Source organism: Trichosurus vulpecula, chromosome 4 (genome assembly GCF_011100635.1).
Source record: "Trichosurus vulpecula isolate mTriVul1 chromosome 4, mTriVul1.pri, whole genome shotgun sequence".
NCBI classification, from domain to species: Eukaryota; Metazoa; Chordata; class Mammalia; order Diprotodontia; family Phalangeridae; genus Trichosurus; species Trichosurus vulpecula.
In genome coordinates this window covers 15,935,919-16,224,276 of record NC_050576.1, presented here as the reverse complement: position 1 = coordinate 16,224,276, position 288,358 = coordinate 15,935,919, and the positions used below count along the sequence as shown (strand labels likewise).

Sequence of the window (288,358 nt, the reverse complement as noted above, 5' to 3'; positions counted from 1 at the left end):
TTCAACATTCACTTCTATAAGATTTTGAGTATAATCCATCTCTTTTGGTCTTCAGATGAGAAAATGGAAGCCCAGAGAGGTTAATGTACTTGACCAATGTTACACAGGTATCAAGTGGCAGAGATGAGACTGGAACCCAGATCTTCTTTTTTTTTTTTTTTTTTTTAGTTGGTTTTTTTTTTTTTTAATTTCTTTTTTTTTTTTTTCCTTTATTTATTTTTAGTTTACCACACACGGTTCTACATAGTTTTGAGTTCCAGTTTTTCTCCCCTCCCTCCCCCCTCCCTCCCCAAGACGGCATGAAGTCTCATATAACTGTCATGTATAACTTCGCATTGAATTAATTTATGCTCTATTCAAGTCGTGGAGAAGAATTTTGACCAATGGAATGAATCATAAGAAAGAAGAAACAGAACCAAAAAAAAAAAACAACAAAAAAAAAAAACCCAAAACCAAAAATAAAAGAGAAGCAGAAAAGGCGAGCATGTAGTGTGCCTCAGTCTGTATTCAAACTTCGCAGTTCTTTCTCTGAATGAAGATAGCATTCTCCATCGTGAGTCCCCTGGATTTGTCCTTGCCCCTTTAGGTTGCTGAGAGAAGCGCAGTATGTCAGGGTTGGTCCTCACGGAATCCACATATCTGTGGCTGTGCACAACGTTCTCAACCCAGATCTTCTTATGCCAAAATCAGCACTCTTCCCAGGACGCTGTGTTGTCTCCATGGTTTCATTGGTCAGTTTTAAAATGACTTCACATCATGGATCACTAAAGGTCAGAGGGAACTTGGAGATGACAGGATTATAGGACTTAGAGTTAGTCAATAACCATTTATTAAGGCATTGTGCCAAGTTCTGGGGTTACAAAGAAAATCAAAAGGTAGTGCCTGCTTTCAAGTCTAATAGGAGAAACAACACACCAAGGACTCTATACAAACAGCGGACAGGATAAAGTGAAAATCATCTCAAAGCGAAGTCACTAGTGTTAAAAGGAATGGGGAAAGGCTTCCTGTCAAAGGTGGGAGTTGAGGGCAGCCATAAGGGAGCTAACCAACCATGAGAAGAAGCATGTTACAGTGGAGAGCAGGAAGGATCTGGATTCAAGAAGACTTCATTTCTAATCCTGCCCCAAATACTTGCTGGCTGTGTTATCCTGGGAAACGCTAACTTTCACCTGTCTGAGCCTCAGTTTCCTCACCTGTAAAGAGGGAATTGGAGAAGGAAATGGTGAACTCTTCAGCTTCTTTACCAAGAAAACCCCAAACGGGGTCACGAAGAGTCGGACACGACTGAAAAACAATTGAATAACAAAAGAAGGATGATAAATAATAGCACAGATGGGGTGGTTGGGAGGATCAAATTAGCTAATGTGTATCAGGTGTTCTGCAAACCCTGAAGCTCTAGGTTGAGTTCTACTGTATAACCCGTCCCCCACACTTGACATGTAGGTAGGTCAGCTTTGCAAACTCCACTGAATCTTCAGCCCAGATGCACTGACCTCAGGAAATCCCAAAGAGACCCGTTCCCAAGTCCCACTGAGGTCAGCTGGTTGTACCTGTGAGTACAGCCTGATACTCTGGCCTTGAGTTTTAACCTAAACCTTGAACTTCCTTGTTTTGGTGAGTTTTAGTCAAGCCCTAATCTTTCTTAATTGTAAAGTGGGGTGGGGGAAGACTTATGGCTGAATAGTTTCAAAGGATCTTATTCAGAAAACATCGGGAGCTACCTTTTTGCTGTCTCTCTCTGCCCCCATTGGCAATTCGAGAGTGACACAAGTCAGATATACTCCAGATGTCCCCTGCAGCAAGCGTTTCTGCCATCACTAAATCTGCATTTCCAGAGCACTGATGTCTACTGTGGCAAACTGTCTCCTCTTCGATCCTTCTCTGGGACTCTCTGGGGATACTACCCATACCCAGATATTTTTGAGACAGTAGCAGCAGAGGTAAAGAGCCAGCAAAGAAAAACTGCCATTGTTAGAGGGCTTTCAAGTTTGCAAAATGCTTCACTTAGTTTTGAATCATAGGTTAAAGCTAGACAATGCTTCCAAGGTCACAGCCAATAAGTAGAATTCGAACCCAGGTCCTTTGACTCTCAAACCAGAACAATTTTCATTATACCATGTGATCCCTCATTTAAGCCTCCCAACAACCCTAATAAAATGTAATAATCCCCATTTCACAAGTGGGAAATTTGAGGCTTAGAGGGGTTACCCAGAGTCATAGAGTTGATAAGTAATAAAGGTAGGATTTGAACCAAGGTCTTCTTTGCTCCAAGCTCAGTGCCCTGCCCATTATGTGATGCTATCTCTCTACTAAGAAAATATGAAGTAACCAGGGCTGTAAAGGGCAGAGGTACCCAGAAGCACTGCACATCAGAGTGTGGCATTGCAAACCTGGGGCTTCCGTCAAACCTTAATTCACTTACTAGCTATATGACCATAAGCAATCCGCTTAACTTCAGTGTGGAGCTGAAAGGGACCTCAGAAGCCAACTCATTCAAACCTCCATTTTGCAGATGTGGAAACTGAGGTGCAGGCTTCCCTGGCTTCATTCAAATTCCAGCTAAAAACCCACCTTCTATAAGCCTATTCCCATCTTCCTTCATGGTAGAACCTTCCCTCTGTGATTGTCTCCAGTTTATTCTATACAAAGTTTGTTTATATGCATGTAGTTGTTTTCCTAGTTAAATTATGAGCTTCTGTTGTTCAGTTGTGTCCAACTCTCTGTGACCCCATTTGGGCTTTTCTTGACAGAGATATTAGAGTGGTCTGCCATTTCCTTCTTTGGCTCATTTTACAAATGAGGAAACTGAGACAAACAGAATGAAGTGACTTGCCCAGGGTCATCCCACTAGTAAGTGTCTGAGGCAAATTTGAACTCAGGAAGATGAGTCTTCCTGACTCCAGGCTCAACACTTTAGGCAGTATAGCACCCCATCGCTGTCCAGAATCCAGGTCACCAGACTTCTAACCTAGAATTACTATCCCTACCCTGCCTTGCCTCCCACCAGAGACTAGGTTGTATAATCTGCTTTGTGCTGCCTGGTTTTGCTGCCCCTTAGTCTCTTTTGTAGTCTTTCTCTCTCGTTCTCCTTCCCATGTGCACGATTTCATGCCTTCTTATGTTTCACCTTGCACTGGGAAATGTGTTGCTTCCAAGGTCTTGCAAATTCAATTCGGTTCAATAAACAGGACTCTTCTGCTTCTAGCAGACCTAAATTTGTAGAGAGATTTCCCTCACCCAGGAATTCTCTGCATAAATAAATTACAAGCTTGAGGGGAGGAATGAAATCCCTACTATGTGCAAAGCATGGCACACGCTGAGAGTATTAAATCATGTTTGTTAGTAATATCCATGTTTCAAACCATCACATAGTCTGAACCCCTAAAAAAGTTGGAGAATAATATTGTATGTTTCCCTAGTGCTTTTTGAAAAGACATTTCTATGTATTATTTCATTGTAGAATCACAGAACCACAAAAAAGTCAGAACTGGGAGGAACCAAAGAAACATAGAATGTTGGAACTCATAGAAATCTCAGAACAGAGAGCTAGAGCTGGAAGGAACTTTTGACTATCCAGAGTTATAATAATGGACATGGAATGCTTGGGTGATGGTGGGGGAATGGGAGAGAGAGCTTAGAACATAGACCCTTAGAACTGAAGGGGCCCTTAGTACTTCAATTGTTTGAGCTGGCAGGGAATTTAGAGTTCATCCAATCTAACCCTCAGGTTTTACGGAAGAGAAAACAGATTTAACATCTCACTGTCTCTCCAAATACTGAGTGATTATACTCAGTTCTGTAGCTAAAGAAAACTGAGGCCCCCAAAAGTACCAAGGAGTTCTCCAAAGTCTCAAAGTAGATGAAGGAACCAGAACCTGAATGTCCATCATCTCTGTTCCTCATTCCACTCAACTAGCCTGAAATAAAAAAAAAATCCTTTGCAATCAGAGCTTGACCATAGGAAACCCTTCCAAAAGTTGGTTTTTCACTGTTTGCCTGCAGACCACACACAGTTCTCCTTAGACAAAATGGCTAATGAATAGGAATGTGTCCTTTGAAATAAGAGGGACTGGCTATTTATTGGAATACAAAGAAACCCCATTTCTAAGAGGTTCCCAAATGGATTATTTCTTGCTGATATCTTAAATTTCCAGAGTCCACAAAGTAAAAGGAAATGACATACATTTTCAATGTAGAAATACAGGTACATGAAAGCCAGGCTGATCAATGAGATGATACATGTATTCACTTTGTTAGAGTATGAGGAATATTTTCAGTGGAAATAAAAGAAATAAAAATTTTGTGGCCTCAGCACAAGATAATCCTGAGTTACAATGGATTTATTAATAACAAATTATTATCAATAAATGCACTGTGTTTTCAATATTTTGTTTTCACATTTAAATATTACATTTGATTCTGAATTCTGAAGACAGACCAGCAGCTCATTAAATCCTAAGCAGCATATGTAAATCCTAACATGCCCATAATCAGTATAAGCAGGTGGGCATTACAAAAGTAACAGCAATTAACTTTTTTTTAGCATCATAAACTTTCTTCACATTGAAATAAATACTGTTAAAATAGAGTGTATTTATATAAAATATTTACTGGGGATACAATTTCTTACCTACCCCAATTGTACCGTGATATAGTTATGATTGATGTTACATTTTTGCAAGGAAATGGCTATGATTAAGATGTAATTTAATTTCACTTAATAACAGTCCCATAGCAGCTCCAGTCCAGATATTTCCCACTTTCCAGTATACAGCCCATGTTTGCTGAACAAACACTCCCCTTCCTGGGTACGTATTTCGGCAATGAGAATTTTCATATTTAGGAAGACTCGTGAGTGCCGTGACTGTTCCAGCTTTAATTCTCAATTTTAATGTTTCATTAACACAGCTTTTGCTGTGAATAGATCATGAATTGTCAACCAAACAAATGTTTAATAAAGCAATAACCTGTTGAAGGAATAAATTAGCTGTACAGGCAGGTTATGCTTTTAGAATATCTTCCCACCAAAAAAGGTTTGTAGCCACTCTGCTCAGTGATCAGTCTTATATTGCAGTGTGACTCATAAGACTTGCTGCACTGAATAAAAATTTAAGCAATTAATGATCTTATTTCTTGGGAAGAACTGCTGGCTATCGTATATTAACATGGATCTCGCTCAATTAAAATTATTCACAGTCAGCAAAAACAATTTCTGCACTGTAATGAAATGATGAAATAATTATATGCAAGGGAGGACTTGTGATCTTTTTAATTATTCTATTCTTCATTTTTAAAAGGGCTATTTGAAAACGCACTCTTATAATTGATTGCTATAAATCAGTCAAAAGCATCCTAAGGATCATAAATATTCTAACTTTTAAAAGACAAAGAAATGCTAAATATTCAATGGAATCCTTCAATATTCAGAAAATTTAATCTAGGGGGAAAGGATGGACTGCTCTTTGGAAAATAAAAAAGTAAATTTGTTGTCCTGTGAAAAATGAAATATCTTGAATGTCAGTAACAGAAATGAAATTAACAAGAGATCTTTTTATTGTTTTTTAAGGTCATTAGGCTGTGAATTCTATAATTATGGAAATTGTCAGTCCAGTTCTGTAGAGTGTTTGCTCCCATCCATAAGGTACTGGAATGTTCAATCAGTCTCTCTCTCGTGGGAAAGTTAGGTCATAACTGTAAGTGTACCAGCAAAATTGAATTAAGCAAAGAGATTTCATTAGTATTTATAGCCAGAAGGCATCTGTAAAAGTACAGGGCAAAGAAGTTATGTGGAAGTCAAAGGAGGGAAAAAAATGGGTTTCTAGTGACAAAGGCGACTCTGAAAGAGATATAAGTGTGTAATGAATAAGCGCTATTGAGCGAGCCTGCAAGGAGGGAGTCGCAAAGATGTCAAATATTGATTTTCTTGTGTATGCCTTTGGACTACATATGTAATTGTTTGGATTTGCTGTCTTCATGGTACAACAATATTTGTTGTTGAAGGTTAAAAAGCATGGTGTGAAATAAACCCTAAAAAAAGTCGGAAACATGCTGGAGAATGGTAATAATATTTCACCCAGCATCTCATTAAGGGTTTGGGGTATTTTCTCACAAAGGAATATTTTAACCAAGAAAAACATAATGTCCATATCCATTTTTAATAGAACGGCAAGTCCATATTGGTGCTTAACTACGTTATTGAACGATATTTGATTCATTGATTGCCAGCATCACTTCAGATTAAACTAATTCCCCAACTACAACTTGAATGCACAGATATTCTTAAGGGGCACCTGCACAGTGGAAAAACAGACACAGCTTATTTTTATTTTATCTTAGGTCTTTGCTGTGATTTTAATTAATCCAATTAAAGTTCAAGTGATTATAGAAATCGACAGAGCCATGTCTTAAAAAAAAATCCTATGCCTTTTTATGCTGTCACTAATTTTATTTCATCTGCACAGGGGAAAACGTTTTGAAATATCTCTGGTTTAGATTACATATAAACATATGTATTATGATAACAGGTCATAATTGAAGAAAGCAAATTATTGATAGTGTTCATAAGGTTACCAGGTAAGTAAAATGAATTTTCAAGGGTTTCTGGAGGTTTCACCCCCCTTGTAACTTCACAAGTCTTAATTAGGATTGTTAATTATCATAATAATCTTTCTGTTTTGATCAGCAAAATGGCCAGTTTATTTTTTATTATCTTTTATTATTAACCCCACCCTTGACCTTGGCATTCCTGTTTTTTTTTTAAAAGAAGCAAAACAAAGTCAAAAAACAAAGAGAAGAAGACACTGCGAACAGCTCCACTGGGAATTTCTGGTAGCCTGAAACCTCAAACTAAAAAAGAAAAAACAAGAAAACGTAAGGCAGGCAAAAACCTGGCTGTTCCCAGGCACCAGAAGGACTCCAGAGGCTAGGTTCAACACTACAAGAGAGCTTGTTGTCCTTGTCCAGGCATTGTTCACTCGGAAACCAAAATGGAAAACTCTAAGCCAGGGCAGCTGCCAAGATAGGGCCAACCTCAGAAGCACCTGGACGATTCTAGGCTGTTGGTTTGCTCATTTGTCGTCCGTGTTGTTGCTCGGTGACCATTTGATGGTTTGTGTGCAGCTTCTGCAGTTGAACTAAAAACATTTAAGCTGTAACGAAAACAGAAGGACTGGACCACACAGGGGCCTGGTCCGATGCAGGATGCTCTGTTTTCCAAGTATTTTCCTGGCAGGTGGGACCAGGAGATGCTGCAACATGAGCATCGGTCCCCAGTGTGAATACTTGTCAGGAATGACATACAGCACAGTTGTGCGTTCCTATTTTCCTATTCGGGCGGCTTGCAGGGTATCTGTTAATAAAATAAATTGCGTTTCCTAAAGAGCTATTAGCACACAGCCCTTTGGCTTCATGAACAGCCTCCTCCCATATGTTGTCCCCCTCTCTTTTTCTCTCGCCCCTCCCTTCACTAGGCACTTGACAATTCCTCTGCTCCTAGGGGAGCCTGCTGCCACACCCCCTCCCCACGCCTGTCTGGCCATTAAAAGGAAAACCAATTGCTGTTTGTTTGTCCTAACTCTGAAACGCTTTTCTAAACCCCAAAGGTTAGAAGCTGGTTTAGCCCCAGCCCCTCTGACTTTAGAAAGCTTTGCTACTGAGCTGAAACCAGCATGATAATGCCACCCATCCTGGCAGAACCCCAGAGTCCCAGCCTGTTAATTTCACTCTGGGTCCTGGTGCAGAAAAAGAGGTTAGAAGTTTGGGGAAGCCCTACAACCAGACCACAGTGCTCCCTAAGCAAGTATTAAGGGAGGACTGTGATTGGTCATGTGCGTACCCCCAAATCAAGGGTTTCATTAATCAAGCTATATTGAGATAAACCTGTCAGTGGACAGAGGAGACCAGAAATCACATGGTCAGTGGAAAGTTCTGACAGATTGTTAAATAGAAACCCTTTTAAAATGGAATTTAATTTACTGTGATATTATAGATATTTATGCATCAATAGGCAAGTGCAGATTGAGTTCAGGGGTCAGCTCTGGTATTGGAAAAATAAAAGCATGGGCTGAAACAAAAGGTGGCAGTTACCTTTGTCTGAAATTAGGGTTCATTAGACTAAAGAGGACGTCTCTGATGGATCGGTTACTGGGAGATGAAGCTGCTGGCTAGGAGGGGGATGTGATGTGGGAGGACAGGACTGGCCAATCAAGATTATGTCAGCTTCATTAAAGACTTGTCTACAAACTTCAAAAAGAAAGAAATATATATTTACTTATGTATAAATACATACATGTGTCTATATATATGTGGGTGTTTATGTATGTGTATATATCTGCGTATGCCTTTTCCCCCAGAGATTCAATACATTCTATCACTCCCCTCTTTAGGTGTCTCTCTCTTTTCTTTCGTTCTCTTCTTCCTTCTTTTTTAAAAATTTTCTCCCAGTTGCTTCTTTTTTTCTTTCCCTTCCTGCTTCTGGCTCATTTCCTTCCCCACCCCACCCTCATCCCATACCAGCCAGTAAAAGGCAAGTGCTACTGGCAGCCCTAACCACTCCCTCTCCCCTCAAAAGGTTTTTAAGGCCCCCCCCAGGAGAGTTCCTAGCAGAGACCCCAATAAAATGACAAAAGAACCTTCTCATGGACAATGCTGTCCAGAAAAAATGTTTTGGGGAGTTCCTATGCTTTTAATATAGCCACAACTGGTTTGGGCAAATGAATAGAATTATCATCTAAGTCCCTGTTGGACTGATGCCTGGGGGCTGTCCTTCCTTATAATCAAACGGGTTTTGTCCTGGGTCTATTGCTGCCTGGTACTAGAACATGGCTCTAGTACAACCCAGGCCCTGAAATTTTTCCTGATATTCCCAGCAGTCAGTGTGCTCCCTCCCCAAACTACTTCAGAAGCATTCGTACCTCTATGTGTAGTGGATGTCCTCCTCATTACTTTCAAGTAGCTTGCAATCTAAAGATTATTTTTTGATTCATTCTCTTTGTATCCTCCAGTCCCTAGCACAGGGGGTGCTGTACCTGTACCTAACACATTGTAGGTACTTAATAAATGATTGTTGATCTGCTGATATGACTGCAGACAAGAATTATTGTACATTTTTAAAACATTCCACACCCAGAAGGATTATGTTTTACAGTTCAAAGTTATTTATTGTGTTCCCTTGATTCATGTTTTTGGCCACTCTGCACTTCCCCAAATGTTCCTGTTTTGCTTTGCTTTGGGTCGGGTTTTTTATGGTCCTATGAGTTTCTTTTTCTTTCTTCTTTCTCCTCATCTAGTAGGAAAGAACAAGGAAAGCTTTAAAAGAGTATGAAAAATGGCTCCATCGATAATGGTCATTTTCTAGAAAACATAAAACATTTGCCATCTGTAAGTGGCTTTATAGAGGAGTCAGTCACCCAAGCAACTGGAGGGGCTGGCCAAGGGTCAAAGAGCATTGGCTAAGTCAAGGAGAGATGGTATGAAATACTGGCACCCCAGCCCCCACATATCTGTTAAGCAGCCCAGACTGACCAAAAAGTTAGTCAACAACTATTAACACATCGTGCAGGCCAGGTAGTGTGCTAAGCACTGGGGATACCAAAACAAGCAAAAACAAGACCCTGCTCTCAAGGAGCTCCCAGCTAATGGAAGAGGCAATATGCAAACACTTATGTTCAAATAAGATATAGACAAGATAAATTGGCGATAATATTATAGGGAAAACACTGGGATAGTGGCAGAGGTGGAGTAGAACATTGGGAAAGGCACTTTGCAGAATGTGAGATTTGAGCAGAATTTTGCAGCAAGCCAGGGATAACAAGAGACTGAGGTGGGAAGGGAAAGAATCCCAGGCATAGGGAACAGACACCACAAAGGCAGAATCAGAAGATGAAGTGTCATGTGTGAGAAATAGCAAGTAGATCAGGGTAACTAGAAAGTACAGCGTGAGGTAAATAAAGTGTAAGAATGTGTATAACCTATGTCAAATTGCTTGCCCTCCCATGGCTGGGGGGGGGGCAGGAAAGGTAAGAGGAGGGAGGAGAGAACTTGGAATTCAGAATCAGAAAAAATGTAAAAATTGTTTTTACATTGGGAACAAATATTAAATAAGGTAAAGTGTAAGAAGACTCGAAATGTAGGAAGGAGCTAGGTTGTGAAGGGTTTTAAAAGCCAAAGTGAAGACTTTACCTTTGAGCATAAAGATAATAAGGATCCATTGCATTCATGACAATGATCCAAAGGGTTAATACTAAAAATTCTCTGATGGTGCCTTAAGCGGTAAATAATTGCCCAAATACATCACGCATATATTTTTCCTTTGTGACGACAGGCTTTTGTGCGCTTGAAGCTTCATAGGTTTTTTTCTATAGTGATTCAAAACCATCATGATCAAGAAGACAATGATTTAGTGTTCATGACCTGATTACATCAAACTAGGGCAACATCTGACTAGGCACAACATGTTCTTGTCATTTCTCAACCTGTCATCAAATTGTTTCCAAACTGCCACAATGGTTGACATTGGAGCACAAACCAATTCCCAGTAATCAGATACATACACATACCTTTGTTTGCATTCTGTACACCGCACCAGAGTAGCTCCCTCATTCCCCTCAATTACCCTGCAATCATATTCTATCAGCTGTTTAATCATGTGATCGAGATGTTATGAATGTTTGTTTTCTTACCGCATGAGTGTCAGGGTCTTTGAAAACCATGATCACTGGGCATGTACATCTTCGCCCATCTTGAAGCCATAACAGATTATCACAAAAGCTCTGCAGAAACAAACCTTATATTGCCTCTCATTGCAGCATCAAGACTGGTTTTTTTTTGCTGTAAATATCATCCACTAAAGTTATTATTCTTTGATCTAATGGACTTTTAGATTGACTGTTTGGCAACACTGATCAGTTACAGTATCTCAGATACTATTGTGCTATAAGAAATGATGAGCAGGACAGTTTCAGAAAAAACCTGCAAAGACTTATATGAACTGATGCAAAGTGAAATGAGCAGAACCAGGAAAATATTGTACACAGTAACAACAATATTGTATGATGATCAACTGTGAATGATTTGGCTATTCTCAAATACAACAATCCAAAACAACTCTGAAGGATTTATGATGAAAAATGCTCTCTACTTCCAGAGGAAAAACCTGATGGGGGTTTGAATGCAGATTGAAGCAAACTATTCTTCACTTTATTTTTTTGTGTTTTTTTTTCTTTTGGCCTATGTCTTCTTTTGCAATATGACTAATATGGAAATATGTTTTGCATGATAGCACATGTATAACCTATATCAAATGCTTACCATCTCAGGAACAGGAAGGGATAGGAGGGAGAGAATTTGGAACTCAAAATCTTAAATGAATGTTAAAAATTGTTTTTACATGTTGTAATACTAATTTAGGTGGGACTTTTTGCTGTTGACCTTTGATGATTCTGGCCTTTGTTTGAATGCGGCAGATAAAGTGGGATGTTTTAGTATTTCTCAGCACTGAGGCAATTGGGAGCCATTGATTTGTATCTAATGTGATATTGGGGGTGAGGATATATGATAGCAAAGGTTAGCATTCTCACTCAGAGCTCTGAGCCACAGCAGGAGTGGTGTGCAACTCTGGGCCAGCCATTCTAATGAACTCCCTGGCTGTACACCCAGATGTTGATAACTACAAATTGTATTTGGTCTGTAATTCAGGATGCTGGCTTTTTCCCCCTGAACTAGGTGGATGCTATTTGTATGCTGGATTAAAGTAAGATTGTTAACCCCTTGATGTTGCTTTCCTTAAGTAAAGCAGATCAAAAGGACCTGTGTTGGCAGTTTTCTGGGTGCTGGTTGTTGGTGGATCTTACACCCCCACAGAAGCTGCTAGCTGGATTGTTGATACACATGTACTTGGAGAAAAATAAAATATTACTTTAAAAAAGGTGTCTCTGAGATTGTGGCAAGTGTGCAAGTGGTAGAAAAGAAGAATGTCATACCTAAAGAAAATCTTTACTTACAAAGGTTAATTTATATGTACACATTGTTAAAAAAAAAAAAGAACAAAACATATGCAACTGTATTTTTAGTACATTTATCATTTAATACAATGCTTGTCATTAGCCAGTAGAAAAGCGAACATTTACAGGCATCTAGGTGGCATAGAAGATAGAGTATGGACCCTGGAGTCAGGAGGACCTGAGTTCAAATCCAGCCTCAGAAACTTGATACTTACTAGCTGTGTGACCCTAGGCAAGTCACTTAACCCTGATTCTCCTACAAAAAAAGAAAGACACTGAACACAGTTACAGAAATATTATAATAACAATGATTGACTGTAAAAACAAGAACAAAAAACTTCAGTACAGTGATCCAAGACAATTCCAAAGGACCCATGATGAAAAATGCTACCCAGAGCCAGAAGTGATGGTCTCTGAGTGCAGTCTGAAGCGTACTTTTTTCATTTTTCTTGCATTTTTAATTTATTTGTTTTAAACATGGCTAATATGGAAATACATTTCGCATGACTTCACACATATAAGTGATGTCATATTACTTTACTTCTCAGTGGATGGGGGAGGGGCTGAAGGGAGAGGAGAGAATTTGGAACTCGACTTTTTTAAATGAAGGTTAAAAACAAATAGTTTTTAAAAATAAAAAAGTCAACATTTTCCAAAGTAGCTAGCTATTGATTCTTGTCAATTGGTCTAGTGGCTAAAAATTTGAAAAATGAATTTCTATCTCTCAGTGTGAAACCTTGTAAAAATCTCCTAAGATTTTCCACCGCATATTTGTGTGAGCATTTTTACTCTGTTCTTATTTTAAATCGTAATTCAGAAATACACTCAATGCAGAATCAGATTTAAGACATCTTTGTTTTATGTTGAGTCAGATATGCAAAATCTTGTTCAGATACAAAAAAATCCAACATCAAAGCTTACATATGATTATGTTGCATTAAATGTCTTCCAAGTTGTAATTTATTTCATTAAAAATGTTTTTATGTTCTACAAAATTTATAAAAATAAAGAAATTTTATATGAAGCCTTGTACATAATAGGAAGCATATGAAGTTTTGCTGTATCACTTCTTTTAATTCTTACAAAATGCCCCACGTGATATATTAGTAATTATTTTGTATCTAGAGTTTTTATATTACAGCTTAAATGAAGCTTTATGTTTTAGGATTGTAATTATGTAATACAAATTTTAATTTGGCATTTTGGGGGGCAAAATTGTTATTGTATTATTATAAGCACTGAATGAATATACCTAAAAAAATCTTATGAGGAATATTTTATATTTTACATTACCCTGACAGATCACAATCATCTTGTCTTTGTTGAAAGAGGTTCACGGAACAAAAAACACTGGCAAGTACTGGAGTAGGAGATAACATGGCAGATTTGCAAAGAGACCACTAACTCAGTCTCTACTCCTGGGCGAGTCCCTCAGCCTTTCTAGGTTTTGTCAAGTCAAGTCAAGAAGCATTTATTAAGCACCTACCGCATGCCAGGCAATGTGCTAAATTGTAGAGATACAAAGAAGGGAAAAAAATAATCCCTGTTCTAAAAGAGATCCCAGTGTAATGGGAGAAAAAGATGTAAACAAGTACAAACAAGGTATAAACAGGAAAAATTGGAAACAGCATGAGAGGGAAAATATTAAGGGTGATTAGGAAAGGCTTCCTATCTAAGGTGAGATTCTATCTGGGACTTGAAGAAAGTCAAGAAAGCTGAGGAAGCCAGGAAGCAAGGATGGGGAGGAGAAAATTCCAAGGCTGGGCACAGCCAATTTGCAAAGTTATAATAATGTCATGGTTCAAGGAACAAGAAGACGGCCAGTGTCAATGGATCACAGAATACGTGGAAAAGACTGGAAAGGGGGCCCAGTCATAAAGGGCTTCGAATGCCAGAGAATTTTACATTTCTGGAGGCAACGGGGAGCCTCTGGTGTATCTTGAGTAAGGCAGCAATATGGTCAGACCAGTTTTAGAAAGATCACTTTGGTAGCTGAGTGGAGAGAGGCTTGAGGCAGGGAGGTCAACCAGCAGGCTATTTCAGCAGTCCAGAAGTGAGATGATAAGGACTTGCATCATGTAGTAGCAGTGTCCAAAGAGAGAAGGTGATATACACAAGAGATGTTGTGAAGGAAGAATTGACAGGACTTGGCAACAAGGGGATAGAATGAGAGAGAGTCAGGAGTTGAAGATGGTGCATAGGTTGTAAGCCAAGGTGACTCAAAGGATGGAAATACTCTTGACAGCAACAAAAAAAAATTAGGAAGAAAAGGGGCTTGGGGGTGGGGAAAGCAAAGTTAACAAGTTCAGTCTGGGAAATTTTGGGTCAGTTCAAGCTGTCCAAAAGGCAGTTGGAAATTCAAGGTTGCGGGTCAGGAGAGAGGTTAGGGCAGGATACATGGACCTGAGAATCATTTACAAAGAGATGACAATTGAATCCATGGAAGCTAATGAGATCCCCCAAGCAATACAGTATAATAGGAGAAGAAAAGAGGGCCCAGGGTGATTTGAGGCAAATAGAAGAAGATCCATCAAGAGAGACTGAGGTTTTGAGCATCTTATCTGAAAAATAGGAAAAATAAAAATAACGTAAGGGAAAACAACATCAAAAGACTTTAGAACTCTAATCTATGCAATATCCAACAGACATTTAAGAGGACTAATGATGAAGCATGCCTTCCCCCTCTTGACAAGGAGGTGGTAGACTGCAGGTGCAAAATGAGGCATATGTTGTCAGGCATGGCCACCATGTTCATTCGCTTTGCTCAATTGTATTTATTACAAGACAGAGTTCTATTGGGGGGAGAGGGAGTTTATTGAAAAGTATCAGCAATGAAAAGAGCTTCAGTAAAACATTTTTAAAATGGAAAATATATATATAGGAATGATATCTAACCTTATAGATCATACAATTTTAGAACCAGGAGGCATTTTGTAGATGAACTAGTTCAACTTCCTTCATTTGTCTAAAGAAGAACCTGAGACTCAGAGAAGTGACTGGACTAACCCAAAGTCCCACAGACATGAACTTGAAGCTAGGTATCAGTTCCCAATCCAACACACTTTCTACCACGCTGCAGGTAATTTCTAGGGGCTATCACACTATGGAATATGGCATAAATGATCCTTCTATGGCATTCAAACATCATATAACTGATTCACAGATGCCTTGAAAGATGTGTGGGCATCCCACCAATGAAAATCTCAGCCCCTCCTGTTTGTGCCCATGTCTTTCCATAGAAGACCCACCAATTGCGCTTACCGGAGGCCTCCTTCTGGTTCTTTTAATGTGTCAGGAATGATACCAACGTGACAACATCTGTTTTCTTTCATTCTCATTGTACAACTGGCCCACCTTCTTCTCTAGTCATACACTTCCTTGAGATACACAACACAACTCATCGATATCAAATGTAGGCCCTCAAAATTCATTGGCTATGATCTAACTCCTCAGTTGCATTATTCACAGAAACCAAGATTAGCTTCAAGCATAACTGCACCTTTGGGATTGGTTAGTGTTATTCTGGACTAAGTCTTTATTTGCATTTTAAGGGACTGTTTCAATCAGAAATGTAAATAGAAGGGAAGTCTATGTCAATGCCTAGTTCCCAGGGTGGAAATCTTAGAAACCCCAAGTATTGATAGTGTAGAAGGCATAAATCAGTGTGGGACAGCATCTCAGACTGGGACAGGATAGGCCCTGGGGCTCTGAGATACCTAATACAATCTGAAGGCAACAGAGAGGACCCTGCAGATCCACCATTCTTCTCCTCAAAGATCCCATCAGGCCTAACTAACTCTAGGAGGAGACGATCAGCACAAAAAACCAGGTAACCCCGAGTTAGACTTACCCAAAAGTGCAGCAAGGGGCAGAGATTGGCCCTGGCAAAAAGCATCAGCTCAGGAGTTAAGGCTGGAGAGAGAAGAGAGAAAAGAAAGAAGCATTTATTTAGCAGTACTGTGATAAGTGTTTCGCAAATATGCTGTCATCTGATGGGCAAATCAAAGAAAATGCTGACCATCATCAAAAGTTTTTGCAAAGCTAGAGACCCTAAAAAGGGTGGAAATCACTCCATAACTGCAAGAAGAGATTTGAAGGGGGAAAACCAGATTTTACACAAAGGCCACATGAATACCTAGAAGAAATTAAGAGAACAAATGAAATAAAAGCTTGGGAGGAAAGAAATAGGAAAAGTGGTAGCTCAGAAGAGAAAGTGGAAAACGCTACTCAAGTAACAGACTCCACGAAAACTAGAACAGACCAAAAAGAAATCAAGGAATCCACGAGACTGAAAAAAAATGAGAATAAAATCAAAAGACCAGGGAAAGAAGCAAGCTATCTGATATCTTAACCCTAATGACTGTCCTAGAAAATGGGACAAGGAATGTAGGAATCATGGGATTTTCTGAAAACTATGATTGAAAAAAGACTGGATACTATATGTCAATAAATACTTTCTGCCTTCTGGAGCCACATAGAATAAATCTGGTCACTGTTGTCCCTTACAGTTCTCCAAATGAGACTATATTGTTCTGCCTGATTTTTCTTTTATCACAGCTTGTGATTCCCAATTCCTTCAATTTAGCCTCCCCTTAAAGGATTTTAGATTCTGTCATGATTCCACTTACTCCTTAGTTTTTGAATGTTTCTTCTAAAATGTGAGACTCAGTACTGAACATAAAATTTCAGGTGGGGTCAAACCAGTCCAGATTAATGAAAACTGTCCAGCTCTATTAAAACCAGAGGACAAAGTAAAGGTAGAAAAAATCCATTGATAACTTCCTTAAAAGAACTACAAAAGAAAAAGACTCAAACATGTCATAGACAAAATCCAGAGCATTCATGTCAAAGGGAAAATACTATAAGCATCCAGAAAGAAGCTGGTCAAGCACCAAGGAATTATAGTCTGAATTACATAAAACCTGGAAGCTTCTACTAAAATCAAGGGGAGATCTCAAAATACCATATTCCAAAAACTAAAATATGTAGGCTAACAAGCAAGGATAACTTGTCCAGCAAAGTTGAAGATCTTCTAAAAGAGAAATAAATGATCCTTCAGTGGAATAGAAGACTTCCAAGCATTTCTAATGGTAAAACCAGAGCTGAGTTGGAACTTTGAAATTCGAACACAAGAGATCAGAGAAAGCTAGAAAGGTAAATTTATTTGAACAATTAGAAGGAGCTACATCATGATGTAGTGCTAACATTCTAATAAGGTGAGAAGAAACAAGTGTCCTTTCAGAGCCTAAATGTTCTCAAAGGGCATTAAGGAAGTTAAATAAGAAAAACAGAGGTAAGGTAGTAATAGTGAAAAAAGAACCATTATAATACACACAGAAGAGAAGAGAACACAGACAATACAGAAATTTGGAAAGTAATTTGTAGAATTTATTATATACATTTTTTAAAAAATGCAAGCAGTATGAAGTTTATTTGAGATTCCTAATTTCATCTTTTTGTGTTCTGGTGTGTGTATGGAAATGTGCTTTTTTGTTTAAATTCAGAGTAAGAAAATATTTAAAGAAAACCAAGAAAGAAATATGAGAATAAAATCAGAAGACTGGGAAAAAAGCAAGTTATCTGATATCTTAACCCTACTGACTGTCCCCCTTGTCCATAGTTCCTATAGATGCAATACTATGGGCTTGGATGGAATCACAATATTTTCTCCCAAAACAATTCTTACCAATATCTTAGTCTGTTGTATAGGGAGAGACATTCTAATCTTCATTTTGAAGTCTTTGCCAGCCTGGTTCCGATCTATCTGTCCAAGATGACTTCCTGTTACTCCCCTTTATGCTCCCTATTTTTCAGTCAAATTATTTCCTGCTACTGGATCTTTGCACAGGCTGAGCCCCATGTCTGGAATGTTCTTCCCACTTCCAACTCTTGGAATTCCAACCTCCATTGAAGCCTGAGTTCTCCTACAGGACACCTTTTTAAATTCTCCCTTATTGTTAACACCTGTGAGTAATCTGAGCTGCCTGAATATTGACCAGCTGCTCTTCCCCTCCCTGGTCCTCCCCTGTCCTCTTCTCTCCCCTTACCTGAGGTTGTTCTGCCCAGGAGGGTAAATTTTGATGGCCAAAAGCTAACTAGTTATCTTGGGGTTTACTGGCTAGACCAAGTTTAAACTCAATTCACTCTGGACCCCTGAGGGTCTTCTCCCAGTTTGATTTTTTTTTTTAATTAAAGGGGCCATCCCTTGATTCACTTTTTAAAGAGGCCTATTCACTGAATGGGTGTTGCCTTACTCAAAATGAGAACCTGGAAAGACCTTAGTTTAAAAGGGCCAGGGCCTCTTAATGCATCCTGGGCCATCTCCAGTGGTCTTGATGAGTATCTGGTCACTGGAGCCAGATGGCTCTGGAGGAGAAAGTGAAGCTGATGACTTTGTACAGACCTCCCTCACTCAAATCAAAGTTAACTGCAAGTCTTGTCAGCATCTCCCTCAGGTCATGGTACTCTTCAAGAAGGAAGGACAAACCACACAACAATTGTTAACAAATCCTGTCCGTCTCCACCACCTCAGAATTGCTTTGCATACTTTCCACCTTTATTTGTCAGCACACTCACTTCCCCTAGTATCATGTAAGCTCCTAGAGGGAATGGACTGCTTCATTCTTGTCTTTTGCAGCCCAGCACAGGGTCAGGTCCATAGGAAAGGCTTAATTATCAAATTGCTGAAGTGAGTTGAAGGGCACATCTCAGGCTTGATTATAAATGACACGACACTTGATGTCATCCCAGCATCCCCTAAATGGATCTCCCCTAACTACCTTTGTCCAACCTAATAATAAAGTACCCTCCCACAGTTTACTCTCAGGGTGCTTTGCCTTGCCCACTCATCTTTCCCCACCTCTTCTCACATATACTCTGTTTTTAATATTTTTCAACATTTTTCAACTTTTCAACATTTAACAATATAGCATTTTGGCTACAGGGAAAAGGGGAGAGAAGGAGAGAAATCACGGAAGAATAGCAACAATGACACCTACCATTTATATAGTGCTTTGAGGTTTGCAAAGAGCTTTACATACATCGCCTCATTTGGTCCTCACAATAACTATGGAAGGTAGTGCTATTATCATCCCCATTTTGCAAATAAGGAAACTGAGGCTGTGGAGATGAAATGACTTGTCCGGGGTCACACAGTTGCCCTGTAAATGAAGGTCTTCCTGAAGTCAAGTTCAGCATTGGGTACCAGGAAGATGGATTCCAATCCTGCCTCTAATACTTCCTGGTCCTGAAGACTTGGCCAATTCACCTAACCTCTCAGAGTCTCAGTCAGCTCCCCACTGCAATACGGTACTATGGAAAGATGACTAAATCTAGAATTAGAGGGGCTGGCTTTGAATCCCTGCTCTGGGGCTTACTGCCTAAATAACCACCTTCTCTAAGCCTTATCTACTACAAGATGAAGGGATCTCCCAGGTTCTTTGTGCCCTAAAGCTATAACCTAATGATCTATTAAGTCATAAAGATCTTGCAATTCACACTGGGGGCGAGAGTTCCAGGATCTGGGAGTTTCCCATTTGGACAAAATCAGAACGTCTTTACTGTATGCAGTGTATGAAGCGAGAGAGTGTAAGACTTTTTTCCTAAAGAACATGTTGTTTGAGAATGTTTTTGAGACTTAAGAACTCTGATCAATGCAAGGACCAACCACCACGGCAGAGGACTGAGGATGAAGCCTGCTACTTACATCCTGCTAAGAGGGAACAGACTCAGGGTACAGAAGGAAATACAATCAGGGAATTTGTTCTGGCTAACTATACACATTTGTTATAAGTTTTGTATTTCATTTTTCTTTTTCAGTGAGGGGAAGGGAAGTAGGAAAGAGAGAAAAATAGATTTTTGTTTGTCAAAAAAATTACTTTATTTTTTTAAAAAAGAAAATGTTCTTTGACCTTTCATAGAAATATAAACATTCAGGCAATATGGATTTTTTGTTCTTTTGAAACTGGTGGGCGATAAAACCAACTTAAAGGCAAATTTGGATACCTAATTATGTATCCATGTAAAGGGCGAATATTAAAATTTTAATTAAATTTTTAAAATAATGCTTTGTAGGCACAAAGAGAGAGATACCTTTGCCCAAAGATTCATTCTGGACAGGGTCTCTCAGAGTAATGAAAAGTTATGCTTTCCCATAGCAGCCCAGGTGACGATACTCCCACCAGCTGCCACCCATCTTTTCTCAGAGGCAGCTGGAGGCATTGTAGATGGAGTGAGTGTTGAGCTTGCTGTCAGGAAGACCTGAGTTCAAATCTAGCCTCAGACATTTACTAGCTGTGTGACCCTGGACAAGTCACTTAATGTCTGTTTGCCTCAGTTTTCTTAACTATAAAATGGGAAATAGAATTGTATGCACCTTCCAGGTTGTTGTGAGGATCGAATGAGATAATATTTGTAAAAAGAAAACTTAAAAAACAACTCAGCATAGTGCCTGGCACTATATAAATATTTGTTTCTTCATCAGAAGATACACAAATATATCCAAAATAGGCCAAAAATGTCCAGTGTACCTGAATTTCCATGAGAAAAAAATCAGATGCAGGAGAGTGTAATTCTACTGGGCCAAGGCCAGCTTTAAGAGAACAGGGACAATACTTGCCCTCTCTGACTCACAAAGTTCTTGTGAAAAACGGAGGCAAGAGGATGCAGTTCATGGGGAATACTGCAACTGAAATCAGGAAGATTTTTCAGAAGGTGGGGATGGGAACCTCTTCAATTATCCCTTGACCACTCAGAGAGATTCAAAGGAAAATTGGGAAGTGAAGGACAGAAATCGAAACTAAGAAAGAATAGAGAATAGTGAAAAAAATGAGTAAAAAAATGGAAATAGCAACAAAAAGTTGACAAAAGCTGGGGTCTTTATCTGTTCTCACACCACCCCCTAAGCCAGCCAGCTCAAAGTCACTGATCAAAAAGAAGCCTGAGGGAGGGAGTCTGGCCTGGGCAGCTTCAACACATCCCCCGCCATGGGAAAAACAACTCAGTCTCCTGCTGATGGGTCATTCATGTCAACTTTATGAATGGTGATGGGCAGATCTTAACCAGCTTTTCTTCATCTCTCTTTTGCATTTCTAAGTTGTTTCAGTTAAACATCTGGTTTGTTTTCAATTTTATATTCATTTGTTTTTTAAAACAAACCCCCAAAAGTGAAGTTAGAAGAATCAGTAAAACAATAAACACATTGATTGTAATGATGTAAATGAAAAGAATAAAAAAAAACCCCTGAACTTTTCATAATTATAATGACCTATCCTAATCCCAAAGGAGAAATGAGAAAATATAGCTCCTTTGGATTCAGTGAATCCTGGGAAGACTTGTATGAACTGATGCAAAGTGAAGCAAGCAGAACCAAGAGACCAATGTATACTATAATAACAACCCTGTAAAAACAAACTTTGAGGTACTTAAGGACTCTGATTAATGCAACGACCAACCATGATTTCAGAGGGCTGATGACGAAGCATTCCACCTATCTCCTGAGAAAGTGGTGGAGTCAGGATGCAGCGTGAGATGAAGACAACAGTGACCATGACACCAACCAACTACTCCCACTGCTAACAATGATAACTCATATTTATCTAGTGTTTAAGGTTTTCAGAGTGCTTTACAAATATTATCTGATTCGATCCTCAGAACAACCTCAGTGGGGAGGTACTATTATTATCTGCCATATTTTTTTGGACAGAACCAATGTGGGAACTTGTTTTATTTGATTATGTATATTTGTTTTTCTTTTTATTTTGTTTTTTTTAATAGGGATGGAGCATGGGAGAGAAAAATCAATTTTTGTTGATTGAAAACACAAAATTTAATAAAAGTTAAAATTTAAAAAAGAAAAAGAGCCCTCCCTTTCTTCTTTGCAGCAATAAGGAACTGTGGGTATGGAACATACATGGTATGGTAAAACTCATGGTTCATTTTACTGAACTTCTTTTTCCTTATTCTTTCTTATTCTTAGTTATGGGGGATGGCTCTCTGGATAGAGGAGGGTTATATATGGAAGTGAAGGTGATATAAAAGCAAAAGGTATAAAGAAGAAAATTTAAGAAAGTATTGATTAAGAATTAGGCATGTTCAAAATAAATATGGATTTAGAGAGCTCTAAAATAAAAAGAATTTTTCTAATTAGCCACATAAATCCCCTACCTCCATACAAAATACTTACTCAATCTTGATCAATCAACAAGCATTTAATTTGTTTGTTAAGCTCTTAGTATGTGCCAAGTGCTGTACTAAATACTGAAGATATAAACAAAAGTACCCAGGTGGGAAACCTGCAGCCTCAAGGCCACATGTGGCCTTCTAGGTCCTTGGGAGCAGCCTTTTGACTGAGTCCAAGTTTTACAGAACAAATTCCTTTTATTAAAGGAATTTGTTCTGTGAAGTTTGGATTTGGTTAAAGGGCTGCACTTGAGGACCTACAGGTTCCCCACTCCTGGAACAGTTCCTCACCTCAAGGAGATTACATTCTAACAAGGGACAATATGTATCTTTAAACAAGTCCATATGAGATGCATACCTTAGAATAGATGCGTACCTAGCCCCACATCTCCAGCTTAAAATGTTACTAGCATCTTAGAATTCTGTCTCATTTATCCATTCAGCAAACATTTACTGAGAGTCTACTATGTGCAAGGCAGCACCAGAGAGTTACAAGGAAGAATAAGATACCTTCCCTCAAGGAGCTTGTGTTCCAACAGAAGAGCTAAAGCATACATCATGGCCCAGTCTAGTGCAAGGCAGAAGGGCCAATGAAATACAGTAAAAATGGGTGCAATGTGCAGTGAGATAGGAGAACAGTTGATTTCATCTCTCTGAAGGCTTCGTGAAAGGGTTAACATTTGACCAAGGCCTTGAAGGATGGATAGAAATTGGTCAAAGAGCTGGGAAGAGTTTGGGCATGCATTTTTGCCAGAGAAAATATCCTAAGCAAAGGGATGAAGGTGGGCAGATGATATGCATTCTAAGAATAGTAAGTCATCCATATTGACAGGAGATAGAGTGGGAAAGAAATGGCAGCAGTCATTTTTTTTATTCTTTTAAGAAAATCCTTTGCCCACCATTTTGGATGTCTTACTTTGTAATATTGGACAAGACAATACTTTGTAATATTGACAAGATTTCTCTGGGTCTCAGCTTTCTCATCTGTCCAAAAAGAGGAAGGTTCGCCTCAGTGGCCCTAGAGTCCTTTCCAGTGTTAGATCTAGGATCCAATTCTTCAAAATGGAAGGAGGAGAGGGAGCATTGGACTATGAATCTGTGAGGTCCCTGCCCACTCTCAATCCTATGTGCCCGTAAATATAGGAGTCTGATCCTTTGGAGGAGTGAATTGTTTGCTTGAAGAGTTTGTTCCTTTAGTTAACTCCTGACATGAGATCAAATCGTATTACAGTTTGAAATCTCAACCCATTCCCCAGCCACAGAGTATTTTAGGACTTGGAATAAAGCACACACTCACACATCTGTCCCTTTAGGACCGTTTAGACTGCCACTGTAATTGTTCAGTGACCGCAGTTGTCGCAACTTTGACACAAGAATGACCACAGCTCTAGGTCAGGTTTCACCCAGAAATGAAGACACATTAAGGAAAAAGAAGAATACGTGGGCACACACACACACACACACACACACACACACACACCCAAACGTGGGCACATACACACACACACACACACACCCATACGTGGGCACATACACACACACACACACACACACACACACACACACACACACACACCCCAGGGAAGAGATAGAAAAAATAGCATCTAGCTCAGCATCACATAAGCTTTCCAATGAAAGCCACCCTCTAATGCTCATTATCACCATCATCATCACCATTTCTCACCTTGGTGAACATGAAAAATCATTCCATTTCAGCATTCAAATAATAAAAAGCTTTTAGAAATTAATTATATTATTTTAAATGGGCAAGAATCAAATCAAACAGCCAGTTACTAATGAGCTCAATGGAATGTTTATCAAAGGTTATACTTTACTATAAATAAATACTTTAGAAATGAAAGACTGGGAGATGAGAAACAAAATTTAATTACATCAATTCAAGATGATCTATTCTCATATTAGCTTCAACGTTGGTTGTGGGCTGGTAAATTCTATAAACACATCCATAAAATTAGCTGCCATTGTAGAAAACCAAGTCAAGGTGTAGCCACTAAATGGATGAAGCCATTTGAAGAGATACTGTCAAGGCAAGACAAGGTAATGAGAGCACCATGCTCTCTCACAGAAGCAGCATTCATCTGAAAGGAAGAAGATCTGCCACAGAATCCAGATCATAGCATTTCAGAGTAGGAAAGGAAGTCAATGGCCATCTAGTACAACCTAGGCCTAAACAAGAATTCCCTTCATGACGTACTGACAAGTGGTCATCCAGCTGCTGCTTGAAGACCTCCAATGACAGGAAACTCACTACCTCCTAAGAGAGCCATTCCACTTTGGGGCAGCTCTAAGTGTTAGAGTTTGGTCCCCAAATCTTCTTCTCTGCCATTTCTAAATGTTGCTGCTGCTGCTTTCACATGGGGCCAAGCAGAATAAGTCCAAGCTCTCTTCCAAAGCCAACCAATACTTGAAGACCACTCTCACATTTCCTCTAAAATGCCTCTCCTATAAGTTGAACATTCCCAATTCCTTAAGCTGACTCCCATATGGTGTGAACCTCATATATCCATAGGATCCTTGTATAGCCCTTCACCACCCTGGTCACCCTTCTCTGGACACTCTCAAGTTTAGTATTGCCTTTCCTAAAATGTGGCATGAAGAATTGAACCCAATACTCCAGCTGTGACTAGATAAGACAGAATATGTTGGGACTACTATAGCCATACTCTTGGATGTTTACCCCTCTCTTAATGCAGCCTAAGATCACATTTGCTTTCTTAGCTATGAGAATCTTACTATTAACTTATACTGAATGTGTGGTCCACTAAAACCCCAAGATCTTTTTCGGAGAAATTGATATTTAGCCATGTCTCTCCTATCTTATATTTGAAGAGCTGATTTTAAACCCAACTGTAAATTTTTTCTATTAAATTTCATCTCATTTGATTCTAATCAGTGCTCTAGCCTGTCAATATCTTTTTTAATCTTATCTCTATCATCCAATTTATTGGCTATCCCTCCCTGTTTTGTATCTTTTATGCATATCAACTAACTCGAGTGGTTTCTTCTAAGAATAATGTTAAAAGCCCCTACTTTAGACAAGACAATTTATAATTAATGTTCTAAATAGTCAAAACAGTATATTAAAGCCCCAGAATAAGATGAAATGCAGCATATATAAGATGTCATAGGCATTTATCAAAGGCTTCATGGCTAGGTTCTTCTGTGAAAGTAGGAAGTACCCCTATCATGTAATATGCTTAAAATTTTAACAGGCTTACTGGAATTGAAACATCCATGTGGGTTTTGTCCCCTTCAGGGCCTGTGTCACATTCTTTTAGTTATCCCAGGTTGTGAAAATTCTTCATCCTCTCAGGGTGGATTTTTGAGAATGGCCAAAAAAAAGGAAACAATTCTGATGGATAAGATGATTGCTCACCTTCAGTGAGGTTTTGTTGTCGTAACATAAGGTCAATTTTCATAATGGTGCCATATACAGCTGAGAAGTATAAAATTTCCTTTCTATTCCCTTTCAGTAAATGCCAGATAGCCATCATCTCAACATTTTCTAAAGTTCTATCATGTTGTTAATGTCTTTCTTGTCTGGTCTTTATTAGATTTACCCTGGTCTGAAAGGGGGGTCTCTCTCACTCTCTCTCGGTGATAGGAAGAGAAAATAGATTTCTGGTCATTTAAAAAAGAGAAGGGTTTCACACATGAAATCTGCATGCATTTTCAGATGAGGTCACAATCTTTTTGTTTTACTGAACTGTTTTACTTTGTTAGAAGAGATTTCTCATGGAGTGATGGTAATATGCAAACGATTGTAATGAAAATAATGAAACACATTAATAAAACTTTTTCAAAAAGCAAAAAAAAATTTAAAAAGTTCTAAAGCTAGCCTAGGGAAATGCTGGACTGTATGATCCCTAATTTCTTTTCTGGTACCAATATGCTGTGATTCTGTAGCTAGAGTTCCCAGAAGTTACATCTGAATGCTCAGAGTTTTTGTTTTAATCAAGATTCTGTAATTTAAGTTTCAGGAGGCATTTTTTTCTTTTGCTGGCACATTGACAATGCTTTTGTTTTGTGTTTAGCCGAAATCTTCATTTTCACTAACGCCATAACCCTGATTGAAGATCTGGAGTGTGGAATGGACCACACCGAGACAAACAAGCTCGTTTTCACTAATGACTCAAGCAGGATTTCTTTCTCATCAACTGGACAGAAATGTCACACACTTGACTGGGGCTACCCTCTAAGAACCAAAGACATAAGTTCAGAGAACCAGGCCTGGTCAAATAGGGGCCTTTAAAAAAATACAGATGCCATAGGAAGGCATATCTAATCCTAGCATGTGAATGCTGGGCACATGGCAGAAACTTGATAAGTTCTTGGTGAGTGATTGAGCAAATGAATGAATGAATGAGTGAATGAATGAATGAATGAATGAAGAGCAGGATCTCAGCCTTGGAAAGTACCTCAAAGTCCAAATAGTCTAACTGCTACCTGAATAAGAATCCCCTCTCCAACATACCTGGCAACCACTCTTTCCTTGACACCCTCTACTGATACAGTCCATGCCACTTTAGGGTATTATGGACTTTAGCTCTAACGTTAAGTGGTCAAGTGGTGCAGCAGGTTGAACCCTGGGCCTGAAGTTATGAAGATCTGGATTCAAATCCAGCCTCAGACATTCCTTAGACAAGCCACTTAACTGTTGTCTGCCTCAGTTTCTCTAGCTGTAAAATTGTGATAATAATAACACCTAACTCCCAAGTTAGGTATTATTAGGTACTATGAGGATAAAATGAGGTAATATTTCTAAAGTGTCTTAAACCTAAAAGAGCAATTAAATATTAGCTCTTAGTATTAGGAAGAAAAAAAGAATTTTTAAAAATTTGTTAAATACTAAACATGTGCTAAGCACTAGGGATAAAAACAGAAAAAGAGCTAGTCCCTGCCCATCTTCATCATGATCATCATGTCTGGCATTCATGTTGACTCATTGGATCTCACAGAATTCACATGCAAAATGGCGGGCATACATCAAAGAAAGTTGAGTTGGGGGGCAAATAGAAAGTAATTATAAGGAGATAGACAGACAGAAAGATAGATAGTCACATACATACAGACAGACTGATTCTCCCTTGAGTGTGCTTAGAGATATCTTGACACCCCTATAATTCAGGCTGCTTTATTTCTTGTCTATGGATTCATGAATGATCCATTATTTCATCAGAATAAGGGATTCCAGGAGTGAGAACTCCTTCCAGCAGTGCAGCCCTTTTGATCACAACCATCTTAAGACTAAGCAGATAAATCCTAGAGAGTTATCCCAAGGTACATAAAGGTCAAGTGACTTGTACAGAGTAATGCCATGGATAAGCATCAGAAGGTGAAGGTGGACAGTGGTGTTCCTGGCTCAAAGGCCTGCAGTCTATCATCGATAGTGGGGCTTCTTGACCTAGGCACCATGAATTTGTGGTGCTTTTTTTAAACATCTGACTCATTGTATTTCAATTTAATTGGTCTCTTTGGTCATCCTATATATTTGATTAACAATATGCTTCTGAAACAGGGTGCCAAGGATTCACCAGACTGCCAAAGGGATCTATGACCCCCCAAAAAGTTGAAGAACCCTCAGGAAGGCCTTGTTCCCGTTGCACAGTTGCTATTCACCCTTGTCTATCCCATTGCCGTTGTCTCCTTCCTTCAATCATCCCTTACCCTGCTCTTCCTAATATACAGTGCTGACCATGACAGAATTCCTGGACTTAAAAATCTACTAGGGTTCATGCTGCTTGATAAATAAAGAGCAGGAACCTGACCCTGGCATTCGATGTTCTCCATACTCTAATTCTACCCAGCCTTTCCAGTCTTATCTCCCATTTCTTCCACTTTCACACTACAATGCAGTCAAGCTCAAACCCCCATGGTCCTTTCCACCAAGCATGTCCTTTCTCTGCCTTTACCGAGGAGTGCAGGAGCCAGTTTGAGAGATAATTATTAAATTTTCAGTATGAGCGTTTACACCTCAGAAATCAGCAACGCTACAAAATCAGGACTAGATTTATTGTTTTGTTATTTGTCAAGATTCTAGAAAGTGATGGACAAGATGTTAATAATGAGGGTTAAACTGAACAGTGCATCCTGTGTACATTTTTTCCAAAAAATGTTAAACATTTATTGGTTGTTAAACATTTATCGCCACACTTCTGCCTCTACCTGTCAAAATTCTATCCATTATCTCAGACTCAGCCTGGATACTACATCCTTGAAGCCTTCTTTGTTCTCCCTGAGGTGAAAGGGATCTCTCCCTTCTCTGAGTTCCCATGGCACTTTGGTTTCACTTTTCTCAAAACTCCTATGGTACTAGAGACATTTTATTCTCTGTGTTTATAGAATCACAGGCTTTAGAAGAAGATAGGAAGATAAAGGTAATCTATTGTAATCCTATATTTTATTTTTATTTTTCAGAAAACTAGAACCCAGAGTGACTGAAGAGACTTTCATACACACACACACACACACACACACACACACACACACACATACTAAATAAGCAGCAACATGGGTTCAAAAGCTAGGATCTCTCCAAATCCAGTATGATTTTGACTATATCTCCCTTCATTATTTTTTACCATGTCTTACCTTCTCTGATTGTTTTGTAATAATATTTAAATGTCTTCACCAATAAAAGGAGGAAAAAGATTGATAGACATGCTTAAAGCACACGATTAATTGGTCAAAAACACAGAGAAATATTTTGGAACATTTTACTGAGCAAAAATCAAGGCTGAAAAGAGGTATGCACCATTAGATTTTTCAAATGTAACCCCAAACAGCCCATCAGATACCTAAGAACCAGGAATGGAATCAAAAAGCCTTTCATGGGTGAGATCCATATGATCTCAGCCAACACAATGTCATCAAAGAAACATTGAACAGATGGCTAAATTGTACAGATTTGCTTGTGGAAATAGCACTTTGTGTTAGCAATTCAGGACCAAGTTATTGCCACTAGGAGTCGTCACTTCATGATTGATGTGGATTAAGGACAAAAATTGCGCAACATATCAATTCAGGGTATAAAAATTTTACACCTAGGAAAACACAACCTGATGGCTTCTACTATAGATCAGAGGATTGCTACTTTTAATAACAAAAATCTCCATACTACAAATAAGACCTCCAAATATCCCCAAGAGCTCAATCAACAAACTATTGGAATTAGAGCATTATTATTGTGGCCCATAATGTCCAGTGTCAAAAATTGAATAGAGGTTAAGAAGGGTGAGGAAACAGACCAAGCTATTGGAACGGGGAACATAACAGATCTTAGGTGACTTTGGAGAATCAGTTTTTGTTGAGTGATAAATATGGAAGCCACATTGGAGAGTTTTTAGAGGCACTAAGTGTAGATGGTTTTTTCAAGAAGCTTGACTGAGAAATGAAAGAGAAATATAGGATGATAGTTTGCAGGAATGGTGGAATCTAAGAAATATTTTTAGGGATGGAAGAGACTTGAGAATGTTTATAGGCAGCAAAGAAGGAGTGAGTAGATATGAAGAAATTGAAGAACAGAAGAGAGGAGAGAGGCCACCTTGATCTGAACTGCAGAGTCTCATTCATATAGACATGTGTATGTGATATGTGAATATGTCACATATAGACGTATGTGTATGTGATATGTGAATACGAGGACAGGGGGAGCTAGTTGGTACAGTAGTGGATAGATCACCAGCCCTAGAGTCAGGAGGACTTGAGTTCAAATCATACCCCAGATACTTACAAGCTATGTGACCCTGGGCAAGTCACTTAACCCCAATTGCCAAAAAAAAAATGAAGACAGAGAGTGCTTTACAGTTTACAAAGTCCTTTGAAATAGACTATCTCATCTGGTCCTCATAATAACCCTTTGAAGTTATCAGGATAGGTGCTATTATACCATTTTACATGTAAGTAAACTGAGGCAGAGTGATTAAGTGACTAGGCTAAATGAGTGTCATACAATAAGTGGTACAGGTAGGATTCTGAATGATCTTATAGTCCAGTACTCTTCCTTGTCATCTGCCACAATGCCTTACCTATAACAAGTGAATCACCAGATCAGATACTTTCTCAATTGGGCAGCACCTTCATGGCCACTTTTCCAGCCCCGCCTGACTGAAGATCCCTCCAATCATACAACTAACAAGTAGTCATTCAGCCTCTGCTTAAAGACCACTGAGAGGCAGCCCACTGGCACTGTTGGAAAGACCTTGCTATTAGAAGTTTGTCCTCAAAGCTCTAATATTGCTCTTTACCACTTCCTCTCAGTACTCAAGGGTCTACCCACTGCAGGTCAAACAGAAGAAAGCAAATCCATCCTTCAGGGAACTCTTCAAATACTTCAATTAAGGCAGCTTTCATGTCCTCTCTTCTCTAGATTAAATACAAATGTTTTATAAACATTACTGCTGCTCAATAAACCAGTAATGGGAGTATTCTGACTCTGCTCCTTATTTTTTGTGAAACTTGGGGCTAGTCGCTTTTCCCCTCTGTACCTCTATTTCATAGAATCATAGACTCAGAGCTAGGAGGGCCTTTAAATCCACTTTATAGATGAGGGAACTGAGACTGAGAGAGCTTAAAGTGATAGAAGTGGTAGTAGTAGTAGTAGTAGTAGTGGTAGTGGTGGTGGTGGTGGTGGTGGTGGTGATGGTGCTGGTGGTGCTGGTGCTGGTGCTGGTGGTGGTGATGGTGATGGTGGTGGGGGTGAGGGTGATGGTGGTGGTGGTGGGGGTAGTGATGGTGCTGGTGGTGGTGATGGTGATGGTGGTGGGGGTGGGGGTGATGGTGGTGGTGGGGGGGTAGTGATGGTGCTGGTGGTGGGGGTAGTGATGGTGGTGGGGGTGGGGGTGATGGTGGTGGTGGTGGTGATGGTGGTGGTGGTAGTGGTAGTGGTAGCAATAGCTATCATTTGTATAGTACCTACAATGGACCAGGCACTGTGCTAAGCACTTTACAATCATTATCTATTATCCTCTTTGAAAAAATACTGGGAGAGTGAGTGGAAGACAAAAACATGCCACATCCTTAATGACATAGAAATTTATCAAACATGCTGTACTTTTTATTGCCTCACTTTGAATTACTTTGTATTTTTTACAAACATATGTGTTTACACATATATGCATATATATGTATATCCCTTTATGGTTTGCAGAGTACTTTACTTAAATTATCATTTGGTCCTCATAACAACCTTGAGAGGCAGGCGCTATTATTAATCTTATTTTACAGTTAAGGCAACTGAGGCAAACAGAGGTTAAATGATTTCCCTAGAGTGACATAGCCAATGTCCACCATGTTGTTATTGTTGTTCAGACATTTTTCAGTTGGGTCCAACTCTTCCTGACCCCATTTGGGGTTTTCTTGGCAGAGATACTGCAGTAGTTTGCCATTTCCTTCTCCAGCTCATTTGACAGATGAGGAAACTGAGGCAATCAGGGTGAAGTGACTTGCTCAAGGTCACACAGCTAGTAAGTATTTGAAGCCAGATTTGAACTCAGGCAGATGAGTCTTCCCAGGTTCAGACCCAGTGCTCTGTTCACTGTACCACCTAACTATCCAAAGTAGGAAATAAAATCAGGTCTTTATGTCTCCAACTCCAGGGATCTAACCACTGCACCACCAAGCTACTTCTTTTCATACCAACATATTTGTGTACTTGTTTTTTCTCTATTAGAATCTCCAGTAAGGTCTTTGAAGGTATGGACTATTCTTTCTTTCTTTATTTTTTCTTTCTTTCCTTCTTTCTTCCTTCCTTCCTTCCTTCCTTTCTTTCTTTCTTTCTTTCTTTCTTTCTTTCTTTCTTTCTTTCTTTCTTTCTTTCTTTCTTTGTCTTTGTATTTCCAGTGCCTCACACATAGTAGGGACTTTTAAAATAGCTAGCCTTTACACATTGATTTAAGATTTACGAGGTGCTTTACAAACACGAACTCATTTTGACTGATTGACAGAATGTAAACTCCTTGATTGCAGGTATTGTTTCATTTTTGTCTGTGTATTCCCAGTGCCTGGCACATAGTAGGGGTTTAAAGAATGTTGGTTAGATCTATTCAAAGCTACTGCATAGCATTCTGAAGGAATCTCTCCAGACTGTTGTTTACTTGCGTTACAATATTTAAAAGAGAATATTCTCTTGGCTTGTAAAGCCTTACAAGTCAGACAATAGCTGTGTTTGGGTCTCTGGACTTTGCCAGTTTATAGGGGCCAGTGGGTTTGCCTTTACGATTCACATAAGGCCCATTGTTAATAGAGCTAAACTATGCTCCCTCTCAACCTCCAGCAGGGTGTTCTGTACATTTAATAAATGTTTGTTGAACTGCATTGATGATTTCAAAAAAAGGAAGGGTTTTTGATCACCATTAGAGGAAGGAAGAAACATTGTGAGTGAGTGGGCTTCTCTGGGTCTTCCAGGTTTTTTTCTTTGGGAGAATGAACACTAATTTGGAAGAATCCTTTTTGTAATCTCTCTATTAACAGTCAATGCCATGTTCATAAATAGAGCCCTGTGTTTCATAGGCTGTCCCAGCACAGCAACAGGCTCTGTTCCCAGGCTGAATTCCTAACTTTAAATGACTGTAATCGCCAGTTGGTGGGCTTCAAGTTTCTACACCCTCCAGGTTGGTCAAGTCCACGCTGTAAATCACAGCTAGCCAGGAGAGTGTCTCACCAGCTGGAGCAGGGGAGGAAGCATGGAAAGAATACTTTCAGATATGAAAGTAGTTTTTCTAAGGAAGATAAATTCACAAGCAAACATGCAGTGGATCCTCTGAATGTTATTTACTTACATGACTTTAAAAACAATTAAGACATTTGGAGCAAACATTAAACCACAGATAAATGTGGATTCTCACCCACACCATCTATCATCCAAAGCTTTTTATTCCCCCATCTTCCACCCAGGAAGATGAATGTTTCAGACCTACGGTGACATATTTCCTTTCTGTCCGGTTCCTTAGAACGCATTTCAACGTGCTTATTGAAATTTCCCGTGGTGCAGTATTTTAGCAAGATTCCCCAAATAGATTTCACTTTCAAGTTGTAAATACTGCAGCGAAGGGGTGGCTGCGGATTTTTTTCTTCCTGGGCAAATGCTTCTCCAAGCCAGAAGTCACCTATATAAACATTTCCCATCTGGATGTAAACAAGATTAGCAAGAGAATAGAGGCAGGGTTGTAGTTTTCCCCAAGTAATTAAAACATTAAGAACTGAATATGCAAAAAAGGAAGGGGGCCCCCCAGGTGCTGGCGCTCCTTGGGGGAGGGGGGGGTTCTGCATGCATATGCCACTACCTGCTAAGAACCCATTGTCATCTTTAAGACCCTCATGTGCAAAGATTGCCAAGTTCCTAACAAAAGAAAAGTAGAGTTTATCAGCAGGAATAAAGAGTCTGTGAATCCGAGAATCTCAGAGAGAGGAAGGGACCTTAGCAGTCTTCTCCGCCAACCTTCCGCCCAATGCAAGTAACTATTCATTCTACAGGTCACACCCCACCCCCACTAAAGAGCATCATCTATATTCAACGACCCACAAATCAGAATGAAATCAAGACTGTCCCCTAAAATCATCTAAGCCCCCAATAAAGGCAAAATCTCATGGGGAAAATGTCTTGGGAGAGGATATATGAAATTCAATGAGTATTTCTTAAATACCTACTATGTACCAGACTGTATGTGCGTTCTGGGGATAAAAAGAAAAAAAATCCCTCGCCCTCTGGGTGCTTACATACTACTGTAGGAAAACACCAAGTACAAAGAAAAGTCAATTACAGTCTCTTGTTGCAGACTTAATGGGGGGGGGGGGGGAGAAGTGTCGAGCATTAATTACTCTTCATCTAGTCCCGTCTAGACTTTTAGTGATGGCCAGATGAGTTTGAGAAGTAAGGATCAGGCATCTGACAACATAGGTAATTTAATGGGGTGAGGAAAGCATGTATTAAGCACGTAATATATGCTAGATGTCAGGAATCCAATGACAAAAATGAAACTTTTTTAATCCAATGACAAAAATCCCTTCCCTCAAGGAGCATATATTCTACTATGGGGGAAACTGCATACTCAGATAAGTCCATACAAAATATATACATAGGAAATGCAAAGTAATGGGGGGGGGGGGTAATTAACAAAGGGGGAACCAGGATTTCAAACTTATTTAAATAAACATTGAGGATTTCATGATTCTTTTCTTAGTGAAAATAAAAATTACTTAAAATTGATTTTTTTAAAAGTTCCATCTGATGTAACTGAGGAAAAAAAATAAAATATTATGCATAAAAATGTTGCATCTGAGCTCACCAGAGAGTTGGTAATCTTACAATACACTCTACTTTGGATTGCTCTTCATCTGTGCTAGGGGATCTGGGTGATCTGGCCCAATTGGTTTAATGTTCAGCATTTGAACATTTCCACATTCAGATCAATTCCTTGCCCTATTTATTCTGTTGAAGGCACTATCGTGACACATACAAATATTGTAATGCAGACAATTTTAAATGGGAGTGCTCATCATTGTGTGGGGAAGGGATCATGCTAAAAAATTTAGTTACAGTCATGCACAGTAGGAAGATTTTCTAAATGAAAAGAGACAAGTTTGAAAAGAATTCACGAGTTTAGTCCACACATGGACAAACAGCCTACAAAATTTTATTCTGAAAAACAAACAAAGCCTACTTTACATTCCAAGAGAACAAGAGAGCATACAAAGGGGAGAATTCCTCAACTTTTGCACTGCTAAAATTTTTTAAAAGGCCAAAACATTAGAAGAGAAAATGAAGCAATATCCAGGAGCCATAAGTTTCAACCCCACCCAATTTCTGTAACAATCTTTCAAGAAATACTAGAAAAAAGGAAATGGGAAGGAAAGGACCACAAAAGGGAGTAGAAATACATTTTAAGGACAATTAAGGAACCTGAAGAAGTTAAGTGAAAATCCATCTATTTTATTAAATCAGGCATTAGAATCATAGGTTCATAGCTTTAGGGCTGAAAGGAACCTCAATCCAAGCCCTTCTTTTAACAGATATGGAAATTGAAGCCCAGAAAGGTGATGATGACTTGTACAACATTACGCAATTAGTTGTGTAAGTCAAGATTCAAACCCAGGTCCATTGACTGCAAATCCAGCTGTCTTTCCAAGAATGCTATTCTGCCTGGGGTATGGGAAAGCAAAAAATAACAACAAAAACAGAGACATTTCCATAGTATTTTATCATTTATATGGTGAGTTAGTGCACATTATATAATCTGATCCCAGATCAACCTTACACCCAAGGATGTGCTGGTGAATGTTTAACAATCAGGTCTCTGAAGGGGTAAGTGACACACTTTAAGTTTAATCAACACTATTATTTTCTGCATCACTTTCTCAGGTCTGAGCAATCAACAAAATAGTAAATCAATCCCTGTTTTCCAAGGTGTAATTGTTCTTACTGAAAACTGAATGATAGGTTCTCATTGAAAAGTTAATATTGATTTCTTGCTAGTGTGGGTGGGCTCCAGCCCACTCCTGGTAAATGGCCACAACCACAAATAGCATTTTCTGTTATAGGGATAAGGACCAGATCTGTAATTTTATTGTCATAGAGATACTTAATGAGGAAGTTCTCTCTACCAATGAAGGTTGGCACCTTGTCTCCAAGATACAGTCCTGGAAAATGACCTAGGTCAGTTTTCCCAATTTTCTCATTTTTAAATCATTGAAAGATTAAATGACTGACCCATAGACATACAGTCTGGATTAGGGGCAGGACCCAAGCCTTCTTGACTACAGAGGCAGCTTTCAGTTAAAACCACGACAGAAGGAAAAATGCATAAAAATTAACAAGAGAAAATTTTAAGAATTCACTGAAAAGAAAAATTGGGACACTAATTCATTGTTGGTGGACTTGTGAACTGATGCAACCATTTTGGAGAGCAATCTGGAATTATGACCAAAGAGTTATAAAACTGCCTATCCCCTTTGACCCAGAAATACCAATACTAGATCTATTTCTAAAAATGATTAGGGGGAAAGAAAAAGAACCTCTATGTTCTAAAATGTTTATAGCAACTCTCTTTGTGATGGCAAAGAACTGGAAATTTCAGGGATGCCACCAATTGAGGAATGGCTGAACAAGTAGTGATATATGATTGTGATATAATACTATTGTGTTATAAGAAAAAATGAGCTTGATGATCTTAGAAAAGCAAGGAAAGACTTGCATGAAATAATGAAAAGTGAAATGAGCAGAACCAAGAGAATAATGACAGTATTGTTTGAAAAATGACTTTGAGCAAATAAGACATTTTGACTATTATAAATACCCAAATTAACTATAAAGGACATATGAAGAAAGACACTACATCTAGAGAAAGAACTGATAAATAAAAGTGTATAGAGAATAGTTTTACATATATGCACATACACACACACATACACACACACACACACACACACACACACACACACACACATACCTGGTGGCCATCTCTAGGACCTGCAGGAGAGGGAAGACAGAAAAACAAGGGGAAAAAAATAAATTTTCATGATAACTTTGTTGTATATTTAAAAGGAATAGCAAGTTGTACATAATAGATTTGCAGTTTCATGTGCAATCATCTTTTTTATTAGACTGTTATGAAAATGCTTGTTTTATTCCATAAATTAAAAATAAATTTTTTTTTTAAAAAAAGAATTCACCGTTCGTGTAATTAACCGCTTTGTTTCCTGTGGTATGCACTCTTGTGGCAGTATACCAAAGTTTACAATTAAAGAAACATAGGGAGAGATCTCTAATCAAACCTAGTCAAGCACCATGTTTCAAGTCTCAGAATCTTCCAAGGTGGAAGGCTCTGGGTGAAGAAAATCACTCAGTCCTGGGAAGGAGAATAGGGGCTTTTGATTTGAACAGGAAAGGGTATCTTCTCATGGTTGTGATCAAAGCATTCAGAAGGCATTACAGGCATACTCAGCATTATGGGCTACAGGATTTCTTCTCTGCATCTACCTCTTCTTTAATTTCTTCAAGCTTTTTGGCCAAGTTTCGAATTTATATCTCTGAGCAAGATATAGCAAAAAGAAAGCTAGATTTGGAGTTAGAGAACTTTATTGTTCAATTGCAACCTTCGATGCTTACTACTTGTGTGACCCTGGGGAAGCCTTGATTGATCTGGGCCTCAGTTTCCACACCTGTAAAATTGGGGAGGGGAGGGGTTGTACTAGATGACCTCTGAGGTCTCTCCCAGTTCTGAACTTATGATCAGGTTCAATCAGATAGGTATTAACAGGAAAAAATGTTATATGATCTATCAGAAATTCTTTGGGGTATTAGAAAGCCCAGGCTTCAGATCTTCCAGGACCAGAAGTTCTGGAGTCAAGGCCTGACATCATTTATTCAGTCTGTGACCTTAGAAGAGACTCGGAGCCCAAGATCCTCTCCTCAGTGAAATAAAACTCCTGAACTCTCTTCCTGCACAGGTGAGCTGTGAGGACCCAAAAAGATGATTTAGACAAAACCTTTGGTAACCATGAGGACTTAGTTCATTTGTTAAGAAATTATAAAAGCATGCAGGAGAAGTTGGGTTCAAATTCTGTCTCTGTTGCTTACGATTTATGTGACTTTGTCCTGGCTTTGTGAACCTTCCAACAAAGCTGGAGGGCAACACAAACAATTATGACGTTTGGCCATCGGCCAGTTAGGTGACGCAATGCGCATTGTCAGGAGGAGGGGGAAAGGATAAGAACTTATTAGCTGTGTGGCCTTGAACCAGTCACTTAACCTTTGTTTGCTTCAGTTTCTCCATCTGTAAACGGGGATGATAATAATAGCACCTACCTCACAGGGCTGTCGAGAGGATTGAACGAGATAATATCTGGAAAGTGTTTTGCGAACCTTCAATAGCTATGTAAATGCTGCCTTACTCAGTATTTTAAAGACCTGAAGAAAAAAGTGCTACATAACATAAGAAGAGAGAAATGCTCCTTACCAAGGACAATCGGAAAAAGTTTGGGGGAATTTCCCCATAACCTCATCAGACTGTGGACAAGCTTGTAGTGAATTTGAAGGACTTTGGGTCATTGGATGAAAGGCAGAAAATGTCACACAAGAGACATTTTAGGATGGGCTGAGAAAATCAAGTGATTCTTTTTGTGACATTTAAAACAGCAAATCATTTTGTTACGGAGTCAGTCAAGCAATGGCCAAAACCATTGGGATGGGACTTCAGAGAGGGAGTCCTCTCTTTACTTCCTAACCCCATCCCATCCCCATTCCTCGTTGCCCAGATGATGATGTTGTGAACTTGAAATGGTCAGATTTAGAGTTCCCATTCACATCAATAGCAGGGTCCCCAGGTGTCATCTATATCAGGAGCTGAGACACACAGAGGACAAACTAGGCAATCTGAGGAAAGGGAGTTTTGAGGAGTGTGATTCTCAAGAAAGAAAGAAGCATCGGCTATAGATTCTAACAACAAAAACAAAAACAAACAAACAAAATTGACTCTCAGAGCCCAGCAGAGAAATATACCTAATGGGAACTTCTTTTAGGACTCAGTGAAGGGGGAGGAGGGGGAAAGAATTCTGATAACCAGGAGTTATGAGCTTCCATTTGCCATAAGTGTTCTCTCCAAATGTACTTCATGACCTTTGTGCTTTAAATCTGAACTTATTCTTGTGTATGCAAAGGGAATGTACACCCCCAGTTTGAGGAGCCTGCTTTTGGAATTACTTTGGAATTACTATTCTTGTTATTCCTTCTCAATAAATACCTTTTCTAAAAACAGACGAACTCCGACTGTCAGTTGCAAATGGGAATTACACCAATAGGGGCTTGTGAACAATAATGGTAGCCCAGCATCCTGGGGTTACCCACAGAATCCTGAGGAGGAAGCTGCTGCTTTCCGGGGACCCAGTCTGCAGGGCCAGTGAGGATTGCAGACTAATCCAGCCACTCAGAGTTACTTAAAATGCTGAGATTTGTTAACCACATTTTTGGGATCCAAACCACAAAGATGAGCGTAGTTTAAAGAACTGACTCCAAAACGTGTGCTACATTTGAGCCAGATATCTATCCATCCGGCATCCATCTGAGATTCTATGATGCTAGGAAGAGAGGAAACAATCTCATTATACCAGTGAAAAGCATAACACCATCTCCAACTTGGACTAAAAATTCTCCATTCCCTCAGCGTAAGTAGTCAGATAGAAGAGACACTTGTAACCACATCTTGGGGCATCAGAGATTGAGGACTACAAGGGCCTTTAGAGGATGTCTGGTCTAACCCCCTAATTTTACAGAGAAGGGAAGTTAGGCCTGGGTCTAACCTTCCCAAGGTCACACAAGGAGTATATGTCAGAGGTGGGATTTGAACCCAGGTCCTCTGAATTCTGAGCCTGCATTATCTCCACTGAATCATAGTGTCTCCCCAAACTGGGGGCCTTTCCATTGCTCCCCTATGAACAGATCAGTTGCCTACAGGCAAACTGCCTGGCAGACTAGTTGTACTCCCATTCTGTAATGACTATGATTCTATGACTAGATCATGCATTCAGGTCTATAATTATCACTGCCAGCCCCTCACTGGTCACTTAAGAAAGTCTGATTGGCTTCAACTGAGCATGTTCAATGTGTTGAAATCACTGCTGGATTTGGAGTATGCTCAGGCAAGCAAAAAGGCTGCTGAATGTCATGGAAGTCAAACATAATAATAGCCTTTGGGCTTGTTCCGCGCTCAACAAATAAACATCATCTAGGAAGTCTCAGTGAAAGACCCTGAGATGGAAGAGATAGAAAGCAGACTTTGGGGGAGGGGGAGTCATCCTTCCCTTGTTGTATATTGTCTGTGGGACCAAGTCACTTTAACTCCAGCTCTTAGGTCTTATGTGTGACTTTAGGCAAGTAATTTCCTCTCTCTGGGCCTTAGTTTCCTCATCTGTAAAATGGAGTTGGACTAGATGGTCTCTGAGACCCTTCCTGTTCTAGAATGATAATCAATCCCATGATCATTTACGTCAAGCACCTATGGACGATGTTTATATGAAATCGTCACAGTCCAAGGACACGAACTTCCTTTCCATTAACAATAGGGAAAGGTAAGAGAGCAAGCGCTGATTAAGCACCTAACTGCATACTAGACACTGTGCTAAGCACTTTATAAATATTAACTCATCTGATCCTCACAACAGCCCTGAGAGGTAGGTGCCATTATTATATCTGTTTTACAGATGACAAAACTGAGGCAGAAAGAAGCCAAGTGACTTTTCCAGCTTAGTTAATGTCTGGGGCCATATTTGAACTCAGTTCTTCCCAATTCCAGACTCAGCACTCTATCCGATGTGCCACCAGAGAACCCAATTAACAATATATAACTTTTTTCAGAGACTATCTCAGAATCTCAGAATTCCGAGAGTTGGAAGGCACCCCAAGGTCTACCTAGTCCAACCCACGTCCATAAGGAATTCCCACTAGAATCCACCTTCCCGCCAAGTGGTCACCCACCTTTTGCCGCCTTTTGGAGCCGCTCACGGCACCTTTGGACAATGATCATTACTAGGACACTTTTCCTGACATCCAGCCTAAACTGGCTTCTCAGTGGCTTCCATCACTGTGTCTGTCTCTGCCCTCTGGGGCCAAGCACAATGAAGCTAATCTCTCTCCTACATGACAGTCCTTAGGACACTTGAAGACAACTATCACTGAGCTTGTGGGGGAGGGGTGACTTGGGGTACTTGCTGGGTAGTACCTGTAATGTCAAAATAAAAGTCATCAATAAAAATTCTCAAAAAACCAAAATATCCATTTAGTATTTAAAAGATGTATTTTATAACTTAATGCTTCCTACCAAAGACAGCAGGATTCTTACCAACATGCAACAAATCAGTGATCGACAGCTGGGTTGAGGTTTACCTGAGAGGGTTAGAGCTGCTAACGGACACATCATCTGTGGTGCCTGACTCCTAACAGCATTTTCCAAGGGACAGGAAGCAAGGCAACTACAATTTCTCATCCTGTCTCTTACCTAGAATTCTGACTACACTGGAGCTCAATTCTAGTGAAAGCTCTGCTTTTAATGGGCTGTGTAACCTTGGGCAAATCACTTCCCCCCTATGTGCCTCAGTTTCTCACTCTAAAAAAATGAGGAAGTTGGATTCAGTCATCTCTAAGGTCCCTTCCAGCCTTCAATATTCTACACAGGATCTCATCAGATGTGAACATTCCCTCCCTCCAGTGGCAAAGTTCATTTGCTTCCTGACCTGAGCTACTCTTCTCCAGGTACTCAGAAGGCTAGATAGAAGCAATATCCTAACGCCCTCCCCCATGCAGACCAGGTGAAATTTTCCTTAAAATGTAAAGGAATAGTCTTCACAATTTAATTAGCTCAGGGCCTAAGCCTTAGGGAGTTGACATTGCTTCCTGATGGCTTGGGTACATACCTCAGGTGTACACACACACACACACACACACATACACACACACACACACACATTTGTATATATGTGTATGTATATCTATCTATATACATATGTATCTGTAGGTCTATCTACAGATAGATATAGAGATAGATGTGGATATAGATGTAACAGAAGGAGTCAGGAGCTCTTTCCCAGGCTTCTGATTGACAAGCCATCATGGGCAATACAGAGGCATGGAAGCCTAACATTTAACAAAAAGAAGTGGCCTTATCAATAGCACGGAATTGATATTCAGCAAGGTAAAATAATGAACATTGCTTCAAGTGAAGCCCCCTCCTCTTGTCTCCATAGGGAGCAGAGCTCTGGTAGAGGACTCCCATGTCAGCAGGCAGTAGGGGAACATCCAACTGAAGGAGCATCCAACTCCTTTGTGCTGTGGTAGAAATATCTATGTCCTGTAAGCTAAGCTAGTTTTTCCCTAAAGGGTAATCAAACCATCCTTGAGATTTAGTTGGTCCAGGGAACTTAGGCTCAAACTCGTAACCCATCTTTCTGGTCTCCTAAATATAAAAGTTCAGCCAAAAAGACCTGGGTGCTCCCCTAGGTTTGAATTCTCTACTTCCTCCTGCATGGGTCTTCTTACCAGGGCACTTCTTCCTGTGGAGACAAAGGGAGATGGGCCCACAATATACAATGCTTTGTCCTTCCTGGATATTCTTTTGATATTGATAAGTACATGTCTCTTTATTAAAGTTAGCCTTCAGTGCCTCTATGTTGCCCAAGCTGGCTTGCTGGTCAGAAGCCTGAGAAAGGAGAGCCTGACTCCTTGGGCCCTAAGTTTTTTTTTTTAACTTGGGCCACCAGAAAGCAATGCCAGCTACCTGAGCCTTAGTCACCTCAGCCAATTAAATAGGACAACACTGTAAGAGCAGCAGCAGATCTGATTGGAAAGCTAGATTGGGCCACCATCCCTCTGGTCTCTTTCTTCAGATAGTTTTCTGATGCCAGTATTATCTTCAAACATTCCATAGGAACAAAGAGGTCATCATGACTTTGAGACTGAATTAAGGCAAAATTTTTAATGTAATCAGTTTGCATTTATTTGCTTCCTGATTCTCTTTCTATACTCCTTTCCTATCTCTTAGTGTCCCCTCCCCCAAGTATCCCGAATATTTATGATGCACCTTAGATGCCCAAAGTCTTTCACTTTAAGTATCTCAGTAATCCCAGCCCTTCCTCTAAGAACCCCTCCCCCACCCCAAAAATTACCTTTCTGTTCCAGTCCTCCCAATTTCCCAGTCCCCAGTCCAAACCCCTAGGTGTCCAGCTAGGTAGAACACCAAATTCTTTATCTCTGTTCATGGGGTTGGGGTGGATCATCTTTTCCACTTGGGCATGTTCTGTTAGACTGATGGTGTTTGCCTCCTTACAATGGGAAGAGGGAGATAGGCCTAGAGGGAGTTCTAGATGATAACAGACAATGGGAAGAAGACAGAACTTAACTGGGTTCTTATTTTCTCTGACAAGGAGCGGGAGCTTAGGCCTGGAAGGATAAGAACAAACAATGGATAATATGAAGTTGAAATCCAAGATAAAGAAAGAAATAGCAAGAAGACACATGGCAGCCCTTGCCAGGTTCAAGTTTTTAGGTCTCATGAACTACATCCCGGGATCAGGAAAGACCTGGGAGATGTGGTTGCTGAGACACTATGAGGGAGGTTTGAAAGTGATCACTTCCAACTCAGAGGGACTTTGATTGCAAGCAGGTGTTCAGGAGAAAGTGATGGGCTTAATCTTCTTCACACTTTGGTGTAAAATACTGATTGCTTGGAAGGAGGAAGGAGCCCTCCCAAAATATTTACATTTTAAAAGAGGAGGTTGTTCAGTCCCCTCCAACTCTTCATGACTCCATTTGGGTTTTGTTTTTTTTTTTTTTGCAAAGGTATTGGAAAGATTTGCCATTTCCTTCTCAAGATCATTTTACAGATGAGGAAACAGAGGCAGGCAGAGTTATGTGACTTGCCCAGGGTCACATAGCCAGCATGTGTTGGAAGCTAGATTTAAACTCAGGAAGATGGGTCTTCCTGACTCCAGGCCCAGTGCTCTCTCCACTGCAGTGCCACCTAGCTGCCCCTAAAAGAGGAGGTAGACTTATTCAAATCAATTTCTCTTAGTGGAATTTAAGTTTAGGAGAAATATATGAGGGCAAGGACGCTTTCTTGGCCCCCTTCATCTTTACCAGTCTTGACCTACCTATGAAAGAAGCTCTAGGACTTGGGAAAGGGAAGGAGACAGTACATACACATGGCATCATGTGTGTCTTATGTCAAGTTTGGAATGCTGAAGCTCCTCACCTTGGAAATTTGGGCTTCCTGTGTTATTGCAACCTGCATCCTGAGGATCTAGACTTACTGGAAAATGAATACTGAAATGCCAAGGAAAATGCCATTTGGCGGCATATATATTTATTAAAATCACCATTACCTTGGGGCATAGTGGGTATAGAGTTGACCCTGAAGTTGGGAAGACCTGGTTTCAAGTTTTGTCTCTGACACTTGTCCAGCTATATCAAGTCACTGACCTCAGTGCCCCCATGCAACTAAGACAGTACTTATGGAGCCAGTCTTCATTGGTGGAAGCAATGTCAACAGTGACCTTTTGGCTCCTCCTCACACCTGACACTCCTGCAGCTCTCTGCCTTTTCACTTGTGTACCCATGCCTGGCATGCTCTCCCTCCTCTCCTCTGCCTCTTAGCTTCCCGGACTTTCTTCTAGACTGTGCTCAAATCTCACCTTCTACTGAAGGTCTTTCCTGCCACCCTGTCCCACCCTTCCCACCTCCTTAATAATAGCTAGCATTAAACAGCCTTTTAAGTTTGGCAGATTTTGAATTCAGGTTTTCCTGACTCCAGGCCCAGTACTACCTACTTGTTTGCTTATGGCGTTCCTGATTAAACTGTTAGCCCCTTGAGGGTTGGTACCATGTTTTTCTTTTCTTTTCTTTACATCCCCACATTTAGTACAGTGCCTGGCCTGTAGTAAGCATTCATTGGAGAGAGTGCTGGGCCTGGAGTCAGGAAGACATGAGTTCAAATCTGATACTTAGGAGCTTTGGGATTCTGAGCAGGTCATTTATCCTCTTCTGTAAAGTGGGAGGGGAAGGGGTAATAATAACATCTATCTTGCGTGGTTTTTGGGAGGATAAAGTGAGATAGCAATGTGCCTAGCACATACTAGGCACCATACAAATATTAGCTATTATTATCATCTCTGAGGTACTTCACAACTCTGACATTCTGTGATTCAATGAATGTTAAAGTGGAATATCTGGGAATACAGAAAAGCTGCGAGTTAAAAGGGGAGAGGGTCAGAAAATTTGGAACAAGGCAGAAGAAATTAAGCCTGTCTTCATTAACAAGAAAGTGCTATCCTTAGCAAGTATTTCGATCCATGCATAATTGCACATTTTATTTTATTGAGACAATATGGTTGACATAGACATTTTCTCCTGGACAGTTGGTTCCTATGCTGGGGAACCCAATCAGAGAAATGCTCCTTTATGATGTCCCTGCTTGTGCTGTAGATCTTTACACTTAGAGGCGAATTTTTAAAGAGCCCAGGTGTATGTGGAGTTGTGACTCAGAGTAAGGATGTCTCTTCCTGTGCTACTTTTGGACAGTGTCTTTGAATCATAAAATGTTAAAGGCAAATGGAATCTTAAACATCATCTAATTCAACTGCCTTGATTTTCTGGTTGATAAGTATAACTGACATTCATATGGACCTTCCAAGTGTGTAGAATGTCTTATGTGCATTGTCTGGTTTAAGGCTTGTGACCACTTTGTGAGGTTGGTAGCACAGTTGTTATATCCCCATGTTACAGAGGAGGAAACAAGTTCAGGGAGGTTAAGGGACTTTTCATGTGATGGCATAACTAGTAAGAGTCAGAGGCAGGATTTGAACAGGATCCTCCAGACTCTAGGGCAGGCGCTCAATCCACTAGGCCACCTTCAACTCTCTTCTATGCGTTAGCTTCTTCCATTAGAATGTAAGCTCCTCGAGGGCCAGGGCTGTTTCACTATTGTCTTTGTCTCACCAGAGTTCACCTGTGTCGGAACAAGACATGGTTAATAAGTCCTTGTGTATTGATTGATCGATATAGCTCACAGTTACTCCGAGGTAAGCCAGGGCCTTGGTTGCTGTTTGTCTTTGAGACAAGGACTTCAAGGGCCCAGACAACAGAACCCAAAGAGAATTGAACTCCGGGACACGCACTAGCAGGACAGAACAGCCAGGGAGTTGTGGAGGCTTGAATCTGGGTGGAGTCAGCTGACCTGGCTTTGTTTAAACTCTGGTCAATCCTAATCTATGGGGCATCAGTTTCCTCCTCTGCAAAACGGTGGTGATGCTTTTTTGTGGTAAACAAAGCACTTTGAGATCCTTAAAGAACTTTAGGAAATGGTTGTTCTTATTCCCCTTCCCAGTTCAAATTCAGTCTCTCTCCAACCACCTAGTCTCCTGCACCCATCCGGATGCCACCTGTCTGCACGATCAAAGGTCAGTGCTGAGGGTCCTGGGAACAGTAGGAGGACTCTTTCCTTAGCTTTATTCCTCTCTGAAGAGGTCAAAGATTGCGAGGAGGGGATTTTCCAAACTGGCCGGGGAGGGGGTGGGTCTGGAGAGAAGGCCACTCAAAACTGGGATGTGCGGAATTCGGGTCGGATCGGACTCGTCGGAAGAGTGAATCGAGTTAAATATAACCCTCGGAATGGAATGATGCTAAAAATAAGTCAACAGCTGCCTAGTCCACAGCCCTCCGCCTGACAGGATTTAAAAAAAAAAAAGCCCAAGGCTAGGGATAGGGTAGGGTAGGGAGAATGAAGGGTGGGGAGCAAAGAGGCTAGGAAAGGATTCCGCCATCTCCTAGGCTAGGATAAATGGGTCCTAGCTCTTCCAGGGCGGCTGAGCTATTCAACAGAGGGGTGAGCTGTGGTGGTGGCGCAAGCCGCTTCCACCCGGGCCTCAGGCTGGTTAGGGCCTTAGACTGCCCAGCCTAAAGAATCAGTCCTTCAGGTCAAGGAACCTGGGACTAAGCTGGAGTAGAAGGAGGCTCCCTGACACGCCCTTGTCCCCCCTCCGGGAATCACTTTGCTGGCTTTGGAGATGGAAAGATGAAAAGACAGATGGAGATTGTACCAGAATGACAGCTTCCAGACCTGGAAAGGGCTTCAGAGGTCACCTCCTCCAGTTCTCGAGCCTCACCTGAGCCCAAGTTCCGTTCACCCCCTCCCCACCTCTCCCTCCGCGGGAGTAGTGGACAAGTTGCGGTTTCCGTTTCAGAGGGGAAGGAACTCTCCCGGAAAGGGATTAGTGGGAAGTAAAGTCAACAAGCATTAAGCCCCTATTACGTACGAAGCACCCTGTTAGGGGCTGGGCAAAGACAGGCAAAAACAGTCCCTGCCCTCAAGGAGCTCACAAGCAAAGTTTGTCGGTGAGGCTCCATCCCTACCATCGTCATCCTCAGTCACACTAATACATGTATGTACGTGTAGGGTTCTTCTTTCTTTCTTTATTTGTCTCCTCCTCTTTTCTTCTTCTTCCTTCTTTTCTCCCTCCTCTCTCTGTCTCTCTGTCTCTCTCTCACGCGCACACACACGCACACACACACACACACAGAGAGAGAGAGAGAGAGAGAGAGAGAGAGAGAGAGAGAGAGAGAGAGAGAGAGAGAGAGAGAGCATGACTCCCCGTGGGAGAGTTAGGGCTCTGGCCTTTCTGTTCACCACCTGCAAACTAACCCATTTCGTTGTAAATGCCACGGGCAATTCCCCATTCCCTTCTCCACCCCCACCCCCGCCCCCATCAAAGCAGACGTGCGCTTTCCAGCTGACCACCTTCCACGCACACATACACGCACGCACGAGCTTGCTGTTCCATCCCCAGTGCTGGGGTTGTGTTTGTGCTGTTTTCTTGGTGGGTGTAGGATCCGCTCGCGCAGACTGCAGGACACCTATTACAAACCGCAAGACATCGAGTAAATAACTGAAAGGTTTCCAAAGCGGGCCCTTTATTTACTATCAATAAATTGATGACCTCTGATCTAGAAATAGTGGCGGTGGAAGGTGGGCTTGTCCGCCTTCGCCAGGGGCCCTGCTCCAGATGTTGCTGCTGAGGAGGCAGAAGGACTAGGTCAGGCGGATGGGGGTGGGGCGGGGTGGGGGAACTGCACCCAGTCTCCCAGGCTGAAGCTTCTCCGCCCTCCGGAGCTCTCGGGTACCCCCAAGAGCTAGACACCTGAACAGCTGCTGCTCGGACCCCGGCACAACTGAGACAGCTGTGGCTCTTGCCCTCGAAGCTGCCACGCCTGAAAGGACTTGGGGAGACAATCTCTGCGAAGCAGGGGGATAGGAATGCTTGTAGAAGAAACCCAAGCACTCTTTAAGGTTGAGTGTTAGCAAGGCACACGCAACTCCTCGGGCACCCTATCCTGCCATCGAAAATTCCCATTTTTAACAGCGATTCTTTGCTCCCCCCCAACCCCCCTGCATTGCCCTCCTTTCTTCCTTCCCTCCTTCTCCTTGGACCTACTTCCCTTATCTCTCCGCCTTAGGAGGCCTGGGGAGGCCGGCCGCGTGCAGCCTGCATCCAGCCCAGCCCTCTGAACGTCTTGTCTGTTCATTCTTTTGTTGCTGAGCCGACCGGCTCTGCCTACCCCGGGTGAATGGGGGTTTTGTAAAATGGGACAGATAAAAATGAGCAACATCATATTGTTTGACAGAATGATCCAAGATGATAAAGTGGCGGCTCCGGAGGGGGGTGAAGATGGTGAATTCCTAAAAAACAAGCCCTCTGCTCCCGTCTCTAGCCTGGAGGTATGCTGTGAAAGCCCGTTCGATGCAAGACCGGGTCCAAAACACCGGGGCTTTCAATGAGAAGTCATTTCTGAGCCCCGATCCAGCTCGGGACCTTTCTCCTCGAGGATGAAAAGAACAATTTTCTAGAGAAAGCCTCGTTTTGATTAAATCTGACATGCTGCTGATAACTCCATGCTAATGTGAAATAATTAACATAATAGCCATAATTAAAAGCACGCTAACAATGCCATAAATTTATCACACAATTTTACTAGCTTTCTGCCCCTAACTGCTCTCTCATCGTTAATTAAACGTGTTGCCTTTTACAGAATGGATGTTTATACATTTCCAATATAAATAAATCCGAAACTGTTTCCTCTCTTTCCTTCTCTTTCCTTCTCTTTCCTTCTCTCTCTCTCTCTCTCTCTCTCTCTCTCTCTCTCTCTCTCTCTCTCTCTCTCTCTTTCTTCTTCTTCGTCTTCCTCTTCTTCTTCTTCTTCTTTTCTCTTCTCTTTTCTTCCCCCTCCTCTTCATCCTTTGGTGGTCTCCCGGTTTTATAGGCGGTGAATTGCAGGGGGGTGGGGAAAGATTTAGAAAATAAATGAAGTTTTTTAGATGCAGATCCACAAACAAGAACATAAAACCGGCTTTTTTCCTATGAGGTGAGGGGGAAGCACGGAGAGAGGGAGGAGGGAAGGAGAAACTGGGAGGGAGGGGGCCCTTAAGGTCCCACCCACTGTGTGTGGGGAGGGGGGAAATGAGGTGGGTGGATTTGGGGATCTCCTAGCATCCAGTCCTTTCCGCTCTTGTCGGCTGTAGCAAATCTCCAGAAAGTAGTAGGAAAAAAGGTGTGTGTGTATATATATATATATATACATACACACACACGCACACACACACATACATTTAAGATTAGAAGAGAAGGAGGAATAGCCCAAGGATTTTTCAAAGGCATTTTGGTTAATATATGTATGTGTATATGAGTATATATGTATATATACACTCATACATATGCATTTATATTAATATTTCTGGGAGATAATTGGAGATGGTGGTAGGGAAAGGAAAACATCCAGACTTGCCTGTCATTTTTCCAGATCTTGATCTGATTTCCCCCTTTCATAAGAAATTTACACGCACATGTTCATAAAAAAGGATTCTATTCCAGGCCAGGGCCACAAATTTTCTAAGTCTTTGCAAAGGCACCAGCTTACAGGAGAGGAAAAGAAAACTCCTTCGTTCCCCACTATGCTCCCTTCTTTCCCCAGCCTTTCATCCTGAGGGAAGCCCGCCTGCGGATGCACCTCTACTCTCCACCAGAACTTATGTTTGCCGGTTTAGAACTAAATTGAGCTGTAATTAATTTCTCCTTTTTCATCATAAGTTGTTCCATCTACTTCTCACACACACACACACACACACACACACACACACACACACACACACACCACCCTCCCCTCCCTAGAAGACATCTCAATTCCCTTCCTATCGATCTTTGCTACAGTTTACTTTCTCGTCCGGATGCTTAAATCTCTGCACTTGAGACTCCCCGCTCTCCTTAACTACCCCCTTTCCTTTCTTCCTCTGTAGCCCAGGTGGGTTCCACTGGCTCCCATTTCAATGGATTCTATGACTGCACGGGGGCAAGGGAAGAGGAAGATTCTTAAATTCATTCTTTTTTTTAGTCCATCTTTCCCACTTTCCACCCCTCCCATAACGCCACCCCTCACTTAGGAGAGAAATGCTTAAAAAAACACACACACCTTCAGCAGATAGGTGGCTGGATGGCACCTCTTTCTATCCAATCCATCCTGTGAAGTTTGTTTATTAGGAAAAAAATCTCTCTCTCTCTCTCTCTCTCTCTCTCTCTCTCTCTCTCTCTCTCTCTCTCTCTCCCTCCCTCCTTCCCTCCTCCCTCCTCCTCCTCTTTCTTTACTTTCTCTTCTTTCTCATTTCTTCACTCTCCTCTCTCCTCTCCTTTTCTTCTCTTCCATTCTTTTCTCTTCTTTCTTCCCCCTTTCTCTTCTCTCCTTTTCCCTTCTTCTTTCCTCATCTCACCTCTCCTCTCCTCTTCCCTTCTCTTCTTTTTTCCCTGTCTCTCCTTTCTTCTTCTTCTTCTTCTTCTTCTTCTTCTTCTTCTTCTTCTTCTTCTTCTTCTTCTTCTTCTTCTTCTTCTTCTTCTTCTTCTCTTCCTCCTCCTCCCCCTCCTCATCCTCCTCCTCCTCTTCCTCTTCCTCCACCTTTTCTCTCTCACATCACATAATGATGATGATGATGATAATAATAATAAATCGAATGTTGTGTATATTGAAGGCGTGCGGGGTTAAAAACATTCTAGTTAACACTCAAATACTGTCTGAAAGCTAAAAGCGCCCAAATACTGCTTTTATATCCAAGTTTCCTCCTTCCCTTGGCTTAGTTGCTGCACTTTTCTAAAACAGTGCCCACCTCTTACATAGGGAAACCTAAGGAGAAGGAAGTATTCCTGTGCCAAACTTCCAAGCGCCCCCCACCAAAAAAAAAAAATCCTCGAGAGAGAGAACGCTGATTTCTACCCCTCTGTGCAGGTGAAGCCAGTCCCCGGAGCAGAGATCCGAGGAAAGTGAGGACTCTGGCAGGCTGCAGCCGAAGCTGGGTCCGCGGAGCAGAGCGTGTCGGATTGGAAACCACCTCCCTTTGATCTAAATCGATTTTAAACAGCCGGGCAGGCACAGGAGCCGGGCGTCAGGGCTGCGGCGCAGTGGGTCCGGCACGTCTAATAATTTAGCTAATCGAGTCGAAAAGTTTCTGTAAGGGGCTGGTCCGTGCATCAGATGGTAACACTGATTGAACAAGAGATTAGCACAATAGATCTCTAATCGAGGGGAAGCGTTGCTTTTCACGCTAAGGACCGTAATTAATGGTATGAATCAATTAATTTGACTTTTATTGTGTCGAAGAAAAAAGCGCAACAAATGAAAACCCCAGCTAGGAGTTGATCATTCTCTCTCCCCCTCCGCCCCCCCTTTCCCCGGGAGATTTCAGAGAGACACTGGAGAAGAGAACGGAATCATCTCTCCCCAGTGGAAACGAGAGCGAGAGAGCGAGGAGATGATGGAGGTGGAAAAGAAGCAGGGAGGGAGTCCTCCCGGGGACCGGGCTCTGTCCTCTCCGGGCCCCCCAAATCCACCGCCCTGCTGGCAGTCCAGAAAGCCAAATAGAAATTAGAATCGTTTGGAAGGGACTTTGGGAAGACACGAGACAGCGATCGATCGATAAAGCGCGCGCACCCACGCGCCCCGCACCTGCACGTACCGCCCTGGTGGTGGCCTGGACCCAGGGCTGGAGGGCCAGGCAGCTAGGAGCCGGGGTGGGGCTCGGTTCGCATCGCGCCCTGTTTGGCGCTTTGCAAATGTCTTGAAGATTTGTTTGTTGGGTCCGGGGTGGGGCGGTTATTGGGGAAAGTGAGGAGAGACAGATTCTTGAATAGCTCCCCAGGCTACCGCCCCGCAATTTTCCTCGGTGCTGGTGCGGGTCAGGGTACGCCCTAGAAGCTCTTCTCCCCTCCAAACTGGACATTCTCTGATTACTGAAGGGTTGTTTTGTTCCCTCCACCCAACCCCCTCGCCCCGTGCTTACATACTCCACACCTTACAAATAGCGTTTTTAAACGGTTTGGAGCAGGGAGAGTTCAGCGTTGCAGCTGCGAAAATCCAGCCCCTGGCGCATTTCCTTGGCTCAGCTGCCCCCCGGAGCTTGACTTGGGACAGAGATAAATCCTGGAAATGAGTGGCAGCCTCAGAGAGCAGACCGCTGGCCTCCTCCACCCCATCTCAGCCACCCCACCCCTCCCTGATCCCCGCTCCCAGCTCCTGGCCAAGGAAACCCCGCGAGTCCCGGCTGGAATCAGCTGCTCTGGTTCCAATGCTCCCTTTAAGGGCAATTACTGAAAATGCATAAGTGTATAGACAGCCCATATTGAACCAAGTTTGAATAGACTTCCTTTGCGCAGTTTATAGGCTAAAAAGCAGAAAGAGACGGAAGCCTGGACATGGGGGGAAGGGAAAGAATGGGGGGATGGAGGGGGAGGTAAGGCGAGCAGCCCAGTACCCGACCCTAAAATCAATCAATCCTTTTGCTGAGCTTCTTCACTCCCAGATTCCTCCCAGTTTCTCATCAATTCTTGCCCCTTGGCATTCATTGTACTTCTCTTGCCCAAGCCCAGCTCTTCCAGGGAGGGCGGCAGCGGGAGCCCCACTGGTGTCTCCTCTTCAAGCGCCAACCTGCAGAGATGGGGTTCAAGCGGAGGCAGCAGGCTCAGGGCTTGTAGCGGGTTATTGACAGCAGTCCGCGTGCTCACCCTAAATGTTCGGAGATAAGGGGCAAGAAAGGTGTTATTGGTTCCCACAGGCAATCGTTGAGATCTATTTTCCTTTGCGGCACAAAGTAAAAAACCCTACCAACGGAAACGCTGCCGAAGTGGCCCTGGAGTAGTCCAAGTCCTTTTTCAATACCTATATTCAGCCCATGCGGATAGTATGTATTTTATATACGCCTTTCATTCCAAAGGAAATGTCATTTGCATTTACGACCAGCATCTGCGGGCTGGAAACCGACATCCTCCTTCTGTCGATCGTTTCTATTTATAGCTTTGATTTTGCAGCTCCCCCCACCCCCTTTGAAAAGCCCAGAATACACACCTCAACGCATGCAGGTAAGAATCCACATAGATCAGACCCCCTACCAAAACCCAGAGAGGAAAACAACGGAACGAACCCGCTTCCGACCTTGCCTTCCCAGCTGGGTTATTCTTAGTTTGAACAAGGCCCTTGGCTCCAGGAGAACAGAATTAGTCGACAAGTTGAAGCATCCTTTCCTGGGACCAGTCTTACCTTGGGCCGACTGAATAGAGTCTTCACATTCACACTCCCTCATTTCCTACTTTTTCGTATGCTAACTCTTGCAATGATTAAGTCGTTAACACCTCTTAGGAGCCGGTTAAGGCTTCCTTATTTACAATTCCTCTTTGTTATTTTACGTCTTTTTATTTCTCTGTGCAACTAATCTAATAGGTTAATCAATAGTCATTTTCTGATCTTCCGTAACCCAGCTGATGCTACCGTCAGGGGGGAAAAGTATATATGTATATGTATGTATGTATGTATTATATACATATATATTTACACAGACACACACACACAGAGACAGAAATGCTTGCAGAGCCAAAGTTGCTTTTTTTGGTTGTCTCTCCCCGAACCCCACCCCCGCATTCACTGTCACCCCCAAGCCCAACTAGGCTGGGCTGCTGCATCCGCTTAATGTGCATTAAGGTCAGGAGGGATGGATTCTTACTGCGAGCGCCCTGGCAATACTACCAGAGTTGGGAACGTCTGCCTTACTCAGTCTTTATTGCATTTTGAAAACGCAGAGCGATTAACTTTTCTTGTGCGGGGAAAAAAACCTGAAGGGGGAAAAACTAGGATCAAGGTCTCGTTGTTAACTGCTCAGCGACTCCCAGCTATATAACTGTTGGGAACGAGAAAATGGGGGGGAGGAGGGGGGAGAGGGAGAAAGAGGAAGGGAAGGGGGAAGAGAGAAGAGGGGAAAACACGCGCGCGCGCACACCCACACCCCTTTTGCTTCCAATGTAATGAAATGAACTGCCTGTAATGTGTAATCTTTAGGTAAAGACAGACTAATGGGCTTTCCATTGATATAGTCCCCAGCTAGCGTGAAGGAAGGCTGTGGGCTGAAATGATGCTTGCATGTGATGATAAGTTGTGCTACTGTTGTCTCTTTGTTGACAATTCCATGAAACAACTTGAGTTTTGCATGGCTTAGCAGTGGGGCCCCTGACGTCACGGGCAGTCACGTGGCCCCGCCTCCTGCTATATCTTTAAGTGGAAAGTAATCTATCAGCCCAGTCTTTAAAACAGGACTTTCAACTAAGGGGGCTTTTGAGTCCCTGTGACACCCCCCCTCCCCTTTTGGGTTACCCCCCTTCTCTCTCCTGCAGCCACTTGGAGATAACCATCCCACAGCCCACCGCCGCCAGCCAGCACCTCTCCTCCTCCTCCTCCTCCTCCTCCCCCCACCCCACATTCAGGGGGAGAGAGGGAGAGAGAGAAGGAGAGGAAGACAGGAAGAGAGAGAAGTAAAGGGGCAAAATCTGGAAGCCACTGAAAGCCGAGTGAAAGCAAGGGAGCCCCTTCAAAAAAAGAGAGAAGAGCTGAGAAGGAGACAGGGAAGCAGACGGAATCACCTGCAGCTGTTCAGATGAGAAGCACCCAGAGCCGTAGAGTTTGAGCCGAAAGGCAGCCGGGGAGCCACCTGCAACCCCCTCCTCCCTTCTTCCCCTTTCCCCTCTTTCCCCACCCCCAGCCCTCACTTCTCCCCCTCCCCCTCCCCCAATTTCCCCATCTTTTGGGACGGAGAGGACACCCCCCCCCTTTCCTCTCCTCTGCCCAGCTCAGCCCAGCCAGCCTCCTAACTTACCCCACGCTCACACCTCCTCCCTCCCCTCCTTTCCTCCCCACTGCCACCACTCCCCACCACCGCCGCGGCCGCCGCCGCCGCCACTAAACTCCGAGAAGGTATGACCCTCTCCGGCGGTGGCAGCGCCAGCGACATGTCCGGCCAGACGGTGCTGACGGCCGAGGATGTGGATATCGATGTGGTGGGCGAAGGAGACGAAGGGCTGGAGGAGAAAGACAGCGACGGCTGCGGCTGCGAGAGCCCGGCGGGGCCCCCCGAACTGCGCCTGGACGAGGCGGACGAGCAGCCGCCCCTGGCGCAGCAGCCCCAGCAGCCCCAGCAGCAGCAGCCCCTGTGCCTCCCCAAGGAGGCGGCCCCGGCGGCGGGGGGGGACCCCAGCGGCGGCAGTCCGGCCGAGGCGGACGGCAAAGGCGGAGGGGGAGGAGGCGGAGGCGGCGGCGGGGAGGAGAGCGCCGGCGGGGGCGGCTGCAGCAGCGGCGGCGGCGGCGGAGGCGGCGGGGCGGCCGCGGGCCTGGCCCCCAGCAAGCCCAAGAACAGCCTGGTGAAACCTCCCTACTCGTACATCGCGCTCATCACCATGGCCATCCTGCAAAGCCCACAGAAGAAACTGACCCTGAGCGGCATCTGCGAGTTCATCAGCAACCGCTTCCCCTACTACCGGGAGAAGTTCCCCGCGTGGCAGAACAGCATCCGCCACAATCTCTCGCTCAACGACTGCTTCGTCAAGATCCCCCGGGAGCCCGGCAACCCCGGCAAGGGCAACTACTGGACGCTGGACCCGCAGTCCGAGGACATGTTCGACAACGGCAGCTTCCTGCGGCGGAGGAAGCGCTTCAAGCGGCACCAGCAGGAGCACCTGCGCGAGCAGACGGCGCTCATGATGCAGAGCTTCGGTGCCTACAGCCTGGCCGCGGCCGCCGGCCCCTACGGCCGCCCCTACGGGCTGCCCCCGGCCAGCGCCTACCCGCACCCGGCGGCCGCGGCAGCGGCGGCCGCGGCGGCGGCGCTGCAGTACCCCTATATCCCGCCCGTGGGGCCCATGCTGCCGCCCGCCGTGCCGCTGCTGCCCTCGGGGGAGCTGGGCCGCAAGACGGCCGCCTTCGGCAGCTCGCCGCTCAGCCCTGGCCTGCAGCTGCAGCTCAACAGCCTGGGCGCCGCGGCCGCCGCCGCCGCAGCCACCTCGTCTCTCATCAAGGCCGAGCCCAGCAGCCGGCCCTCCTTCAGCATCGAGAACATCATCGGCGTGTCCGCCGCGGCCGGGGGCTCGGCCGGGGGCGGCAGCCCGGGCGGGGGCGGCCCTGGCGGGGGCGCGGGCACCGGGGCGGGCGGAGGCGGCCCAGGCGGCCCGGGCGCCGGGGCGGGCGGAGGCGTAGCGGCGGCGGCGGCTCAGACTTTCCTGCGGCCGCCGGTGTCGGTGCAGTCGGCGGCTCTCATGGCCACGCACCAGCCGCTCTCCCTGAGCCGGACCACGGCAGCCATCGCGCCCATCCTGAGCGTGCCTCTCTCCGGACAGTTCCTGCAGCCCGCAGCCTCGGCGGCGGCCGCGGGACAGGCCAAGTGGCCGGCTCAATAGTAGTCTCCGCCACCCCCGCCCCTGACCCTCCCTCGGCCGGCCGCGGCAGGCCCTAGGGGCCCGAGAACTTGAGCTCCGGCTCGGGCTTCCCCCCTGCCCCGCCCCGCCACCCCCCTCCCCTGAGCTCCTCGACCCCACTCACTTGCCCAGCGGTCCCCCCACCCCGAGCAGAGCAGCCTTCCCCAAGGCCCTTTCTCCGGACCAGCGCACCCCGAGGCCCCCACCCCCACCCCGAGCAGCGCACCCCTATTAGAGTGACAGCCAAGGGAGCCTGACCTCGCTCCCCCCTCACTCCTGGCACCCACAAACACACTTGGTCTGAGCAAATATGAAGCTGGCAGGAGTGCTTTCTGTACAGGTAAAAACAAACTCAGAATAACCAAAAGTCCCGAAGGCGACAGCACCCAGTACCGCGGGGAGGAATCATTTGTACATATTTGTATAAAAATTATTGACTTTCCTTTTGGGGTTTTTATTTTTTTAAGAAAAACAAATCCGGTAGATTTAGAGCTCTGAACTTTCATTTTTTGGAAGGTTCACTCTCCGCAGTTTTATCTGAGAAAAAAAAAAGTGTATAAAATCGTTGGGAAATTTTAAATATAAAAAAAAATTTTCAAAAAGGCGAAAAAAGTGTCATTCTATTATAGAAGTCTGTTTATATATGAATGAATATATGTTATTCTAAATGTTATTCCATCGTGTCGTACACAACTTTGTAAATAAATTTTTAAAATGCTGACCCCAGTGTTTTATTTAGTTGCCTGACCTACATGACAGGGATTTTAAAATAGCATTTATATTTTGGCTTTCTCATAAATTCAGGTTGTTTCAAGTAACAACCTTTTCAAACTTTGTTATTTATAATTTGCTTTGCAAGAGAAATTTAAATCTGGGGAAGTATAAATAGAGACATCGAAATTTTTTTTTGTCCCGGTTTTGACATAAAGTCAGGCTAGATGCCTAGATTGTTCATTTCGGCCCGTAAAGTCTAAATGGCTAAGGGTTCGGTAGATTAATTCAGTTGTATTTTTAAAACCCACCTTAATTCAAAACAATAGCTCATTCTTTTTTTTTTAAATCAGCTTTGTCTTTCCAAATGAGAACTTTAGAGAGTTTTTAATCATCCCCAATTACTCTTTCAAGTGAATGTAAATTTCTCCGTTTTTTAGAATCTGATATTTTTAAAAATTATTTTGAATACCTTATCTTGTCCCATCTGTGTTGGAGTGACAAGTATAGCTGGTAAATAAATTACTCTCAGATTACCTTACTGCATTTAAAAAGAGTTGTAATTAATTTTGCAGTGGAACTAAAATGATTCTCCAGCTTATCAAATTTACTATCAAATCTAAATAAGGTCATCTAGGAATCCACAAAATGACCGGATTTCTGAAGGCTTCTTATGATCGCCTCCTCCCCCTCACCCTACTTTAAGGTTGTTAAAAGCATGGCTCATTACAGAGCTCCAATAACCTTTTAAAGACAGGTTCAATAAGACCTTTTTTTTTTTTAATCTTTTGTTCTTTGTACGTTGGGTGACGGCAGAGGGTAAAGGGTTGTACGCCAGGGCTGGGGAGTGTTGTCAAAAATCAGCTTGAGATTTTCCAAAAATGTGCTTTTCATTGCTTTTGACCTTAAAAAAAAAATTGCCCAAAGGGTGAACGTGGAATGAATAAGCCAAGTGCTACTCGGGCCATATGCCTTTTCTCCGAGCTTTCCACACAGCTACGAAAGGTAGCGTTTTCTTATCCCAATTATTTTGTAATTAGCTGTAGTTGTTGATAGAATGGATGGGGAAGCTCGGGAAGAGAGGGGTGGGGATTCCTTTGAAAACAGTGAAGTTCTAAAAGCAACATAAGAGATGCCCCTATCCAGGGTCTTGTCCTGTTTGCAAAAGGCAGTAAATTCTTCGTGTTAAGGCCACCGCAGACACTCTCGTAATATTCCAGCTTTCCTGAGTTACTTCTACTCTATCGCCTCCGACGCTCATTTCTGGGCTGTCAGAAGAGTCTATAGCTTTCGGCTGCTTTAAAAGAAACGTCTTTGCATACACACAGCATTTGCTTTCCTGGGAAACAGTAAATATTGTTGAGTCCTAAGTAAACATTTAGACCTCGGGATCTAGCTATACGAGAATAAAACAAGCTGCCAGGCCGAGAGAGTTTGACCTTGATAAATAAGGACCAGATAATCATCAGACAAGAAAAGGGACAACAGTCACCTTAAGCAAGATGAGATTATGTCTCCTAAGGTCTCCAGGCGGGTCGCTAAATGGAGACCCTTCTAATCTCCTTTTACAAGGAAAACTAAACGGATCTAAATTTTGTTTGTGTGTTGCAGCTATAAAAGTAACAAGTTGTTTCACAGTTGTGTCTAGCTAATCGGTTTTTACACAACAGCAAATGGCACATGATTTGTGCAAACACACAGAGGTTATTTCTATATTTAGCTGATACCCCTGGGAAAAGGGAAAGGAAGACCTTCTTGGATTCACTTTTAGGCTCAAGAAGCTGCTGATCCAAGGCTTCTAAATGACATTGGATAACAGGGGCCTCATTCCACCCCTGATCCTTTGTTACTTATAAAATTACTCACTCATATTTCCGTACATAGCAGCCATACCTTACAGCCCTGCCGCCGCCGCCGCCGCCGCTACTGCTGCTGGGGCCGCTGCTGGCGTGGTTCAGAGCCCGCCGCCCGCTACCAGCGGCTCGGACTCGCCCGGCCTTTCGTCGTGCTATTTATTAGACAGCCGGGAGAGGAGGCGGCGAGATCCACTCGCAACTTTCTTTCCAACTATCTCTCGCCCTAAAAATCGAGGCCTCCAACCTGGGGTTGCCTTCCTTTCGCCGGGGGTCGGGGTCCCCCGAAAACAGCCCATCGCTCCACCACGGGTGTTTCAAGTTTTGGGGGGTTGTATTAGGGAAAGTGTCGTGCTTGGAGCCCCGATGGAGAGCTCTCCTTTGGGGTTACGCATCTTTGTATTGGGGAGCTGTGAGGGATGTGGAGAGTAACTATAATAATAAGTGTGAACACAAATCTGATTCTCCTGAAGGCGGGCACAAACAAGCAGAGGCATTGAAACCAACTGGTGAAACGAGCTTTTTAATGCAACGAGATCAGTTTTTGCTTTTAATAAGAGGAGAAAGTGGATAAGGTCTTAAGGGAAGGACTTTAGTTTTCTCCCACCCATACTCTTAGAATTCAGACTTTTTTTTTAAACACTTTCTCTTTTTTGTTTTTATTAAAAAAGAAAAGTCATTCCCTATTCCCGGACCTGCTGCCGCTGCTGTACTGAATCAGGAGAGAGACCCAGATCGGTGGTTCTTCTCCATTTAATTAGAATAGACGGAGATGGAGGCTGGTAGGGGCCATTAAGTGAGATAAGAACGAATTGGGAGGTAAAGCAAACGGAGGAGCAGATTGGGTCCCACTTGGGGGCTCAGAGGAGGCTGTAATCGTAATGGCTGATAAGGACCTGCAGGGGGCGATACGTATATAGTTCTTTACCCGGTTTGTCATTGGGATATCCAGGTTTAGACCCTTAGCCTCCTCTCCTTCCCTGGTCTGCTTTCCTCCGGGCGGGGCTGGGGCGGGGGTGGGGGTGCGCTCCCTACTCCCTCACCGTCTCCACCTGAGCCCACCAAGGAGCAGACTCTATGAGTGAGTGTCCTTTTTCCAGGCCTCTCCCTTGGGAGGGAGCAGGGCTCCCAAGAGAGTAGTGTCTAGAGATTGGGAGGCCATAAAGTTGAGTGATGAGAAAACATTGACTCTGAGGCAATTAGTGGTTATATTTGAGGTCATTTATTTTACATAGTTTAGAGAAAGCTTTCGTGTAATTGGGGAAAACACGAAAAGCCTGCTATGCATTTTTCTACTAGGTCTGCCTTTGGGAACTGTAAGGCAACTGTATTATCTCTGCAGTCTGTACAGTATGCATAAGCTTGTCGATACAAATATGCACTGTGATATATGCAGTATGGATCTAAATATACACGGATAAATGGTACAAATAATTTACTCTGTATGCATAAAAGGGAATGAAATCATTCCTCTGATCCACAACCCTATGGTGCTTGGTGGACATTCTTGAACTCATGGGCATACCGTACTCTACTGGGAAGACCTGTCCAGACAGTTCAGAAAATCCAGGCTGAAGAGCAGTTCAGAACAAAGCAAATTCACTTGTTAAAAATCAACTTAATTAAAAGAGAAAGATCTGTTTTTAGAGTAACAGCCAGTACCTACCTAAAGCGACCCTAATCCACATTACCCTCAAATATTGAGCAAAATTCAGGGATTCCGTGTGAGAAGGGGTATCCGAAATATGAAGAAATTCTACCCCCTCTCTCTTACTCCATCCCCCCAGCTCAGAGAGTGTCAGGAGAAGATTCTCTCCCACCTGCTTCTCTGCACCCTACACAGCCATTCCAAGAGATCTGAACAGATTTCTTCTGAGGGTGGCTTAACCAAGCTAGAAAAGAGTGATTTGCTGTTTTTTTTCCTTTGCTTCTACGCAGTATCCAACGCATGTGGGAGAACCTGACACCCTTGTTGACAGATGCCTATTAGTGTAAGACATTGCATGCTGGCCTCTGGGGTGTATTAAAGGTAACCAGATCTGCAACATTGGTAAAATGACCATATCTCAACTGCTCCTCAAACAGTTGGCACATTTATATTGGAGTCAACTTTCCTTCCTCCCTCCTCCCTCATTTGGTGTTCCTCTGCTTTGGATGTCTGGTGATCTTACTCAAGGATTCTTCATTCCTTTCTGCTAAAATGCGGATATGGGGGGGGGGGGGAATGAAAGAATTACAAATACAACTTGGATATCTTTTTTAATACCCCAAGTTGTTTGTCAGTAAGAAAAATCATCTTTTGTTTCTTTTTCTTTGCTTGCCTGGTAGATTTGCCTTTAATAAACATTTTTGCAAAACAAAAAGAAAGAAAGAAAGAAAAATGAGTGTGGAAGCCCCTCGCATGTTAATGTAAAGTAAATGCTAAAACAAACCTTCTTTTCCACAAGTCATTGTTCACCCAAGCCTAGTTCTTTTTAATTCAGTGAGGAAATCTGACATTGTCCCTGCTCTCTACACAACTCATCAAATAAATGTAAAAACTAACTTATGACGTCCTCAACAGCCGGAGGAACAACTAAAGTCAAAGTATTGTAAAGATCTTTAAGGTGCAAAGGGGGATTTTACATACACACCCCTCTGGTTTTACTAGGGGAAAAAAAGCATGCTTTGGATAGAATAAGGATGAGGAAGGGAAGAAAGGGAAAGGAGAGAGGACAGACAAATAGGGAGGAAAAACAAAGAATCCCCGACCAAGGCCCCAGGTGTAGGATAATCTTTGAACAGATTGCCTGGGCTTGGGTAAGGAGATGGTGTAGGAAGAAAGTTGTTTGTTTGTTTATATTCCCTTCTGTCCCTCCGGCGCTCAGACTTTTATATTTTCATTCCCAATAAAAGTAGCACCCTCCTTCTTACTCCAGACGGAGGGATTGGGCTGATCATCATTGAATTGTTACATAGGGAGTCCTTTGGAGAAAAGGGAGGAAGGGTAAAAGTTCTAGTTGCTGGCTCTCCAATTTCACTATACACACCGAATTTGTGTATAACGGTAACAAATGTCGGGGGCGGGGGGAGTCTCCTAATGAGATTACTTCTCCCTCCCCTCTTCTCTCTCAACTTTTTAGTTTTGAGAAGTCTGCCTCAGATGAGACCCTTTCCCAAACAAGACCTCCCTGGCTCCGTCACCATCTTTAGCCTTAAGTGAAAGAGCGTTCTGAAGGTCAGATAGAGGAAGATCGAATTGGAATGGGAAATGTTAATGATCGGGGATAAGAAGTTGAACCTAGCTGCCAGGAGACAAGAAGCAGCTGGAGAGTGATATGAGCTAAGCGGACCCCAAGTACAGGTTACTACCAACAGCGAACACACCCACCCTCTAATTCTTCTCTTTTTCTGTGTCTCAAGAAAAAAGATCAAGCCCGGGAATAATTCGCTTGCGAATAAAATATAGGCTGCCTAAACGCATTTATCTTTTTAACTGCAAGCAAACAATTAGTAAGTTTGTTACGCTCATTAGAGTTAGACAACAGCAGAGAAAGTGTTGCACTCAAGAGAGCTCCCTTCCTCCCTTCATACAGACTTTTCTGGATTTCCATCCCCAACTTAGACCCTGGGCCCAGGCTGCTTGGAGGAAAGGTCGGCGAGTGTCTGACGCGGAGAAGAATTCACCCCTGCTATTCATTCCCGGACACGGCCGCTCCCATTTTAATAAGGTCATGTATTTTTTATCAGCTTTTTCCTGTGACTACTGGCAATGGGAACCGCATTGCCCATTAGACTTAAGAACAGGATCCACCACCTCTCCCAGCCCCCCCCCCCCCCCCCCCGCCAACGTTTTCTTCAAAAGATAAATGGAAATGAGGTACGGTTTTGTCCATAAGATAAATTGAAATTTCACATGGAGTCCCCTCCCTCAGCACAAATTTGTTGCAGATGTTTTCTTAAAACGAGTTTTTGGCTTCTAGAACTGGAGCCCGGGTCATCCAGAAATCCCTAGTTCTTGACCTTTATTCTGCCCCCTCTCTCTTCCTTAAGTCCTGGAGGAAAGGGGCATCACAGTAATTGAAGTGGGAGTAGGATGGCTTTACCCACGAAGTCCATAACTACAGTACCTTCCTTCCTTCCTTCCTTCCTCTCTTTTCCTTTCCTTCCTTCCTTCTCTTTCTCTCATTTCCTGTCTTTTCTTCCCTTTCTCTTCCTTTTTCTCTTTCTCTTGCTTCCTTCCTTGACTTTTCTTTCTTTTCCTTCTTTCTTTTAAGTCCTTCCTTCTCTTATTTTCTCTCTTTCTCTTTCACTTTTTTCTATTCTTTTCTCTCTTCTTACCTTCTTTCTCTTCCTCTCTTGCTTTCTTTCACCTTCCCTCTCTTTTTGATCCTTTCCTTCCTTTTCCTTACTTTGTTTTATCTCCTCTTTCTTTCCTCTTTTTGTCTTCTTCCTTCCTTTGTTCCTCCTCCTCCCTCCCTCTCTGTCTCTCTCTCTGTCTCTGTTTCTCTCTCTGTCTCTGTCTCTCTCCCCCCTCCCTTCTTTCCTGGGGTTCCTGACTTCTAGAGATTCACAATGTAGTTGCTAGTTCTAGGGTCACCCTGAAGTAGTTCGTTCATCCTAATTCACCCTGAAGTCTTTTGATCTGAATCACAGGACATCCAAATAAAATCCTCTCCTGGAGTCTTGAGAAAGTGTTCTCATTTTAAGGTTCCTTTGTGCAAATTTGAGCTTTAAAGAAGATCAGAAGCTATTTTTGGTTTTCTACATATCATAAAAACAATTTCACCTTGTGTTGACTAAGTAAACTCTAATCCTTTAGAAAAATGTGTGCTATATTTGAATCATACAATTTTAGAATCTCAAAAGATCTTAAGGGTCACCTAGTTTAATATCATATATTTTCTCTAGGACCCACCCCCACCTCCGCGCGCGCGCGCGCACACACACACACACACACACACACACACACACTCACTCACTCACTCACACACTCAGACCTAGTCTACAATTAGGGATTCATTTGCAGCTTCTCTTTTAAAATGCAAATGCCTCCTTTTGCTGTGGGTTAACCCTCACAACTTCAGGGTGAATTACTTTAGCCAGATTATCAGATTGCTTTGTGCCTCACACCTAGTTGAGCGAGCTCACTGAGGGAATGGGAAATTGGATTGGAGAGAGCAGACAACTTTTAAAGAAGCCACGATCCATTTTGCCAGAAGTTAAGAGGAGACTTCAGGTCATCCCAGCCCGTCAAAATTCTTCTTTTCCTTCAATGCTTGACTCAGGTGTCTCCTCCTTCATGATTTCTTATGGATATCACCCCTCCCCCTCCCCATAGGTACTGTCTTCTTCAGATTTTCCTAGAGCTTTATATCTGGATCTCTCTTTTACCCTGATCCCACTCCTCCTTCTATTAACACGGAGTGAACACGGAGTGCCCCCTAATAGGCTATAAATTTCTCAAAGGAAAGGACAGTGTCATTTTAAAAATTTTATATTCCCAGCACCTTGCACGATGCTTTGCACCACTTATTGAAGTGGATTGGTTTATCATCTGGACTGTGTGACTTTAGACAAGCCACTCAAGTTCTCTTATCTCCATCCAAAAATACAGGTCACACTTTCCTGGAAAGGAATGTGTCCTGACAGGAAATAGTTCTGCCAGGAGTACCCAAATCTCAACTTTCCCCCACCCCTACTCTTTTTCCTTGAGTTTTCTTTTTGTATTCAGAAAAACGGGATTGCCATTTTATGGAGTCTAATAGATCAGCTGATCTCTCTCAGCACTTTGCCTAGTGTTCTAGCATGGAAAAACATCGCCCAGCCTTCCCAGAGGCAGTGGCTTTATCAGCAACAGAATGTAATGAGTGAGTGCTTGGAGGTCTTCAGTGGAAGGTGCTGTCCAAAAGGTGCTTAAGGAGACTCCACTGGTATTACATATAAAAAGGAAAAAATCCAGACCCTTGCATTATTATACTCAGTTGTAAAGGCAAGATAATGCTCTTTTATGGTATATATTTAAATGTATGTTTTTGTGACCTAGTCTCAGGCAATTAGAGCCAGAGCTGGTACTAACAGTATAGGTAAGGCAGGCAGGCTTCTTGAGGGCCACAAACAAGGTGGTAAATGAAGGAACATGTAAAACAAATAAATGACTATTTTTTAAAATGCAATTCTCAAAGTTAATAGCATAGCTATGACTGACTTCTTTCCAGGATGAGTTGGACTAAGATAAAATTGCATAATTTAAGCATTTCTATAAAGAGATTCAGAACCCCTGTGGTGGTTCTTTAACCCAAGTAAAATCCTCTTTTAAAATTGTTTTACACTTGATGCTGAGGAAGCCTGAAGCAGACAGATGCTTTGTTCTGGCTCTGGTTAAAATACTGGTGCAAATGAATACTAGCAAAGAAGTCCAATTCCCACATCCTAAATTTTTTGGTCCCCTCTTTCTATAATCAGAGATTGTACCTTCAAGCCCTCTCTTCAATTGTATCATAACACTGTTGTTCATGAGGGAAGAAGGCTAAAAGATGGAGAATGGATCAGTAAAAATATCACAAGTAATGTAAAAGCAAGAGATGGTCCCTCTGCCTTTGCACAAAAAATCAAAAACTGTAAACTTTGGAGAAATATGAGAAGATTGATACAAAGCAATGCAGAGCAGGAAGCTGATCCAGGACACCACATACAACCAAAATGATGGAAATGAAAACAGAACAACAAAAAAACAACCAAGGCTCAGATTAAAGTAGTGATAAATGGTAATACTCATCATTTTGGCAATTTTTTACCCCTGGTGAATAAAGACCACTTCTGAGAAATTAATAAAGTATTCAATCTCTCGTGGTTTAAAGGGGAAAAATGAAGAAGAACAGGAATAGCTAAAACATTCCTCCATGTTTTAAGATATTTGATACTTTTGAATAACCCATTAAAATCGTTTGACTTTTTTTTTTTTACTTCTTGCTCTACTTTGCTTTGCAAATTTTATCCAAGCAATCTGTTACTCAAAGCTCATCTTTCCCAGGCAGCTTTCCTGGACTTTAAGATGTGCACTGGATTCAATTAAATTAGCCATTATGCTCTTATGTAATGGTTCTTATACTGCTATGCTTGTATATGTTTTTACTCTACAGCTACACCATGTGCCCTTCAAAGAGCAGGAATGTCGTCTGATCGATTCTGTACACTCCCCACAGAAAGAACCCTGCGTTTGGCACCAGTGGATGTCAAGTTCAAATCCCAGTTTGGTTAATTACTATCATTAGACCTGGGCAAGGTCCTTCATCTCTTAGGTCTCAGTGTCCCCATCTCTAAAATGAGACAATGAAGTAGACATCCTATATGATCTTTTCTAGCTCTAATACTCAATGTTACTATGACTTGCACAAGTCACTATTCAGTTGGTCATTCCAAAAAGTTGGTTGGGAGTAATTAGATTATCATGAAATTTCTGATGCAGTAAGAGTTGGCCAAGTCTATGTGAAAGCTAAAAATTATTACACTAAAGTTCAAACTCCTTAGCTTGATATTCAAGGCCCTCTAGACTACTTACCTACATTACCTATATTTGCAGCCTTTTCTCCCTCTGTTCTCCTACACAACCTGAATAAACTATGTTTCATTTAAAATTTTTTAAAAAAATGTTTCATTAATTTTAATTAATGTTTTATTATTATTTTGGTTTTAGATCACATTCATTCATTCCCCTCTCTTTTTGTCTCTTTTTTGTTTCCCTCCTCCCCTCCCTCTCCCAGTGAGTTTTCCCTTATAAAAAAAGGGGGGAGGACAGAATTCAATAGATAACATGCACTGAATCTGACAGCATATACAACATTCTACAACCATAATCTTCCACCTCTCCCACAAAATAAGGTAGATGCACTTCCTCATTTCTTCTCCAGGGACCAAGACTGGTTATTAAACTACACAGCATTCAGCTTCTATTGGGTTTTTTTTGTTTCCAAACATCATTTCTGAAATAAACTGTGTACATTCCCACCTTCAGACCTTTGTCTCTCTCGTGCCTTTCTGTAGTGCTATCATTCTTCAACTCCTAGTTTAAATACCACCTCACCCCTGAAGACTTCTCTGATTATTCCAAGTTGATACTCCATCCCCAGAATTCCAGGAATACCACTTACGCAGCCCCTTCAGCATTTAGCGTGCCACCATGTTACACATATGTTCTATGTCTCTAACTTGTTTGTAAGCCTTCTTGAAGACAAGACCCTTCTCTTGGTATTCCCAGTGCCTAGAATAGTATCTGCATAGAGCAACGACTCCATAACTGTTGATTAAGATGCTTAAGTCACTGGGGACAAATTATAATGTGGTTTCTCTCATTTTTAACTCTTTTCACATATGCGTAGTTTGCACATTTCAGATTAGGAAAGAAGTTTCTAAAACTACTGTCCTTCTTGCTTGAGTTTTCTCTGTTCTTGTAACTTAAATGTGAAACAATTTACTCCTCGTTGACACCTGGTAAATCAATTTTTAGCTTATAGTGAATTTTTCAGTCCTGTGATGAAAGACCCTGACAATCATCGTTAAGAATGTGCTAGAGCTTTTATGGGAATAGGAATGCTAATCTCAGTATCTCTTTGTGAGGTTCTATTCCTAATGAGCTTATCATTATACATACATACATAATATACATGTATCTATAATATACACCCGCACAGACACACACACACATTCATATATATATATATATATATATATATATATATATATATAATATTCTATAATTTCACTTGGAGAAGCACTTGACAATTAACCAATCAATCAATAATTAAGTGCCCATTATCTGCCAGGCACTGGAGACATAAGGAGGTTACACTTACTTGAGGGAGACGGCATGCATGTAATATGGGTGTACATAACAGAGACACAAGGTTTTTGTTGGGCAGGGCAAAGTAAAAGGTATCTAAATTCAACCAACACTTAAGTCGTGAATTCCCTAAGTGATCTGTTCAATTCTGTCGTCCAGTCATCTCAGGAGAATGCTTGAGGATCAGGGAGTTTGGCCCTGTGGCAAAACAGAAAGTCCACTCGACGTGGAAGATGTGGAAGAAAGGAGACAAGCATTTATTAAGCACTTAACTGCATACCAGGCACTGTACTAGGCACTTTACACCTATGATCTCATTTGGTCCTCACAACAGTCCTGGGAAGTAGGTGCTATCATTATCTCCATTTTACAGTTCAGGAAACTGAGGCAGACAGGATTCTAGACCAGGCTTTTCAATGCTAAAATAGCTGGATAACGTTGAGCAAGTCGCCTCATTTATTTGAGCTTCCATTTCCTCATTTGTAAAATAATAGTGCGGTGATATCTGCCCTATCTAGCCCGCAGGATTGGTATCCTGGCTAAATAAAATTTAAAATGATTGGTAAAGTGCTAGACAACTGTGAGCTAATATTCTGTTTAAAGGACATAGGAAGAGTAGAACTTTTCTTTGTTTTTGACTTTGGCTGAGATGTCTTCCCGTATCGCTGTGCTAAGACCGACCTCTTGCTCCTCCCACCTGGAAGGAAACAGAATGTTTTCTGGGTAACCTTCAGGTTGCTATAGATTTGGGGGGGGGGTTCTTTTTATCAATGTTTTATTTTTGCTCTGGCAGCTTTGTTATACAGATATTTTTCAGTGGTGTCCAACTCTCCATGACCCCATTTGGAGTTTTCTTGGCAAAGATACTGGAGTGGTCTGCCATTTCCTTCTCCAGCTCATTTTACAGATGAGGAAACTAAGGCAAACAAGGTGAAGTGACTTGCTCAGGGTCACACAGCTAGTAAGCAACTGAGGTCACATTTGAACTCAGGAAGATGAGTCTTCCTGACTCCAGGCCCAGTGCTCTATGCACTATGGCGCCACCTAGCCACCCCACCCTGGCAGCTAGCCAGAACTAAATACAAAACCTGACAAATAACCTAAGCACATCTTCCATATCTTTGTAAGTAAATGTTTCCAACTGTGTTTTGCTTCTTCTCTCCCCTCTCAAAAAATGTCAATTAACGGATTGTCTTAACATGAGCCATGTACTGGTTCAATCCTCATTTTCCTCCTTCTCCTTTGCCTCATCTTCCTTTTGTGACTGCTGTTAAAACTTGGAGAGAAGTGGCATCCGCTTTGGAATTTCTCTGTGCCATATAGCTTCATGTGACAAATTTAAACAACTTAAACAGAAAGCACCTAATCACCGTTAAACTCCAGTTAAATTCCCCTACCCTTTTGATCTTTGTTCATCTACATTTGGATGTTTGTATGTGATTGTAGTCAGTCAATGAATAAACATTTATTAAACACCTACTGTGTGCCAGGCACTGTGTCAAGCTCTGGAGATACAAAGGAAAGCGAAAGCCAGTCCCCGGCCTTAAAAGAACTCACAGTCTATGAGGGAGACAACATGCCAACAGCTATGGACAAACAAGCTATATTCAGGATAAATAGGAGATAATCTCCAGAGAGGAGGCATCAGAATTAAGGGAGATCATGGAAGGTTTCTTGTGGAAGGCGACACTAGCTTGGATGACTCTTCTGCTTGTTCAATGTTTTTTCATGTAAACATTTCCAAGTACTGCTTTAGGTAGTTTTTAGAGGCTTTCGCAAGGAAGCCTTCCTGATTGTTCCAACCTGCTCCCAATCTCCTTTTCTGACTCCCATACTACTTGTTTGTAACATCATAATCACAATCAAACAAATGGCTGAATCATGTAGATTTATTTACAGAAATGAGGAAGGAAGGATTATATCAATATAAGACCAGGTAATTGCTTATAGAAAGAACATCCTTGAGGACCCAGTCCTTATTAATTGATGAAGATTTTGCAATGATTGGTGGAAACTGTGCAACACTTACTGGCTGTGTGACCCTGGCAAATCACTTAATCCTGTTTACCCCGGTTTCCTCATCTGTAAAATGAGCTGGAGAAGTAAATGGCAAACCACTCTAGTAACTTAACTCCAAATGGGGTCACAAAGAGTCAGACACAACTGAAAAGACCGAACAACAACAGCAACATATAACTTCAAGCTGCAAAAATTTCACACCTAATGAATACATAAGAAGACATGATCATACGGCCAGAATGAGATACCCAGTGCTTCCCATCTTGCATAAAGTAACAAGACCAATCCTCATTCTACAAACAACAACCCCTAAATATCCTTGTGAATTCAACACATAAGCCAATATAGGGACTAGTGCATCATCGAAGACAAAACCGTTGCTCACAATCACCTGGGCCATAACACTGGCCAAAAGAAAAATCAAGAATGTTTTAAACTGCTGTTTGCATACTGAACACTCATGACCAATCTACATGGAATGAAAAGCTCTTAAAATAGAGAGACAAGTGAAGAAATCAAAACCACATAGGATGACAGTGAAGTACCTATCATTTCCATCAAACTGTCCCCAAGATGCTTTCAATGGATCTGCAGAAGGCAAGCTTATACCTAATACTTCATTCAATTGGAGAAGGAAATTACTTTATCTACCTTCTCAATAGCCTGCTGATCATTAAACATAGAGAGATGATAGTAATATAGTGACTTGTCCCAGGATAATTTCTATCTGAATTCCACCAATTTATAAGGACAACAATAATAATAACAGTTGGCATTTATATCACACTTTCTGATTTGCAAGCTTTATTTAATTCGATATCATGAAACTGAGCAGTTAACGATCTGGCTTTTCATAATTCTATAATTGTTTCATGTGCTGGTCTTTTCTCTCCAAGGAGATAAGAATTTCTTTGAGGCCAGACATGGTTTCTAATGGTCTCTTGTATTCTTCCACAGTTTCTGGCACAATGCTGAGCACATAGTGACTGTTGAATAAACATTTGCTAGTCAATGGAAGGGACTCAATCTTCACAGTCTCCATGGCAAATTTCTATTTAAAAAAAATTATCTTTTAAAACTTCGGTTAAAAAATTCCAGCCCTCTGATTTAAAATAGTTCAAAATAGGCTCAAGTCTGAAATAAATGGAAGATCAATAAATCAACAATCCAAATCTGACCCAGCACTGAACCCTAATGTTTTCATATTTATATTTTATATTGATTGTTTTCATTTTTTCTTTACGTTATCATTTTACAATACAGCTCTCTCCATCCTTCAGAGAATTCTCCCTTGGAACAAAATTTAGTTGAGTCACCACAGTGGTTGTGTTGATAACCTAAGCCTCATTCTGGACCAGTAGCTCATCACCTCCAGGAAGGAGGAGGTTTGTTTCAACATCTGTCCTCTATAGGCCAGACTCTTCATTGCATCACTCAGAGTCTGGGTGCCTTTCAAAGATGATTTCCTTTGCATTGCTGTAGTCATAGTCAGTCTGCTTGCTTCCTTCTCATCAGTTTACACAAATCTTCCCTAGTTTCTTTGAATTATTCATATTAGCCATTTTTATGATACAAATTATAGCTCATTACACTCAGCTATTCTCCCATGGATAAGTACCCATTCGGCTTCCAGTTTTTCCTACTACAAAAAACGCAACCACAAACACTATGGACATTTGGGAACTTTCCTTCTGTCCTTGATCTTTGGCAGTATGGCTTCTAGTGGGCATTATTGGGTCAAAGGGTATGTACAATTTAGTGAACTTTCTAGCATAGTTCTATATTGTTTTCCAAGACAGTTGGACAAATTAACAGCTTTCCCGATAGTGAATTGGGGCACCTATCTTCTCTCAGTCCCCTTCAATATTTAAGTATGGATAATTCTTCACTCTGTTGTTATTTATTGCTAGTACCATTATGTATCTGCTAAGTATTAATCAATAAGTCCATTAACAAGCATTTATTAAGCACTTACTGTGTGCCAGGCACAAATCTAGGTGTTTCATGTATAGGAAAAGTTAGAAGAAATTTCTCAAGGCTGACTTACAGTCTTCAAATCTTTATGCAGGGCAACATATGGAGACCTGAAAGAATCTGAAGAAAAGTAATGAGTTCCCCATTTATAAATGTGTTCAAACAGAGGATAGTTAATGCAGGAGATGTTGTCAAGGGGATTCATGTATAACACATTGTGGAGGCCTCAAATTGGGCAGCAGGTCATTTCTGTCCTGATGAGTCCCAGAACCACAGAACTGACTAGCTGGGGGAGCAGGGGAGGGTGGCCAAAAGGACATCTAAAAGGAACTCACTAGGGCAAGAACTCTGGTAGGATCTTTAAAAGAGCAGAGGAGATAGATATGGTGATGTCCGTGCATATAATCCATGCTTCTGAAGAGACTGAGGCTGATGGATCATTTGTGTTCTTGAGTTCTGGGCTGCTGCTCTAGGGCTAAAACCAATTGGGTGTCTTCACTAAGGCCCCAGAAGTGGGAGGCCACTAGGCCCCTTAGGGAGGAGCAAACAGCCCTAGAACAGAAAAACAAAATGGGTCAAATCTTCCCTTCCAATCAATATTAGGATTTGGTCCACCACACTTCCACCCTGGATGAAATAGGGAGGTCCAGTCTCAACAATAAAATAAAACAAAAAATAAAAGTTCAGAGGAAATGCTTTGCTTCACTCTACATTGACTGGTCTTTAAGAATTCAACTTTGCAATAATGATTCTTGGCTTATTTTCTCTTCCTGATTGGCTAATTCCCAGAGGCAGGGCTGCCATCCTGGATGAAGAGTAGGCCTCTGATCACAAGAGCAGCCTGGAGTGGAAAGTTCTTACCAGGTCAAGGAAGAGCCCACCAAGTGACTGCTTATACTTGGCTGCATTGGGCATAAGTGGGGAGGAAATGTGGGAAAGGGAGATAACCATGGGGATGAGCCTGTGAACTCCTGGGGTCCTAGCCAGCTGACCTATTGGGTGGTAGATTCATCTACCCAGAGGCTAAGAGCTGAATGCAGTTTCTATGAGATAGGGGTAAGCTGGAGCACAGAGGGCCAGTTTCCTGTTCCTTGGGGAATTTGATACCTGGTAGGAAGCTTGAAGGAACTTCCCTGAAAAGGTCTTTGGGTTATCAGTTTATCTCTTCCCTGTGAGAACAAAGAGGCACATCCTGGAATAGGGTGAGGAAAGTTGAAAATTCAGATTTACAAGAAGCAGCTTGGGCCACTCCCACCACTGAATGCTCATACTTCATATTTTACTTTAGTTGTCAATGTAGACAAATAGATTTTAATCTAAATGACAACTGGGTGAATTCTTTGGGCTCATATGAGGCGGGGAGCACAAGACCAGTGAACTTAGTGGGAATGGGGATAATAACGTGAGTCATGTATTATTATTGAGATATCCATATCCCCAGATGGGAACCTTGGAGCAAAAGGGCATAGATGAAGGCTTGGACATCTGGTGCTATCTATGTTTGTGAGCTGGTAGTTAAAGGCTAGGGACTGCCAGGTGCATTCAGACATGCCCATTTGAGTAAGCTGGTGCAGCTTGAGCTTGGAGCACCACCTGGTGGCTCAACCAGCTATGGCACTCTGAACAGGGGCTCCAGGATAGACCCCCTAAAAATACTATAATTCCTTATGTGTAAAGGGAAGAGTTTCATATACACTTGACAGAAGGTTGCATTAGAAGAACTCTAAAGTACCTTCTGATGCTAGAATTTCACAACTCTTCAAAATGTTTAATTAGAGCTGGGATGAGCTGGGCCTCCAAATCAAAGTGATCACCTTAGGCCTTAAGCTTTGCTTCTCCCTTGGGGAGATTCTCAATAAACCAACTCAATAAACATTTATGAAGCCCCTGATATGTGCTAGTCACTGGGGATACAAAGATAAAAATAAAACAGTCCCTGCCCTCAAGGAGCTTTGAAATAGGACAGAGAATAAAGTCTACAAACAGGTAGCCAATGAGCTTGACTTCAGTTCCAGGAAAAATTCTGTCATCAACATATGTTGATGAACATATAAGTAAAGCAATCATTACGAAGAGCCAATGAGGCTTTACCCAAAACCAGTCATGCCAAACTAACTCCATTCCCTTTTTTGAAAGGATGACTGAGCTAAGAGATAAGAGCAATGCTGTAGAAAATCATAGCAAAGCTTTTAATTAAGTATCTCATATTCCTTTTGTAGAGGAAATAGATGTGGAATAGAGATAATAAAATCAGGTGGATTCAGAGGTGGTTGGAACATATGTTTAAAAAGTAGTTGTTAATAGCTGTTGATATCAACAAGTCTCCAGTGGAGAGCCCCAGGGATTGGTGTTGTTTAACATTTTTGTCAGAGACTCGGATAAAGTCACAGATGGTATGCTCATCATATCTGCAGATTATACAAGGGAGAGAGTGATAGCTAAAAAATTGGATGACAGAATTAGGATCCAAAATTCTCTTGAAAAGTTAGAACATTGGGCTAAAGCTAATAGGATGAAATTTGGTGGAGATAAATGTAAAGTCACATTCGGGAGCAAAAAGTCAACTTCGCAAGTACAGCATGGGGAAGGTATAGTTAGACAATAGCTGTTCTGAATAAGATCTGGGGGTTTTAGTGGACCACAAGTTCGATCACAGTCAGCAGCCAAAAAACACCTAATGAAATCTTGAGCTTTGTTAAAATAGGAATAGCCTCCAGGAATGAAGAAATGATAGTCCTACTTTCCCTTGTCAGATTGCATCTGGAATATTATATTCAGTTCTGGGTACCCTGAGTGCCCAGAATATGCCATAGTAAGGATTCCATTTACCTGTGGCTCAGACTGAATGGCTGATGGGGTTATTTACACATCTTAAATTCTGTGAAATTATATTCCTATAAACTAGGTACTTGGTGGAATTTAATATTTTAATTTTGGGCATTAAAGAACATAGATGTATTCTCACATGTTTGCATGGTGACTAGGTATAAACACTAACTTCTCAAGTTCTGTTCATCAATAGCCTCTTCATTAGTCTGCACACACAGCTCTGCTTACATTTTATATTCCATCACATGTTTATTCCCATTTGAGGTTTTCAAAGGCTCTGCTTTCTATGAAATGACTCCTCTCCTCCACCCTTTGACCTAGGCTCATTTTCCCTCACCTTTTGCTTCTCTACTTCCCGTTCTTTTCTTTTCTTCTGCCCCTCCCTGGATCCAACACAGAGTATGGCACCCAAAGGGGGTCAAGGCCAGAGTGGAGGAGGGATAATGGAGGATGGACTGGGACATTATTCATCCAGATCCCTTTTTCTTCACAGATCAAGATTAGGGTCTTTGCATAGAGACTGGAGATTCAGAAATGCAGCAGCATTGGGGAGTGGATGAAGAGCTGGCCCTAGATTCTAATCTTACCTCTAACTCATACGGACTGTGCCACCCTGGACAAGTCACCTCATCTCTCAGTACTCCCTGGAAACTCTTTAAAATTAGAAGCTGCAGAATATATTGCATTGGCAGAAAGAAGTAAGGGAATAAGCAATTACTAAGCATTTACCATGTGCCAGGCACCATGCTAAGCGCGGCACCGATATGACCTCATTGGATCCTCAGAAAACCTCTACGAAATGGGTACTCTTATTATTCCATTTTACAGTTGAGGAAAGTGAGGCAGATAGAGGTTCAGTGACTTGCCGAGGGTCACACAGCTAATAAGTGTCCGAGGCTGGATTTGAATCCAGGTCTTTCTGACTCCAAGTCTAGTTTTCTTTCCAGGTAAAATACCTACCTGCCCTATAGATGTGTTCACGGACCCATTCAAAGGGTAATGGTTCTTTGACCTCATCAATGTGGATAGTCTCTCCTTGGGTTCAGATTACAACCCGTCCACACCTTCTCACTCAGTGAACCTATATGTGTTCTACAAATCCTCCAAAGAGGACGTCTTGCTCTAAGACTTTTTTTTCATGTTGTGGGTTCCAATAAAGCCCTCAGGCTGTCTTTCCATTGGCCATACTTCTCTAGCCACTAAAAACTATGCAGATGTATTACCATGGTATTGGTAAGGCTGAAAGGCTGTTACAGCAGGTGGTACAAAGCAGAATTCAAACCATGCAGGTTCTATCAAACTGGAGTGACTTTGAATACAGCTGGATGATACACTGCACCGAGGTACATTCAGAGAAGCTCATTATTTAAGAGTGGGCAAAAAATGTTTTTAACTACAGTAACTCATGAAACAAAGATGTGGAGGGGTTTTGATTTACATCATAGTTTTAATCGATTTATGCCATATGATATCAAGGAACTATAAGATATTGAAGAAAAATCCCGTGTATATATGTGGTATTGTCATAAAAAGTAAACACTTACTGAGGCCCTTGAGATGCTTAAAATGAAGTGGTTACACTTTTAAAAATGGGTTTTATATAAATTAAAATAAATGAAGACTAGAGTGTCCTTGATATGTCTATGATGCTATTCATCAACTTTTAAAACATAAAATGTAGATTATTTGCTGATCATGTCATTCATCGAGAACATAGGATTGATTGCATGAAATCTCTTGATGGTACAAAAGAGAATGTTGAGACTTGGCTTCTTAAGTGATTTGTATCATAGTCTCTAATTGCTTGGTCCATTCAGCAGCTATCTTTTGCTTTTCCATTACCATTTCCCATGCATAAAAAGTAAGACACCCAAAAAAAGCTTAAGTAAAAAAGGCATGTCTAAGTAGAAGCATCTCATAAAAGCAGCAGTTGGTTAAAACTGCAAAGAAATTGAGAAGTAAAACTTCTATTTTTGTCCACCGTTGCCCATCAAACCAAAGCATCCTCAATCTAGGGCCATATAATCCTGGCAGTGAGTTGAGCTGACACAACAATGGCATATTATGGGTCCACATTGGTGTAACTCAGACCCCTGACCTTACTTTCTGAAAGACTTCCTTTGTTTTGGTTTTTTGTTTTCCCAAATCTGGTCACCCACAGTGCATACGTGTTAATGGAGCAAAGGAAGGGCGGCATCTCGCAAATATGAATATTATATTTTTCTTAAGGGACAACACCTCTTCTGGAGACTTTTATTGAGTTACATTTTACTAGTCCTAAAACATTTAGCATTATGTACTTAAAAGATACAGAGCATAGGTATTACATCCACAGAAAGTATTTTAGTCAGTGAATGTTCAATGTAGCAGGTAGAGATGAACTTAGCACGTCTCCTAGACTGAACTGGGAACAGACTCTTCAGCCATAAAATGCACTTAACAGTCTATTTAATAGTGGCGAGGTCCTTGAAAATGCAATATCCATGCTAATCTCGCCTTTTTCTAAATCACAGATGAAAAATAGGTCAGTTAGGTAGTGCCTTCCCTTTCTATGGAAAGCGTAACATTTAATCTGGTTGAACAACTACCAAAACTTTATTAATTCAATGTGAAGAGTGAACTTGGAGTTAGGGGGGAACTTTATTAAGAACGCAAACCTTTCCAAAATCTGAGTTGGACACCTTGGATCTCAAGACTCAGTAAAACTTTTTGGGATTTTGGCCAAATGGAGAAAAAGGGCCAGAGCAAAGGGGTCTAGAAAGCAATTAAGCCTCATAACATGGAAAAACTAAAGGAAATGAGATTTGTACAGAAGGGATGAGTTGGGGAAGAGACACTGGAAGCTGGAGTTCTACTTCCAGATGCCTTTGGGAAATGTTCAGATGAGCAGCGGGCATCCTGGTCCTTCTCTGCTTTGTCTAGAATGTCCTGCTGAGAACAAACCCCCCAGTAGGGTTGAAGTCTCTTCCCAGGTCTTAGGGCTTGCCCAAATCACAATAAAAAGTACCTACTTAAAAGAAATGTCGGATGTCTGTGAAGTGAATAAACATAATTAAAGAAAAAAGAGATTGCTTTAGCATTTTCCCTTTCTCTTATTTTAAAAGAACTTAATGTTTCCTGATTCCATCTTTCTTTTGAGGAGTTCCTAACCTGGGGTCTCGGGGGTCTGTGAATTTGGACGGGAAAAATTCTATCTATATTTTCACTCTAACTGAAATTTAGCATTTTCTTCAATGATTTAAACACTTGATTCTGAGAAGGGGTCCAGAGGCTTCACTAGCCTGCCCAAGGGATCCAGGACTCTAAAAAGGTTAAGGCCCTCCGGCATAATGTATAATTAGGTTAGCACAGGGGTGTTTCCTCTGGCCTCCAAAGAGACGCTGTGGCACAGAGTAAAAAAGGGACCAGATCTTGACTATGGCACAGAGTACAAAAGGGGCCAGATCTTGCTAGAATCCAAGGCCTTGGTTCCTACTTTTCTCTGCCCCTCACTAGCTATGTGACCTTGAGCCAGTCATTTATTCTTTCTAGGACTCAGTTTCCTTATCAATGAAGAAACCCATGATCCTAAAGACTATAAGGCCATGTGACAATTGAAAAGCAAACACAACCTATTGGCTTTATTGTTATTCAGTCATTTTTCACTTGGGTTCAACTTCATTTGGAGCTATCTTGGCAAAGATACTGCAGAGGATTATCATTTCCTTCTCCAGCTCATTTTACAGATTAAGCAGACAGGGTTAAGTGATTTACCCAGGGTCACACAGCTAGTAAGCGTCTGATGTTGGATTTGAACTCAGGAAGATTAATCTTCCTGACCGCAGGCCCAGCACTCTATCCACTGTGCCACCTAGCTGCCTGATCTATTGGCACTATGGCTAAAAGATCTTTTGAACATTTCACTCATTTTCTGTTCTTTATGTTCCTCTTCTCATTCTCAACACTCTTACTGGTTTCAGTAACTCATCCCTCTGGTTATTTTTTTTTGTATGTACATGATTGAAGTGCCAGAATTAAAACAATGTTTCCCTACTCCCTCCCCCTTCCCCCCATCAAAAGGGAAGAGTCTCTACTTAAAGGGAATCAGATACCTTCACGTTATCCCCCTAACTTACCTGTGCCTACTGCTAAAATTTGATCTAGAAATGAGCAGACCCTTCACCCCCACACTGTACTCTGATGTTCTTTTTTCATTTCATGAGATTTTTTTCTATAGCTAGGTGTTTTGTATTATTGGGTATATATTAGTTGCAGACTTCTAATGGCTATCTCAATTTGGATGTAAAAAAAGATTTGTGAGACTATACTTCATTCCCCTTTATTATCTGGTCTGCTCCTTCATACTTAAAAATAAAAGAAAATCACATCTCTCCAGTTTGTGCCCCACTGCTTTCCTTAATCAAAGCCCTTTACGATGGGCTGAAAAAAAGGAAGAAGAATTCCCACTCCAGGTAATATAATCAGGTGTTCAAACTGATTTCCTTGTAAGGAAGGATTCTGAAATCTACCTTTGTGAATTCTGGGATGTGTAGTTCCAGACAGACGGGGCTGTTTCCTCCTTAGCATCCCACCAAGGGAGAGAAATCCTTGTGGGAGTGTGTCTACAGATAGATTGTGATAACAAGCTCCTTGTGAGCAGGGACTCTCTTTTGCCACTTTTTATATTTCCAGAGCTTAACCAGGTGCTTTGCGCTTAATTGATTGATTGAAATACATCAGGTTAGAAGGAGGAAGAGTCAGATCGAATCAGAAGCATGAAGTGGAGTTTGAGTTTGAACTTGGAATGGAGGGAGAAACAGTAATGGTAGTTGGTGAGAGAAAAAGAAGGTTCTACAGTCATGTGCTGTGAATTCAGAAACTAGAGCCTGGGCATTGAAGGCTTTGCTCCAGAGACCAAGACTCCCACTCGTTAGAAAACCCACCCTGCTGGGCTTGAGCAACAAGGACTAATGGTGCCGGTTATTGTTCCTTTTGGGGGGTCAATAAAAGGACAGTCAGAGTTTAAGTCCTCTTACTCCTTTTTTCTTGCATCAAGCAGACACTTTTTAAACATTTCTTCTCTTTGTTGTTTTTAACTTATAATTTGTCTTATATAAAACTATAACTGATCATAACCTCTTTGTGGTTCGTGTCTATTAATTGTGCACAGGGGGATTATAATGGAGGAAGTCGGGGAATAGTTTGTATAGAAATAAAGAGGCATAGAGGACAGATCTTCTCTATCTCACTGCTGGAAAAGGAATCCCCCTCCCATTCTCTTCATCAGAGGCTGGGCCAAATGAAAATTTGTTAATTTATTAATTTTTGGTTAATAAACCAAATTTATTAACTTGATGTGAAGTATTAACTCTGAGTGAGTGGAGAACTTTATTAAGAACATAAGCCATTCCAAAATCTGAGATGGCCACCTTGGAACTCAAGACTCAGTAAAACCTCAACTTGGGATTTTGGCCAAATGGAGTAAAAGGGCCAGATCAAAGCAGCCCAGAAGGCAATTAAGTTCCACAATATGAAAAGATTGGTTCTATAGGCTAGCCTTTTGGCTCTGTATGCTATACTTATAATGACTCCAATAGCAGAGATACACATACCACATGATTAGAACTATTAACCAAATTTAACGTTTTAGGGTCAAGGATATTTCAGTGAAGTTTACAGCCTCCAAAGTGAAGGGTAGAGTATAAGCTTTGGACCAAGATAAGGTCACCCCTCGGGAGAAAGAAGGTGTGGTCTGGGAAGAGTGGTCTCTAGCTAGAATCTAGGACAAGCCTAAAGACTATCAAGGGAGCTGGGGGAGTGGGGGGTGGAAGGGAGGAGTTCCCTAAGCTGAAGTCCAAACCTTGCTAGATATCGCCACCTGCTGGTTACCGTACAAAACAAGAAGAAAGAACAGGTCTTTCTTGTGGTTTTGCCCAGGGTCTCTAAAGCTGATTTTACTCCTTAGCTATAAATAACATGGATCTTGGAATACTCAGATGGGTCTGTGAGGTTATCGACTCAGGAGTTCCCTCAAATGATGCATATTCCAACCCTCCCATTCCTGTTAGTCCTATGTGACTCTTGTCTAGGAGGATGCTGAAGTTGGTTTGTGTGAGCGATTGTTAAATTTTTGGTGTGGACATTTATAACTCAGAAATCAGCAAACAAATTAAAGCTACAGGGCTTGACTGATTGTTTTGTTGATTGTCTAGACTTAAGAAAATGTTAATGTAGTGAGAGTTATTCCCCCTTATGTAGCCTGGGGGTGTCTGTGTGGCTCCAAGGTAGGAAGAATAAGCATCTCCAGCTTCTTCTCTGCATCCCTGCTTCTCCAAGGAAGACTTTATTTCCGGCTGAAAGGGGAAGCAGGAGATTGGGGCCAGAAGCTTGAAGCTGATGGCTCTGCTCAACTCATGGGTGAAAAGGGGGCGGGCTGCTGAGCTAGAATTATATCTATCTGATCCCTTAAATACTGTTATTCTGGGGATGTGATTTTTCAAGTTCAAACTAAACTCTTGATCATTGTTCATTAATGGGAAAAGGAGGACTCCAAGCTTGACTCCCTCCCCACAAAATATCATTTCCACAATGAATACACACATAGCAAAGAGCCAAGAAACCTATTTATCCAAGTTAGCAGCAAAACAGAAATCAGAGAAAATATACATAGGAGAAGGTATATCAGAAAACACAGAGTGAAAGAGCTTTTCCATTAGGAATGAGATAATTTAGCACAACAGAGAGAGAGAGTCCCAGATCTCTCACTCAAGGGGAAGCTCCTCAATGACTCTAGAGTAGCAAGCTGGGGACAGGGACATGATGAAGACTGCTGACTCCTCTCTTGTTGGCTTCTTCCCAGAGTCTTACTTTCCCTTCAGCAACCTGAAGTGAGCTTGGCATCATCCATATTCCTTCTCAAAGCTGGAAGCCAGAAGCACCCAAAGCCTAAAGGACTAAAAAGACTCTCAAGAGATTTGAAGGGACTGCCAAGAGGGACAGGAGTTCTCCTGGAGCTCTTATCAACTCCATCCTGCCTCTCCTGCAGATGCAGGGCACTGATCTCCACCAATGAGGAGAGAGTCCCATGACAATGGACTTTGGGAGTCGGGTTGTGTAAATAATGCCGATTAAAAAGTGTTAGGTACTTCAGAGAGCCAGTTGTTAAACATTTACCAGCACATCCCTGCTCTTGTCCATGTTCTCTCAAAAATTTACTATAGGGAGGCCACCCAGTATTCTGGAGGCTTTCTTGCTTTCTCCCAACATTGGGATGGTAAAGAGTGGAGCATTCTGGCTACTCACCTGGCATCCTGCCTTGTGCCTCATCCACCTTCTTTTCCTGTTATGTAATTCCTTCATGACATCCTAGTGATGAAAGTGCATCATCAATATAGTTAATGGTAAATAACAATCTATATAATCCATAACCTAATAAAAGTCTATTTTTATAAAAATTAAATAGCAAGGAAGGTAATTTCCTAGAACAGAAAAGGTACATTGATATAACAATTCGATAAACACTCTAGGGGGCCTTTTATATGTCAGGAGACCAGCCACAGAGTATAGCAGATGGTGTGGCAGCCTTTGAGGAAGGAAGATAGTAGTTCAAGTCCTGATAATGATCTTACTCTTTAGGTGACTACGGGCAAGCCACAATCTTTCAGTAACTTTTTAAACTCTCTAAGAAAAATAACAAATGAGTTGCCAACTTGAACCAGTGGAGAGATTTTGCATATTGGGAGATCCTCACAAAGGTCAAACCAAAACTGAAATGTATAAGGCTTCAGTTCTAATTCTGTACTTATAACACACAAATGATATGAATATGGAACCTTTTTCTGGAAGCTGTGTGTCTGTGTGTGTGTGTGTGTTAAATGGAGTTTTGGTAATTTCCTTTGGGAAAAGATTTTGACCACACAATTGCTCTTCTTAGCAGGGTGCTTCCTTTATATTTAAACCAAATACTCATTTTCAAAGATCATTTTCGACAAGTACAGCAATATTGCTAAGCCAAAGGATCTGCATGACACATAATGGAGTGTGACAATCCACTCAATTGTGAAAGACACAGGAGATAAAGTAAGGAAGGCAGCATCTGTGGGATCACATTGCTTTTAAGGCTCTTCAGGAAGGAAAATTGACCTAACAATGCAAACTCTTTGTAAATTACACATGTTTAGAAAGGTCCCAAACATGCTATGTTAGCCTACCATAGAAATGACCTATTTAACTTAACACTCAAAATCTTAAATGGAGAGATATGGATCCGTGGTGCTCCCTCAAGGTTTTTAGGTCCATGAACCTATGAAGAGATTATATTGCTACATTAAAGTAGTCTTTTTTCCCTCTAAAGATATAAGCACCATTCTATATTTTAAATAACTTTGAAAAATATAGCATTAAAATCTTAGAATTTTATAGGGAACTTGATTCCTGTATCTCATTAAATCTACTGGGTTTTATTAGAGCAATTTTTTGCCTTGTTTATATCTTTTTTTTGGAGGGGGAAAGGCAGGGCAATTGGGGTTAAGTGACTTACCCAAGGTCACACAGCTAGTAAGTGTGTCAAGTGTTTGAGGCCGAATTTGAGCTTAGATTCTCCTGACTCCAGGGCCAGTGCTCTACTCATTGAGCCTCCCAGTTGCCCCTATATTTTTCTGAAAAATCATTAAAAAGAAATACATTGTACTAGACCATATTCCAGACCAGGGAGTGCTTATAGATGTTGCTAAAATAACAATATTGTAGCATTTCATGGCAAGAACATGTGGTAGTTGGTTTATGGTCCACACCAATGTAATTATTTATGTATATAGATAGAGATAGATAAATAGACAGACAGACAGACAGACAGATAGATAGATAGGCGTAGTGACTGGACCTGTGATTTGGTTGGTATAGAGAACTCTTAGAAGAGGAAAGTCCTTCTACTGATGACTTTCTTAGACAATCTCACAAAGAGGCTAAGGATCTCTCAGATAAGGAATGTGGAGGAAGTGTGATTTGAACTCAGGTCCTTCCAGCTTCCCATTATGTCTCTCAATGAATAGTTTTAAAATTTACATTTGGATTAGAAAATATTACCAAAAGAGATAGCTACATATAACATTAAAAACACTAACATATCACATATAGAAGGACTATTACTCTAGGATCTCAAAATGCTACATAAACAAACTTGGATTAATTTTATTTAACCACAGGAAAATTAAAATATCCTGGTAATTTCCTATAACACTACCAATAGTGGAGAGAAATCAGGATAAGGTAGAGTTAGTTTATAGTTATAGTTATAGTTAGTTTATCCATAGGGAGGATATTAGTTATTGAAGTTGCGAAAGGGACTCCTCATAGTCGTAAGGACAAGATCACAGCCCCCACGCATAGTCATAGTTAGAAACTCCACTGAACAAAGGAAGGATTTTATTGCAAGAAAGAGAATAAGCTTTATTTCAGGACCCCCTGCTTCATGTCTTCTGATCTGAATGTCCAGATCACTTCTTAAGCTCTTAGCAAAAAGATCACATGTTTAATATTTAGTGAAATGAACAAGATAGTTCCGCTAACTTTTGAAAATGAGTTTGAAGACAGGTTTTGACACTTACTAGCTCTGAGCCTGGACATGTTCAACGCTCTCTATTAGTTTCATCTTTTAATATGAAGATGGTTTTAGAATTAAGTACTCTACCTTCCTTACAGGCTGCTGTGAGGAACAAAAAAAGGTTGTTATTACTCTAGAAATCTGCAAAGAGGCCTGTGGATGGATTTCATTGGGTCTATGAGTCTGGATGGGAATAAATACATTTTTGTTTTCACTAACATCTAACTGAATATGAGCATTTTTTCAGTTATATAAAGACATGATTCTGAGAATTTTCACCAGGTTTTCACCCATCATGTACAAAAAGGTTAAGAACTCTCAATTTCATAACTTGTACAGTTTGGATTCTCCTAGATTGTAAGTTTTTTGTGGACAGGAATATGTCTTGTGCTATTCCCCTCATTCCTTCCCCCTCCCCACCTCTGTCTAACTCTTACTACAGTACATTGCCTGGCTTGGGAGTTCAAAAATAAATGGCTGAGTGAGTGGAGAATGTCACACCAACTTCCAACTAATGCATGCAGAGAGGTGCTCTGAGACCACCCTGAATGGCCCGCCATGGATAAAAGCAGTCTTAAGCGTTTGGGCCCGGACTCTCCTGATTTTTAGTAAGAAGACTCATTCTGCTCTCAGAGAGTGGGTAGAAGGCAGTAGTGTGCTGGTAAATGTTTAACAGCTGGCTCTCTGAGGAAAAGTATTATCAATGACACAATTTGACTTTTAATCTGCATCATTAATATTATCTCCATTACTTTCTTAAGTCTAGACGATTGCCAAAACAATCAATTGAGCCCCGATTTGTAATATTTGCCAATTTCAGAGGTGTAAACGCTCCCACTAAAAATTTAACAATTTACTACAATGTATTGGTAATTAAGATGGGCTTTTAACACTTATTCGATCAAGTGCCCTTGAAGAGTTTGGTCTTTGTTTCCTTTATTAAATTAGGAGTCCCTGATGACCTCCTTGCCTCAAGGGAAAGCACAGTTTACATGGGTTTGAGTGACATGTTTGTGACATCAGAGGCTTTTAGACCATGTGGGTTTAAGTTGCATTTTTGTGACACTTTTAGGTCACATAGGTGAATTGTGTGTGTGTAACTCACCTTTGACCCTGAACAAGATAAATAAACCCAGAGGTTGGCATTCTCCCTTGGGGCTCTGAGCCAGCTGTTGTCATGAGCTCCCTGGCTCCTGAACTCAGATGTTGGTTTCTTGGTAAGTATGAACTGTATTTGGTTTCTGTTTATAATGTATGTTTGTAATTTGTATTTGCTCTGAAGTTCAGGGTGCTGGCTTTTCCCCCTGAACTAAGTGAATGATATTTGTATGTTGGATTGAAATAAGATTATTAACCCCTTAATGCTACTTTCCTTAGTAAAGCAGATCAAAAGAACCTCTGCTGGCAGTGTCCTTGTTGTTGGGCTTGTGTTGGTCTTTTGCCCCCATGACAGCTGCTAGCCAAATTGTTGCAACATACAATTACTCACTTTGAGCTAGCCTCAGCATACCCCTGAGGCCTTGAGAGACAAGAGCCCTGGGTCGCCACTTACCTCCTTCTACAATTGGCTTACTACTTGTCCTTCACGGAGCCTTTCCTATCTCACTGAACATAGATGTACTCATTCTACTCACCCTAGCATCCCTATTCAGCTCTATAATACCCCCTTAATATGTCTCCAGACACAGAACTTCTGGAAGCTGAAAGGCACCCTAAAGGTCCATTAGTCTAAATCCCTCCCTCTCCTCATTTTACAGATATGTTTTATAGAGGGGAAAGACAATCAGACCGGGAGTAAGGAGCAAGTAGCTTTTCCACTACTTGGTATGACCTTGGGTAAGTCCCTTAATTTATGTTTTTGCTCTTGGTGATCTTACCAGCTCCCATTGGTTCAAGTGGCATCCCTATACAGATGACTCCAGCCCAGGCTTTCTCCTGAGCTTCAGTCACATATCAGCGTCTGCTTCTTAGACATCTCCAACTGAATGTCCCATAGGCAGCCCAAGCTTAGCCTGTTCGAAAGAGAACCCATTGTCCTTCCTGCCAAACCTCCTAATTTCTCTTGATGGCATCATAATCCTTCTAGTCACCTGTGTTTGCAACGTCTATACTTTCTTCTTCACATCTCACATCCAATCAGTTGCCAGCACTTGCTGATTCTACTTCAATAATATGACTCTGATCCACATTGCCATTTCTCTCTTCACACGGCCACCGGACAAATACAGGCACTCTTACCATTTGTCACTGGCTATGACAATCACCACTCAATCAGTCTCTCTGCATGCAGTTACTCCTGTCTCCAATCCATCCCCTCAGAGCTGTCAACCTGATATTTCTAAAGCACAGTCTATGTTACCTCCCTACACAAGGAGATACATCGGCCTCTTCTTGTCTCGAGAATAAAACACACACATGTTCTGTTTGTCTTTCAAAGCCCTTCAGTGAGGAGTAGGATTTCAAAACAAATAATAATAACTAGAATTTATAAAGAGCATTAAGGTTTGCAAAGCAATTTATAAACATCTTTTTTTTATCCTTATAACAATCCTAGAAGGTAGGTGCAAATATTATCTCCTTTTTACAGATGAAGAAACTAAGGTAGACAGAGGTTAAGTGACTTGCCAAGGTCACACAGCTGGTAAGTGTCTGAGGCAGGATCTAAGTCTTCCTGAGTGCACCAGCAGCTCCCTGATTCTATGAAAGTGGAAAGGAGAGACTTAGGGTCAAGCCTCCTATGTGGTAACCATTACAAGAAAAAGGGCATCCTTTCCACTTCATTAATTCCACTTCATTAAAGCTCTCATAATTTGATACCTTTCTTTACCTTCCAAAGTTTAATATTAACAGAATCTCCAAAGCACAAAAATTGAAGAAATGACAGAAGAAATTGAGTCCAAAACAGTTCTATAACAGAAATCTGCTTTGTTTTCGAAGGTCATTAAGAGGTTGAAGGACATGTGATCATATAATCTAAGAGAAATATCAAGGATAAACTACTGATCCAGAAGTCTGTAATCAGTTAAAAATTGATTGATTATTAATTGCATATCTTGTGCTAGCTCAGATGTGAGAGAACAGAGGCAGGAAATGTGGAAGATGGTATAAGCCTGAGTAAACACATGAGAAGACATCCTAATGGATATTTTCAGGCACTTAAGGATAAAACAGTCTTTGGGGGAAAAGATTTACGCATATGAAACAATCAGTAAACAGTCAGTGCCATAACATTGGCTATTGCTAAAATGTAGACTACGAGAAGTAAGAGCCATCAGGAAGATATGGATGAATACACTAATCTGCGTGAGCTGAAGGTATCAGGCAAAGCTTTAAAGAGTATATGGAGAGCCTGACTTGGAATCAGGAAGGCCTGAGTTCAAATCTGGCCCTAGAAACTCACTAACTGTGCGACCCTAGCAAGTCACTTAACCCATTTGCCTCAGTCTCCTCACCTATCAAATGGGGATAATAACAGCACCTCCTTCCGAGGAGAGGTGAGGACCAGATGAGACCATAATTCTACAGTGCTTAGCACAGTGCCTGGCACACAAAAGGCTCAACAAATGCCGAGTCCTCTCCTTCCTATAGAGCAGGTGATACCTGAGTTGGGCCTTGGAAGTTGGGTAGGAAGTGGAGAGGTATTTTCTGACTCATGAAAGACAACAAGAGTGGGAAGGGCATTCCAGTGAGAAGGAATGGGATAAGCATAGGCTTGGAGGTGGACTTGTAGGTAAGGTATTCATAAAGCAGGTAGGGAGAAGATCAGCTAGTTTGGAACGGAATATTATAGACAGGAAGTAGTGGAATAACGTTATCTTAGATAAGATTACAGGAATCATTGAAAGTCAATCTGAAGTTAGGATTTTCTCTTATAGCCACTTGTAAACAGGGGGATGAAATGATTTGGCATAATGCATACAAGACCAGAGTTCTGGGACCCAGGATTTATATGTTCTTACTTTGCCCGATTCCTTCTTGCATAATTTTTGCCAAGTCATCTCATTTCTGTGGGCCTTGATTCAAGTTCTAATATTTTCAAAGAAAGAATTATGAAAGTGATATCTCAGGAAAGATAATCTGCCAGGAACATGGAGAATGGCTTAGTCAGAGAGATCGCTTGGATGAAACTGTAACACCTCCCTCCAAAAGAAAGAATGCTCCGAATAAGAGAAATCAAAGCCAAAACTAACCTGAGGTTTCACTTCCCACCCAGAGAGTCGGCAAAGATGACAAAACAATGGAAGATTCGATGTTGGAGGGACTGTGGAACAGCTGGCACACTAATGCTGGTGGAGCTGTGAATGAGTTCAACCATTCTGGAAGTTGCCAAAGTGGACTTTTGACCCAGAGATTCCACATTGAGGCATATATATTGGAGTGTATTAGAGTCAGCTCAAATCACTCTGGAGAGGTGATTCTGAAATGATCAATATGAGCGTTGACACCTCAGAAATCAACAAACCCCCCAAATCAGGGCATTGTTTATTGTTTTGTTGATGGCCTAGGCTTAAAAATGATGGAGACTATATTATCAAGGAACTTAATGTTCTTTAAAGCTTAAAAGAGTATTATGTGTACAATTTGGTTTTTGTGGTTGTTGTGGAGAGCCTGTTTTAAGCATTAACCAGCATTTTTGTTGTTCGGTCATTTTCAGTTGTGTCCAATTTTCTGTGACCCCATCTGGGGTTTTCTTGGCAAAGATACTGGAGTGGTTTGCCATTTCCTTCTCTAGCATTAATCAGCATACTTCAGCATATATCCCAAGGGGGTTATTAGCAAAAAGAAAGGTTCTTTATACACCAAAATATTGTTGGCAACACTTTACGTGGTAGCAAAAACTGGAAACAAAGTAGATGCCCATGAGGAAGGACCAAGCAATATGTGGTAGATGAATATAACAGAATGTTACTGTGATATAAGAAACAAACACAAAGAATCCAGAGCCACATGGAAAAATTTACATGAAGTGATTCAAAGGTAAGAGCCAGGAAAACAATATGGTGCATTGATGACGGCTACATAAACGGAAAGCACAAGCACAAAACAACAGAAAATGAATGTTGCAAAATTATCAAAAACAAGCATGTCCCCAAAGAAAAGACAGGAGAAGACATCTCCCTCCACTTCTTAGCAGAGGTGTGTGTCTGTTGCGGGGAGAGGTGGAGTGTCGAGGGGTCCACAAGTGTTAAACTTTGCATATAATGTCAAAATTTCTTAAATGTAATGATCAGTTTTGCTCATTTTTTTTCTTTTCCTTTTTTTCTTCTTTTAAAAATTATTTGTTATAAGGGGTGGTTCTCTGGGAGGGGGATAGGAAAGGATACAGGAGGAGAAATAAGCCATGTAAAAGAAATTGATAAAAATCTATTTTAGATAAAATAAATGTAATGACCCTGTCCCTGAAGGTCAGCTCTGTGACCTTGTGTACATGGAGGAAGAAATGACTCCTAATTGGCTGAGAGACTTCTGAGTCCATGACTTTCCATATGGGGTATGTGTGTGTGGGCGGGGGGAGAGACATAGGAAAGATTGTGAGAGAGCAGATTTCAAGAGAGACAGCAAAAGAGAGAGGGTGCAAACTTGTCAATGTCTCATGAGAGTCCTCAGAGCCATGGGCATGTGGAGAAAGTAGGTCCCCTATACACTCCTTGATTTCCAGTAACTGCATTCCAGAGATTGCTGGAGCAGCCTAAGGGTGGACTTTTCTATTAAGACTGATGAGATTGTTCTCTCCCTCTCTCCTTACTTAAGCTGAGCCGGGTGGTTTAGTGGATGCAGTAAGAAGCCTAAGAAGATTCACCTTCTTGAGTTAAAATCTGACCTCACTAGCTGTGTGACCCTGGGCAAGTCACTTAATCCTGCTTGCCTCAGTTTCCTCATATGTGAAATGAGATGAAGAAGGAATGGCAAACCACTTCAGTATCTCTGCCAAAAAAACCCCCAAATGGGAACATGAAGAGTCAGACATGACTGAACAACAACTCTCTCTTCTACCCCAAACTATATGACTTCTCCAGTTTCTGTTTTCTGCTTATTTGGATAAATATATTTGCTATCTATCTTCAACTGTCTTTGGTCAAACAAGAATTTATTTGGTGGGAGGGAGCTAAGCTTGCTGAGAGTAAACTATTACTCTCCTCTTTAAAGTGACTAGGAAAGTCAGTTTTTATTTTGAACCCCTCAAAGAGGATCATACTCCATAGTTTGCAAGTATCTGATATGTAATATACATGTGTATATGCATATATATATAGTATATTGCAGATTACAAATATTTTATATATATGTATCTGTATGTATGTATGTGTATATATATATATATATATATAGGGTATATATGCAGATGCATGTATAGTAGTTGATTCTGATTTGAGTGAGGGAGAGCTGTGCAAGGTTACCAGCCTCACTTTCTTCTCCAGAGCTATCTGGATCCAGTGACCAGATATTCATCAAGAGGACTGGAGATGGCCCAGGATGCAATGGAACACCCTGGCCCTTTTAGGCTAAGGCCTAACAATGTATGTATAGTATAATTTAGATTACAATTATTTTATATATAATATATGTATAGTATACATACATACATAGGTATATATGTGTGTGGACATAAATGTATATACACACATGGATAGATATATGTAATTCTATCCCATTGCCTCTCTTGAAGATGTTGATGTTGGTCCTTCATTCTTTTTTTTCATGTTTTTATTATTTAATATTTTTAGTTTTCAACAGTGATTTCCACAAGATTTTGAGTTACAAATTTTCTCCCCATTTCTAATCTCTTCCCCCATCCAAGATGGCATGTATTCTGATTGCCCCTTTACCCAGTCTGCCCTCCCTTCTGTCACCCCACTCCCCCCCCATACAATTCCTCCTTACTTTATTGTAGGGCAAGATAGAATTCAATACCCCATTGCCTGTATATGTTGCATGTGAAAACAACTTTTTTTGTGCATTTGTTTTCAGAACTTTGAGTTCCAAATTCTCTCCCTTCTTCCCTCCCCACCCACCCTCCTTGAGAAGGCAGGCAATTCAACATAGGCCACACATGTATCATTATGTAAAACTTAATTTTCCACAGTAGTCATGTTGTGAAATATTTACCATATTTTCCTCCATCCTATCCTGTCCCCCTTTATTCAATTTTCTTCCTTGACTCTGTCCCTTTTCAAAAGTGTTTGCTCTTGATTACCTCCTCCCCCAATCTGCCCTGCCTTCTATCATCCCCCCTCTCTTATCCTCTTCCCCCTACTTTCCTGTGGGGTAAGATACCCAATTGAGTGTATATGTTATTCCCTCCTTAAGTCAAATCTGATGAGAACAAGATTCACTCATTCCCTTTTACCTGCCCCCTCTTCCCTTCCAACAGAACTGTTTTGTCTTGTTAGTTTTATGTGAGATAATTTACTCCATTCTATCTCTCCCTTTCTCCTTCTCCCAACATTTTCCTCTCTCACCCCTTAATTTTATTTTATTTTTTAGATATCACCCCTTCATATTCAACTGACCCTATGCCCTCTGTCTGTATATATGTATATTCCCTTCAACTACCCTAATATTGAGAAAGGTCTCATCAATTACACACATCATCTTTCCATGCAGTAATGTAAACAAAATGGTTCAACTTTAGTAAGTCCCTTATGATTTCTCTTTCCTGTTTACCTTTTCATGCTTCTCTTGACTCTTGTAATTTGAAAGTCAAATTTTCTATTCAGCTCTGGTCTTTTCATCAAGAATGCTTGAAAGTTCTCTATTTTATTGAAAATCTATATTTTGCCTTGGAATATTATATTCAGTTTTGCTGGGTAGGTGATTCTTGGTTTTAATCCTAGCTCCTTTGACCTCTGGAATATCATATTCCAAGCCCTTCAATTCCTTAATGTAGAAGCTGCTAGATCTTGTATTATCCTGATTGTTTTTCCACAATACTCAACTTGTTTCTTTCTGGCTGCCTGCAATATTTTCTCCTTGACCTGGGAACTCTGGAATTTGGAGACAATATTCCTAGGAGTTTTCTTTTTGGGATCTTTTTCAAGAGGCAATTGGTAGATTCTTTCAATTTATATTTTACCCTCTGGTTCTAGAATATCAGGGCAGTTTTCCTTGATAATTTCTTGAAAGATGATGTCTAGGCTCTTTTTTTGATCATGGCTTTCAATAATTTTTAAATTATCTCTCCCGGATCTATTCTCCAGGTCAGTGGTTTTTCCAGTGAGATATTTCACATTGTCTTCCATCTTTTCATTCTTTTTGTTCTGTTTTATAATTTCCTGATTTCTCATAAAGTCACTAGTTTCCACTTGCTCCAATCTAATTTTTAAGGTAGTATTTTCTTCACTGGTCTTTTGGACCTCCTTTTCCATTTGGCTTATTTTGCCTTTTAGGGCCTTCTCCTCATTGGCTTTTTGGAGCTCTTTTGCCATTTGGGTTAGTCTATTTTTTAAGGTGTTATTTTCTTCAGTATTTTTTGGGTCTCCTTTAGCAAGTCATTGACTTGTTTTTCACGATTTTCTTGCATTGCTCTCATTTCTCTTTCCAATTTTTCCTCTACTTCTCTTACTTGCTTTTCCAAGTCCTTTTTGAGCTCTTCCATGGCCTGAGACCAATTCATATTTTTCTTGGAGGCTTTTGATGTAGGGTCTTTGATTTTGTTGACTTCTTCTGGCTGTATGTTTTGATCCTCTTAGTCACCAAAAAAAGATTCTATAGTCTGAGTCCTTTTATGTTGCCTGTTCATGTTCCCAGCCAACTATTGATCCTTGAGCTTTCTGTCAGGGTATGACTGCTTTTAGACTAGATATATTAGGAAGGCAGAATTTATGATTTCAAAGAGAATCTCATATGTGCCTAAAAGGTCCAGAACCGCAGGATATAAGGAATTCTCTAGGCAGAAGGCAGGAGAACTAAAACATGTATTTACACTCCACAGTAACAAGCCCACAAACCAGCATCCCCATTTTGATATTTTCATCAAAAGCTTCCAGGCCCAATAAGTCCGTCTCACAAGGGTAACCAGGAGGCCACAGAGAAGTGAGATAGTATAAGGCAAAATCGTATACATGCCTCCCCTCTACGGTAAGATTACCCACTGGCCTCCAGTCCTTGCTCAGCACTCCAGTCAGCTCTGCTACCGGCAGCTCAGCTTCAGCTGTAGGCGTCTCTGGCTCCAACCGGAAAAGGAAAAGGGGATCTTCAAGCTGTCCTCTCCCCCCTTATAGAGTTTTTGACATCATCAAGCGCTGCCTGAATGACCAGGACCGATTAGTTCTTGACTTGGCCCCTCCCCCTAGCATAGACCAGGTTAACACACTTCCCCTCAGCCAGCCCCATGACTCATCACACAGGAAGTTCTCTGATTCCTGGCATGGTGGCTGGGCTTCCTGCCCCGGAAGAGCAAGCCCCAGTGTCCAGGGAAGCTCAATGAGGTAAGCTGAGTCATTCAAAGAAAACAAAGTCCATTCTGGTTACAGTAGAGAATACTTTGTCCCTAGCTTAAGGGGCCTTGCACTGCTATTTTCAGAGCTACTTCTACTCCACAGTCACAAGCAAGCTCTGCCACACCAGTGCTCCTCCTCCCCCAAGAACCGCCAACCAGGACCATGACCCAGATCCAAGTAAGTCAAAGCAAGAGAACACTGCCTCTGCACCAGCAAAGCAATCCCTGCACTCCCACTCTGATCTACCACTTGACTCCTCCCACTGTGTGCGCCAGGGACTCTGGAAGCAGCTGACACTGGAGCTCTGGAAGCAGCCACAGGAGCTTCCTGCTGTTGCCACCTCACCACCTCTGCCACCCCATGGCTGGGGCCAGACCTCACACTTCTCTCACCCAGATCCAGCAGTTTTCCCACTGACCTGCTCTGCTGTCTTTGGCATTTTTGGGTTGAGAAGTCTGGTAACCATCACAGCTCAGTGATTTAGGGCCCTAAGGCCTGCTCCGCCCTACTCCCTGTCTGTTCGGTCCTGGCACGGCCCACAGTGGGCTGTGCTTTGTTCCCAGCGCAGTGTGACAGACCCTTCCCAGAGACCATCCAGGCCATCTTGGGCTGGAGATTTGTTTCCCTCTGTTATTTCGTGGCTTCTGTAGCTCAGAGCCATTTTTTACAGGTGTTTGGAGGGATTTGGGGGAGAGCTTAAGCAAGTCCCTGTTTTCCAGCCACCATCTTGGCTCTGCCCTGCCCTGTCCTTCATTCTTGAAGAGCACCATGACGTCAGGAAGGTGGTGGCATGACATGCAAGTAAATTGGATCTAAGTGAGGGAGGACTGTACAAAGTCACCGGCCTCACTTTCCCCTCCAGAGCCATCTCGATGACTGAGTAGGGGAATACCCAGCACAACCCTCCTCCTATTCTACTCTAAAGATGGAAATAGCAGCCTCCCTTGGAGCCAGAGAATGTGGACGTTCCAGATCTTATCCATCTAAAGCTAGCCCTATACCATGGGCTGCCCTGGGACCCTGAGGCGCACTAGAATTTATTGCAAAGCTATTCACGTATCTGGGCATCCTCTTTAGCAGCCTTCTTACCTACTGTCTATCTCCATGGTCATCTTATACACTACTTCCAAATTAATATCATAAAATGTCCAAGTAGGAAGGAGTCTGAGACAGTGCCTAAGTACAATCCTGTGAGTATTTTCTTAACAAACATTGTGCATAGGCCAGGGAGGGGATCCTGTGTTCTTCAATTCTCAGACAGAAAAGTGACAGCTTTAGCAGGTCCCACTCATTGGAAAGGCTCCAAGGACCAAACAGGTGACTGAGCACATGTCTGCCTAAGGAGTAGACTGGCAAAGCTTGAAGGGGACCATCATCAAAAGGTTGGCCACAGGATGATGTTTTTCTTTTAGGCTCAGCAACTCAAGAACACCAGGAGACAGTGACTACACTTGGCATTTGTGAAGGGGGTGCTTGCCCTGGGAAAATCACAGATCTTCTCAAGAAGCACAGACAGTCTCTTATGTAAGTTCACATTATGCAAATTCAACTTTATGTACAGAATTCCAAAAGAAATCCGCATTCCAAAAAAACATCTATGTTAACTTTGCTGTACTCTCTGCCTCTGTCCCTTTCTTCTTTCTCATCTCTCTCTGTCCACCAAGGCCTCCCCCCTATAAAAAAACCCAACCAACTAAACCCCCCTAAAACATGTAGCCCTTCCCCTCATGCCCTTGAACCATGTGCCAATCAGTCTCCTCCCTCTATGGGCATGGCCCACTTCCTGACCCTCTCTCTTCCTTCCTTCCCCACAGCTGCTGGCAAATTCCCATGACATAAAAATCCACTTCACTTAGAGGTGTACAGAATGGGCCACTTCTGTAAAGTGAGAAGTATCTAGATCTGTATTTATGGAGCAAGATCAACCAGGGCACACACCATTTCTTTTCAGTTTTCATTCAGGAATCATAATCTGTAAAATGGAGCCCTAACAAACTATAGCATCAAATAGGATTTGAAACTGGAGAAGTTTCTTTCACGCCCTCGTCTTGTAAAATGTTTCCTAGCTTTGCCATTCTTCCCAAGGCCTGTCGACTTTCCCTTGGCAATGTTCATCCCCTTGGTCCTTCCCTCCTGGCTTTCACTGCCAGCGCCGAGGTCGGGCCTCTATCAGCCCAAGCCTAAATCACTGCACTAGTCGGTTACCTGACCTCCCCCTCTCTGGTATCTCCATGATGCAATCCATCCTGCATCCTGCTCCCTAATTACCTTCCTCCATACAGCATGGGCCATCCTGGGACCCTATGGCTCTTCTCTGGTCACCCCCCTGCTTAAAAGCCAACCATGGCTCCCTACTGCCTACTGAGTGAAGTCTAAGTTCCTTAGGCTGGCCTTCTCCAGTCCGGCCCAAACCAACCTTTTCAGCTTTATCTTCTACTATATGAGGACCACACTCTATTCAATTTGATTAATTGCTCTTCCATGTATAAAGCTCGCACTTTATTAAATATTTTTATAAAACCACATCCTGCCTATGAATATCTGGACATCTGGGTGGTGCAATGGATAGAGCCCCAGATCTTGAGTCAGGAAGACCTCAGACACTTCCTAGCTGTGTGGCCCTGGGCAAGTCACTTAACCCTGTTTGTCTTAGTTTGCTTATCTGTAAAATGAGCTGAAGAAAGAAATGGCAAACCACTCTAGTATCTCTGCCAAGAAGACCCCAAATGGGGTCACAAAGAGTTGGACATGACTGAAATGACTCAACAACAACCAAAAAAAAATCCTAGAGAAGAAAGGAAAATGTTCCAGGGTACTTGCTCAAGAGGGAGTGGTAGGCCTAGAACCTGAGATTCTAGGGCAGGGACGGGGAACCTGGGGCCTTGAGGCCATCAAACTTCATAGAACAAACTGGAGATTCAGTCAAAGGGCCACACTTGAGGACCTAGAGGGCCATATGTGGCCTCAAGGCCGCAGGCTCCCCACCCCTGCTCTAGGCTCTACTTACTGAACTTTCCATTATATCAGGCTTGCAGACTGAAAGATCACTCCAGCCCTGGAATTCACCATTTCACCCCTCAAAAGGACCCTCTCCCCCGGGGGCCTCTCCCTCTGACTGGAGTATGGAGGGCTCCTCCCAGAACCTCTGTTTAAGGAGGCTACCCAGGCCAGCCATCTCTTAATTTCCCATAAGACTGTGCTCCTCTTGACTTCTCCATAATGCCCTTAGGACCTTCTCTCCCCACAAAGAAGGCTCCCGCTTCTTGGGAAGATGGGGACTTCATAATAACCTGGAAAGACCTACATGATATGATGCTGAGTGAGAAAAGCAGAACCAGGACATCATCGTACACAACCACAGACACATTGATTCTGTGATGACTAACTCGGCTCTCCTCAGCAATACAAGGCTCAAAGACAGCTCTAAAGGACTCATGATGGAAAAAGTGAGCTACGTCCAGAGAAAGAACTGTGGAGTCTGACTGCAGATTGAGGCAAACTGTTTGCTCTTTTTTTCTTTCTTCTCTCTCATGATTCATTCCATCGGTCATAATTCTTCTTTATAACTTGACTATTGTGTGAATAAGTTTACTGCATATATAGAATCTATATCGGACTACACGCCGTCTTGGGGGGAGGGAGGAGGGAAGGGAAGGGAAGAAAATTTGAAACTCAAGAACATGTAGAATTGAGGGTTGTAAACTAGAAATAAAAAAAAATCTAATTAAAAAAAGAAAAAAAAGGCTCCCACTTCCTGAAGTTTTTCCCTGTTTCCCCAAGAGATCAGCTCCTCAGCCCCTATGCCACTGCTCACTGGTGCCTAGAATGGGTTACCTCCTGTGAACTGGCACAGGGGTTTGCAAACAGTAGAATCATGGAATGTTACATATAAATTTGACCCTTTCACTTTATAGATGAGGAAACTGCAATCCAGAAAAACCAACTGATTTTGTCCAAAGTTCCATGGACCAGTGCACAGGAGCATAGCTTTAGGACTACAAAGGACCTTGTTGTTCAGTCGTGTCTGACCCTTCACGATCCCATTTGGGGGTTTTCTTGGCAAAGATATTGGAGTGGTTTACCCTATCCTTCTCCAGCTCATTTTACAGATGAGGAAACTGAGGCAAGCAGGGTGAAGTGACTTGCCCAGGGTCACACAGCTAGGAAGTGTCTGAGGCCAAATTTGAACTCAGGTCCTCCTTATTCCACTGAACTACCTAGCTGTCCCAAGAAAGGACCTTAGAGACCATCTAATCCAAGCTCCTCATTTTATGAAGGAGGAACTGAGGCCCAGAGAGGAAATAATTTGCCCCACCAGACTATATAAACTCCTTGACCAAAGGGACTGTGTTTTATCTCTCTTTGTATTTCTAAGGGTCTTGATAATGTTGACTGACTGACTTTCCCAACGTCACTGTGATTCGAACCCAAGACCTCTGACTCCAAATCTAGGTCTATGGACTCTTCATTATAGGAAGGGTCTGATGGTATTTGTTAGCATTGAAAGTGTAATACAAGAACCAGAGTTTTAGAGTTAGCAAGAACTTAGAGATCAGCTTGTCCAACCCTATCATTTTACAGGCAGAAAATTGAGGCTTAGAGAAGGTGATGTGACTTTCCTGAAGGTCACAGAGCCAGGGAGAGGCAGAGGCAGGATCTGAACCCAGGTCTCTGGACTCTTGGTTCGATGTTCTTTTCAGTCTGCCACAGGAGGCTGACCTGGAAGGAGAAATGAATAAGGTGCTAGACTCAAGAAGGAGCAGAGAATTGAAAGGACAGGGATCTCCCAGCTAGGACTGGAGGGGAGGGGTGTCAAGGAAAAGCAGAGGAGATTTCTCTTGGACCTTAATGGCCACAGGCTCAGGGACCTTGGAGAGCATCCTCTAAATGGGCCCCTCCCCCCATTCAGTTGCATTAATTTTATGTCCACCTCAAATGAATGAATAAAAGCATTTAAGGACTTGTTATATTCAAAGCACAACGCTAAGTGCTGGGCAAACAAATAGAAAAGTGAGACTGTCCCTGTTCTCAGGGGTTCCCAATGACATTGGAGGTACAAAGTAGCTGAGAGGGAGGGCACTTCAGGTGGAGGATCCCGAAAGCTTTATGTCAGGAAAGGAACTCTGGGGGGCAAGGATTGAATGAACAACAGGATTCTCTGACTGGTATGAAGATCCTACTACATGCCAGGCATCGTGCTCCATGCGAGGGATGGAAGGCAAGAGGGAAATGCCCCTGCTCTCAAGGAGCTCACTGTCTTTTGGGGGGAAGACAGCATCTCTGTCTCTGTCATAGCTCTGAATCCTTCTCCCTCTCCACCAACAGCTAAACCTACGCCTCCAGCAATGTCTACAACATATCTATGTCTATGCATGTGTATATACACACATTATGTATGTATACACACACATTTATTTACACATGTAAATAGACTAGAATATAGACAACAGGAATAACTATATCCATCCACCATCTATCAACCTCTGTATCTATGTTACCTCTCTATCACCATCCATCCATCTATCCATCCATCTATCCACCTAATTGGCCAGCGGACAGACCTCTGGGTCAGGAGTCAGAAAGACCCAGTACCAATGTGGCTTGCAGATACTTCCTAGCTGTGTGGCTCTGGGCAAGTCCCTGAACCCCTGCCTGCCTCAGTTTCCCCATCTGTGAAAGGGGGACAGTGACAGCTCCAAGCCCCTAGAGCGTTGTGCAGTAAAAGGAGATGCCCCTTCTTAGTCCGTATATAGTGCATACAGTATCTACAAGACGCTTGTAGATACAAAGTAACTAGCTGCTTGCCTTGAGGCCAGGGACGCTCGGTCTCCTACCCGGTGCTCACTGCAGCAGCGCCTGCCCTCCGGAGGCGGACAGTTTAGCCCTGGGAGGGAACAGGAGAGGAGGACGCTCTCTGGACACTGAACGCCGCGCTCAGCGGCGGGTTCAAGGCCGTCATGGTAGGGCAGCGGCCACCCTCGGGGCCAGGGGATTCCCGGATCACGGCTGGCCAGCTCGGCGCAGGAATGCTAAGCCGCTCCTCAGGCCCTGGCCGGAGTCCCAGGAAAGCCGAGCCGGGGGATTTCCACCTGCCCCTGGGCTCACCCCGTGGCCTCTTAGGCTTCTAGGCCCCGCCCCTCCGCGTCCAGGCCCCTCCCCTTGCTCTGCTTCTCTCCTCCTCTCCCCAGCACGCTCCGAACTGACGTCAGGCGTGCTCGCCCTTGCGCGTGCGCGCGCTGGGGGCAGGACCGAGTCCTCGGTAGGGCCAGCGCGCAGGCGCACTCGCGGAAGGCGGCGGCGGGCGGGAAGCCCGAGGGCCAGCGGGGATTGTGAGCCGCTGGGTAAGAGCCGGGACTGGGGAGGAGGGAGGCTGGCTCGCGAGGCCGGCACGGACCCTGGCGTCCAAGAAGGGGGAGGAGAGCGGGGGCAGCCGGCCCCTTCGTCTGGCCCAGGACCGAGGGGATGTCGTGGCCTCCACCGTACGGGGGTGGGGGCGGGGCCGTCCAGAGCGCATGCGCGACGCGTTTCTTCCCACCTCCGCGCTTCTGCTGCGTGCGCCCTCCTCCTCACCTGCTGTTCCCCAGACCCAGGTCTGCGACCCTGCAGCAGAAGACAGTCCGAGTTCGGAGGCCCCCGACAGCAGAGAACGCCGAGGCTCTCAGAACCATCCCCTGCTTTGAGACTGTTAGAGACATCCAGCTACACGAGCATTTTACTGTGGGAAGAGCTGAAGGGAGGAGCCCTTTAAACCTCTGTTAGCGCCCTAGCCCCAGGGAAGGAAGAGGCCTCTTAGGGTTCCAGACGGGATTGGAACCCTCCTGTTGTGTCCCGGGCCTTTAGTGGCGGGCGTCGATAGGCAGGAAGGCGCCGTGACTGCCCTGGTTTACGTAGAGGGAAACTGAGGCAGTCAAATTAAGACTTGTTCATACGTGACCCGGCCATATCTTATTTTTTTTTATGATTAAGATTATTTAATTTTAGTTTACAACACTCAGTTCCACATAATTTTGAGTTCCAGATTTTCTTCCCCCCCAAGACACCGTCCACACCTTTCGTTCATTCAATAGACACTTATTAAGCGCCTACTGTGTGCCAGGTACTAGGTTAGAGGCAGTCTAGGAAGTCACCCAGCCAGGATTCGAACCCAGATCCTCCCCCACTTCACCACCTGGCAGCAGCCACGCTGTAGTGCGCGCCTCACCATTGGTGAGCATCGAGGAAGTCCTCCAGGAACAGGGGAGGCTGATGATAGGGAGAGAAGGACCGGCCTTGGCCTTAGCAAGACCTGGGTTCGAATCCTGCTTCAGACACTTACTGTGTTCCCCTCAGCAGGTCACTTCAAGTTGGCTTCGGTTTCTTCATCCGGAACATGGGGATGCTAGGATTGGGACGTGCCCTCCACGTGCCTCCCAGGGTTATCTGTTTGCACTTTGCAAAACCAAGGCACCTTCTACTTACAGCGTGAACAGCCAGCCTTTGTAAACACTTTAAAGTGCTCGCCCTTGATGGGTCCTTGATGTAAATGCTAGCGATGCAGACAGACCTCGTATCTACATGGAGAAGGCACCAGCTGCTCCTGGCCTTTTGCACAAAGTGGCCCTTGATTCTAAGAGTGGGCCATGAGGAAGGAGGGCATTCCAGGCGTGAGGCACAGCCTATGCAAAGGCGTGGGGCACGGGACTTGTAGCATCAGAGGGGATGAGCAGCGATAGAGATAGTCCGTTAGGGCTGAACTGAGGAGTAACGGAAACGTAGGGAGGGATCGCGTTGTGAAGACCATCACATGCCTAACAGAACTTTGTGTTTCATCCTGGAGGGCCTGGGAGGGGCCATGGGGGCTAGACTTAAGCTCTAGGAAGGTCACTTTTGGAGGATGGTTTAAAATGAAGAGAAACTGGAGGTAGGGAGACACATTAGGAAGCTGTTTAGGAGGTGAGAGGTGAGGGCTTTGCTTGATGCTTTTCCACACCAGACTTTGTGTATGTGTGTATTCAGCCTTTTTTCCTTCAATTCAGAGCAAAGTAAGGTTCATGTGACACTACTTCCATCTCTTCTTCATGTTCGTACAGTTTTTTTCCCCTTGTAACCCAGTCGTATGAAAAGGTAAGTACTGCCCACTTCTACCTTTCTTCCCTAGTTTTTACTTTTCCCTTCACTTTTCTGTCTTCACTTAGAATCATCAAAATAGAACAAAATCACCCTTAGGTTCTGTCTGACCCTAGAAGACACTAGGATTCTGAAGGGACACTTATTTCTTCTTCCTCATTACACAATAGACCTGTCCTCATTCTCTGTAGGGCAGTGAGGTGGCACAGTGGATAGTGTCTGGCCTGGAGTCACAAAGACCCATTTTCCTGAGTTCAGATGTGGCCTCAGACACCAGCTGGGCAAGTCACTTAACCTCGTTTGCCTCTGTTCCTTGTCTGTAAAATCATTTGGAGAAGGAAATGGCAAACCCCTCCAGTTTCTTTGCCAAAAAACCCCAAACGGGGCCTGAAGAGTTGGACACAACTGAATGACCGTACAAACCTTCTTTCTACATCGTCCTTTCAATGTATTTGCCTTTCTAGGTTTCAGTTGACTTTTTGTTTTTGCACTTCAGAGATTCTGTTCAGCTCTAAGCATTCACGGAGAATGCTTAGAATTCTTTAATTTCATTAAAGATCCATTTCTCCCCCGTGAGGTTACGTTCAGTTTTGCCAGGCAAGTTATTCTTGGTTTTAAGCTTTTATCTTTTACCTTTTGGAAGATCGTATCTCAGATTCTCCTATCGTTCATTATGGTAGCTGCCAAGTCTTGTGGGATCCTTACTCTGGCTCCTTGGTGTTTGATTTCTTTCTTTGACTTGGCTCGTTGGCTTTTTGTTTAGTTTTGTTTTTTAACCCACAAACTTTGGATTTAACAAAGACATTCCTGAGAGTTTTCATTTAGGCTTGTTTTCAGCAGACGAGTGATGGATTCTTTCTGCTTTCCCATTACCCTCTGCTTCTAATGTCTGGGCAGTTTTCAATTATGATTTGTTTTATTATGGTATTGAGGCTTTTTTAAGGAATCCATTTTTGGTAGTGTTGATTTTTAGATTAGCTCTCCTTGATCTATTTTCTTGATCATTTGTTTTTAAAGGAGATAATTTAACATTTTTTTCCAGTATTTCAATTTTGTTTTAATATTTCTTGTTTCATGGAGTCATATATTTTGTTGTCCATTGTGATTTTCAGGAAGCCATTTACTTTTGTAAGATTTTACACCTTCTGTGCGGAACTTTTTTTTTGTTCTTTTCCTTTAGAGGGCTCATTTCATTTCTAATGTCCTTTTTTCTCTCTCCCAGAAATTTTAATAGACATTGTGGACAAGCCATACATTTTTACCCATGGATCAGTCCATAGTCACCATGACATTATTTGTTTCCTTTCGGCTTCTACTGGACGTTCTTGGATGTGTGACATTTCTTTACTATTGGTGTCTTTTGTTCATCCATATTTCAAGCTTTTCTTCCAGAATTGGGACATTTTATCAGGGCTGCCAATGTTTACGAGCCCTTGTACCCTTGGATGGGGTGGCAGGCCCCTCTTTGGTCTCCGCTGTCTTGTTGCTGGCCCTGTAGTGTCTGCTGAGAAGGAGGTGCTCACAGGTTCCAGGCTTGGGTCCGTGCTCCTGGTACACAGTGCTGAGCTCTTGGAGGCTGGCAGGGCAGGTTTGCTACCTTCCCTCCCAGTCTGCCCTGCCCAGGGGCCTCCCTGGCCCCCTTCTCCTCAGGCTGTGGGAGCTAGAAAGCCAGCCCCCTCCTGAGGGCCTGCAGATGCTGGGGTGTCTCCTTTGGTGACTTAGGCTGAATGAAGGGGCTCCCTGCAGTCTCACCCTTACTTGTTCTGTTCCTCTTTTTCTGGAGGACGTGCATGGGAATTGGGCTGTTCTGCTCCCGTTACCCCTGCCATCTTGGCCAGCATATAGATTATATCTTAACAGACAGGGCAAGGCTGGTTGCTGATGTGGCAGTTAGGTCGGGACCAGCCATCTACATACAGTGGAAGATGACCACTACATAAGTAGATGCCGCTTCCCACCTTGGACCAGACATACCTTCAAGGCCCTGTCCAGCTCAGAATCTATGATCCTCTAATGCAAAGCTAAAAGTCAGTGTCAAGCCAGAAGAAAAGATAAAGATGAGAGGACTGGGGACAGTCTTAACAGCTTCGCTGTGACCCGACCTCACTTTTTAACGTTCAGTCTACTAGGATCCAAGTTCCTCCCGTGACTAATGTGCAGACTGTTTGGCCCTGAGGAGCGAACCTTTCCTTCTCTTCGTTTCCTTCCCACACCCCATTTTGGAAAAAGACTGATGAAGTGACTTGTCAGCAATGGCTGCTATTTCACTGCTCACCCTGAGATCTCATGACACGGGCCTTTTCTCCCCAGACGTGGCTCTGTATTGTTGAAGTGTCCTGGGGATGTTTCTGAGCTGCATGAAACAGACTGAGCAAGAAGACAGAAAACCTGAAGTGAAGAAGCTGCGTCTCCAAGGACTTCTCCAAGGCATCTCATAGCTGCAGATCCTCGTTGATTGTTAGCACCAAAGTGTCCTCACCCAGAGTCAAGGCTTTACCAGCACCAGGGGTTTTAGTTCTGTTTGTGTGAAGGGATATCTTTGTTGTAATTAATGTGCTTTGTTGTTGTTTTGTTGTTCGGTCGTGTCCGATGCTTGGTCCCATCATTTGGGGTTTTCTCAGCACAGACACTGGAGTGATTTGCCATGAGGAAACTGAAGCAGATGGAGTCAAGTGACTTGCCCAGGGTCACCCAGCTAGTAAGTGTCTGAGGCCAGATTTGAACTCATGAAGATGAGTCTTCCTGACTCCAGGTGCTTTACCTGCTGCTCCATCTAGCTGCCCCAATCAGTGTGCTTTACCCTGGATTCATTGTCTTTTTATCCATATATTCTCTAATTCTTATATTGGGCATATATCTGGATCAGTCATACTCTTTTTTAATGGCCCCTTAGTCTTGCTCAGTCAGCCCTCTCTTCTCTGTTTTGGTTGAAATTTGAGAAGGGAATTGTCCTTATAGTTCATATTTAGGCCATGGGATTTAGAACAGAAAGAAATCAGCTAGCAGCCCACACCATCATTTATAAATGAGGAAACCGAGGCCCACATAAGTTAGGTGGCTTGTCCAAGGTCACCCAGATAATCGTTAGCAGAGCTAGAATAAGTGCTGCACCCCCGTTTTGTAAGTCAGTGACTAATCTGGTGGTTTCACACTTGTTAACTGAGATAAATCTTAAAATCCTTGATAATTAAAATCATTGAACTTACTTTTTCTTTTTCGTCTTAGAATCTTTCTTGCATTGCTGCAACAGAGAGCCGCTTTCTGATTCCACACTTAGAAGCTGCCGTCCCTTGAAATTGGCTGAAATTCTCCACTACAGAGAAGTGGTAACACCTTGAATACTGATGATTTTCTCTGAACTTCTGATCTGAAGGAGTTTTGAGGTGGAGGACGTGTACCTGTTTGAAAGTACCGAGGAGACATTTTTGAAAGTGTCTGAGGGAGGCCTGTTCTTTCTTTGTGGCCCAAGTGAAGAACAGTTATGAAAGAATGGCATACCATGACCATTGTGGTCCTCATTGGACTAACAGTCCGCTGGACGGTCTCTCTGAACGCTTACTCAGGTAAGGTGTGTTCGCGGCTTTAAAGATAGAAAAATGATTTCTCCTTAATTTGTTTGAGAACAATTTGCAATTGTATAATTTAGAAAATAGGGCAAAGAAAAGTCATTTGGATCTTGCTGATAACTTCTAGATTTGCTGTAGATACAGTGTTTAATGGAACCTTGCTTTATTCTTTTCAGGTGAGTATCTCATTGGTATAAAGCAGATCTGTCTTGTGTGGTGCCCTGGGAGGCATGGTGGTCTGTGGTGGTGAAGGAGGTACATCCCCCAGCAGATAGATCCTGGCTCTTTGAAGGGTTGAGTGCAGGGCATGGCATCAGAGGACAGGCTGCCATTTATCACTGTGTCACTGCTTGGGGACTTGGTTTCCTCCTCTGAGGAATGAGAGGGTGGAGGAAAGGCTCCCATGCTCCCATCCTGCTCTAGACCTGTGAGCTTGTGAATTAGCAGGAACCAAGCAGCCCACGGAGGGCCCGGGGGCAGAATCTGTTAGCAGGTATTGGCAGCATAGACCTCAGGCATAGCAGAATCTTAGAACTGGAGGCAGGAGATGCCCCAGAGGCTGCCTAGTCCAGCCTGTCCCTGAGAGTGGATCTCCACTACCCCATGTGTGCCCATGGTGCACTAGCCTTTGCTGTCTGACTGTCTGCAGTGATGGGGAGACTGCCACCTCCCAAGGCAGCCTGCCATCCCCTCTGGTCACTCTGTATTGATAGGAGAGTGCTGGTCTCCCCCAGCCTTGGCCAGGCTCTCCCCTCCAGGTTCCACAGCCAGGCCCCATGGGGCATGAGCTTGAGCCTTCAGCCAGCCTGGCCGCCCTTACTGGGAGAGTCCACTCTGCAGAGCCAAGCGTCTTCCAGCTAAGTGCAAGAATCCGCAGCTTCCCTGGCTTAGGCTTTGAATGTCACACACTTTGCTAAAGATGCCTTGCTTCATTTCCTTTAGCTGTCCATCTGCCCCTTTCTCGTGCCTCATTCTTTTTATATGGTTTTCATTTAACTTCTTTTAACAAGTCTAGGTATTCATGTAGTTGAGAACTTAAAATAAGCACAGTTCCTGGCACATGCTGGCCACTTGATCAGTAATAAGAAAAGAAGAAAAAACAGCAAAGTGAGTGGAAGACATTGCACACGGCAGCCTCTGAACTGCCGTAAAATGATTTGTTGAGCCTAAAGGCAGAGATTTATCATGTGACCTGATGGCTTCACACAAAGCTTTGTTCATTGAATGCCAGCAGAACTCTGAAATGACTGCAGATACAAATTCACCAGCTAGAGGGCAGTGGGCAGAGCTCTGAGCCTGGGCCTGGAGTCAGGAAGAGCTGAGTTCAAATCTGGACTCAGACACTTACTAGCTGTGTGACCCTGGGCAAGTCACTTCACCCTGTTTGCCTCAGTTTCTTCATCTGTAAAATGAACTGGAGAGGGAACTGGTAAACCACTGCAGTGTCTTTGCTGAGAAAATCCAAAGGGTCACAAGGAGTTGGACATGACTGAAAAACAACAACAAATTCACCTTCTCACACGTCCGCTGTGTGACTTTTAGTGGCGCCACTTTATACTCTGGACTCTCCTTCCATAGCGAATGAAAAGGAGATTCACCCATTGGCTATATCAGGCTGGATCTCGGGGCCCTGCCTCGTCCTGAAGCCCTGTTGGACCTCGAAAGGATCCCAGATGGGGCTGTTACACCAAGGTGTGTCCTATGTACGAATGCATGTGCAGACTCCACATGAGCGGTGAGTGTCACACTGGACAGCTTCGGGTGACTCTGCTGGATTTAGAGGCACACAAGGAAGGCAGTCCATAGGATGAGGGCTTTGCTGGTTGTAAGGACAAAGTAAAGCGGGGATCCAACATGTGTTGTTGGTGGCTGAGTGATGCAGTAGGAAGAGGGCGAGGCTGGGACCACAAGGCCTGGGCCCTTGCCTGGCTCCGCCCTGAAGGGACCACCTGGAACCAATCGCTGGAATTTTTTACAAGTTTTTTTTTTCTCTTTTAATTATGTGTTTAAAAATCAAGAAGACAGACATTTCAGCAGCCAAAGGACGCAAAAAAGTATGGCATCTGAAGCTGTGAACTGTCATGTCGAGGTTTTTTAAAGTGTGTGCTATATTTGAGTCAAGTAAGACAAGGCTCTGTTAGGCCCTGGGAGTGCCAGGCACCATGCTGGGCACTCTGGGTACACAGAGGCAACCAGCCCTTCGCGCAAGAAGTTCCCAGTCTGGAGGACCAAAGGAGGGCCTAAGTTCCCCGAGTCTGGGTCCTTGGTGTGTTTTGGGGTAGGGTTTTCTTTTGTATTTTTGATATTTTAGTGGTTCTCTTTTCTTCCTCTTTTGTACTTTTTGGCATTTCTATTCTCAGGCCATATAAGAACTCGGGTCTTCCTGACTCTAGGTCCAGCGCTCTGTGCACTGTGGCACCCCCTAGCCGCCCATGACTAAATAGGCATGATGCCTCATGCTGGCCGTCCATCACTGGGGCGGGATCCTGGTCAGCTGCAAGAGACAGAGCCACTGTGTTCCCATCTCCCCTTGGTGACCTTGGGCAGGTGTCTCACCCCTCTGGACCTCTGTCTCCTCCTCTGGAAAGTAGAAGAGTTGGATTGGCTGGCCCTGGGGGCCCTTCCCTCTCTGGGTCTATAATGGTTTGGTCAGTGGCCTCTCTGCCGAGGAGGAGACGGACGCTCGCCCCCATCACCTCCCATCAGCTTCACCTTCCCTTATTCCCGGGAGGATCCCACAAAACGGTTTTTTAATTGTGCATCTAGACACCAGCTAACATGAGCATTTCAGTGTACAGAGAGCAGAGAAGGAGGCCTGGAAACCTCTAGTCTGTATCTTTTTTTAAAAGTATCTTGAATGGAACACACCATGGGCAGAATGGCTCTTCCTGAGCTTGGCTCTGTTTTTAAGGTTTCATCGATGCTTATCCCTCATGACGTCACTGTCGCTCCCTCTCCTCCGCCTTCCCCCGCCCCAGAAGCAGGCCTTTGGATCAGCCAGATGAGGGCTGTCTGTGGCCAGTGTGACAGGAGGCAGCGGGCCTGGGAGCCCAGCTCAGCCATTGCCTTGGTCCGTGTGCTCTCTCTTGTCATCCTGGATCGATTATTTTCCTGGTTCTGCTCGCCTTTAACCTGCATCGGTTCATAGGAGTCTTACTAAGTTACTGAATCTCAATTAGGGGCTGCTGGTGGTGCAGGGGATAGAGAGCCGGACCTGGAGGCAGGATGACCTGAGTTTAAATCTGGCCTCAGACACTTACTAGCTGTGTGGCCCTGGGCAAGTCACTTCACCTCTGTTTGCCTCAGTTTCCTCCTCTGTGAAATGGAGATGATAATAGCACCTACCTCCCAGAGTTGTTGTGAGGATCCAGTGAGATAATATTTGAAAACAAAACCAAGGAGAAAACTGCTTAGCCCTATGCCCGGCATAGAGTAGGCGCCACATAAATGCTGATCTCCTTCTTCTGCCCATCTGTGCCATTTTCTGTGGCTCAGTAACGTGATTACGTGCCTATGCCATGATTTGGTCAGCCATTCTCCAGTTAACGGGCTTCACTGGCCGCTATCCATACCTTTGAAGTGGAGAGGTTCCTGAGGGCCCGTCCGGATGTCTAAGACTAGAAAAAGAAAACTTCTCACCTCTTTTGGGGAGTAGAAATGACGTCGTACGGGGCAGCTCCAGCTGGGTCAGGGAGTATGGGATCTGCCTCCCTCATGGCTCCCTGTCAGGTCAGATATTATGGTGGCGTATTCAGGGAAGAATCCCTGTGATTCCACCATTTTCTGCAACATTTTTGAAACTGCCCTTGATACACCTTTCTATCCTCACTGGTACTTAATTTTCATTCTTGGAAGGCACATTTGATTTTGAGGGAGTAAAAAGGAGTAACTTGGAGCCAGGTGTGGTGAATGGGGCTGATAATCAAGATGCACAGTTCTGTTCTTATTTTTAAAAAAATGAGGTTCTGAATCTACAGCGAAATTACTTTACGTGTGTGTGTGTGTGTGTGTGTGTGTGTGTGTGTGTGTGTGTGTGTGTGTGTGTGTTTTATAGAAAGAGGGCTCTAGGTCAGGAGGCTAGAGCATTCCTACTTACTTCGCCTTGGCCGCGTCCTTTATCATCCCTCAGACTCAGTTTCCTTGTCTTTAAATAATGAGCATAATATCTCTTCTGCCCATCTCACAGTTGTGGAGGATTAAATCAGCTATTATAAGAGAAAGCACTTCCTAAGCTGCATGTGTTATACACACATAATGTATTAATAGCTATATTATTAATAACTATAATAATCAGGCTTTGGAGGGAATTCCTACAATATTTTGTGCCAAATAGAAACATAATTGGAATAAGTAGACAATCTCCTAAGGAATTCTTTCAAGGACAGAACACATAAGAACTTTGGTACGTTTTTAAAAAATTAAACATTTATTAAAAACGCCTTTGAACATCAATAGAGTTAAACTTGCTTTGTAAATTTACACATTAATTCTGAATGTATTTTTTTAAGACAGCCACTCATCACTAATACTTCCTAGTCTACAAAAATTGTAAAACAGACCTTAGGAAGCTACAAATAAATGTGCCTTCTCACGGTATTGGGGAAACCCTGGAGCGTTTACTTTACAAATGCCCTGGGTAGCAGCACCTGTGACATTCTCCCACCTGGTACATTTGGCAGGGAGGTCTTTTTTTCCCATCCTTCCACAATGTATCAGCCTCTGTCTGAGGGACGGTCTTGTTTACAATGTTGCCTGGCAGCGTCATGGTTTCCTTTCTCTTTCTCATGTTATCAGAGGTGTTTTTTACATAGAGCTGAGTATGTCGTGGTGGTGTATTTATAAAGACCAAGAATCAGGGTAGGGAGAAGAGGGGTTAAAACTCACTCTGGTGTTATTTCACTTTAGCCCATGGAATGAGGAGGAGAGGGAGCTGCCCGTGAGGGATGCTGACCTTTTCCCCTGTGTTCTACATGTGTTACTTTCACAGGAAGGACTTCTTTCTCTTTGGTCTTCTGTGCTCTCGTGGCAGCTTCTTAGTTACCTTGGGATGAAGGGCTTTTCCCGCAGGTTTTCCACACTCTTTTGCCCATCCCTGACCTGTAAGGAAATAGCTGCTGTCATCTGTCCTCTTGGAGAACTATTGCATAGTTCAGGGCATTTTAATATGTCCAAGCATTGGCATTTTACCGTACGGGGCTCTGTGGTATGTTACCATTCTTATTTCCCAGATGGTGTAACTGAGAACCCTGAAAAACGAAAAAAGGCCCAGTATTCCATAGCGGTTTTCACCATCATTGTCTGATGCCTTTTTAACTTCAAAACCTCTGGGGAGTCGGGACCTCTGCCCTTCTTGGTTCTTACTCTTATTTCATGTGTCTTTTTCGTTATATTGACATGAGCCTACATGCTTGGCTCAAAACAGCTATTCTTTCATGCTAAGAGTTTGCTTATGAGCCGATAAGAACTTCTTAAAGATTAATGAGCAGTTATAAGATCCGTGATCTTTTTGTTATGGGTGCCAAGGATGTGTAGAATGTGAGGATGACTCTTCTCCCACTGTTAATTAAAGCACACTTTTTTTAGTTAATATAATGTATTTCCTTAATGCTTGCTTTGGATTACCCTTTGTCGTATTTTTAGATGATGATCAGGAAGTGCTCAGCGTGATGCAGAAAAAAGAAAACCTCTCATTTACATTACCTCATTTTTTACATTCTCCTCACAATTTACTCTTTCCATTTCTGATGTCCATATGCCGTTTGCACACTTACCCGCTATTTTCCCTGAATTGTCTGAATTTCCCAAATTACTGCCTGTTGACGAATCGTTTGTTTTGACCGTCGGCACAAATAGCCAGCAGACAAAAGTTCCAAAAGGAGCAGCCTGGAGGGTCATCTCTTAGGATCATGGAGCCGCATGGCGAGGTCACAAGCCCCACCCAAGGCTTGTTGGCCATCGACACCATCACTGATGCCTTTGGAGCTGGTCATAGGTGCCTGTTGAAAAGACTTGGCATAATCTCTGCTGGTTGTTTTCGTTCCTGTGAGAAAAAAGGTACATAATAACCACTACTCAGTGTTTGTCACTGAAAAAAATTAGGAAGGAAGGAAACAAGCATAGATTAAGCTACTGCTGTATACCAAGCACTGTGCTAAGCGCTTTATAAATATTATCTCATTTGATCCATGCACAACTTCGTGAGGTATAATTATTCCCATTTTACAGATGAGTAAACTGAGGCAAACAGGTCACGTGACTTGGCCAGGGTCACATAGCTAGTAAGTGTCTGAGGCTGGATTTGAACTCATGTTCTCCTGACTCCAGGCCTAGCGCTCTGTCCACTGCACGTTGTAGCTTCCTTTAGAGCAGTTAGTATTAAAGGTATGATAGGCAGTGTTTAGTTGATTATTAATTTTCTTCCATTTACATGTTGTGTTTGCTGTATTCCCACTCTTCCTTAAAAGTGTTTAAGACAGATTTTATCCTAGACAGTTTTAGCCAAATTCTGCTCTCTGAGAGTTTTTAAGGCATAATCATATATAGTGTATCCATCCAGCCAAAGGAAGTATTCGCCTCTTAAATTTCAGCATAATTCTACATAACACAATAATTAAAAATCAAACGAATATTAAAGTGTGCTGAATGGAGCCGTTTTCTTGAGAATAAGACTAGCCACAAAGTTGGAGCCATGTAAATAGACAATACTGTATTTTCTTTGTCTAATTCTGAGTTGAGTGTAAATGAAATTGTGCATTAATCAGAGTGGTAGGAATCCTTTTGCCCTTCCCAAGTGAAGCTCCCTTAGGCACAGTTGGGTTGTCCTTCTGGGCTGGTTTAAGGGCACTTTAGCAGTTTAAAAAAACTTAAGTACTCATTTCATAGCCAGTGTCAGCTGAATTTATTGAACTAGGTCAGGCTCTGGATAGAAACTTGTTTCTCAACTCTAAAGAGAGTCATTATCCATTCTTCTGTTTGGTAGAGAATGGTGATAAATTCCTCCACATTGGCCGCAAGTCTAGAGCAATTTGGGAAAATCTGGATACTTGGATTTTCCAGTGGAGGAAATTGTGTAAGATCCATTTTGACCTTAGGTCCTCAGCAAGCTGAGAACTATAGGAAAGGGGTGTATCGTTTTTAAATGGCAGAAAGATTATAGAGAAATCTGGACAATAGTGGATGATTTTATTTATGTGAAATACCTTCTATGAAATCATCATCTGTCACTTATTCGAGGGATGATGTAATTTGTGAATAGTCTTTTGTTTCTCCTTCAGATTCAGTTTGGTTTTGAATATTTTTTCAGTGTGTGAGTCTATAGCGCGGTGTTTATGAGTGATGGAAAATGCAGAACGTGAAGAAACCTTGTTTTGTTTGGGTAACAAAACTTATGTGAAATATCTCAAAGAAAGTAGAAAACAACCTAAGGGCCAAAATGTGTGTTAGAGACAATACTGTGAGGTGTGAGAAGCGGGGAGAAGTTAGTGTTGGTCACACTCATCCAAGATGATTGAATCAGGCTGGTATACATTCAGGAGACCACTGTAGAGAGGCCAAGAGGAATGGTGCATTTCCCACTTGCTTGTTAAAGAGGGCTTGACTCAAAACTTTTACCTCCAGTAAGTGTGTGGCCCATTTCCCCTTCCTTTGGGAGAAGGCTGAGCTCAGGAGGTGAAGCTGCTGCTGCTTTAGCTGCTCCCTGCCTTGAAGCCATCCAAAACAATTTCCCAGAAATAAAAGTTCCCATTTTTAGGGAGACCGCAGCAGCTTCAGTCTTTTGTCTCCGCCGTAGTCCTAGAAACACATGCCTGGTAAGAGCTGAGCCACTGGGCGCTGTACTTGCTCGAAGCACACCTCCCTCTCATCACCCGGGCCCCTGTTCTGTCCTGCCACTTCTGCTGCCAGTACATCTTCCAGACCAGAACACCAGAGTCCATGCTTGGGAGGAGCTACGCCACTCAGCCCTTTACTCCAGGGGACCAGGCCTCCTCACTTTCCTGACTGTTTTCCACCCTCCTCTCTTTTGCACCCCTTGCTCTGAGAACTATAGACAAATGAGTTCTGGCCTTGTCTCAGTAACAGGCTGCCATCTTCCCTGTGGCTTTCCAGACCAGAACCTCCTCCTAGAGTGGCCACCACTCCCCCTCTATGTCTTGTTTTTCCCATTAGAATGGAAGCTCCTTGAGGGCAGGAACTGTCTCCTTTTTGTACTTGATACCTGGTGCTTAGCCTAAGCTTGGCATATTTGGTGGTTGTTGAGTCGTTTTTCAGTTGTGTCTGACTCTCTGTGACCCCATTTTGGGAAAGATACTGGAGCGGTTGGCCATTTTTTTCTCCATCTCATCTGACAGAAGAGGAACTGAGCTTGGGTCACATAGCTGGTGAGTGTCTGAAGCCAGATTTGAACTCATGAAGAGAAGTCTTCCACAGTCCAGGCCCAGGCTCTGTTCTGCAGCGCTCCCTAGCTGCCCAGGCTGGCACATGGTCAGTGCTTAATGCTTGAAAGTCAGCCCTGTGTGCCGGCTCTTATGCTGAATGCTACCCTTGAGGAACTGACGTTCTAATGGAGGATACGACATCTCTGGGAGGGAGGTGGCACTGTAGCCAAGGCAAGAGATGTGGAGGGTGGGGGAGAGGCAGACGACAAGATGGCCTTGGTGGACAGTTGGGTGGCTGGATGGGATGTGAAGAGGAGTCATGGTCCGGTATATGGGGCTTGCTAGTGCATACAGTGGGCTCACTGTGATCGTTTGCACTCCGAGTCATGAATCAGCTGGGCTGGGCCCTGGGCTGGATGCTCCAAAGATGAAGGATGAACTTCCGCAGGAACCAAGGGCATTGATTCTGGAGGTCTAGGGTGCTACAGGTCCAACTGGTCCTGTGGGATCAAAGTGGGGCCTCTGGGGGGCTCCTGCAGGCACTCAGGACATCTGGCATTAGTCAAGAAGGACCCGTTGAGCTGAAAATGGACTCCCTGACCTGGTAACGAGGACTCCTTGCCAAAAGTGGCCAGAGAGGAGGGTGTCAGGAGTAGCGGGGTTGGCCCACTGAGTGCAGCGGTTCAGAAAGGAGACCCATGGGCCCCAGTGTTTGTGAGGACTGCGGCTGTTGATGTGAGCACCACATCCCCACAGCTGACAAATGCCTGTTTGCTGCTCACATGGGCAGGAACATCGGGTTAGCCCTCAGACCGCACCCTGCTTCTAGTTAGTGACTGCCATTTATAAAGAGCTTGCTACATGCCAGGCATGACGTCCTGGGCAAGAAACAGAAGACCTTAAGGGGAGGGAGGGGTTGAGTGTTTGCCACTTCTAACACATGGGTGTAGGGGTTGAATAAAAAGCCATATTTGAGGATTCAGCAGCAAATCAGGAAGATGGATTTGGATTTCTGTAACATGAATTAAAATATAGGAATGGCATACTTTTGGCCAGGGACAGAGCCTCTATAAAAGACTAGTAAGAGGTGATTTTCTGAGAGTTGTGCAAATCTAATAGGGCTTTAAATTAAGATGGAAAAGCAAGGATGAAATCTTACCTCTTTATGTTCACCAAACTCAAGCTAGATTTTGTAAGAATAAAAGAGCTGCAGGGTAGGCAGTGACACATTGAAGACCCCCAGAAGATCATAGGAGACAAATATGAGAAAGGCCTCAGGCATCTATAAGCAGCCACATAAAGTCTGCATAACAAGCAAGTTGAACTGGAGATCCTAGTGCAAGGAGGCCTGGTTGACCTCATCGGATATCACTAAGGCCTGGGCTGTGACTGGTTCTGAAGAACGTGGGCCAGATTCCAAAGGAGCAGAGTCCATAGAGAGGGGAGGGTGCAGGAGCATCACTGACCTCACACCTCAGCTGAAATGGCTTTTTCCAACATTACCACTTCTATTTTCATTGCCCCATAAATGAGGGCATTCCCCTGTCAGTGGGATCCTGCTTCAGGTCCTCCTTCAGCCTGCACCAAAGGAACTCATTTAGACAAGCATGAGCGGATGGTGGGGAAAATGGAAGGGTTTTTTTGTGCATGGGAATGTTTGTGGGCAGACTGGAATCCTCAGCTAAAGAGGGAAAGATTAAAGGGTAGAGGAGAGGAAGCAATTGTGGAGTTGTCTTCTGGAAGAGAGGCAGGAGATGATGTCAAGGGGTTAAGCAGAAGGGGATTACAAAGTAAAACAATTATATTGAAATACAGTTATCAAGATAGATTTTAAAGTATTTTTCCAATTACATGGAAAAGCAATTTTGTTTTTTCAAATTTTGAGTTCACTGTTTCTCTGCCTTCCCCTTTCATTAAGAAGGCAAACAATTTGATGTAGGTTAGACATGTACAGTCATAGAAAACATACTTCCATATTGGTCAAGTTGTGAAAGAAAACACAGACCAAAAAAATCCAAGGGAAAAAAAGGATGCTTTGATCTAGATTCAGACTCCATCAGTTCTTTGGAGGTAGATAGTATTTTTCGTCATAGGTTCTTTGGGATTATCTTGGATCACAGTATTGCTGAGAAGAGCTAAGTCACTCATAGCTGATCATTATACAGTGTTGCTATTACTGTGTACAGTGTTCTCCTGGTTCAGCTCACTTCACTTTGCATCAGTTAATGTAAGTCCAGGTTTATCCGAAAGCATTCCGCTTGTCATTTCTTATAGCACAGTAGTATTACATCACAATTGTATACCCCAACTTGTTCAATCATTCCCCAATTAATGGGCATTCCTTCAACTTGCCGTTCTTTGCCACCACAAGAAGAGCGTCTCTAAATATGTTTGTACATATAGATCCCTTTTTTTTAATCTCTTTGGGGTACAGACCTAGCAGTAGCATTGCTGGTTCAAAGGGTATGCACAGTTTTATAGCCCTTTGGGTGTAGTTCCAAATTGCTGTCCAGAATGGCTGGGTCAGTTCAAAACCTACCAGCAGTGCTTTAGTGTCCCAATTTTCCCACATTCTTCCCAACATTTGTCATTTTCCTTTTCTTTCATATCAGCCAACCTGATAGATGTGAAATACTGCCTCAGAGTTGTTCTAATTTGCATTTCTCTAATCAGTACTGATAGAGAACATTTTTTCATGTGACCATAGAGAGCTTTGATTTTTGTCTGAAAACTGCCTGTTCATATCCTTTGACCATTTATTAGTTGGAGAATGACTTGTAATCTCACAAATTTGACTCAGTTCTCTATATATTTGAGAAATGAGGACTTTATCAGAGTAACTTACTGTACAGTTTTTTCAGTTGTGATTAGTAACTGTATATTTCCCTCCATCCTATTCCTCCCCATCCCATTTATCCTTTTTTCTCTCATGTTACCCTATCCCTCCTCAAAAGATTTCTCTTCAGTGAATTTTTGTACATCTTTTTCTGTTTGGTTAATTCTACTTTTTTAAAGTGTTCTTCTCTTCAGTGGATTTTTATTCCACTTTTACCATTTGGCCTATTCTGTTTTTTAAGGTCTTATTTTCTTCAGGTTTTTTTTTTTTTGTGCCTTCTCTACCAAGCTGTTGATTCTTTTTTCATTATTTTCTTGAGTCACTCTCATTTCTTTCCCCAACTTTTCTTCTACCTCGCTTTCTTAATGTTTAAAATCCTTTTTGAGCTCTTCCAGGAATTCTTTTGGGGCCTTTGACCAATTACATTTTTCTTTGAGGCTTTGAATATAGCTGCTTTGACTTCTGTGTCTTTCCTGTCACCATAGCAACTTTCTATGGTCAAGTTCTTTTTGTTGTTTGCTCATTTTTCCAGACTATTTTTGACTTTTAACAGCTTATTAAAGTTGGACTCTGCTTCCATGATGGAGGGGATACTTTCCCAAGCCTCAGGTTTTTAATGGTGCTGTTTTCAGACCTAGTTCTGGGGGTTTGTAAGTTTTCAATTTTTCCAAGGTGGTATGATCTAAGGAGAGGTGTGGTCACTACTCCTGCCTGTGCTGTAGTCTGGGAGTGACCACAAGCACTCTTTTTCTCCCTAGAACTATGACCAGGGTCCCTGTTCCCCTGCTGTCACATGTTCTAGTGTGCTGGTAGTGCTCCTTCTCACCCTGGAACTGTGACCCAGAACCATATATGTGCAATGCAACAGAGTCCTGCTTCCAGTGCCCACAAAGGGGCCCCTGTAATTTCCTTCTGACGAGTTATCTGACCCACTTATGTTTGTGGACTGAGAGCTCAGAAAGCCTCCACTGCAGAATCAGTTGCCCCACCAAGGCCTTGCAGCTGGCTTGCTGGGGCACGGCCTGCCCTGGGTTGCGTTCTACTCTCACCACAGTGAGACAGACCTTCCCTGCTGACCTTCTAAGTTGTCTTGGGATAGAAAATTGTTTCACCCCCTCTTTTTGTTGATTCTGTCACTCCAGAATTCATTTGGGGCATTATTTTAAAGTTGTTTGGTGGGGGAGGATTTGGAAGAACTCAGGTGAGTCCCTGCTTTTACTCTGCCATCTTGGCTCTATCCCCCAGTTACCAAAATAGTTTAAAAATTTAACAAGTTCATTGACCCTAAATTAAGAACGGCTGATCAAAAAGAAAAAACTTCTTAGCTTTTTGAGATCATCTCTTGAGAATTTATAGAGGACATGGAAAAATATTGTGCCATTTAAGAGTCATGGTCATCACCTGTGGGGGAAGTATTCATATAGATAAGATCTTGGAGCCATGAAAATACCAAAGTTATTATCTTAGAGGCCCCAAAGATAATTCTTTATTGTTCATACACTTTTAAAATTATGAACTTAATAACTATCAACAAAAACCAATCAAACAAGGTACAAAATCTTATCTAAAGAAACCTTTCTTTAACTAGGCAAAATCAGAACAATTACCAAGCATCAAATAATATACTTTTGCTCTTTGCCTTCTGGACTTGCTGGAAATTCTGCTGCCATTGGCTCGGTTTTCCTTCTCTTCTTCCTGAAGGTATTCTGTTAGGAAAAATTGTTTTCTGGTTTAAGGGAGAAAGGTTCCTTAGACTAGTATTTATTGATGATCTACTACCTCTTAGTAATTGGTTGAATATTCTGAGGGAAATCATCCAGATGATAACATTGATCAGCAATGTCGTGGGCAGTTTGTAAGATCAGTTTACCAAAACAGATGAATGCTTCCGAATCATTCATCATATCTGCCAAGGTTCCGTTGCTTATGTTAAGGGTTGAGAATTCCATCTGTCAGAAATCATTAAAACTTAAAAAGCAAATTAGTAAATTTACATGAATAATTTCTAACTAGAAAAGTTGAAAAATGAATGTTTTTCATGGAAAAAAGACTTTCTTTAGCTTTTTCCTGGGATTAAATTTACCTTTTCCTTTGGTGAGGTGTGATGAATTTCATGAGCTGCCTTCTAAGAGTGGAACTTTATTAGATTACTAAAGTAGCCAAAGTTCAGAATTTCCTAATTATGGTGTATAAATAACTTATGCCTTAACATAGATTTTTTTCAATCTGATATTAACATACAAGTCTAGATGCAAAATTATAAGAATTTAATTTCTGTCCCACCTTCTCTGTTTATGCAGCTTGTTTTTTCAAACCCATGCATAGGATTCTATATTTCTCCTTTTAACATTTTCTTTAATTAGATTTGGTCTGTTGTTTTAGCTTGTTAAGGTCTTTATGGATGATGATTCCATCATTCAGAGCTGTGCTTCTCTGTGCTTTATGTTGTTCAGAAATTTGAGCGGCAGGCTGTCTGGGTCTGTTGTCCAAGTCATTGAGTTGATTGTAGGCAGCATTACCAAAGGCATAGTCCTTGGGTAGTTCTCTCCAAGGTGTCATCAGGATATTATTGACTGCTTTTCGATACAGTCTTTCAACCCACATCTCTCTATCTTGTCTACAAGACTAGCATGAGAGTGGAATGTTATTGCTCCATAATACATGATGAAAGAGAAGATTTCAGAGAATCCTGGGTCCTGTGAACTGATTCAAAGGGAAGGTGGCAGAATCAAGGCATCAGTTTATTCAAAGACAACTGCATTATAAAGAAAAACAACTTTGAAAACCTTAAGAGCTCTAGTCAGTGCAGCGACCCACCATGTCTCTGAGGATCAGCGATGAAGCATGGAGCCCACCTCCTGAGCAAGAGGGGCAGAAAGAGAACGGCATTTTTGGATGTGGCCACTGTATGCATTTGTTTTACAATGCTTATTCAATTTTTCCCCTTTCTTTCTCTCGTATTTTAATTGCAAGAGGGGGTTTTAATAATCAATAGTGATGCCAAGAAAAAAAGACCATCAAGACAATTTTTAATATGCACAGAAGTGAACAGAAAAGTCCCAGGGATCAGGGCAGTTATGAAAGTAAAGTGAAGACTTTATTACAATTTTTTTTTTAAAGCAAGTGGTATGAAATGAAGATTCACAGTTTCATTTACAATTCTCTTTTTGTGTTCTGTTTGTAGACATGCTGTTTTTGGTGTTTAAGGTCAGAATGAAATGGAAATATTTTTTTAGAAGGATGGCATTAGAGATTTTGTCTTAATACCTCACTGAAATCCAGATATGCTAAATTTGCCGTATTTCTTTGATCTACCTGTTTAAAAAAAAGAACGTGGTAGTTTTTGTTGTCTAGCTTTTTTTTTAATCAACAAAAATTTGTTTCCCTCCTCCCTTTAATTGAGAACAAAAGAAAAATAAACTCCCTGCTACAACCACGGATAGTCAGGCAAAACAAATTTCTGCATTGGCCATGTTAAAAAGACAAAATTCACACACGCACACACACACACACACACACACACGTATATGTGTATGTGTTGACATGTATAAGGCAAAACAATACACAAATGTCTATATACACACATGTATGTGTGTCTGTATGTCTGTAAGTGTATGTCTAAACCCACAGTATACAGTAGGCATACAGATGTATGTGTATATGTATATACATTTGTGTATCTCCACATGTTTGTGTGTTATTTGTGTATGGACACACACACACACACACACAGTATTGGGCCTGGAGTCAGGAATACCTGAGTTCAAATCCAGCCTTAGGTACTTACCTGCTACATAACCCTGGGAGAATCATTTAACCTCTTTACCTCTGTTTCTTTTACTGTAAAAGTGGGAATAGTAGTAGCAGCTCCCTCCCAGGATTGTTGTGAGAATTAAATGAGATAACAGGTGTAAAGCGCTTGGCACATAATAGGACAATGTAAATGTTAGCTATTACTGTTATTTCTTGTTGCGTCATGGAGTCATTGGCTTCTCTTTGGTGCAGTTTGTGTCTTTGGCAAGGTTTGAGACTTCTTGAACTAAGCTGTTAATTCCTTTTCTAATTCTTTCTTCCATAACTATCATTTCAGATTTTTTCCTTTAGTGCTTTCATTTCATTCACAAAAAAACCTTAAACTGTTAAAAAAAACAAACCCAAACTCTTGCTTTATGTTTTCCAGGAATTCTAGTTGAATTTTTGCACAGCTTTGATTTTCGTTGCTGTTTTGCTTGTAGACGTTTTGGATTCATTGTGTTCTTGGTCTGTATCTTGATCATCCCTGTAACCGTAATAACTTTTTCTGGTAGGATTCTTGTTTGTTTTCTCATTTTTCCAGCCTATGTCCTGACTTGATACTGGATTTAGGACCAGGCTCTGTAGGCTTCTGAAGGGAAGGTCTGGGCTGGTCCTTTTGCCACTTTCTTAGGATATGAAGTGTTATGTTATTGCAGTCTCTGAGGGACAGCACAGGCTGGGGACCTGCAAGCTGTCAGTTCTCCTAGAGTGGTCTGATTCAGGTCAGAGTCTGATTCCCCCCACTCTGGTCTGAGCTCTGTAAGTTATTGACTGGCTTTAGGTCTAAGCAGCAGCAGACTGCTGCTGGATTTAACCACTGTCAGCCAGGTGGGAAGCTTTGCTGCTTCAGAGGGATAGAGTAACAGGGTCTCCTCTGGTCTGGGCTTCCTCCCGTGGTTATTTCTTGGAAGGCTTCAGACTGGAATGACACCCTCTGTTCCTAGGGTCCAGGCTACATGGATGCCTCGTGTTTCTGAGCTTGCTTCTTGGTCTGCTACCTACAACTTGTGACTCCTCCATCTGCTGTGGATCTATGACCCAGAATGGGATGGGGGCACCCTATGCCAGTTGGTCCCTATTCCTGCACCTCTGTGGTTCCCTGGGCTGGATCTGGGACCTTTTCTTGCCCCGGAATGTTCTTCATTGTGCTCCTCGCCAGAACCCATCTCCAGTGTTCAGAGACCACTCTATCTGTTGACCTGGGCTGGGAAAATGGCTCACTGTGCCTTTTTGTTGTCTCCCCAATAGAACATAAGCTTCTTGAAAACAGGGCATCTTCCATTCTCGTCTCTTCCCCTAGGGCTCAGCACAGTGCCTAGTGCAGTGACCTTTGATACCTCCGTGTTGATTGATTCACCCCCGATTGATGCTCTCTTCCTCTTTCCCTAATGTACTTCAAAAAAGGCCTTTTTTGTCGTTAGTATTCACTGCCAGTGTGAGCCAACACTGGGCTTTATTTAAACCCTTTTTGTTATAACCTTTGTTGTTTTGTTCTTACACAATTGGTATCAGCTCTAGAAGGCTTATTTATCAAATTAAAAGATAAATCAAATTGTGAGGGGTGGCTAACAGGTTGGGTGATAGAGCCAGGTTTTTAAAAAAAGAACTTGACTGACAGGCCAGATTTAGGACGATGAAATTAAATAGGATCAGTAATTATCATATGAATAATGATTTTGATAGGACCAACTGATGAGCCAACTCTAGTGAGATGCAGTCTCTTGTTGATAATTGTAAAGTCACCTCACAGGCTAGGTGACCGCATGGTTAGACACCAGTTCGTATGAACATAGTGGCCATGAGTCAGTGGCGTGATGTGGCAGCAGATCCCTGCCAGTGTCGGGACTGTTGCGTTCAGCTCTGTGGGTTGACATTTTTTGTCTCTATTATTTTGTGTTACCATGTAGAGCAACTGACTCATTTTAGCTTCAGGGAGATTAGGAGAGGGCTAAGCATAAAGCTGCTTCCTGATGTCTGAGACTATGTGAATTATGAATGTGTTAAGGGAGTGTTGAAGATATTATGAAGGTGAAACTGACAGGACTTAGCAGCAGATACGGAGGACGAGAGATAGTGAGAAACCGAGGCTGACGCTTAGTTTGTAAGCCTGGGGGACTGGGCAGGCACTTTGGGAGGGGGAATGTTTAGGGGAAAGAGAACGACTTCAGGTTTGGACATGGCGAGTTTAAGATCTCTACTGGACACTCATTTCAAAATGTCTAAAAGGCAGTTGGTGGTCAGCAGAGAAATTAGGGCTGGGTCTGTAGATCTGAGGATCATTAGCAGTGATGAGAAGTGATGAGATCACCAAGTGAAATTAGGCAGAGGGAAAAGAAAAGAGGCCTGTGAGGACAGCCACAGTTATCAGAAGTGACCTTGGTGAAGATACAGCAGAGGAGACAGAGACGGACTGGTCAGAGAAGTGGGAGAAGAGCCAGGAGAGAGACAAGAGTGGACAACAGTGCCGGAGGCTGCGGAGAGAGAGGTCAGGGAGAATGGGGAGGGGGAAAAGCCATCGGATTTGGCAATTTGGAGATCGTCAGTAGCTTTGGATAGAGTGCTTCAGTGGAATGATGGATGAGGTCAGAAGCCGGACTATGGAGAGTTGAGAAGAGATTGAGAGAAGTGGAGCCAACTGTCACAGTTTCACTAGAGTCAAACCATCATTTAATGGAAGCTTAGCACGGTGCCTGGCACATAGTAGGAGTTCAGTAAATGCTTGTTCCTTCCTTTCTTCCTTCAAGAGAAATTAAAGAAGTGTCCAAATGCATGTTGGGTGAAATGGTGGTCACAGATTTATGGGATGACATGGGCAGGAGCCCCACAGGGTCTGTAGGCGTGGCTGGCTGTCCTGATGGGAACACGCACATTGATGGTCACGGATCCAACTGAGTATTTGAGGCCAGGAGTCACATGTGAGTCTTCTTCATACAGGGCCCAGGCCTGGGTGCTTTTATCAGTTTGGGAGAGGAGCTAGAAAAAGCAGCCTCCTCGAGACACCTGATTAAAGAAAAGGCTGTGCAAATAAAACTTAATTACTGAGATGCTAAAATGCCGTTTCCTTGCTTTTCCCCCCTTTTCTCTCCAGGTGCTGGAAAACCTCCCATGTTTGGAGATTATGAAGCCCAGAGACACTGGCAAGAAATTACTTTGAATTTACCAGTCAAGCAGTGGTATGGATAATTTACCTGAATCCTACTGTTTCTAGTTCTCTAAGCTTGTAAGCATTTTAACAATGTGAAACGATAATCAAATAAATGAAAACTCTCTGCACCATCGGAAGAAATTGCCTTCCATTCACCTGATCCTGCTTTCTGCATTATCATTCCATTTGTGTTCCTGGTCATGGGGGCTTCTCACGAGTGAAGTGCATCCCAAAGACGGGGAAGACTCAAGCATGTTTGAATGCAACAGACAAGGAGTCTCTCTATAAGAAGAGACTGATGATTAGAACCAAATGGGGGTGATTGATAGGACCATCTGCTCAGGAAGCCGGGTGGGGATGGGATCAAGGGCACATGAAGAGGGATGGGCTTGGCAAGGACGAGGGCCACCTCCTCATCAGAGCCTAGAGGGTCAGGGAGGAAATAGCGGCTGATGCTGTCAAGGGCTTTGGAGGCGAGGTCCTCAGCTGAGCAGATGGGGGAAGGGTGCCGGGGAAGACTTGAGGAGAGAAGAGAAGGTTTGGAACAGCTGCCGTGTTGAGTGAGGGGGATAGCGAATCCTAATTCCTCCTCCCTAATTGGAGGAGGAAAGGGCCTGCTTTGGTGCAGCGAAGGCCACGTGGAGAGGAGAGGAGACCCATTTAGCACAGCTGTGGGACTTCCCCTGCCTGGTTCAGCCTCTGAGGAGGACCAGAGGGGATGGAGGGCAGGAGGAATCCCAGGCCAAAGCACAGGTTTCAGGTGCGTAGGGTGGTGGTGGAGACTGGCCAGGGAGGGGGAGGTGATAATGGTGTGAGGGCTAATGCTGAGGACAAGGACAGGGGGGCAGTTTAGGCACACGAAGGCATAGGAAGAGTCAGAATTATAGGATGTTATGGTTTCCTCGTAGTGCCTTGGAGTCCCAGGACCTGAGTTTGAATCCTGCCTCTGCTACTTCCCAGTGTGACTTAACTGGGCCTCGGTTTCCTCTGTAAAACAACGGTCAGAGTAGATGACCTTTGAGGGCCTTTCCAGTTCCCAGTAGATGATTCCAAGAGCCAGCCACTTCTCCTCTTCCAAATGGGACTGCTTTCTGTTTCCTGTTTTTATCCTCCCCATCCCTCTCCCTGAGCTCACCCTGTCCTGCCATCCCCGTGACTGGAATGGTCCCACTGCCCATTGAAGGCCCTCTCTTCGAAGTCACTGCCAGTCACTGAGGAGCCAGTCACTGCCCCTTGCCAGGCCTCAACTAATGTGTCAAAGGAAGGGTGTGGAGCAGGTGACCCTTCCTCCTCCCTTTGGTGGACACTTCAGATCCTGACCCTGTCTCTGCCTGTGTGACCTTGGTCAAGTTACTTAACATCACAGACTCTTGGGCTCCTCGTCTATAAAATGAGAGAGTTGCATTAGTCCTAAAAGGCTCCTTCCAATTTTAACCAAGAGATTGTGTGTTCTTGTGTTGTTTCCCCTACAGACTCTAATTCCATGTGTGACCCTGTTTAAATTGATCATTCTAGCCCTCATTCTAGCACCGCGCTTGGCACATAGTAAGCCCTTCACACGTGCTTCAGAATGGGTTTATGCAGTTAATGTTTCCTTTAGACACACCATCCTGGATGACTTGGTCTTGTCAGTTGGTGGGAGGTCGTCATGGCAGATGAATGGATAAGAGTCATTTTAAGCCTGGCAAATGCCGGCTTTTGGACTCTGAGGGCCTTTCCAGGTCTTTGTGAAATCTGCATCATTCAGGGCGTTGTTTTCTCAGTTACTTTCATCTGCCAGTGGGCGAAGGGAAAGCTCCCTGACCAGCCTTAAACCATGTTAGTGGGCCTTTGTCTGGGCCGGTGTTTTCTGTTGGAAAAGGTGAAAACCGTGAGTTTTGATTAAAACCCCAGAACCGTTGCTGACTAATACTAAGTGTGAGATGAGGAAGAGCTGTCTTTCCTCTGTGCCAGTGCTTAATCCTCGTAGCCGGTCCGCAAAGTGGGGACCACCAGAAGTACTGATTGTGGCCCATTCATGTCTCATGGCTCATCCAGCAAGATCCTTAATGGAGCCGCAGTATTTTAGAATGGTTCCGCTCATGCTTGAATGGTACAGCCTTTGCTCTAGTGAAGGACACCCACAGCCTCTCAGAGGAGCCCCTCCTACACTGCCTCGTTGTCAAGGGTTTGTCCGCTTTGTAGCTTCCACCATTATTCTTGGTTCTGGGCTCTGCCCTCAGCCTAATTGCCACTAATGGGCAGGTAAGCCAAGAGCCCAGGATGGTCCCTTAGAGCAGCCGCTCTCCTATGTGCCTGGCTTTCCTACCCCTGATCCTGGGCTGCAAGCCTCCCTCCGACCACCAGCACCCACTGTTGACCAGTTACCGCAGATGGGGCAGGCCAACAGCAAAGCATTCAGGAGGCACAGAAGGCGGCATGTGCCAGGCAGGGCAGACAACCTCCGTCACTTCATCACCTCCCCTCAGACCCAGGTAGAGACAGTCAACTCACAGCACCCAGTGACTCCAGATAGCATGGCACTCCCAGACCACAAGCCCTGTTGACAGCCCCTACAGTCAAGGAAGAAAGGGGAATGATATCAGGTGTGAGCAGGGAAGCCCAAGTGCCTCCTCTTAGGCCACTGGTCTTGTGCCCGGCCCAGCCCCCCACAACCACAGAAATAGCCCTGATGCCTCTAGAGTTGCCATAATTCCCATACTGCCTACCCTGCTCCCCAGTAGCCATTACTACTGAAGCCCTGGAAAAGAAATTTCATGTCCCCCAGAGTCGTTGGCACCAGTAAGTGGTTCAGCAGTGCAGATTGATGGGAATGACATTGCGGAAGATGTATCAGCATTGACTTTACCGCTCTGTAGGTCTTTCCATCCACCTGGCAGCTGAACCCCTCCTGGGGCAGAGAGTGAGCTTCCTGAGGCCAGGGACAGTCTCGCCTTCTCTTCCTAAAGCTCATCCCAGTGCTTGGTCCATAGGAAGAACTTAACTTTTTATCCATCCATTCCTCATCCCACCATCCCATGCTCCTTCAAGGGTGTGACCCAAAGGAGGTTTGCTGAGCTGTGGCCATTTTTATCACTTGATAATTAGCAGCTAAAGAGGTTGTAGGAGAGTAAGAGGAAATCTTACTGGGGATTTGCAGGATATTAAAGTCCATTTAAAGGAGTAAATAGCATGAACAGTTTGAATGGTGAGCTCAGGAACAGAGATTCAGCTTAAAGAAATGTGATTTATTATCAGTTGTTCATAAGATACTTCAGGCAGCTCGTGAGGAATTCAAGAAATATCATTTATTGTAATAAATGTCAAGCATTTTCTGCATTTTATTGGATGGCCTGGAAAAGTCAAGAACATGCCTGCTGGCAATTAGGAAAGACTAGTCAGTTTGTTTCAGGGTCATATTTAAAGTCTTATTTTTGTAACTTATTTTCCTGAAATAAAGTCCTTCTTTTATCTAGTGGAGATGGCTTTAGTTGAATGCTCAAAATTGTCTTTAAATTCCTTTTCCCTTTATTTTGGGTATTGGGAGCATTGGTACTGTGGACTTGTCTAAAATATAGGATTGAGTTTGTATCTAACATTTGTAAACATCTAGTTTTGCAGATACTTCATTTGAAATAGGTAAGAGCCATGATATTTATTCCATGGCAATTATACATTTGATAGGGAACAAAAGAGAAAACTCTTTCTAGTCCACTAAGCTTTAGATGCTTGAATTTTTTTTTTCTTTGTCATAAAACATACTTTCAATGTACCGAAGCGATCTGATCTCACTCGTGTTTTTACCCTGACAACCAAAGTGGATATAGAGCTTTCTTGTGTAGGCAGGATGGTCCAACGGATAGAGTGCAGGTTCTGGATTCAGAGAATCTGGGTTCAAATCCTGCCCCCAGCATATGCTTAGCTCTCTCTGGACCTGTTTCCTCATCTGCAGAGCTCCTCACAATAAGGGATCTCTTCATTATCCACCAGTGTTTCTGAAGTCTGCGTTGTGTGTATCTTGCTGGACTCTGGTGGGATGTAAAGTTCAGAATAAATAGGTCTTTTCCTTTGGGGAAGTTAGTAATCTAGCCAGGTTAATCTAGCAATATAATGCAGAATGGTAGATGAAGTTAATAGGGATGATAATGATAGCACTTACATAGCAGGTCGGGGTTTGCCAAGTGCTTTTTAAACATCTCATGTGATCCTCATGGTAACCCTGAGAGAGACATGGAAACTGAGGCCTAGAGGGCCCAGGGCCTCCCAGCCAATTAGCATCAAAGGCCAGATTTGAACCTGGCTCTTCTGACTCCAGTTGAAATACTCTACCGTTACATTACCCAGTAGGTTTTACTGAGGTGGGGGGGGGGCAGCACCTCCTCCCAGGCCCTCAGGCTCCCACCATAGGAGTCATCCCGGACTCCTCATGGTCTCGGCCCCCCCCCATCCAAACTGTTGATTAAAAGCCTAGCGATTTCACCCACACAGCCTCTCTCCTCTGACACAGCCCCCACCCTGTGCAGACCCCCTTCACCTCACACCTGGACTGTGGCAGCTGCTACTGGAGGGTCTGCCTGCCTCCGACATCTCCTCCTTCCAGTCCATCCACTGTTTAGCCCCTAAAGTGCTTTTCCTAAAGCTCAGGTCTGATCGTGTCACCCCCTCCTCGGTAAACTCCTGTGGCTCCCTGTTGCCTCAGGAATCAAATGACAGATCCTCAGTTCGGCATTCGAAGCCCTTCATAACCTGCCCCCTCCTACCTCTCCAGTCTTCTCATACCTCGCTCCCCGTCACATCCTATTTGATCCTGGGACACAGGCCTCCAGGCTGTTCTACCACTGAGACCCTCCATAGCCCAACTCTGGGAGTTTTCTCTGACTGCCCGCCTCCCCCAGGTCCCCACCCCCATTTGACTCCATCACAAAGGCCTCTTGCTAGCATGTGTTTAAGATGAATTTTATGCAGCTTTGGGGAAGAAACAGATCCAGGCAGACTGAAATGATTAGTGACAAACTCGTTTCGTGTTGTGTAGCATAATTTAGCAATTTGCTTTATTTCAAATGAAATCAGATGAGATTGAGCTCTTTGTCGATTTCTTTTTACGAACATTGGTTAATAAATGCGTTTTCTTATTTTTCAGGTACTTCAATAGCAGTGATAACGATTTGCAGTACTGGGGCCTAGACTATCCACCTCTCACAGCCTACCACAGTCTCTTATGTGCCTACGTGTAAGTCACTCATCCCGAACATCAGCTAGCCCTTGTGCAGACTTGAAGGTTTGCAGAGCCCTTTTCCAATGTCTTCTCGACAATCCAGGGGTGCAGCTGCTGTTCTCCCCATTTTATAGATGAGGAAACTGAGGCAGACAGCAGTTAAGTGACTTGCCCAGGGTCACCCAGGTGGTAAACGTCTGACTCTGGGCTCCCCTCTGCACCATGGAGCCCCCTCGCTGCCGTATTCTTCTTACGACAATGCTGAGAAGCCTTTTGCAGCATCATTTTGTTGCAGAGAGGAAGAACATTGGGATACCTCACTTACAGTTTTGGGAGGGAAGCATTACTATAGTTATGCTTCCCATTAGAGGATTGAAGGTCAGGGGGAGCAGATTTGGGTGGTCATTTTCTTCTTATTCCTAGAGTGTCCTAACCCTAAAGTGCCCTGAATAAATGTAAGCTAATAATCTGGCTTTTCCCACAAAGCAAAAATGTCCATTTTAACTCAGTGTTTTTTGGACTGCTGATGATAAAAGCAGTGTGCGCCATTTGTTGGATAGGAAAGTTTGCTTTGTGGAGTTCAGAGAAACTGAAAAATATGTATGCAGACAACAGTTTGGATGGAAACCAGAGTTCCAATAGCATCATGCCCTTCACTGAGAAATGGGATTGTAATGTCTTCCCTAGTTTGCAGTTTGAAAGGGAGTTCATCAAAGACTTCAAATTTTGGGTTTCAAGACAGCTTTGTTTTAGAATGTGGTAGTGTTCAGTCTATTGGGAAAAGCATACACGGTGTCCACCTGACATCCATGCATGGGCATGTGCCAGTCTCTGTTTTGACAGTTTCCCACTTTCAAAAAATTTATTATAATATTTTGATTTGCTGTGCTGTGCAGAGGGTCATAGTGAGGAAATAATTCTAAGAGTTTACAACCTGTCTTACGTCTTTTTCCCTTTTCTCCCTTCACTGGGCCACAAGTCTAAGCCAGGCCCTCATTCACTGTCACATGGACTCTTGTGCCCAACAGGCACCCAGCTGCCTAAGTAGTCACACCCATCCACGGGCCTCCTGGCCAAGAAGGCACCCTGGTTGTAATTTATGCAACTTACAGTCCTTGAGTCTGGCCCTTGGGCATCTTTCCAGACTCGTCTTCCATTACTCCCTTTCACACACTCTAGACAAGAAAGGTCTGTGGCATTGAGGCCTCTCGACCCCCAATGCAGCCATTGGTCTGCAGTGCCTCTTAGGGTGGCTGTTAAGTCCTAAGATATGGTCTTTGGTGAACCCCCTTCCTCTGCCCTCCACCTCGTAGGTGCTCAGGGAGTGGGTTTGATGGCAGCCGGGTCAGGCCCTGCTTTTCAGGCCTGTAGGCCACCCTACTTTATAATAGCCCAGTTGGTTTCACAGTTGTTATCATTTGAAGAATTTAAGTCAGAGCAAAAGGTCTTCAGTGACTATGTGGCCTTGTAACAACAGTGGCTTCTCAGCATAAGCTCGAATGCACTTATTGTGGGAAGTGATAGAGGAGAAAAAGGATGGTGCACGTTGGCTTAAGCACGTCAGTGTTTTCTTTTGCAGGGCAGCATTTATCAATCCAGACTGGATCGCGCTGCACACATCCCGGGGTTACGAGAGTGAGCAGCACAAGTTATTCATGCGTTCAACAGGTAGGAGAATGTTGTACTTTGAATTTAAGGGGGAGAGAGAAGGGAAGAAGCATGTGTATCATACCTACTGTGTGCCAGGCACTGTGCCAAGCACTTACAAATATTATCTCATTTGATCCTTTGGATTAGGCATTCCTGTTATCCCCAGTTTATAGCTGAGGAAACTGAGGCAAACACAGGTGAAGTGACTTGCACAGGGTCACATAGCTAGTGTCTGAGGCTGGATTTGAACAGAGGTTTTTCCCACTCCAGACCTAGCACTATATTCCTTGTACTACATAGACGCCACTGTAACTCAGTTCACTTTATTTTTCTCATTTTGGAAACATTAACAAAGGTAAATTATTTTCTCACATGTTAGTTTGGTTTTTTTATAGTTACAGGGGAGTCACATCTTATGTAGGGGCTAGATTCCAAAGTCACTAGATATGGGGAAAATTGTGTGTAGTCCGAATTACCTCTGAATAGCCCTTCATTTGCCTACAAAGTACAGTGTGGGATCTTTAAGCTAAATTTATAACTGAAAAGGGGGTTGGTGTTTTCTTTAAAACAGGGTTTCTTGACCCTTTTTGTATCCTGGACCCCTATTGCAGGCTGGCTAAGCCTTAGGGAGCCCCTCCAGCTCTTTTCAGAGGAATGTTTTTCAATGCATTAAATAAAAATAATATACGGGACTATAAAGGGAACCAATTATCTTTAAATTGTTATTAAAATATTTTTAAAAAGGAATTTATGGACCCTAGGTTAAGAGTCCCTCCTAAAAGCAAGTATCTTTGTCAGAGAGCAAGTGAATCTCATGTGATTGTGACGGAAGTAATTGATGTAAACTTTATTTTTAACTCTATCCAGCTAGGCTTTTGACGAGGAGAGGGGCAGGAGCCAGGACTTCTACTCGAATAGAAGAAACAAAAGGTCAGGACAGAGGATTAGGGCGGTCTGTGCTCTCAGAGGGACATGGCACGAGTGCTTCCATGGCCCCAAAACACTTCGCTGGTGGTCAGAGAGTGCCCAGTGGGCACAGTATGGCTCAGCAGGGAGGCCAGCTCAAGCCATGGCTCCCGGTAGTTCTGCCGGCCTGAGAGTGACTAGACTCCAGGTGGGGATGCTTCAAGGGTCCCACCCGGGCATCGAGAAGCTAGTGGTATGCAGGGCACCGGGCACTGACTGAGGCCAAGGACTGCTCATACCTCCCAGTGTGGGCCCTATAACGCCTGCATGACTTACATAATTCTCATTCTTCTAAGTTAAATACAGTGGGAGATAGTGCCACTGAATACACCTGTGTGGTGATACCATATATATTTGTCCTTAACCAATCCTGAATTGGTCTTAAATCTGATTAGATGGAATAGAAAGGAAAATGAAACAAGAACAAGAGAACAGACTGTTGTGTACAAGTCACTGTTTCAGACTGAATGATGGTTGTGTGAACAGAGTTCTCCAGCCTGTTTGGATAATGCTCTTTATTCTAATCCCAAATGATTTTTATCTTCTTTATTTCTTAAAATGAATTAATTTTTAAAGTAATTATATTTTATTTTAAAATTCATTTTTAAAAAATTTGAGTTTCTAATTCTCTCCTTGCCTCCAGACCCTCTTGCACCCATTGAGAAGGCAATATGATATTCGTCATACATGTGAAATCATACGAAACATATTCTCATTTAAGCCATGTTGCAAAAAAAAAGCAAGAAATTTTAGTGAAGAAAAACTTCAATCTACAGAGTGCATCAGTATTCATCATGGGTTCTTTGGAATTGTCTTGGATCATTGTTTTGATCAGGGTAGCTATTTCTTCCACAGTTGAGTGTCCTTGTAACATTGCTGTTCCTGTGTACAGTGTTCTCTTGGTGATGCTCACTTCACTTCATGTCAGTTCATATAAGTCTCTCAAGGTTATTTGAGAACGTCCGGCTTGTCGTTTGTTATGGAACAATAGTATTCCATCACAATTATATACCACAACTTGTTCAGCCATTCCCCAGTTGATGGGCATCCTCTCAATTTCCAATTCTTAGCCACCACTAAAAGAGTTACTGTTAATATTTTTGTACATATAGGTCCTTTTCCTTTTTGTTTTTTATCTTGTTCACATATAGACCTAGCAGTGATATTGCTGAGCCGAAGAGTATGCACAGTTTGATAGCCTTTGGACAGAGTTTCAGATGATTCTCTGGAATCCAACCTATGTTTTCAGCTTTATTACTCTTCCTTCTGCACTCAACAGTCTAATCAAAGTTCTCTGTTCCTTGCATGACTCTCCATCATCCATCTCTCAGTGGGAGATGTTGGTCTCTCTCTAGTTTCTGCCAGACTGCTTTTCCGTTTTCTCAGCGATTTTGGTCAAGATACTGAGTTTTTGCCTCCAAATCTTGGATCTTTGGCTTCATCAAACACTAGATTGTAACGGTCATTAACTGTTGTATATTGTATACCTAATTTATTCCACTGATCCACCACTCTATTTCTTAGCCAGGACCAGATTGTTCTGATGATCACCATTTTGTAATGTAAGTTGAAATCTGGTACTGCTAGGCTACCTTCCTTAGCAGTTTTTTCATTGATTCTCTTGATATTCTTGACCTTTTGCTTTTCTAGATGAATTTTGTTATTATTCTTCCTAGTTCTATGAAATAACTGTTAGTTTGATTGGTATGGCACTGAATAAGTAATTTAGGTAGAATTGTCTCCAGTTCTCCAATGTTAAGGTTGTTTTTATTTGTCTGAAAAGTGTTTTATAATTTGTTCATGTAGTTTCTGTGTTTGTCTTGGCAGGTAGACTTCTAAGTATTTTATATTGTTTGCAGTTATTTTAAGTGGAATTTCTCTTTCTATCTCTTGCTGGTGGGCTTTGTTGGTCATATATAGAAATGCTAGTGATTTATAGGTCTATTTTATATCCTGCAATTTTGCTAATGTTGTTCATTGTTTCCACTAGTTTTTTAGTTGATTTTCTAGGGTTCTCTAAGTATACCATCATATCATCTGCAAACAGTGATAATTTTGTTTTTTCCTTGCCTATTCTTATTCTTTCTGTTTATTTTTCTTGTCTTATTGCTATGGCTAGCATTTCTAGTTTAGTATTGAATAATAGTGGAGATAATGGACATCCTTTTTCCATTCCTGATCTCACAGGGAAGACTTCTAGTTTATCTCTATTATAGATAATGCTTGCTCTTGGTTTTAGAAGATACTGTTTATCATTTTAAGAAAAGCTTCATTTATTCCTATGCTTTTTGGTGTTTTTAATATAAAATGCAGTGGGTACCGTTTTCTGTCAAAAGCTTTTTCTGCATCTATTGATGTAATCATTTGATTTTTGTTGTTTTTGTTATTGATGTGGTCAGTTATGCTTATAGTTTTTCTAATATTGAACCAATCCAGCATTCCTAGTATAAATCCCACCTGATAGATCATAGAGTATGATCTTTGTGATATATTACTGTAATCTCCTTGCTAGTATTTTATTTAAAATTTTTGCTTCAATATTCGTTAAGGAAATTTGCCTATAGTTTTATTTCACTGTTTTTGTTCTCCCTGATTTAGGTATCAAGACCATATTTGTATTATAGAAGGAATTTGGTAGACTCCTTTATTATTTTTTCAAATAGTTTATGTCATGTTGGAATTAATTGCTTTTAAATGTTTGGTAGAATTCACTTGTCAATCCATCTGGTCCAGGGGATCTTTTCCTAGAGATGTCATTTATGGCTTATTCAATTTCTTTTTCAAGATAGGGTAATTTAAGTATTCTATTTCCTCTTCTGTTAACATGGCAATTTATATTTTTGTAAATATTCATCCATTTCACTTAGATTGCCAATTTTATTGTCATGTAATTGGACAAAATAGCTCCTACTAATTGTTTTAATTTCATCTTCATTGGTGGTACATTTAACTTTTTCATTTTTGATATTGGTAATTTGGGGTTTTTTGCCTTTTAAAAATCAAATTAACCAATTATTTATCTACTTTATTGGTTTTTCTATTAAACCACCTCCTAGTTTTATTTATTCAATGGTTTTTTTTTTATTTTCAGTTTTATTAATCTCTCCTTTGATTTTCAGGATTTCTATATTGGCGTTTAATTGAGGATTTTTAATTTGTTCTTTTTCTAGTTTTTATTTTTTAAATTCCATCCCCAAGGCAGTGATCTGCTCTTTCTTTTATTGATGCAAACATTCAGAGAAATAAATTTTCCCCTAAGTGGTACTATAGCTGTATCCCAGGTGTGTTGTCTCATTGTTGTCATTATCTTTAATGGAATTATTGATTGTTTCTGTTCTTTGACCCACTAATTCTTTAGGATTATATTATTTAGTTTCCAATTAGTTTTTAAATATATGCTTCAAAGGCCTTTTATTGAATGTAATTTTTATTATATTATGGTCCCAAAAAGCGCATTTAATATTTCTGCATTTTTCCATTTTTTGAGGTTTTTATGCTTTATTATATGGCCAGTTTTTGTAAAGATGCCATGTACAGCTAAGAAAAAGATATATTCCTTTTCATTTCCACTCTGTTTTCTCTAGAGGTCCATCATATATAATTTTTCTAAAATTCTGTTCTTAAAATCTTTCCTATTTATTTTATGGTTAGATTTATCCAGGTCTGAGAGGGGAAAGTTGAGGTCCCCTACTAGTATTTTCTTTTGTAATTCATTTAACTGTTCTTTTAAGAATTTGGATGCTTTGCCTTTTGATACATATATATTTAGTAATGACATTACTTCATCCTTTAGTGCCCTTTAGCAAAATGTAGTTTCCCTGCTTATCTCTTTTGATTAGATCTGTTTCTGTTTTTTCTTTGTCTGAGATCATGATTCCTACCTCTACCTTATTTACCTCACTAAAGCATAATAGATTCTGCTCGCATGCCTTATTTTAACTGTGTGTTTCTTTCCGTTTCAAGTGTGATTCTTTTAAACAGCATATTATTGGATTCTGATTTCTGATCCATTCTGTTTCTAATCCACTTCTGTTTTATGGATGAGTTCATTCCATGCACATTTGTAGTTATGATTACTAACCATGTGTTTCCCTCCATCTTGTTTATCTTTCTCTCTCTCTTTTTTGACCCTTTTCCTCTTCAGAAGCATTTTTGCTTCTGATTAGTGCCTCATTTAATACCCCCTTCTTCTTACCATAACTCTTTCCCCCTTCTCCTCCTTCCCTGAATGTATATATGTATTCTTCGCTCTTTGAACCAATTAAGATGGGAGTGAGGTTCAAGCATTGCCCACTCATTTTCCCCTCCACTGTAAAAGCTCTTCCTTGTGCGTCTCTTTTATGTGAGATAATTTTCCCCATTCTTTCCTTCCATTCCCCCTTCTCCCATGCATCCCTCTTTCTCATTTGTCCATTTAAAAAACAATTTTTCGAGATCATCCCAGCATAACTGAATCACAACTATGCCCTCTGTCTATTATAGACTCCTTCTAACTGCCTTAATTATGATAAGTTCTGATGATATATCATTTCCCATATAGGAATATAAACAGATTTACCCTTATGATTTCTCTTTCAGGTTTACTATTTATACTTCTTTTAAGTCTTGTATTTGAAAGTAGATATTTTCTTCAGCTCTTGTCTTTTCATCAGGAATGCTCAAAAGTCCTCTATTTCATTAAATGTCTCTTTCCCTCCTCCTCTGCGTCTCCCTCGCCCCCCCAAGGATTATACTCAGTTTAGCCTGGTAGGTTTTTCTTAAGTTTTCTTCCTCCTTTATTTGTGATAGCTGTTAAATCTTGTGTTATTCTGATTATGGCTCCGTGGTATTTGAATGGTTGCTTGAAATATTTTTTCCTTATTGTGGGAGCTCTGAAATTTGGTTCTGATACTCTTGGGAGTTTTCACTTTGGGATCTCTTTCAGGAGATGGTCAGTAGATTCTTTCAGTTTCTAATTTTACCCTCTGGTTCTAAGTTGTCAGGGCGATGCCTAGTCTTTCTTTGATTATGGCTTGTGTAGTAATTCTTCAGTTATCTCTCCTTGATCTGTTTTCCTGAAGAGATGTTTCATAATTTTTTTTTCATTCTTTTGACTTTGTTTTGTTTCTTGATGTCTCACGCAGTCATTAGCTTTCACTTATTCAGTTCTAATTTTAGAAGAATTATTCTCTACCATGTTTTATACCTCTTTTTCCACATTTGAGTAAGTCTGCTTTATAAGGTGTTATTTTTTTCAGGTTTTTTTGTGCCTCTTTTACCAAGCTGTTAATTATTGTTTCATGATTTCCTTCCCTTGCTTTTACTTCTTTTCCTAATTTTTTCTCCACCACTTTTATTCGATTTTTATTTTTTTACTTTTTTTTAAACTTTAATTTATTTATTTATTTAACATATTTAGTTTTCAGCATTGGTTTTCACAAGAGTGTGAATTACAAATTTTCTCCCCATTTCTACCCTCCCCGCCCCCACTCCAAGATGGCGTATATTCTGGTTGCCCTGTTCCCCAGTCAGCCCTCCCTTCTGTCACCCCACTCCCCTCCCATCCCCTTTTCCCTTCCCCTCTTGTAGGGCAAGCTAAATTTCTACTCCCCATTGCCTGTGTATCTTATTTTCCAGTTGCATGCAAAAAACTTATTTTTTTTTTTTGTTTTTGAATGTCTGTTTTTAAAAACTTTGAGTTCCAAATTCTCCCCCCTCCTCCCTTCCCACCCACCTTCCCCAAGAAGTCAAGCAATTCAACATAGGCCACATGTGTATCATTATGTATAACCCTTCCACAATACTCATGTTGTGAAAGACTATCTATATTTTGCTCCTTCCCAACCCATCCCCCTTTATTGAATTTTCTCCCTTGACCCTGTCCCCTTTTGAAAGTGTTTGTTTTTGATTACCTCCACCCCCATCTGCCCTCCCCTCCATCATCTCCCCCTTTTTTTATCTTCTTCCCTCTTCTTTCCTGTGGGGTAAGATATCCAATTGGGTATGTATGGTATTCTCTCCTCAGGCCCAATCTGATGACAGCAAGATTCACTCATTCCCCCCTCACCTGCCTCTCCCCTCCTCCCACAGAACTGCTTCCTCTTGCCACCTTTATGCGAGATAATCCACCCCATTCTGTCTCTCCCTATCTCCCTCTTTCAGTATGTTCCTCTCTTATCCCTTAATTTGATTTTATTTCTTTTAGATATTTTCCCTTCATCTTCAACTCACCCTGTATCTGCGCGCTCTCTCTCTCTCTCTCTCTCTCTCTTCTCTCTCTCTCTCTCTCTCTCTATATATATATATATATATGTATATATACACATAAATATATACATACATACACATTCACTTATATATATATATACATAAACATATATACATATATGCATATTCCCTTCAGCTACCCTAATACTGAGGTCTCATGAATCATACACATCATCTTTCCATGTAGGAATGTAAACAAAACAGTTCAACTTTAGTAAGTCCCTTGCAATTTCTTTTTCTTGTTTACCTTTTCATGCTTCTCTTGATTCTTGTGTTTGAAAGTCAAATTTTCTATTCAGTTCTGGTCTTTTCACTTAGAAAGCTTGAAAGTCCTCTATTTTATTAAAAATCCATATTTTGCCTTGGAGCATGATACTCAGTTTTGCTGAGAAGGTGATTCTTGGTTTTAATCCTAGCTCCATTGACCTCCGGAATATCGTATTCCAAGCCCTTCGATCTCTTAATGTAGAAGCTGCCACATCCTGGGTTATTCAGATTATGTTTCCACAATACTCAAATTGTTTCTTTCTGGCTGCTTGCAGTATTTTCTCCTTGATCTGAGAGCTCTGGAATTTGGCGACAATATTCCTAGGAGATTTCTTTTTGGGATCTATTTCAGGAGGCGACCGATGGATTCTTTCAATTTCTATTTTGCCCTGTGGCTCTAGACTATCAGGGCAATTCTCCTTGATAATTTCTTGAAAGATGATATCTAGGCTCTTTTTTTGATCATGGCTTTCAGGTAGTCCAATAATTTTTAAATTATCTCTCCTGGATCTATTTTCCAGGTCAGTGGTTTTTCCAATGAGATATTTCACATTGTCTTCCATTTTTTTCATTCCTTTGGTTCTGTTTTATAATATCTTGCTTTCTCATAAAGTCACTAGCTTCCACTTGCTCCAGTCTCATTTTTAAAGTACTATTTTCTTCAGTGGTCTTTTGGACCTCCTTTTCCATTTGGCTAATTCTGCCTTTCAAGGCATTCTTCTCCTCATTGGCTTTTTGGAGCTCTTTTGCCATTTGAGTTAGTCATTTGAGTTAGTTATTTTTTAAGGTGTTGTTTTCTTCAGTGTATTTTTCCGTATTTTTCTGGGTCTCCTTTAGCAAGTCATTGACTTGTTTTTCATGGTTTTCTCGCATCCTTCTCATTTCTCTTCCCAGTTTTTCCTCTACTTCTCTAACTTGCTTTTCCAAATCCTTTTTGAGCTCTTCCATGTCCTGGGACCAGTTCATGTTTTTCTTGGAGGCTTTTGGTGTAGACTCTTGCACTTTGTTGACTTCTTTAGGCTGTATGTTTTGGTCTTCTTTGTCTCCAAAGAAAGAATCGAAAGTCTGTGACTGAATCTGGGTGTGTTTTCGCTGCCTGGCCATATTCCCAACCAACTAACTTGACCCTTGAGTTTTTCAGCGGGGTATGGCTGCTTGTAGACTACAGAGTTCTATGTTCCACGTTTGGGGGGAATGTGCCAGCTCTGCCACAGCAGCACTCCTCCTTCCCCAAGAACCCCCAACCCGAGCTGGGCTTAGATCTTCAGCAGGCTGTGCACTCCTGCTCTGATCCACCACTTAATTCCTCCCACCAGGTGGGCCTGGGGCCAGAAGCAACAACAGCTGTAGCTGCCCCACCTCCTCTGCCCCCAGGGCTGGAAGCTGAACCGCAAACTCCTTCCACTCCCGCAGCTTTTCCCACTAACCTTCTCCACTGTCTTTAGTGTTTGTGGGTTGAGAAGTCTGGTAACTGCTGCAGCTCACTGATTCAGGGCGCTAGGGCACTTTCCGCCCAGCTTCTGGTCTGGTTGGTCCGCGCAGCTCACGCTGGGCTCGGCTCCTCTCTGCTCCCAGCTCCTTGTGGGATAGACCTCACCCAGAGACCATCCAGGCTGTCCTGGGCTGGAGCCCTGCTTCCCTCTGCAGTTTTGTGGGTTCTGCCGTTCTAGAATTGGTTCAGAGCCATTTTTTATAGGTTTTTGGAGGGACTCGGCAGGGAGGTCACGCTAGTCCCTGCTTTCCAGCTGCCATCTTGGCTCCGCCCCCCCATTTGATTTTTAAAATCACTTTTTGGTTCTTTCCTTAACTCTTCCAGGAATCCTTGTTGGTTTTATTTCCAGTTTGCATTTTTCTTTGAGGCTTTGTTATTTAGCTGTTTTCAAGGTATTGCCTTGTTCTGAGTGTGTCTTGATCTTCCCTGTCACGGTAGTAGCTTTTTATGCTCATCTTCTTTTTTCGTTTGTTTGCTCTTTTTTTCAGCCTCTTTCTTGAGCTTGAATTTCATGTTATAGTTGGGCTTTGCTCACCTTGGGGTGCGGGTATGACAGGGAGGCACTGTACTAAGCTTCAGTCTTTTTCTCCTTCATAGCCAGTTTTGGGGAGTCTGTACGTTTTTGGTAACCTGGGGGAAGTGTGGTCACTGCTCTCTGGTCTTTGCCGAGGAAGGGCCCTGCTCCCCTGCAGCCACAAGTGGTAGTGTTCCTCTCTGCTCTCAACCTATGACCTGGAACTGTGTATGAAGCTACCAGACAGCACCCAGTCCTGCTCCCATTGTCCACATAGGGCCTTCCGTCATCTCTTTCTGACCAATTCTCTGACACCCTGGAAGTCTCTGGGCTGAGAGTTTCTGAAGCTGCTGCTGCTGCTGTTGCCTCCAAGGCCCACCACCAGTGTGGCTGCTGCATATGTGCCAGATTGGCCCCTACCCCAAGGACACAGACCTCTCCTGCCAACGGGAAATCTTGGCTAGAAAAATGTCTCCTTCCTGTTGGCTCTGGGGCTTCCTAATTTGATTTGAGGTGTTACCTTGAAGTTGTTGGGCGGGGAATATTGGGAGAGCTCAGCCCAGTGTTTGCTCTATGCTGCCATCTTGGCTTTTTCTGTTCTCCATGTTCTTTATAGCAATAAAATTGCATTCCTCTAAAAATGCACAATTCAGACTGTTTTTTTGAGGGGTCTTTTCTGCAGGCACTTAAAATCGACTCCATATTGTAGCTGTGTAGCTAATAAAGGCCCATTTCCTCTTCGTTACTGAAGGATGTTTGCTACGAATACCGGCATAATTGTGTGTTGGCTCATTTTCTGACCTGAAAAAAATGATGAGGACTTGCTCTCTGAAAGCAGCCGACATCTGTGCTGTGCCATAGTGTGTACCTAGAACTGTGCAAGCGTTCCCTTCTGTGACCTTCGCAACAGCCCTGGCAGGGGATTATTCATACCGCATTTGACCAGTAAAGAAGCCTCATGAGGCCCCAGGGTCACACAGCTATTGAAGGTCTAAGGGAGGATTCAGATGCAGCCCTTCCTCACCCCAAGTTTAGGGATCTCTTCACTCTGCCCTGCTGATTTTCTCTTTGCATGAGCTATCCAAAAAGCTTAAGGAACCCCCCCCCCAACCCCCAAGTTGTTTTTTGATAACATCGTCACCAGCAGAAGCTTGGACACCATAATTTTTGTCACTTTCTAATATTGTAGCATTGGGTGGATCAGGTGGGTCCAGGAAGTGGGCCCCAGTTAACACCCTCCACAGAGTCTGTAGCTATCCAGCCTTTCTGTCAGATAGCTGAAGAAGGCCTGGAGCTTTGGTCTCCATGGTTCTGATGGAGGTTCTGATGCTTTTGTAAATTCAGCTAATGGTTATCATGTGCCTGCCATGTTCCCCAGGGAGTTTGTGATGTGACAATGGGTGTTGTACCTTGTAGGCAGGAAAAGGGGTGGCTCCTGGTGCCGTGAAGAGGGGAGCTGCAGCTGATTTGTGTGGCCCAGTTGGGTAGCTGCTTCCTCAGGTCTGGAGCTCCGGGTGGAGGCAGCCTCTCTGCCTAGGGCTCTGTCTAAGTCTGATGTATTTATTTGTTCTTAAAGTAGGATACTGTTAGGCATTTTATGTTTTCATATGGTCATGTGTCCCGTTTCATATGGTATGCCTTGTTGGCATTCATCTGTCATGCCAGAAGCAGCCAGTTAAGCTAGAAGAGGTTATTTTTTTCCTCTGTTGTCTCTGTGCTGCTTTTTAAGGAGGATTTCAGAGGATGTCCGTGCATCCGTCTCTGTGCTCACTCAGGACAGTGAGGTGAAAAGCAGCGGGAGAGGAGAGAGGTGCCCATCAGCAGTGGCCAGGAACCTGCTGGTGCCCTTCCTGAGGGGTTTAGATTGGAAGGATGGAGGGAGTGAAGCTGTGGGCCTTAGACCCCAAACGGTGCTCATGGACTGTTAACCTTTTGTCTTTCAGTTTTTATTGCCGATGTGATGATTTACGTCCCTGCAGTTGTCTTATACTGTTGTCATTTAAAAGAAACTTCACCCAAAAAGAAGGCAAGTATCCAAATCATTTAGTTCATGTTTATCTTCTTGTGGAATTACTTTTCTTATTAGCTTAAAATAGGAGGAAGCTGAAGAACGAAGTCATTCACACCACTGGGATTTAGATAAAACTGTTGGAGGACAGGCTATCTCCTATTAAAGATTTTTCAGTTAGAAAACCTTCACTTATTTGACAGCAGTTATTTTATGCCCTTCGGTGACAATAACAAGATGAGCTGAATTTTGGAGGCTGTGCTCCTGTCACATTTATTGCTTAGAGAGCACAACGGGCCTGAGGCTGGCCTGTGGGGCACAGGCCCAATGCAGAGATTTGGAAAGGGGCTGCAAAGGAGGGATATTCCTGGTGTCCTCTTCCTCTTTAATAGACTTCCTTCACTAGGAGGACAGCTGGCCCCGATAATCTCCCCCATCCTTCTCAGCTCCTATGCTGGTGGCTGCTTCTCCAGAGCTTGGACCTTTCCATTGGAGGACAGTGCATTACTTGGTAGCCCTTTTAATTCAGATTGAGGCAGAAAAGAAACTTGGGATAGCTCAGAGGGGAAATAGCCCCCCTAAAGGCTCAGGACCACAGTGGATGGCCCATTGGGCAGAAAGGTAGCCCCCCTGAAGGACCACAGTGGACGGCCCGTTGTGGGGAAACGTAGCCCCCCAAAGTCTCAGTACCACTGTGGATGGCCTGTCCTGCTTCTTCATTTGGTCCAAAGGTTCATTTCTCCCCATTCACTGTTTTTTTCTCTAGGTCGCGAGTGCTTTTTGCACGTTGCTGTACCCAGGTCTCCTTCTGATTGACCATGGACACTTTCAGTATCCTTTACAGACTTAGATGAGAAATCTTCGTTTTGCATATTCTGGACTTTAGACTTAACTAGCGTACCATGTTGTGTTGTTTTGATGATGTATGAATTGGTGTTTGGATAGTGTTTGATGGTATACTTTGCTTAAAGAAATTTGTCATATTCATCAAGAATGGTGTATTCTCCAGAAGTCTTGCTGTTCCGGGCTTCAGGCTGTATTTTCAGACCTGTCTGGCCTGGAAAGAAAATAGTGGCAGGTTCCCTCTAGGAAGCTGAAGAATGGTGCGGTGTCCACACATGTCAGTATGTGGTCAGGTGCTAACAGCCAGAGAATCCTCTCGTTTGGGCTTATCAAGCACTGCCAACAGGGTGTGCCTGTGTCCTTTGTAGGACTTGGTGAGCTGCAGAAGGAGACAGATGTCTGTGCTGGCTCCTTTCATCCTTTGAGGTGCTAAAGGAAAGCCCACAGACAATAGGACTAAAATCCCTTTAGAGCCTCGAGGCTGTTTGTCCTTGTGCTGATAACCAGAGACACTCACAAAACACCAGAAAGTCCATTTCTAAGGCACATGCACTGATTCTGATGTATCTAGAGTTACTGTCCCCATCTGTCCCAAAGAAAAAAACCATAATGCACAGCAACTTGATTGCTTAATTAACAGCTTTTCCTTTTGAAGCCAATTTGTTTTAGTTGTAATGAAATTAATATGCGTATCTATCAAAGGACATGCAAAAGACACTCAGTTCTGTTGTTGGGTTATCACTTTCTCCATGTGTCTGCCTCCCAGCTTGGCAGGCTTCGTGCAGTCACTGGCTGTTGTCAAGTGCTCTTAGCCCATTCGGTTGGTGTGAATGTTTATCAGGCACCTGAAGCAACATTTATTAAGAACACTGAACTGGGGGGCAGTGGGCAACATTGTGAGGGAAGCATTCACTGACTTTGGAGCTTAGCATCAAGTATGGGATCTCACCTGCCCCCAGAGAAGTCATTGCTCAGCCCCATAGAGGAAGGGAGAGATCCCAAGGCTGGGAGGCAGGCAGTGGTTTGTGAAGAGCCGGGGTTGGAGCAGGGCTTGTAATGATGACTAGGCATTGAAGGTCTGATGGTTTGAGGAAGGAGATCAGAAAGGGAAGAGGTTTGGGGTGTTCCCGGCATCAGGAACACATAGAAAAAGTAGTTGAGCCAGGAGCCGAGTAGGTGGAGGGGACTGTGGTGAGGTATGAACATGGAAGGCTTTGGCTTGTGGAAGGCCTTCAGTGCTGCCAGGCAAAGGAGGCATAGGGAGCCATAGAGGGGTCTGTAGGAGCAGAGAACATGACCAAGTCAGTGTTTAAGGAAGGTGAGACCTGTGGTGACTACAGGGATGGAGTAGAATGAGAAAAGGGTAGAAGCAGGTTGTGTAAGGGAGACAGTGAGCCAGCTCAGGAGCTGGGGGTGGAGAGAGGGGGGCATGGGCTGTGGGAGCTGGTGAGAGGAGGGGCAGGATCCAGACTGGGGGGAACTCAGCAGGTGATGGAATGAAGGCAGGCTTGGTACCTGTAGGACTGTTGGCTGCCCCCTTCCCCCAGCTTCTCCATCCCCCGAGTCTGCTTATTCTATGTGCCCTGATGGTGCACATGGAGTGTGTGTGTCTCCCCCCACCCTGCTTGTCCAGAGGTGGGAGCGCAGACAACAGCCTACTCCTCCTCTCTTTCCAGATTTCCATTCCTCTTCACTCCAGCTCTGTCCCCTACTACCCTTGTAGAACCCCCATTCTACGGTTAGGGAAAGTGGCAGAATGTGTTCCCGCCTCTGGCAGAATACATTTGGTGCCAGAGCTAGAGGGGGTAGACGGCTTGGCCAGAGTGGTTGGTGAGGTTGGTAAGGAGATGGACAGAGACTAGGATGGACAGGAAGCACATTGGGGGCTTTTTGAAATAGGGGCCAAGAGCGTCAGCCTCCTTTTAGGACAGTGGACCCCCAGGGGTGGAGCTCGAGTGATGAATGTTTCACCTTCAGGGCCTGGTCTCTGGTCCGGGCAGCAAGGCACAGCACAGCTATCCCGATGGCCAGGGCATCAGGAGGAGCTCCAGACTTGAACCTTGGAGTCCACCTTGTCCTGCTGCCCTCATTTGACAGAGAAAACAAGTTTGTGGCTGAAAAGTGCCGTGAAAATACGATGCACTTTGGTTGTGACAATTGGCAGGGTTTTAATACAGCAGTTTTATTGCTGTCACTTCGTCCTGCTGGATGGCCTTGTAGGAGAAATCATTGTTCCTTTGTACTTAAAGTGTGCCTATTTGGGATACTATTTTTGTTTTCAAGATTTTAATGTACTTAACGTTCATTGATTCAGCTGCCTCGTTGACATTATCTGAGGAAAAATTTGAGCTTCCCAATTGTAGATCTTTTAATCCTGAACAAATCATGTGCCGTAGGACTAGGTTTTACAGATCATACTACTTAAGATTTTATTTTGAAGTGATGACCACTATTGCTTTAATGATTAATCTCTGTTTAAGAAGAATTATCTTTTAAAAATGTTTTAATTTTTTTAGAGTATTTTATTATATATGAGAAATTGTGCAGTCCTAGACATGCTTTTTGGCCTCATGTAGATCTTTTCCTTGACATAGAAATATATATAACTGTGTGAGTCTCGGCTTGACTCTGTGGGGTGTTCTTGGCCTGTCTTGTGACCGGGACATCCTGGGGTCGTTGGCGTTTTGCCTGGCCATAAATTATAAACAAATGGAACTTTACCATTCTTTGCCATTCTTTTGCTATTTGCTAGGCAAATGTTTGAAGAAGGGTCTGAAAGGAAAGGGGTGAGTATGTTTTAAGGGCTGGAGTCCAGAAAATAGCTTCAGGAATACATTTGGTTCACTGCCCTCCGGGCTAACCATCCTTAGCTTCCTGTGATCATAGTAAAGCAAGGTGAAATCTAATTGTGTCAACCCTGTCATCCCCTACTCAGTAAATTCCAGTGGCTCCCCATGTCCTCCAGGATCCAATAAAAGTGCTCAGATCCCCCCTTCCCACCTTGGCAGTCTTTTATACCCGCCACCACTCCCCCCAGCCCCATGTGTGGCTATGCCTTGTTCCTGGACACTCTCCTTCCTCATCTCCTCCTCCAGCCTTCTCCAGCTGTCTTCAAGTCCCAGCTAAAATCCCACCTTTGCAAGAAATATTTTCCAATCCCACTTAATTCTAGTGCCTTCTCTCTGTTAATTATCTCCAATTTATCCTGCCTATCACTTGTTTACACGTCATTGTTTGCATGCTCTCTCCCTCTTGGACTATGTGCTCCTCGAGGGCAGGGACTGCTTTTTGCCTTCCTTTGTATCCCCAGTACTTAGCCCAGGGCTTGGCACGTAGTGGGCGATTCATTGGTGCTTATTGACTGACCAAACACCTATTGCACATACACAATACTGGGACACTAGGTTACCCAGTGTTGGGAGTACTCATGAGATAATATAAAGTTTATGATCTTGTTTAAAATAGAATCATAAAGTCCTTGAATTGGAATATAACTCAGGTCCCCTGGTCTAGCCTCTACTCTGCAGTAGTCATTCCCTTTGACAGCATCCCTGACAGGCGGATGCCCAGTCTCTCCTTGACTGCTTCCGTCATGAAAGTAGGCCCAGGTTTATAGTGATTGAAGCCAGTGTCATTTCATGACATCAGGGAAGCTCAGCAGTCTGCAGACAGGAGAGGAGACGTGAGTAGAATCATCTCCTCATCTGACGATGCCCAGTGTTCTTACCCTGGACTGGTATGACATCCCAGGTGACAGGGTCACATTATCTCTTAATTCTGGTGGCTTTATTTTTATCTGCCCAGTCCTTCCTTTTTAGAATGAAGGTCAGAGGGATAGTTTTCCATATTACTTCCTCTCCCTGTTGAAAGAGAATATTGTAAAAAAGCAAAGATTTGCCACTTTTTCTGCAGTTTCCAAGATTAATGGCAGATGTGGAAAGAGCTGAGTCCCTGTCTCCAATCTAGCTTGTCAGTTTTGTGAGCCGTACTGGGAAAGCATCAGTCCTGTCCTCCGTCCGCCTGGGTTGTTTATGGCATAGTCCTGTGGCAAGCTTCCTTCTGCTTCCTTTCACCAGCTCTGGGTGCCCCCACCATGTAGGTCTACCCCCACCCCCACCTTTCTGTGAGATGTTCCCTTTAAACGAGGTGTGCCCTTTCTCTGCCATATTGCTGTCGTGAATTCCATTTATGAAATGCTGTGTTTGCCTCTGCACTCAAACAAAAGTGAGTTTGAAATGTTAGGACATGCCTCCCCTGCCTCGGCGTCTGGACATCCGAGCCCGAGTGTCTGTTCTTGACCTTGCCAGGTGTCTTCTTTGGCCAGTTACGGAGCATTGCGCTCACTGTCGTTTGGCTCTCTTTGTCTTACTGTTTTTCTTCCATATGATTTTAGTTCGATAGTTTGCCTGGGCCTTGTTCTTCCCCATAGGTTTCCAAGCCACTCTAAGAAGAGAACACCCTGAATTTTGATGCCTTATTTTACTGATGTGTTGTTTGAGGGTGAGAGGCAGTAAGCGTGGTTTAGTGGATTGAGAGGTGGTCTGGAAGCCAGGAAGATCCGAGTTCGATTCCCTCCTTTGACCCTTCTGGCTGTGGGGCCCTGGGCTCAGGGTGACAGTCAGTTGCAGGGAGATGCTACCTGTGTTGGCTGAGGGAATTTCCTCCTCTGGGAGGTCCCTGTACCAATTAAGGCAAAGGCCCAGGCTTTATACCCTGTTACTCGAATCTATTTGATAAATTGATTTTAAATTGGTCGTGCTGTTATCCTTCCTGCTGCAATTAGAGGTGAATGTTAGCCAGGGGTGGACGTGCCCTTTGTCTTTGGGCTTGAGGAAATTGCACTTTCATCCCATGGGAAATGTTCTGCTTCGGATTTAGATGGGGGTTACCCCTCCCAGAACCCTTCTCTCCCTCCCTGGCCAGTTTCCCACTGACGCAGCATTCCTCTGCCATTTACATTTTATCCCTTGACTTTGGACGTGAAGTAGAATGGGGAGTGAGTAGGAGGGTGATTTCTAGATTTGACCACCGTTTTCCATCCTGCTTGTCTCTGCTCCAGATTGTTGCTGCTCGTTGAACTCATCACGACAGTGGTCGCTGCCTTTGCTCTTTGCTGGCTGCCCTTTTTTACAAAAGTGGAACAGACCGTGCAAGTGATAAGAAGACTCTTCCCAGTTGCCCGGGGACTCTTTGAGGCGTGTTCACTGACTTTCCTCCTGGCCCTTCCCTTGAGAAGCCTCCCCCATGACCTTTAGGGGTTTCATGTGGAAGACACACAAGGGGTGGTAACTCGAGCTGGGCCCCTCCTGCCCTCCCTCTTTGCCAGTTACTTAATCCAGGATTTAACCCTGAGCTCAGCTGGCATCTTCTAGGACAGTATATGAGAAGCTAATATTGATGCCATCATCAGATCCATATTTCAAGCCCACATTTTTCCACTGAAATGCATTCCATAGTAAATGATGGTGTTAGAAGATGCAGCTATAAAGTTAGCAGCTCCTCGGGAGAGAGCTTGGCATTCTTCTTCAGTCTAAGGAAATCACTCAGAAAACCTTAGAAACAATCAGCGGACACTTTTGTTGGCACTAATTTTTACTGAAAACTTGGACCTTTAATTCCAATTTTATCAGTCGTCTTTGAGGTAGTGTTATGTAAATAGTTGTAAGGTAACCTAAGTAATTAGGTTGTACCAAAAAAATGTGCCCCAATTTAAAAGCTTTGCACTGAAGTGAACCCAGCCAGCGCTTTCAGAGTCTGTCTCTTAACAAGCGCTAGTCAGAGGCCTGAGACGTCGTGTCCTTCAGAGCACTGACCCTGAAAATCTGTCACCTTTTGTTGCAGAAAAAAGACGTTTGAAAGGGATGCCATCTAAAGACTGAAGTTGTACGTTTAGACTTTTTAGAGAAATAAAAATAGTCTGATTATATTTTAAAATAATTTTTACATAGATCTAACGAGTATTTTAAAGGAAGCCAGGAAGGTGGGAGTTTGTATGGACATGTGTCTGTATGTTATTTTTACCTGTAGTTGACTCAGATGTGTTTTATGTTCAGCAGGAAGTTATTTCCTTGGGTGTTCATTTGAATAAATCAGATGAACTTTGTGAGCAGAGGCCAATGAGTGGAGGATTGTGGGCCTCTCCCACGTTCTCTGACTCAGCTTCCATTTCAGAAATGGGAACAAATGCTGATGGTTAGAACATTTTTCACCGGCATCTTAAGTGTTTGTTGGTGGGTGCTGCCAGGCTCCCCTGCCCCTTCTAATCCTCGGTCAGCAGGAAGACCATCTCCTCTGTGGCTGCGAGGGATGGTGGTAGGGCACGGCTCGCTTGTTGGGCCAGTCACTTTCTTGATGTTAGGCCTTCACAGCTGTGATTGAAGCAGCTGTGGAGAGGCTGGGTTTCAGCAGCAAGAGAGCTGGGTTACAGATTTAATTTGGAAAGTGATCCTAGCACAACTGCGAATGGCTTTAAACTTCTTGATTTATTAGTGGTTAACTCTGTCGTTGCGAGCAGAGGGTTTAGTTATTTTCAGTAGATTCAGGTGTATAACAGCATGTTGGGAAAGGTAGCCTTTTCAGAACATTTCCAAAGGAAATGATTTGAAGTACTATATTTTAAAATTTGGGGTGATATTGACTGCCTGGGGAGGCAGGCAGTGTGAGGAATCCTTGGCTATTTTAGGCACATTCTTTCCTAAACTTTCTTTACAAACTGTACCTTAGAAGTCTGGACGAAGTTGTCCTTTCTCCCTTACCTTAGGATAGAATATGTGGAAAGATGGGCTTTCTTCTTTTTTTTCCTTTTATTTTTTTAAATAGTGTTTATTTTTTCCTAATTACATGTTAAGACAATTTTTACCCTTCACTTTTATAAGATTTTGAGTTCTAAATGTTTCTCCCTCCCTACTTCCCTCCTGGCTTTATTTATTTCTACAAATTTCTCTTAAACATAAGGAAATCTAAAATGAGCAATTCTCTTTCAAGGACAAAGTAGCCAATTTTTGGTGCAGCCTCAACGTCCTTCTGAAGATCAAGGACCTCCTTTTGCCTCACACGCAGCTGATGTTCAGGTAGGAGCTCTTGCAGTAATGCTCAGTGTTCGTAAGTGTCCTGGGGTCGTCATCGGGGAATGACGGATTTTTCAGCGTTGTGTGTCAGCCATTTGGATGACAGCATTTTTGAAACAGACTGTTTGCCTTAAAAAAAAAAAAAGAGCCCTATTTGGGCTCTCAACAGTGTCTTGGGCTCAGAGTGAATGTACGGCCTGGTGGGAGGCCTCCTCGGCGCTCAGAGCTCCCTCCTTCCTGTCCTGAATGACCCGCACACTTCCATTCTGCCCCCTTCCCTTGCTGCTGGCCAAGATTTCTTACTGCCTTTGTGCCACTCAAGGAGACGAGGCCTTCCCCCTTCTAACTTACTACTTGTGACCTGCTGTAGGTTGGGAGGGTGGATTAGCAAGGGGATGGGCAGATCTGACAATGAGCACGAAACCAGCAGCCACAGCCGTAAGGAGCAGCCATCTCTCTGGCACCTTCTCTGTGCCAGGCGCCGCGCAGCAGCCCTTCGAGGCGGGCGCTGACACTATTCCCATCTTACAGTTAAGGAAACTGTTGCAGACAGAGAGGAAGTGATTTTTCCAAGGTCTCGCATCCAGGAAGTGTCTGAGCCCGGATTTGAACTCCGACCTTCCTGATTCCAGGCCCAGCATTCTTTTCCCCTGTTCCCCGCGGTGCCTTGTTGTTTGTTTGTTGTTAGGTCCATAATTTACATACTCATCTGTCCATAATTTAAATTTCTTAAGCTGAAAAATAGAATGTTTCTAATTTAAAATTTCATGTTGGGTTTTTTGGGTGCTGTGCTCGTATTGGGGATACGAGCAGAGATAGGTACAGTTGGGGGGTTAGGGTTTAATGCCTACATAAACATGTATATGCAGAATAAAGATAGGAACAGCGATGCTGAACTGAGAGGGCCCCAGAGAGGAGGCTAGAGGGTGCGTTCAGGCCAGGGCCAAGGCTGGGGGATGGGAGGTGGGGCGCCATGTGGGGAGAAGAGGAATCTGCTCCAACAAACCCTTTCGACTCTTTTAGCTTTGCGTTGACGTTCCTGAGCCTGCTTCCTGCGTGTATAAAGCTAACCCTTCAGCCCAGTCTCAGAGGCTTTAGATATACTCTGGTGAGTTTTACACTCCTTCACAATAAGAGATTGTTCTCTTTCTCACACCCTCAAGTGCTCTGGACTGGCTCATGGAGTAAAAGGGCAGAACACACTTTGTTCTGTGCAGCCTGAGGTCTCTTTGGGCCAGTTTGGAGAACCTTGGGTCCTGCTCGCTGGGTCTTCATTGTCTTTAGTAGCTTTTCTCCTTGAAGAGAAAGAGAATATATTTTATGGAAACAGTGTGGCCTAGTGGAGCCCGATGGGAACTGCAATGTTAGAAGCTGCGAATCCCAATTGAGGCGCCTCTGCCCCCCATCCCCCACCCCCCATTTGTTGTGCTTTTTTGTTGTGTGGCTGTGCAGCCTTCCCATACCATTATTTTGGGGTTCGATTTTCCTGGGGATTTATTTGGTGGGGGATATTTTGAGTAGTCTTTACAAATGGCAGGCTGTTCCTAGAACCAGGGAGCTTTTGGGGAGTGTGGGTCTGACAGGTGGTGGCTTTAGGAATAGTGGAACGTTTTGAAACTACTTGCAAAGTTAATGGAATGAACGATATACTCAAATGTAATAATTGAATGTAATATAATGTGGTGAATGTAGTAAGTCTGTCTTTTGCAAATAGGGTATTGGATAAAGATATGGCAGCAAACATTATTATAGGAGTGTTGGCTGTGGTATAAACCTTATCTGTTTAGTCATCTTTAGTTATGTAGAACTTGTCATGACCCCATTTGCGGTTTTCTTAGCCAAGATACCGGAGCAGTTTGCCATTTCCCTCTCCAGCTCATTTTACAGATGAGGAAACTGAGGCAAGCAGGGTGAGGTGACTTGCCCAGGGTCACACAGCTAGTAAGTGTCTAAGGCCAGATTCGATCTCAGGCCTTCCTGACTCCAGGCCGGCCCTCCATCCACTGTGCCACTTAGCTGCCCATCGAGGCTCTTAGAAGCACTTATCTCTGCCCTCCTCTTTTCCAACCCGTAATTGAGACTGTGTTGTGAACCCTCAGCCTCCCCTGCTGAACGCTCCAAACCCTCTTCGGTTGTACCCTTTGTACTCATCCCCTCCAGCAATCATTCCGTCCTCGTCCTCGTGTCTGTCTTCATTGTGATTGACATGTAAGAGTGATACCCTTTATTCTGCTAGTGTTTATGTTTCCGCAGTGAATCTTGGTCTTTTTATTGCTAGCTTACTTCACAGCTTAAAAATTCTCACTTAATCATTGACATATTTATTATTTTTAAGTGGAATTTTATTCACTAGTTTGAGTACATATGATCCAGAAAGTTTTTTTAAGCTCACCGTCTCTATGGGGGACTCCTAGTGCAGGTAATTTTTGAGAATGAAAATTTATATGCTGAAAATGATCTCTCCAAAATCCATTTGTTTTCTTAAACTTGAAAAACCAAATTATGAATTTAAAACCTTCTTCAATTTCCAGCACATTTTAGAATTAAGATAGATTTGAGGAGTTGCAGTATCATTGTGATGTTCTCACTTCTTCATACTTTTCATTCTGAAATCTCCACACTGTAAATGGAAGATGAAGGTACACTTGTTTCTTCCCAAGAGCTCAGAGGTTTTGCTTCTTCTTAAAGTCGTTATGTGCTGTAGCTTCTTAATAACAGTGTTGCATATAAGTATTTAGTGCAGACACTAGAATTGATCTAAACGACTTTGATTCCAATAGTGTTATGCGCGTCTTAGCGAAGGAGTCGTACTTAAATCACTATGTACATTTTGTGTGTATTGATTTTATGCCCATTTTCCTTTTTTTTCTCCTCTAAAGGTTAGCTGTGCTTTGTCATTCTTCTTATTCTCCTTCCAAGTCCATGAAAAATCCATCCTTTTGGTCTCATTGTAAGTAAAATCTTGCCACATGTAATAAATACATGCTTTATAGATAGAAATATATACCGTAATTTGCACACTAGCGTGCATTATAAATACAGTAAATAAAACACACAGATGCATTTGGGTCCTGTAGAGTCAATCTGGACTTGATAGATGTTTGTAGGATGGAATGAGCAATTAACAAGGCTACTTAATCTCTTAAAGGGCTCCTAGGGTTCTAGATTCAGAGCCAGAAGGGACCTTAGCCACCCACACGACTTCATTTTGATCCCTCCCTTTCCTGTATTTCTGTCTTTCTCTGGACACTGAATTTCCAGCTGACTTCAGAAGGAGCCATGTTGTCCTCAGGAGCACATCCAGGCTGCCGGTGACTGTGCCCAGGGCACATGAGTCCTGTTTTCACTTGAAGTGACAGTCCTGTGAATTCAGTTTAAATATTTCCAGAACAGGGAAGCCACAACTGCTGAAATCCAGTAGATGAGGGAGGGTGAAAGAAAAGGCTCGTTAACTTGTGGATAATAATGTGAACGTTTGAGTTAAAAATCCGGCAGTTTTCCTTTCTCCCTTCCTCCCATTCTCATGTTTTTTTAGGTGGGGGAAGGTACTGGCTCACAAGAGAGCATTGACACCTTGGAAATCAGCAAGCTCCCAGTCAGGGCTTGGCTCATGGTAGTGTTGCTTGTGTAGATGCAAGAAAGTGATGGAGAAAAAGTGAACAATGCAGGTGAAACTTAAAAGTGTGCTGCCCACTCCAGCCAGTGGGCTTTAAGATATTTAGCACCCCCCACCCTACTTGACAGCCCTTCACACCTGACTCTCGGCTGCCCTGGGGAGGGGAGGAAGTTATCTTGCTTAGGTAGAGCAGCATCACTGCCACAAGAACGAAAAAGTTCTTGTTAGACATGTCCTTCCAGGTGGCCCTGGGCGAGGTCCCATGCACAGTTAAATTAGGAGCTTGTCATCTTTGATGGCATTGATGGGGGAATGGGAAGAACACACACAGAGTCAAGATGACACATCTAGAGGAAAAATGAGAAGCTGGCCAAGGCTGGCTTTGTCCAGGAGAAGCCTTGGATCCTCTGAGGGGCACGGGACAGTTTCATGTTTGCCAGGCTCATCACCCTACTCTGATGAGGTCACTGAGCACACAGCAGGCACAAGCCCCTTGGGGGCATCCATGGTGGGGGGTGGGGTGGGGAATAGATGATATTTTCTATGTAATGAAGAGCTGCCTCCACCCCAGGAGGAAACCCAGGCAATTTCTGCGGAGTTGGAACCTTCCTTACTTTGGATTGTTAGAGAAAAGGAACAGTGGCATGTTAGCTCCATACACAAGGTTCCATCTCTCATCTCAGTAAGAAAAAGTCAGTCGGTGGGCGGAGCCAAGATGGGGGCTGCAAAGCAGGGACTTGCGTGAGCTCCCCACCAGGTCCCACCAAAAACCTATATAAAATGGCTCTGAATAAATTCTAGAACTGCAGAACCCACAAAATAGCAGAGGGAAGCAGGGACCCAGCCCAGGACAGCCTGGATGGTCGCTGGATAAGGTCTATCACTCACAGAGCTGGGAGTGGAGCCCAGCGCGGGCAATGGCAGGATGAACCAGACCAGGAGCCGGGCAGAACAGGCCCTAGCGCCCTGAATCAGTGAGCTGTGGCAGTTACCAGACTTCTCAGCCCACAAACACCAAAGACAACAGAGAAGGTTAGTGGCAAAAGCTGCGGGGGACAGACTGAAAAGAGTTGCGGTTCAGCCACCCTGGGGCAGCAGAGGTGGGGCAGCTACAGAACTACAGCTGCAGTTGCTTCTGGCCCCAGGCCCACCTGGTGGGAGGAATTAAGTGGCAGATCAGAGCAGGAGTGCAGAGCCTGCTTAAGATTTGCATCAGGTCCGGGTTGGCAGTTCTTGGGGAAGGAGGAGTGCTGGTGTGGCAGAGCTGGCTGTATAGAAATAGCTCTGAAATCAACGGCGCATCCCCTCAAGCTTGGAACAAAGTACTCTTAACTCTACAGGCAGTCATACCCCAACGAAAAACCCAAAGGTAAAGTAAGTTGGCTGGGAACATGGCCAGGCAGTGAAAACGCACTCAGATTCAGTCGCAGACTTTGGAATCTTTCTTTGGTGACAAAGAAGACCAAAACATACAGCCAGAAGAAGTCAACAAAGTCAAAGAGCCTACAACAAAAGCCTCCAAGAAAAACATGAACTAGTCTCAGGCCATGGAAGAGCTCAAAAAGGATTTGGAAAAGCAAGTTAGAGAAGTAGAGGAAAAATTGGGAAGAGAAATGAGAAGGATGCGAGAAAACTGTGAAAAACAAGTCAATGACTTGCTAAAGGAGATCCAAAAAAATACTGAAAAAAATATTGAAGAAAACACTTTAAAAAATAGACTAACTCAAATGGCAAAAGAATTCCAAAAAGCCAATGAGGAGAAGAATGCCTTGAAAGGCAAAATTACCCAAATGGACAAGGAGGTCCAAAAGACCACTGAAGAAAATACTACCTTAAAAATGAGATTGGAGCAAGTGGAAGCTAGTGACTTTATGAGAAATCAAGATATTCTAAAACAGAACCAAAGGAATGAAAAAGTAGAAGACAATGTGAAATATCTCATTGGAAAAACCACTGACCTGGAAAATAGATCCAGGAGAGATCTATTGGACTACCTGAAAGTACTATTATTGGACTACCTGAAAGCCATGATCAAAAAAAGAGCCTAGACATCATCTTTCAAGAAATTATCAAGGAGAACTGCCCTGATATTCTAGAGCTAGAGGGTAAACTAGAAATTGAAAGAATCCACAGATCACCTCCTCAAAAAGATCCCAAAAAGAAAACTAGGAATATTGTCGCCAAATTCCAGAGCTCCCAGGTCAAGGAGAAAATACTGCAAGCAGCCAGAAAGAAACAATTTGAGTAGTGTGGAAAAACAATCAGGATAACACAGGATCTAGCAGCTTATACGTTAAGGGATCGAAGGGCTTGGAATACGATATTCTGGAGGTCAATGGAGCTAGGATTAAAACCAAGGATCACCTACCCAGCAAAACTGAGTATCATGCTCCAAGGCAAAATATGGACTTTCAATAAAATAGAGGAATTTCAAGCTTTCTCAGTGAAAAGACCAGAGCTGAATAGAAAATTTGACTTTCAAACACAAGAATCAAGAGAAACATGAAAAGGTAAACAAGAAAAAGAAATTGCAAGGGACTTACTAAAGTTGAACTGTTTTGTTTACATTTCTACATGGAAAGATGATGTGTATGATTCATGAGACCTCAGTATCATAGTAGCTGAAAGGAATATGCATATATATGTGTGTATATATATTTATATATAGACAGAGCACAGGGTGAGTTGAATATGAAGGGATGATATCTAAAAAAATAAAATCAAATTAAGGGATAAGAGAGGAATATATTGAGGGAGAAAGGGAGAAATAGAATGGGGTAAATTATCTCGCATAAAAGTGGCAAGAAAAAGCGGTTGTGTAGGAAGGGAAGAGGGGGCAGATGAGGAGGAATGAGTAAATCTTGCTCTCGTTGGATTTGACCTGAGGAGGGAATACCATACACACTCAGTTGGGTATCTTACCCCACAGAAAAGAAGGAGGAAGAAGATAAAAAAGGGGAGATGATAGAAGGGAGGGCAGACATGGGGAGGAGGTAATCAAAAACAAACACTTTCGAAAAGGGACAGGGTCAAGGGAGAAAGTTCGATAAAGGGGGATAGGTTAGGAAGGAGCAAAACATAGTTAATCTTTCACAACATGAGTATTGTGGAAAGGTTTTGCATGATGATATGCATGTGGCCTATGTTGAATTGCTTGCTTTCTTAGGGAGGGTGGGCAGGGTAAGAAGAGGGGAGAGAATTTGGAACTCAAAGTTTTAAAAACAGATATTCAAAAACAAAAAAAAAGTTTTTGCATGCAACTAGGAAATAAGATACACAGGCAGTGGGGCATAGAAATTTATCTTGCTCTACAAGAGAAGAAGAGAAAGGGGGATGGGAGGGGAGTGGGGTGACAGAAGGGAGGGCTGACTGGGGAACAGGACAACCAGAATATACGCCATCTTGGAGTGGGTGGGAGGGTAGAAATGGGGAGAAAATTCATAATTCAAACTCTTGTGAAAATCAATGCTGAAAACTAAATATATCAAATTAAATAAAATTAAAAAAAAAGAAAAAGTCAGGCAGGCACAAGAGTTTTACATTCTGGCTTAAAAGCAAAAGTCAACATTACAGTACTATGTGTTCAGTGTATTAATATATTTTTCTTTCTCCTTTTAGACCAGTCTGCTTAATTCTAAATGAAGTTCCATTTATGTCAGTATGGTTTTTACTTGTGTCAACGTTTAGGTGAGTCAGACGGGCCTTTGCCACAATCTTTCCTTCTTAGGCATTTGACCTTTCTTTGCATCCCCCAAGGCTCACCCGTTGAGTTTCACGTGGCTGTGTCTGGCTTGTTTTCCTCCCCAGCATGCTTCCTCTGCTTCTGAAGGACCAGCTCGCGCTGGCCTCCGTTGGGACCACACTAGGCTTTTCCGTGGCCTGTGCAGCTTCCTTTTCGATATTTGAAAACGTTTCTGAAGAAGAACTGCAATTAAAGTCCTTTTCCATGTGTGTTCAGAGGCACATCCCTGGTTTCAAGGTTCCTGCTAAAATGCTAAAAACATGGGTAAGTCACATCACTGTCAAGAATTGTCCCGTATTGTCCATCTGTCTCTGTAGAGGCAGCAGTGCTTTCCTGATCATCATTCAGTGACCCAAGGTGTTCCCCGCGCCCAAGGATAGAGGCTTGGAAGTCAAGAAGAAGCTGCTTACCTGCTGACCAGTGTTGGCTCTGCATCTGTCCCGGGTCCCCAGGGACTGTTAGCAGGGTGTCTAGGGACCAAGCATGTTGGGGGAAGCCACATGGGATGTTAGTCATATTGTGCAACTGTGGTTTTCCCTGCGTCATTGATGAAGAATCAGGAAAGCAGTAGGTTAGGGAGGGCGTGAGGCTCCTTGGCTCTAAGTACAGAAATGCTATGCGAATAAGCCTTCTGATAGATGCTTTTTAAAATATTTCCTTATTGCAGGTCATGGTTTAAAATAAGGGCATTACTTGCATAATGTAAAAAATATTGGCATCACGTAAGTCATCTGACCAAAAGAGACAAGACCATGTCCGTATAGGTTTTGCTTCAGAAAGTTTGAGAATATTTTTTTCTAGACCAGAATTAATTCTTACTTCCTTTTATTTCTCCCCAAAATTCATTTGACAGCAATCTCTAGAGCACCCACTGTTTATTAAGTGTCATTCTGGTGCAGGGGGAGGGAGCACACAAAGATGAGTAATAGGACCTGCCCTCAGCTAATTCACCGTCTAATAAGGGAGATGAAAAAATGGGCCCACATGATGAGCCATGATAACAGCACCCATTTAAATCATACTCTAAGTTCTGCAAAAGTGCTGTCCTCACTGTGATCTTGGGAGGGAGGTGGTGCAAATTCTATTATCCCCACTAGACAAATGAAGGAACCGAGGCATATTAGACCTGCCCTTGGCCAAGGGCAAAGTCAGAGCTCATGATGGTTCCAGAGAACTTTCTACTGCCTCTGGTGCCTTCATAGTAAACGAGAAAGGTCTCTTGGGGCTAAGGTGATCATGGACACCTTCACCTAAAGGACAGATGCCTAAGCAATGATGTCACTGCTCCATTTGTCTCTCCACAGTCCCTCTGCTCAGACCTTTTCTTCTCATTACAGTTTCTAGTCTCCATGATGACAATGAGCCTTCTGACCCTCCTGAGCATCACTGTGGAGCCTCCACACAAGCTGCCTGACCTTTTTCCTGTGCTCGTGTGTCTTGTTTCCTGTTTGCATTTTCTCCTTTTCTTGATATACTTTAATATTATAATTCTGTGGGATCACAGAAATGGAAGAAGCCAGAAGAAAATCAACTAATCGTCCTCAAAAAGCAGCAGAGCCAGATAATTTTTAAAATGTGACTGTTGGTGATGTGTCATTAACTTGTGCTGTCCAAAAGCGAAATTCTGTTGAGAATTGTGTATCTTAGAGCAGAGAGGCAGCGTGGCAGGGTGGGCAAGGGCTGAAATCAGGAAGCTGTCTCCTTCATAGACTTTGGCCAAGTGACTCGGGCACATCGCAGGTATGGAGTTTCCACAACTAGAGTTCCTTATCCCAGTGCAGTCACAAGCTTGGGCTCCAAGCCCCTCACATAGGGACCAAAGTACAATTGACATTCTTCTTTCCAGTTATGCCTTAGCTGTGGCAAGGTAGGATTTCATAAATATTGATTGTGAGAAAGCGGAATGTGTGCTTCCTGATGACTCCTTAAGGGATGTGTTTCCTAGATTGTTGTGCTTTGGGGTTGGCTGCACATACCCTGGAGTTTGATGGGATAATGTGGCCTCCTCTGTTTCAAGAGGACACTCGTAGGATACTGAAATTCAAATGAAGACTTGCTTTAGGAGTTGTGGCTATCCAAAAGAGCATATAGGGACTTTCCCACAAATTCAGCTGGGTTCATCAAGCTAGAGCAGTTTTTAAACAATCTTGGAAAATCAAACATTGAGTGATTTTTTAAAAAAAAATTTAGACAATACAAAATTGGTTGAAATTTGACAGTTCCTAAGTACATTCTTTCATTTAGACATCTGTGTAATAGGCACATATTTATTTTACAAAGCTGAAAGACTTAACTATAAATGAATTCTTCCCAATTTAAACCCAGGCTCCACAGTCCTTGCCTCTTCTACATGGTCTCCCTGCCTTCTGGGGTTATGCAGTTTATTTAAGTGGTCATCCACAGCATTTCATGCCTCTGGATCCTTTTCTCATGTGACACAATGAAGCCTGCCAAAGCCACTCCAGCAATAACTGGGCCTCAGTATCAGACTTAATGTTAACACAACCCCTTAATAAGGTAGAATGAGGCTCCACTTGCCAAAGCCCATTCCTCTCAAGGAATCTCGGTGTGAAGGTTGTATCTTCTCCATGTCTTAGCCTCTGCCCTAGTTTTCTGTGATAAAAAATAAAGCAAATCATGTCATTGGCAATATGTTTTTAAAAATGGATTCTTAGTGATCTAGAAATGAAAACGTGTTAGTAAAGTGCTTACATGTCACCCTGGTGGCAGTTTCAAGGGTGGCTCTGGAGAGTGGCCAGCTTGCGGGTGTGAAGCCTCAGTGTGGGCAGGTCAGAAATCATGAAGTGTTTCTTTCTCAGAGCGAACGTGCACAAAGACTGTGAGGGCGAGTCAGCACAGATGAGCAGCCTTGAATCCTTGCCGCATCAGCAGGATCCCTGTGCCCATCCGCAGCCACCATCCGTAATCACTGTGGCCGCATGTCAACAGCAGGGCTGGCTGGGACAGCCTTAAGGGGAGGGCTTTTAGCACCGTGATTGTATTAAATGCATGAGAGGGATTGGAACGAGATTCATGAGACAATGATACAAGTTTAAGAAATTTCAAGTTTTATTTGTAACTGCTTTAATATAGATTGGAATAGAAAAATACTTAACAAAGCTCCATTATTACCTGGATGAGTAAATCAGAAGGCAGAAGCCTCCCACAAAGTTTTCTGCATGTCTGCTATGAATTCTTTAACACCATCTAGAACAGTAAACATGAAGGTTTTTACCTATGAGGACTGAAAAATTGATGCAATGATCTGAATAATTCAGGTTGAAAGCAGTTTTCCCTTAACCTTCTGGATTTTTCAGGTCAAAGAAGTTGAGGGCATTTTGGTTCTCCATGAATTACACTTTACATGTATTGACACAGTTACTAAGCTCTTTGTCAGGCACTGGGCTCAATACAAGGGAGGTGGAAAGACAGAAGGCCACTATCAAACACACAAGCTTCGTGACTAAAAATACTAAAATTTCTCCTTTTAAGTAGTTCCTGTGGAATAGATTTGAGGCATGTTTACCTTGAATCCTATCTGAAAAACTTTACTGAAGTACTGTACCCAAAGTATCTAGGGAGAAGACGGTATCCCTGATATGATTCCACAGAATGGGTCACCGGGTCAAAGTTCCTAAGGAATTACTAGTACCAGAGACTTTGGTCTCATAGTAATGTGAACTGCAGAAGAGATGCCTTTCTTTCCTGGGTGTAAGGTATAACAAATGAATGTTTGCTCTGTCATTTAATGGTCTAGGGAGGGGCCATTTATGAGAAATGCCATTTTCTTCACCTCTAGCAAAGTTTGTTGTGTGCTCCTTAAAACAAGGCAGGGTGCATACTTGTGTCAGATATAAGCCGTGTATGTGAGTCCTGGTACTTGAGGTCAAGGGGAAAAGCCGGATGGTGCATTCTGTCCAAATGACAAAGCACAACTCAGAGGTGGCTGCAAAGGCCCTGTTTGATGGGAGCATGGTGGGAGATAGATGGGGGGTGGCTCTGACAACTGAGTGGAGCACGATAGTTTCAAATCCAGTTGGTCTCTTTTAGAGTCATTTGGAGACGAGGACCGCATGTTCCTTCCCCATATGGAAAACGAGTTTTGTGTGTGGATCTTTTTGCTTTTGTCCTTCATGTGGCCTCCAGGGGTGATAAAGTGAGAGCCACCGGATCTGTGCTGGGCCAGACTGAGGAACCATACACGGCTGGCCACCCAGCTGTTCAGAAGCCAAAGCTTCGGATGCCTGGAGGTCAGACACGCAGTGACTGGCTGAATAGCAGCAAGCACGTGCTTACATAGCTTGAGGCAAGGTCATTTAACCCCTTGTTTCCTGTTCTTTGCAAGCTGCCTTGTGTGTTGGGGCCTGAGAGGCTGAACTTGGTCCTCATGCAGAAACTTCCACTCAAGGCCATACCCATTTAATATATTATGGCGGTCCTAAAATTTGGGAAACTGCCTAAAATTAGGAGAAAAACCATGAGGTGCCTATGGTGGGTTCTTGTCGCTTGAGCTGAGTCCCCGGCCTGGACCACCTTTTCATGAACATCATTTGCAGCTTGACTGACTTTTCTACATTTCTTGTTCAATTGTCTCGCCACTTCCCCTTTAGGCACTGCATTCCTACGTTAGAATGTAAGCTCCCCAAGGTGAGGGGCTGCCTCGTTTGCTTGTGAGCTTTGTACGGTGGCTCTAGTGGGCTAATTGTCCTCCCTTTTTAAGAGGTATTTTATTATTTTTTGTTGTATTAATGGACTTCATGGCAAATTTGTTTTAGGCATTTTCACGTATTTCTCATACTGGCTTGGATCTCTGACAGTGCTTTATAACAAATACAGCATGCTTTTACCAGACATCTCCTGTGTCTAGAGCACTGTCAGGCACCAGGGGAATCCTAGAATTCAGTAGACAGTGCCTGCCCTGAAGGCACTTACAGTCTAGTAAAGGTTAAGACACCCACTGAAATCAGTAACTCAGAATCCTAGAGATTGATCAAGGCTGAGAAAACGTCAGTGGGAAATTGGAGAGCCTAGCATTGATTTTTTTCATGGAAATGGATTGGGCTTGGGCCGTTTAACTGGCAGAGAGAGGGGAAGAGAATGCATTTCAGGCCTCAGGCACAGCCTGGAGCAGAGGCATGAGAGTGAAATGTTAGGCCTAAACAGTGGCCAGTGTTGCTAAATGATAAAACTCTCCTGTTCATGCAGTTCACATCACACATGCTTTACTGGAAATCATGTCATACTTTGTGTTTGTGCCCAATCTAGCAAATGATCCTGGTGCTTTTTCCCAGAAAGGTCAGGCCAAATGGTCCTTCCAGCCGCTGCCCATTCCACTTGGGGACCTATCATTATTAGGAAATCTGTCCTGACATGAAGCTTTGCCCACTGCTACCTTCCATCCCCTGCCTCCTGGGCCTCTAGCCCCTGCTTTCACACTACAGGCCCTCAGACATTTAAACAAAGCTGTGATTGACCCCCCCCCCCCCCCCCCCCCCCCCCCCCCCCGCCCCCAACCTTCCCCGGCTAAAACCACAGCTCTCAACCAGTCTTATGTGCCATGGATTCAAGGCCTTTTTCTGGTCACTCCAGTTTATCAATCTCCTTCAACTGCGTAGTTTCCAGAATGGCAAACAATGCTACAGATAGGGTCTGAGCAGGAAGGAGTGGGAAGATCATTACCTCCTGAAGGCCGTGTCTTGGTGCAGTCCAAGATTGCCTTGGTTTGTTTTGGGGGGGGTCACAGCACATTGCTAATTCATACTGAGCTTGTAGTTCACTGAAACCCTGAGATCTTCAAATAACTATCCATGTATATTTAAATTTGTGTAAATTTTACGTGTTACATGTACTATTTCTAATGAGATAACAATAGTAAATCACTTAGCACCTGGCCCATAGTAGGCACAAGTGCTTATTCCCTTCCTCAAACAGACATTTATATGTATATATACATATACAAAAATTTAAGAAAAACAGAAAACATAACTGGCACCTCTAATTGACAATAACATGTGAGTTAAGTAAAAAAAAAAAAAAAGGAGGATGGTTTTTGATACATAAAATTGGAAATTTGGTGATCCCCTCTGGCCCCCTCAAGGAACACACATGAGTTTGATGTTATCTGTCTCTTAATCTGGGAATCAGATTTAATTTGTGAAATTTAGTGCTTTTCTAAAACTGGAAAAAAATAGAATTCCATCAAATATACCATTATGTGCTTTATTAAACCTCCATATGTACTTAAAGTATAAAAAACTGTGCTACAGAATAATCAATCAGGAGTCTTTTACATACAAGCTTTCATAAAAGAGTCATGAAGAAATGTATTATTTACATTGAGATTATCTCCCGGTGAGTGTGGTAAAGTTTAAATTAGATGCAAGAAATTTTATCTCGATGTGCACCTGCCTAGTTTCGTGAGCCATCCTGAACTGGTATTTGCCAGGCAGATTGGTTTACAAACATTTCTTCTGTCCCTTTAAATATGACCAAACAGATGTCGAATTTGGTGTTCATACTGAATGCATTTCTTCCTAATGCCTGTGGGACATAAAAGATGATGATTAAGTCATCAGGCGTTAGGTTCTAAATTAACATATGCATACCACACTTGAGCTAAGAAATGATCAGGTGCCCATTTCCAGATATTAAAAATAGCATTTACAAGCCAGCAAGAGTATTTAAAGGATTGGTTTTGCAACTCCACATTTTTCTCATACCTTTGAAAATTCAATTCTGGCCAGATACTCCATAGCTGTTTGTTTGCTTATGTTTGAGTCAGCTATGCAAGATCTGTGAGCACAATCATAAAATACTTTTGCTTAATTAGGAGCAGTCAACATTTTTCTTCTGACATGGCACTCTTCACCTTATGTTGACTGAACAAACGTGGATCTTGAAGCAAAGACCTTTGACAGTTTTAAATGCTGGAGTCATCACCTAAAAGCACCAACCCAACGAGCCCCTTGAGTGGAAGCATGGACACTACCAGCAGGTGCTTTGGCTGATGGCTGTGCAGTCACCCCAGTTTATCCAAGTCACTGTGTGTCCCACTAGGGATTCCTGGTGGTGAGAGGCCTTCTTGTGGATGCAGCCTAGAAAGCCCGCTACAAAAGGTGACCTTGAAAAAAAGAGGGGACGATGGAATGTGGTCAAAGGAGAGGAACAAACTGTTCTCAAAAGGATGGCAAACTATTAACCATGTGAAAGACTGCTCCAGATTACCAATAAGAGAAATGCAAGTCAAAACAATGCTGAAGTTATGTCAAACTATCAAGGACAAAGAGAGTGAGAATGCATTCTGGAAAGCACTTTGAAATTATGCTAACAGAGAGCCTCAAGTGTCTGCAGCCTTGCCACTAGGCGTACGACCCAAGGAGGTCAAAGAGAAGAGGTCCATTTATGCTGAAATACTCATAACAGCATTTTTTGTGGTTGCAAAAAATTGGAAACAAAGTAGGGACTCCCTGATTGACGCAAGTTAAACAAGCTGTGATACAGGAAGGTGATGGCATTAAAAACTGGCGTAAGGAATGATGAATATGAACAATTCAAACAAATCTCGGTACACTTACATAAAGTAATACAGAGTGAAGCAGTCACTCAGCATTTATTAAGCCCCTATTAGGTGCCAGTCCTGTGCTAAGCACTGAAAATACAAAGAAGGGCTCTCAAGGAATCTGATGGGGGAGACAGCGTCCCAACCATTATGGACAAACAAGGTATCTATAAGAAAAGTTGAGGGTGGTCCCAAAAGGAAGGCACTAAGATTAAGGACGACCGGGAAAGCTTTCTGGTAGAAGGTGAGATTCTAGCTGAGACTTGAGGGAAAAGCCAGGAGGTGGAGATGAGGGAGAGTGTCCCAGGCATGGGCGATGATCAGTGGCCTGGAATCAAGAAATGTAGGGTCTTGTCTGAGGAAGAGCCAGGAGGCCAGTGTCACTGTACTGTAGGATACGGGGGGTGGTAAGATGTGAGGAGACTGGAAAAAGTGAACGGCCAGGTTATGAAGGGCTCTAAAATCCAAATACGGGAATTTATATTTGATTAGGGAGGTAACTGAAGTGAGCAAAACCGAAACATAAAAGCTAAATAGAAGTAATAAAAATTAATCACTGTAATTGTGATGACAAAGACTGGCCCCACAGAAAAAGTGGAGAAAATATACTTCTCTACCTTTGTGCCTTGATTTGGTTGCACTTTTTAAAGCTCCCTCGGTAGAGGAGAAAAGCACATAGAAATCAACAGTGAACAAAAGGTGTCACATTACTGGCTCTGGCCATCTCTGGATGATGTCCACAGGACTTTCAGCACCAAGAGGTTCCTTGCAAAGAAGCAGAAGCAAGACTGTCCTATGCCTCAGTGGGCTGGCATGAAAACTGGCCATACAATCTGGTGGAGCCAGGAACTCCCAGGAAGGACCAAATAGGGTGTGGGCAGAACTGAGCATGAGAACACACCAAATCCAAGCACTTCAGCAGCCCACCAGCTAAGGGGCAGATAGCAAGAAACTTGCTGTCAATGAGAACCATCCCCGCCATTTTGGCTTCATGCATTGTGTTGATAGGTTCACTAATTAATGTGAATGTTAGGATTTCCCTTCACTCAGTAACCTTTCTTTGGGCTTCATTCAATCTATATGGACCATCCAATCAAAATTCTGGCAGCTGTTATGTACTGACCTTCAGGACACCCCCTTTCAAAAATGAGTTTAATGCCTGCCTCACTGTCTTTCTTCCCTCACAGGAGGACACTTCCACATACATACTGATAATCCCTCAAACACTGTAAACTCACAGTCCTACTGCACTCAACCCTGGCCACAAACGTAAGATGATCATATAGCCTTGATGCTGCCATCACTCACAAATGCTCCACTTTCATGAACTCTGAAATTCCTTTATCTGATCCCAATCTTTAGCCTCTTATCTCTCTTTCAGCCTTGCATCCCATTATCAATCCACACTGTGACCTCCAATACTTCAACCCCTTGGTTCTCTCCCAGGCCATGCCCCTAAACTAGCTCCATTCTCATCCTTTCCCCATCTTTACTCCTTGGTGAACTACTTCAAGTATATACTGTTTTCATCTTGAGTCCTTGCCCCCTTATCACTGACCATGTCCAGCTAAGCTTCTGCCTTGGATCACCTGCACTGTCTGCTGCCTCTCATACATGTGCTGCTGGCGTAGCTGGAAAAAATCATGAAACTGGGTCAACTAGATCCACTACAAGTTTCTTACAGAACCGCAGCTGGGCCCTCATTGCTGCAAGGTGTCTTTTTACACTTCCCTGATGGATTCAATTTCTCTGTCTATTGGCTGCTCCCATCCTTAAAAAACAAAAACAAAAACAAAAAAGCTGTTCATTCGCTCCCTTCATCCCTACTACCACCCCATGTTGCTCCTCTTTTGTGACTAACCTCGAGAAGGTTGTCTACCACAGGTACCTCTGCTGCCTTTTCCTTCACTATCTCCTTAGCGCTCTACAGTCTAGCTTCTCACCTCATCCTTCTTTTCTCCAGAGTTACCAGTGATCTTTTAATTGCCGAGCCTTTTCTCATTCTTCGTTTTCTTTGACTTCTCCAAAACCTTTGACACTATCAGTCATCCTCTTCTTGATAACTCTCTTCTCTCTAGTTTGTGACACCACGCTATCCTGGTCCTCCTCCTCCATATCTTCCTGCTTGTTCTTGGTTTCCTTTGCTGGACCTTCTTCCTGAGCTCCCTTTTTATCCCCCATCTATAGTCATCAATTCCCATGGATTCAATAACCATCTCTATGCTGATGATTCTCTGATCTCCTTATACAGCCCTAATCTCCAGTCTCTCATCTTCAGTTGCCAATTAGACATCATGAAGTCGATACCCTGTAGACATCCAAACTAGACTAATCTTTCCTCCTAAACCCTCTGCTCTTTACTAACTTCCTCTAAACATGAAATAAAATCACACATGGGTTTAATGTCCTGCAGGTGAAGTTTAGAAAAAAAAAATCAACAGTCTAACATGAGAAACGTTTAGGGAAGCTATCCTGCACTTTGCTGATCACTGATTCCTTTGTATATTCATTCACAAACCACACTTTTACAGAATTTGGTCACAGAATTGAGGTCGCATATTGGAATATAGTTTTTAGTTCTGTTTCAGGGCCTCCCTATTGCCTCCAGGATTAAATATAAAGTCCTGTTTGGCTTTTAAATCTCTTCCCAACCTTATATTTTACCTTCCGCTATGGCTCCCTCAGTGACTGGCCTCTTTACCATTCCTCCAACAAGAAACTCCATCTCCTGGCCCTGCATTTCCAGGGCCAACCCCCTGGTGCCTGGAATGATCTCCTTCCTCATCTCTACCTGTCGGCCCTTCCTGGTTTCAAGTCCCAGTTAAAATCTCACCTTCCACCAGAAGCTTCTCCCAACTTCTCTCTTCATGCTAGCATCCCCTTATCATGGCTAGAGCTTGTCTGGACACACTTGTTTGCCTGTATTTGCCCCCCATTAGATGGTAAGTTCTGTTTGCCTTTCTTTGCATCCCTAGTGTTCTTTGACACATAGTATTACTAATAAAAGCTTTTTCATTTGACTAAGGTACTTCTCCCTTATTCTTTAGTGTTCAAAGGCCTCTGATGGTGGATCCAGCGGGCCTCTCAGGATCCTGGTATGTAGGTATGGGTAAACCCAGGGTGTTTCATGTTTTTATCAAAAACAGGTCACATAGACACCATTGGCACAGACTTCCACAGAGCGCTGACAAAAATGGGAGGAAGCATGGCATGACAACAGTTTGTGTGAAGAGGATTTGGGGCACAAGCAGACACCGGTCCTGAGATCAGTCAAAAAGTTAACACCATCTTGGACTGCATCACAAAAGTTGTGCCACAAACGAAGGTCATATTTCAAGAAGGCCCTGCCTGGCTCATGCTGGGAGCAAAGTGTTAAGAGTGGACACTGAGCGGCCAGGATGGGGAGGGAGTCTGGGAACGTGTCACACAGGGGGCACCCAAAGGAGCTGTCCATCTTTGGCCTGCAGAAGGGAAGACAAAGCGGGACAAATGAGATCAGTCCCCAAGTATCTGAAGGGCTGTCAAGTAGAAGAGGGACTGGGCAAGTCTGATGCCATGTGGCAGAGGGACAAGCTGCACAGGCAGATGTAGGTTCAGTGTAAGGAACAGTGTTCAGGTCATCAGTGCTAAGAGTGGAACAGTCTGCCTCAGATGAGTACTGGATGATCCCCGTTAGGGGTACTGTCAGCCTAATTCTTGGTTCCGGGAAGCCCTGGCCTGGGATTGTCAAGGAAGATTCCAACTTAATTTCCTAGCACATTAAGACAAGTGATGCAGTATGGTGTAAGGGAGAGATGTGGGTTCAAGTCCTGTCTCTAACACTCCTTGCTGTGACCCTGGTCTAGAGGTCTGGCCTCTTAGTGTTGTAGGCAGCTCTGCAGCAAGTGATCTGACCTACACTAGTCAAGGTCCTTTCCTTACTGGGAACTTGATATACCATGGAAGTCATAGGCCCAGGCCCTCTCCCTGTCCTATCATGATACAATCCTCCAGGGAGATAAGATGGTGACAAAGAGCCCTCCATTTGGAATTGAGCCTCAGACTAGAACAGTGTGCTGGCTGGTGATGACCTATCTGACTTCACTCCTCTGGCCACATTAGGAACTGATCAAGACAGAGATGATGGGCCCTTGCATCTGCCCAGCATGGCCCTGATCAGGTATGGGTGGTGCTTGGCTGGGCACCATACATTAGGCAGGACACCACATTATCTGATCTTGTCTAAATTTTGCCTTTTCCCCTAGAGAGATGAATTAGGGTTTGGTTAATGGGCCTTCACAATGCATTGAAGTAAATGAAGTTGGACACATCAGAATAGACATTTGTCTGCATCGAGGGTTCTTAACCTAGCACTCATGAACTTTTTAAAAAAAACATTTTAATATCTCTTTCGATGTAATTGTTTTGTTTGTAATTCCATAGATTGCATTTTATGCAGTTAAAGATAGTGTTCTGAGAAGGGGTCCATACATGTCACCAAGCTACATACACACAAAAAAGGTAAGAACCCCCGCTCAACGTGGAAGTCACAGAAATTACTAAGAAAATTTCCATTTGCTTATAATTTACTTTACAAACATTTTAAGTGACATTAATCTTCTTTTTTAGAGGCAGATATTTCAATACCACATTAACGAGTACTGTTGAATTTTGCTTCAAGATTGTATTGTAACGCTGTCCCTCTGGGGAGGCCAGAATGGGTCTGTGGTAGGCAGAACTTAAACATGCCCCTAACTTCACTATCCCAGTCTAAGAGATGATACCACCTGTCTTAGCATATAGGCTTTATGGTCTGGTAGCCTTAGATAAGAATAAAGCACCATTCAGAGCTGAACTAAAGGGAAAAAAAATAGATTATTCATCAGTCAAACAATTTAATTATATGACTGAAGTCGAGTAAATCACTATTAAGAGCTCAGCTAGCACTAACAAGTATGACAAGGCATTAGATGAGGGCATTCTTTGCTTAATCTCCTTGCTATGTTTCTGATAAGACCTTAAAGGACACCTTTATGCCTTCTTCTGCCAGCCCACTGGATTGAGAGGTCACACCCAACTTGTGAGCTGGCAGTACTGGGCTGGCTGCTCACAACTAAGATCTCCGTTACAACTCCAGTACCCCTTTATAATAATTCATGAGAAAGTTGCCATCTTTCAAACTGGTTGGTGCTTCTCAAGGATGTTCTTTTTGTCTCTGCCTGACACTTGCGCCTACCATCATTTCTTACATTGACCTCAACAGAATAGCACTAACACAATTAAAGGACAATACCTACATTTTCTATTTTCTAACAAAATAAAAATAAGCAATATAAGCAATTTTCCCATTTAAACCAAAAACAAGGAAATTTTGTAGAATTTAGCCACTAAAGCAAAATGTTACCTCAGTTAATAATGGATTTGAGGAATTCATAGCTGTTGGGACGACCAATATCTGTGGAGAAAAAAAAATTTAAGTGATTCAAAAATGACTTGTCAAAAACTAGAAGTAAATATTTCCAATTAAATCAAGTTAAAATAAAAATAAATAAGCATTTATTAAGTGCCTACTCAAGTCCAAGCACTGTGCTAAGTGATGGGGATACAAAGGAAGGCCAAAACAATCCCTGCCTTAAAGAGGAGCTCCCAGTAAAATGGGAGAGAACCTGCCAACAACTACATATACAAACATGCTAAAAACAGGAGAGAACCATGAGAGAGGAGGAGGAACTGGGATTAAGAGGAGGCAGGACTTTAGCTGGGACTTGGAGGAAGCCAAGGGCAGGGGGCAGGAGGAAGGCAGACACCAACTACTAGCAGGATTCTTATTTTTGAAAACATGGAGTTGGTTGGTTGTAACTCAGGGCTCACGCAAAGCCCAAAGGGAGGGTTACCCACTTTCTTCTATAAATGAGATTTTCCTTGAGAACATCGTAACCACAAATTTCAGCCCTCCCCCAAACCCCCATCATCACTCTGGTGATGAGCCAGGTTGACCCATTAACTAGTCAGTCAGAAAATCAAAGCAGCATTTAATAATTGCCTACTGTGTGCTTGGTGCACACGACATAAAGATGAAATATTGAGAGCATTCTTGTAAACTTACAACCTAGAACAGGAAAGAACAGGTATACCTAAGTCTGGGTAAAGTGTATAAAAATAAGGACAATGTCATATTTGGGGGGAATCAAGAAGGGCCTTATGCAGGAGGTGTCACCTCAGCTGACTCTGAAGGACAAGAGATGGCCCAGGTGAAGAGAGGAAGCATCCTGGGAATGCTGCACAGAGGCGGCAGCCAGAAGTTTGGCTGGAGTATGGAGTGGCTGAGGGAGGGATGAAGACAGGCCAGAATCAGGCTCTGCTCACCACTGATGACCACTGAGGGCCTCTGGTCCAGGGGACCCATGCATGGAGCAGAGTTAATGCCACATAGGTAGAGAACGTGGAGATGTTTGGGCTGGAGAAGCCTGGGGGAAGATTGCTGGCTTTCAGTTTTGAGAAGGTATCAAGTGGAAGTGGGATGTGCTGTTTCTTTTGGCTCCAAGAAGGAACTAGAAGCAATGGGCGGAGTACAAAGATCTAAGGAACAGGGGAGGGATGGGCACTGGCTGCAGAGAAGGAAACTCCCCCACCTGATCCACAGCCAAGGGCTTTAGAACAGGTGCCAGGGCACTGAGTGCTAAGGGCCTTAACCAGGGCAGCTCGTCCATCACACCAGAGACAGAATTTGAACCCAGGTCCTCTGGCTCTCCATCCACTACCACTGTCAGGTGGAAGGGGCAGGCTCTCCTGGGAGTTCTCCAAGGACAGGTCAGATGCTTGTGGTGATGAAAGGAGCTCAGGTTGGTCCAGATGGCTGCTGAGGTCAGTTCCAAACTCTGATTCCATACAGCTCAATGATTCAGTCCAACAGCCCCCACACCTGGGGCAGACACTGCAGAAAGACACCAGGCTGGCTCCAGGCTGAGCAAGAAGGATGTAGCAGGGTGGAGGCTTTAGGGAAATCGTGCAGCACACTGCTCCTTGAAATAAAAACCCATCTTTTAAACCCTGGAATTCTCCTGGTACTGCCCTAGGGTAGTGAATAATAAAATATCACCATGTCCAGTGAGGACAAATACAGGTGACTCCCAGGGCAATGGGGAAAGGCCCTTCATACAGCCTAATGATCGATTAAGAAGAGGGGTAGAAGACATCCAGGAAGGGAGGCCTGCTGCAGGATGCACACAAACAGCCCCAGCATAGACTGGTATCTACATAACTTGGGCATCATCCCTGGAGGACAACAACAAGAGTCACAGGGCATGGAAAGGCCTGGATGGGTGGGATTTCCATGCAAAGAAAGGAAAACCCTCTTTGATGAGCTCACAGATCCAGCAAGGCCTGCGAGGATCAGTGAATTGTTATGAGTTGTCCAGCCCTGACTTCGGCATCCATGCTTACACTTCCAGAGAGTTAATGGAAGTAAGGAGGACAGGCGTGTATGTTATTTTACATGTTAAGGCCTAGGTAAGAAACCATCAAAGGCCAGGAAGCTAATATTACCCCAGATCCTAAAGGAACTCAGAGGAGAGGATCTTAAATGCAATCACCAGCACTAAGGTCTCAAGCTGTCAGCATATACAGATGCTCCTTGAAATGAAGTAAGTTATTTTTATCACACTGGCAAAGAAAGGAAGTACTGGTGAGAATTTTTGCAAACGCATACTTTTTTTAACTCATGAGCTTGTTTTTAATACAAAAGACCAATTGAAATGGGTTGTTACATTTTAGATTACACGCCAGAACCCACTGCTTAAGGCAGCTTCTGTTACATAGATACTCCATAATCATTTGAAAATATAATGAAAATCAATGTTATGCTTAGTCTTTCACCTTTTGGGGGGGGGGCTAGATTTCATTCCACACTTGAAATGAGAAAATATGACTTTTTAAGTGTAATACAGAAACAACTTTTGGGCTGATTTGGCCTCATTGAGGAAGATTTTAATTTAATGATTTAATAAATCTTGTCTCAGCTTACTTCCTAATTGCACCGTGGGTGGAATGACTGACTGGCACGGTGAAGTCTTACCTGGACAGAGCTTTGTAATGGAACTGATGGCTAGCTAAATATGGTTCTGCACAATCACAGCAAAATGCTCCTCCTACAGTTATTTAGAAATTTTAATTATGGTGAAGGTAGAAGATGCCTTCAACAATGACAAGAACACAGCCATCCTCAGAGTTGTGTCTCTATTTTCTACTACATCATGGCTGAATGTAATCTCAAAGTGACTAGTGGAAAAATTCTTTTTTTCTTCTGGACTGTTCCCCTCCCTTATGATTTGAATAAAAACAAAATTTTTTCTTCAATGTGAGGCCTGAAATCAATCCAATGTCTTCTTCATTCCCCTCCCTACTATTAATTACTATGCAACCCACTGGTTTAGTTATGTACCTTTCATAGATACGTAAACCACCAATTTCAAAAACTTGTCTAACCTTTTAAAGTTGGGGTTTTTTTTGGTGGGGGGAGAGAAGGGGAGGACAGAGGGAGGACAAGTTCTAATACTCTATAACATTTACAGAGCTAAAACAGGAAAAAAAATGTTCACCTGTCGGGTGATATAAAACCAATCTTCTTCTAAATGTAGCAGAATAATTTTCTCCACCTCAAGCACAGTTAAAGCCTTCGGTCTATTCATTACTGTCTTTTTATAGTATTTTTATTTAATAAAACCTATTAAGACTACCATACAAATCTCTTTACTTATGCTTTTATCTTTTAACTGATCAATTTTTATATTGCTGACATCCCTTCTTGCCCATCTGCTCATTTAAACATTCATAGCATCTGAGATATGTCTCTGGAGAAAATGTCGGTAAAATTTGTTAGAGCTGGCAACTGTGTGCGAGTCAGTGATAGCACATGACGAAATGCTTCTCACAGAATCAAATTTGTTTCTGTAGTAAGCAGAACTGTTTAAATGTTATTTATTTTTATGTTTCAAAGAAAATATATTGTGAAGTGCTGCATTGATTTAATACGCACCAATGTCTGTGTACACGCTGGAGAAGGAGAATTTATGAAAGCTTTGCACAAGCCCTTTAATTGAATTTTCCAAATCTCTCACCACACACAAATAATCAATACCTTCTGCAGAGAAAACCAGTCAGAATTATTACGGTCTTTCTTTTTCATTTTGTTGTCATCAGCACATCCCGAGCACCTGGGTAGCTACAATGTCTGAGGAGCACTTTGTGTAGGCCTCTCTCACACATAATTGGTGCTAAGTGAGTCCAACCCGACAGTACTTCTCAAAATTATTTACTCATTATTTAAATGATCAAATGATGTTCCTTTTAGAACAAGAAATTGTGAATACAGTAGAAATTATTGAGTAGCCCCTGAATATTAATGGACCAGTTTAAGTATTTCATTAAACCCCTGGGCAAGATGAAAGTAGTCCTTTTTTAAATAATCTGTACATCTGTTACAAAAACACTGGTAAACAGAGCACAAAAATTGGAAGCCTAACAGTCGTTTCTCTGGGGGTCGGGCTGAGGCCAGCAGATGTACGTGAATGGATGCTGAAGGGTCAGAAAAGAAAGACTTTATTTCTCTTCTCCAAGAACACTGGATGTAATGGCGTTAGAGCAGAATGCTTTCTGTTGTTTTTCCCCCAAAATTCATCTTTAAAACTTCAAAACAAGGCTTTTTTCAGCTAAGCCACATCTTTGGAAACAGTTGTAGACTAATGTACACATAAAAAAGAAACAAAGAGTCATCTTATGGGAAGAAAAGTGTGTCGCTTGGAGGCTGATTTTTTCCCTAAGGAAGACTCTGAGTGGGAGAGTCACACATTTTTAAGTTAAAAGAAAAAAAAACCTACTCTAGTGGGTGGTGGAAAGAAAAGGCAATATTCAATCTACAATATGGTCTGAGAATAATGGAAGAATTTGGTCATTTAAAAATCCTTCGACCAAGCCTCCCTTTACAATGTAAAAAAGAACACAGCAGACTGTAAAAACAAAACAAAACAAAAAACATCAAAATTCTGGTTCAAATTTTTTTTCAAGCTTAGACCTAGAAATTCTGAACTATCTTCTATAGTAAACAGCTGAAACAGTCAGTTTTTTTGGAATACTGTTTGCTATCAGCACACAAAGTTCAGCCTTACATTTTCATTTAAAATATGCATAATCTAACCTACACATTTCTTGTCAGAACAGATGAAATGTGTTTTGGACTGAAGCTCATGGTCTAGATTTCATCTCTTGGCAAATGCTGCGCAGTCTGCTTACACTCTAATCAAAAACATTTTGTTTACTCTGAGTGCTAGTCATGGACAAACAATGAAGCTATTTTTTATGTCCCTAACAAAAAATGAATACCCCAGATGCTGAAGAATGCTGCCCATTGACTAAGGAATGCTTTGTATCAGTTGTTTTAAGTAGAGGCTGTTTATGTAAAGTAAATAAATTTCATGCCTTACCATGTGATGATAATGTGACATTCCATCTGTACCAACCCACTGAACAGGCCTAGGTTTTAAATCTTCAGCATAACTAATTAAAAATAATTATGAAAATTCACATCCAAATCCAACCGTCAAAGAATCTTTCATTCTGCCGTTTACCAAATGGCCACAAAGTTACCATTCTTAGGGAACGTGGAGTCAGGAGTACTTCCTGTACTTTATAAAAACAAAGAAACTCCACTTCTTTGATGCAAGGTTGATGAAGTTCTTTCTATTCTGCACACCCCACATGCACCTCACAAAACTGAATTCATTTGGTTATGTCTCTTCACACTGGCAATTTCATGATTTTCTTTTTATTGCTGATATGAGAAATACAACCCCCACTGAACAAAGCAAGATCAGTAATGAAACAGATAGGTAAATAATAACATAAAGTCGAGGGCCAGGGGCAGGAATCCTCCCGATTCCATAAATATTTCACAAGCGCCCTTCATAAGCCCATGAAAACTCTGCCCTTGCTGGATAGTCTTTGAACAGTGAAAATAATCACGTGTTTATTTGGGGCTTCACAATTATGATAAATGGCAAAAACCAGCATGTCTTGCTAAAGCTGTCGAATTTTTATAATTCCTAGTACTATCAAAACCCCAGGAATGCAAAAAATTAGCTGACATTTCCCCATGTAACCCATGAAATCTTTAATGTTATACTAGAGAAAAGAGATATCAAACGAAAATGTAAAAAAGGAAAAAGTTGGAAGTAGGCACCAACATGAGAATAAGCCAAAGCAGATCCTTTCTGAATCTGGGTTCCAACTGACTTAAAAAAAACCTCAGCTAGGTTTCCCTTCTTCAGATCTGCTGATGTCTGACACTGAGAGCTATGGTAAACAACAACCAAAATGGTGGGCCTGATACTCCTTCACTACCAACAATACAGAAAACCAGGCAAAATAAGCAGAAAGTTCAGAAAGCATAGACTTCTTGTGTCACCTCTGGTTAGAGCACCACCCAAGAACATGGCAGAATCACCAAAAGCATTTAATAAACTGTATCACCTCGGATACAACATACTGGAAAAACAGGCTTTAACCCAACCCTCTGGGGGCAGTGGTTTTCAAAAAGTATCTGAAAATTGAGAGGCTGCATACATCAACACAGGGAAAAGGAGGTGCTTCTCTCCTAGAACCCCAAAGGGGAGGCCTTTGAAATGATATTTGGATACACTTTTTTCTTTGCTTGTTGCTAGCTTCAGTTTTCACGTAGTACACGGTGAATCCATGCTGATTAATAACAACTCGGATCACCAGAGCTTTGCAATGTTTTACGGGTGGGAGTGCGGAGGGGGAGTTATTTATACCTGCGGAAATACCCTCCACAGATGGCAGATGGTGATCAACAACTTAGAGGCTTAAAAAATACCCTCAGGGGAGTTAAGCGACCTGCCTCTGGTCACCAAACAGGCAAGAACAAGGTGAGATCTGAACCCAGGACTTCCTGGCTCAAAGGCCAGCATGTTGACAGCTTGATTCAAGAAACCATTAAGTTTAAGTGAGTGCTAATCATCACTTAACACACTAGCAAACAGGCCCAAGCTAACTGGAAACTGGCCTAGTTATCAAAGATATCAAACCACAAAAAATTAAACCAAGAAAAATCACTGGAGATTTTCTGAGATAGCAGGAACCATGCAGACACTACTCAAGTTTGTGTCTCACTCTGGGAAATGCTCACGGGCAAGAGAGCTCAGCCCATGGAGCATCATTAATGAGTGACTTTTCTGGGCTTGGGGGATACCCTCTCTCCTGGGGGATGACCACCAAAGGCAACGGACCAAGGCACTGGTGGCTCTGATTATCTGTCTGTGGGGTGACAAGTTCTGTTTCTCAAAAGAAAAAGGCTCAATTAATGCCACACGCTCAAAGTTGTGTTCAAATGACACACCAGTGTTGTCTGAGAGGGAGGTCCCAGGCCTCAGCAGCCCTCTGGTTTCTCACATGAAGTTCACAGCCTTTGCCAAGACACCCAGCTCCAAATGACTAGGTGGGGAACGACTTTCCCCTCTGAATCAATCAATCAGGGGGCACTATCACATGCGGGAGAGGACAACAAACGCCCTTACCTCTTGGGAAATGTTTTAGAGTTTTCTTTTTCAGCTGTTCCTGTTTTCTTACTTTCATCACTGAAAAAATAAAATCATCTTTCAAAGTTAATATCTGCTAGCTTTCAGGTAACCCTACACAGAAAGAGCAGCTTTTTCAGAAAAAGAAAGAGAAATCACACAGAAGTGTAGACATAAGATGTGCAACCTTAACATGGGTAATTTCAGGGTTTCCCAAACTAAGTTAGGCCTGGGACCCTTTGGGGCTTGGGACATACTGAGAAGCCCAGACATGGGAGACATGGTGTGGGGGATTGGAGGTTTTGGAATCCTCCTTGGATGAAGAAGAGCTAGGAAGCCCTTGGAATAAAAAGAGCAAATTAAGACTGTTTACATACTAAAAACTTTGCATGAAACAACTATTTCTAGTAACTACATATTTGATATTTTGGATGGAAAAATATCACCAGCATTGAAATTCTTTCATGGAACCCAATTCACAGGCTGATAATATTAACCCACTAAGCACTGGAAGATTTGCCATTTGCTTTCCATTCATTATATCCCTTGATCCTCAGAACAACGCGAGATGGGTATCACTTTTCCAGTTTCTCAGACAGGGAAAGCGGGGCTCCCAGAGTTTCCATGACCCCAGGGCAGGATGTGGGACAGCCTCAAGGGCTGGTCTAGTGCTTGTTCCAAACACTTTAGAGAGCACCCCACTGCAGGAGCAATGGCCTTCACCATATAGAAACCTTTGGAAATGCCACACCCCTATTGAGGAGCAGTTAAATGGCTCCCTGCCATTTTACCTGCAGCTACAGAATTCCTGCCACCATTGAGGATTAAAGTAATGACATCAACCATGCTTGATGTATTTAAGAATCTGATCAGACTAGAAAATATTAACTCTTTCCCCAAATGGCTAATTATGGAAGGCACATCTTCTTTTGCACAAATTGCAAAGCTTAGGAAACAATCTGGAAAAGTAAAGAAAGTGCATCTACTCCACTCCTGCTCATGCGAAACAAACTCCACAATGGTCATTTACTCAGTTCTCTGGTCTTCTGCACTTCGCTTCTCAAGTCCAATGACGTACAGGAAACACCAAGGAGACTTTCCAGCTCTGGCCGGCCCAACAAGGCCTGAAACAAAGGTGGAGCATGTTAGAACTCTGTAAAAGAGTAATCAAGCCTGCTCCTCGGTATCGCATGGGGTAGACATCTTACACAGTGTTCTGCTCGGCCAAACAGAATATCCCGTGGCCATTTTCTGTGTTTGAAATTGTAAGCTCTTCAATGTCAAGGAAGAACTTATGACCTGGAGACAGCAAAGCTTCGGGGGAAGGGCCTCTGCTCTGGAGGCTGGGCTTCATGGAGCTCACAGCACTCACAGGATCATAGAGCTGCTTAAAAAGGCTCTGAACACTGCTAAGTACAAGGGGATGGCCACGTGGTGCTCACAACACACACAAATAATTCTACTGGAAAATGCATCATTATCAATGAATAAAGAAGGACAAAGTACTCAGTATGTGAGATCAGGAGAAGGAAAGGTCAGAAAATCTAAAACGAGTTAAATGTCCTCAAATTTCATTTAAGTTTTCAAAAAGTCACTTTTATTGGGTGAAAAAGAAAACCCCAAAATTGTTTAAAAATCACGCTAAAATAAAATAAAGTTGTCGTTATCGAAATGTAATGAAATGTAAGCGGCGCTCTGATCTCTTATCCCCCAAACTCTCTGCTAGACTTAGTTCTCTTTTTATGAGAACTGCCGCTAGTAACAGGATCAAATTAAAATGTGAGAAAATGATAACCAAGGAAAAGACAAACCTGTAAATGTTTTAAACTTCTCCACGTTTCTGTGAACTTTTCTAAGGAGCTGTCGATTTTATAGAGTAATGTCATGATGCTAGAAAAAGGGGGAAAAAACACAAAAATTACATGGAGCAGGATTATATATATTTAAACATCTTAAGTCATTTTCACAATTTTTAGTAATCTTTCCCCTTTAAAAATATTAGATGTCACCTCTTTACTCCTCAGCACCCATCTGCAGGACAGTGGGCAGAGTGAGGAAGGCCTGAATTCAAATCCAGCCTCAGACACTTACTGGGCAAGTCACTGAAGCATTGTTTGCCTCACTTTCTCTGGCTGTAGAGTAGGGAGGATTACAGCATACTGCAGGCTGTTGTCAGGATCTAAAGAGATATCCGTGAAGCACTTTGCACAGTGCCTGGCACACAGTCATTGCTACAGAAATGCTCATTAGTGCCTTCCCTCTCCTGCCCTCATCCTAGGGGACCTGGACATCTCAGAAATGCTCCCCAGCCCCTAACTCCTCACTCCCTGACTTACTCCTCCTTTGCGTCTGCTCCACACGGAGGCTGTCACGCCTGGATCTGGCCTTCACCCACAGATGTTCATGAGCCCCAACACTTCTCCATCTGGTCATTCCATCTTTCCTTGTGGCTTACCACCCCTAACTGTTCCTCACCCTCCCCCGACCTCTGATCCCTCCACTGCTAAGTGCAGTTTTTTGCCTGTTGTCTGCCCCATTAGGATGTAAGCTCCTTCAGGGCAGGAACTTGTTTTGGCCTTTCTTCCTATGCCTAGCCCTTGGCAGACTGTCTGGCAAACAGTAAGCACTTAATGCGTGCTGCTGACTGACTGCCCCTGGCTCAGTGGTGAAAACGACATTTCTAGCTATTTTCTCACAGATATGCCTTCTCCTCCCCCCTCTGTCTCAGTAGGACAGGTGAAGGCTAGTCTGTCCTCGTTCCTCGCAAGTCCATGCCTCCACAATGACACCCATCAATCTTTTGTGGATTCTCTAACACAGTCCTACAATGGCCACTGCTCCTTAGGTCATTTGAGAGCCTCCAATTCTTAGCAGAGGGCAGAGGCCGGGGGTCCAGAACGCTGTCATCAGGCCAGCAGAGAACTGCCTTTCAGAGCTGTACTGGTGGCTCACTCTACCGAACCCGTATTCACCAAGGTCACTACACGCCCTCGTTATTACAGATATGTGTGAACAAGCCAAATTTGTGGCTGAAAGCTATTTCTGAGAGATTTGGAGTGATTTCATTAAAAACTTCAGGACCCCAGGGGCTTCTGGGGAACTCCTAAATCACAGAGTTACAAGTCCCTTTCTGGCTCCTGAACCCTGGGCTTCTGATAAGAGCACCGGAGAGGGCAACGGGAAGCTCCGTTGCTTGGTCATTAGCTGTCGGCTCCTTCTTCCTCCACGATCCGCACCTTAACTGTGTGTCTGTCCCAAGCTCCAGTGCTAGGTGCCCTGCTTCTTTCTGCCCTCCTTCACCTGACGATCCCACCAGCTGCCAAAGGTTTAATGACCATCTCTCTGCAGAGAACTCCCAGATCTCAATGCCCAGCTTGAGTGCCATCATTCCAGCCCATCTCCACCCACCCGCTGGATGTTTCACACTCGGTGTCCCACTGGCCCCTCAAACTTCCTAGTCCAAACACGGGCTCTTTACTTTTCCCTCTAACCCCACCCCCCTTTCTGAATTTCCCTATTTCTGCCTGGGGCAGTGCCTTCCTTCCAGGCCCCCAGGTTCACAACCTCTGAATAATCCTTGGCTCCAAATCCTCCCCACTTGACTTCTCCCATGAGGTCCCAATCTCCCTAGCGCCACAGGAGCCTCCTCCTCTCTAACTACCACATGAGGAGAGTCAGGCCGTTCCTCCCCTCCTAACACAACATCCTTCATCTCTCTGTTGCCTCAAGCCCGACAGAACTGTCCTCAAGCAAAGGCTGCCCATGGGGCTGCCCTCCAGGGGCTCCCTTCTGGCTCCTGAATCAAGCAGAAGCCCCTCTGTTCGGCTTTTAAAGTCTTTCCTAACCTTACTGCATGGTCCTCCCTGGTGATGGGATGGTCACACTGGCCTTCTTGCCTTGGTTCTTCCTTTCCACCCGACACTCCATGCCTGGGACACCCTCCTGGCTCACCTCTACCTCACAGGCTCCCTTTGAGATGCTGCTCCAGCCGCATCTTCTCCAAGCAGCTGTCCCTGACCAAGCCAGTTATTCGAGCTTTCCTTTTAAAATTTCACCTAGTATTAATTCTGTGCCTGTGGCCATTTTCTTTTTGTGTTTGTATCCCCAGCAGTTACCACAGTGCCTGGCACTCAGAAAACATTGATTAAGCACCTACTATGTGGCAGGCCCTGTGCTAAATGCTGGGGAATACAAAGAAAGGCTTAAGATGCCCCTGCCCTGCAACCTAATGGAGGGAACAAGGAAACACCTATGTACACACAAACTACAAAGAGAATAAAAAGGAAGTGATTAACACAGGGAAGGCTTCCTTTAGAAGTCTGGCACATGGTAGGCATATAATTAACTCTTGCGGATTGATTAAAACTGACATTTTCTGATGATGCAACAAAAGCATCAACCTTTTTTAGAGACAAAAAGGTTGCAAAGGAAGACCAAGTACCTGCACCTTTTAAAATGCTTCTGAGCCTCCAAGGGTGTTGGAGGTTGTCCCTTTCTGAGTTATGATTTTGTGATCTAAGATGTTAGCAAGGGCACACGTGGGATGTCCACCCAGCTTGCTGCATGACCCTCCCACCACAGCAACAGCACCAGCACCCCTTTTGTCCCCAGGTCAATCTCCATCCTGAAGGAATCTCTACAATACAACGATGATGACTCTTCACATTGTGTCTGTTAAAGTACAAAACCGAGATAAATCTTGGCCAGTGATTACATATTTGCCATAAATGTATTACACCAACACACTCCTACCAAGGCAGTTTATGTGGTTTTTGTCAGAAAAATAATCTCTCTGGACGTTGGTAAAATGCACCTTTAGACTCCAAAAGGACCTTGACCTCACCAGAAATCAGTTTTTAAAATGAGTCTTATGGAAAATGCAAAGTCATCATGATTATGTTTTCTGCAGTAGCAGATGGTACCAGCGTAGGAAATGCCAATGGTAGTGTATTATGTAGCTTCCTCTCAGAACATAAAGCGTATGGAAGATCACATAAAATATTAGTGTGTAGGTGTTTGTTTATAAATGTGCTTTATTGGCTTGTAACTAAAGGCTTGCCTTTGGAAAATTTTTTTAAAATACAATGCAAGGTACTAGATTTCTGTGTTAAGAGAATTCTGACAATCCTGTTCTTTAGATTGTTACTCGCTTAAAAAAGAAACACCACACTTTTGGTACACAAACACAGCTTCAAAAATCAACAGGATTGTGTTTTGTTTAAAGCAAGAATCATTCAACTTTTCTATGATGGCACAGAGATTTGAAAGAACCTGATAATTCAAGCTCAAAAAAAAAAAGTCTGCATTGCCTGATTACTGGATATTTCAAGAGAAAGTGTGTTTATCTTTTGACTGGATAACCTAGATAATGTTATCTGAAATAAGTAGACACAGCTACTAAAGACCCACAACACAAAGTTCTTGCCCCTGAAGTCCTGGGCTCTGTCTACCGGTTTAACATCAGAAACTCACAGGATTTTGTCAGAGGAAATGACATGAAACAAGAGGCAGGACCATCTGCTTTGCTACTGTACCCTAAGAAACATGGAACTTTCCTTTCCGTTGGCCCTGCCACTGAAACCTTCCTGTGTTGTCTCTCCTTCTATCTCCCACAAGAGCCTCTTGGGAGCAGGGACTGTCTTTACTTTTCTACTTGTCTCCCCAGCACTTGGCATAGTGTTTTGCACACAGTAAGAGCTTAATAAATGCCTTCTTCATTTATTCATCCATTCGCTCATTCATTTATAATATTTGTCTTCTTTCCTTGGGGAAGGAGGAGGAGATTCAAGCAGCAAACAAGAAAATGAATGTACAAGTACTTTGTAACTATAAGAAATGTGAGCTATTTACTGAGATTTATTATTATTTATATGTTATTTATTCAAAAACCAAAACTTTCTTATGTTGAACCAATTCATTCTAGCTCTTCCTTCTCCTCACTGTGACTGGTTTTGCCCTCAGTAAATAACTGCTCATCTTGGTTTTAAGCTTCAGGTTTTTCTGGAAGTATGTTAATGCATCATTTCTCCAGGAAACACATTTTGATGATTTTCTGCATTTAGGGCCTTACTCCAAAAAGACCACAGGAAGGGCAGCACTGGTGAAGATGCTGGGTCTGCAGAGGCTTCTCAGCTTCCTTAAAGGGCTCCCATCTGCTGTCCTGGATGCACTGGGAACTTTCTCTTAAAGCCCCGCTGCTGGATCTTAACATTTCTGCAATGTACACCATACTTCTTCCCCTCCAAGTAAGTATCCAGAGAAGGCTCTTCTTCAGTAAACCTATCCAAGCCTAGTGAACCGATATGAGTCACAGGACTGAAATCTGGGACCTAGTGAGTCTCAAAATTACAACTTTAAATTAGGATGTGAGCATATCAAAATAGAACACAATCATGATATTTTTCTTTTCTAATGGTTACATTTTATTAAGAAAAATCATTTCTATTAAATTATCATTTCAACAACAACATTAAGTTTTCCCAGAAAGAGAGAAATGGTACAGTTTCTATCACTTACTCATCTTTGTCTTCTGCTCGAGGCTGCCCTCTTCTGGGCAATTCATGAGTCTTATCAAGGTCCATTCGCTCTTTGGGACAATGTAGAAATAAAAAGAACACGCACAATGGTAAGATCAAGTGGAAGTTTCCAAGCCTTTCCTAAAGCAGCTGGAATCTCCTAAGGGAAGAAGGAGAACTCTCCTCTCAGGCACAGACAAATGTCAGTAACTTGCCTGATTCTCCTTTTTCCTTTTATTCCTTGCTCCAAATGGATTTGTTCTTTTAAACAGATACCAAAGATCTTTTCTATGAATTTCCACTGGATTATTCATTACAGAGAAAAGCCAAAGAAATCTATTTCGGAGCACACTTAGACTGAATAGGACCTGAAAATGGAATTTTTCAAAAGCTCTCAGAATTAGCTCGAAATAGGGCCGTAAGACATCCTCAAGTCATCCTGCCCTCTCATTTCTACAAACAAGGCCCAGAAAGGCTCAAAGATTTATCCAAGGTCAGCTAAGAAATAAATGGCCCAGCTGGGACCTTGCACTCTCTCAATGATGCAAAAGTCACAATAAGCCACCTTATAAAATACATTAAGCCCTCTATTATACATTTTCTTTCAAATCCTATTTTCTTTTAAAGAACAACATGATTTTGGTGGGACTGTTTTTAATTTTTAATTAAATAAAAGAGACACACATAACAGATGGTTGTCAAGATTAACCATGCTTAAAATAACACTGATCAGAGGTCAAACTGTCTGCTTCTTAAAGTATTTACCGTACTTTGAAAATTGTGAATTTTTTTCTTTTTAAAAAAGACTTTAGGATATAAGTAAAACATAACATTTATTAGAGCATTTCTTATCAGGCAGTAATACTTGTAACAGGAAAGAATTCACTTTAACTTCATTTTAGAAAGGAAAACAAATCTCTCCAGATCTTTTGAGTAAAGCAGACAAACGAATCCCATGGACAAAGGCCCTCTGGAAAAAAAGGCCCCAATTCCTGATTCACCAAACAGTAACAAGGGAGCCATTCTTACGGGTGTGCCAGTCCATCTTAACTGCTGTGAGGAGTCAAAGTGGCTATCAATGACTCCCTAAGGTAACTTGGAGCTGCACCAGGCCCAGGTCTGTGGACTCAATCAATCTCCCCAGAGCCTGCCAAGCACATGTGAGCACATACTTCAGGGCAATCAAGCTGGGGTCCTTGCTGCTTCTTCTGGAGAGACCACCCATGGATGGCATCGGTGGCCACTGTTATCACCACAACCATGCCATCAGCCAACAGCACAAGCCCCTGCCTGCCTAGCAAAGGAGCCGCTAGCTTTGAAACAACCAAGGCCTATAAAATTTCTTAAAAATGAATCCTAATCAAATCTGGCCAGAGAACATCTTCCTTTCATGAGAAAAAGAATCTCTTAGCAGTTAGAAATCCTGCTAAACAACAGGAGTAGAAAATCGAGTTGATGGGCTCATTCCCTACTCTAACACTTACTTGCCATGCCCCTGGAAAAGTCACCAAATAACAATCAATTTCACACACACACACACACACACACACCCCTCATACACAGCCTCTCTGGACCTCAGCTTCCCATACTGCATAGAGCAGCGGTGCAGCCATGTGTAAGTACAGATGGCCTGGGGGGCAGCAAGCCTAGCTTCAAGGCTGGTGGCTGACACATCTGGCCTCACTGAGGCTCTCAGATGCAGAAGCCAACGTGCACTGGTGAAGGACATTTCTCCCAAGGAGCTCCCTCCCTCTCAGAGTGGGGATGAGGCTCTAGTGTGACAGGTCAGTCACATATAATGTCACTGGCTGTTTATAAGTTTATCTCTGCATTGTAAAATTAAGAGACAAACACAATACAATGATGTGGTCTAAAACATATTTCATGGAAAATGAGGAAAGGAAAGGAAAAACATCATAGTGACTAATTTCAGGAAAAAAAAGACCAACAGCTGAAAACCTTTCATTTCTGCCTCCAACCCATGCCCTCTGCCCCTCCACCCACACAGCCGCCATCTTAGCACAGGCCCTCACTGCCTCTCCCTACACTACTACAGGGCTCCCTAACTTGCACATGATTGCCGAGGGTGATTTTCCTTAATTGTAGGTCTGACTAGTTCACTCTCCTACTTAAAAAACCCAGTGGTTGCCTCTATGGCAATAGAAAAACTCTGATTGACTTTTAAAACTCTTTAGAACCTGGCTCTGGCCTACTTCCTAATGTCATTACCAACATAGATGGATGTTCTAGCTTCCTTCAGGACTTGGCCCAGCCCCAGTTTCTGCATGAAGCCGTTACAGACAGCCTCCCTCCCCCTCCCCCTGCCAGCACTGGCCCCCTTCTCAAATACACTTTACATTGATTGGATATTTATTCTGCTTATTTTGGCCTAAAAACTAACAGCAAGAAAACACAGGTGCTCCATCAGCCACCACCATACCATCCACACTTGGAACCATTAGGTACAGCAAATGGAGAAGTTTTGAAAGATGTGGATAAGTTCACTTACCTTGGAAGTGTATTTTCCAGGGATATAAACATTGAAATGAGGCTGACACACACACTGCTAGAGCTAACTCAGTGTTTGGGAGGCTTTGAAAGAAAGTGTGGGAGAGAAGAGGTATTAGACTGACTACTAAACTGAAGGTGTACAGAGCCATCGTGCTGACCTCATTGTCGTATGCCTGTGAAACCTGGACAGTCTACCAGCGCCATGCCAGGAAACTGAATTGCTTCCATTAGGATTGTCTGAGGAAGATTCCGAACATCACCTAGCAGGATAAGATACCAGACACCGAGTCCTCTCTGAAACTAAAGTGCCAAGCATTCAAACTCTACTGCAGAGCACACAATTCTGATGGGCTGGCTATGTTCAAATGCCAAACGTACGCTTGTCAAAAACACTATTTTAGGGAGAACTCACACAGGGCAAGCGCTCACATGGTGGTCAGAAGAAGTGATACAAACACACTCTCAAGGTCTCTCTTAAGAACTCTGGAATTGTGTGCCATGGGAGACACTGGCACAGCACAGGTCAGCATGGCGTGCCCGCATCAGAGAAGGTGCTGTGCTCTATAAGCAAAGCAGAATCGAAGTAGCTCAAAAGAAATGTGGGATGCACAAGCTTAGAGAATCCATCCCAAAGGTTCACATGGACTATTTGTGCCAACCTGTGGTAGAGCATTCCGGGCTAGTACTGGTCTGATCAGCCCCAGTCGGACACACTGTGACTTGACTCTACAATAGTGGTATCATGTTGGTCCTCTTTAAGAATGAAAGACAACAACCAACAATTTATTCTGTGTATCCTTGTCGGGGTACATGCAGTCTCCCCCCAAAGACCACAAGGTCCTCGAGGGCAAGGACTTTCCCCATTTTTGTCTTTGGATCCCCAGTGCCTAGCATAATGATGGCACAGAGCATGTGCTTGATAAGTGTTTTCTGAGTGGTTAGAAATTGACTACATAAGAGGGCAATAGGAGAAAATCTATCTGCTTTTCTTTCTCTCTCCAAAAACAAAATAAAACTAATGATGTCGGGAAAACACATATACAAACAGCAACTTTAACAAGAGCAGCAACGAACAGAAATGAATCTCTATGCCTTACAGGAACCTAAGTATTTGCCTATACATTTTATGTTTCAAATGGACTGCCAGTCACTCCTACGAGATAACAGTCTGATGAAGTGGAAAAGGTGGCAGACTAGGCATCAGGCAAGACTTGGATTCAAACTCCACCACCAACACTTACTAACTGTGTAGGCAAGTCCTTTTAGCTCTCTGAGACTCAGTTTCATCATCTGTAAATTGTGGATAATAATCCCTGTACTACTGACCTCACAGGGTTGTGGTGAGGATCAGAATGTCGGCTCTTCTCAAAACACTCAAAGAGACTCCAATCTTATCCATCTGGTTGTTCCCCTGAACAATGCAGATCACAGCCCACCCATGTCTGCGCATCGTGTGCATCTCTCATCCATGGCTTCCCATAAATCTGTCCAAGAGCTCAATACAGCATGCCCACGGGCCCCGTGACTGCTCCTGACCTTCCAGGACACCAGCAGAGCATCTGGCTATCTACCTATGATTCTTTATCCTCGCCACACAGCCAGCACATCTTTTGCTATGATACATTGTCCTGAGGACATCCTTTACTCCTATTCTTCAAAATTTCTCACTATTAGATACAGTAGCTGTGCCTACCCAACACACACCTTTCCTTGCTCTTGTGTGACCTTAACTTTTAGTTCTTTGGATAGTGTTATACTCCATGACCTGGAAGCACGTAACACCAGCATAGTACCGGCCTTACAAAGATGGCCTTTTGTTTCCGGGATTGTTAGAGGAGCCTTGTAATGGCTCAAAAGCATGCCTTCCACTTCCCTTCTCCTGCTTAAAAATGGGTCTAACATGTCCATCTTCCAAAGTGTACATTACATAGTGACAGCCAAGCTCCATCAGCAGGTGCTCTGCCCACCTGGATCAAAATCGAGGCAGTGGACACTCTCTATCTGCTAGGTTTTCTTGGGTGATAATCAGGCCAAACTTTCTGAGTGCCCGACGGATCTCTTCCTGGGGAGACTGCAGTGTTCCAGGCTTGATGTAATCAGCCCAAGCCCAGCCACAAGAGCAGCTTCTGGAGGGCCTTGCCCTGAACAGAGAACAGCTCTTCCACATAGACCTTTGCCATCCCAGCATATAAAATCCCTCTGCCTCAAGCACATTCCCTTCTCTCGTTTCCCTTGAGGTGAGATTAGCACACTCATGAACAAGTTTATCTCTTATGGCTGTGAGGTGAGAGTTCGACAGCCTGGCCCGAAAGAAAGCTTTCTGAGGCAACTGTGCTTTCCAGATAGCCCAGTGGGTGCTGCCATCTGCACGATGGTAAAGCTGTGTCCATGGTGCCCTCCCCTGCTCTCGACGCCAGTGGGGATGCTCCCAGAGCTGGGCTGGGAGTGTCGGGCTTCTCTCAGTGGCCCTTTTTTCGTAGTAAGAAGGTCTACGAGTTTTTTCCATGCCTCTGCCACCTTCCCCTCTAGCCCCCACCCTTATTGCTACTATTCTAATATCCTACAAAGTCAGATTTCCAAAATGAGCCTAATTGTTAACGTAGCAAAACCCATTCTCTCAAATACTCTTCGAACTTCTTAGTGAAGATTATTATCAAGAACAGCATTTTCACTGCTTCTTTACAAAGACTGTGCCACTCCAGAACAGGAGCCCCTCTTTACAGGCTGATGAAGCCTAAGGACCCCTGCTCAGAAGAACTCTTCTAAATGCACAAATTAAAATACACAGGATTACAAAGGAATCCAACTACACTGAAATGTCACTATCCAAATATTTAAAAAACAAGATCACAGACCCCAGAGTAAGACCCCCGGCTCCTCAGATCTGCTGCCTGGTGTTTCTCCCTTCATTTCATCATTCTGACTCGCTCTTCCTGTAAGAAAACAAAAGGAAACAGCTGTTTTTAACACGCCATCACCATCCACTTGTGCGGTTTGCTGCATGAGCATCAGCAATAACACCCCTGTTGCAGCCTGAGTGAGAGCCGACATAGGCTTCTGTCATTGCTTAAATTCAGTCTGTATTTAAACTTTCTGGCAGGACTCCAAGGCTACCATCTTGGTTCTCACCCTCAAATGAATTCAGCAGTGCAACCATGGGGTCAGTTTAGTCAATCAATCAACCAGCTTGTTTGTACCTTTTCTTTGTTGTCTCCCCTGTCAGACTGCAATCTCCTTGAAGGCAGAGTCTTTTGCCTCTTTTTTGTATCCCTCTGTAATATCAATTAAGTTGGGGGTCTTTGATTGAGCCTTACTAGGTGCAAAGCTCCAGGCCCAAACCCCTAATTACCAGGGGCTAACCCTATGTGGATGTGAAGCCCTCAGGGTCCTAAGGGGAGTTGTAAGACCAGAGCCAATAGTGAGAGCCTATGTTCTGGTCACTCAGATGACATTTGATGATGGCTAAAGAGCGCATAAAAAGAGAGAACAGAGCTATATGCTTAGGGTTCTCACTCTTGGCAGTATGCTGATGTGGAGACTCTGGGCAGCTATAGTTAAGAGCCCTCCAGCCTGTAAACTGGGATGTTTGGACTTTATTAAACTCTGGTAACTATTCATTGAGATTTGAATCAGACAAGGTCTGTCTGTTGATGTTTGCAATTTGTTTGTGTTTGCTCTGAAGTTCAGGGTGCTGGCTTTTTCCCCTGAGCTAAGTGAATGATATTTGTATGATGGACTGAAATAAGATTGTTAACCCCTTAACGTTGCTTTCCTTACTAAAGCAGATCAAAAGAACCTGTGTTGGCAGCTTTCTGTGTGCTGGTTGTTGGTGGGTCTCACACTCCTTCAGCAGCCACTAGCAGATTGTTGCAACACCATCCAGCAGCTAAGTATGCTGCAGGCACATAGTAGGTGCTTAATAAATGTTCACTAAGTGGAGGCACCATGTGCAGATTACATGTTAATGTCTTAAGTGGTGACAAATACATGAATTAAACTCTAGGCTATGAAAACAACTACAGACTTGAGACTTGACTCTTCTCATAAGAGACCATCAACCTCTTCCAAAGACCTCTAGTCAAGGGGGACCCAGGAAACCACTGGAGGTCGTCCATTCTATTTTCAGACTGCTGTTACACAATTCTTTCTTCTTGTGCCAAGTCCACCTCTACCATCTCCTCCAAGTTCTGCTTGCTGGAACCAAGAACACGCTTAACCCCGCCTTCCATATGCTAGTCTTTCAAACCTTTATGGCGCACCAAAATACATATCACTCTCTTAAAATGAAAACAACTGCTCTGCACTCATTTCAACAGACTATCTCAAGAGTCTGCCTGTAACATCATGGAAGAGGGAACAGAAATATTCATCTTCACTACTAAATAACAAGGCTGATTTAGAGAAGCCCTTTCTGGGAAGGAAGGCATGAGAAGATTTCACCTTTCCTCTAAGGCAGTAGGAATTCCCAGAAGGGTGGGGAGGTGAGACACACACTAACCCTATGCTAAAGCTCCTCTTCAAGAACAAAGGATGACGAACCATTTATTCTGTGTATCCTTGTGGGAGTGCATGCAGTCTCCCCCCAAAGACTATAAGACTATAACTGCTTGACTTGGGAGTCTTTACTAGGTCAGGGATCCTTGGCCCACACTGAATCCAAGCAAAAAGACTAATGGAAGGGGTTGGAAAGTTCTTCCTTCTGTAACCAGGGAAAGCAGGATATAATTGGGTTTAAGATTAAGTGTCCTATTCATATTCATGGTACACACAAAGAAAGCAATAAGCTTTTAGCAGATTAATAAACCATAAATAATCAAACCATTAATGTTTGTCCAATTTGTAAAAATTAACAGAAGTAAAATTAAGTGAATTAAAATTCTATTTTCCGGAGCCTAGTTAATAGGTTTAGAATGTTAAATGATATTAAAATCCTAAGTTTTAGAATGTAAGCTCGTTTCTTAAATGTTCAGCGCCTCAGCCATGGTAGATGCTCCACATATGTTTACAGACGCCAAGATAAAAATATCCCTTTTTCTTATTAGCATTTACCTAATGATGAGAGATAAAAATAATCAACTTTTCTAAAGTACTGTGCTTGTCTTGTTTAAAAGAAAACACCATCAGTCTCAATTTGTGCTGATTAGAGTGTTCGCTAAGGGCTCACTCTTTGCAGAGCTCACTTCTGATATCCACATGTTGAACCCTGGGAGGGAGCATCAAAGTACAGCCTGCAACTGCCGGAGGCCAAATAATAGCGCTTCTTCCACATTCGAGGCCCAAGGCAAGCCTGTCTTTGGGTCCAGGAGGAGAGGGAGTAAAGAGATGAGACTTGTGGAATCCCTTTATCTTCACTGCCACTCGAGGACACAGGTATCCGAAATGAGACCCAAACTCGAGTCTTGACTCCGTTCATTTCTCTTCCCACTGACCCTACTGCGCCTCAACTCTTAATGTTAAATGAATTAAGCTTAAAAGTTGATCTGAGACTTGTCCTTCTTCCCCCAGATCAGAACAAATAAGAACCAAAACCAACTTCATGACTGGATGGCTGCCCACAGTAGGCACTTTAATGCTGCATGTTTGCCTGCTCCATGGTCTCATTTGACTAGCCTTGCCCACCAAAGCAGAGGAATTCTCAATCATCAATCCAGAAGCAGGCAGGGCTAACAAAGGGCCAATTCCATGGAATATGGGGGTCTGCGGCTTTCTTCTGATCCTCCAAAAACTAGCGTATGATAGTGGCAAGAACACCAGCTTTCCTACTTCCTAGCTCTGTGGTTTTAGGGTCCTTGATGTCCTTTTTTAAGCCTCAGTGTCTCCTCTCTCCATGGGGACAATAACACTTACACCATTCCACAGAGCTGGTTTGAGAAAAAAGCGCTTTATAAACAGTCAAGTCCTCTTTCCATGTAAGTTGCTATCATTCTGAGAAGCCCAGATGGTGATTAGGGGCCCAAGGGGCACCTGCAAGGTGTCTGGCTTCCATTCTGGGATGCCCACAATCCGCCTAACCAGGGCTAGGGTTAGTAAGACAAAATGAGACAAGCAGCTGCTGTCCCCACAGAGCTGCCCAGCAGGCAAGGAGAAGCAGCTCCTTTCTTGGTACAGTCTGGAAGGGAGGCCAAGTGAATAAATAAGAATGTATTCATCCAGTGTTTATCATATGCCAAGCCCTCATTTAGCCTATTCATCCTGGAGGGCAAGTAGGTCTATAGCTGTTAACTATAGCTCAGAAGACAAACAGCAAGGCCCTGGGGTCCTCCATCATGATTCCTCTCTCCTCACGAAGGCAGGGTGAGCCACCATGTTGGACTAGAAGCAGCAACTGTGGCAGTAGTGGCTGTGGGCATGATCCTGCCAAAGGGACATCCTCAGTGGGATATGGGGGTGAGGGGAGTGTTGCAGGTCATACAGATATTAATATCACCACTTTATTGATAAGGAAACTGGATTGTAAAGTAGGTTTGCCCAAGGTCATAAGGTAAGTAGCAGCGTCAATTTGAACTCAGGTCCTCCCGATTTTGAGTTCAAAGCTTAAAAAAAAATCCTGGCTAACATGACAGAAAAGGAAAATGGCAAATGATGGAATGGATGTGGGAAAATTGGGACACTAATATGCACTATTAGTGGTGTTGTGAACTGATCCAACCATTCTGGAGAGTAATCTGGAACTCTGCCCAAAGGACTATCACACTGTGCATACCCTTTGATTCAGCTCTACCACTACTAGGTCTGTATCCCAAAGGGATTTTAAAAAAAAAGGAAAGAAAAGGAAAATGACTTATATGTACAAAAATATTTAGAACAGCTCTTTTTGTGGTGGCAAAATATTGGAAATTGAAGGGATGTCCATCAACTGGGAAATGGTTTAAAGAAATTGTGGTATATGATTGTGATAGAATATTATAGTGTATAAGAAATGACAAGCAGGATGACTTCACAAAGACTTACATGAGCTGATGCAAAGTGAAGTGAGCAGAACCAAGAGAACATTGTACACAGTAACAGCAATACTGTACAATGACTAACTGTGAATGACTTAGCTATTCTCAGAAATACAATGCTCGAAGACAATTTTGAAGGACCTATGATGAAAGATGCTATCCACCTCCAGAGAAAGAACAGAGGAATCTGAATGCAGGCAGAAGCATACTTTTTTTTTTTACTTTATTTTTTGTGGGCTTTTTTGGCCTGTATTATGTTTCGCAACATGACTAATATGGAAATATATTTTGCATGACTGTACATGTATAATCTATATCAAATTGCTTGCCTTCTCAATGATGGGGGAGGGAAGTGAGGGGAGAAGAGAATTTGGAACTCAAAATTTTAAAAAAGAATGCTAAAAATTTGTTTTTAAATGTAATTGGAAAAAAATAGTTAAAAACAAAAACAAAATCTCTTCAAAATTATGAATTAACAAGTAACAAAAAAGAACAAACATTTCCATATACAAAGTAGAACAGAAAAGAGGAATATAATGAAATTATGAATTTCTGTTACAAGATTCTGTTTTGTAAAAAATATAGTAAAAAATCCAATACTGTTACTTTCCAACTTGCCATGCCTGTGTGTTTCCTTTGGCATTTTCTTCCAGAGCTTCTCCAACTGTGCCACAAAAAACTGTGAATTACTTATTCTGCATTAAGCACCATTTGCATTCTGAAAAGCTATGCTGAACCCCAGCAATTTTGACTATTTATCTGCAGACCATACAAACACAAACACATTTCAGAATTAAATAAAAGAAACAGAGCCTACTTTTTAAAATGAAGCTTCTTAAGCTTTTTAAAGATTTTTTGAGGGAGGTTTTGTACAATATCAAAAAGGGAGAAATGTTCATCCAGGTGAAAGGTGTATGGACAATTCAAATTATCTGTCGGTTGAATTTTTTTATCTTTTGTAATGAACAGAATTAGAAATTAGGAAAAGGTGAGGACTGGTGGGTTAGAAAGGACAAACCTACGGTCTCTAGAGAATATAAGCGACCATTTTGTTTCCATATGACTCTAGGAAAAGAGCTCACCACTACATGTTGGAATAATTATCACCTAAATGTCAAATCTGTGCAAGGGACCAGTCTTTTTATAGTAAAAAGAATGTTTCTTTCAGTCCATACGTAATTTCAGTGAGGAAATACAGACATATGCCCTTTAAAGACATTCTCAGCTCAATGTGTGTAGGTGTACATCGATATATTCAGTGTATAAGGTATTCATGTTTATTTTCTAACATGATTATCACATGCACACATAATACTACAGAATTATAGGTCTTTAAACAAAATGTATAATCCACTATGTGGTTTTCTGACTATAATCCTAGCCAAAATAGCTATAGGATAAAAATGACATTGGGCTAGAATCAAACCAAAAAATCATTCATTAGTTCAAGTGCCCATTTGTCTCAAATCTAAGCAGTTCAAATAAAAGCATGGCAAGCAGGGATATATTAGCTTTTCTGTGTAGTTTCTTTTGAATGTTTATACTATAAGAAATGCTAAACAATAGAACATGAATCAGGCTTATCATATCTAAAAGATTTTATTAAATGAGCTTATTTAATATTTTATATTATAAAAACTGGGCAGCTTAGTGGCTCAGTGGATAGAGAGCCAGGCCTGGAGTCAGGAAGACTCACCTTCATGAGTTCAAATTTGGCCTCAGACTCTAACGAGTGACCCTGGGAAAGTCACTTAACCCTGTTGGCCTCAGTTTCTTCATCTTTAAAATGAACTAGAGAAGGAAATGGCCAATCATTCCAGTATCTTTGCCAAGAAAACCCCAAATAGGGTCAGGAAGAGTCAAATGCTACTGAATAACAACAACAAATTATAAAAACCATCAGATATCATACTGATTCACAGTTGCTAAAAATGTTACTATTTAAACAACACAAGTAATCTATAGAACTGCATAGATCTTTCTAAATTATTAACAATATATTATAAGGGAACAATAAAAATGAGTGTAATCTAGCTGTACCATGTCTCAAACTTCATTATAAAGTGGAAATTATCAAAACAATCTGGTACTGGGTAAGAAACAGAGTAGTGGATCAGTGGATTAGATTAGGTACAAATTACATTATAGTAAACAACCATAGTAATCTGGTGTTTTAACAATCAGGCTGGCAGCTCCTGTGGGGGCGTAAGATCGCCCCCACAGCCAGCACCCAGGAGGCTGCCGGCACGCCAGAAAAGCACAGGTTCTTTTTATCTGCTTAAACAAGGAAAGCACGGTGAAGGGGTTGACCAGCTTACTTTAATCCAGCATTCAGTTAGCATGCAGACAACATTCATTTAGTTCAGGAGAAAAAACGCCAGCATTAAGTTAGTTCAGGGGAGCATACAGGCAAGCACAAAGAGACAGACCAAGTACAGATTACAGTCAGCTAGTTCAGGGGAACAAACAGCCAGCACCCTGAAGTTCAGAACATTCATTTAGTTTGGGGGAAAACAAAACCAGCACCCTGAACTTCAGAACCAAATACAAACAAATTACAAATATCAACAGACAGACCCAATACAATTCATAGTTACCAACATCTGGGCTCAGCCCGAGAGCAAGGGCTGGCCCAGAGTCAAGCTCGCCACTGCTCCCATGCCAACCGGAAAAGGAAAGAGAGCTCTTCAAGCTGTCCTCTCCCCTCTTATAGAGTTTTTGACATCATCAAGCGCCGCCTGAATGGCCAGGGCCGATTGGTTCTTGAGTTGGCCCCTCCCCCTAGCGTAGACTAGGTTAATACCCAATAGGGCGTGGCTCTGGAGTCAACACCTCCCCTCAGCCAGCCCCATGACTCATCACACAGGATGACTCTGTTCCCAGGCATGGTCGCTGGGCTTCCTGCCCCGGAAGTGAAGCCCCAGCACCCAGTGAGGCTCAATGAGGTAAGCTGAGTCACTCAAAGAAAACAAAAGCCATTCTGGCCACATCTGGTGTATGATAAACCCAAAGATTCAAGCTTTTGGAACAAAAACTCATTTCACAAAAACCCCTGGGAAAACTGGAAAACAGTACGGCAGAAACTAGGTAGAGACCAATATCTCACATAGTATATCAAGATAAGGTCAAAATGGGTACATGATTTACACATGAAGAGTGATACCATAAGCAAATTAGGAGAGCATGGAATAATTTAACTGTCAGATCTATGGATAACATAGATATAGAGAGCATTACAAAATGTAATGCTCTCTAGCTAATTTTGATTATATAAAATTTAAAAAGTTAAAAAAAGTTTTAGCACAAACAAAACTAATGCAACCAAAATTATAAGAAAAGCAGAAAACTGGGAAAAAAAAAACTTTGCAACAAGTATATCTTATAAAAGCCTCATTTCTCAAATATATAGAGAACTGAATCTAATTTATAAAAATACAAGTCATTCCCCAATTGACCAAAGGATATGAACAACATTTTTCAGACAAAGAAATCAAAGCTATTTATAGTCATATAAAAAAATGCTCTAAATCACTATTGATTAGAGCAATGCAAATTAAAACAACTCTGAGGTACCACCTCAATCTGTCAGATTGGTTAATATGACAAAAAAGGAAAATGATAAATGTTGGAAAAGATGTGGGAAAACTGGGACACTAACACAATGTTGGTAGAGTTGTGAACTGATCCAACCATTCTGGAGAAGAATTTGGAACTACCTCCAAAGGGCTATAAAACTATGCATACCCTTTGATCCAGCAACATTACTGCTAGGTCTATATCCCAAAGGCATAACAAAAGGAAGAAAGGACCTATTTGTATAAAAATATTTATAGCAGCTCTTTTTGTGGTGGCAAAGAACTGGAAATCAAGGGGATGCCCATCAATTGGGGAATGGCTAAACAAGCTGTGGTATATGATTGTGATGAAATATTATTGTGCTGTAAGAAATGACAAGCAGGATGATTTCTGAAAAACCTGAAAAGATTTACATGAACTGATGCAAAGTGAAGTGAACAGAACCAGGAGAACATTATACACAGTAACAGCAATACTGTTCAGTGAAGAACTGTGAATGACTTAGCTATTCTCAGCAACACAATGATCCAAGAAAATCCCAAAGGACTAATGATGAAACAAACATACTATCAGCCTCCAGAGAAAGAACTGATATTGTTTGAATAGAGACTGAAGCATGCTATTTTTCACTTTCTTTCATTCCTTTTTTTTATTCATGTCTTCCTGTACAAAATGACTAATATGGAAATGTTTTACATGACTGCATATGTATAACCTATATCTGATTGCTTACCATCTTGGGTGGGGGGAAGAGAGAGAGGGAAGGATAGAATTTAGAACTCAAAATTTAAAAAAATTGTTTTAACATGTATCCGGAGGAAAAATAAAATAAATATATACATATGTATGTATTTTAAAACTATGTATAAACGAAATCAAGCTCAAAGTATTAAAAATAAAACATTTTCATGTTAACACACAAGTCTTTCTTTGGTAAAGACGTAAGCCAATTTAAAACCACCTTCAGAACTATGTGAACATACTACAGGGTCAGAAGAAGTTACTTTGTCAGAGGGTTTTGCTTACATTTTTCTTTGTTGCAAGGGAGGATTTACAAGGGAAAGGTGAATATCAGGGGTTGATCTGAACAGTCTAAAAGGGGCATGAGTTATAAAATGGCAAAAGAAATCTTGAATGTGAAAATGGTATGATTTTGAGGCAATAACAATAATAGCTAGTATTTATACAGCATATACTGTGTGCCAGGCATCCGATTTGATCCTCATAACAACCCTGGGAGGCAGTTGGTATTATCACCCCCATTTTACAGATGATAAAATTAAGACAGATTAAGTGATTTGCCCCAGGTCCTCAAGCTAAGTGTCTGAAGCTGGATTTGAATTTGACTTCCTGGCAACAGAGATGCTACTAAGTAGGTGACAGGTTAAAAAAACAACCAAACCAACATTAAGAAATATTCTAAAATTCTAGGAGCAACAGTGATTAGATGTAGGCTTCCTTCAGTTGTGATTAGGAGCTAGTTAATGCAAGCACCCTCACCAGTTATAATTAATAGTTGGTAGCTGAAGGCAAGCAAAGCATTACTTTTACTTTAAAAATCTGATGGTATAGGAGCAAATTTTGCAATTGTATTTTAAGATAAGTGTTCTGAACATTTATGTTGATGTCAAAACTGTCTTAATGCAGTTTCTCCATGTCTAAATTCTTTCAATGATGGGGAGGAGAGAGAAAATCAGAGACAATGTGACCCATACATCATACATTCAAATCCTTGATTTAACCAATAACTAGAAAAATTTTACAGTAAATGGAAAAGAATGCTCAACTAACCATTTGATGGTCCATTTCTGAACTCTCGTCCATTATGACTTTTGGGAGATGAATATGGGCTGATCTGGCGAGTTCCTGTTGTCGGTGAGTAAGATGCAATGAAATGTCCACTGGTTCGCCAAGATCTAGGGGACTATAACAAATAATAATTTTCAGAGAAATATTGAGATAAGGTGAAGGATCTTTACATGTCTTCCATCACATAGTATAAATCCATCCCAAGTTCCTTATCAACGCAAATCCTACTTTGCTCATTTTCAGATTTCAAACACTCCTCTGCTCCCTTCAGAGCTAACAAAGCCATTTTTACAGACATTTCAGATCAGCTCAATAATTTTTAAGATCTGCAGTCTTGATATATGAACCACTTACCCACTGCAGTCGTTCCTTTTCAGCAGGTTGTCCCCAAGTGGGATGGAAGAGGCAAGTAAATGGCAACCTCAGATTTTGGTTTGAGCTGAACACGAAATGTGAGTTCAGGAGTCTAATCCTAGAAACTGGACTACTTCATTTATAAACTTAAAATGCTCCCTGGGAATAGGGCAGAACGTCTATTTCTAACTGCCCTGATCACTCCTGAATTTATTAGAAAAGCAATGTGGGGGCAGGGATCTATAACACCTAGGCAAAGAAGAATGGGACCCAGGGGCGGCACTGCAACTGGAACCAATCAAGCAAGCAACAATCATCCATTAGGTGCCTACTATGTGCCAGATGCTGTAAAGAGAAAGGCAAGGAATGAAACAACCCCTAGGCTCAAGGAGTGAGGGAGACCCCAAGCACAATCACAAGTATATTCAAATGAAATGAGAAGAGAAAACAAATACACAGAAGTATGAAATTCAAAGTATTTAGCTTTTGGGAACTGTGAACTGGAAGAGCGAAGCAGCTTGGGAGCCAACTTGTAGAGACTGTTGAAGGCCAAAGGAGAAAGTTTAGCGAAAGCCATTCCCTATTAGAATCTGCTGCTTTAACAGGTAATTAGCTCCTCACAAAGAGGCTGGAAGACCAATGGCTTGGAATCACAGCATCTAAATATTGGAAGAGATCTCAGAGGCCATTAACTAGCTCAATCTATCCCTGAGTAAGAGCTCCCTCTAGTGGTCGCTGACAAGCAAGCATCCAGCCTCTGTCCATTGTCTCTTGGAGAAATCTAAGGAAGGTTTTCTCCTATGTGCCTCTGCAGCCTCCACCCACAGTTCCCAAAACCAGGTATGGACTGGCCCAGGCATCCTCTGAGCATAGAAAACAGCTACGAGTTTCCCTATGAGCAAAGACGAGCATTCTTTGTAGAGGGGGGTATGTGTGGTGAGGGCCTATGGGTGGGGAAAACTATTTATGTAACTGTCCAGTTGGCAAGTCCATTTCTTTTGCTCACCTGCTCTTTTCCTTCCCTCCTTTATTATGTGCTCTGGGGGATGGCCACCCTGGTGCACCCCTAGACCACTGCAATGGCTGCTGGTTGGTCTCCCAGACTCAAGTCTCTCTCTACTCCAGTCCATTCTGCATGCCACTGTCAGAGTGATCTTTCTAAAGTGCAGGTCTGATCAGATCACCCTTTCCCCACTCTGAAACTCCAGTGGCTCCCCATTACCTCCAGAAGCATTCTCTGTATTTGGCATTCAAAGCCCTTCCTAACCTGCCCCCAACCCTGCCTTTCTAGTCTTCTTACACTTTACACCTTTACCTTCCCTGTCCCCCCATTTTCTCTTCAGTCTGGTGATCCTGGCCTTGCTACTCCTTGAACAAGAAATTGCCTCTCCTGACTCCAGGCGTTTTCACTGGCCACCATCCTTCTTTCAAGCCCCAACTAAAATGCCACCTTTTACAAGAAGTGTTCCCCATCCCCATGAATTCTAATGTTTTCCTTATGTGGATTATTTCCAATCTGTCTTGTATATATCTTGTCTATACATACCTATTTGCCTGTTGCCTTCCCTGTTAGACTGTGGGCTCCTGGAAAGCAGGGGCTGTCTTCTGCCCTTCTTTATATCCCCTGGGCTTAGCAACTGTGTGCCTGGCACATAGTAGGAACTTAATCAATGTTTACTGACATGATACTGCAACAACCACAGCCTGATGTAATGAAGGCCCGAACTTGGTAGAGGAGGTGGAAACAAGGAACACAGGCAAGTGATAAATCAGTAAGCACTTACAACGTGCCAAGCCGTGTGCTGGGAGGCAGGAACACAATGATAAACACTGAAACCATTCTTCCTCTCACAGACCTTAAGAAAGCAGAACGAAATGCAACAGAGGGATCAAGTGGATATGGACCCAGCAGCAAGAGGCACCCAAGGTGACTGCTCGATGACAGACCTCAGGAAAGCTCAGTGATGTGCTAGCTGAGCAGCTGCCTGAAGCTTGATGCTGCACAAACTGGAGGCCAATTTCCGAAAGGTCCCACCGGCCACGGTTGCTGTCAGGATCAAGGAAGCTCCTACCTACAGGGTAGGCACATCCATGCTAGCTAAGGTCCTCATCTCATCTTCATTAAAGGAACATGAAAGTAACCTAAAGTAGCTAAGAAGACAAATCGACCTGACAGGATTATGGTGAAAGAGGGAAGAGATGATAAATTCCAGAGGAGGTGGGGGCGCACTCAGTCAGGATCCCTAACTTGAAGTAGCACTTAACACCAAATCACTCTGTATTTTTAAGACACATATTTCAGAAAATTCAAAACCAGATCACTTTTTCACTAATCTTCGTATCAGTTTCAGCCTCTATATAGCACTAAATGCAGTACAGTAAAAATCCTTCTCACATTTATGATTTTAAATTTTACAAATATTGGGAGAACATCAAGAATTCTGTGCTGAGACCTGATTGTTGGCGTCCCTCATCATATCTGCCAACAGTAAGTAACCCCAACCTCACCCCGTATCAGAAAAGTCTCAGTTTGGTGGGGTAAGCAGGTCCTTATCATGTGGCTGTCACTACCTTTCCATCTTGAGTTCCCAAGTTTATATGTATTCAGTCATAACCTATGACATTTGTTCAACCCCTACCCTACTCTTCCAGGAATTTATTACCCAGAACTACTTTAGTGTATGTACGAGAAGTGAAAGTCACTACCGTAATGGACATTTGTGTTGATCGGTTTTCCTTTTTGCACCAAAAAATTACTTTATCCAATTGACAAGTGTTTAAACACTGCAATTGTATATCACACATTTCTCCTGGAAAATAAATATCTACTTTTCAGAAAATATCTTTTTTAATATTTATTGTTTTGACCTCTTAAATAAATACCTTGAGGAGGGGGCGGAGCCAAGATGGCAACTGAAAAGCAGGGACTAGCGTGAGCTCCCCACCAAGTCCCTCCAAAAACCTATAAAAAATGGCTCTGAACCAATTCTAGAACTGCAGAACCCACAAAAGAGCAGAGGGAAGCAGGGCTCCAGTCCAGGACAGCCTGGATGGTCTCTGGGTGAGGTCTATCCCGCACGGAGCTGGGAGCGGAGCGGAGCAGAGCCCAGCGTGGGCGGTGCGGACCAACCAGACCAGGAGCCGGGTGGAGCGTGCCCTAGCACCCTGAATCAGTGAGCTGCAGCAGTTACCAGACTTCTCAACCCACAAACACCAAAGACAACAGAGAAGGTTAAGCGGGAAAAGCTGCAGGAGTGGAAGGAGTTCAGGTGGGGCTGCTACAGAACTACAGCTGCATTTGCTTCCAGCCCCAGGCCCACCTGGTGGGAGGAATTAAGTGGTGGATCAGAGCTGGAGTGCACAGCCTGCTGAAGATCTAAGTCCAGTCCGGGTTGGGGGTCTTAGGAAAGGAGGAGTGCTGCTGTGGCAGAGCTGGCACATCCCCCCAAGCTTGGAACATAGAACTCTTTACTCTACAAGCAGTCATACTCCGCTGAAAAACTCAAGGGTCAAGTTAGTTGGTTGGGAATATGGCCAGGCAGCCAAAACACACCCAGATTCAGTCGCAGACTTTGGAATCTTACTTTGGTGACAAAGAACAACAAAACATACAGCCAGAAGAAGTCAATAAAGTCAAAGAGCCTACAACAAAAGCCTCCAAGAAAAACATGAACTGGTCTCAGGCCATGGAAGAGCTCAAAAAGGATTTGGAAAAGCAAGTTAGAGAAGTAGAGGAAAAAGTGGGAAGAGAAATGAGAAGGATGCGAGAAAACCATGAAAAATAAGTCAATGACTTGCTAAAGGAGATCCAAAAAAATGCTGAAAAATACACTGAAGAAAACAACACCTTACAAAATAGACTAACTCAAATGGCAAAAAAGCTCCGAAAAGACAATGAGGAGAAGAATGCCTTGAAAGGCAGAATTAGCCAAATAGAAAAGGAGGTCCAAAAGACCACTGAAGAAAATACTACCTTAAAAATTAGATTGGAGCAAGTGGAAGCTAGTGACTTCATGAGAAATCAAGATATTATAAAACAGAACCAAATGAATGAAAAAATGGAAGACAATGTAAAATATCTCATTGGAAAAACCACTGACCTGGAAAATAGATCCAGGAGAGATAATTTAAAAATTATGGGACTACCTGAAAGCCATGATCAAAAAAAAGAGCCTAGATATCATCTTTCAAGAAATCATCCAGGAGAACTGCCCTGATATTCTAGAGCCACAGGGCAAAATAGAAATTGAAAGAATCCACCGAGGGGCAGCTAGGTGGCACAGTGAGTAGAGCACCAGCCCTGGAGTCAAGAGAACCTGAGTTCAAATCCAGCCTCAGACACTTGACACACTTACTAGCTGTGTGACCTTGGGCAAGTCACTTAATCCTAATTGCCTCACCTCCCCATTTCAAAAGAAAAACCTCATTGAAAGAATCCACCGATTGCCTCCTCAAATAGATCCCAAAAAGAAATCTCCTAGGAATATTGTCACCAAATTCCAGAGCTCCCAGATCAAGGAGAAAATATTGCAAGCAGCCAGAAAGAAACAATTTGAGTATTGTAGAAACACAATCAGAATAACCCAAGATCTAGCAGCCTCTACATTAAGAGATCGAAGGGCTTGGAATACGATATTCCAGAAGTCAATGGAGCTAGGATTAAAACCAAGAATCACCTACCCAGCAAAACTGAGTATCATGCTCCAAGGCAAAATATGGACTTTCAATAAAATAGAGGACTTTCAAGCTTTCTCAGTGAAAAGACCAGAGCTGAATAGAAAATCTGACTTTCGAACACAAGAATCAAGAGAAGCATGAAAAAGTAATCAAGAAAAAGAAATTGCAAGGGACACACTAAAGTTGAACTGTTTTGTTTACATTTCTACGTGGAAAGATGATGAGTATGATTCATGAGACCTCAGTATCATAGTAGCTGAAAGGAATATGCATATATATATATATATATGTTTATGTATATATGTATATGTGAGTGTGTATGTACGTATATATGTATGTGTGTATATATATATATATAGAGAGAGAGAGAGAGAGAGAGAGAGAGAGAGAGAGAGAGAGAGGGCGGGCACAGGGCGAGTTGAAGATGAAGGGAAAATATCTAAAAGAAATAAAATAAAATTTAGGGATAAGAGAGGAATGTATTGAGAGAGGGAGATAGGGAGAGATAGAATGGGGTAAATTATCTCGCATAAAAGCCACAAGAAAAAGCAATTCTGTAGGAAGGGAAGAGAAGTCAGGTGAGGGGGAATGAATGAATCTTGCTCTCATCAGATCTGACTTGAGGAGGGAATACCATACATACTCAACTGGGTAACTTACCCCACAGGAAAAAAGGAGGAAGAAGAAGATAAAAAAAAGGGGGGGATGATGGAGGGGAGGGCAGAAGGGGGTGGAGGTAATCAAAAACAAGCACTTTCAAAAGGGGACAGGGTCAAGGGAGAAAATTCAATAAAGAGGGATGGGTTGGGAAGGAGCAAAACATAGTTAGTCTTTCACAACATGAGTATTGTGGAAGGGTTATACATAATGATACCCATGTGGCCTATGTTGAATTGCTTGACTTCTTAGGGAGGGTGGGTGGAAAGGGAAGAGGGGAGAGAATTTGGAACTCAAAGTTTTAAAAACAGATATTCAAAAACAAAAAAAAAAGTTTTTTGCATGTAACTAGAAAATAAGATACACAGGCAAAGGGGTGTAGAAATTTATCTTGCTCTACAAGAAAGAAAGGGAAAAGGGGATGGGAGGGGAGTGGGGTCACAGAAGGGAGGGCTGACTGGGGAACAGGGCAACCAGAATATATGCTATCTTGGAGTGGGGGGGGAGGGTAGAAATGGGGAGGAAATTTGTGATTCAAACGCTTGTGAAAATCAATGCTGAAAACTAAATATATTAAATAAAAAAAATGTGAAAAAAAATACCTTGAATCTTTGTCCTGTTTGGGTTTGGAAACAAACTATTCTATAATTATATAACAAACTCATTCTATAATTACAAAAGGTTAGAAATGAAAACCAGCTTTTTCTCCTGTTCCACTAAGAATTCTCTTAACAAGAATTTAATGTTTTAGATCTTCATAATGACATGCTTTCTTACCTGTGCTAAGGCCTTTTCCATTCACAATCGGTTCAGTAAGCCCTAGTAACTATTAACCTGGCAGTTGGTGGAGTGTAATGGGTAGAGCACCAGGCCTGAAGTCAGGAAGACTGAGTTCAAACCCAGCCTCAGACTCTTACGAGCAGTTTGACTCTGGACGAGTCACTTAACGTCCATTTGTCTCAGTTTTCTCAATTGCAAAATGGGGATCATGATAACACCTTCCTCGCAGAGTTGTTGTGAGGATCAAATGAAATAATAATTGTAAAAGTGCTTGGCACAGTGCCTGGCACACAGTAGGCATTTAAAAAATGCTTTTGTCCTACTACTTTTTAGCCCTGAAAATGTCTGTTGAGCACTCTAAATTGTAGCTAGCACCCATCTAAAGATGTGCCACTTACAGACCCTCCAGTTCAAAGTGTTCTTATTGGGGCCTGAGCTATGACAGTAGATGGGTGTACTAGGGGACAGAGCACAACACTTGGGGCTGTGAGAGGCCATGAGGAGTTAGGGGACAGCTGCCATACCTAGTGAAGACAGAGTGCCAGCCACTGGGTCCCTTTCAGGAGCAGAACTGGAAGGAAGTGACATATAGATGTGGGCTGGAGGAAGGAGATGATCTGGATGACATCTAAAGGGGCATTGGAGATCACCCAGGCCAACTTTATCTTGAATGATCAGCAAATGGAATCTCTGAGAGTCTGGCCATCTTCCTCTAGCTAACATGCCTGGTGAGAGGCACAGCCAGGCCTGGAAAACACGTCTCCCAACTCCCAAGCCACGTGCCATGCATCAGGAGTCCTAGTTCTTCCCAAGGGACTCCTACATTGCTACAATTATTTTGGGGTAAATTTTAACAGAAGCCTCACAAGCACTCAGCAGCCCGAGATGTTGTACAATTTCAGGGTCTCCAGGTAATCTAGGGCATAATTTCTTCCCTGCTACCAGCTCTCCCATTTTACATGACTCCACAAATGTTAAGAGGTCTGGGGTTATTTTGGAGGTGGGGGAAGGATAGCAAAAAAAGAAAGTGGTGGGAGAGGTGGAGACAAGGTGAGATGAGTTTTAGGCAGTCAAGTTCCAACTACTTCAGCTGCCATTTCTGATGGACCCATCTTCCCCATGACAATTATGGCCAGACATCCTAGTAGCTTCTGCAGTTGTGGGAAACCTTGGTGGTCACACAGGCAACAAGAAATTCAAATGAAGGGATTTCAAGTCAAAAGGCTGGTCCCTCCTAATTCTTGGGAACATGGTGACAGCAGAGGGAACAACTCAAGCCAAAAAGTGGTGGGTAACCAAAATGATAAACTGGATTCAGGATGCTCAGGGAGTGGACATCCAGAAACATCTTGTTATGGATAATAACAGAATTTTGGCCCTAAAAGGGACCTGAAAATTCATTCCATCAACACTAAACTGAATGTGGCCTCGCCTGTGTCAGATGAGAAAGCTGGAGGCAGCCAATAAGCAGGTGATGGGCTGTTGGCATCTCTCCCCTGCTCGGGGCTCTGACCAGGCAGCCCTGGCACCTCCCTCCCCCATCGGGGCTCCCCACAGAGACAAACAGAGACAGAAAAACACCTGTGCAGAAAGCTGATAAATGCATCCCGACCCCGCTGCAGCCCTGGGTTTTCTGCCCTGACCCATTCAATCTCACAGGAATTTCCTTCTGGCCTCTAGAAGCAGTTGGCTATAACTGCCTCCTGAAATAATAGTGAATATTTGTGTTGCTCATTAAGATCCGCAAAGTGCTCAACAATCATTAGGACATTTGATTCTTACAAAAGCCGTGGGAGAGAGGTGCTGTTAGGATTGTTTTCTGAGGTCACTGGGTGGTACCACAGGCAACAGAGCTCAGGATCTAGAGTCAGGAGGACCAGAGTTCAAATCCAGCCTCAGACACGTACTAGCTCGGTGATCCTGTGAAAGTCACTTCACTTCTGCCTCAGTTTCCTCACCTGTAAAATGGAGACAGTAAAAGCATCTATTTCCCAGGGCCATTGTGAGGCTCATGATGAAGTGCTTAGTGCAGAGCCTGGCACACAGCAAGTGCTAGCTCAGTGCCAGGGGTCAGAACCATCATTATTGTTGTTACTGTTACTATCATTTAACGAAAGACCCCTGTGGATACTGTGGCCTTTGTGCTTTAGGTGGGACAGAAAAAATAAACAAGGCTGTTCTATCTTCAGGATGTTTTGTCTGCACTTGCAAACTAACTGTCCTTCCACATCAGTGAAGATCTCCTGACTCCTTCCTTACGACCTTTCATTCACTGTCATGAAAACCTCAGGGCTACTTTGGAGAACAGCCATTTGCAAGGCTCTTATTCTGACTCCATAGTTCTGGTGTTTCTAAGAAAAAGTGAGATGATTTCCACTTCAAGCATTAAGAAATGTTTAGCAAAACAAAACCGGACAGAATGTTTTACAAAGAGGTTCTCTAACCATACTGAAGAGTCACCAGGTATTCCAATGACTGTACTGAAGAGTCACATTCTCTTTTTCCAATGAAACACACTGGTCATGACAATGGGCATTCTGGCCAGCAAGTTCACCACTGTGACCGCACAGAAAGAATGAATTCTAAAACACAGCACTTCTCAGTTCCAATCATTTTGTTCCTACCTCCCAAAGAAGAGCTTTGGGGCAGAAAAGAACTGCATTGAATTTCTGGCTGGACTACGTATCTCCCAAATCCTAACTCAAGAAACAGATGCAGAATTACAGTCACAGCTGCACACTGAACCCAACAAGTTGGCTAATGGTCCACTAAACTGCTAATTAAACTGCTAATGATTTTTTTAGTGCCATTGCAGTATTTTGCCACCTTTGTTTAAATAAAAGAAAAGTATCTCAGAGATTTTAAAAATTTCAAGTTTCTGTTTTGCTAAATACCAGAGAGACATCCAAAGAGGAATTAGACATAAACACATTTCTCTAAAATGACACTGCCATATGGGAAAGAGGGGAAGCTCATTTACTGACCGGGCTTTTGTTTTAATTTACTTTCACGTGAACTGACTTCCCTCTAATCTTACTATCTCCATGAATGTCCCAGGATTAGAGTTTGAAGCAACACCCACTGTTGGTATGAGAGCATAATAAACTGACATATGTCCTGACACGCTAGCACCAAGAATGTACCGACTAGGTTTACAAAAAGGGAATGCGACAACACAATTCTAGTTTATTGTGATAACAGTGGTAAAATTTATTATAGTGTTGCTACCGTATTGTTTAATCAGACCAGTTTAGCTGTCAGAGGTAATTATAACTGACATAAAACCGTTAATGTTTCTGGCTTGCATTTGTATGATAATCTACATAATATGTACGTTAAAGCACTCTCATAATTCCATAGTTATTTATGCTTTTTTGTGTCAGAACATTCACTTCTACAATACATACACTAATTTCTAACACACAGTTACATTTGCCTCCTGAGCAATCAGTAGTTATTAAGAAGACTGATCAATAAATTTTCTTTATTTATAAAAAATTAACATTATAAACACTAACAACCAACATGAGATAAAGACTTATCAAAAATTACAGCTCATTGTAATAAATTATTTCCCTTGCCTAGTAATGAGGCTTTTAAATAAATAAATGGAATTTTAAAAGGTCTAATAATCCACATAATTTTCCCATATATAATTAGAATGCACAATTAGATACTTACATTTTCCTGTAATAAGACATCCAACTTCAGGGATCTTTTAACACTGTAAACAAAATATTTTAAGAGATCTTAAATTTTACAAGCCTCAAGTAACCACATTTTCATAGGCAATTTGCACAAAGTTTTTAAGAGTCAATTTTGCAACTCACTTTCATGTATTTTACAAAACTGGAAAATGATATATATTAGGAAAAGCAACTCTCAAGAGGCAGTTTATTGTACCTTGTTTTGTGTTTTAATACTATATAAGATGGTACACCTTCAGATATGACATCATCTCTATAAATATCTCTATTTAAAAACCACATTTATAGATCTATGGCATGCCATACTAACCACACAAGCATTAATATTACATTATTAGATGCACCCAACTTCAAAACATCCTCTATTTGTTACCTTCCTAGAAAATTAGCCCCAACAAACCCAACACTTCACTAGAATCCCATTCACTTACATACCTTTAGTGTGGGTATTGAAAGTAACTTGTCATTAGTAGGGAAGAGTCAAGGTGAAGAAAAGTTGTTCATCCCATCCTTTGAGCTCTTAACATGATTCAGTACTATCAGACCATGGCTTAACTAGGGAACAGATGCTCCATGTCTTTACAAGTCCCCAACCCATAAGAAACTATTTTTTTTTGTCTTCTTTACTAAACTGAATCAGGCACATGCCCAGCTTTCCATGTACAAAATCTGTTCTGCTGAACTGGATGCCCAGCTGTTCATGAAAATACTCAGAAAGGAAAAGCGGAATATTTATAAGACTTTATTTCGTGCAGCTGTCTTCTAAAGAGCAGTCATCAAAATTTTATTGAATGCAGACTAAATACTCCAAGGAGAAAAAGGTCAACATAAATTAGGTCTAGTTTTCCCAGTGACAAATGCAGCTTTAGAAGTACCTTCTTAGTCCCTGTAAGATAGAAACTAAACTAATTATATAAAAATTAAAGCAGAAAACAAGTCAGAAACATTGTGAAAGTTCATATCTTCATTTCAAACCAAAAAGAAAACTACTAAAAAAATGTATCCTTGTCTAGTGATTGTCTTATCTAGTGTTTTGTTGGCAACCACCAGAAACGAATCCAAGAAAAAGGGGGTTTGGACCAAAACAAATTCCTTAATAATCAACAGAGATGCAAAATTGAAGATATGTCAAACTACATACAAAATTACTGTCATTTTTAGTGTAATGTTATCCTAGCCCACAAAATTATTTTTAAAAAGCATTTAAAGTCATTTAAAATAAACCTTTAAAAAGCATCTTTCAGAAATCTATTTAAAATCAAATGGCCATATACTCTCCATCAAGCATGGAGAAAATAGTGGTATGAACAGCTCAAAATGGGAAATGAAAAAAAAAAAACCAACTATTTACATTTGGTTTAAAATAAGTATTACTCTGCATTGCACAGTCTGTTCTAAAAGTTCATAACTCTTTAAAACATCTTCAATTAAGTTCACTTAATCAGAGTTCTTGATGCCTGCTATATGCAAGACACTATGCTTGGCCAAGAGGATATTAAATGGAAACAAGGTACAGATTCTGGCCTCAAGGAGCTAATACTCTAAAAAGGGAAAAGCAGAATATGATCACTGCAAGGAAGAGTTCCAAAGTCTATGAGGTGAGGGAGGAAGCTACACAGTTACAATGGTCCTGGAATGGTTTGTGAGGAAGGTGACACCCGAGGCGGGTCCTTAAGGAAGAGAAGAATTTTAACAGGCAGAGATGGAAGAGGGAAGGGGGACATCCAGCCTGAAGAAGAAGAGAATAATAGCACAGAAGGTACAGGACAAGGCTGAGGGAAGTGGGTCACACTCTGGAGGAACAAGAAGAAATGCATTTTGGTTTCCCTCACATTTACTAAAGTTGGAGGGTTAGAGAAGGGAGATACCAGAGAAGGTTAAAACAAGATCACAGTCTAGTGATTGTCTTATCTAGTGTTTTGCTTACAGCCAGCTGTCCATGGGGTAAGCTGTAACAGAGATTATTTTTCAGATAGAACTCTATCTCATAAGTTCTGCTTCAGTCTCTTGCAAGCTGAAATAGGGAGATTCTATAAAGTGTTTGTTACAGGAGGTCAGAGAAGGCCAAATAAGGGACAAAGGTCTTCAGATGGACCCTTTGAAGCCTAAATACAAGTTGGTTGGTCAAAGGGAAGGGCTCTAGGAGGACATGGCTACGGGGAGGCACAAAGACAGAAGGCTTGCCATGTGATGAGGCTAGGGAGGTCCCAGTCTTAAAGACATGAAAGAGTCCTCTTAGGAAGTAGTGGGAAATAATGTTGGACAGGTACATGGGTTGGGATTATGAAATTCTTTGAGTTACAGAGGATTTAAAGTTCAAGTTTGTCCATGAACACAAGAGATTACATTAAGAACGCATGCCTCCTGGCCCTTAACATCACTGGTTTTGCCCTTACACAGTACCGGGTATGTAGTAGGCGCTTAATAAGCATTAATTGATTCATATTATCAATAATAATATTCTCTTAGTGTCACATTCTGATTTATTTTGTTTAAAACCTGATTCATTAGATCACAAAAACTAAGTGAGGTTTGATTACTTATCATTGAATGAGATCAGTACTGATAAACTTCAATTAGTTATCTCCAAATAAATAAAACTAATGGTGGTCGTGGTATAAGCTTTCTATGCTTTCTGAATATTTCCAAAACTATACAATTTGGGGGTGTGAATACTGGACAGAGGTTTAGGAAAAGAATATCAATCAAGGCTAATAAGGGTAAAAGCCTGGACCAGTATTCTAAACATGCAAAAACTAAAGGCTCTGTCATGGGACTTCTCAAAACAGGAATTGAACATGGAATAGAATATCAGGGGTGATGGTGGCAAGAAGAAGAAATGTGGTCACGTGGATACAACTTTGGGAGCCTCGATGCCACGCCAAATTCTTCCCTGAAGGTTGGGCAAATCACATAATCTCACTAAGCTTCATAGAGTTGATAATAACACTGGCCTGTAAAGTACTATGAAATCTCTGAATGGAAGATAAAAATATCACTTGGTATCTCTCTGCTTCCATATACTCTCCACTATAATGAAGATGATAATATTGCCAGCCACCAACTGCACAGGCGTGCTCAGAGGACTGCTGAGTGTGCTTGTGAGATGATCAGAAATCCTCTGATGAAAGGCAATGACCAAATTCATATCCCCTGTGACTCCTTGTACATAAATCAAGATATTAAAACTGATTTATTTTCCATCCTATACTGGGGAACGAGTAGAGCAGGTAGGAGGGGGCTCTATCAAGCTGTCTGATGGACAAGCATGTACAAGCATGGCACACATCCAGGTGGGAGGGGGAGGGGGGACATACACCCCCCTCTTCATCCCATGAAAGGTATGATCACTCCCTCAGCATGCAACAAGAGTGCTCTTTTCCAGTTCATGATGGCAAAACCAGAAACAAATATTTACCATTATAAAAAGATGTTTACTGTGTGATGTGGTTTAAAAAATGTGTCCAAAGGTTACCAGAGAAGCATAATTTGTAGAAGACACACTGTGGATGTGGACATGTTTAAAAATATACACTCTAGAGAATAAGAGATTTAAGAGAAATACTAAAAGGGCAAGTAAAATAATTATTATAAAATTGTTTCAGTCTTAAAGTATACTCCCGGTTGTAAACATTAAAAAAAAAATTCCTAACTGGCATCATGACAACTGTCATTTATTCACATCCTTTTCTATTTTTCCCTCTCTTGGCCCCTCCCCACCTTCATCCAGAGAAAAAAACAGTGAGGAGGGATTACACTGGTAATGTGTAACTGAAGTGATCTGCTCCCAGTGCACTCACCACCTCTCTGCCCTCCCCCGACCACATTCCGGGTTCTTACACTTTCTCCTTTGCTTTTAATACTCTATATTCTCTCTCTGACTCTACTCCCCTCTTAAACTGTGTCTCCTTTCCCTAATCTGTTTCCCTGTTAAGTTTAAAGTCTGAATCCACCAAATGCTGTGTGTTCATACATCTGTGTGTTCTATGTGCACATCCTCTTTTGTGGTTCAGACAAGAGCAAACAGTTCACATGATGCCTGGTGCCCTCACCCGTCTCCATTTTTGCATTCTCTTCTTCTCATGAACTCCAGTTAAAATAAATAGTAAGCTCTTTCCTAGTGTAATCCTTTTTCTTTCCTCTCTTAAGACCATCAAAATGGAACAAATCCATCCTCTCTCCATTCATCTTATTTAGTTCCTTCTGTAACCCTTGAAGTCATGAGATTCTCAAAGGCAACTTAGCTCTTCTTCCTCTACTGTATTTGCCTTTCTAGGATTCCCTTGACTCATTTCATTTCAAGGAATCTACTAAGCTCTGGTCTTTTCATCAGAAATGCTTGAAAGCCCCGTATTCCACTAAAGGTCCATTTATTTCCCTGTAGAATTATATCTTGCAAAGTACTTTACTCTAGTTGTCAGATTTTATTTTTGAAATACTGTATTCCCAGATTATGTCTCCTTTGAAGTGGTGGTTGCCAGGTCTTATGTGAAACTGACTGTGGCTCCTTAAGACATGAACCTTTTCTTTCTGGCTGCTTCTGGTATTTTTTCTTTGACCTGTAAACTTTGGCTATGCCATTCCTGGGTACTTTCAAGTCATGGTTTCTTTCAGGAAGTGATTAGTGGATTTTATTTTCACTTAGGTATGTGAGAAATTTTATTATTTTTTGAAACATGGCTTTTCCGGGGTGGGGGGCAGGGAAGATCACAATTCTTATTAGGGAGTCCAAAGATTTGTTTTGGGCTTGTTTTCCATATCAGCTGTTTTTGAAAGTAGATACCCAGGGGCTGGAGCCAAGATGGCAGCTGAAAAGCAGGGACTTGCTTAGGCTCCTTCCTGCCCCCCCCAACCCCCCGCCCAGGTCCCTCCAAACACCTATAAAAATGGCTCTGAAAAAATTCTAGAGCTGCAGAACCCGTGAAATGGCAATGGGAAGCAGGGCTCCAGCCTAGGACAGCCTGGATGGTCACTGGGAAGGGTCTATTGCACGGAACTGGGAGTGGAGCAGAGCACAGCCCAGCGTGGGCTGCTCCAGGAACAACCAGACCAGGAGCCGGGCAGAACAGGCTTAGTGCCCTAAATCAGTGAGCTATGGCAGTTACCAGACTTCTCAACCCACAAATGCCAAAGACAACAGAGAAGGTTAGTGGGAAAAGGTGCTGGGACAGAGTGAAAGGAGTTCATGGTTGGCCACCACCCCAGGGCCGGCAGAGATGGTGCAGCTTTGAGGCAGCTTCCAGAGCTACAGCTGCAGTTGCTTCCAGCTCCAGGCCCACCTGGTGGAATTAACTGGTGGATTAGAGCAGGAGTGCAAAGCCTGCTTTGCCCCGCCTGGATCTGAGCCGCAATCCTGGTTGGCAATTTTGGGGGAGAAGGAGCACTGGTGTGGCAGAGCTTGCTGTGTAGAAGTAGCTCTGAAAATAGCAGCGCTTGGACCCTAAAGCTTGGGACAAAGTACTCTCTACTCTATAAGCAGTCATACCCTGACAAAAAGCTCAACGGTCAAGTAGTTGACTGGGAACATGAACAGGCAGCCAAAACAGTCTCAGATTCAGACTCAGACTTTGGAATCTTTTTTGGGTGACAAAAGACCAAAACATACAGCCAGAAAAAAGTCAACAAAGTCAAAGAGCCTACATCAAAAGCCTCCAAGAAAAACATGAATTGCTCTCAGGCCATGGAAGAGCTCAAAAAGGATTTGGAAAAGCAAGTAAGAGAAGTAGAAGAAAAATTGGGAAGAGAAATGAGAGTGATGCAAGAAAACTATGAAAAAGGAGACCCAAAAAGTACTGAAGAAAATAACACCTTAAAAAGACTAACCCAAATGGCAAAAGAGCTCCAAAAAGCCAATGAGGAGAAGAATGCCTTTAAAAGGCAGAATTAGCCAAATGGAAAAGGAGGTCCAAAAGACCACTGAAGAAAATACTATCTTAAAAATTAGACTGGAGCAAGTGGAAGCTAGTGACTTCATGAGAAATCAAGATATTATTAAACAGAACCAAAGGAATGAAAAAATGGAAGACAATGTGAAATATCTCATTGGAAAAACCACTGACCTGGAAAACAGATCCAGGAGAGATAATTTAAAAACTACTGGACTACCTGAAAGCCATGATCAAAAAAAGAGCCTAGATATCATCTTTCAAGAAATTATCAAGGATTACTGCCCTGATATTGTAGAGTCAGAGGGTAAAATAGAAATTGAAAGAATCCACAGATTGCCTCCTCAAAAAGATCCCAAAAAGAAAACTCCTAGGAATATTGTCACCAAATTCCAGAGCTCTCCAGAGCTCTGGCAAGCAGCCAGAAAGAAACAATTTGAGTACTGTGGAAACACAATCAGAATAACCCAAGATCTAGCAGCTTCTACATTAAGGGATCAAAGGGCTTGGAATATGATATTCCAGAGGTCAAAGGAGCTAGGATTAAAACCAAGAATCACCTACCCAGCAAAACTGAGTATAATGTTCCAAGGCAAAATATGGATTTTCAATAAAATAGAGGACTTTCAAGCTTTCTCAATGAAAAGACCAGAGCTGAATAGAAAATTTGACTTTCAAACACAAGAATCAAGAGAAGCATGAAAAGGTAAACAAGAAAGAGATATCACAAGGGACTTACTAAAGTTGAACTGTTTTGTTTACATTCCTACATGGAAAGATGATGTGTGTAATTCATGAGACCTTTCTCAGTATTAGGGTAGTTGAAGGGAATATACATATGTATATAGACAGAGGGCACAGGGTAAGTTGAATATGAAGGGATGATATCTAAAAAATATAATCAAATTAAGGGACGAGATAGGAATATATTAAGAGAGGGAGAAAGGGAGAGGTAGAATGGGGTAAACTATCTCACATAAAAGTGGCAAGACAAAACAGTTCTATTGGAAGGGAAGAGGGGGCAGGTGAGGGGGAATGAGTGAATCTTGCTCTCATAGGATCTGACTTGAGGAGGGAATAACATACACACTCAATTGGGTATTTTACCCCACAAGAAAGAAGGAGAAAGGGGATAAAAAAGTGGGGTTGATAGAAGGGAGGGCAGATAGGGGGAGGAGGTAATAAAAAGCAAACACTTTCGAAAAGGGACAGGGTCAAGGGAGAAAAATGAATAAATGGGGACTGGATAGGAGGGAGCAAAATATAGTTAGTCTTTTACAACTTAAGTATTACGGAAGGATTTTGCATAATGATACACCCGTGGCCTATGTTGAATTGCTTGCCTTCTAAGGGAGGGTGGGTGGTTAGGGAAGAGGGGAGAGAATTTGGAACTCAAAGTTTTAAAAGCAGATGTTCAAAAAAAAAAAAAAGAAAGTAGATACCTGACATTTTCTCCAATTTTTTGAATATCTGAATTTTTTTCCGACATTTCTTATTGTCTCTTTAGGTTGCTGAGTTCTGTTTGAGATATTCTGACATCCAGGGTATGGGCTCCCATTTTCTGTCCTAAACTGTTGATTCTCCTCCAGAGGACTCATGTCATTTTAATTCTTTTCTTCACTTATTCCAGGTGTTCCTATAGACCTTGTTCCCAAATTTATTTTTCCTTTGAGGCTCCGTTTGTAGCTATGGAGTTATTTTTTCTGGGATTTACTCTTAAGTGACTCTTGATCCATTTTTCTTCATAAAATGCTTAGCAGTTTATTTTATCTACTCTTACCTCTCATTTCTTTTCCTGGTTTGGGACTCTGTGCCAGATCAAGTCTCTGGGTCATTCCACCCACTCTTGAATGGGTTGATGCCGACCTCACTTTCCTGAACTCCTATCACAGCTGGCCTCCAATCCCCTTGCGTTTCTGGGCTCAGAGAACTGGCAAGTTTCAATGTTTCTAACAGAGCTTTGCAGTTGAGTGTCCCCAGTCAGGGTAATGCCATAATCTTCCATCCCTGTTGGGGTTTATCCTCATCTCGGCTTTACCATTTTTGTCCCTCTCTCTCACTCCTTGATTTTTCCCAATCAGGGTACTTCTGGGGTCTTCTGTCCTAACTGGGGCTCCCCTAATCAGGGGTTTCTCCCATTTTTCTGGTGCATTAGGTCAGCTTAAGCAGCAGTGTCAAACACATGGCCTGCAACATTCCTGAATGCTGCCCAAACCAGATTCATGGAATCTTTAACAAATATTTATTTGTTAAATATGTGTATTGGTAGGCAAAATGGACTCTTAGCACTTAGTTCAACAAGTGCCCTTGAAGAGTTTGGCTTTTGTTTCCTTTGAGTAATTCAATGTATTTCATTGAGTCTTACTAAGTACTAAGCCCCAGGCTCTAACCCCTATTAGGTGTTAACCTAACCTATGTGGATGTGAACCTCCCAGGGTCCTAAGGGGAGGCGCTAACTCAAGAGCCAATCATAACAGCCTAAGTTCTGTTCATTCAGATGACGTTTGATGACGTCTGAAGCCCTATGAGAAGAGAAGACAGAGCCATTTGCGCAGGGCTCTCACTAGTTAAGCAGATCAAAAGAACCTGTGCTTTTGCAGCGTGCTGGTAGCGTTCTTGTTGTTGGGCTTGGGTGGGTCTTACACCCCCCACAACAGCTGCTAGCTGGATTGTTGAAACAATATGTAACATTTAACAAAATAAATAAAAATATAATTAAATGTGGATAATGCTAATATATGGTTTTCTAAGCCAATACACACCCATGAGGATCCTTAAGTATGTTTAGTGGCCCCATATCTAACTGAGTTTGACACCACTGAGCTTGAGTATGTTAGATTCTCAAACTCAACACGTCCAAAACAGATCTTACTATCTTTTCCCCCAAACCCATCAATTATTATTGAGGCTACCACCATCCCTCCAGTCACACAGATCACCTTATACCACTCACTGTCACATCCAATCAAACGCCAGATCTTATTGTTTCTATCTTCACAATGCCTCTCTCATAGGTCTTCTCTCACTCACACAGTCACCACCCTAGCTTGGGCCTTCATCACTTTTCACCGTAACTATTATAATAGCCTCCTTTTTGGTGTCCTTTTCTCAAGCACCTTCCTTTCCCATCCATCCATTACCAAAACCTCATTTGGAACAGGTGGAGGGCACCCCACACACACACACACACCCCTTCTCTTTGCCCCTCCCACTCTGGCTACTTACAGCCTTTTAGATCAGCAGGCCAAAAAGAGGAACGTAGCTATTCAAACTAACTGGACTGAGGTGGGACTCATCAACTCTAAACCTTTTGGTGAAAGTGAGGACTACCACGCCTTACTAATCCCTGCCAATACGCCCTCCAGACTCCCACCTTGGGATCAAACCAGCTGATACAACTCATACAGTTATGGACATGGCCATCCACCCTGCAGCTAAAATCTCTTTTATGTGTCCATCCAATTAAAATAGTAGTCCTTTAAGATCAGGGACCCTCTTGAATTTTCTATATATATCCTCATTGCTAAGCACAGTGCTTGGCTCATACTAAGTGCTTAATAAATGTTCTTCCCACCCATCCAACCATCCCATCATCCACAAAGCTGCCAAAATGATTTTCCTGAAGCACAGGCCAGATTATGCCAGGGCTCTATTCCACGAACTCTGATAGCTCCCCATGTGAGCTGTAGGATCAAATGGAAACTCCTCTGTTTGCCATCTACAGCTTTTCAAAGCCTGGCCTCTTCCTCCTGCTCCACTTGCAGTTCCTGCTCATGATGCTCCCTTTACCCATCTCCATGCCTCAGCAGAGTCTCCCAAGCCCACTTTACACCTGCCCCTTGGAAGCCTGGTTTCCTTCAAGGCAGATAAAGCACTGCCCTTCTCATGAAGGTCTGACTGGTCCCCTTGGCTGCCAATGCTCCTATGGCCAAAACTACCTTTTTTTCCTCTTTGAGATTCTGCACATACTCCTGCATCTATATTGTCTTCCCAATTAGAAGTAACCTCCTTGAGGGCAGGGATTGATCCACTTTAGTCTCTTATCTCTAGCACTTAATACTGTACTTCATACATACTAAGTGCTTAATAAATAATTAGATTATTTGGACTTTCTAGGTAAGTATACACTTTAAAATCCTGTCCCTTATATCATTCTAGGAAGTTTAGTCATGAATTTTAAAAAGACCTCATGAGGTGTCTCCTCTTAAAAAGGTCTACAACTCTAACAAGTAAAATGCTCTTATGGCCTACTTGACTTGGTGGAAGCTGCAAAGAAATGAGAACCATCCAAAAGGGGAATTAGCTGCCTTCTAAGAGGTTCCCCTAGAAGAGGCTAGAAGACCAACTGTCAAGTATGTTTTAGTAGGAACTCCTTTCAGGTACAGGCTGGATTGGATAGGCACTTAAAATCAACAGCTTCTATTATTTTGGTGAAGTGAAAAATACCACATTATTGGCAGGATACTTTGAGACCCACCCTATATCATCATTCTCAAGAAACATGCAGTCCTTTATAAACTAGCTAATGACAAGCCCTAACGCCCTCTCCTGGAATTCTAACTATCCTTACCCACCTACCTCTTGTCTTAGTCCCTCCACAAACATTTCCCTGACAATATCCATCCACTATTTTTCAGTCTGGAGCACCCCCAGGTCCCTAACTAGTGATGAATATAAATGACTGAGGGGAATGTCTGATTTGCCCAGGTAGAGGTTTTGTTGTTGTTCAGTCTTTTTTTCAGTTGTGCCTGACTCTGCAATGCCACTTGGGATTTTCTTGGCAGAGATGTTGGAGTGGTTTGTCATCTCCTCCAGCTCATCTAACAGACAGGAAACTGAGGCAGAGGTTAAATGACATGCCCAGGGTCACACAGCTAGTAAGTGTTTGAGGCTAGACTTGAACTCAGGAAAAGGAGTCTCTGACTCCAGACCTGGCGCTCTCTGCTCTATGGCGCCACCTAGCAGCCCAGTCATAGCATCAGATCCGTGAGAGCAGATACTTTGTAGCTTCCACAGCTTCTCCGAGCCACCTTTCAAAGAGGAAGTGCTTGATAGATATTTTGTTACTTGATGGGAGATACAGAAGGCCTGGACTTCGGAGCAAGAGTGGATTTCTTCCGATCCATGATCTATTCTTCCCTCATCATCCATGGTCAACAAGAGTTAACAGTTTCCAAGACGGCTGGTCAGCACTCCAGGCCTCATGCTAGGGCAGAACCTAGAATGGCCTTGGCCTCACAGGCTGGCCTAGAGTGCCAAACCCTAGGGAAGAGCTGCAGGGCAATTGCTGCTGGTGGGACCTCTGGGGGGAAGAGGGTACCCCAGAGAAAAGTGGGGGAAGAAGTAAAGAGCAAGCTGCCAAGTCAGCCACCCAGAGATGAAGCAGGGAAATGGAAATCCAAGGTTAAAAAAAACCCCAAGAAACAAAGAAAAACACCGCAAAGATAGGAGCAAAAGCATGGGGGCGGAGTGTGGGTGATGTAAAGGAACAGCTTGGATAATGGAAATACCACATTCTAGCCCAGTATGACCTAAGTCCAAAAAGCTTGGCTGAAATAGCATCACGATGAGCAAAATGCACCACACAGATCCCAAGGATGTCAGAAAATTCCCAGCATGACAGGAGGCAGCATCCTTACTCAATGAATCAATCAAGCACTAATCCAATCAACTCAGTCCAAATCTAATTAAGGATGGGCTGCCTCTGTTTGTTTCTAAATATACTTAGACCACATTTGTTTCCAAAATCACTACACTTTACAGATTTGGGAGTTCTTCCCTAACCCAGACCCAGAACCGAAAGCAGAAATAAGATAGGAACAGTCTCATGAAAGGTTAGGATAAGAGCTCGACTACAATAATTCATCTGTATTATACATTCGCTACCAAGTTATACCTCAACCAGTAGGGTTCGATTTAAATGTAAGAATTTGTGAATGGGAATAGTGTGAAATAGGGTTGAAATGTTGGGCAGGGGCTGGATCGTGGGGGTTTTTATTTTATCCTCTAAGCAGTGGAGAACTCCTGAAGGTTTTCTGGGTCAAGTCAAGCAGCACCACCTCCAGTCTCTAAACAGGCCTCAGACACCAGCATTTATTAAGCACCTACTTATAGCGTGGCAGGCACAAATCGAGGGGCGGCTGCTGGGTGGGAGGAGTGTTGGGGGAGATGCCCGCGGTCCCCGGGTGCAGATGCTGCTCAGGAGGCTGGAGATCAGGCCGAACTCGAGGAGAGGGGTGAGCGAGGCCGCCCACGCGCCGAGAAAAGCCCGGGACGCGGCGAGCGCGTGCACCCCGAGTGAGGCGGCCCCGCGTCCAGAGGAGGGGCTGGACGGGCGCCACCACCCGAGACTCGGAACTCGCGGGGCCCGGGCTCCCTCTTCCGGGCCGACGGCCTACCCTCCCAGGCGCCTAAGGCGCTCGTCCTCTGGGCCTTCCGAGGTGAGCTGGGTCTACCCCGGCCTCTGAAGCTGCCACTTGAGGTACTGTGAGCCTCAGTTTCCACCGCAGTGACATGGGGGGGAGGGGGTCTGGGTCGAGGCAAAGCGCGCGGTAAACCGTAAAGCAACCCGGCGATGTCGGTTAGCAGAGGCGGCGAGGGTAGCCCCGAGCCCACCCCACGACACCGCCCCCTCCCCGCCCCAGGCCCCGCCCGGGATACGTACGGCATCTCGCGCTACCGGAACCGGAATGGCCTCCACCTCCTCCGAGGCGCTCCCGCTCCGCCCCGCGCTGGGGCGCTGTTCCTCGAATCCCCGCTGGCCGGAAACTGGCGCCTTCTCCGCGAGGGCCAGGCAGAGGCGCATGCGCATGCGGCTCCTTACGCTTCCGACGCTAATGGCGCCTGCGCGAGCTCACGCTAGGCCCGCCCTCTCCCCCCACCCCCGCCCTCTCGACACTTCCGATTTCCGGTGGCGACCGTTGCTAGGGTAACGAGAAGGCAAAGGTGTTCGGGGATCCGAGACTGAGGGGGAAGCTCGAGACCCTGAAGTGAAGAGAATCGGCGGCGGCGCCTTTTCCTCGTTCGTGACCCAGAGCTAGGTAAGGAGCCGGCAATGGCTCTCCCTCTTTCGGGGTCCTCCCTGGGGGCTTCTCCAGCGTGAGGGAGGGGCACGGGGAGGGCCCCACCACAAGACGACCCCACCCACAGCCTTGTGCCGAGGACCTCCCGGGCCGTCGGGGTGGGGGGGCTGCAACCCCGCCCCCCCTCACGTCAATCACTTGGTCCTGATTGAGCACGTACTGTGTGCGAGCCTACTGTGTGCCGGCCTACCGTGGGCAGGTTTACTGTGTGCAGCCCGGCTGGCTTGCCTGGGGGTCCTGGCGGCCAGAGCCCCGGGATAGTCGTCAGCATCATTGAGCATCATCATTATTATTGTTTTGTTATTATCGTACAGAAGTAAAACATCTGCTTTACACACCTGGAAAGGCGGGGTGGGCCAACACTTTGACCAGGCACAGAAGGACCCCGCCGACAAAATGCCTTCTGGTTGCTGGTCTCATCATGGGAGCTGGGCACGCCACACCGAGAGTAATAGGGGGGCCGCAGGGGCCCCCTCTTCTGGGCAGGATTTTCAGTTGACATTCAAGGCTCACTCGCAGCGTTGACCGCGTCCCTGGCTCCCTCCTGCTAGGATCCGCCTTCTCTCCGTTGTCTCTGATCGATCCCGTCTCCATCTTCACTGCACCCAGTTGTTGGTGCGCTGTCTCTTCCTAGACTGGCTGCTCCTCGAGGGCAGGGACTGCCCTTTGCCTTTCTTTGTGTCCTCAGCAATCCAGGTGCTGGGGATACACTTAATAAAAAGAAAGCCAGCCCTGGCCTTCCAGGTGTTTGCAGTCTGATCTCTCACTTGCCTTCCCCCTCATCTTGTCAGCCGACCACTTTTTGTTCCCCATCCTCAACTCCCCCGCCCCCCCCCCCCCACTTGACCCTTCCATCCCCACGGTCTCCCCATAGCTCTTCTGCCCTCTGTAGCTAAACTCAAAGAGATGGTGCCTTCACTTTCTCTGCTCTCACCCTTCACCACTTAAAATCTGGCTTCCAACCTCATCATTCACCTGCCTCCGCCAGATACCAGTGATATCTTAATTGTCAAACTCATAACCTTCGCTCAGTCCTCGTCCTTGACCTTTCTAGGCCGACAGTGTGGACCACCCTCTTCTTGATAGGCCACCTCTAAGCTCCAGCCCTTTTCTCTGGCTGTCCCCCAAGCCTGGGGTGCTTTCCCTCCTCACCTCCACCTCCTGGCATCTAGGCTAAAATCCCACCTCCGTAGGAAGCTTTTCTTACCCCTCTAGTGCCGCTTCCTGGTGATTATTTCCTGTTTAGCCTATCTTGAGCTTGTTTGCATGCCGTCTCCCTCATTAGACTGTGAGCTCCTTGAGGGCAGGGACTGTCCTTTGCCTCTGTATTCCTAGCACTTAGCCCAATGCCTGGCACGTAGTAGATGTTTAATAAAGGCTTATTGACTGCTTAACTGACTAAAGACACAGGTCTCTCAAGAAAAAAACTATCTTCAAAAACAATTGGGAGTGGCAGGGAGGAAGGATGGATTGAGAGGCCTCTCTTTGACAGGAAGGACTGCTGGGAGAGACCTGAGAGGTCATGCTGTGCTCCTCCTTCTCCTACCCCTTCCCAATTAACAGATGAAGGACTGGAGACTTGCCTAAGAAAGAACACACGCCGACTTTGAGTTCAGGTTCAGGGATCTGTTCCCCTAAATCACATGCCTGCCATCTTGGAGAAATTGCATGTCAAATCATCCTGTCTTATTGTGGGGATTCCTTTCATGTGTGGGTTGGACTAGGGGCCTCTGAGATCCCTTCCAGTTCTGTGATTCTAGAGAGCTGCCACAGCAAAGGCTGACTTCCTTTACCAGGGGCAGGAGGAGGCAAGTCGAGTCAGTGAATGAGTAAACATTTCTTAAGTGCCTACTATGTGCCAGGTTCTCTGCCAAGCACTGGGCATATAAAGAAGCAGAATAGGGTTCCTGTTCTCAAGGAGCTCACAGCCTGGGAGACAGCATGAACACACAAACACAAGATGCAAATAGGACAAATTGGAGCTAATCACTAGAGGGAAAACACTAGCATTGAGTGGAACAAGCCATGTCTCTTGTAAAAATTACTTGTTGGGAAATGAACATTTGTTTTCTCTCTCCTTGATATTAATGGTTTCTTGTCAGCATTTATAAGCCTCTGTGTTTAAAGCACTGATTCTTAATTATAGTGACCCCAATTTGCAGTAGCCAGACTGTGACACCACGTCCCTACGGGGTCCTTCTCAATCTGGTGTAATAGGAAAGTGTCAGCCAAGCCGGCTGTGTATTATAGATAGGGCACTTTATCCATGAGAAGTGACTATTATCTTTCTTTCCCTAGTGTAAAAGGTCTATATACTTCAGGAAGGGGCAGATCATTTAGGCCCCCAGAGGAAAGATCCAATGAGTCCTGAAGGGAACCCTACTCTTTGTGTCTCCTTGTTGTTGAACTTGAAATATCCAATTTATTAGGTTGAATATATTTTCAGAAGTTAGCGCTGAGTAAAATAATGTTGGGAGCCGTTAGAGTAGCAGCAGGATTCAGTGTCCCTTGGTGATGGCCTTCCCGAAAGCCTTTGTCAGGAATGATGAACAAGGAAACCACTGCCAAAGTGCACTCGCCTTTTACTATGAATAATAACATTGTGAATTTCTATAGTGTCTCTCCTGGTGGCAGCTCAAAACTTCTCCCATCCTCCTCTCAAAGGACAAATATTTTAATGCCCATTGTATAGATGAGGAAACAGGATTGAAAGATTTTCTTGAGGGCCAAGCCCCCCTCATTGACCAGATGAGGAAACCAGCCCAGGGAGGTTAAATACTTTTCCAAGGTCACACAGGTTGTAAGTGGCATATCTGGGAAGTGAAGTGAGCTTCACCATGGGAAAGACCTAAGACCAGATGCAGGGGTGTCACCAGCTACCACCTAAACCAGGTCTCCTGCTGCTTTGGCCTGGGCAGTTTCCATAACTACTGGGCTTTTGTTGGGGTTAAATAATTTGTTAAATTTTTCAATAAGAAGCAAACATGTCGCTGGAAGATAACTTAAAGCCTGGTTAACTTTATAATCTTTTCCCATCCTTTAAGTGGGCAACCATTTTATAAATTTACATTTCTATACATTACTTTGCATTCAGCTGTCTTCTGCTAGACCTTTCCATATTTCTCTGTGGTCCAAGTTTATCATTCTTTATGGCGATCTTATTCAGTTCACCCACATTTATTAAGCACCGTCTCTTGCACTCTGCAAGGTCCTGGGGACATAGAGACAAAAATGAGACATTCCCCGCTCAGGGGAGATGCATGTCCTCCCATGTGTGACAGTATAAAATACAATACAAGTTAGTGTGGAAGGTGAAGAGACTGGCAGCAGGTGCCCTTGGGGAAGGCCTAGTGTAGGAAGCAGCATTGGAACTGAGCTTGGAAGGAAACCAAGTTCTCCAAAGCAGAGGGGAAGGGGCAGTGCATCCTAGGTGGGGGCCAGCCTGTAGAAAGGCAAGGTGACTGGAGGTGAGCATTATGTGTGAGGAACAGAGAGCAGTTTGGCTGAGCCTTAGCCTATGTGAAGAGGAATACGCTGAGACTCTGGGCCAAGTGCTGAGGATTAGAAACACAAGCCAGCTGATTTTGGAAAGGGACCATGTTGACTTCACCTCTGCAGTGTTTCTCCAGTACATCCCTGTCTCTCCTCTGACACAGCCCCACCCTAGTGCAGACCCTCATCACCTCACACCTGGACTATTACAATAGCTGCTGTGGTGGGGAGGGTCCTGCCTACTTCAAGCCCCCTTCCCCCCCACTTCCAATCCATCCTGCATTCAGCCACTAAAGTGATTTTCCTAAAGCATAGGTCCAACCATGTCACCCCCCTACCGAGTAAACTCCTGTGGCTCCCTATTGCCTCTAGGATCAAATACAAAATGCTTTGTTTGGCGTTCAGAGCTCTTCATCACCTGCCCCCTCCTACCTTTCCGTTCTTCTTACACCTTACTCCTCCAGGCATCCACTTGGATCTAGTGACACTGGCTTCCTAGTTATCCCTAGAGCAAGACATTCCATTCTCAACTCTAGGCATTTTCTCTGGCTGTCTCCCATGCCAGGAATGCCCTCCCCATCTTCCCTTAAGTCCCAGAGAAGACCTCCCTCTTTACAGATGGTAAGCATGCTGAGGGCAGGTGTTGCCTTTTGCCACTTCCTCTCCCTGTCCCTTAACCCAGTGCCTGTCACAGAGGAGGTGGGCACTTAATAAACCTTTATTGACTGAGTAGATGTGTAAAACCCAAGGCTGGCAGTCCTGAATCCTAGGGCCTTGGTGGGATAAGACTTTGGAAGCTCAAATATTAGCATTTGGAGCCAGAAGGTTCAGGGGCATCCAAGGCTTTAGAGGGGAGGAGGTAGAGATAGTGACCTGAGTAGAGGAAGTGAGCAGTTTGTCCTGAAACTTAATGATCACAGGGAACCTCACTGCGGAGCTGGAGGTGACACAGTCCTGGACTTTGGCCACTGCCCTGAGGAGGACTGGAGGAGGAGGACCTGGAAGGAGGGAGGCAGGGTGGGAGCTCCTGAAGCATCCCAGGGGAGGGGTGAGGAGGATCTAAACTAGCCTGTGGCCTGTTAGTATAGAGAAGGAGACCAATGGGTGAAGGAAAGGAGAGATTCCAGAATAACTCAGGTTATAACCTGAACCCTTAGAGGAAAGGGGTTGGGGCCCTTGACAGAAATTGGGAAGTATATAGCAGGGGTCAGCAAAGGGCCAGATAGTAGATGTTGTAGGCTTTGTAGACCAAGAAACAAAATGGAAGCTATTATATTGATACTTATATAACAGTATAGAAAACTCATTTCCAAAATTTTTAATGACAAAATTAAACATAATAATAAAGTACAATTTTTTGTATTATAGGTCTATTAATAAGAAGAATAGAATTCTTTTTGGGGGGAATAACGTTTTGCTTAATTGGGGTTCAGAGTTAGTGTTTCTTATCACAAAAATTGATTGCAAATGTTCATCTATTAATATTGATCTGAAAGGAGATTTTACATGTTTCATCTTTGAAAGTGTCTTCTCACACAGATAAATACCATCAAATACTGATAAGAATACAATTTTAATTGAGCCAAAAAACTAATAATCTTCAACAAGTTTATTTTCTCTGGACACATTTCTTCAGCCGTTGGAACCAAGCACAATTTAATGAACTCACCAGTAGTAAACAGCTTTCCTTGCTTGACTAACAAATGAACCATTCAGAATCTTATTTTGGTTTCAGCTTCATTTACATTTTTTATTTTTGTCAAATTCTGCTGTGATGAGTTTTAAAGTCTCAAATTGTTCTGTTTTCAGTTTTCCTATGATCCAGGAATATCGGGCTGAATGCTTCACCTGGTAACGTCAATGTATATTGTATTCTTTTAGCACCCTCGGCTGTCATGGCATAATAAACCTAATGCTATCTAATTCAATAATAAAATAGTCCACACTCCGCTGAGTCTTAACAGCACGACCATGGACGTCCCCTGGTTTTCCTGGGTTGACATGATGGGTATGCACTGGTAATGATAAAATACAATTACAGTATGGCAAAAAGCATGGCACTTACAACACTGGAGTTCTAATCTCCTCACTGCAATTGGTAGTGCGCCATACTGGATGAGCGCCACCCACCATGTCTGTGGCACCTCCTTCACTCTGCCATGGTGTCAGGAAAGCAGCCAGAGACGGGGCACAAACAGTACAACTTTACTGACATGTGAATTTCACATCATTTTCATCTCATTAAAGATTATTCTTCATTTGATCTTTTTTTAACTATTTAAAAAACGTAAAAGCCATTTAGCTTATGGGCAATAGGATGTTTTTGGCCCTCGGTGTGCTGACTACCAGGATGCAGGAAACCTCGTTGCATTCGTGTGAGGGTCTGAGGGTCTGCCTGGTTGTTTCCCAGCCTGCAGATTTTAGGGACTTGGCTAGTTTTTCAGTAAGTAGAGTGAAGCTATTTTAATACAAAGGGGTCTTTTTTACTTTTCAATTATTTATTTCCTTGGAACATATTCTCAATGGTAGAATTAGCAAGTCAAAGGGTATATGACCTGGTTTTTAAAAAAGAAAAGACTTCTGCCCTTAAGTTTCTTTCATGTATCATCTTAAACTAACATGTCCATGTTATAACATTGGCAAGGTTTTGCTAGTGCCTGAATGGCTACCTCTCTTCTCTCAGTGACATAATTTAGGATCTGGAATTCTTGATGAAATTATCCGTTTTCATTTTCAATTTGAAAATGTGCCTTTTTTTTTAAAAAAATCACTAATTTCTCATTTGTTTTCATGTTTAATTGACATGATTCTCTCAAAATTTATCAGTGAAGTTGTGAGCAAAGTGTGACAATTTTTGTGTCATGCTAAAATACTCTTTTTTGTAACCATTTTAGTGGGTAACATTTTGAATATATTCCTTTTGCGCAGTATAGCTATTAGAAATAATCTAGAGAAATGCTGGAATAGCACAAATGAGTCAATGCACTGTGTTGCACTTATTAATTTGCCATTCTTAAATACTGAAAATTTCCTCTAAAAGAATTTCTGCATTGCTAACTGCAGTCAGTGATTATTACAGAATTGAAGAGCTCAGAATAGAAGAGGAAACACCAGCAAAGGGGCTTTTTTGAGTCCCTGCCATTCCTCTTTCACACAGTGTTTTTCTTTATGTGAATGTGTTGTCATTAATATGAACATTTAAATATACATAGATATGTAAATATATTACTTTGGGGGTTTTTCCTCTGACTTGAGAAGTAAGGTGGATATTATCTTTAGAGTCTTAAGGAATCCAGCCATGACCATCTTTGCATTTTTTGTAGGATGGCCAGCAGTCCAGGAGGCCATGCGTCTCTCTCCAGTCAGAAATCGACGCTTTGGGAATGTTCTCGAGCAAAGAAATTACAGGTCACCGAAGAGGAGCTGTTTTACATGAATTGTAGAGCTGCCTATCTCACTGTTTTTAAAAGCAGTTTAGAAAGTATTATGTCAAGAGATCAACTTTGTTTAGGTAAATATTCTTTTAATTTTCAGCACGTGTTTATTTTTATTTGTAAATTGAAAAAACCAAAAAGATAAGATGTAGTATTTCAATCCTAAACTGTTTTCATTTCTTAATAAAGCTTGGCTAATAAGATAATATTCTTTTTAGATGACCATATGCTACAAAATAAAGCTCCAAAATTACAAAAAATCGAGCAAATGCCGTATTGTAAAAGCTTAGTTTTTGTTTTATTTTGAGCATATTTTAAGCTATCATTATCTAGGGATTAGTGGTTTACAATGATGTCTTTAGGAGCTTTTACATTCTCAGTAAGTTTGAACTTGACTAATTTGAAGAAATGAATGAAAAAGAATTGATGAGACCTTATCATAGGACACTTAGCAGCATGCTGAGCACCAGGGCCACAGACCCAGAAGGAGAAGCCTGCAAACCCAAATAAGAGAGTGGTCTCCAGGGAAGTGAATGTAGTCTGGGAAGTGATTTGGGGTGGTGATTTGGTATATAGGGCAGCCCAATGACACACCTTAACAGAAGCAATGGTACTGTGGATTTGATTGCTGTGTCAGAGAAAGGAGGAAAGATAGGCTGTCACTCTCAGCAGGTAGATCACAAGATGGCTTAGGTGGACAGCCAGATGGAAGGTGAAAGTGAAGGATAGATTGCCCTGGGGCCTGAGGTGAGCTAGATAGAGGGGCTAACTCAGTTTGCACTGACTCAGTCACTAGTTAAGATGTCTGGGCTCTAGAGCAAGAGTTCCAAAGATGAGTGAATTCATTTTCCTAGGTAATAGGAGCGTGGATTAGTGCTGAAGGTGATGGTCCAGCACAGTTAAGAGCAGGTAAATGGCAAGATGGCTTAGCGGGTAGGAGATCTGCTCAGGGTCTGGGGCCAGCAGACATACTGGACGAGGTAAATTTGCAACTACATAATCACAGTCAAGATGGCTGAGGCCTAGGATGGGAAGGATGAAGTTAGAGAAAATGTTTGAATTATGTCCCTGGGGAGAAGAGAGAGCAGGGTGAAAAGACAAGAAGGAAAGGCAAAAAGAAAGGATAATTTATTTTTGTTGTTATTGTTACCCCTTATTACACGTCCCCTGAGGAGTGGCCCTGAGAAGTCTTAGAACGCGGTCAGCCCCATCTCTGTTAAAAAGGCTTAGTCGTCTTATTCAGTGTATGGTGGTCAATAGCATCTGCTAGGATCCAGCAAACCTCGTAACGTTCGTGTGAGGGTCTGCCTGCTCGTGTCCCAGACTTCAGACTTTGGGGACTTGCTATCAATACTTTAATACAAAGGGGTCTTTTTTTCTTTTCAATTATTTATTTCCTTGGAACATATTCTCAATGGTAGGATTAGCAAGTCAAAGGGTATATGACCTGAGTTTTTAAAAAAGAAAAGACTTCTGCCCTTAAGTTTCCTTCATGTATCATCTTAAAATATCACGTCCGTGTTATAACATTGGCGATATTATAACCATCAATAGATAAGGCTTCCAGTAGTTTGGGCATTAAGGCCAGAGATGAACACAGGAACCAAGCTATTCTTTTGACTTACTAAGTCATTTCTTTAAGACAGGACTCTGGCATATTGCTGGAGTTGCAGAAGGGAATTCTGTGCTTTTCTCTAAAGACTTCCATTTATGGAACCACGTGGGATGAACATTCCTGAAGCAGTGCTTAAATGCCCCTATGTACACGTTATTGTGTCATGGGGGATAGAAAGATGAAAACTATCACAGTTCCTGCCTTCAGAGAGCCGACCTTCGGTAGTAGGATCGTGCCAAGCAGTTATACTGAAAAGAGACTGCAGGAGCCACCAGAAGATGGCCCCAGGGGTGGTATGTGAAGAGCTGTGCAGTTGTTGTCAAGAGAGAACCATCAGGAAAGAGGGTGGCCAAGAGGGATGTGAGCCAGGGCTGTGGGGGAAGGGAGCCCACTGCCATCATAGTACCCAGAAGGACCAGAGCCGAGCAGGAAGCTGCTGTGATCTAGGGCTCAGGCCTGAGGCCTGACAGATGGGTGTGTGTGCCAAGAGAGCTGTAGAGTCAGGGATTAGGTAGCTGGTGCAGGCCTCCTTACATATACAAAGAAAGATGAAGAAGCCCTAGTCTAACCTCTCGAGAACTCCAGATGAGCTGGACATGGAAGACTACCCATGAGAGAGTTCTTCAAATGGGGGAGAAGAGGAGGCTCCAAGATAGAGCAGGAAACAAAGACAGCTGAGAGAAGGGAAGCTGCACTTAAGGTTCCCTGCCCCTGCCCTAGCCCCTTTCTTTTTTTTTTTTCTTTAAAGAAATTTATTTTTTATTTTTAGTTTACAACACGCAGTTCCACGAGTTTTGGGGTTCCAAATTTTCTCTCCCTCCCACTCCTTCCCCCAATCCCCCAAGATGGCATGTAATCTAATGTAGGTTCTACATATACCTTTACATTGAACTTATTTACATAATAGTCCAGTTGTAATGAAGAATTATAACCAATGGAATGAATCCTGAGAAAGGAGAAACAAAACCAAAAAAGAAGAAAAATATATGGAATGCTTCCCCAATTTGCATGTCATCCTTGTATAGGGGCCATGTTAATCTTCTCTGTATCGTTCCAATTTTAGTATATGTGCTGCCAAAGCAAGCACCCTAGCCCCTTTCTTGGCATAAGTTTTCAAAAGTACTGTACTTCATTTGTGATTGAAGGAATTTTTAAGGATAATGTTGACTAGACCAGTTTTTACCTAGACCCTCTACTTTTGGAAGTTAGCTTCTATGTAAGCGGTGTCACTCAGGTGCAGCCACTATATTTCAAGCCTTCCTCTCCATCTGTCTTGATCACAAGCTGAGAGGGAGGACTCACTGCCCCCAGGGTCCCAGTCATTTGCACTCATGCAGCCTCTTCCTCACGCTTGGTGAGAATGCTATCCAGAATAGAATTTCCCTTTCTTGGTTCTTCTCTCTTTGGAAGATCATCATGTAAGCAAGCCTCTTAGCTGCTCTATGTTTGACAGGGAGAGTGATGTCTCAGTGATTGGAAAGAAGCTAACATGGTCCAGTGCATAGAGCACTGGGCCTGAAGTCAGGAAGACTCAAGTTCCAGTCTGGCCTCAACCACCTTCTGGCTGTGTGACCCTAGCCAACTCACTCCACCTCAGCTTGCCTTGGTTTCCTCATCTGTAAAATAGGGTTCATAACAGCACCTTCCTCCCAGGGCTGTTGTGAGGATCCAGTGAGGTAAAAGGTGTAAAGCGCTTTGCAAGCTTTAAAGCGCTGTGTAGATGGGAGCTGTCACCAGAACTGAAGTCTCCAGCGACCGTGTCTTCATTCCTCTGGGGCAGATTAGAGATCTATTTGCAGAACTCTCCTACTTCCTGTTTCCATCTAGGGGTCTCTAGTGACAATATCAGTTCTGGTTCTTCTCCATTGATCTTGACCCAAATGTGTTCTACCGCATCTCCCTCCTCTGATTTCTGAATTTCCTCTCAACGTGATAGTATTCCTCTACCCCTCTTAATAATACTGTTTCTTTTGAATAAGTCAGACCTATTCAAGCCAAATTCTGGTCAAGGCTCCCATCTAAACACAGCTCTGTGACACCTACAAGGTCCAGGTGGCTTCTTCAGTGTGCACTTCCAGTTCCTATTGGTTGTTGCCTGAGCTTTGGGCACTTGAATAAAGATAAACGAGTACGTGGAACCTAGTGCTTCTTTCTTTCCTAGACTTTTTTCCCATGGAACTTCTGGGTGCTGTAACCTCTCTGCTTCCCACATTATGGCTACTTTCTATGATGTGTAGTTTGGTGGATAGGCAGAAACAGTTTCCTCTCTTCTCCCATCTTTTTTTCTTTAAAACTCCCTGTTGATTAAATTCACAAGACTCCAGGCAAACACATTCTAAGCTCCTATTTGGAACATTCTGTCTCTAATCAGGAACCTTTTGTTTGTGTATTTTAAGCTGTGGTCCAGAAATCCAAATCCTGCTTTCACATGCCATCTTTTCAGCTGGTGAGTCACATCTACTGTTATCTGCTCTTGTCTTCTGTGGCTCTTGCATTTTGTCAATGGTAAAAAAAAATTACATATACATACATACATACAAATACACACATACATACATATATACATATACATACATATGTATATGTCACCCATTTCCCTCTGGACTTCAATTCTGTGCCCAGACTTTTTAATCTTTGGCAATGGTTTTTAGCTTCTTTTGGAGGCTAATTTCAATGACCAGAAGCTGGTAGTAATTATTTACAAGCCTTGGGAAATTTTAAGATACGTACCCTAGGATGATAACAAACCTCTCTGTGTTATCAAGCCAAACAAAAGAGGCCTCAAATACCACTGAGCCAAAGGAATCACCAACAACCACTGCTATTCCCTCCTTCCCATGTGCTTCTCAGAAAAGTGAATACAAAATAGATAGAAAGTAATTTCTGGGGGTAAAGGTGCTGGAAGTTGGAGTCAGCTTCCTCTAGGAAGTGGCATGTGATGTGAACTTCAAGGCAAACCAGAAACTCTAGAAAAGAGGTGAGAAGGGAGTCTAGGTGTGGGAGGGGGTATCTGCCAAGGCACAGAGACAGAGATGCCAGATGCTCTGATGTTGCAAGTGATTGAGAAATGTTGCTATTAACCAGGTACTTTCATTTTGAGTTGGTAAATGTTGAAACTTTAGAAACTGTTCTAAAAACTTGTGTGACCCATGGTGAGAGTGGGGGGTGATCTCTTAGAAAATGGATTTACCAAGAGGAATTCCCAAGATCTCTTTTAGGTACTCAGTGTGTGAAAGATATTTTGGCTATAGGACAGCTTTTTATCTCCTCAGCTACAAAAACGCAAAGACTCAATAGAATGCATCACCACTTACTCAGACCATGAAACAGTTAACCCTTGGTACTTAGTCTGCTCTTCTGAGAGGTAAAGACAGCTCTGGGGTGCTCCTGAGCAGATTTTACAGCCATCTTGGGTCTGTACTATCTAAGCAGCTCACAAGGTCCAGATCTTTTGGCCAGTCAGACACAGCTCTTTGGTCCCTTCAAGTTGGGGATGATCCTCTCAGTGATTATCTTCTCTGAAATATGTACCTGTGGGAAGCAGCTCCCAATGGGAAGCAAGCACCAACTCAGGGGCCTCGCAGGCTAAAAGTGCCTGTACCAGAATTGCTGCTTACTGGCTGCAGCCCTGAAGTTAGGGGAGGAAACAAGGAGCCAAGGAGGACAGCTCCTTTGGGCTGTATCTCAAGCTCACACATTCTTCTGCTCTGTGCTTTTAGCCAACATTGCAGTTAGGGTCAACGAGGGAAATCCCACTCGACTACCAACTCTAAAGCAGAGCTGACAGAGGCCTAGAGCTGTGCAACCTCCTTAGTGAGTGGCCCGCACAGGATAGGCACTTAGTAAATGTTTGTTGACTGACTTAGCCAGCCTCCTCAGTGGGCGACTCTTCCTGCCTCAGTCATCAATTATTTTTGACACCACCCTCCAAATACAGATACCATTAGAGTGTTGCTAGATGGACCCAAAGTCCACATCTCACAAAAAGGCCATAGCACGTTCCTAATTCATTAAGAAGGGCCCCAGTTCAGTGGGTTAGGGGGTTCCCTGGCCAGTCCTGTTCTAACTGGGCTATTTCAACACTGGGTCATTTATAGGCCTTAAACACATTTCAGTATTAAATAAATGCTTGCATACTGGTATTACTTCTGACATGTTACTGAGCTTTCTTTTGGTATTATCACCAATCCAATAAGTATATCATTTATACTTTTCCCTTATCGAATCATTCATTTTGCCAACCAATGAATGTGTGTTATCAGGATATTAGTTTTACAGGCTTATCTGGAAGGATAAGAAGTTAGCATTTTTCTTACATAAATTCTTGGTACTAAAATGGAGCCTCCTTTGTACAGGCTAGTGATTTATTTTAGATAATCTGAATATAAACATAGGAGCAGCGGAAACAAGTGGTAGTGCTTTTTTGTATTCTGTGGCTTTCATCTATAGCCATGTGCCACTTAAACACATACCATGGGCGCTAGCATTTCCATTTCAAGGTCACATAAAACTGACAATTCTCAGAGCTTGACACGAGCATTTTTAACTTGTAAATAGTACAGTCATTATAGGTACATGTCAAAGCTCAAAGTAAATTCAGGGAGAGGATTAAGTCTGTGGTGTCAGTCTTGACTTCTCTAGAGTTACATTATGTTTGTACTATAAGGTAAACACTGCTGTTCATTGAAATACTTATCTGTGATAATAGACTCCAATGAGTTCTTAAAGTGGATTTTTAAAAACAGCTGAACATTCATGGGAATAGGAATGTCTAAATGGAGAACATGTGTGTATGTGTGTGTGGCGGGGGAGAGACAGAGAATTCACTTTGTTAGCTATTATTGTTTTCTGTTACTATATGCTATAATTCCAACCTTCAAAGAGTGGAAGTAAACTTACACTATTTTTTAAATGCATACCAAAACAGCTGTTCAGTTACTTGTTCAGTGGTGTCCGACTCTCGATGACTCCATTTAGGTTTTCTTGGCTAAGACACTGGAGTGGTTTGCCATTTCCTTCTCCAGCTCATTTTACAGATGAGGAAACTGAGGCCAACAGGGTTAAATGATTTGCCCAGAATTACACAGCTAATAAGTGTCTGAGGTGGGATTTGAACTCAGGAAAATGAGTCTTCCAACCTCAGGCTGGGCGCTCTATTCACTGGGCCACCTAGTTACTTACTTACTTGCTGTCATACTAACATAGATGCCTGTTCTCTAGTGCCCTTGTGAAGGTCTAAGATTGTATAAAGAAGAGTTACCTCTGCTGCAGCTGCTCCTGATTTTATGGGATTTTAAGTGAAGAGAATATGTCAACTATTACTATTAAAATGTTCCCCCATTTCCCAAAGCCATCTCTGAACATCCCCTCCAAATTTATAGCTATTTCAGAAACAGTTAGATGCGTGAAAGGTGGCAGGTACATTTATAGAGAGGAGGAAAATTGACCTTGTAACATGGGCTCGTTACAACAAAAAGTGATCATCTTAGCATTGAATAGTTTGAAAACTGGGCTTGTGGAGGGAGGAGACTATTTTTTTTTACTTTGGTAAAAAGTTTAAAAAAAAAGCTTACCTTTGTGTGCCTCTGGAAATATAGTAGTCAGTAACATGCCGAGTTCCCAGAGGAATCATTTCTCTTTCCTCTCTATCCAGGTGGTCCATTTTACCCACCTTGATTCTACTCCAGCTTTACTAATTGTGTGTATCTGGCTTCCCCATAATCAGATACCCAGTTTGCTCGTTGACTGTTCCTACATGTACCTGAATAAATAGATGGTGAATTAGTCAGGTATTTCTTTTCTGGTCCGTGACTGTTTAAAATAACCTCCAATCTATCCAACCCCAGCACAGGATAGATCCCATCCTGAAAATTTCTGTAAGGAGTTGTTAAGTTTGTATGTGTGCTTTTCTTTTGTCTTTCTTTTCTAGTCTATTATCTTATAGTAAATAACTGGTTTTTCCTAGTTTCTAGTATTCCCCAAAGCTTGTAGTAAAATATTTTGCTCAGTGGGTGAGGAATTAAAATAACAACTGATTTATAAAGGTCTAGGTGTGCTACCCTGAATCTGGCTAGTATGTGTGTTGTGCCAAGAACATTTATTGCAATGTCAGAGGTTTATTCACTCAGAACAAATTGTGAAATTACCTACCCAGATCATTTTTCTGAGTCCTGAAAATATACAGGTGATCCTGTAAAATCTTGTCTAGTTGATCTAGTGTGTTTTCCATTTTCATTTTTCTGTCTCCAGTGCCTAGCATAGTGTCTTGCACATACGAGTGATTATGCAATGGTTGTTGAATTCAGTTGGATATGAGATTTGATATGAGACAAGAGAATCCTAAAGTAGAACAAGGCTGCTTTTTGTTTTTGTGACTTAAGGCTGATTACCAAGATATTAGATGTATTGGATAATGAATGTTTTTAACAGTCATACATATGTCTATTCAGCAGTATTTCCCTGTGGAGCTTATGTTATATGGCCATTACGCCAAAATCCGGCCATCCTCCATGGTGAGACCAGCTTATGCAATTATAGAAGATACCTAAGGTTACTCGAAGCCATAATTAGCAGTGTCTGCCTTTCAGTTGTTTTTAAATTTGAATAGGTTACCTAGACTTTAGACTACATGATCTCTAACCCCAAAAGTCCATGATTCTAAAAATGAACACATTTCTGTATATGGGCTAGAATGCAGCATACATCTAAAGACCTTGCAAAGTTTTTTAAATTTAAGTCCTTATTTGGCATTTTAAACATGTCAAGAGTATTTGTTGAACCTGTTAAAAAAGGTTCCCATTTCAGTTTTAAAAAAAATAATGTTTTGATATTCTGAGTCCTTAATCAAGTTTAAAAAACCATCAAGTTGTAAACTGAGGTGCCAAAATTACTCTAATTTTTTTGAATTTATTAATGGACATTAATTAATGGACTTGAGATGTTTTTGAAAAAATGAATTGAATATACAATAATAACATTTAGTTGTTAGCATTAAAATTATGTGTGTGTGCTTGCACAATTTTGTAAAAAAAAAAAGTAAAGATAACTTGGGGCAGGGGGATTATATAATTCAGGACCCAGTATAAAAATAAAGTATTTAATTTTTTTTTTCTTGGCAGCACTTCAGAAGGCAGGAAGAAATCCATCCCAAAAGACGATTGATAAGTACTGGACTCCTCAAACTGCTAAGCTGAATTTTGATGATTTTTGTGCAATTTTAAAAAAGGAAAAACCTACTTCAAAGTCAGAACTGTTAAAAGCATTTAAGAAGATAGATGTAAATAATGATGGCTATATTTTACACACTGACCTTTATAAAATTCTTACAAAGGTAAGCCCTGTGAAATCATTTTTCCCCCTAATCTATTTCAGGAGAAATGGGTCAGATAGGCCCATTTCTGCTATAAAAATTTTTGAACTCAGCTTTGTCGACCATTTGCATCCATATCAGAGCTAACTGCACATGAGTGGTAAGAGAAATGAATCACACACATGTTGTTCTAAAGTGCTTCGGGATCCTTCTGAGTGAAAGGTGTTTTGTAAATGAAAGCTGAAGTAGTCGCTTGGGGCCCGGTCTCGGTTTCCTTTGTGCCTCTGAGTAAGTCTTTGCTGTGCAGCTCTCAGTACATCAGTGATCGATCCATGTGGGAAGGAGAAACAGCGTATGTATAAATTGGAACAAGAAGTCATTTTGTTCTTGGCTGTAGCATTAGGAAGTATCATTACTCTAGGTGCAATGTTGTATTTTATTTGATCTATAATATTCAGTTGTAATTTGTAAACAGAAATTGAACACAAGTGCAGAGAATTCGATAGTGTTACTAAGGAAGTGATAACACAGAATGGCTTTTGCGCTTGGAGGTCGTCTGCTAAGTGGCTTCTACCCTTTGACAAACATCAGTTTCCAAATTTTTTCATTGCTGTTCTTTTCATGTCTAACTATAAAAATATTATGTCTTTAAACTGACCTATTTTAAACTAAAAAATTTGTAGACATTTTGAAATCTAATTTGTTTTCACAGAGAGGTGAGAAAATGACACCAGAGGAAATGAATGCTATAATAAACTTGGCTGATATAAACGTTGACGGCAAACTTGACTATGTTAAGGTACATGTTAAGTCAGCTTGTGTATACATAAACTTGCAATATTGGTGAGGAAAGAATATTGTGATAGGCTAGGTGGCCTTTGAGAGTTTGTAACAACCTGCTATATATTGTTAACCAGTTTATCTTAAGTTGAACATGTCTTCAGCTTCAGATTATTTCGTATCATATTCTGCTACAATAATTGTATTTTTAAAAAATGTAACAAGAGGTCAAGAAACCTATAAAAACTTATCAGAAATGCAGCTTTTCAAGAAAATAAAACCATAAAAATTATTTAGAACAAACCTGAGTCTGCACATGTCTTATAAAAAAATAATAAATCACCTCTCAGGGTGTACCACATTTTATTTCCACTCAGTGTGACCTCCTCATTGAATCATGGCTGCATTTCACCAGGTCACTTGAGAGTGGTCAATCTGATCCAAGAAAATAAAAGGAGTAACTCAGTTCCATTGAAAATGTCTTTCATCTATCAGTCTGTCCCTTACCTACTAATGCACATTTCTCCCTCCCCCTCCTAAAATGTATGACTGAACATTTTGCCCACTGGATTATTTTTTTTTGTTTTCTATAGTTTTGTAAATTATATATGGCAACCAATGAGCAATGTCTCAAGACTGCACTAGAAAAACTGGAAATTGATAGTAGAATGAGGCTTCAGCAATTAGGAAGTCACCTGGAAGGATCTCCTGACAGTGGCATATCACCACTATCAAAACTGTCCCCGAGAATTCCAAGGAATATTGATCAGGAAACCATGCTCAATAGAGGTATTTACTTTTATGACTAATAATTTTCTGCTAAAGAGAAAATGTCCAACTTCAAATACGTTTTTAAATCAGTAGTTCCCTATTAAATTTAAACAAGATTCTTTGTTATTGCTACCATTTATAGACACTTTTAGCCATAATTAAAATTCCATGAAAGTAAAGTTTATGATAGAACTCTGTTAAGGATGCAGTATTTTCTCTAGGAACAAAATATCTGATTACAAAGTGACAGTTGAGCAAAAGGTGTATATTAATATCACAAAAATATCCAGTGAGACTAGTTGTGTAGACAGTTATATAATTGCCGAGTAAGTCCCTTAGCCCATCTATGCCTCAGCTTCTGCATCTGCAAGATAAGGAGTTGTCCGTTATGGCCTCTAAGGTCCTTTCCAGCCCAGTCCATGGTCCTGTGATCCCACTTTAGACAGTAATTACGTAACTCTTGCCTTGTTTTCCATAGGGAATACACAGAGAGTATTGCTCAAATGGGTCATTTATATTATTTGTGCATTAGAGATGATTCATATTGGTAACCATTCAAGAATATGGTGAAAGAAGAGAATTTAACAGTTGTTGACAATTTGTTATAGGCGATGGCCGGAATTCTTCTCTACAGTCACCAGCTCGAAAGTACGAATCATCTGTTTCTTTCAATATCAGCATGGGGGCTAACAGTGGTAGAAACTCAAAGCTACTTGAGCCAAACTCAATAAAGGTATGGTATTTTAAATCAGAAGTTGGGAGATTTGGGGATCATTTTTTGTATTACTTTAACAATTTTCAGTATCTATAGTGTGTCATTGAGGTCTGCAAATTAATTCTTTGACATTTTTTTGTAGAGACATCAACATTTGCACTCTATATTCAAAATAGCTTTTCTGGTTTTAAAGTGGAAATGGTAAATAATATTTTGATGAGAACTTTACGGGTAATGTGATTTATTTTGTGTTGTTTTACCTGACTATAAATAAATGTATCATTAACCCTAAAATACTTAATTTTATTTAACAAATAATTTATCTGAGTCCTTTCTTTTAAATAAATCATTCATTCAATATCAGTTCCTGGGGGAAAAGACAACAAAGTCACTTTGCTAAGTCAATATTTGTAGAGTGTTAATATTGATCTTTTTCCTTTGTTTTCCCTTTCTTGACTCAACCTTTACTAGTTTTCTTTCAACAGAAAATAATAGCTACAGAAATATAAAACATTAACTGGAAACTGCTAGGATACATTAAAAATGTGCACCTTGAGACCTCTGTTAAAGGGGAAAAATGGTTATGACCACATAGTATAACTGCTGTTAGAAAACTGAACTGATTGTTCTCAGGAGTTACATTTTGTTTCAAATAACAACTCTGTATTTGTTATTGAACTCTGAAGTCCCTTATATCTTTAAATTGCTAGACAGTGACATTTGTTCTATATTAAAATTTTAAAACATTATCTCCAAGGAATTGTTTTCAGTCTGTTTAGGAATCCATACCCCCCCAAGCAATTTAGTGTGCATGTTCACCACGTTCAAACGCAATATTTAGTGTCCAACACTGTGACTTTCCACCATTGGAGCTTTTTCTGTTTCCCAAACATGAAATGTTAAAAAAAATTACAAATACAATCAAAGATGATTGTGTCGGATGACTGAATTTGTAATTAGTCACAGCATAGAAATGAAAAAAAAACCTGTAAAGAATATCTTTTGTAAATACTCATGAGAATGTTCTCTCTATATCATCTTGTCATCTCCAAAATACTTGCTCCACACCATTGACAGTATATTGTCTTCGAAAGAGAAATTTACCTTTCAAGTAGTAAGGATTTAGACCTAATGTTCATAACCATTATTTATAATTATTCTTTCGTTCTAGAACTACAGTTAAACAGATGCTTGGGTCTGTTTCCAATGACATAATTGAGATTGTAATACTGAAGTCATGCCAGGACTTCCTTTAATCACATTTCCCTAATAGAGAACAGGAATAACAAGATTATGCTAGATTTTACAACATTGCAAGTTATCCTGTGGTGAAGCCACCTATACTCATTCAGCAAATTACTATATTTATTATACTGTTTGAAACTTGTGGGGAAGTACCAAAGGAACAGAAGTCATGATGCCAGTCTTTGTCCAGCGATTGTTTAGAGGGGTGGAAAACAGAAATGATAAGACCTTGCCCTCTCCCCCAAATCAGATGAATATAGTTCAGAGTTGTTAGAGCCAGCTGACTTTTTGGCTAGATGATAGTTTAAATGTAAGCCATGGAATCATCACATCCTAGAGTTGGGATTCCTTCAAGTCTGGGTTTCCTATAAAACTTACATGGCAGGTCATTCTGATGCCTTCAGTTGAAGACCTCCAGTGTCAGGAAACACTACATGGCAAGGGAGCCCAGTTTGTTTTTTGAGAACTCTTAGTGCTAGAAATATCTTACTTAATGTTGAAAAGAACTCCTCTGTTCATAATTCTCACTCTGGAGTCAAGCAGGAGTCTCATCTTTCTGCATGACATCCCTCTAAATATGTGAAGGCAAATCTCAAGGCTAACTCTCTCCAGTTCATTGAGGTCTTTGTGTGGCATAATTCCATATCCTTTGCCATCCAGGCTTCCCAGTAATGTGAGGTTTGCCTCAGTCTAGAAATGGATTCCAGATGTGTTGTAACCAGGGAAGAGCACAAGAGAACCATCGCTTCCTTCTCCATGGACCTTCTACTTCTGTTCCTGTGGTCTCTGAGCACATTAGCTTTGTTGGATATTTCCATCACGCAGCAGTGTTCTTTCTGGTGCCTTTTCCAATTTAACTGCTCTGTATTTGTACTTCTATTCTACATGATGTAGTTTTTTTTTTTTATTTTACTCAGTGAGAGGAATTGTTTACTATTTACTTGTCTTTTATTAGACTCAGCCCATTTTCCCACCTTTCAGGATTGATTTTAGATCCTGACTTTCTCATCTACATACTAATTATCCTTTCTGGCCTCATATGTGGTACAGTGGAAAAGAAAGAATACTGGATTAGAAGTCAAGGGACCTGTATTCAGATCCTGCTCCTGACAGCTCTGTGGAAGATGCCCTGGAGTGGGAGAGGCTGTCAGTCAGGGACACCCATAAGGAAGCCATTGCAGTGTCCAGGCCTGAACCAGGTTGTTGGCCTGGAAGTGGAGAGGAGGGATCAGATGCAAGACATACTGTCAAGGAAGGTTCCGGATTTGGCAAAGGACGTGCCAAAGGGGTGACTTCAAGGTGACGAACCTGAGTAACTGGACATTGTCCTCCATAGAAATAGAGATTTAGGAGAAGGGATGGGTTTGGAGAAGGAAATGACTTCTGTTTAGGACAGGTTAAGTTGGAGATGCTTCTGTGACATCAGGCAGTCATGAGGTGGGCCTGGAGCTTGAGTCCAGGATAATGGACATAGAGTTTGAAAAACCTGTTGAGGTCACTGAGTCCAGCTCCCTTACCTTCCAGATGAGGAAACTGAAGCAGATAAAAATTAAGGGATTCACCCAAAATCCAAGAGTCTTTGGCAGGATTTGAACTCTTGTCGTCCCTCTGCTGTGTCCCCTGGGAGAGAGGCTAGCCCTAGATAGATAGGTGTGGAAGTGGTCTGCCTAGAGGTACTTGAACCCTTGGAAGCTGATGAGGGCATGGAGAGAGAGATGTCCTCAAAGGATAGGTTGGTGATGTAAAGATATCAGGCCCAACTCCTTTTCTGTTCACACACATTTCCCAAGATTAGCAAAATTCCTTGAGGCAAGAATAAATGAATTTTTAAATTTAACCCTTTACAGGCCTGCTGAACTCTGAACTAAGTTCAGAGACAAAGAACCATGACTTAGGCAGTTACAGAACAAAATCAATTAATTGTATATAGGGTCATTGTATATAGATGATCGATCTTAGTCTTCTGAATAGTTTAAGAGAGACAGGTATAATCTGGAGAGTGATTATGCAGAGGAAGGCAACCAGATTGTTGAACATGTCCCACGATGATCTCTCCAAGAAGACTCACGAGGACCCGAGAGCTGTGTTGGTTATTGTAGAGATTCCTATGGTGGAGGGTGAGCTATGTCCGAGTCCCTTACAACTCTTGAATTCTGTAATTCCATGACCAGGGGAAAGGGATAGAAGCTGTGTCTTCTCAAAAAAAAAAATAGGAAGTCTAGACAAAAGACGCAGAAGCCATGTACTTTGTGCCTGTATCTGATCTGTGACCTTTGTGTTGTGGTCTGTGTACCTGTGCAGGTAATGCTTCTGAGATTCCTGTCCTTCCCAACACTTCCATGCCAGACAAGGTGCAGTCAGCATTGAGGGCGTCTCCTGACCCTTTCAATAGCGAGGGCTGTGAGAGCAGTTCTGGGGCTGGCCTCCTGCTTCTCTTAGCATCATAAGCGGCAGGCTGCAGCTTGCTTCTGCCCATCACTTCTGTTTCTCTTGCCCTCTGGGCCACTGGCCATTGGGATTCCCCTGAGACCGTGACATTGATTGCCTGTCTTACTGTAGTATGCAGTGATCTCTTACTTACCGTTTGGTTACAACAGATGGTGAGAAAATGCTTCCATCTAAATTGATGTAGTAAAGGTTACTGGTGTTCCTCTCTGTACCTGTAGGCTTTCCTCATCTACACATGATATTTGCCGCTATTTCAGGAAGATTCCCAAAAGGTGTTGGAGTCCAGCAGGTGCCAGTGTTTGTGGGTGGCCTTGTGGGCTCTGAGCTGGATTTGGCAGAATCCCTCTCGTGCAACAAAATGTGGAATTAGGGCTTCCTGCCTCACGTCTCTCTGTTTCTCTCCCTCTCTGTCTCTCTTCCTCTCTGTCTCTTTGTTTCTCTGTCTCTCTCCCTCTCTGTCTCTTTGTTTCTCTGTCTCTCTCCATCTGTATTGCTTTTTCTGACCCTCTGTCTCTACTTCCTTTCCTTCTCTCTGTCCTTGTCTCTCCTTCTTTTGAGGATCACCCTCCTTGACAGAGAAGACAAAAGCAAAGTCATACTTTCTCCCTTTCATCACTGGCTCTTCCCAAGTCCTCTTTGTTGTTTTCAGCATTTTTTACCAGCCTGGGTTGGTGCTGGGCCGTAGTACTTCCTGACAGCCTTACAACTTTGTGCCAGTTTTTTTTTATATTTGTCATTAGTTATTCTATCCTTGACCCTTGCCCTTTAAAATCTGACATAAGTGGGGAGTTCCCTATGTAGCTATATCCATGTTTATCAGTATTTTGCCCTTTATTTCTCATCAGACTCACCTGTCCCTGAAAAGTCAGACGTATTTTATTTACAGCCTCTTCCTCCCTCTGGAGATGGTTTTCCCATTAGTTCCACGTAAGACTATTCCCAGTATAACCCTCCTGTTTTTTTTTAACCATTGAGGCTCAGAAAGGTGAAGGAACTTGAGAATGTAAATACTTGGGGATTAGCTCAATCACATTCAGCTTTCTGGAGGGCATGAAGGCCATGGATTGACACAGAGATCGATTAGGCAACAAGCCTTTACTCAGCACTTACTCTGTACCAGGCCTGTGCTAAGCACTGGAGATGCAAAGATGAAAGTGGGGACCAGTAAAGGGCCCCTCCAGATCCAGATGTGACGTTGAGGTTCACAGGCGGTAAATAGAAGAGCTGGGACAGGAATCTGGGTCCCGTGAACCGAATCCAGTGATCTTCCAGCTGTGCCAATTAAGATGGGGTGCTAAGGAGGAGTAAGTGTCTGCTTGTTCATTCACTTTTCAGTCACGGCTGACTCTTTGTGATCCATTTGGGGTTTTCTTGGAAGAAATTTCTTGGGAGAAATACTGGAGCAGTTTGCCATTTCCTTCTCCAGCTTATTTTACAGATGAGGAACTGGGTCCAGCAAGGTGAAGTGACTTGGCCAGGGTCACACAGCTAGTAAGTGTCTGAGGCTGGATTTGAACTCAGGAAGATGAGGCTTCCTGACTCTAGGCCTGGAGCTCTGTGCTCTTATGGTGCTACCTCGCTGCCCAGTAACTGTCTTAAGGTGGAGCATTATTTGATTTTAATGTCATTAATGTTTTGATTCTCTGTACCTTTCATGTAAGCTTCATTTATTCTGAAATGTTTGGTCCTCCTGCAACCCTGACCTAACCTCTCATTTCACTTTATTTCCTTCTCACTGCTTGCTCTTTATTAGCTGCAGACTTTTGGATCCTTTTCGTGCCTTTATGTTTATAAGGAAAAGGATTTTTTAAAAATCTTCTAAGTAACTTAATTAAGAGAATGTATTACTTTATGTTTGTGGTATATTTTAAATGTTTTGTTAGTTCTCTTTACAGCTATGGGGGCTGCCTCGTCCTTAACATGTCCGTTTTACCGGTGAGGAAATTGGGATAAGGAGAAGTGAATTCCGTAGAACCAAACAGTTCTGGAGTTGCAAATGACCTGAAAGGGCATCTGGGCCAACTTGCTGCCAGCGCCTGGAGCCTGCCTTTCACAAACCCCAACAAATAATCAGAATAGTAAACATGTTCAGAGCATTGTGAAATGCATTTGAAAGTCAAATAGAATCACAGTAACATCATATTCTATAATAACTTTTCTAAGATGATTTCTCTTCTCTTTCTTTCAAGAATCCAAATTTTATCCCTGTTTTAAAGCCCACCACAATGCCCAGCCAACACGGCATATAATAAATGCTTGTTGACTGATTGGTTGAACCCAAAGCAATATTCCTGATGTAGAGAAAAAGATACTTCAGAGAGAGAGGAAGAGACAGGGGCTTTTCCAGGGCTATAACGTTGCTTGAATGACAGAGCAGGGATCAGACTGATGTTAGGGCAGACCAGATTATTAGACTGATAGATCATTTGATCGATGGAGCATCTATTAAGCATATACTTTGTGCAAGGCACCATGCTAAGCATGGGGGACAGCAGGCAGGAGGACAAGGTGGTCTCTCCTCTCCAGGAGCTTCCTCTGGAATGGGGAAGACAACAGGTACAGGGGAGGTGGAAAGGGCATGAAAGGAGCCAGGTGTGATCATTACAGCGATCATTATGCCTTCAGTTTAGGAGGACAGGCAAGGCCCTCTCCCAGGGCCTCAGGAAAGCTCTCTCAGAGTAGGCCACATTCATCAGGACCCTCTAGCTCACAGTGCCATGTTCTTGGCTCTTCCTCCAAACCCAGACCGCCCACCTTCTGTGCACGGGCAGCCCTTCCCTTATCAGTGGGCATGTGGAAGTTCATTTTGATGAGTCACAAGCTTCTTTCCACATTGTGCTGGACTCAGAGAAAGGAATTAATTAAGCTAAAAAGCTACTGGTGCTAAACTAAATCAGCAACCCTCTCCTCTATAGAAACCACGTTGTGGTTGTCCTAATCCTAATGGATCTATTCCGTACGATTTCTAGAGCAATCTTAGCGGTAACCGTGTTATTTCTAATTTAAGAAAATGAATGTAAAATTTGCTTCGCAGTTGATATTCTTGGGGATGAGAGAAACTACGGTAGGCTCCCAGGCATTTTAGGGGGACCTGCCCTGGTAAATATGTAGAAAAACTTAGTCGTTTAGGAAGTTTGGCAAACTCAGATCAGTGGAGGGGGTGGGGGGTGAAAACACCTGCAGAGATTTTTGATACTGGAATCTTTTGCCTGCCAAGTAGGTTAAAGCATATGCTGATTTTCCCAGTTTGAAGTCATAGAATCAGAGAACTTTGAGCTGGGAGGGACCTTAGTATAGTTTTTCTGTCCCTTGCACTTAGATGTGATGAAACTGAGGCCCAATGAGGTTAACTGAGTTACAAAGGGCACACAGCTTGCTGATGAACCCAGACCTCCTGACTCCCAATTTCATACTACTCCTGAGCTCTGTGAAGAAATATGTCTAGCTCTTTTCTTTCTTTCTTTCTTTTAAAATTCGCAAGTACTTGAAGGAGTTGTCTCATGGATCTACAGCCAATTTCTGGCTATGTGCATGTGGGATTGGATTCCCTTCTTAAATCTGGGGTACATCTTAATGCGTCTAGTCCTTGCTCCAGCCCCTCACTTTTCTGATCATTGCAGTAAAGTTTATTTCCTGAAGAGCAGTCTTTTTTACTGACATTAAAAGAGTGTTCTCATTGATACCTTTAAATATATTGGTAATTTAAAATGTCAGGCTTACTGTCTTCATAATTTGTTCTTTTCAAGTTGCCTTCTAAATTATGACCAATAACATATTTATATCTTACTAATAAGAACATAATGTTTCTTTAGAGGTTTACGTATCTCCCCTGATTTGGGAGTGTACAGCACCACCTTATGCCCTCTCTAAGGAAAAACAAGCTACTGGTTTTTTCTTCCATTTTGATTAAAAAACAACTTGCTTGATGTATCAATTCCTTACTGTTAGCACTGAGACCAAAAGAATTCTACTCAGCCTCTCCCAGTTTACTCACTGTAACATTCGGGCTCATTGTTTGAGCCAGAGTTAGATTCCATTATTTTCATTTCAGTTGAAATGAACAACAAAATTATGGTACTTTTATATAAAATAATATGTTTTGTATACAAATATACAAACTCTGCAATTGGAGGTTCAGAAATGAACTTGCATTATGTTAATTGGCTCGTTTACTTCTTTAATTTTATCATGTTGCAAAGATACTGAAGCTTGACCAGACATTAGTGTTCCCACATCAGAACCCACCTCGGTGGCTTCTGAAACTGTGGGGGTGCTGCCCCCTAGTCACAGCAGCCTCGGGCTTCCTTTGAAATGTGGCAGATATTCCCCTGCCCCGTCTCTGAAATTGCTGCCCTTTTCCAGCCTTCTCCGACAGCACTAACTCAAGCTTCTTGTTAGACTTCACAGATTTGGCCGCACTGTTTCTACTCATCAGCATTTCCCGTGTATCCTTCCCCTCCCCAAGAGCTATCCCTCTTCACAAAGAATAGAAACAAAACCAGCAAAACTAACCACCCCCTGAAAAAGTCTGACATCCCAGGCAGCCTTCCACAGCCATAACTACAATATTATATCATTCTATCCTCACAATAACCCTTCTTTTCCAGAGACAGGTAGAGTGACTTGCTTAGGGTCACACAGCTAGGAAGGGGCAAAGGCTGAATTGGCGCTGCAGTCTGGCTTCAGTCCCAACATGCTGTGCCCTGTGGCACCCCCTTGCCGCCAGAATCTCCCTCTTCTAAAAAAGGTGAGGGGGAAGAGGTCCTGCTTACATCTTTAAGGGATTCTTAACCTTTCCAGAAAAGAATCTTACCATAGGATTGAAATCATGGCTGACATTTGGATGGGGCTTTAAAGTTTACATAGCCCTTCCCATATATTTATCATTTGATCCTCCCAGTACCCTGAGTTAAGAACATCAGGTATGGTGGCCCTCACTTTACAGATGATGAAGCTGAGACTTTGGGAAGTGAGTGACTTTGTCACAGTCACACTGCCTTTTGGGCAGTAGAACAAGAATTATAAGCTAGGGCCTTGGACTACAGGTCACTGTTAAAATTAAATGGGATGTGATACAAGTTTATTTACAGGCCACCCCAAATCAAAATTTTCAGAGGAAATTTTCCCTGTAGTCTGTTGTCTCCAGAAAAACCCCAGCACACTGAAAAGCTCCTTCTTTCTTAGACTCCTGAACAGAAATGGAACTGCTTCAGAAGTCATTACATTTTCAGACTTTTTCAATGTATTGATCAGTTGTGCTGATGTTTTTTCCTTATATTTGTCATATGAGAGAGTTCTTTGGCTGGGGAGAGAGAAGGCTACGTGGGAAACTATGGTGATGTAAGAACAGAGTATATCATTCCAATGTATTTTTTTTAAGTAATCTGAGCCTGATCTTAGCACAATGAAGGACCTGTACTGACTGCCAAATCTGGCTTTGCTGAGGTAGGCACTTGTTTAGAGGAGACTGTTGGGGAGATCCTGGGCCTGAGGTCCCTTTGGCCTCAGGCTCTGCCCTTGTAGAATGGGTCTGTCAACATTTTCACTAGCAGTTCAACAAGATTTTCCTTTTTGCCCAGACCTGTGGTTTTCTCTGTGTGAGGAAACTCCCAGTGCACATCTGGAGCTCTTCAGTTTACAGACTTAGAGTTGCCTTGTACCGAAGCTGTCTTCTCTGGCCCTCTCGTTTCATGGATGAAGAACATGGGCCCATTTAGGTTAAATGACTGTCCCAAGGCCACATAGGTAGGAAGCATCAGGGGCAGGACACTTTTCTAAGCGTCTTTGGTTCAACACCAGACCGGCGTCCAAGCATGGTGGCTCCGTTGTCTTGATGGAGAATGTAGCTCATTATGATAAGTTTTACAAATCTTTTCCGTTTTTATTTTGTTTGTTGTCCTCTTAGCATTGTTCCTCCTCTTCCCCTTAGGATGGCTTTGTTTGGTTTGATACTTTTCTATGTGTTCTTTTTTTTTTTTTAATGTGTTCTTTAAACTGGTTTTATCCCCACTGCTTCTCACTGCTTTATGAGATCTTTCTGCTCATAATTGTCTATCATCTTTCTTTGTAATATTTTACAGGCAAGTTTATATTCTAATATAGTATTCCCTATGGTAGCTATCTCTTTCTGATTGACATGTAAAGATCCTTGTTAAATAAGGTGCTTTCTGGGCTCCTTGTTGTGGCAATGAATTTATATCAGTTAAACTGCTAGAGGAAATTCTCATAGGTCATGTCGATATGATTTCTATTATCTGTTTCCCATCTTGATTGGCAGTTACTGGTTTAAACAGTTCAGGGTTAAGTTGCTTCAATTGTATTGCATACCTTTTTCTCATTTTTCTTCTTCCCCTCCCCCTGTTAAATATGATCTTAACCCTGATGGATCTAAATTGGGCCTGTAGATAGATGGCCAATTCCCACATCAATAACCAGTCTTTTCCAGTCTGTTAAAATATTATCAGTTCCACTCTTTGTGGTAGTATTTGGTGTTTGCCATATCCGCTATCTGTCGTGCTTTTTCTCAGAGTGCTCATGATGTAAAGGCACAAGGTTTCATTGTTATCTGCAGGTCCTTATCCTCTCTTGTTCCTTTTTCCTGACCCAACATTTTCCATATACTTCTGGCCCCTTCACCTTTTCCCACCATTGCATTGGCATCTCTAAGTTCCAGAGCACACGTTGAATTCACTGTATTCCAGTGATACCTTGAGGTGTGGTGGTGACCCTGAGTTCTTGAAAGCTCTGCCAGCAGAGCATGTGGTTTTAATAGGTCACTCTGTACTGGAAAGTCTTCAAGTTTTGCCCCAGCAACAGATCAAGTCTTTTTTTCTGAGAACTGATCTCACTGACTCTGCAGAGGCACATCCCTGTCACCTGGTGATGAGTTTGCTCGGCCTTGGCCTGAGTTCTTCACAGCACCTTTCTGCTTCCGTTACAGACAGTAGCAGAGGGGGTGAAAAATCACAGGGTGTTAGCACATCAATAAACTTTCATTGAACTGTTGGTACCATAGATGTGAGATCTTGGTCCCTGACCAAGATGTGGACAAGTCGTTGGAGCAGCCGAATTATATTATTCTTGACATTTTGTTCTTTTAGTTTTTAATTCAGTTTTATTTTCAGCTCTGAACCCTTTCCTTCCTACTACCCCTTTGTCCACATTGAGAAAGCAAGAAAAACAAAACCTGTTACAAACACACGTAATTAAGCAAAACAAGTTCCCACAGTAGGGGTGTGTGTATCCATCCACACACACACACATACATATATACACATGCGTACATATATGTGTATATATATATGTGCCTCACTCTGCACTCTGAGACCATCATCTCCCTGTGTGGAGGTGAGTCACATTGCCTTTTTTTCCTTCTGTAAATGAATCCAGAAAAAGGCAAGGAGAGTTCATAGGTGCTCTTTGGGAAGGCAAAGAAAGTCGTTGGTGGAGGGGATGTCATCCTGTACCCAAAGGTAACAGCAAACATTATTTCATGGAGGGAGTCCTCAAATATTATGTTATTATGGTGTGTTTGCAAAAATACCGCCATGAAAATGATGACAGGTTTATGCAGCCATGTCAGTCATTGTAGGTGAAGTAGTAGAGAAATTCTTTAAAAATCTTGATAAGCCCCTCTAGATTCTAACTGTACAGAATCATACCACAGAATTATCATTTAATGTTACGTAGTTCCTCAAGAACGGTGTCTCAGTGTTTTGCTGCAATGTTTTTAAAAAGAAAAAATTTGAAATGCTAATTAAAATATGATTTAGGTTCAAGAATTGAAATAGACTAAGAAATCACCTTTTTGTGTGTAAGCCTGATCTACCTGCTGGTAGTTGCTTAGTATCAGATGATGAATTACCTGAAATTACTTATGGGAGACTTACCTAGGAAATGTTTGTGGAAGAACATTCAGGGTCCAGTGGACATCAGCAGCCCTGCTGTCTTGCCCTGAACCCAGAAAAAGTTGCCAAGTTTTGCCCAGCTGAGAGGTTTTTAGACTCCAAAGGAGGGTTTCTTAGAGAGTGCCTTAGGAGAAAAAGAGACTGGAAGAAACTGGTGACATCTCCTCTTTGTCAGTGTGTTGGTAAACAAAATAAGCTCTTAGCACTCAGTTCAACCAAGTGCCCTTGAAGAGTTTGGCCTTTGTTTCCTTGAATAGATTGGGAGTCCTTGGAGTCCTCCTTACCTCAGGGGAGGGCCTAGTTTACACATGGGTTTGAGTGGCATGTTTAGGACATCAGAGGCTTTTAGACCACATGGGTTTAAGTCGCCTCTTTGTGTCAATTCTAGGTCACGTGGCTGAGTCGCATGTGTGACTCACCCTTGACCCTGAAAAAAGATATAAAACTGGGGGTTGGCTTTCTCTTTTTCGGAGCTCTTACCCACAGCCCGCACGTGACTCTGGGCCAGTCCTAGTTATGAGCTCCTGGGCTGAACCTAGATGTTGGTAACTATGAATTGTATTTGTTCTGTATGTTGATGTTTGTAATTTGTTTGTATTTTGCTCTGAAGTTCAGGGTGTTGGCTTTTTCCCTTGAACTAAGTGACTGGTATTTGTATGCTGGATTAAAGTGAGCTCGTTAACCCCTTAACGTTGCTTTCCTTACTAAAGCAGAACCTGGGCTTTTGCAGCGCACTGGTAGCATGCTTGTTGTTGGGCTTGTGTTGGTCTTTCACCCCCACAACAGCTGGTAGCCGGATTGTTGAAACAGTAAGGGGCTTGTAGTCCAGGAGGACTGTCTTGCTACGTTAGTGTTACCTGATTTCTCTGTTACTCACAAGTATCCTACTTTCTGAATTAGAAACTCTGACATTCTTTTATCTGCCCGCACCTCCCCTTCCTAAATCTATTCCTTACTCTCATCAAAGTCTCCAGTCCCTTCACTCCTTAAAGTCCCTTTCGCAGACCATTTTGCCTCCTCTGACTTCACTTTCCCCTTGTTAATCTCCACCCCATAGTTAGCCATTTCAGCTCTGTCCTCTGCTCACCACTCATCCCTGACCCTATTTCAATCCTGGGTCACTCCCACCATCCTCTCCTTCCTTATACTCCTAAGAGGCTGAATGGAGCTGAATCAGCCTGATTAGGTACATTATAAACTCATATTATACAACCTCAGCCAGGCCCTCTGCATCGAGGTAATCTTTTTACTCCTCCCTAATTGATGCCTTATCTCATTCTCTCCCAAAACCCTTCAAAATGTTCTCTTCCCTCCTCAGGCCTCCTAGACCTCCCCTGTCCCTAGTCCACCACCTCCTCACCTCTTTCTGCCTTCATATGAGGCTCTTGCTTCTTACCTTATTAAGAAAATGGAGACCACTCAAAGTCAGCTCCCTTCACTCACATTCTCTTCATCTCAAAACACCTCGACATCATCCCCAGTGCTCTCTTTCTTTCCCATCCCTTCTTTGCCAAAGCCAACTTCTCTTCATGTGCCATTGATCCTAGCCTTTCCCATGTTCTCTAGCAGATATCCTCAATCATCTACCACCTCCCTCTCTCTCCTGGGTCCTTTCCAGCTGCCCTCAAATACTCCCAAGTCTACCCCATCCTTAAAAAAACCCTCACTAGACTCTGTCACCCCCTGGTTTACTAACTTCATCTTCTCCCTCCTTTCTCAGAAAAGCTTGTTGAAGAAGCTGTCTGTACTCACTTCCTCTTCCTTCCCCAGGACTTTGTAGTTTGGATGACATCCTTATTACTCAATGAAACTACTCTCTCCAAAGTTGCTAACCGCTAGTCATTGCCAAATCAAATAGTCTTTTCTTGGTCCTCAGCCTTCTCTGCCTCTTTGCAGCATTTGATGCTGTCAGCCACACTTTCTTCTGGCATCTTCTGGCATCTCTAGGTCTTCATGACATGGTCCTCTCCTGGTCCTCCTCCTCCCTGTCCAACCATTCCTCCTAGAACTCCTTTGCTCAGGGCTGTTCTCCTGGAACCCTCCAGGCCCCTGACAAAAATAAGATGGTCACCTGTTTCTTCTAACCTGTCATTAACGTATTTTCCGTATCATATCCTCTAAATGTGGCTAGTCCCCAAGGTTCTGACCCAGGTTCTTTTCTCTTTACACTGTCCCTCTTGGAAACCTCATCAGCACCCCAGGATTTAATATTCCTCTCTATGCTGACTACTCACAGATCTATCCCTCTGGACCCAGTCTTCCCCCTGAACTTAACCCCAACATAACCAGGTACCTATGGGACATTTCAAACAATGTTTGCTGGAGCATCTCACGCTCAGCATGTCCAAAATTGAGTTCATTATTTTTCCCCCAGAACCCTCCACTCTTTCAGACTTAGCCTATTTCTGTGCAAGGCATCAGGTTCTTACCCTCAGTGTTATCCTAGAGGACTCACTGTCTCTCACAGCATGTATCTAATCAGTTGCCAGATCTTGCTGTTTTCACCAGCATCCAACACCTTCTCTCAGTTCACATAACTACCTCCTTAGTTCAGGCCCTCATACCTCCTCATTAGATTATTCCAATAACTGCCTCATTGGACTCCCTGTCTCATCTCTTCTCCAGCATCTTCTCCACACTGCTTCCAGAGGGATTGTTCTTGTGTGCACAGCTAACTCTTTACCTTCTGAGCTCAGCCCCAAGGACTCCCTGTTGTCCCTAGAATAAGGTACTGCTCTGGGTAGCTTTCAGGCTCCGTCTTTCCAGCAGCCTCTCCCATACTTTGCACTAAAGCCAAACTGTCTCTGTTTCTTCCTCCATGGCATTTCATCTCCCACGTGCATACCATGACCCTGGCCATCCCCATGCCTGAAGCCCCTTCCTCTTCACCACCGCTTCAGAGCTTCTCTCCCTCACTTTTAGACACAGCTCAAGCATGGCCTTCTGCAAGAGTCCAAGTCCACTGCCCTTCTGCCAAACAAAGTCGTAGTGAACTAGTTGGTAGTTATTGTCTATATATTCATTCTGTACATACTTAAATATGTACTTGTCACCTGCACGGTGATATCCATCCCTTGGGAGTAAAGATTGTTGCATTCTTTGTATTTTCATCCCCAGTGTTTATCACAGTCCCTAGCACATGGTAGGAGCTTAATAACATTAATGATGACGATAGCTAGTATTGATATCTCACTTTAAGCTTGAAAAGCACTTTGTACTCCCAGCAACCCTGTGAAGTGGGTGCTATTATTGTCCCTATCTTACAGATGAGGAAACTGAGGCACAGAGCGATCCTGTGATTTGTCTAGGATCACACAGCTAAGATCTTAGAGAAGATTAAACTCAGGTCTTCCTGATGCCAAGACCAGAGTTCTGTCCTCTCTGCCACTTGCTTACTGTTTGATTGATTGACTCCGTAAGCATATTAAATGCTTGCTGTGTGCTGTTTGTTTTCCCAGGTACTAGGGGAACAAAGACAAAAACAACACAGTCCTTTCTCTTACAGAGATTACTTTCCATCAAGGGAAACAACATTGCATAAAAAGTTCAGACAAAAGGATCAGCCATGGAAGCTCAGAAGAGGCTTTTTGTAGTGGCTCGTACATTCCTGGAAGGGATTCTAGGAAGAGGCAAGGAAGGATGGCGTGCTGCAGTCTGGGCCACAGCCCATGTGACAATGAGGCTTTGGCTGTGCCGGAGAGGCCCGGGAAGGGCAGTGGTGTATGACCCGGGCTCAGAGATGGGGGGGCCTGGGGAGGCTTTGAAAAATGAACTGGGGACCTAAGATTTGGTCTTAGAGGCAACCAGGAGTCAGTGGAGTTTGGCAAGGAGGGAAGTGATGTGGCCAGACCTGCGCTTTGTGCAGGAAGTCTGCAGGAGACAGGGAGAGCAGCTAGGAGGCCATTGCAGTAGTCTGGGCAGGAGGTGATGAGGCCCTGAATGATGAGGGGAGGGACTGTGTTGAAGGTCTTGTAGAGGTCGCAATGACGATATCTGGCAGCTGAGGGGATATGTAGGGTAAGGTTGTGAACCTGGGGACTGGAGAGATCAGGGCACCCTCAATAGGAACAGGCAAGTTGGAGGGCTCGGGAGGAAGATGCCAAGTCTAGTTTGGGACTCACTGGCTATGGAGCCAGTCCGAAGGCTGCTCCGAGACCCCTGAGAGGTCATCTAGCCCAGCCAAGAACCACAGAGGCAGGGTGACTCATGAAATGAGCCAGGATTGTCAGACTCCCAATCTAGCCCTCCTTCCGCCACACCACAGCTTGCTATTGTAAGACAGTGGAGAGTGTGCGGGGCTGGGAATCAGGAGACCAGGGCCAAGCAGCAGGGTGACAGTACACAAGTCATTATATGCATTGGGGCTCAGTGTCACACTGGGAAGTGGGACGTGTCTGGCTGTATTGTTAAACTCCTACTATGTGCACACCTCTGTGCCAGGCCCTAGTGGAGATACAGAGCTAATTCTCAGTGCCTGCCTTTATGAAGCTTCCTGTTTAGCAGGGAGAGTGTAACCCACCCATATATATATATACATATATATATATATATATATATATATATATATATATATATATATATATATATATATATATATATATATATCACTGTATGCCTTTAATGCATAGGAGAACAGACTATCATGGTAGAAACCAAGTGCTATGTGAAGCACAAGTAAGTGACAATCAGTGACTGCCATCACTGGGGAAGGAGAGAGCTCCCACACCTGTAATTATGTTAGTAGATGGATCCCCTGGATGAAGAGATTCCCTCCGTGGGTTGAGCTTGGGAAGCGCAGAGAGGTTAAGTATCTGGTTGAGGGTCACACAGCCAACACTTCTGAAGTGACGCTTGACCCAGGGCTTCCCAACTTCGAGGACAACTCTGTCCCCTATACAACTGTGGCTCTCTTCTTCACAAATATGTTAGTTAAATTTATATCTGATCTCAGGTAACATGATTAGTTTTGAATAAAAAACCATGTGAGTCTCAAAGTGGTCTGCAATTTCATAGAGAAGTAAACCTTTATGGAAGAGATTGTAGACAATATAATTATCATCTAAAAACTAATTGAAATTTTAAATTGTATTTTAAGACATTTGCCTTTGGTTGATGATGACAGATAAAGCAGAGAAAGAAAGATACAATTACCTCTAATTTGGAAACATGTTCCTCTTGGAGACAAGACCTGATAGAACATGTCTGCATAGACAGATGATTATACCTTTCCTTCTCTGCTTCATCAGTCATCACCACCCCAGGGCAGATGTGCTGTGTCTGCGTTGGGTCAGCATCTTTGTAGTCCATTCAAGTTCCAGTCTAGGAGGGAGCCATATGAAATCATGCTGCATTCTTCTTTGCCTTTAATGGTTGAACTTGGAACGTTGTGCTTGAGCCTTTGGCCTCCTGGTGTTCTAGAACACCTAACTCTACTTTCCTTTGCAAGTGTGATCAAATAGAAATAGGACTTTTCTAGGAGTGCTGGTCCCTAGTCCTAATCCCTCCCTCACCTCCTTATGAACCTTTGAATTTGGCCAACCTGTGTTTAGATGAGTTTTTTAATTAAAAATTGAAATTATTGATATTCATTCTCTCTCTCTCTTTCTCTCTCTCTCTCTCTCTCTCTCTCTCTCTCTCTCTCTCTCTCTCTCTCTCCCCCCCCCCACCCCCCCCCCATAGGAATGTTGCAAAATTGCTAAAATAACATATCTGAAAGGGTTTTTAGTTCTTTGGGGAAAATTTTGAAACATAAAGACTTCCCTCTTTGCAAGATGTGGCTATGAAGTAATGAGACTGGTTTCCTTCTCTGGTTTATGGGAAAAGGTACCCATTACTTTATAGTCCTCCCTTGTATTGGGAGCCATTCTTGAGCTGTGGGGTGACCTCACTGGGCCTCTTCTAAGATGAGAGGGTTGGACGAGATGGCGTCTGTAGTCCCTTAGAGCTCTAGAGCATGATGCTAAGAACTTAAAGTTACCCCCGAATTATTTCTATTATTTAATTTCTAAGTATTTAAAACATAAATTGTCCTTTCTTTTTTAAAATAGTATAGGTGACTGAAAACTAATAGTTTGTCATTGTTAGCAAGACTTTCATTTGCTCATTTTAAAATTCAGTTCTTTTCAGGCAAACCGAGATGCCACAGAACTTTTTAAAAACTCCATTTTTAATTTTCTACTGAAGAAGTTATTTTTAAACATAAAAAGATTTGCCCTTAAAAATTTGAAGGTGAATTTAGCCTCGACTATATGATGTCTTCCCTTCCTTTATCAGAACCAAAGTAAATAACCACATCAGATTAAATACGTTTTCATGGTTATTGTGATACATCTATTACCTACCTTTCTCGGAAGTATTAGAAGATCATTAAAAAGCTGTTATTCAGATATCCTTACAGAACATTTTTGCAAGAAGTGGACTTTATAAAGCCGACTGCAAAGCCTTCTCTAGGACTCTTCTAGTCCTAGAGACCATCTGCCAGTTGGACAGAAATATGCATGTGACTTGGGAACATGCTAAATCAAAGGCTTTCGTCTGTTTATTTGTGTTCATCCCATAATTCCACATTACTCTGGAACAGCAAGCTGTTTGTTTTTTGCTCATGTCCATGGTCTCATCTTCATGCTGGAGAAGGCTTTGTTCTGAATTAACAGGGGCAAAAAATTCATATCAGGGCCATGATATCCTAGTTATTCAGGTCTGATGTCTCGAGATCATTTTTACTGTTTCCTTTTTCCCTATAGCCAGTCAGTCATCAGTTTCTCCTAGGTCTCCTCTCAGTGGCCCACATCCATTCCTTTCTCCTACTCCTACTGTGGCAATAGCCAAAGGTTTCTCCTATCTGGACCCTTGTAACGGTCTCAGGTCCTGCCTCCTTCCATCCTTTCTCTTCCCTTTCTCATCCAGCCTGCACCAGCCTCAGCAGGCTTCCTCTTGGTCTCCCCAGTGAAGTCTCCTTCTTCACTGCTTTCACTTTGACATTCTCTTCTCAAAATCCTCTTGTGACTTATAAGCGTCTACAAAGCCAAGTCCATATATTCACTGCTCCTCCCAGGCTGGTCCCCACCTGGGCATGAAGCTTATGTTCTAGGGAGACTGCTCTTTTTTTTTAATTTTCTCCCAAACATCCTGTGTCTCCTCAGGCTCCAGGATTTTTGTTCATAATGTTCCCTCTCATTCCCCACGTTTTCCATCCCTCCAAATTCTTCCTGTCCTGCCTTGACCAGGCTCAAATACTGCTGTTCTCATTTGCAGGAATGGCAATGTGCACAGTCAAAGGGCTGTTTCTTCTTGGAAGAAAACGGTGAGATTGTTAGTCATCAGTACAAGATCCACGTGGCCCAGAGGTCCACGGCTTATCTTACTATCAGACCCCTGAACCTGAGTCAAGAAAAAGGCAAGTTTGTAGCTTCTAGCTTTTCTTTTAGAAAGTCGGTGAACAGATATCATCACTACAGGTGTCTATAGGAGTATTCTGTGTTCCCATTTCATGAAGAAATCAACTCCCACAGGAGGGAGAAGGCTTGCTACCAGTAATAGAATTGCTTTGGATATCAATAGGGTTTTAAAATGTTTTAATATATGAAAGCAAGGAAAAATATGATGCCTTTTGTTAGTATATGATGGAAAGGTAGTCATCAGCACACTGATTTTTAGATTTTCTACTTCTGACCTTAATTGTTTTTGTTGTTTTAATAAGCTTGAAAAAATCTCATTAAGCATTGAAAATCCTGCTCTTCCCTCAAGTTCAATGCCTCTGGGATGGTAAATATTGGGCAAGATGTTTTTTTCAAAGCTCAAGTGACCACAGAACAATGAAATTACCAGCATTTTTGACTCCAAGGTCTGACACCAGAGGGATTTAAACGTCCTTTATTTAGTTGTTTCAGCCATAAGTGGTCCTGCTCCATCGTTATGCATAAAAAAAGGATGTTATTAAATAACACGTGCACGTGTGCTATGCATTGCTTGCTCACTTCTTGTGATGAACCTTTCAGCAGCTTGGTATGTAAACATTTGAGGATTTTTTCCGATTGTGATGTTGTGTATATACTACGTATGTACATCCCAGTCTTATATTGATACTATTCATGTGTGTACGTAGTATTGCAATTAGAAAAATCCTTAAATAGAAATATGTATGTATATATGTGACCTTTGATTTCATCCATGTAGTATAGAAATGCTAATGTAAATGGCATCTCATCTGTAACTTCTGTCATTTCTAGTTGAGAGCTGCCCAGGGGTCCTGAGCAGTTGAATGCCTTACCCAGGGTCCCCCAGATATTGGATATCAAAGGCAGGGCTTGGCCTTTCTCTTGTACCATTGCTCTTATCTGATGTGCACATTTCCTCCCAACCTCGGACCTAAAATTGAAATTCTAAAGATGGTCACTCGTAGGCATCACAGCAAAAATGTTGGGCCGTGTTTTCATCATTAGTGTTTGTGATAAATTACAGTTTTGGTCCTTCAGTGAAAATTACTGGCTGCTACTGTTCCCCCTCCATACAATATATAGACAGAGAAAAATCCCTTTTGGGAACTGTTTCTAGTTTCCAGTACTCTTTATTTTTACGAAGTTAACTTTTATTCATAGGATATGAATTTATTTAGCAAAAATAATAATAAATAATACTAATAAGTAACCTTTATATTCAGTAATTCATTAAACATTTATTAAGCCAGGCAGTGTGCTTAGTTCTAGGGATACAAATAAGAAAAAGACAGAGAAATCCCTGCCCTCAAAGAGCTTACAGTCTGGTGAGGAGGGAGACAGCACACAAAAGGAAGCTGGGAAGGGGGTGGGGAGGACTGCCGGGTGTCTTGTTCCACGGAGCTCTAACCAAGCAGAGCTGCTGATGGAAAATACCATCAAGAGGGCCTACTGTGTGCCAGGCGCTGGGCTAAGCCCTTAGCAGTTATTACCTCATTGGACCCTCACAGCAGCCCTGGGAAGGAAGAGCCAAGATTATCCTCCCCATTTTACAGGTGAGGAAACTGAGGTAAACAGATTGGATCTATTTATTTCATCAGAAATTTTGAACAAGAATTGAAGGTGACAGCTAGGTGGTGCAGTGGATCGGGTACTAGACCTCGAATCCCGAAGACCTGAGTTCAAAACCACCCTCAGACACTGACAAGCTGGGTGACCCTGGCTAGCTCTGGCTACCCCCATTTCATCTATTAAATAGAAATAATAATACCTCTGTCCCAGGTCTTTGTGAGGCTAAAATGAGCTCGTAATCGTAAAGCACTGGCAAACCTCAAAGCAGTATGATACTGTGGACTGCTATTCACAGTGGCCACATTCAGTAAGTCTGTAAATGAAAGGGGATTATTGTATCAGAAATTATTAAATTGGGCACTGGATTGAGTGAGACAGAATTCCTGTCCTCTAGTTTAAGACTTTAAGAAGATAATTAACACAGACTTTCTTGTGCAGTGCATTAGGTAGATGTCTCAATGCTAAATTTTTATGTCTGAAAATAAAAAAAGGTGGAATAGGCCATTTTTGAGTGTTTAAAAAAATTTTGGTGGGAGGGAACTAGGGCGTATTTGCTGGCTTGCTGTTACTTAAGAAAAAGGCTAATTTATTGTTGCTTAGAGGAGTTTAAGGATTTTTGTTTGTTTTAGGATCATCGTCTCCTTGGTTGTCCGTGGATACTGCTTTGTATCTCCTCAAGGAAAGTGAAGGTCAAGCGAATCTACAGCTTGTGTGTTTTACCGAATTGCGGAATAGAGAAGTACCCATTTTTCTTCACATTTCTTGTATTAATTTTTAAAATGCCATATGTGCACAGGTGAGGAGAGTTCAGATGTGAAGTAGAGAGAACATATTCTGTGCATGCCGCAGAACATTGTTTGTTGGGAATTTTGTCAAAGGCTGATTGACGGTCTCATGACCAGGAGCCCTGAGTCGCGGCCCTGTCTGTGCCTGTTGGACTGAATGTGGGCCCATAAACAAGTCACAGACCCGCATCCATGACTCCTAACACCTTAGATTCCAAAATTCAATCCAACAAACACCGAGCTCCTGCGCTCCACAGGGGACTGGGCGGGCGCTCAGGGAGATAAAAGTCAACCTCTTCCCACGAGGAGCTGCTGTTCTAATGGACACAGACAAATAAATACAAAATGGATAGCACAAGTGAGCTGTGTCTGAGACGGCTCTGGGGCTGAGGCTTCTGAAAGGCCGAGGCTGGGGAGGAGGGGGCTCTCCCACCTGTGCAGAGGCGTTCCATGGGTGCGGTGGGGGGGTGCTGTGTGGAGAACCTCGGGTGGGAGGGAAGGGGAGGGCAGAGCCAGACCTTGAGGGGGGAGTTCTGCACCTTGTCAGATAGGTCCTAAAGCTATCCCCACTTTACGGCTGAAGAAGCTGAGGCCCCATTCAGTGACTTGCCTGGTATTGACTCCCAAGCCCAGTGCTCTCTCCCCGACATGCTGCCATATTTCTGATGTGACCGCTTCAATGGCAGCAACCCTTCCATGTCTTTAGTTGTGGTTTTTAGCATAGTTGAGGGATATAGCATCATAGCAGGCCTATCTCGGTGTTTAATGAATTATTATTGAATAAAAGTAAAGATTCTCAGTGGAACATCCCATAAACCAGGAGTCTCTTTTTTTATTTTTAGCCTCTGCCCTTTCACTCTCACAGGGATCTAATCTAATATTGTTATGTTAGATTGTGTTATGAAATTTTAATCAGTATGAACCTTGCTCAGCGCTGCAGCAGTGCTAGAATACTCTCACACGGACAAAGTTTAGGGTTTTCTTGGAAAAATGATTGATAACAGTGGATTTTCTTCTAAATGAATGCATCTCACACTTTGGAAAAGTTAATTCTTCAGCTCTTTTTCCCAATTATCTGACTAAAAAAGAGAAGAATATTATGCCCACTTTGTTGAGGCTTGATTTCTATTTGCAAGGTTCAAAAATGTATTGATACAACAAAATGGCTTTTTAAAAACCTCTGTTTTACCCATAGAATTGTTCTGATTTTTTCTAATTATATATTTACTCAGAGGCCAAATATGTGAGGCAGATACATAAATGTGGCCATTTATTTTATGAGAACTACAAAATACATCTGCTACATACCAGAAATAATACTATTCAAGGACTTACTGCAGTCTCATATTTAATCTTTATACAGGCCCAACGACAGACAAATATTTCCCTGATGTAATGTTATATAAAAGTCTTTATTGTAGGCCTCCTAACAGACAAGTGTAGTTAGAGGCGAGGAAATATTAAATGACAGAAGTTAATGTTTTGGCCAAACTCTTCTTCAGAGCTGACTACCAAGTTAAGTTCCAGATAAAGCATTGTCCAAAACAATAGCTTTTCCCATTTTGTTTTAGCTAAAATGACTTTCATATGAGATTGCCTCTCTGTAAAATGTTAGTCTATCAGAAAGCCTGTAATAAAGTTTGAATGAGATTCTGCTTGCCCTTTTATTATACACATTTCTGTTTGTGTGGAGGAGGTATAATTTGTCATATTTACAAAGGTTTTTTTATTTTAGTTTCAGAATTACTTTCTTTAAAGAGAGTTTAGTAACTGTAAAAGTTGATTTTTTTTTCTTCTTTGCCTTCTACGGTGACATAGAGAGGTTGGGCAGGCTCAGAGTCAGGGCTCACCTCAGGACTCAGCCTCTCTTTATCTGGATGAGAACATAGGTCTGATCTCACAAATCTGGAAGAAACCCCAGCTCTGCCCGACTTCTCCAGGCCTGGCCTGAAGCCCCGAGTTCAAGACACCTCTTCATCTGTGTGACCCTTGACACCTTTCTGCTTCAGCTTTCTCAGCTGTAAAATACCTTCTGGGGCTGCTGTGAGCATCAGATGAGATGGTACTTGTAAAGTTCTTAGTGCAGGCAGAGGACCGATGGCTCTCTGCTCAGCCCCTGCGCTGCCACAGGACTCAGGCCCTAACACTAACTCTCCGTCCCAGAGGCCCCGCCACGCAGCCCTTCCCCTCAGAAGAAGCCCTTCGGCTCTGTGGTGAGCCCCGGAGCCCAGGGTCTCCCTGTAAGCATTTTCACCATTATAAGCTTTCCTCCAAGAGGTCAATGCCTCTTTTATGGAGATCGTTTAAAAACTGGCTGTACAAATAAACCGACAGCCTTGCTTTCACTTTGCTGTTCAGGCCCAGGGGAAGGAGACCTGGAGGAACAGAGCCACACCTTTGTGCTGGAGCCACCCTCGAGGGAGCTTTCCAGGCTCAAAAAAAGGCCACTTTCCGAGATGGTCTGTGTGTGAGAGGTCAGGTTACGCTAAGTGAGCGTACTGGAGACAGATCTGCAAACCAGAATGCCAGTTTGGCCAGTTTAGTTTAGACTTGGTGTAAGATCTAAAGTGAGTTCTTTCCAGACATAGACCATGAAGATTAGGTTATAACTCCAGAAATACTCAACACCTTGTTATAAAACATGACATCTGAGGACACTGCTAGTGAAGGGCTCGTATACTTTATAATTAGCCTGGCTCACACAAACCATGTGTTTTTTTAAGACTATTAACTTAATTCTAGTAATAACACTCATTTTATTTGAAAAGCTGTAATTCTTTTCATTCTGCTTTGACTTAATCATATTTTTATCATAACAGGAAATTATGATTTTCCTTTAAGATCAATAGCTTCTTTGAGAATCACACTAATTTTTCATTAGACATATATTTCTATAAAATGAGGTCATAGAACTAGATGATCTCAAATATTCCTTCCATCTCTAAATCAATATAGTATCAGTGGCATCTAAATCAATATGATAGTGTATGGGGTTTTTCCTTTGTGACAAAATGCCTGTTCTGTGGGTCACTTTTGTCAAAGGGCCATCCCCTCCTGGCCAGCATTCGGCCAGTTAGTGTTTCTGCGTGTCAGCCTGCAGTGGTGACTTGGAAGGGCAGCCTCCTTGAGACAGCAGGGACACGCTGGGGCTTACATTGGGAACCAAGAGGACAGCCCTCCATCCCATGCTTGGCTTTTGGCAGCACCTTCACATCATACCGGAAGGAGCAGATGATTCAATACTTAGTGATTCTTGAATAGTATGGATTATTAGTGAAGTAAAAATAGGCCATTTTGATTTAAGAATTTCAGCAACTGCATGAAAAAGGCAACTCAGCCTTCCTGCTTCACTGTTTAGCAGCACAAACATTACTAAACATGTGGTATAGGGTGAAGGGAAACAAGCATTTATTAAGCACCTCCTGTGTGCCAGGAAGGTGTGCTGAGCACTTGAGAAACCTCATCTCGTTTGATCCTCACAGCAACCTTGCGGGGGAGGTGCTGTGGCTGTGAGGGCTCTAAGGGGTCTCCACAATGAGTTGGAAGAGCCCTTCTAGTGATGGTGTCCTTTAGTTTCCATTCTTAAAGGAGGGGCCCTCCACTCAACTTGTCCTCCTTCGGGATGACCTTGGAATCTTGGAGGCTCTCCCAGCAATACCCAGCTCCAACAGAAAGCTTCTGCAAAGTAAGGGCTAGTTATGATCTGGGAGTCTAAAGATCAGCCTCGACAAATTCAGAGAGGCCTTCCCCAGAGAGGCTGATGAGGGGCCATGGAATCCAGTGGACTAATACATGGAGAAGACTTGACAAAGCACAAAACACTACAGAAATATCGGCCCTTGTTCTTTCTAGCCAACAGACACTGATTATTCTTTGGGTCATAGCAACTTTTGGTAACTGTCTCTTCAGTCATCATTGTGTTTACACATTGTGTTTACACAGTGATGAAATCATGAAGCTTGGAAACCTTTGACCTGGGTTTGAATTCCTGCCTTTTTGAATTTTGCCAAGTCACTTCTCCAGCCTGGGCCTCAATTTCCTTGTCATTAAAATGAGGGGTGTGGGCTCCATGACTTGTAAGGTCTGATTAGTTCTAATTCTGTAGATTCCTAAGAGTGGTGAATATTGGTTTTAGACAAACCTAAAGTTACTTTTTGTAGAGACTTACAGAGTTCCTTTTGATTCTTTTGAGAATAGATGTATGGATGGAGTGGCGAATTAGGATCAGGACTTTATTATTTAATTCCTTTCACAACTGGCTGTTGGCTGAAGAAGGAAAAAAAACATGTTACAGAAGAAGCCAAGCTTGTATGCAGAGGTGAAAAGGGAGAGTTGTTTCTCACAAAGAAATTTAGGTAAGCTTTGTTTTCAGGAGGACGGCAGCCCCTTTCTCCTAACTCCACAAGGTGGCCTAACCTCGTCAGACCAAGAAAATGGCCTGCCAATGCATGGTGGTGCTCAGCTTCTGCCACATGGGCATTCCCTCCAGTGGTATAGTCTGTGACCCACCCATGCTTGCCTGTGGGGCTCTCATGTCTGCCTCTCCACTGAGTCACCACCAGAAGCCCAGCCCCTGTGCCAGAGACGTTTCCCACACTCTGGACTGACATAGAATGTGTGTATGCAACAGGGCTACTAGCTAATTAACCCTCATTCTTCTAGGCCATTTCTTTCTAGTCATACTGATGTCTTTTACATTCTACTCTCTTTTTGATTTGGTTTGACCTGGTCAGACCCACTATGCATCTCCCCATTTCCCTTTGAGTGATCTTTAATTCCAGTTCTTAAGACAGTGAAAGATTCCAGGACTTGGAGCCCTAGAGCATGGAAGATAATGGTGTTAAATAGCTGGGCCTTTGTTTCAAGGAGAAGCTGAGGGTCATTAAAAGAATCACACAGTTTTTTTCCAAAGGCAATCGAGGCCATTCTCTCCCTCCTGTTTTTGTACTTTTAAGCATTACTAGGTAATAGACTCATTTTAAAATGTTAAATGCTTTATTAATGCTCTTTTTTTAAATCCTTAACTATCCCTTCCCAATGATCCTTCTCACATTTTTCCCTCATGACAAATAAGAACAAACAGGCAAACAAACCAGTACACTCACCATGTTCAAAAATGTTTGCCTCTTTGGTTTTGTTTCTTTTTTTCTCATGATTCATTCCATTGGTTATAATTCCTTACAACTGGACTGTTGTGTAAGTAAGTTCAATGCGAAGGTTTATGTAGAACCTATATCGAATTACATGGTGTCTTGGGGGCAAGGGGGGAGAAGAGGGAGAGAGAGAAAATTTGGAACTCAAAAACTTGTGGAACTGAGTATTGTAAACTAAAAAAATTTTAAAAATATGAATTAAAAAAAACTTTAAAAAAATGTTTGCCTCATTCCCCTCCCCGTGTTCACCACCAGTTTTCCAAGAGCAGGGAGCCATGCTTCCCCATTCAGTCTTCAGAAGTCCTTCATTATTGCATGGAGTAGGGTTCTGAAGCTTCTCACAAATGTTCATCTAAGTTTTCCCAAATCCTGGAAATTCTTATATTTGTCATTTCTTTGGGTACAGCAATATCCTGCCTATTTCTGGGTTCTGAAGTAACTTCTAGCAAATTGTCTCTAGCCATAGATTGTCCAGCACCCTTTCTGCCCAAGACCATTACTGCCCTAGACACAGAAAGTGCAAGATACGTTTAATTCTCTCTAGAGTAGCCAGTGACCCGAAGCCAGCTGGAGACCCCATTCCTCTCCTGGTTAGCCAAGCTACTGAGCAGGGAGGCTCTGGGGACTGAGAGTGTGTATCTGATTCAACAAATGGGTCTCTAACAATATGTCAAAGCCATTTTAAAAATAGTCTTTTTTTAAAAAATTCTCCTTTCTTTTAGCACTGATAAGTGAACCTGCTGTGGTTCTAACAGGCTAACCTTAATGCTTCTCAGCTGCTAAGTATCTGTGTAGCTGAGTTGCATCTGCTTTCCTAGGTCACTAAGTGAGCTCTGAGCCCCCATCTAGTTCTGGGGGGTGTGAGTCTATGTTTATGTGAACAGATGAAATGTGTAGCTAATGAAAACAGCTTGGAAGCCTGGATGTAAATCATGAGATTTTCTGCTGTCAGTTTTCCTTTTGCCGATACATTTTTTCGGTTTCTTTTGTAGAGATAAGAAATTATGCTGTCCTTTTTTTTTCTTTTTGTCTATTTGTTTTAGATCAGCTTTATCAGACATATTTGATATAATTGATTTAGATGGAAATGGGCTTATTAGCCTTGACGAATATAACTTTTTTGAACTGAGGACAAGTGGTGAGAAATGTGACGAAGATGCCTGGGCTGTCTGCAAAGGTAAATAAACTTTTTGCTTCTTAAAATAGGATGTCAGTATAAATAAAACCAGCAAGCCATTTTCCTCTTTTTTCCAAAGTGACACGAAAAGTTCAAAATTGGTCAAAAGAACATTTTTGTTCTTTATGCAGTCATGGGCTAGGAATGTCTTAGAAAGATTTGATTTATTATTTTCCTTAGCCTTGTGGTGTAGACTGGAAGGGTCTCCACCTTGGGAAAGCAGGTTAAAAAGCTGCTTTGGGCAGTTTCAGTTTTGAGGCCTCTGCCTTAATGTATAAACTAACCAATGAGCATTTATTTTGCTATTTCTGCCCAGGTGTGCTGGGTTTGAGGATACAAGGCAGAAGGGAAACAGACCCCACCTTCTTGTAGGCTATATTCCATCAGATGAGAGTATGTGGAGTTGTACAAGTAAATGGAGAATAGCTGTGTGAAGAATAAACACAAAATAAATATAAGAATTTAATATGGTGGTTCAGAGGCTCAGAAAAGGCATCCTGCAGTCAATGCCGAATCTTGTTAGAAGTTAAGAATACTACAGGTAATGATGAGGAGGGAATGTATCACAGAGCCAGGAGCCCACTTGGAGACAGGTGAGGGAAGGAGAGGGAGTGCCAGTGAGGTGTAAAGAAATGAGAGGAAACTAATTTGACTGGATAGTAAAAAGTGGGAAGGGGAGTCACATGCCATGAGCCTAGAAAGATAGGCAGGACCAGCTTAGGAAACACTTTAACAACCAGTGAGAGGACATGATAGTTCCCTAGAGTAGTTGACAAGATATGTACCTCAAAAGTGCCAGGCCCTAGGGATACAAGGAAGGCAGAAACAGCTCCTTACCCTCTGTGGGAGAGACAGCTTGAACATCACTAGGTTCCTAGGAGATTTCCAGAGTAAATGGGAGGCAATATAAGAAGGAAGACAGTGGCGGCTGGAGGAGCCAGGAAGGAGCCCTGCATGAGGGGGAGGTGAGCTGAAGCTTGAAGGGAGCCAAGGAAGGGAGAGGTAGAATTGAGGCCAGGCTTCCAGGCAGGGGAGTGAGCCCATTTGAGACCCAGAGACGGGAGGAGGGTCTGAGCTCTTGTTATGGCTGTGTGAGTGGAGAGAGGGGAATTACATACAAGAGAAATTGTGAAGGTTAAAAAAGGTAAGATCTAGTAAAACATTGGATATATGTGGTGAGTGAGAATAAGGACTACAGGAAAAGGCTGTGATTATGAACCAGAGAGGCTGGAAAACTGATGATATCCTAAGCAGAAAGAGGGAGGCTTGGCACAGTGAAGGTTTGGGATGGCAGGGATAATGAGTTCTGTTTTGGACATGCTGAGTTTCAAATGTGTCTAGAAAATCCATTTTAAAGTATTTACCAGATAGTCAGTGATGTCACACCTGGCACTCAGAAGAGACACGTGGGTTGCATATATACATCTGGGAGTCATCTGCTTAGAGATGATTGCTAAATCCGTAGGCACTGATGAGACCAATTAGTGGGAGAGCATAGAGTGGGCTGTGTCATGGACTCCTTTGGTGGTCTCCTGAAGCCTTTGGCCATCTCCATTTTTAAATGCATAAAATAAAATACAGAGAGTTACAGAATAAACCAATTACATAAAAATACAGTTATCAAGGTGTTCTTTAAAACAAATTGATGGACCCCAAGTTAGGAACCCCTAGTAAAAAGAGTCCGTGTCATGCCATGGTTAAGATTGGTTAAAAGAGTTGAAGATGTTTATCAAGGAGACTAAAAGTATTGAAAGGGGAAGGGACATAGGAGCTGCCTCTAAGGAAGGAGAGTATTCCATGCAGAATTTGTGGGGGAACTACAGAGTTGTTCCCTATCCATCTGTTGGCCTTGCTTTTCAGTGTCTTCTTTGTAAATTTATAAATGCCAATTATACTGTTCAGGAATGAACATTTATATCCTAAAGGTTTATATAAATATTTGAAAAAATAGTTAAATCATATAGTGCTTCTTTTTCCCTAAAACCAGAGAATTTCGATACAAAGAAGAATGAACTAACAAGGCAGGGATTTATGGATCTCAATCTAATGGAAGCCAATGATCGAGAAGGAGATCCGAGTGACCTCTGGGTGACTCTTCACTCAATGGGTTACAACAAAGCCCTGGAAATGGTAGAGGTAAAAAGCTTTTAAATATTGCCTATGTTTTTAATTCATTGCCTTTTTTCTTTTCACCTGCACAACCAGTAACTCACTAAAGGAACTTTTCACATAGGGTGTGAATTTCAGACAAAGCTCCCAGATTCTTTCTTCCTGATCCCTACTCATTCTGTATATGTATGAATCTTGCCTCAAGTTGCATTCTTGTTTCTGCTGCCTTTAATTAGTCTTGCACAAAATTTGGTTGCAAATATTTTAAGGGCACAGAAGACTAGAAGCAACCCAGAGTCAGACCTGAAAAGCAGACAGCTCCTGACTTCTTAGTTGTGTAGACAGTTGAGGCAGAAATCGTTTCTTAAGTTGCTGACACATTTCTGTAGGGACACTGCAGGTAGTCTCTTCTTATCCCCCCAGAGCATGATCTGTGATTCTAATACAGGAAGGAAGAAAGATCCCATTAGAAACATGAGAATTCTGGTATTTGGGGATAGCTTCATAACCTGAGGCACACAGAGCGATTCATAGTAAATCTAAAAGGGTAAGGTGTTAATGAGGCCTTTCTGTTTCAATGCCAAGTTGACCCACTCTGGCGAGGATCTAGATCAGAGCAAGTTTGTTTGCCTTCTTGAGATGAGAATGTAGATTTGTAGGATTAGCACCAATGTTAACTCATTTGGGGCTTGGATCATATTAGTCCTTGGTTTCATTCCTGTTTGGCAGCCACTTAAAACAGGAAAGTCAGTTGTAGTATGAAGGCAGAATTTATGATTTCAAAGAGAATCAAATATATGCCTGAAAGGTTCAGAACCGCAGGATATAAGGAATTCTCTAGGTAGAATGCAGAAGAACTAAAGCATGTATTTAAGCTCCACAGTAACAGACCCACGAACCAGCGTCCCCATTTTGATATTTTGATCAAAAGCTTCCAGGCCCAATAAGTCCGCCTCACAAGAGTAATCAGGAGGCCACAGAGAAGCATGATGGTATAAAGCAAAATCGTGTACATGCTTCCCCTCTATGGTAAGAAGATTACCCACTGGCCTCAAGTCCTTGCTCAGCACTCCTCGGTCCACACGTGGGTCAGCTCTGCTACCGGCAGCTCCTGCTTCAGCTTCAGCTGTAGGCGTTTCTGGCTCCAACGGAAAGGAAGAAAAAAAGGGCTCTTCAAGCTGTCTTCTCTCCTCTTTTGGAGTTTTTGACATCATCAAGCGCCACCTGAATGACCAAGGCCGATTGATTCTTGAGTTGGCCCCTCCCCCAGGACCCTGGGAGGTTCACATCCCTAGACTAGGTTAACACCCAATAGGGCATGGCTCTGGAGTTAATACCTCCCCTCAGTCAGCCCCATGAATCATCACACAGGAAGTTCTCTGCTCCCAGGCATGGGTCTCTGGGCTTCTTGCCCCGGAAGAGAAGCAGCAGACCCAGCACCCAGCAAGGCTCAATGAGATAAACTGAGTCACTCAAAGAAAACAAAGGCCACTCTGGCCACATCAGTCCAGACAGTTTTCACCAAAATGGCAATGATTGTTGGCAGTATACAGAATTCAGAGTCAAATGGGACCCGAATGACCATTTAGTCCAACTCCTACCAGAAACATCTGACGAGTGGCCAAAGGTTTTTGCTTAAAGGTCTCAAATTGTAGGGAAGCCACTCACTCACAAGGCAGCCAGTTCCACTTTTGGATAGCTCTAGTTCTTGGGGAGTTTTTCCTTACTTCAAACAAATATACAGATTTAGAGAATATCTGCCCACTTCTCCTGGTTCTGATCTTTAATGACAAGCAGAAAAAGTGATAGAGAGCCCTTCAGATCCTTGGAGAAAGCTGCCATGCTCCCCACTCTCCCCTCCCCACCTGCCGCCCCACGCACATACACACACCACACAAATGTCTTTTATTTTCCATGATAAATATCTCCAATTTCTTCAACTTATCCTCTGTGACATAGAATCCAGGTCTTTACCCTCCTCTGGATAATCCAGCTTATCAAGGACCTTCCTAAAATGTGCTTCTGCCTTTAATGGTGGAATGGCCAGTCGGACCATCTCCTTCCTGCACCCAGCAGCTGGGCCTCTCCTCACACTGGCCAAGGTCATGTGAGCTTCTTTGGCTGCTCCATCTCACTGCTGACTCATAGCTCTTGTTGAGTGTGTGGTCCACCCAAAACCCCAGAGCTTCTTTAGGCAAAGTGATTTTTGGCCATGCCTCACCCATCTCAGACTGAGCAAGTCAATTTTTACCTATAGGTAAGACTTTATATTTGCCCCATGTATGAAGGAACACTTCCTATTCCTTTTTTCATATTATGTGTCTTGATTTTACATTGCCTTCCCTTACAAACATGTCCCACCTTCCTCCCCTCCCATCCCTTTCAACAAAGAATTAAAGAAAAAGGGGAAAAGGCAGCTCAGCAAACTACTATCCATCACCCAAGGCTGACAGTGTGGGCGGGGTGCTATGCCAGACCTGCCCCTTTCTTCAGAGTGATGGGGTGCTTGGGTGCCTGTGCTTAGATCCCATTTCCAAAATCACATTTCTCCCTAGCCTCAAAACATTGTCTCAGGCAGTTTCACTCCAGCCCGAGGACAGCATGCCCTAGCAAAAACATTTATCTCTCTTCCTGATACAGTGGCCAGCTGCACCTACAGAATTTATTAGTTTGAACTGACTGTGTACTGGGTTATAAAGATATTTACTACTCACTGGCCTGTCATATGCATCCTAGACTTAGACATATGTATACTCCTTTGCATTTATTTTATCTAACAAGACATTGATGGAAGCAGCCTGGGTATTTCTCAGTCAGCCCTGACCAGTACTTGACTTAGTGATGTTTCAGGCCTAAAGCCACACCTCCAGGTAACCCCCACCTTGGGCTATTTCCCAGTGAACTCTGGGTAAAATATCTTCGCAGTAGATAACAAAAAGTGCATGGTCCTTTAAAAACTAACCACTCCTTAACCACTCCCTAATCCCACCCTGAATCACCTAATTAGCATATTTGGCACATGTTTTACTATAGAATAACCTATATAGACTTTACCTGTACCCCTCCAATGTTGCAGGTTCCCTAGGAACTCTTGCCTGCTGAAAAGCGTAACAATAAATCTTTACAACCTTGACTTAAAGAATGCTTGAGTCAGAGAATTCATTCTAGATGACCTTGTCCTGTCTGGGAACTCCAGTTTTGGGATTCCTGTATCTCTGGTATCTCCCTCAAGAAAAGGAGGGAGGAGGCTTCTTTTTCCTGAGGTTGGGCTTGGTGGTGTTTGAGTTTGTTTTCTGTGGGTCTTTCTGCAGGCCTCAGCGTCGGTGGGTGTTCTGGCTGGAGTCTTCATGGCTCTGTGGGCTTCTCTCTGCCTCGGTTCACATCAGTCTTCAGTATCTCTCTGAATTCTTCAGCACTGTTCTTGTGCCCCAGGTGCCGCATTGCCACCCCAAAAAGTGCTGCTCTGAATATCTGATTTTTTGTGGTGTGTTGCAGTTAGTAGCATGGAGAGCAAGAGTTGGTATGAGAAGAGAACATTTTAATCACTTTGTTTTAGTCCTAGGTCCTAACTACTCTCTACAAGAGTAACACATTTCTGTAGAGACACTGCGGGTAGTCTACAAGAGATGCACCGATTTACAGTTTGACCAGGAAGGGGGCCTGCCTTTTTATAGCCACCACCCCACCCAAACATTCACTACTTTCATATCTTCTCATCTCTGCCTGTTTGCTGGGTGTCAGGTTTTTTGATTTACATTTTCCTCATTATTCACAATTTGCTGCATCTTTTTATTTTTTAATTGTCTGTAATTATTCTTTTGAGAACTGTTTGTTCATATTCTCTGAATATTTATTGGACAGTGGTTCTTGGTTATCTAAATTTACATTTGCTTTCAGTATCTTTAGATGTGTACTCCCTATTACATTTCTTCTCATTTGAATCAGCTCTGTGTTTTTCTGAATTCTGCCTGTCATCCAGTCCAGTTTTGTGTTATCTACAGATTTGACAGCAATGCCATCTATACCTTAATCTAAGTCACTGATAAAAATGTTAAACAGCGCAGGGCCAAGCACACCCTCACAGAGCACCCTCTGTTCTCACTGACCCTCCATCTCTCTGTCTACCATCTGCTATAATTCTGCTGCAATCATAGCAGAAATGACTTTGTTGAATGCTTAGCTAAAATCTAGGGAAATTGTTTATAGGATTCCACTGATATGCCACCCTAGTAGTAACCCTATCAGGGTCTCCCCTTACTTGATCCTACCTTCTCCTCCAGCTATCACTTCCGCTCAGCTCCTTGAAAACATCCTTTTCCCTCAATGCCTCTCACTTCCTCTCCTTGCATTCTCTTCAACGCTATAGTCTGGTGTTCAGTATCATACTACGAGGAGTCTGCTCCCTCCAAAGTCAGCTATGATCTAATTGCTCAGTCTGAGGGTCTTTCCTCATTCCTCACACATCTTGACCTCCTTGCAGCAGTGGACATTGTCGATCCCCTTCTTCTGAATACTTTTCACTGAGGGTTGTGTGATACTGTTCTTTCTGTGTTGCCCTCTTGTCTGGCCTCTTTTCTTGCCTCTTCTTTGCTAGATCTTCATCCGTGCTATGGCCACTGACTGTAGGGGGTCTCAGTTTTGTATACATTTGAGAAATGAGGCCTTTATCAGAAACACTTGCTGTAAAGATTGTTTCCCAGCTTTCTGCTTTCTTTTTAATCTTGGTTGCATTGGTTTTGTTTGTGCAAAACCTTTTAAATTTAATATAATCAAAGTTAAGTATTTTACATTTCATAATGCTCTTTATCTATTGTTTGGTCATAAATTCTTCCCTTCTCCATAGACCTGCTAGGTAAAGTATTCCTTGGTCTCCTAATTTGCTTTAGGTATCACCTTTTATGTCTAAATCTTGTAACCATTTTGACCTTATCTTGGTATACGGTGTAAGATGTTGGTCTGTGCCTTGTTTCTGCCAGACTGCTTTTCTAGTTTTCTCAGATGATTTTTTTGAATAATGAATTATTACCTTCAAATTTTGGGTCTTTGGGCTTATCAAACATTAGATTACTGTGGTCACTTATTACTGTGTATTGTGCGCCTAAACTATTCCGTTGATCTACCACTGTATTTCTTGCCAGTATCCATTGTTTTGGTGACTACTGTTTTGTGATACAGTTTGAATCTGATACTGCTAGGCCACCTTCCTTGATTCTTTTGATATTCTTGACCTTTCGTTCTTCCAAATGAATTTTGTTATTTTTTCTAGCTCTATAAAGTAATTCTTTGGTAGATTGATTGGTATGGCACTGAATAAGTAAGTTAAGTGGAATTGTAATTTTTATTGTATTGGCTCAGCCTACCCATGAGCAATTACTATTTCTCCCATTGTTTAGATCTGTCTTTATTTGTGCGAAAAGTGTTTTGTAATTTTCATACTAGATTTGTCTTGGCAGGGAGACTTCCAAGTATTTTATATCGTCTGCAGTTATTTTAGAAGGAATTTCTCTTTCTCTCTCTTCCTGCTGTGTGTGGTTGGTAATGTATAGAAATGCTGATGATTTATGTAACTTAATTTTATATCCTGCAATTTTGCTAAAGGTGCTAATTGTTTCACCTAGTTATCAGTTGATTTTCTAGGCTTCTCTTAAGTCTGCCATCATATCATCTGCAGAGTCTTGTTTCCTCTGCTTATTCCATTGTTTTTCTTGTCTCATTGCCATAGCTAGCATTTCTAAGACAATATTAAGTAATAGTGGTTATATAATGGACGTCTTTCCTTCTCCCTGGTCTTATTGGGAAGGCTTCTCAGAGGGTTTTTCTAAAACATTAGTCTGACCACGTCACTCCTTCTGTTCTGTAAGCTCCAATGCTCCCTATTACCTCCAGGAGCACATGAAAATAATGATGATACCAGCTAGAATTTATTAAGTGCCTACTGTGTGCTGTGCACTTCGTAAGTGTTCTCTCATTTGATCATCACAGTAAGACTGTGAGGCAGGTGCTAGAATTACCCCTATTTACATTTGATGAAACTGAGACAGACAGAGATGAAGTGACTTGCCCTGGGTCCCACAGCTAGTGGTATCTGAGGCTGGATTTGAACGCAGGTCCCCCAGACTCTCAGCCGTGCCCTTTGTCATGGTGCCACCCACGTGCCACTGTACAAAGCCCACTGCTTGGCATTGAAGCCTTTCACAACATGGCCCTTTCCAACCCTTCTCATTTCATCCACTTTACTCCTCATGTACATACACTGGCCCACTTTCTAGGCATCAGATACACACACTGCATCTCCAGCATCCTTGGCCTCCTTAGAGATTTAGCTGGAACACCACCTTCGGGCTCCCTAGGTGCTGGACAGCTCCTTGCTCTGAGACTGCCATTAATTATCCTTCGAATAATACGTTCAGGAATTTCACAGTCCACATGTTGCTAGCCTTGAATGTGGGCGCCTCAGCAGTGATATAAAATGTGTTGGAATAAAGACTTTTCACTTTGGAGGTTGAAGAACCCTGGATTCAAATCCTGCCTCTATCCCTCACTGAGCCATGTGACCATCTCTCTGCATCTCTGTTTCCCTATCTGTAAAACTGGAGAAACTGAACTCAGCACCTTCCCCCTGCCCCTCTCTCCTACCTTCCCTATGACTGTACAGGGCATCAGTCCCTCAGGCTACCAACCTAGAAGTCATCCTGGACTCCTCACCTTCTCCCCTCCCCCATATCCAAGCCTGTGCCAAGGCCTGTTGATGTCACCTCTATAACATCTCTCTGGTACACCCCTCCTCTGCTTTGACACAGCCCCTACCCTGTCACAGACCCTCCTCACCCAACACATGGACTGCTGCTGCTGGGGGTCTTCTGCCTCCAGTCTCTCCCCTCTAGTCCATCCTCTATCAGCCACTAAAGGGATTTTCCTAAAGCTCAGGTCTGACCATGTCACCCCCTACTCACAAATGCCAGTGGCTCCCTCTTGCTCCCAGGATCAAATACCAAATGCATGTCCAAGCCCTTTGTAGCCTGCCCCCTCCTACTTTTCCAACCTTTGAGTCTTAACTCCTCAGTATGTACCCTTTGACCCAGTGACCCTGGCCTCTTGGCTGTTTCAAGAACAAGATGCTCCATCTGTTGTCTCTGGCTGTTTTCCACGGCAGTCCCCCATATCTGGAATGCTTTCCCCCTCCACTCTGACTAATGACCTCCAGGCTTCCTTTAAGTACCACCTAAAATCCCCCCCCCCTTTTTTAATTGAAAAGAGGACTTTGAATATATTTTCATGATTGTCTTCATGTCTTCATCCTTTGGCTAAATAAAAGTTGTGACCACAAATTTTAAAATAGAAAATTTAGGAGGAATTTGTATTTAAGCTCTGTATGAATAAAACCAGCTTTTTAAAATATCTGAAATCTGTATTAAAAAGGTGCCTCTGGTTGTTCCCATAGATAGGGATTGTTGGTTTTTTCTCCAGTTTTATCAAGTGAATATGACTGCTAATGCCCTCTTGGTGAGTTTGGCTTGCCCTTGGTTTCCTTTATAGAGCCATAGTGGGACTGTTAGTGGGACTCTGGAAAGACCTATTGGCAAAGGCAGAGGACATGCTCTTCTGAACTCCTGGGCAGGTCTCTCGGCTGAGATCAGCTCAGGTCTGGGAGTGGGCCTTCCCAGAAGGCTGGTCTCTCACAGCTTCATCCACTTGCATCCATTTAGCTGATTTAAGACTATAAAAGAAAATGTCATAAGATCTTGAGACAGTAGAAAGCCACTGACCCAAAGGAAGCAAGGCTTGTGGTGAAAAGAAGCTGTCCAACATCAGTGTCCACTAGCTTCTGATCTTCTTCCTTTTTCTCTGTATTTCTTGTATTAACCATGTGGACCCTCTTAAAAAAGTCAGAAGTCCGAGGCTTGTGCTGCTCCAGCTTATTCATGTTTCCTTGGAAAGCTGAACTAGCCCAATTCAAACCAGCCTTAATGAAGCCCTGATCATGGAAAAGGACATGGTCCATCTCTTCAAGGAATGTTTCATCAAAGAGAAAAGGACAGAAACATGTCCTAATAAACAGTGTGATAAGAATAAGCAAAATACTTTTTATGGATAAAACAGAGTAAGTGCATGTTCTGTCCCGGAACACAAAAGTTACTAATGTCACACGATAGTTTTTTCCCCCCCGTTGCAGGCATGCCCATTCATCATCGACATCTACGCCGAGAAATGCCGACCCAGAATTAAAGCTGTTCACATGGGATCAGGCGGCCGTCATTTTGAGAAAGCCATTTGCAAGTCTGTCATTAACAAAGGCGATGCCAAAGCTCTGGATAGCCATGAGAGTGTCTTTCTACATACCTATAAAAGTGATTTCCGGATAACGTCGGTTCTTGAAAATCAGGTGTTCATTATGACTTGGCCATCTCTAGCCCTATTCTACATATGCTAATACTATCTCATTTCCTCTCTGTGATTGGCAAAAGAAACTTTCTGTTACATCAGTATTTTTAAGAAAACATTCAAGAAAGCTGTTTTTCCCCTTTCTAGTTCCGTGGGTTCATAATTTAGGGCACAGTTATTCTCGAGGAACTCTGAAGTCCTTGTTATTTAATTTTTTTATTCGAAAAACTTATCAAAAATTGAAGAGAGAAAAAAAATGGGGATTTGCAACTTTCCTTGATTGTTCAATTAATATAAATTTCAGTTTGGCACAAACAGAATTATTCAGATGGATTTAGAGATGGGTTTCTGGAAGTTATTCAAGTCACCATAAAGGTTAAAGGTGACCTTAAGGTTGCTGTGTTCCCAAGAGAGTACTTGGCTGTATCAGCTGCCAGTTTCATGCTCCTAGAGCCATGCCTGCTTTGAACTTGGTCCTAGAAGGGAAGGGAATTAGTGTTTTTATGGTGCCTACTACGTGCCAGGCACTGTGCTGAGTAAGCACTTTACTAATATTATCTTGTTTGGTCGATCACTGCACAGCCCTGGGAATATGAATACAAAAAGTGAAACTATCCCTGCTCTCAAAAAGCTTCTGTTCCAACACAAGAGACAAGTACATTTATAATTATATTCAGTATAGAGCATAGAGGGAGGGAGGAAATGGGCCCAGGACAGGAGGGACACCCACAGTTAGTGGCCATGACCTGGGTGAAGATCGCGTCTTAATGAAACTGGATTCACCTCCTTGCTTTATGATCATTAGTTTACCCTGTTTATTCACCACATCCCAGATATTTGTGTATCAGCACCTCAAGCCCTGCACTTGACTGCTGCCCCTCTCCTTGAATGTTGTCTTCCTGTAAGTCGCTCGTCCCTCTTCACTGATACTTTTTCTGGGTTGTGTCTGTTCTTGACTGGGTGGCTTGATAGATATGTGGAAAGAGTTTTCTCTTCCACCTCTGCCCCCCTTCCCCATGGAAAGCCCTTGTTTATTTCACATCAGCTTCTGGGTGTTTTAGCACTGCCCAGCAGAGATTATTGAGTAAACCCTAGGTTATAGTTCGATTCCCTTAAGGTCTTGGGTAGTCTTATCATATAGTATCTTTTTGTCTTAAATACTTAAAATATTGAAAAGTCACATATTTATTAAGGTCTCTAAATGTGCCAGCATTGTGCTAGATGCCACGGGGTATCCAAGAGAAGGGTGAGGCCCAGTTCCTGCTTTCAAAAGCCAAAAGTCTCATTGGATGGTTAGCAGTTATACCCTGTAATGTTCAGCTATCGAGTATTTCCTCTGAAGTGCATCGGGATGTCAGAAACAGAAGCCTGGACTAAGAGAGGCAGGGAAGTGCTCCTCGAAGGAGGAGGGGTGGGGAGGGAGAGAGGGAGAACAGAGCACACGTCAGGCACAGGAGATGGGAAGGAGGGTGGGTTTGTTCAAGGAAGAGGGATGTCACTGCTCATGCTGGGCAAGAGGCTGAGAAACCTGCCAGGGACTAGGCCAGGGACATGGAAGCCCCAGGTTTTCATGGTTATTTCCAAGTTTGTGACTTACTAAATAAAGTGTAGACTAAAAATGTTATCTTTTCTTTGTAGTCAGAAAATAAAGCAATTATTCATGTCAACAATGAGCTAAGCAAAAACTGTGTAAATAACAGAGGCCTCAACGTCTTCGCTGTGGAGGTGGCGCCAAAGTCTACGATGGTAATTGACACTCTTTTCTAAGTGACACCTTCAGCCACGTGTTTGGGCATCTTAACCCTACTCTGGTCCTAGTGAACATGCAAATAGGAAAGGAAACAGCATGGTACTCTGATTACCGTAATTAATGCTGCATTCCTATGGATGGTCACAGCATGCTGCCCTGCAAGGAAGGAATGTGGGACGGGCAAGGCCAGGCGCTCTCCTCCTCCATGTCCTTTATTATTTGTAAAATGGATCTGAAACCTCACCCAGCTACTACATGGGCTAGTCAGAAAGCTTGAAATGGATGAAGTAGTAGTCCCTCATCTTCCTAGAACTTTAAGGTTTACAAACATTTCCCTCATGACAACTCTATGAAGTAAATACTACAGGTTTTGTTATGTCCGTTTTATAGATAGGAAAACCAAGGCCCAGAAGGTCAGGCACCTTGCCTGTGGTCACAAAAGGGGGAGGTGGCAGAGCTGAGAGCTGAACTCACCTCCTCTTACCCCAAATGCACCTCTCTTTCCCCTACAGTCTGTTAGGTCTCTTTCAGCTCTGAAGCCAGTGATTTCCAAGTTTCATGAGCAGCATCCTGGATTCAGATTCAGCCAGAACTGGAGCCCAGAGCCAGACTAAGCCACCATGATTGTGGGTAGAGGAAGAGAAATGAGAATGGTGGCTGCTGTTGTCCCTTCCCTGGCCCAGCCAGCAATGTCTTGCCAGTGCTTCCTCAGTCAGTCAGTAACCATTCATTAAGCACCTACTGTATGCCAGGCATTGTGCTGAGTGCTCAAGGACGAAGGAGAGACAAGTGTCTGTTTCTTTTCTCTCTCCCCAGGGCTGAGGGTACAGCCTGATTTGATTTGGATTTCATCATTAAGAGTCAGATCATAGATTACCACATTCCACAGCAGGGAGATCTAATCTTTATTTGTTACAGAGGACTCAGTAATGTTGGCTCACTAAAAATGACCTAAAAATAAGGTTCTGGCTGTTCTTTCGTTGCAGGTTTGTCAGCACGTGATGCCTGTGAACGAGCGACAAGAATGGGTCTATAATTGTGTGTATTCCCTGGTGTTGTGAGGGCCAGCTCGGACAGTGATTCCTCTGAGACTGCCCGACCACAAAGGGTGACTCCAGGTGACTTCTCTTGACCAATCAAGTAGGGATGAATGTACACAGTGGTACGAATACTTCTCTGGCTTCATTTCCCTTTAGCTGTTGTATATTGTTGATTAAAATATGTGTGTGTGGGTGTGTGTGTAGGTGTGTGTGTGTGTTAAATTTCAGTGTGTTACATTTTCCTCATTTGGGGAGTAAATCCAGGGCATAGTTTGCTTTGTACTGTCTTCCTGATTTGTAATAGCATCAACCGACTGTAAATAAGCCTTTACCACAGCAACACTAAATAATTTATATAAAATATCACAGATATTTAGTATGTCTTACTTGATTAAAAGATAGGAAGTTATATCCTTCAAATATAAAAATAGGATTAGGCTAGTCATTTAAATTATTTTCTAGTTAGAAAAAAAGACATTTTAAGCAAAATTTGGCACATTTATTTTTATATTACAATAACCAGAGAGAAAAAAGTAATGAGAATATAAAACGGGGAATTTTTGAAATATTCAGTAGGTTTACCAACTGTAATTACTGCTAACTTATCTATAGATTTGTTTAAAGTTTATAAATATGCTGACACTTAAAATGTACTTATATTTAAAATAGATATTAAACATATTCAACCTAGTTTAATAGGGCAGCACCAGTCCTTGAAAAGCTATATTTATCAACTAGCACAGCAGAACTTTGTTCCCCAGTCTTCTGTAATGGAATACGAGGCCAGTAAATGTCAGCCATGAAATAGCAATACCATTATAGAACTCTAATTATTTTTACATACAGTATGTGCTGCTGCTTAGTTCTTGAAAGGTCATTTATTAATTTGTGTTACACGGTTTAGACATCTGCAAAATGGGTTAATAAATTCTTAATCCTGAGCTGGGAATCAGGAAACATGGATCCTTGTTCTGGCTCTATAACTAGCTAGCTGGGTGGCCCCAGACAAATCAGTTAACTTCTTTTGACTTCAGTTTCTATGTCTGTAAAATAAGGATGCAGCTATAGTGTAAAGAAAGGCTTTTTGAATTGACAAGAAAATGTGACTGACTTTAGATGTTCGTGGTTTAGAAGAATGTTCCAGTCTTAAGCCATACCATCAACCAGAGAGTAGTACCATCCAAAATTGAAGAAAATTGTCAAAATAAAAATAAAATTATTGTGTTTTGTGAATTTTTTTAAAAACAGTAAAAATAATAAATTGATTTCATAATAGAACAACTCAAGAGCTCATTAAAAAACCAATTCCCACAGTTTCATCTTTCATTTTACTTAATATTTATAACCTGTATAAAGAATGCGATTAGAGAATTAGAAACATATTTTATATGTAGACCACTGCCCAGCAATTCATCATTAATTTTTAAAAAAACTTATGTGATGTGAGATCCATTGTAATGGATAAAGTGCTGGACTTGATTTATGGATGACTTCGCACCTTCAGATATGGCCTCTGATGCAAGCTATGGACCATAGCAAGTTCTTTAACCTTTCTAATTCATAGGCAGCCTTCTAAAAGTATAAATTATAAAAAATTTACAACCAACATCAGTGGAGGGAGCTCCCCACCCCCAACAAAATCATAGATCTTAGTCATGTAGGTGTAATTGTTCTGAGGTAAAGTTTATGTAGACTACACTTCACGCAGCTAAATAAATGAAAAATCCCAAGACTAAGTTGGAGGTAGTTCTAATCATCCAAACTTTGATTTGATTTCCAGCTAATGTGCTATCAAATTAAAAAGATGAATTAACCATAAGGACTACAAAAGTGTTTGGAAGACATGAAGCAAGAGATAAAAAATGAAATTATAAATGAAATGAGAGTTTGGGAGGAAAAAATTTAAAGGAGAATAAATAGCTTAGCTTAGAAGATAGAAAACCTTACCCAGGTAGTGGACTCCCTGAAAATATAATGGAGCAAGCAGAACTCAGGGACTCGTGACACAAGAAATATTAGCATAAAGACAAAAGATTGGTTAAAAAGAAAGAAAGAAATCATGAGATATCAACTATTGAAAACAACTGATCTGAAAAAGAGGTCAAGGAGAGATAATTTAAGAATCAGTAGATTCCCTGAAAACCAGAATCAGTGAAAAAAGCTGAACGAACACCATATTTCAAACAGTCATAAAAGAAAACTATTCAAATCTACTAGAACCAAAGGACAAAGAAAATGGAAACCACTGATAACCTCCTGTAAGAAATCTGAAACTGAAAACAACCAGGAATGGCATAGTCAAAATATAAAGTTTCTGAGTAAAAGAAAAAATACTGCAATTGACCAGAAGGAAAACATGCAGTAGTGGACTCTGAAAAATATCATGGAGCAAGCAGAACTCAGGGACTCATGACAGAACAAGAAATATTAGAACAAAGACAAAAGATTGGAAAAAAAAACATAAGGTATATAAATGAGATACATGAAAAAATGAACATACAAACATGGAGGAAGGTTTTCTGGGGGAGCAGTCATCTACTGAGCTCTCATCTGAACCAGGATAAGGAACTTAAGAGACTTCATCACAAAACAGGGATTTTTTAAAAAGACTTTTCTAATTGGGAGGTGGAAGGATAAGAGGGATTAAAGATGGGGTAGCAAAATTTTTTTTCATTGAAGTTTTTTTTAATGCACAGAATAGAAAATATTGTAGGCCAGAAAGAATCACAAATAAGCAGTTGAAAGTTATATATAGAACGTAGTATGTATTTAAACAGAAAAGCAAGCTGTACGTAATAGAGGTCTGCTGTTTCACACACAGTCCTCTTTTGCTTTAGGCAAGTTAAAAAACAAAGTGAAATGCAGGGGTAGCTATCATGAGCAACAACAACAAAAAGACACGGTTAAAAGAAAAGCAAGGAAACCACATTATGTTTAAATGCTCCATGATTAAATAATATCAATAATTAACATGTGTGCACCAAAAGGTATAGCATCAAAGTACTTGAAAGAAAAGCTAATTGAATTACAAGGAGTACTGTAATAGTTGGGGATATCAATTTGTCTGTTTCAGACCTAGACAAATTGAACGAAAAGATAAAAAAGAAGTTAAGGATCTGAATCACATTTTAGAAAAGTTGGATGACACAAATCTGACAATTACCAAAAGGAAATATACAAGTTGCTCAGCCATGCTTGGTACCTTTACAAAAAATGACAATCAACTAGGGAATAAAAACATCATAGACAAATGCAAGAATATTTAAAATACCCTTTATTGCCCACAGTGCAATAAAATGTTAACCAATAAAGAATTTTTGAAGAAAGGACTCTAAATGGAAACTAATCATAAATAATTGGTAACAGATAATTTCATTAATGAAAATATTTTTAAATGAGACAACATACCAGAATTTTTAGGCTGCAGACAAAATAATCAGTCCTTGGGAGAAAATTTACCTTTCTAAACAGGTTCATCAACAAAAGAAAAAGAGTGATCAATAAATTGAGCATGCAATCAAAAAAGAAGAAAAGCAACAAATCAAAAGGCCTCAACTAAACACAAAAATAAAAATTCTGAAAATCAAGGATACAATTTAAAACAATAACCTCTGACTCCGACTCTGACCCTCTGAATGAATAAATAAAATGAGGACCTTTAAAAAACAAAGAAACAGATAAACCTTTAGCTAATTTGAAAAAGAAAGGAAAATCAAATTGCCAGTATCAAAAATTATAAATGAGAATTTTTAACAAAGAAAATTATCGGAAACTTATTTCACCCAGTTTATATGCCAGCAAAGCTGATAAGTGCAATAGATGAATATTTATGAATGTTAAAATACCCGGATTGACAAATCAAGAAATAGAGAATTTAATTAACCCAAGCTCAGGGGGAAAAATAAGATTGAACAAGACATAAAATAGCTCTCAAAAGAAAACCAATAAGACCAGTAAATCCTATCATACAACCGAAGAACAATTCCAATGTTCTAGGAATTGTTTGTAAAAATGGGTAAAAAAAGGCGGGGAGAGAGAGAGATCCCAACAAACAATACTGAGACAAATATTGTCCTTAATACCTAAACCAAGGAGAAAGAAAATAATATAAGCTTATATCTCTAAGGAATATTGATTCAAAAATATTAAAATACAAAGGGACTATGTTATGGTGTTTCAGTCGTGTCTGGCTCTTCGTAACCCCATTTGGGGTTCTCTTGGCAGAGATGCTGGAGTGTTTTGCCATTTCCTTCTCCAGCTCATTTTACAGTTAAGAAAATGGGCATACAGAGTAAAGTTTCTTGCCCCGTATCTGAGGCCACATTTGAACTCAAATCATCCTGACTCCAGGCCCAGTATTCTATCCACTGTAACAAGATAAAAGGGAATACATCAGGAAAGAATTAAGGAAGAAGGGGGTGGGGGACCTACTGTTTCATATAAATGAGATACATGAGAAAAAGAACATAGAAACGTGGAGGAAGGTTTTGGGGAAGAGCAGGCATCTAATGACCTCTTATCTGAAGCAGAATAAGGAAGTAAAGAGGGTTCATCATAAAGAGGTTAATGTTTTTTAAAATGACCAAGTCATTATTCAGCAGATTATAAAGATGATAGCCTATGTTAATAAAAAGTGAAATAATCATAAATAGAAAAAAAAGCTTTTGACAATATAGAACACCTGTTTATGTTAAAAATATTTTTAAAAAATAGGAAAAGGTGCCCTGATCTATCTAAAACCAAAAATTATTATCTGTAATGGAAATACACTAGAGGCTTTCCAAGTAAGATCAGGGGTAAAACAAGAATATTCATTGTCACCACCACTGTTTGACGTAGTTCTAAAAAATACTAGGTAACACAAGCAAAAGAAATTGAGGGACTAAGCATAATCGAAAAGAGAAAACAATATCTCTTTTTTGCAGACGACGTAATAGTTTACCTAGAGGACCCTAGAAAGTCTACTAAAAATTAAAACAATTCTTGACTTCAGTATAATAGCAGGATATCAAAAAACAAAAATCAACAACAACATCCCTATGTTACCAACAAATCTAGAAAGAGAAAAAAAATCCATTCAAAATAACTACAGAATATTAAGATATCTGGGAGTCCAGATACCAAGATACACAGAATTTATATGAATGTTAAATATTCTTTCCAGAAATAGACCTAATCATTGTAGAAATATTAATTACTTGTACTTCATCCTTGCTGATGTAATAAAAATTACCGTATTGTGTAAAGTAATTTATGGATTTAGTACCATACAAATAAAGCCACTAAAGATTACTTTAAAGAACTAGTTAAAATAATAACCAAATTCATTAGGAGGAAGAATCTCAAGGAAAATAATGAAAAAAGTGAGAAGGAAGCCTAGCAGTTCTAAATTTCAAACTATAGTAAATAACGATATTCATTTAAACTATGTGATACTGGTTTAAAAAAAAATAGAAAAGTTGTTCAGTGTAACAGAATTGATACTCAAGACCTAGAAGCAAACATAGCATAGTGTTCCAAAGGCATCATCTACTGAGGTAAGAATTCACAATTTGGGGAGAAAAAAAACCCAGCCAGGTAAACTGTAAAACCATCTGACAGACATTAGGTTTAACTAACTCACATCATATACCACAAGGGAACACGCTTTTATTAAAGCCTGCTATGTGCCAGACTTTGTGCTAAGTGATCTCATTTAATTCAGTAAAACTCGACATAGATAGATTGTAATAAAAGCAACTTGGAAAGGAAGGAAGGGTGATCCATTTCACAACTATGAGTAGGGGGAAAGTCTCGACCAAACGAGGGAAAGGGAGGATCACAAAAGACAACATGGACAGCGCTCATCACATAAAACAGTGTGAATGATTGTCAGACTGATTTGCAATAGCCACCCTTCTGCTTGATGCTTGTGTGGATGGACAAACTAAACTCCTTTGAGTGATTATAGATCTTTTCCCTTCTCTATTTTTTTGACCTCACACATTCATATTTTAACATAAGATATTTATACAACAGACCTACCCTGTCTCCCAGCTGAATACTGTTATGGACTAGCCCAGGGGTGGGGAACCTGCGACTTTGAGGCCACATGCGGCCCTGTAGGTCCTCCAGTGTGGCCCTTTGACTGAATCCAAACTTCACAGAACAAATTCCCTTAATAAAAGGATTTGTTCTGTAAAACTTGGACTGAGTCAAAAGGACCTAGACGGCCACATGTGGCCTCGAGGCTGCAGGTTCCCCACCCCAGGACTAGTCCTATTCCAACAGAAAACAAGGAGTGCTGTTCGTTCTCCCACCTTCTCGTGTCCAGGTTTTCCTTTAAACATTGCTCGGCTTGTATCTGTTCCTTTAAGAAGAGGATTTCTGCCTTCAGTTTTTCCTCTACAAGGTCAGCAGTCGTCCTCCCACTGACCACGTTCTCCCAGTATTTCAGCACCAGCTCCCGCAGGTCCTCAGTGGGCTCTGGGAGGACTACTGGAGGAGACTCTGCAGCTGGAGATAGAGACCTGCAAGGGGGAAATCGCTTCCATCCCCAGCCTGAAAGTGGAGTTGGAGAGGACCTTAAGAGAAAGATTGGAGCAGCTGGAGAGCCTGTGGGAGATGGAGATGACTGGGGGAGCAGCTGAAGAGAGATTATGGCCGTTCTCTGTTTTGGCTAATTTTGAAGATATGTTCCCAGGCTTTAGCTACCTGTGGGCTTGGAAGAGAGAAAGAGAGATGGAGAATGTTGGTGGGAAGAGATTACTTGTGGGTAGTTGGAGGATGATCTAGGGGACAAATAATATGCTAGCCAACCTCAAATGGAGCCAGGTGTGAATGGATATTGGTATTCATGATCCATAACCCACACCACCTGTCACAGGTGACACAAAGCAAACATATTGGATGATAGGCAAGTTGGGATCCTCCAAACTCTGAATAGAATGTTGGGACAAATCTAACAAGATGAAATGTTTAGTCATAAGTATAAAGTTTTAAACTTGAATTGAAAAAAAATCAACATCACAAGTAGGAGATTTGGGGGAGGCATGGCTAAATTAGCTTATTTGGAAAAAGATCTGAGGGTCTCAGTGTACTGCCAGCTAACTATAAGTCAGTACTTAATGTACTATGGCAGTCAGAATAAACAACCTAATACTCAATTAGTTGCATCAAGACAAGCAGTGTCCAGAATCACGTGAGAGTTGAACTTTATTTTGCCCTGATCAGATCACATGTATTCAGTCTCAGTGATGCATTTTAAGGAGGACATTGATAAGCCAGACAATATTCAGAGGAATGCAGTCAGGATGGTGAAGGGCCTAAAATCATTCCATAGGAAGGGCCTAGGAATGTCTGAGAAGAGAAGACTTGAGTGTGGTGAGAATATGAGTGAAGAGAAGATTTGAGGGTGGGGAAATATGATGGCTGCTTTTAAATATTTGAAGGGTTGTCGTGTGAAAGAAGGTAGAATCAGAGCCAACAGGG

At 42.4% G+C, this 288,358-nt stretch overlaps 4 protein-coding genes and 1 non-coding gene across 7 annotated transcripts; 3 read left to right on the top strand and 2 right to left on the bottom strand.

Annotated features, from left to right (window-relative positions):
* Positions 1-55,007: 55,007 nt before the first annotated feature.
* On the top strand, positions 55,008-56,480 carry FOXD3 (forkhead box D3). The gene has a single exon (XM_036753267.1). The coding sequence runs from the start codon at positions 55,008-55,010 to the stop codon at positions 56,478-56,480; it is 1,473 nt and encodes a 490-aa protein (XP_036609162.1).
* Positions 56,481-99,980: 43,500 nt separating this feature from the next.
* On the top strand, positions 99,981-160,365 carry ALG6 (ALG6 alpha-1,3-glucosyltransferase). Of its 2 annotated transcripts, none has more exons than XM_036756899.1 (15): positions 99,981-100,063; positions 105,054-105,391; positions 123,489-123,573; positions 128,665-128,754; positions 130,319-130,407; positions 141,818-141,900; positions 142,649-142,713; positions 145,326-145,511; positions 147,785-147,920; positions 149,710-149,795; positions 150,816-150,900; positions 152,672-152,742; positions 157,027-157,095; positions 157,216-157,414; positions 158,488-160,365. In XM_036756899.1, the coding sequence occupies exons 2-15, from the start codon at positions 105,310-105,312 to the stop codon at positions 158,683-158,685; spliced, it is 1,524 nt and encodes a 507-aa protein (XP_036612794.1). In that variant the 5' UTR covers positions 99,981-100,063; positions 105,054-105,309; the 3' UTR covers positions 158,686-160,365. The 2 variants fall into 2 exon arrangements, with proteins under 2 accessions (XP_036612794.1, XP_036612795.1); XM_036756900.1 differs by lacking the exon at positions 99,981-100,063 and adding an exon at positions 104,493-104,526.
* A 2,988-nt stretch (positions 160,366-163,353) lies between these two features.
* LOC118848828 (integrin subunit beta 3 binding protein) lies at positions 163,354-221,045 on the bottom strand. The gene is made up of 11 exons (XM_036757855.1): positions 220,798-221,045; positions 208,779-208,821; positions 198,612-198,744; positions 189,156-189,233; positions 183,791-183,860; positions 179,086-179,164; positions 178,305-178,398; positions 177,275-177,334; positions 171,320-171,709; positions 170,092-170,142; positions 163,354-163,690 (listed from the first exon to the last, which is right to left on the bottom strand). The coding sequence occupies exons 4-10, from the start codon at positions 189,208-189,210 to the stop codon at positions 170,093-170,095; spliced, it is 798 nt and encodes a 265-aa protein (XP_036613750.1). The 5' UTR covers positions 189,211-189,233; positions 198,612-198,744; positions 208,779-208,821; positions 220,798-221,045; the 3' UTR covers positions 163,354-163,690; position 170,092.
* Positions 221,046-221,585: 540 nt separating this feature from the next.
* EFCAB7 (EF-hand calcium binding domain 7) lies at positions 221,586-282,200 on the top strand. Of its 2 annotated transcripts, XM_036757431.1 has the most exons (15): positions 221,624-221,729; positions 227,073-227,114; positions 228,587-228,774; positions 237,431-237,642; positions 238,334-238,420; positions 238,995-239,190; positions 239,781-239,905; positions 258,742-258,883; positions 261,122-261,231; positions 265,475-265,632; positions 267,474-267,607; positions 269,595-269,743; positions 277,890-278,099; positions 279,737-279,844; positions 280,835-282,090. In XM_036757431.1, exons 2-15 carry the CDS (start codon positions 227,080-227,082, stop codon positions 280,907-280,909), a joined length of 1,929 nt encoding a protein of 642 aa, XP_036613326.1. In that variant the 5' UTR covers positions 221,624-221,729; positions 227,073-227,079; the 3' UTR covers positions 280,910-282,090. The 2 variants fall into 2 exon arrangements, with proteins under 2 accessions (XP_036613327.1, XP_036613326.1); XM_036757432.1 differs by lacking the exon at positions 227,073-227,114 and having other exon boundaries at positions 221,586-221,729; positions 280,835-282,200.
* On the bottom strand, positions 231,293-231,399 carry LOC118849255. The gene has a single exon (XR_005010308.1). It is a non-coding gene; the product is annotated as a U6 spliceosomal RNA (small nuclear RNA).
* Positions 282,201-288,358: the final 6,158 nt, after the last annotated feature.

Bases quoted from the DNA above. Each gene is read 5' to 3' on its own strand.
- FOXD3 (XM_036753267.1), top strand. From the start codon at position 55,008: ATGACCCTCTCCGGCGGTGGCAGCGCCAGCGACATGTCCGGCCAGACG.
- ALG6 (XM_036756899.1), top strand. From the start codon at position 105,310: ATGAAAGAATGGCATACCATGACCATTGTGGTCCTCATTGGACTAACA. The intron at 145,512-147,784 runs GTGAGTATGTTT...TCTCTGCTCCAG, and splicing joins AAGGGTCTGAAAGGAAAGGG to ATTGTTGCTGCTCGTTGAAC. The intron at 150,901-152,671 runs GTGAGTTTTACA...TCTCCTCTAAAG, and splicing joins GAGGCTTTAGATATACTCTG to GTTAGCTGTGCTTTGTCATT.
- LOC118848828 (XM_036757855.1), bottom strand. From the start codon at position 189,210: ATGAAGGGAGAAACACCAGGCAGCAGATCTGAGGAGCCGGGGGTCTTA. The intron at 177,335-178,304 runs GTAAATGACCAT...TTATTTTTTCAG, and splicing joins GCAGAAGACCAGAGAACTGA to TGATGAAAGTAAGAAAACAG. The intron at 171,710-177,274 runs GTAAGGGCGTTT...TTTTATTTCAAG, and splicing joins TCTAAAACATTTCCCAAGAG to GAGCAGTGTGCTGCACGATT.
- EFCAB7 (XM_036757431.1), top strand. From the start codon at position 227,080: ATGATCCAGGAATATCGGGCTGAATGCTTCACCTG. The intron at 238,421-238,994 runs GTACATGTTAAG...TGTTTTCTATAG, and splicing joins GCAAACTTGACTATGTTAAG to TTTTGTAAATTATATATGGC. The intron at 269,744-277,889 runs GTAAAAAGCTTT...CCCCCGTTGCAG, and splicing joins AAGCCCTGGAAATGGTAGAG to GCATGCCCATTCATCATCGA.